Source organism: Rhinatrema bivittatum, chromosome 6 (assembly GCF_901001135.1).
Source record: "Rhinatrema bivittatum chromosome 6, aRhiBiv1.1, whole genome shotgun sequence".
NCBI lineage: Eukaryota > Metazoa > Chordata > Amphibia > Gymnophiona > Rhinatrematidae > Rhinatrema > Rhinatrema bivittatum.
Genome location: NC_042620.1, coordinates 9,875,675 through 10,164,032, shown reverse-complemented (window position 1 = coordinate 10,164,032; position 288,358 = coordinate 9,875,675). Strand labels below are relative to the sequence as shown.

Here is a 288,358-nt window from a genome sequence, read left to right as displayed (position 1 = left end):
TAAAAAAAAAAGTTAAATAAATAAATAAATAATGCTTTAAAATCCACTGATATTCACTTGTTAAAGCTGACAAAATCCTATGGAAGACACATGAGCACTCGCTATGCTCAAGTAACCTCTAAAATTAAGAGCATACTTATGCACAGTGGCTGTGTTTTACAACATACGCAGGCAAATGCACTTGGGATTAAAAATCCCAGCCTATCTTTGCTTGTGCGTTGATACGCGCATGTATGGGCACATGCGCGCTCATTTTAAAATCATCCTCTCTAAATTTAGCTGAAGTCTCTCTTGTACTTTGCTGGACGCTCTCGGGTATTTTCAGTTTCGTCCTTCTCTGTATTTCACCAGCATTTACTCTGGTATTTCCAGCTCCTGTGCTCCTTGGATTTTGCTGGCGTCTCCTCTGGTATTTTCAGCACCTGCACTCTTTGCTGCAGTCTCCTCTGGTATTTTCAGCCCCTGCACACTCTGGGGGTAATTTTCAAAAGGAGTTACATGCGTAAATGTAGCTACTATTGTAGCAATTTTCAAAAGCCATTTACTCAAGTAAAGTGCACTTATGTGAGTAAATCCTATAGACAAGTCAATGGCATATATTGTAGCAATTTTCAAAAACCCACTTACACAAGTAAAGTGAATTTACCCCAGTAAACCTGGTTTTTACTCGAGTAAATGCTTTTTAAAATCAGGCCCTCTGCATTTTGCTGGAGTCTCCTCTGGTATTTTCAGCCCCTGCACACTCTGCATTTTGCTGGAGTTTCCTCTGGTATTTTCAGCCCCTGCACTCTCTGCATTTTGCTAGAGTCTCCTCTGGTATTTTCAGCCCCTGCGCTCTCTGCATTTTGCTGGAGTTTCCTCTGGTATTTTCAGCCCCTGCACTCTCTGCATTTTGCTAGAGTCTCCTCTGGTATTTTCAGCCCCTGCGCTCTCTGCATTTTGCTGGAGTCTCCTCTGGTATTTTCAGCCCCTGCACTCTCTGCATTTTGCTAGAGTCTCCTCTGGTATTTTCAGCCCCTGCGCTCTCTGCATTTTGCTGGAGTCTCCTCTGGTATTTTCAGCCCCTGCGCTCTCTGCATTTTGCTAGAGTCTCCTCTGGTATTTTCAGCCCCTGCGCTCTCTGCATTTTGCTGGAGTCTCCTCTGGTATTTTCAGCCCCTGCGCTCTCTGCATTTTGCTAGAGTCTCCTCTGGTATTTTCAGCCCCTGCGCTCTCTGCATTTTGCTGGAGTCTCCTCTGGTATTTTCAGCCCCTGCGCTCTCTGCATTTTGCTAGAGTCTCCTCTGGTATTTTCAGCCCCTGCGCTCTCTGCATTTTGCTGGAGTCTCCTCTGGTATTTTCAGCCCCTGCGCTCTCTGCATTTTGCTAGAGTCTCCTCTGGTATTTTCAGCCCCTGCGCTCTCTGCATTTTGCTGGAGTTTCCTCTGGTATTTTCAGCCCCTGCGCTCTCTGCATTTTGCTGGAGTTTCCTCTGGTATTTTCAGCCCCTGCACTCTCTGCATTTTGCTAGAGTCTCCTCTGGTATTTTCAGCCCCTGCGCTCTCTGCATTTTGCTAGAGTCTCCTCTGGTATTTTCAGCCCCTGCGCTCTCTGCATTTTGCTAGAGTCTCCTCTGGTATTTTCAGCCCCTGCGCTCTCTGCATTTTGCTGGAGTTTCCTCTGGTATTTTCAGCCCCTGCGCTCTCTGCATTTTGCTGGAGTTTCCTCTGGTATTTTCAGCCCCTGCACACTCTGCATTTTGCTGGAGTTTCCTCTGGTATTTTCAGCCCCTGCACTCTCTGCATTTTGCTAGAGTCTCCTCTGGTATTTTCAGCCCCTGCGCTCTCTGCATTTTGCTGGAGTTTCCTCTGGTATTTTCAGCCCCTGCGCTCTCTGCATTTTGCTGGAGTTTCCTCTGGTATTTTCTTTCTTTTTTTTTTAATTAACTTTTTTTTATTGAGGAATACACAATATACAATTATTAACAAGAACTTTAACATGACCCATTAGTACCGTGACTCTTCTCATGGTTTTATCCTCATTTCAGGGTATCCCCAACCCTTCCTTCCCTCGGTCTCTCGTTTTAATCTTTATCCCATGTTCGTCATTAAAGCTTAACCTTCATCAGCACTTGCATGACTGACATAGATTTGTAACACAATATATTCTATAATACAAGCAAATGCGGTGAAATAAGGTAAGTTACAGTACAGTACAGCACAGTGCTGCATTTTGTGAGAGTCTCAAGCAGAGTAACAGCAGCAAGTCAGTGGAAGTCATAGAAGGGACCAAAATACATAGAATGCATAATCAAAGCTGGGGAGATCATGTCATTAGAGAAAATAACTATTTCCCTTAACGGAGACCAGGATAAATGCATAGACACGGCTCTCTATTGGGCCGATACAGAAAAACCCGCAGGAGAGCCGGCGCGCGCCCAGGCCACTCTCCTGGGCGCACGATCCAGAAAAAAAATATATGCAAATGAGGGCCTGCGGTAAAAGGAGGCACTAGGGACACTAGCGCGTCCCTAGTGCCTCCTTTTTGACAGGAGCGGCGGCTGTCAGCGGGTTTGACAGCCGACGCTCAATTTTACCTGCGTCGGTTCTCGAACCCGCTGACAGCCACGGGCTCGGAAAACGGACGCCGGCAAAATTGAGCGTCCGTCTTCCAACCCATGGGCCACGGGCAGATTTTTAATTTTTTTTTATTTTTATTTTTGGGGCCTCCGACTTAATATCACTATGATATTAAGTCGGAGGGTGTAAAGATAAGCATTTTTTCTGATTTTCTGTGCACTTTCCCAGTGCCAGCTGAAATTAACGCCCGATGGGTAAATATAAGCCAGTGAGCCTGACATCAGTGCCGGGAAAAATAGTGGAAACTATTCTCAAGATAAAAATCACAGAACATATAGAAAGACATGGTTTAATGGAACTCAGTCAACATGGATTTACCCAAGGGAAGTCTTGCCTCACAAATCTGCTTCACTTTTTTGAAGGAGTTAATAAACATGTGGATAAAGGTGAACCGGTAGATGTAGTGTATTTGGATTTTCAGAAGGTGTTTGACAAAGTCCCTCATGAGAGGCTTCTAGGAAAAGTAAAAAGTCATGGGATAGGAGGCGATGTCCTTTCGTGGATTACAAACTGGTTAAAAGACAGGAAACAGAGAGTAGGTTTAAATGGGCAATTTTCTCAGTGGAAGGGAGTGGACAGTGGAGTGCCTCAGGGATCTGTACTTGGACCGGTGCTTTTCAATATATTTATAAATGATCTGGAAAGGAATACGATGAGTGTGTTGTGGTCCTGCCTGCGAGGAGCGCAGGCAGGCTCCTCACCTTACGCAGCCAGTCGGGCCGCTGATGTCTTCTCCTTCGCGGCGGGCCTGCCGCCATCGCTGGGCTCCTCCCCGGCTGCCTCCGGTCCTGCGCGGCAGGGTCGGGCCGCCGGGAGCTGTTCAGTGCGGCTGGAAGCTCCGCTGCCGCTCCGGCTCTCCCCCGACGTGCTGCCACTCTCCCGGGGTCTTCAGCCGGCAGGGAGACCATCCCTGCCGGTGCCTGCAGCTCTCTGCTCTGCTTACAGCCAGCCCTTCTTTTCTTCCTGCCTTCCTGCTTCTGTCTTCGCGGCTGGGAGTCGCTCCTGCAGCCTGCCATCTCTCCAGCTTCAGAGCAGGGCTGCTCCGCTGCCTGCCTTGCTTCCTTGGGCCTTCCACGTGGCCGAGGACGCCACCCAGCGGATCCTGCTTCTCTCTTCTCCAGCTCTCCTAAGGCGCGGGCGCGCGCCTCTCTCCTCCTTTTCAAGGGCCAGCCAGGTGTGGCCCTCTGCTGACCCCTCCCTGGGCGTTGTCCTCTTCAGCCCTACAAAAGGGCTCAGCGTCCATTCCAGCTTTGCCTTCGCAAGGAGTTGTTCACTCCTGGGATCCTGCTGTCCTTCACTCCAGGAGTCGTCCTTGTTCCAGCACTTCTTCAAGGTCCTGTGTTTCCTGTTCTTCGGTGGAGCTCCTCGTCTTGTCCTTTTGTCTACGTTCCACTCCTGATGTTCACCTGCTGTTCCAGATGTCCGTGTTCCAGCCCTAAGGTCTGTCTCCTGTTCCAGTCCAGATGTTGTTTCTCATATCCGTGACCCAGCCCCGATGTTGCTTCTCCTGATCCTGAAGTCCGTGATTCTGTCTCGCTCTCCTGAACCCCTGGTTCCTCGTTCCTGAGTCTTCTGTAAGCTTGGTACCCCTCAGCAAGCCATGTCGTGGTCCGCAACCAGCCCCACGGGCAGGCTGAGTAGGACGCTTCATGATGCAAGCCTTGTACCTTGTTCCTGAGTCTTCTGAAAGTCAAGTACCTCGTTCCTTCCTGCGCTGGTCCCGCTCCCGCGGATGTAGGACAGGGTGGTCCGTGACCAGACCAGTAGTACTGGCTGAGTAGGGCGCCCTGAGGGATCACGCCACTGTCCGTATTCCTGAGTCTACGTCTGTGCATCCAAGTACCTCGTTCCTGAGTTTCGTCTGAATCTCCATGTTCCAGTCTTCATTGCCCTGGACTCCATCCAGCCTGCCGCTTCTTGCCGTATCCTGCGGCAGGTCCGAAAGGGCTTGGAACGGTCGGAGGACTGTTCATAAGACCATCATTGCATTGTTGGTTTTCCGAAGCGTACAGGTTCGGAGGAGGGTCAGTATCTCCAGTCTTCAGCCCAGCCTCGCTCCCGTCCAGCCTATGCTCGGGCATGCCTCGCCTGCCGTGGCACCTCTTCGGAGTTCCTCTGGGGTCGAGCCGTGACCCAAGAACACACATCTCCTGGGAAGTGGGACCGCTCTCCTAGCGCTCCACAACAGATTGAGGTTATCAAATTTGCGGATGATACAAAATTATTCAGAGTAGTTAAATCACAAGCGGATTGTGATACATTACAGGAGGACCTTGCGAGACTGGAAGATTGGGCATCCAAATGGCAGATGAAATTTAATGTGGACAAGTGCAAGGTGATGCATATAGGGAAAAATAACCCTTGCTGTAATTACACAATGTTGGGTTCCATATTAGGAGCTACCACCCAGGAAAAAGATCTAGGCATCATAGTGGATAATACTTTAAAATCGTCGGCTCAGTGTGCTGCAGCAGTCAAAAAAGCAAACAGAATGTTGGGAATTATTAGGAAGGGAATGGTGAATAAAACGGAAAATGATTTAAAAAAAGATATAGTTGTGATGGAGAAGGTACAGAGAAGGGCAACCAAAATGAGGAAAGGCTGAAGAGGTTAGGGCTGTTCAGCTTGGAAAAGAGACGGCTGAGGGGGGATATGATAGAGGTCTTTAAGATCATGAGAGGTCTTGAACGAGTAGATGTGAATCGGTTATTTACACTTTCGAATAATAGAAGGACTAGGGGGCACTCCATGAAGTTAGCAAGTAGCACATTTAAGACTAATCGGAGAAATTTCTTTTTCACTCAACGCACAATAAAGCTCTGGAATTTGTTGCCAGAGGATGTGGTTAGTGCAGTTAATGTAGCTGGGTTCAAAAAAGGTTTGGATAAGCTCTTGGAGGAGAAGTCCATTAACGGCTATTAATCAAGTTTACTTAGGGAATAGCCACTGCTATTAATTGCATCAGTAGCATGGGATCTTCTTAGTGTTTGGGTAATTGCCAGGTTCTTGTGGCCTGGATTGGCCTCTGTTGGAAACAGGATGCTGGGCTTGATGGACCCTTGGTCTGACCCAGCATGGCAAGTTCTTATGTTCTTGTCTCCTCTGGTATTTTCAGCCCTTGAGCTCTCTGCACTTATTAGTGTCTCTGCATTTTCAGTACCTGACAAATGGGCCGATACAGTAAAGTCTGTGGGAGAGCGGGTGTGATGCAGTATTTAAATTAGGTCCGGCGGTAGATCCGGGCAAAAAGAGGCGGTAGGGACACTAGCGCGTCTCTATCGTCTCTTTTTGGACAGGAGTGGCAGCTGTCAGCGGGTTTGACAGCCAACGCTCAATTTTGCCGGCGTCTGTTCTCGAGCCCGCTGACAGCCACGGGCTCGGAAACCGGACGTCAGCAAAATTAAGCGTCCGGTTTTCGGCCCGACAGCCGTGGGCCGAATTCAATTTTTTTTTTTTTTTTTTACTCTTCGGGACCTCCGACTTAATATTAACAATTTTTAATGACTGTTTCTTTGTCTGCTACCTTGAGCCTTCAGCATTGGTGGTATAGAAATGTTAATAACTAAATTCTTGCACATCACAAAACAAGAAAAGTCTGCCTGCAGTCGACTGCCCTGGGTCATAGGTTTCTGATGTGAGCTGGGTGGATGGTCCAGATGCCACGCACATGGGGAATCAATTTTCAAAAGCTTTGTGGGGACCTCCAGGTGTAAAATCGGGAGTCACCGGTGCAGATCAGCCTCATCTGTTGAAGTGAATGTTTGCCCAGCTGAACCTGTGCCTATCCACGTGGAGCAGGCAGAAGTTTCCCCTCCTAAAACAGAGGCTTCCCAGGGGAGTTTCAGAGGAATGGACACCATCTTAATTTTCAAAAAGTCTTTGAGTAACAGCCGTGCCAATAACACATAACGTCCGCCATCCCTTAGAAAGGGGTAAAGCCTCATGCAGACCTTCAGACTTTCAAACACAATTTAAGTGGGCACCTTGCATTTGAATATCTGCTTATTTTTTTTTTGTGTGGGTTTCAAAGTATGCCCATGCAATCCCCCTTCTAGTGATCCTAAAGGAGTGTATCACACTCAGTGGCAGTACTTAGTCCGTGCAAAGTCTCTCCCACTCTTGGCATGGATTCTCGGTCTGGAGAGAGGGCGATGCCGCCACGTCCCAGGACATTGTGCACAAGATCTCCATAGGAGATGTCTGCTCAGTCAGTCCCTTTCCTCTAAGAGACTCATGCCAAATAAACAGACTGCACACACTGCAGCGGGGTGTTCTCTTCCAAAAAATGGAAAATAAAACTTTACTGCCCGACTGGGTAAATGGTAATCAGTTGGCTCCATGCCCCTTTTCTTCGGGGTACATCCATGTTGTTCAGTTTCAAACATAGAAACATAGAAATGACGGCAGAAGAAGACCAAACGGCCCATCCAGTCTGCCCAGCCAGCTTCACACATTTTTTTTCTCATACTTATCTGTTTCTCTGAGTTCTTTGGTTCTATTTCCCTTCCACCCCCACCATTAATGTAGAGAGCAGTGATGGAGCTGCATCCGAGTGAAATATCTAGCTTGATTAGTTAGGGGTAGTAACCGCCGCAATAAGCAAGCTACACCCATGCTTATTTGCTTTACCCAGACTATGTTATACAGCCCTTATTGGTTGTTTTTCTTCTCCCCTGCCATTGAAGCAGGGAGCTATGCTGGATATGCGTGAAGTATCAGTTTTTCTTCTCCCCTGCCGTTGAAGAAGAGAGCTATGCTGGATATGCGTGAAGTATCAGGTTTTTTTCTCCCCTGCCGTTGAAGCAGAGAGCTATGCTGGTTATGCGTGAAGTATCAGTTTTTCTTCTCCCCTGCCGTTGAAGCAGAGAGCTATGCTGGATATGCGTGAAGTATCAGTTTTTCTTCTCCCCTGCCGTTGAAGCAGAGAGCTATGTTGGATATGCGTGAAGTATCAGTTTTTCTTCTCCCCTGCCGTTGAAGCAGAGAGCTATGCTGGATATGCGTGAAGTATCAGTTTTTCTTCTCCCCTGCCGTTGAAGCAGAGAGCTATGCTGGATATGCGTGAAGTATCAGTTTTTCTTCTCCCCTGCCGTTGAAGCAGAGAGCTATGCTGGATATGCGTGAAGTATCAGTTTTTCTTCTCCCCTGCCGTTGAAGCAGAGAGCTATGCTGGATATGGGTTGAACGTGAAGTATCAGGCTTATTTGGTTTGGGGTAGTAACCGCCGTAACAAGCCAGCTACTCCCCTCTTTGTGAGTGTGAATCCTTTTTTCCACATTTCCTCTTGCTGTTGTAGCTTAGAGCGATGTTGGAGTCATAGTAACCATGTGTATGTTTATTTAATAAGGGTATTGACTCCAGGCAGTAGCCCTCATTCTGGCGAGTCACCCACTCTTCATTGGCGGCCTCTTGACTTTATGGATCCACAGTGTTTATCCCACGCCCCTTTGAAGTCCTTCACAGTTCTGGTCTTCACCACTTCCTCCGGAAGGGCATTCCAGGCATCCACCACCCTCTCCGTGAAGAAATACTTCCTGACATTGGTTCTGAATCTTCCTCCCTGGAGCTTCAAATCGTGACCCCTGGTTCTGCTGATTTTTTTCCAACGGAAAAGGTTTGTCGTTGTCTTTGGATCATTAAAACCTTTCAAGTATCTGAAAGTCTGTATCATATCACCTCTGCTCCTCCTTTCCTCCAGGGCGTACATATTTAGATTCTTCAATCTCTCTTCATAAGTCATTTGATGAAGACCCTCCACCTTTTTGGTTGCCCTTCTCTGGACCGCCTCCATCTTGTCTCTGTCTCTTCGGAGATACGGTCTCCAGAACTGAACACAGTACTCCAGGTGAGGTCTCACCAAGGACCTGTACAAGGGGATAATCACTTCCCTTTTCTTACTCGATATTCCTCTCTCTATGCAGCCCAGCATTCTTCTGGCTTTAGCTATCGCCTTGTCACATTGTTTCGCCGACTTCAGATCATCAGACACCATCACCCCAAGGTCTCTCTCCTGCTCCGTGCACTCTCTCTCCTGCTCCATGCACTCTCTTAGGGGCCAATGTAATACACCGAGCATTAAAACTCGGCACTGGAACTCAGTTCCTCTGCGCACACGCTAAACATCGTCTTACTCCTGATACTGTAAGCGAATGGCGCGCCAATGCATCAGGAGGTTTAAAATGGGCACAATCCGGAAAACTGCGCCTACGGAAAATGCTTAGACTGTGGCTTTCAAACGGGCAGCCACGTGCACCTGTCTATCGATGCGTGGCCAGGTGCAGCGCGCCTTTGTATCCTGCGTGCGGGTACGCGCGCCGGACGCGGGTAGGTCGCTCCTGTACCCCACAGCAGGGAAATGGCTTTCGGATGCACATGTGCACGTCCAGGACCGTGAGCAGTGCCACCAGGGTGTCCACCAATTTTACCAGGGGTAGATTTTCAAAAACGGCGCGTTGGCGTACTTTTGTTGGCGCTCCAGGCGCCAACAAAAGTACGTGGGATTAAGAACATAAGAACATAAGAAAATGCCATACTGGGTCAGACCAAGGGTCCATCAAGCCCAGCATCCTGTTTCCAACAGTGGCCAATCCAGGCCATAAGAACCTGGCAAGTACCCAAAAACTAAGTCTATTCCATGTAACCATTGCTAATGGCAGTGGCTATTCTCTAAGTGAACTTAATAGCAGGTAATGGACTTCTCCTCCAAGAACTTATCCAATCCTTTTTTAAACACAGCTATACTAACTGCACGAACCACATCCTCTGGCAACAAATTCCAGAGTTTAATTGTGCGTTGAGTAAAAAAGAACTTTCTCCGATTAGTTTTAAATGTGCCCCATGCTAACTTCATGGAGTGTCCCCTAGTCTTTCTACTATCCGAAAGAGTAAATAACCGATTCACATCTACCCGTTCTAGACCTCTCATGATCTTAAACACCTCTATCATATCCCCCCTCAGTCGTCTCTTCTCCAAGCTGAAAAGTCCTAACCTCTTTAGTCTTTCCTCATAGGGGAGTTGTTCCATTCCCCTTATCATTTTGGTAGCCCTTCTCTGTACCTTCTCCATCGCAATTATATCTTTTTTGAGATGCGGCGACCAGAATTGTACACAGTATTCAAGGTGCGGTCTCACCATGGAGCGATACAGAGGCATTATGACAATTTCTGTTTTATTCATCATTCCTTTTCTAATAATTCCCAACATTCTGTTTGCTTTTTTGACTGCCGCAGCACACTGAACCGACGATTTCAATGTGTTATCCACTATGACACCTAGATCTCTTTCTTGGGTTGTAGCACCTAATATGGAACCCAACATCGTGTAATTATAGCATGGGTTATTTTTCCCTATATGCATCACCTTGCACTTATCCACATTAAATTTCATCTGCCATTTGGATGCCCAATTTTCCAGTCTCACAAGGTCTTCCTGCAATTTATCACAATCTGCTTGTGATTTAACTACTCTGAACAATTTTGTGTCATCTGCAAATTTGATTATCTCACTCGTCGTATTTCTTTCCAGATCATTTATAAATATATTGAACAGTAAGGGTCCCAATACAGATCCCTGAGGCACTCCACTGTCCACTCCCTTCCACTGAGAAAATTGCCCATTTAATCCTACTCTCTGTTTCCTGTCTTTTAGCCAGTTTGCAATCCACGAAAGGACATCGCCACCTATCCCATGACTTTTTACTTTTCCTAGAAGCCTCTCATGAGGAACTTTGTCAGACGCCTTCTGAAAATCCAAGTATACTACATCTACCGGTTCACCTTTATCCACATGTTTATTAACTCCTTCAAAAAAGTGAAGCAGATTTGTGAGGCAAGACTTGCCCTGGGTAAAGCCATGCTGGCTTGGTTCCATTAAACCATGTCTTTCTATATGTTCTGTGATTTTGATGTTTAGAACACTTTCCACTATTTTTCCTGGCACTGAAGTCAGGCTAACCGGTCTGTAGTTTCCCGGATCGCCCCTGGAGCCCTTTTTAAATATTGGGGTTACATTTGCTATCCTCCAGTCTTCAGGTACAATGGATGATTTTAATGATAAGTTACAAATTTTTACTAATAGGTCTGAAATTTCATTTTTTAGTTCCTTCAGAACTCTGGGGTGTATACCATCCGGTCCAGGTGATTTACTACTCTTCAGTTTGTCAATCAGGCCTAGCACATCTTCTAGGTTCACCGTGATTTGATTCAGTCCATCTGAATCATTACCCATGAAAACCTTCTCCATTACGGGTACCTCCCCAACATCCTCTTCAGTAAACACCGAAGCAAAGAAATCATTTAATCTTTCCGCGATGGCCTTATCTTCTCTAAGTGCCCCTTTAACCCCTCGATCATCTAACGGTCCAACTGACTCCCTCACAGGCTTTCTGCTTCGGATATATTTAAAAAAGTTTTTACTGTGAGTTTTTGCCTCTACAGCCAACTTCTTTTCAAATTCTCTCTTAGCCTGTCTTATCAATGTCTTACATTTAACTTGCCAATGTTTATGCTTTATCCTATTTTCTTCTGTTGGATCCTTCTTCCAATTTTTGAATGAAGATCTTTTGGCTAAAATAGCTTCTTTCACCTCCCCTTTTAACCATGCCGGTAATCGTTTTGCCTTCTTTCCACCTTTCTTAATGTGTGGAATACATCTGGACTGTGCTTCTAGAATGGTATTTTTTAACAATGACCACGCCTCTTGGACATTTTTTACTTTTGTAGCTGCTCCTTTCAGTTTTTTTCTAACAATTTTTCTCATTTTATCAAAGTTTCCCTTTTGAAAGTTTAGCACGAGAGCCTTGGATTTGCACACTGTTCCTTTTCCAGTCATTAAATCAAATTTGATCATATTATGATCACTATTGCCAAGCGGCCCCACCACCGTTACCTCTCTCACCAAGTCCTGTGCTCCACTGAGAATTAGATCTAAAATTGCTCCCTCTCTCGTCGGTTCCTGAACCAATTGCTCCATAAAGCTATCATTTATTCCATCCAGGAACGTTATCTCTCTAGCGTGACCCGATGATACATTTACCCAGTCTATATTGGGGTAATTGAAGTCTCCCATTATTACTGCACTACCAATTTGGTTAGCTTCCCTAATTTCTCTTAGCATTTCACTGTCCATCTCACCATCTTGACCAGGTGGACGGTAGTATACCCCTATCACTGTAGTCTTCCCTGATACACAAGGGATTTCTACCCATAAAGATTCAATTTTGTATTTAGTCTCATGCAGGATGTTTATCCTGTTGGACTCTATGCCATCCCGGACATAAAGCGCCACACCTCCTCCCAGGTGCTCCTCTCTGTCATTGCGATATAATTTGTACCCCGGTATAGCACTGTCCCATTGGTTATCCTCTTTCCACCATGTCTCTGAGATGCCAATTAAGTCTATGTCATCATTCACTGCTATACATTCTAATTCTCCCATCTTACTTCTTAGACTTCTGGCATTAGCATACAAACATTTCAAAGTTTTAGTAGATACGCACGTAGCTGCTAAAATCCTGGATCGGCGCGCGCAAAGCTACCGATTTCGTGTAGCCGGCGCGCGCCGAGCCGCGCAGCCTGCCTCCATTCCCTCCGAGGCCGCTCCGAAATCGGAGCGGCCTTGGAGGGAATTCGCTAACGCCCTCCCCTCACCTTCCCCTCCCTTCCTCTATCTAACCCACCCCCCCGGCCCTGTCTAAACCCCCCCCTACCTTTGTTGGGGGATTTACACTTCCCAGAGGGAGAAGTAAATCCCCGTGCGCCAGCGGGCCGCTGGCGCGCCTAGACGCAACCTGGGGGCTGTTCCGGAGGGCGCGGCCACGCCCCCAGACCGCCCCAGGCCGAAACCACGCCCCCGGGCCCGCCCCCGAAATGCTGCTTCCCGCCCCGAAAATGGCGCGCTGCTCGGCCCCGCCCCCCTCGGAAAACCCCGGGACTTACGCGAGTCCCGGGGCTCTGCGCGCGCCGGTGAGCCTATTGAACATAGGCTCACCGGCGCGCAGGGTCCTGTTCGCGTAAATCCGGGCGGATTTATGCGAGCAGGGCTCTTAAAATCCGCCCCCCAGTCTAGAGCTGGGTCCTGCATTTCCCCAGTTACCCCAGACCCCCTCAAGCACTCCATAGATGCCTGGAAATAGTTTTATTCAGATTTGCACCACAATCTTTGCATTGAAATGGATTTGGACCGGCGCCCATCTCTTGGCCTCGCCCCACGTTTCCCCCCCCCCCGATGCGAGATATTCACGCATCGGTACTTGTGTGCAGCTTATGAAAATTGGGCGGACCTGTGCCTGTGCTGGTCGCCTGTCCATCTCCCGGTTTTAAATTTTAGCATTCTGTGCACGGAAACAAACCTCGTTCACATGAACCATGTTCTCTGTGCTTAAAATATGATTTGTGGGCAAAAAAATTGTTTTCTGTGCATAAAAGCCTGACGACAGGCCCCAGCACCGGAACCTCAGGCCTGCACCCTGAGCCCCGGAAATGTCACTCCAGGTGCTAAGGAAACGCCAGGGGAAGCCAGCGCCCCTCTCTGCCCTGGGCGAGGGGGTAAGAGCTGATGCTCTCATAGCATGGGAGTTGCATGAGAGTTGTGCGAACCTGCGTGCACAGTGTTAGACACAAAGCTCCTGGCTGCCTGGATAGGAAAGTTTGCCCCTTACTCCGAGGTCCCCGGGTGCTTTCTGTGGGCTCCCCCTTTCCTCCTGGGGATGGAAAAAAACAAACCCAGGCTGCTCCTGTCACCGGCGGCTCTCTCCAGACCTCTCCCGTCCGTCCTGCGAGCAGGGCCAGCTTTAACGTATGGAGGCACCTCGGAGGCGCCCCTGCCGTCCCGTGCATGAGTAGCAGGCGTGCTCGGGTGGTCCCTGGCCTCCCAGCGCAGGGAGAGCGGAGGTGGCGGCTGCCGTGGGACGCACGCGGGGCGGCCGAGGCCTGAACCGGCGGCGTGGGCCCTGCGGGCGGTGCTCCGGCACACACGGGCATCTGTTGGCCAGAGGCATCGGCCTCCATCGCCTCCGCCTAAATCCGGGCCCTCACGGCTGTGTCTGTGCAGGCCCCACAATCCTTTCTGAGATGAGGCTCGGATCGTTCAGGCATGAGTGGGGGATCTTGGGTGTTCATCTGCCGGAGATGGTGGGAGACATCTTGCACGTGGTCACGCTCTGTGGCTGGCAGCCGGGATGGATCCTTGCCGTGTGGACAGGTATAGCTGGGCAGATTGGACTTTACCATATTACTATGTTACTAGGGCGGTGGAAGCACTGGGTGAGCTAGGCGGCTGCCTTGAGCAGCATAGTGCTGGGGCAGCACAGCCTCTATTCCTTCCTGCCCCCCCCCCCATAGTGTTCAGTGGGCCCGTGGGGGCAGGAAGACTGGTGCAGCCGGCAGGAGGGGTGGGTTTATGGCAGTGGTGCCGCTGCACCGCTGGATTGTGATGGCCCAGGCTGTTGACTGCGGCGGTGGTGGAGAAGCTGGAGGAGCAGACTGTGCGCCTGAGCAGGTGGAAGCTGCGGCAGGGCCCTGCAGGTGTCAGCAGCTGGAGCAGTGGGGGCCACATGTCCCCCTCGCCCCGTCAGGAGCTGGGGTAGGTTGCCAGGAGAAGCAGCAGCATTGCTGAGAAAAGGAGGAAGAAACCTGTCCCTGTCGGGAGTGAAAAAGAAAGCTTCTGCTATTACTGTTTGTGCTTCAATGGGTGGGTGGAAGCGAATGAGTGAGAGACGCTCTGTGTGTGTGTGATTGAAACTGTGTCTGTATTAAGGAGAGGCTGCGTACGTGTGTGTGTGTGAGTCTGTGAGTGTGTGCAAGAAAGAGTCTGTGTGTATGACTGAGTCTGTGTGTGTTTGTGAGAGACAGTCTGTGTGAGAGAGAGGCTACGTGTGTCTGTGTGTGTGTGTGATTGAAACTGTGTCTGTATTAAGGAGAGGCTGCGTACGTGTGTGTGTGTGAGTCCGTGAGTGTGTGCAAGAAAGAGGCTGTGTGTATGACTGAGTCTGTGTGTGTTTGTGAGAGACAGTCTGTGTGAGAGATAGGCTACGTGTGTCTGTGTGTGCGTGATTGAAACTGTGTCTGTATTAAGGAGAGGCTGCGTACGTGTGTGTGTGTGATTGAGTCTGTGAGTTTGTGCAAGAAAGAGGCTGTGTGTATGACTGAGTCTGTGTGTGTTTGTGAGAGTCAGTCTGTGTGAGAGATAGGCTACGTGTGTCTGTGTGTGTGTGATTGAAACTGTGTCTGTATTAAGGAGAGGCTGCGTACGTGTGTGTGTGTGATTGAGTCTGTGAGTGTGTGCAAGATAGAGGCTGTGTGTATGACTGAGTCTGTGTGTGTTTGTGAGAGACAGTCTGTGTGAGAGATAGGCTACGTGTGTCTGTGTGTGTGTGATTGAAACTGTGTCTGTATTAAGGAGAGGCTGCGTACGTGTGTGTGTGTGTGATTGAGTCTGTGAGTGTGTGCAAGATAGAGGCTGTGTGTATGACTGAGTCTGTGTGTGTTTGTGAGAGACTGTGTGAGAGATAGGCTACGTGTGTCTGTGTGTGTGTGATTGAAACTGTGTCTGTATTAAGGAGAGGCTGCGTACGTGTGTGTGTGACTGAGACTGTGAGTGTGCGCAAGAGAGAGGCTGTGTGTATGACTGAGTCTGTGTGTGTTTGTGAGAGACAGCCTGTGTGAGAGATGGGCTATGTGTGTCTGTGTGTGATTGAAATTGTGTCTGTATTAAGGAGAGGCTGCGTATGTGTGTGTGTGAAAGAGTCTGTGTCTGCGAGATAGGCTGTGTGTATTACTGAGTGTGGGTGTGTGATTGAGCATGTGTTTGCATGAGAAAGGCTGTGTGTGTGTGTGTGTGTGTGTGTGTGAGAGAGAGCGATAGAGAGGCTGCTTGTGTAGAACTGAATGTGTGTATCTGTGTGTGTGAGTAAGCATGTGTGTATATCAGAGAGAAGAGAAAGATGCTTTGTGTGCAACAACTCCCAACCCAACCTCACCCCACTCCACACCACTTCTGCTAATCCACGAGAATCTCAGAGCATTTGGAAATCCCAGGAATAGAGCATGGGGAAATTTCTTTATCCATATTAGTTTTCATTCCCGGCTGTTATTTGATGTGTCTGCTGTTTTGAAATATTTTATTGGTATTTAGCAAATTTTTATATGTGTTTTTGATTATTGGCCTGCTGTTTTGAAATATGTATTCTTTTGATTAGCATGATTTTACTATTATTGATTTATATTTTTTGAAGTTTTATGAGAAATGGTTACATTTCTTCTGTTATTCCATTCTGGCACTGCATTATTAGTCTCTTTGCATTTCCAATTCAGATTTTGTCTCCACGTTTCTATTTACACTTTATGGTCTCCTCATTCTGTATTTGGTGAGGATCTATCTGTGTTCTGCATGAGTGAGGGAACTTGAGGTATTCTGCTAGCATCTTTCTAGGGCTATATAGTACCCACCTTGTTCTGTTTTCCTAATAGGAGGTGTGTTGGTGTTTTAGGGCCTGGTGTAATATTTGCAGTGTTGCCTTTTCATAGGTGGGATTATAAGAACATAGGTCAGACCAAGGATCCATCATGCCCAGCATCCTGTCTCCAACAGTGACCAATCCAGGCCACAAGTACCCAAAAACTAAGTAGATCCCATACTACTGATGCCAGTAAAAGCAGTTGCTGTTTCTCAAGTCAACCCACTCAATAGCAGTCAATGGACAACTCCTCCAAGAACTTATCCAAACCTTTTTTAAACCCAGCTGCACTAACTGCACTAACCACATCCTCTGGCAACAAATTCCAGAGCTTATTGTGCATTGAGTGAAGAAGAATTTTCTCCGATTAGTCTTAAATGAGCTACTTGCTAACTTCATGGACTGCCCCCTAGTCCTCCTATTATCTGAAAGAGTAAATAACTGATTTACATTTACCCGTTCAAGACCTCTCATGATCTTAAAGACCTCTATCATATCCCCCCTCAGCTGTCTCTTCTCCAAGCTGAACAATCCCTAACCTCTTTAGTCTTTCCTCATAGGGGAGCTGTTCCATCCCCTTTATCATTTTGGTTGCCCTTCTCTGTACCTTCTCCATCTCAACTATCTTTTTTTTAGATGCGGCGACCAGAATTGTACACAGTATTCAAGGTGCGGTCTCACCATGGAGCGATATAGAGGCATTATGACGAAAGGAGGAGCAGAGGTGATATGATACAGACTTTCAGATACTTGAAAGGTTTTAATGATCCAAAGACAACGACAAACCTTTTCCGTAAGAAAAAAATCAGCAGAACCAGGGGTCACGATTTGAAGCTCCAGGGAGGAAGACTCAGAACCAATGTCAGGAAGTATTTCTTCATGGAGAGGGTGGTGGATGCCTGGAATGCCCTTCCGGAGGAAGTGGTGAAGACCAGAACTGTGAAGGACTTCAAAGGGGCGTGGGATAAACACTGTGGATCCATAAAGTCAAGAGGCCGCCAATGAAGAGTGGGTGACTCGCCAGAATGATGGCTACTGCCTGGACACAATACCCTTATTAAATAAACATACACATGCTTACTGTGACTCCAACATCGCTCTAAGCTTCAACAGCAAGAGGAAATGTGAAAAAAGGATTGCACTCACAAAGAGGGGAGTAGCTGGCTTGTTACGGCGGTTACTACCCCAAACCAAATGTGCCTGATACTTCACTTTCGATGCATATCCAGCATAGCTCTCTGCTTCAACAGCAGGGGAGAAGAATAACTGAAACTTCACACATCCAGCAGAGCTCTCTGCTTCAACGGCAGGGGAGAAGAAAAACTGATACTTCACGCATATCCAGCATAGCTCCCTGCTTCAACGGCAGGGGAGAAGAAAAACTGATACTTCACGCATATCCAGCATAGCTCTCTGCTTCAACGGCAGGGGAGAAGAAAAAAACTGATACTTCACGCATATCCAGCATAGCTCCCTGCTTCAACGGCAGGGGAGAAGAAAAACTGATACTTCACGCATATCCAGCATAGCTCTCTGCTTCAACGGCAGGGGAGAAGAAAAACTGATACTTCACGCATATCCAGCATAGCTCCCTGCTTCAACGGCAGGGGAGAAGAAAAACTGATACTTCACGCATATCCAGCATAGCTCTCTGCTTCAACGGCAGGGGAGAAGAAAACCAACCAATAAGGGCTGTATAACATAGTCTGGGTAAAACAAATAAGCATGGGTGTAGCTTGCTTATTGCGGCAGTTACTTCCCCTACTACCCCTAACTAATCAAGCTAGATATTTCACTTAGATGCAGCTCCATCACTGCTCTCTACATTAATGGTGGGGGTGGAAGGGAAATAGAACCAAGAGCTAAGAGAAACAGATAAGTATGAGAGAAAAAATGTGTGAGGCTTGCTGGGCAGACTGGATGGGCCGTTTGGTCTTCTTCTGCCGTCATTTCTATGTTTCTATATATTCACCATGCCCTTCCTAATAATTCCTAACATTCTGTTTGCTTTTTTGACTGCTGCAGGACACTGAGCCGACGATTTTAAAGTATTATCCACTATGATGCCTAGATCTTTTTCCTAATATGGAACCTAACATCGTGTAACTACAGCAAGGGTTATTTTTCCCTATATGCATCACCTTGCACTTGTCCACATTAAATTTCATCTGCCATTTGGATGCCCAATCTTCCAGTCTTGCAAGGTCCTCCTGCAATGTATCACAGTCTGCTTGTGATTTAACTACTCTGAATAATTTTGTGTCATCTGCAAATTTGATTATCTCACTCGTCGTATTCCTTTCCAGATCATTTATTTATTTAGAAACTTTTATATACCGGTATTAGTGGGGACATCATACCGGTTTACATGTAAAATCTGTTTTCCTAGATAAATAATATGTTTTATTGTGTGTGGGGAGGTCATGATGGGGGAGGGGAGGGTAAGGCTGTCTATTTTGCCCAGGATACCTAATATCCTTGCACTGACCCTGCAAGGGTGACACAGGGAGATTTAGGCACATTTTTTTACTGCCTGCTGGATGAAGCTCTCTAGTGATAAGGCCATTGGGCAGTAGCTGCAAGCCAACCTGACCTCCAGCAGGAGGTCACATGACCAGGCTGGTGCAGCCTAGTTTGTGCAAGGTCACTCATTGCATTCTAGGATTTCCCATCTGACCTATCTTATGGGAATAAAATAGAGCCACTTATTCCCAACTGCCCAGAGAAGGAGAGTCCTGGGATTCTGGCCCACCTTGACCTCTCTCACATCATTCCCCAGCTGCCAGGCAGCCCCGCCCTGTTCTGGCAGCAGCTGCGCACTCCCTATTAGGGACAAATCTCTCGCTCCCCCGCTGCAGTTAACGGGCTTCCCCTGAAGCCTGCCGCTCATGATTTCACAGGTTAATTCCTCCACAAATCATGTTTGCTGCTGGCAGCTTATTTACCTTGCCCCCAGCCGCCTGTACATTCCCAGCCACTACAGATAAGGACTGGTGGGAAAAAACCTGGGAGGGCAGCAAGCAGAACAGAGGAACAGAAAAGGGTAAATACAACACCGTCCCCACACATGCAAATACACATCTCCCCCAGTACAAAGGTGACCCCGCACAGAGGGGTTTAAAGGGTTAAATATCATCCCCCTCAACATGCATACACATACACAGACTCACACACATATACACATCTCCCCCAGTACAAAGGTGCCCCGCACAGAGGGGTTTAAAGGGTTAAATATCATCCCCCTCAACATGCATACACATACACAGACTCACACACATATACACATCTCCCCCAGTACAAAGGTGCCCCGCACAGAGGGGTTTAAAGGGTTAAATATCATCCCCGACAACATGCATACACATACACAGACTCACACACATATACACATCTCCCCCAGTACAAAGGTGCCCCGCACAGAGGGGTTTAAAGGGTTAAATATCATCCCCCTCAACATGCATACACATACACAGACTCACACACATATACACATCTCCCCCAGTACAAAGGTGCCCCGCACAGAGGGGTTTAAAGGGTTAAATATCATCCCCGACAACATGCGTACCCATACACAGACTCACACACATATACACATCTACCCCAGTACAAAGGTGCCCCACACAGAGGGGTTTAAAGGGTTAAATATCATCCCCGACAACATGCGTACACATACACAGACTCACACACATATACACATCTACCCCAGTACAAAGGTGCCCTACACAGAGGGGTTTAAAGGGTTAAATATCATCCCCCTCAACATGCATACACATACACAGACTCACACACATATACACATCTACCCCAGTACAAAGGTGCCCTACACAGAGGGGTTTAAAGGGTTAAATATCATCCCCCTCAACATGCATACACATACACAGACTCACACACATATACACATCTCCCCCAGTACAAAGGTGCCCTACACAGAGGGGTTTAAAGGGTTAAATATCATCCCCCTCAACATGCATACACATACACAGACTCACACACATATACACATCTACCCCAGTACAAAGGTGCCCTACACAGAGGGGTTTAAAGGGTTAAATATCATCCCCCTCAACATGCATACACATACACAGACTCACACACATATACACATCTCCCCCAGTACAAAGGTGCCCTACACAGAGGGGTTTAAAGGGTTAAATATCATCCCCCTCAGCATGCATACACATACACAGACTCACACACATATACACATCTACCCCAGTACAAAGGTGCCCTACACAGAGGGGTTTAAAGGGTTAAATATCATCCCCCTCAACATGCATACACATACACAGACTCACACACATATACACATCTCCCCCAGTACAAAGGTGCCCCGCACAGAGGGGTTTAAAGGGTTAAATATCATCCCCCTCAACATGCATACACATACACAGACTCACACACATATACACATCTCCCCCAGTACAAAGGTGCCCCGCACAGAGGGGTTTAAAGGGTTAAATATCATCCCTCACAACATGCATACACATACACAGACTCACACACATATACACATCTCCCCCAGTACAAAGGTGCCCCGCACAGAGGGGTTTAAAGGGTTAAATATCATCCCCCTCAACATGCATACACATACACAGACTCACACACATATACACATCTCCCCCAGTACAAAGGTGCCCCGCACAGAGGGGTTTAAAGGGTTAAATATCATCTCCGACAACATGCGTACACATACACAGACTCACACACATATACACATCTACCCCAGTACAAAGGTGCCCCACACAGAGGGGTTTAAAGGGTTAAATATCATCCCCGACAACATGCGTACACATACACAGACTCACACACATATACACATCTACCCCAGTACAAAGGTGCCCTACACAGAGGGGTTTAAAGGGTTAAATATCATCCCCCTCAACATGCATACACATACACAGACTCACACACATATACACATCTACCCCAGTACAAAGGTGCCCTACACAGAGGGGTTTAAAGGGTTAAATATCATCCCCCACAACATGCATACACATACACAGACTCACACACATATACACATCTACCCCAGTACAAAGGTGCCCCGCACAGAGGGGTTTAAAGGGTTAAATATCATCCCCGACAACATGCGTACACATACACAGACTCACACACATATACACATCTACCCCAGTACAAAGGTGCCCTACACAGAGGGGTTTAAAGGGTTAAATATCATCCCCCTCAACATGCATTCACATACACAGACTCACACACATATACACATCTACCCCAGTACAAAGGTGCCCCGCACAGAGGGGTTTAAAGGGTTAAATATCACCCCCCTCAACATGCGTACACATACACAGACTCACACACATATACACATCTACCCCAGTACAAAGGTGCCCTACACAGAGGGGTTTAAAGGGTTAAATATCATCCCCCACAACATGCATACACATACACAGACTCACACACATATACACATCTACCCCAGTACAAAGGTGCCCGCACAGAGGGGTTTAAAGGGTTAAATATCATCCCCCACAACATGCATACACATACACAGACTCACACACATATACACATCTACCCCAGTACAAAGGTGCCCTACACAGAGGGGTTTAAAGGGTTAAATATCATCCCCCACAACATGCATACACATACACAGACTCACACACATATACACATCTACCCCAGTACAAAGGCGCCCTACACAGAAAGGTTTAAAGGGTTAAATATCATCCCCCACAACATGCATACACATACACAGACTCACACACATATACACATCTACCCCAGTACAAAGGTGCCCGCACAGAGGGGTTTAAAGGGTTAAATATCATCCCCGACAACATGCATACACATACACAGACTCACACACATATACACATCTACCCCAGTACAAAGGTGCCCGCACAGAGGGGTTTAAAGGGTTAAATATCATCCCCTCAACATGCATACACATACACAGACTCACACACATATACACATCTACCCCAGTACAAATGTGCCCTACACAGAGGGGTTTAAAGGGTTAAATATCATCCCCCACAACATGCATACACATACACAGACTCACACACATATACACATCTACCCCAGTACAAAGGTGCCCGCACAGAGGGGTTTAAAGGGTTAAATATCATCCCCCACAACATGCATACACATACACAAACTCACACACATATACACATCTACCCCAGTACAAAGGTGACCCCGCACAGAGGGGTTTAAAGGGTTAAATATCATCCCCCTCAACATGCATACACAGACTCACACACATATACACATCTCCCCCAGTACAAAGGTGCCCCGCACAGAGGGGTTTAAAGGGTTAAATATCATCCCTCACAACATGCATACACATACACAGACTCACACACATATACACATCTCCCCCAGTACAAAGGTGCTCTACAGAGAGGGGTTTAAAGGGTTAAATATCATCCCCCTCAACATGCATACACATACACAGACTCACACACATATACACATCTACCTCAGTACAAAGGTGCCCCGCACAGAGGGGTTTAAAGGGTTAAATATCATCCCCGACAACATGTATACACATACACAGACTCACACACATATACACATCTACCCCAGTACAAATGTGCCCTACACAGAGGGGTTTAAAGGGTTAAATATCATCCCCCACAACATGCATACACATACACAGACTCACACACATATACACATCTACCCCAGTACAAAGGTGCCCGCACAGAGGGGTTTAAAGAGTTAAATATCATCCCCCACAACATGCATACACATACACAGACTCACACACATATACACATCTACCCCAGTACAAAGATGCCCCGCACAGAGGTGTTTAAAGGGTTAAATATCATCCCCCACAACATGCATACACATACACAGACTCTCACACATATACACATCTACCTCAGTACAAAGGTGCCCTACAGAGAGGGGTTTAAAGGGTTAAATATCATCCCCCTAAGCATGCATACACATACACAGACTCACACACATATACACATCTACCCCAGTACAAAGGTGCCCCGCACAGAGGGGTTTAAAGGGTTAAATATCATCCCCGACAACATGCATACACATACACAGACTCATACACATATACACATCTACCCCAGTACAAAGGTGCCCCGCACAGAGGGGTTTAAAGGGTTAAATATCATCCCCCACAACATGCATACACATACACAGACTCTCACACATATACACATCTACCTCAGTACAAAGGTGCCCTACAGAGAGGGGTTTAAAGGGTTAAATATCATCCCCCTAAGCATGCATACACATACACAGACTCACACACATATACACATCTACCCCAGTACAAAGGTGCCCCGCACAGAGGGGTTTAAAGGGTTAAATATCATCCCCGACAACATGCATACACATACACAGACTCATACACATATACACATCTACCCCAGTACAAAGGTGCCCCGCACAGAGGGGTTTAAAGGGTTAAATATCATCCCCCACAACATGCATACACATACACAGACTCACACACATATACACATCTACCCCAGTACAAAGGTGCCCTGCACAGAGGGGTTTAAAGGGTTAAATATCATCCCCCTCAACATGCATACACATACACAGACTCACACACATATACACATCTACCCCAGTACAAAGGTGCCCCGCACAGAGGGGTTTAAAGGGTTAAATATCATCCCCCACAACATGCATACATATACACAGACTCACACACATATACACATCTACCTCAGTACAAAGGTGCCCTACACAGAGGGGTTTACAGGGTTAAATATCATCCCCCACAACATGCATACACATACACAGACTCACACACATATACACATCTACCCCAGTACAAAGGTGACCCCGCACAGCGGGGTTTAAAGGGTTAAATATCATCCCCCTCAAAATGCATACACATACACAGACTCACACACATATACACATCTACCCCAGTACAAAGGTGCCCCGCACAGAGGGGTTTAAAGGGTTAAATATCACCCCCCTCAACATGCATACACATACACAGACTCACACACATATACACATCTACCCCAGTACAAAGGTGCCCTACACAGAGGGGTTTAAAGGGTTAAATATCATCCCCCTCAACATGCATACACATACACAGACTCACACACATATACACATCTACCCCAGTACAAAGGTGCCCCGCACAGAGGGGTTTAAAGGGTTAAATATCATCCCCCTCAACATGCATTCACATACACAGACTCACACACATATACACATCTACCCCAGTACAAAGGTGCCCCACACAGAGGGGTTTAAAGGGTTAAATATCATCCCCCACAACATGCATACACATACACAGACTCACACACATATACACATCTACCCCAGTACAAAGGTGCCCCGCACAGAGGGGTTTAAAGGGTTAAATATCATCCCCCACAACATGCATACACATACACAGACTCACACACATATACACATCTACCCCAGTACAAAGGTGCCCTGCACAGAGGGGTTTAAAGGGTTAAATATCATCCCCCACAACATGCATACACATACACAGACTCACACACACATATACACATCTCCCCCAGTACAAAGGTGCCCTGCACAGAGGGTTTTAAAGGGTTAAATATCATCCCTCACAACATGCATACACATACACAGACTCTCACACACATATACACATCTCCCCCAGTACAAAGGTGCCCCGCACAGAGGGGTTTAAAGGGTTAAATATCATCCCTCACAACATGCGTACACATACACAGACTCACACACATACACACATCTACCCCAGTACAAAGCTGCCCCACACAGAGGGGTTTAAAGGGTTAAATATCATCCCCCACAACATGCGTACAGATACACAGACTCACACACATATACACATCTACCCCAGTACAAAGGTGACCCCGCACAGCGGGGTTTAAAGGGTTAAATATCATCCCCCTCAAAATGCATACACATACTCAGACTCACACACATATACACATCTACCCCAGTACAAAGGTGCCCCGCACAGAGGGGTTTAAAGGGTTAAATATCACCCCCCTCAACATGCATACACATACACAGACTCACACACATATACACATCTACCCCAGTACAAAGGTGCCCTACACAGAGGGGTTTAAAGGGTTAAATATCATCCCCCTCAACATGCATACACATACACAGACTCACACACATATACACATCTACCCCAGTACAAAGGTGCCCCGCACAGAGGGGTTTAAAGGGTTAAATATCACCCCCCTCAACATGCATACACATACACAGACTCACACACATATACACATCTACCCCAGTACAAAGGTGCCCCGCACAGAGGGGTTTAAAGGGTTAAATATCACCCCCCTCAACATGCATACACATACACAGACTCACACACATATACACATCTACCCCAGTACAAAGGTGCCCTACACAGAGGGGTTTAAAGGGTTAAATATCATCCCCCTCAACATGCATACACATACACAGACTCACACACATATATACATCTACCCCAGTACAAAGGTGCCCCGCACAGAGGGGTTTAAAGGGTTAAATATCATCCCCCTCAACATGCATTCACATACACAGACTCACACACATATACACATCTACCCCAGTACAAAGGTGCCCCGCACAGAGGGGTTTAAAGGGTTAAATATCATCCCCCACAACATGCATACACATACACAGACTCACACACATATACACATCTACCCCAGTACAAAGGTGCCCCGCACAGAGGGGTTTAAAGGGTTAAATATCATCCCCCACAACATGCATACACATACACAGACTCACACACATATACACATCTACCCCAGTACAAAGGTGCCCTACACAGAGGGGTTTAAAGGGTTAAATATCATCCCCCACAACATGCATACACATACACAGACTCACACACACATATACACATCTCCCCCAGTACAAAGGCGCCCCGCACAGAGGGGTTTAAAGGGTTAAATATCATCCCCCACAACATGCATACACATACACAGACTCACACACATATACACATCTACCCCAGTACAAAGGAGCCCTACACAGAGGGGTTTAAAGGGTTAAATATCATCCCCCACAACATGCATACACATACACAGACTCACACACATATACACATCTACCCCAGTACAAAGGTGCCCCGCACAGAGGGGTTTAAAGGGTTAAATATCATCCCTCACAACATGCATACACATACACAGACTCACACACATATACACATCTTCCCCAGTACAAAGATGCCCTGCACAGAGGGGTTTAAAGGGTTAAATATCATCCCTCACAACATGCATACACATACACAGACTCTCACACACATATACACATCTCCCCCAGTACAAAGGTGCCCCGCACAGAGGGGTTTAAAGGGTTAAATATCATCCCTCACAACATGCATGCACATACACAGACTCACACACACATATACACATCTACCCCAGTACAAAGATGCCCCGCACAGAGGTGTTTCAAGGGTTAAATATCATCCCTCACAACATGCATACACATACACAGACTCACACACATATACACATCTCCCCCAGTACAAAGGTGCCCTACACAGAGGGGTTTCAAGGGTTAAATATCATCCCTCACAACATGCATACACATACACAGACTCACACACATATACACATCTCCCCCAGTACAAAGGTGCCCCGCACAGAGGGGTTTAAAGGGTTAAATATCATCCCTCACAACATGCATACACATACACAGACTCACACACACATGTATAGATATCAAGCCCTGTAAAAACCCGTACAAAGGGGAGACAGTGGGCAGCACAGATGGATGAAACCAGTTTGATATGTTACATCCATAGTCCTGCACACAAACATGCACACACATGTACACCGCTTGTATTTATTTAATTTATATTCCACCTTTTAGACACTTCAGAGCAGATTACAGACAGGTACTGCAGGTATTTAGCTTTCCCCAGAGGGATTGATGGCTTAGGGTCATTCACTAAGCTGCGGTATTTTACCCCGAGGTAAATGGCCCTGTGGCACTGTGATTCCTGCAGTGCTTTCTCTCACAGTTAAATGTCACAGGAAAAAATACCCCAGCAGTAAATGTACCAAGAAACACCCAATGGCAGCCCCAGAACTGTGAGAAGGGCTAATGCCAGGTGGTGCCATTTTGAAAAGTGGTGGCGGTCAGGCCTCCAGCATTGGGGGCGCTCTGATCTGCAGTGGAGTAAGAAGGGTCCTGTTCATTGTAATAACTGCCGCTCCATGCAGGACACCATCATGCCTTCTGTTAGGGGCAGTAACTGCCGCTCCATGCAGGTTATCCCATGCCTTCTGTTAGGGGCAGTAACTGCCGCTCCATGCAGGTTACCCCCATGCCTTCTCTTAGGGGCAGTAACTGCCGCTCCGTGCAGGTTACCCCCATGCCTTCTGTTAGGGGCAGTAACTGCCGCTCCATGCAGGTTACCCCATGCCTTCTGTTAGGGGCAGTAACTGCCGCTCCATGCAGGTTATCCCATGCCTTCTGTTAGGGGCAGTAACTGCCGCTCCATGCAGGTTACCCCCATGCCTTCTCTTAGGGGCAGTAACTGCCGCTCCATGCAGGTTATCCCATGCCTTCTGTTAGGGGCAGTAACTGCCGCTCCGTGCAGGTTACCCCCATGCCTTCTGTTAGGGGCAGTAACTGCCGCTCCGTGCAGGTTACCCCCATGCCTTCTGTTAGGGGCAGTAACTGCCGCTCCATGCAGGTTATCCCATGCCTTCTGTTAGGGGCAATAACTGCCGCTCCGTGCAGGTTACCCCCATGCCTTCTGTTAGGGGCAGTAACTGCCGCTCCATGCAGGTTATCCCATGCCTTCTGTTAGGGGCAGTAACTGCCGCTCCATGCAGGTTATCCCATGCCTTCTGTTAGGGGCAGTAACTGCCGCTCCATGCAGGTTACCCCCATGCCTTCTGTTAGGGGCAGTAACTGCCGCTCCATGCAGGTTATCCCATGCCTTCTGTTAGGGGCAGTAACTGCCGCTCCGTGCAGGTTACCCCCATGCCTTCTGTTAGGGGCAGTAACTGCCGCTCCATGCAGGTTACCCCCATGCCTTCTGTTAGGGGCAGTAACTGCCGCTCCATGCAGGTTATCCCATGCCTTCTGTTAGGGGCAATAACTGCCGCTCCGTGCAGGTTACCCCCATGCCTTCTGTTAGGGGCAGTAACTGCCGCTCCATGCAGGTTATCCCATGCCTTCTGTTAGGGGCAATAACTGCCGCTCCATGCAGGTTACCCACATGCCTTCTGTTAGGGGCAGTAACTGCCGCTCCATGCAGGTTATCCCATGCATTCTGTTAGGGGCAATAACTGCCGCTCCGTGCAGGTTACCCCCATGTTTCTGATAAGGGTAGTAACTGCCGCTCCGTGCAGGTTACCCCCATGCCTTCTGTTAGAGGCAGTAACTGCCGCTCCGTGCAGGTTACCCCCATGTTTCTGTTAAGGGTAGTAATTGCCGCTCCGTGCAAATTACCCCCATGTGTCTGTTAAATGCAGTAACTGCCGCTCCGTGCAGGTTACCCCCATGTTTCTGATAAATGCAGTAACTGCTGCTCTGTGCAGGTTACCCCCATGTTTCTGTTAAGGGCAGTAACTGCTGCTCATGCAGGTTACCCCATGTTTCTGTTAAGGGCAGTAACTGCTCTGTGCAGGTTACCCCCATATTTCTGTTAAGGGCAGTAACTGCTGCTCATGCAGGTTACCCCATGTTTCTGTTAAGGGCAGTAACTGCTGCTCTGTGCAGGTTACCCCCATATTTCTGTTAAGGGTAGTAACTGCCGCTCCATGCAGGTTACCCCTATGTTTCTGTTAAGGGCAGTAACTGCCGCTCCGTACAGGTTACCCCATGTTTCTGTTAAGGGCAGTAACTGCTGCTCATGCAGGTTACCCCATGTTTCTGTTAAGGGCAGTAACTGCTGCTCTGTGCAGGTTACCCCCATATTTCTGTTAAGGGTAGTAACTGCCGCTCCATGCAGGTTACCCCTATGTTTCTGTTAAGGGCAGTAACTGCTGCTCATGCAGGTTACCCCATGTTTCTGTTAAGGGTAGTAACTGCGGCTCCATGCAGGTTATTCCCATGTTTCTGTTAAGGGTAGTAACTGCTGCTCTGTGCAGGTTACCCCCATGTTTCATGTTTCTGTTAAGGGTAGTAACTGCCGCTCCATGCGGGTTACCCCCATGTTTCTGTTAAGGGCAGTAAATGCTGCTCCGTGCAGGTTACCCCCATGTTTCTGTTAAGGGCAGTAAATGCCGCTCCGTGCAGGTTACCCCCATGTTTCTGTTAAGGGCAGTAACTGCCGCTCCATGCGAGTTACCCCCATGTTTCTGTTAAGGGTAGTAACTGCCGCTCTGTGCAGGTTATTCCCGTGTTTCTGTTAAGGGCAGTAAATGCTGCTCCGTGCAGGTTACCCCCATGTTTCTGTTAAGGGCAGTAAATGCTGCTCCGTGCAGGTTACCCCCATGTTTCTGTTAAGGGCAGTAACTGCCGCTCCGTGTGGGTTACCCCCATGTTTCTGTTAAGGGTAGTAACTGCCGCTCCATGCAGGTTATTCCCATGTTTCTGTTAAGGGCAGTAAATGCTGCTCCGTGTAGGTTACCCCCATGTTTCTGTTAAGGGCAGTAACTGCCACTCCATGCGGGTTACCCCCATGTTTCTGTTAAGGGTAGTAACTGCCGCTCCATGCAGGTTACCCCTATGTTTCTGTTAAGGGCAGTAACTGCTGCTCATGCAGGTTACCCCATGTTTCTGTTAAGGGTAGTAACTGCGGCTCCATGCAGGTTATTCCCATGTTTCTGTTAAGGGTAGTAACTGCTGCTCTGTGCAGGTTACCCCCATGTTTCATGTTTCTGTTACAGGTAGTAACTGCCGCTCCATGCGGGTTACCCCCATGTTTCTGTTAAGGGCAGTAAATGCTGCTCCGTGCAGGTTACCCCCATGTTTCTGTTAAGGGCAGTAAATGCCGCTCCGTGCAGGTTACCCCCATGTTTCTGTTAAGGGCAGTAACTGCCGCTCCATGCGAGTTACCCCCATGTTTCTGTTAAGGGTAGTAACTGCCGCTCCATGCAGGTTATTCCCATGTTTCTGTTAAGGGCAGTAAATGCTGCTCCGTGTAGGTTACCCCCATGTTTCTGTTAAGGGCAGTAACTGCCGCTCCATGCGGGTTACCCCCATGTTTCTGTTAAAGGTAGTAACTGCCTCTCCGTGCAGGTTAACCCCATGTTTCTGTTAAGGGTAGTAACTGCTACTCCGTGCAGGTTACCCCAATCTTTCTGTTAAGGGTAGTAACTGCCGCTCTGTGCAGGTTACCCCCATGTTTCTGTTAAGGGTAGTAACTGCTGCTCCGTGCAGGTTACCCCAATCTTTCTGTTAAGGGTAGTAACTGCCGCTCCGTGCAGGTTACCCCCATGTTTCTGTTAAGGGTAGTAATTGCCGCTCTGTGCAGGTTACCCCCATGTTTCTGTGAAGGGCAGTAACTGCCGCTCCGTGCGGGTTAGCCTCATGTTTCTGTTAAGGGTAGTAACTGCCGCTCCATGCAGGTTATTCCCATGTTTCTGTTAAGGGCAGTAAATGCTGCTCCGTGCAGGTTACCCCCATGTTTCTGTTAAGGGCAGTAAATGCTGCTCCGTGTAGGTTACCCCCATGTTTCTGTTAAGGGCAGTAACTGCCGCTCCGTGCAGGTCACCCCAATGTTTCTGTTAAGGGTAGTAACTGCCGCTCCATGCAGGTTACCCCCATGTTTCTGTTAAGGGTAGTAACTGCCGCTCCATGCGGGTTACCCCCATGTTTCTGTTAAGGGTAGTAACTGCCTCTCCGTGCGGGTTACCCCCATGTTTCTGTTAAGAGCAGTAACTGCCGCTCCGTGCAGGTTACCCTCATGTTTCTGTTAAGGGCAGTAACTGCCGCTCTGTGCAGGTCACCCCCATGTTTCTGTTAAGGGTAGTAACTGCCGCTCCATGCAGGTCACCCCCATGTTTCTGTTAAGGGTCGTATCTGCCGCTCCATGCGGGTTACCCCCATGTTTCTGTTAAGGGTAGTAACTGCCTCTCCGTGCAGGTTACCCCCATGTTTCTGTTAAGGGTAGTAACTGCCGCTCCGTGCAGGTTACCCCAATCTTTCTGTTAAGGGTAGTAACTGCCGCTCTGTGCAGGTTACCCCCATGTTTCTGTTAAGGGTAGTAACTGCCTCTCCGTGCAGGTTACCCCCATGTTTCTGTTAAGGGTAGTAACTGCCGCTCCGTGCAGGTTACCCCAATCTTTCTGTTAAGGGTAGTAACTGCCGCTCTGTGCAGGTTACCCCCATGTTTCTGTTAAGGGTAGTAACTGCTGCTCCGTGCAGGTTACCCCAATCTTTCTGTTAAGGGTAGTAACTGCCGCTCCGTGCAGGTTACCCCCATGTTTCTGTTAAATGCAGTAACTGTTTAACCCATAACAAAATTACTGCTAGCCACATTTTTATGTGGTGAGCAGCCTTCTTGATGATATAGACAATGCTCCCTGAATGAGCTTTGCTTTTGGACTTGCCTGTAGAAACAGTCCTGCGCTTTATCCCCAATGTCAGTGTATCAGTACCCCGGACCATAACGTCAAGGCCCAGCATCTACTGTCATCTGAATCCAGTCCCTTTCTCCCTCCCCCCACTATCAAAGCAGAGAGCGTTGTTGCAGTTGTGTCAAAAGCATCAAGGGTAATTTGTTAAGGGTAATAATCCCCCATGCCTTCTGGTTAAAGGTACTAACTGCTGCTCTGTGCAGGTCATCTCCATGCACCCTTTTCTTGATTTTCAGCCTCGAGCCTTTAGGGATCCTCAGGGTTTATCTTATGCCTTTTGAATGTATTTACTGTTTTCGACCTCACCACTTCTTCTGGAAGGGCATTCCAGGTATCCATCACCCTCTCCTTCAAAAAATATTTCCTTATGTTGGTTCTGCGTCTTCTCCCTTGCAGTTTCATTTTCTGACCCCTAGTTCTACTGTTATCAGAAAACAAGGCACAGATATGCATCCTCACAGTGTCTCTCTCACACTCTCATACATACATATATAACATTCTCTCTCTGACACATAACCACACACACCGTCTCTCACATAAATAAGAACATAAGAACTTGCCATACTGGGTCAGACTAAGGGTCCATCAAGCCCAGCATCCTGTTTCCAACAGTGGCCAATCCAGGCCATAAGAACCTGGCAATTACCCAAACACTAAGAAGATCCCATGCTACTGATGCAATTAATAGCAGTGGCTATTCCTCATCTTCTCTCACACACACAAACCCTCTATCAAATAATACACACACACACCTTTCTCTCACAGAAACACACACACCCTCTCTCTCACACACACACAGACCAGCTCTCATGCTCTCTCTACACACAAGAAGGGCAACCAAAATGATAAGGGGATGGAACAGCTCCCCTATGAGGAAAGACTAAAGAGGTTAGGACTTTTCAGCTTGGAGAAGAGACGGCTGAGGGGGGATATGATAGAGGTGTTTAAAATCATGAGAGGTCTTGAACGAGTAGATGTGAATCGGGTATTTACTTTTTCAGATAATAGAAAGACTAGGGGGCACTCCATGAAGTTAGCAAGTAGCACATTTAAAACTAATCAGAGAAAGGTCTTTTTCACTCAGTGCACAATTAAGCTCTGGAATTTGTTGCCAGAGAAGGTAGTTAGTGCAGTTAGTGTAGCTGGGTTCAAAAAAGGTTTGGATAAGTTCTTGGAGGAGAAGTCCATTAATGGCTATTAATCAAGTTTACTTAGGGAATTGCCACTGCTATTAATTGCATCAGTAGCATGGGATCTTCTTAGTGTTTGGGTACTTGCCAGGTTCTTGTGGCCTGGATTGGCCACTGTTGGAAACAGGATGCTGGGCTTGATGGACCCTTGGTCTGACCCAATATTGCATTTGTTATGTTATGTTATGTTATCCACACACACTCTCTCTCATGCATGCACACACAAACACACACACCATCTTTCACTTTCTCACACACACCCATTCTCTCTCACACACATGCATAAACACCCTTATTCACACACATATCCACACACCCTTTCTCACATACATACACATACATACCATCTCTCTGTCTCATTCACCACACACCCTCATTCACACACTCACACACACATCCTCTGTCACTGACATCCTCTCTCTCACATACACACACTCACCCCTATCTCTCACCATCTGTCTCTCTCTCTCTCACATACACACACATACTTACACACACACTGTCTTTCTCTCCCTCTCTCTCACACACATACTATACATGTTGTCTGCATCTGTCTCACAACCTGTGTATAATTCTCTTCTCTCTCACACACATTATACATGTTGCCTGCTTCTTTTTCTCCCACACTCTGTCTCTCTACGACTCACGCACACACACACACGTACATATTGCCTGCATCTGTCACATCCTGTGGGTGTGTCTCTCTGTCTCACACACATATAGGTGCACTGCCTGTGTCTTTCACACCGTGTGTGTGTGTTTCTTTCTCTTTGTCTCACACACATACACAGGCTGCCTGTGTCTCTCTCCTCCACACATAGACACAGGTTCAGGAAGCATTACTGGCCTGATGATTTGTACTTGTGTTGGCAACTTAATTCAGAGAGGGCCCAATACGCAGTAATCCGACAAGAAAACAGGTTATCCGGCTACTGTTAGCTCGATGATTTGTCCTGGATACTCATTGGGATAAATGTCCTATTGCATATCTCTTACTAACTTTAGCCAGATAACTGTAAAGCTAATCAGCTCCCTTTTGAATATTGCTAGTTAGGTTTACAGTAATTCGGCCCTGTGTGGCTGGATAGCTTTAGCGTAATTGGCTACATTCAAAAGAATCGGTTGATTAAGAGGATCTGCAGGCCCTGTGGCCCTATCACTGACCCCCACCTTCACCCAATGAGCTCAAAATCCTACAGCTCCCCATATAACAGGTCAGTGCTGGCCTCCCCCCACCTGCTCCCCAGTCCTGAAAAAACTGGAACCAAATTTGCGCTTCCAGTACCCCCTCCCCCTGCTCTCACAATCCCCACCCGGGCCTGGCGATTTCCAGGCTGCAGATCTGCAGTTTTAAGATGAGGGGAGGGAGGTCCTGGAGGAAGATCAGGGCCAGGGGAGGCCCTTGAAACGTTCCTTTTTAAAGATGAGTTGGAGGGGGTCTGGGGAGGTGGTGGTGGTGGTGAGAGGGCAGAGATAGGGCTGCTGGGCACGTAACCTTCTCCTTTTTATTTCACTGCTGATATTCTTTTGCATAGATCCAGCTATGCTGACCCTGTCTGGCCACACGGAGCTGGATGACTTCAGGCCTGCTCTCTCGCACATCTGGAGACGGCTGAATAACTTATTCGGCTAACTCCAAATATTGTACTTAACTGGATAAGTTATTCAGGTAACTCATGCTTGCCCTAGAGCACTCCAGACACTCAGCTACATCTCAGCCAGATAATGACTTCTCCAGCTAACGTTTAGGGATCCTCCAGCTTAAGATCATGACGTCTCCAGCTTAAGCCTTTAGGGATCCTCAGGGTTTATCTTATGCCTTTTGAATTTGTTTACTGTTTTGGAACTCACCACTTCTTCTGGAAGAGCATTCCCGGTATCCATCAAAACTAGTCATTTAGCTGGATAGCCTGCAAATTATCCCGCTAAATAGCATTGAATACTGGCTTCAAATTGGTTAAAATAAAAGGGATAAAAAGTATATAATGGTGGTAACGCTGATATAAAAATATATAATACTGATTAAATTATAGTGCACAGTCTCACTGAGACACACACACGCTCTCTCGCTCACAGTCTCTCTTTTTCACACACTCTCTCTCGCTCACAGTCTCTCTCTCTCTTTCACACACGCGCATGCGTGCACACACACACACACGCTCTCTCGCTCACAGTCTCTCTCTCTTTCACACACGCTCTCGCTCAGTCTCTCTCTCTCTCTTTCACACACGCTCTCTCGCTCACAGTCTCTCTCTCTTTCACACACGCTCTCGCTCAGTCTCTCTCTCTCTCTTTCACACACGCTCTCTCGCTCAGTCTCTCTCTCTTTCGCACACGCGCATGCGTGCACACACACACACACATGCTCTCTCGCTCACAGTCTCTCTCTCTTTCACACACGCTCTCGCTCAGTCTCTCTCTCTCTCTTTCACACACGCGCATGCGTGCACACACACACACACACGCTCTCTCGCTCACAGTCTCTCTCTCTCTTTCACACACGCTCTCGCTCAGTCTCTCTCTCTCTCTTTCACCCACGCTCTCTCGCTCAGTCTCTCTCTCTCTTTCACACACGCGCATGCGTGCACACACACACACACGCTCTCTCGCTCACAGTCTCTCTCTCTCTTTCACACACGCTCTCACTCAGTCTCTCTCTCTCTCTCTTTCACACACGCTCTCTCGCTCACAGTCTCTCTCTCTCTCTTTCACACATGCGCATGCGTGCACACACACACACACACTCTCTCGCTCACAGTCTGTCTCTCTCTCTTTCACACACGCGCATGCGTGCACACACACACACACACACACACACACAGCCTCTTTTTCTAGCTCCCCCTCCTCTTTTTCCCACAACATTTAACTGAATAAATCAAAACCTTTCTCCTGAACCTTGAGCTCTAATTAATGTCATCTCATTAACAAGATAATGCCCATTTATTATCCGGTGTCTGAACACTGATTAACTCCCACCCTGACACAGGGCCACTGGCAGCCTTCCCATTACCTGACTGGGAAAGCAGTCCTGAAAGGGACAGGGCTGAGGGGCTAGGGAAGGGAAGGGGAGAGTTTGAAATGTCTGGGTCTCAACTAACGAGGCTAAAAAGCAAACTGTTCCACGCGCAGGTCCCCAGAGGCAGGCGGAGCTCCGGAGTCTCAATGCGTGGATGAGACAATGGTGCAGGGAAGAGGGATTCAGCTTTGTTAGGAACTGGGGAACCTTTTGGGGAAGGGGGAGTCTCTTCCGAAGGGATGGGCTCCACCTTAACCAGGGTGGAACCAGACTGCTGGCGCTAACCTTTAAAAAAGAGATAGAGCAGCTTTTAAACTAGAACAAAGGGGAAAGCCGACAGTCGCTCAGCAGCGCATGGTTCGGAGAGAGGTATCTTTAAAGGATACTAATGATGCATTAGAATTAGGGCATCCCGACAGTGAGGTTCCAATAATAAGAAAAGTAGTCTAAATGCCTGTAATTAAAAACTCACCTGAGCTAAAAAATTCTAACTTATCCCTATCAATTAAAAAGCAGAATGAAAATACAAACAAAAAACAAACTTTGAAATGTTTGTATGCTAATGCCAGAAGTCTAAGAAGTAAGATGGGAGAATTAGAATGTATAGCAGTAAATGATGACATAGACTTAATTGGCATCTCAGAGACATGGTGGAAAGAGGATAACCAATGGGACAGTGCTATACCGGGGTACAAATTATATCGCAATGACAGAGAGGAGCACTCGGGAGGAGGTGTGGCGCTTTATGTCCAGGATGGCATAGAGTCCAACAGGATAAACATCCTGCATGAGACTAAATACAAAATTGAATCTTTATGGGTAGAAATCCCTTGTGTGTCGGGGAAGACTATAGTGATAGGGGTATACTACCATTCACCTGGTCAGGATGGTGAGACGGACAGTGAAATGCTAAGAGAAATTAGGGAAGCTAACCAAATTGGTAGTGCAGTAATAATGGGAGACTTCAATTACCCCAATATTGACTGGGTAAATGTATCATGTATTATCAAAACCCAACCTCTAGCCTATGTATTATCAAACCAATGTATTATAACCAATGTATTATCAAACCATATGTATTATAACCAATGTATTATCAAAACCCAACCTCTAGCCTATATTAGGCACCGCTCATGTTAATTATGTTATTACCCCCATATATCTTAATTATGTTATTACCCCCATATATCTTAATCCAAGTTAATTCGACCTGTTCATTGTAAGACATTTACTTGTCATTGTTGTTATTGTTTAAAATGTAAACCGAATTGATCAATAATTTTGTTATTGGAAAGTCGGTATAGAAAAATGCTAAATAAATAAATAAATCATCGGGTCACGCTAGAGAGATAAAGTTCCTGGGTGGAATAAATGATAGCTTTATGGAGCAATTGGTTCAGGAACCGACGAGAGAGGGAGCAATTTTAGATCTAATTCTCAGTGGAGCACAGGATTTGGTGAGAGAGGTAACGGTGGTGAGGCCGCTTGGCAATAGTGATCATAATATGATCAAATTTGATTTAATGACTGGAAAAGGAACAGTGTGCAAATCCAAGGCTCTCGTGCTAAACTTTCAAAAGGGAAACTTTGATAAAATGAGAAAAATTGTTAGAAAAAAACTGAAAGGAGCAGCTACAAAAGTAAAAAGTGTGCAAGAGGCATGGACATTGTTAAAAAAAAATACCATCCTAGAAGCACAGTCCAGATGTATTCCACACATTAAGAAAGGTGGAAAGAAGGCAAAACTATCACCGGCATGGTTAAAAGGGGAGGTGAAAGAAGCTATTTTAGCCAAAAGATCTTCATTCAAAAACAGGAAGAAGGATCCAACAGAAAAAAATAGGATAAAGTATAAACGTTGGCAAGTTAAATGTAAGACATAAGAACATAAGAACATGCCATGCTAGGTCAGACCAAGGGTCCATCAAGCCCAGCATCCTGTTTCCAACAGAGGCCAAACCAGGCCACAAGAACCTGGCAATTACCCAAACACCAAGAAGATCCCATGTTACTGATGCAATTAATAGAAGTGGCTATTCCCTAAGAGGCAGATTTTATAAATCTACGCACACGCGTACCTTTGTTCGCGTACCAGGCGCGAACAAGAGTACGCGGGATTTCAATAGATACTCACATAGCCGCGCGTATCCATTAAAATCCGGGGTCGGCGCGCGCAAGGCTGCCCAAAATTGGCAGCCTGCGCGCGCCGAGCCGCGTACCCCTTTGAAAATCTACCCCTTAGTAAACTTGATTAATAGCCGTTAATGGACTTCTCCTCCAAGAACTTATCCAATCCTTTTTTAAACACAGCTATACTAACTGCACTAACCACATCCTCTGGCAACAAATTCCAGAGCTTAATTGTGCGTTGCGTGAAAAAGAACTTTCTCCGATTAGTCTTAAATGTGCCCCATGCTAACTTCATGGAGTGCCTAAGGCTAAGAGAGGCAAGAACTCACAGTAAAAACTTTAAAAAATATATCTGAAGCAGAAAGCCTGTGAGGGAGTCGCCACTGCAGAAAGACTAAATGAATTCTTTGCTTCCGTGTTTACTAATGAGGATGTTGGGGAGATACCAGTTCCGGAGATGGTTTTCAGGGGTGATGAGTCAGACGAACTGAACGAAATCACTGTGAACCTGGAAGATGTAGTAGGCCAGATTGACACACTGGAAGGTGGCCAATGTCACCCCAATATTTAAAAAGGGATCCAGGGGTGATCCGGGAAAGTAAAGACCAGTGAGCCTGACTTCAGTGCTGGAGAAAATTGTGTAAACTGTTATAAAGAATAAAATCACAGAACATATAGAAAGACATGGTTTAATGGAACAAAGTCAGCAGGGCTTTACCCAGGGCAAGTCTTGCCTCACAAATCTGCTTCACTTTTTTGAAGGAGTTAATAAACATGTGGATAAAGGTGAACCGGTAGATATAGTGTACTTGGATTTTCAGAAGGCGTTTAACAAAGTTCCTCATGAGAGGCTTCTAGGAAAAGTAAAAAGTCATGGGATAGGTGGCGATGTCCTTTCGTGGATTACAAACTGGCTAAAAGACAGGAAACAGAGAGTAGGATTAAATGGTCAATTTTCTCAGTGGAGGAGGGTAAACAGTGGAGTGCCTCAGGGATCTGTACTTGGACCGGTGCTTTTCCATATATTTATAAATGATCTGGAAAGGAATTCGATGAGTGAGGTTATCAAATTTGCAGATGATACAAAATTATTCAGAGTAGTTAAATCACAAGCAGACTGTGATACTTTGCAGGAAGACCTTGTGAGACTGGAAGATTGGACATCCAAATGGCAGATGAAATTTAATGTGGATAAGTGCAAGGTGATGCATATAGGGAAAAATAACCCATGCTGTAGTTACACAATGTTAGGTTCCCTATTAGGAGCTACCACCCAGGAAAAAGATCTAGGCATCATAGTGGATAACACATTGAAATCGTCGGCTCAGTGTGCTGTGGCAGTCAAAAAAGCAAATAGAATGTTAGGAATTATTAGGAAGGGAATGGTTAATAAAACGTAAAATGTCATAATGCCTCTGTATCGCTCCATGGTGAGACCGCACCTTGAATATTGTGTACAATTCTGGTCGCCGCATCTCAAAAAGGATATAATTGCGATGGAGAAGGTACAGAGAAGGGCAACCAAAATGATAAAGGGGATGGAATAGCTCCCCTATGAGGAAAGGCTGAAGAGGTTAGGAATTTTTAGCTTGGAGAAGAGACGGCTGAGGGGGGATATGATAGAGGTCTACAAAATCATAAAGGGACTTGAATTGGTAATTGTGAATCGGTTATTTACTCTTTTGGATAATAGAAGGACTAGGGAGCATTCCATGAAGTTAGCAAGTAGCACATTTAAGACTAATTGGAGAAAATTCTTTTTCACTCAACGCACAATAAAGCTCTGGAATTTGTTGCCAGAGGATGTGGTTAGTGCAGTTAGTGTAGCTGGATTTAAAAAATGTTTGGATAAGTTCCTGGAGGAGAAGTCCATAAACTGCTATTAATCAATAAGGAATAGCCACTGCTTGTTGCCAGCGTTAGTAGTATGAGATGTGTTTAATGTTTGGGTAATTGCCAGGTTCTTGTGGCCTGGTTTGGCCTCTGTTGGAAACAGGATGCTGGGCTTGATGGACCCTTGGTCTGACCCAGTATGGCAATTTCTTATGTTCTTATGAAAAGGAAGGGAGAATTATAGTTCTCTCCACCTCCTCCTCTGGAGTGCATCTTACTGCATGCGGCACGCGTGACGCAGCACGCGTGACGCAGCACGCGTGACACAGCACGCGTGACGCAGCACGCTACCGTGGCGTTAAAGGGCAAGAGTGGATTCACCCAGACACAAGATCAAACCCCACAGGGAAGGGCAAGGCGACACCTCCACTGCCTCAATGGCCTTATCAGTGGGAGACTGCCAGGAAGATTCGGGTCAGTCCAGGGACGTAAGGCTTTTCACACTCTGCACCTGACAAGAAAGGACTCGACGACCTGGGCTTCTTTACTCACAGTCGGGCCGATTCAGTAGAGTCCGAGGGGAAAGCGGGCGAACGCCCGCTCTCCCGGCGCGCGCTCAGGCCACTCGCCTGTGCGCGCGATTCAGAATTCAAATGAGGCCCGGCGGTAGAAACGGGCAAAAGGAGGCACTAGGGACACTAGCGCGTCCCTAGCGCCTCCTTTTGGCCTGGAGCGGGGGCTGTCAGCGGGTTTGACAGCCGACGCTCAATTTTGCCAGCGTCTGTTCTCGAGCCCGCTGACAGCCACGGGCTCGGAAACCGGACGCCGGCAAAATTGAGCGTCCGGTTTTCAACCCGACGGCCACCGGCCGACTTCAAATTTTTTTTTTTTAACTTTTTTTACCCTTCGGGACCTCCGACTTAATATCGCCATGATATTAAGTCGGAGGGTGCACAGAAAAGCAGTTTTTACTGCTTTTCTGTGCACTTTCCCGGTGCTTGAAGAAATTAGCGCCGACCTTTGGGCAGGTGCTAATTTCTGAAAGTAAAATGTGCGGCTTGGCTGCACATTTTGTTTTCTGAACCGCCCTGGAATACCTAATAGGGATATCCACATGCATTTGCATGTTGAGGGCGCTATTAGGTTCGGCAGGTTGGACGTGCGTTTTCAGCCCCTTACTGAATAAGGGGTAAGGGAAAACGCGCGTCCAATGGCGGGTTAAGAGTGCGCTCCGTTGGAGCCCACTGTACTGTATCGGCCCGAATGAGCCATTAATGATACTGCCTGCCACCAATCCCCTTTCTCCCTCCTACCATCATGGGAAGTCATTTTGTGATTCACAGATATTCTCTGGTAATTGGCATCGTTTGATCATTCCCTTCTGACGCAAGGAAGCGAGATCCTAGCTCCTGGAAGCTCTCCAGGAAATGTCTTAAGTTGTCCAATTAAACAGGGATCTGCCTCTGGAGCAGTCCCCGGATCGGAACATGGCGCACCGGCAGCCGGCCCAGCGCGCGCAAGTTACGCCTGCCTCGGGAAGGCTTAACTTTTGGAATAAAGGTAGGGGGGGGAATTAGTTAGGGCCGGGGGGTGGGTTAGGTAGGGGAAGGTGGGGGGAGGTGGAAGTAAAGTTCCCTCCGAGGGAGGGAACGGAGGCAGGCTGCGCAGCTCGGTGCGCGCAAGCTGCCAATTTTGCGCAGCCTTGAGCGCGCCGACCCCGGATTTTAAAATATACACACGTATCTTTTAAAAATCTGGCATACTTTTGTTCGCGCCGGGTGCGCGAACAAAAGTATGCGCGAGCGTAATTTTCTAAAATCTGCCCCATGTTGTAAAAACAATAAAGAGCTAAAAGCAATGCACAATGCACAGAGCAAGGAGATGGAAGAGGGATAAATGGAAGGAACTCCCCGTAGAGGGGATGAAGTGCAAAGGGCGAAGGGCAAATGCAGAGCATCCTCGCTGGCCCGAGAATGGAAAATGAAGGAACTGGGGTAACTTTCCTATTGCCCCTGCGCCCCTGGAGCGGCGGCCACTACTTTTCCTAAAAAGCCTGCCGGGCAGACTGGACGGGCTATTTTGGTCTTTACTCTGGGGTCCGCTTTCTAAAAGCTAAGTGGCCAGCCTGGAGGGGCAGTGCGTGCCACAGGACTCCTCCGGGAAGGAGCACCCTGACAGCAGTTATCAGAGCAGTATAAGGGTAATGCCGAGCTGGCCAAAGGAAGGGCCTGAGTGACCTCGTGCCCAGAGAGCCCCGGCTGCTCCGCACTCGCTTGCTGCCTCCCCACCGCACGCAAGAAGTTGTAGCTCTGACCTTCTTAAGGAAAGTAAAAGGGGAAGGTTCAGAACTACGAATCCCTGCATGCAGTGGAGCAAAGCCCGGCCTGGATCAGCCTGCAGCGAGGTGGCTTTGAGTAATCATTGCCTGAGGGAGGAGTGGATTTAATTTAAAAAAAAAAAAAACAAAACCCCCAGAGAGCTGCAGTACAAGGGCTGCCCTTGGAGGCTAATTCTGGCTGATTAGTGAGCGACAAGCGTGGGGGAGGGGTAGGGAGGACCCCTTTGCCCCATTAATCAGGATATTACATGGTGGAGCGTGCACGCTGTCAGCCAATCTGCCCAGCGCCTGCCTCTCCTTAATGGGATGAAGCACTCTTACAGCTCATGTTTATTTAGGAATGGGGCTCCGCTTCGTGCCCTAGCAAGGTCATCCTTCCTGCAACAGCTCCTGCTTTTCCATGGCACAGATACAGAGAGGGAGAGGAGGCATCCAAGGCCAGATTTAGGTAGCGACCATTCATGCACAGCAAAGCAGAGCCTGCTTCCTCCTGCCTACTGGTACCAAAATCTGAAATCTGGCCCTGGATGTACTTTATAGAATATCCGGGCCATGGCCTTCTTTATTTCTGGTCGCAGGAAATCTCAGATTCAAGGCTGCATACAAACCTGGGTGGGTCCATTGAGGCAACACTAAACTTTCAGAAAGGGGCTTTCTCGCATCTGTGGATGGCTTCCCCGTGCAGCCTGAAAGGAGCACGGGACCCAGCAAGCCCCCCGGTGCTTTGCTAGTGCTGATGCGACAGCTAGAAAATGGTGTCACAGGCTCCTCAGACACCCCTGAAAGAAGGAAACCTTTGCAAACACTCTGACAGGCCGCTCTTCCCCGCCCTGCCCGAGTCACTTGCAGGCAGTGGCAGCTTGCAAGCTGGCGGACTGACGCACTCTGGCCGTGTGCAACAATTAATTAACCTGCAAGGCAAACTCTTGCGCTCAGGGGCCAGTTCCTCCAGAAAAGACAGCTCAAGACGTTCAGACATGAAGGTCCTCGAGTACCGTGAAGGTTAGTGGGGTGCATAAACCATCCCGGTACAGTGCACGTGCAGCACGCGCTGACAGCTCTGTGCCCACAATGTACACTGTGCTCCCTTACAGAACAGGAGCTGCAGGCTGCTCCAGTCCTCGTATTGCACGTGCAATACGAGGAATGATCTGCGCATGCTCAGAAAGGAGCGGGGCGCACGGACCTCCTCGCCCTCTCCCACCGCGCATGCTCCGTTTCACCACCTCTTCATTCACTCCTCTCCCTTGCTGGCAAACAAGGTGAAGGCGATCCCGTCTGTCCCCCTCCCCGCCTGTCCCCCCCCCCCATACGTCCTGCCGCAGTCCTTCAGCCAGGGACCACCTTCCCCCGGCCCAGGGCAGCCTTGCTGAAGAATTAGAAATAATTTAATTTGCTTCGCCTGTCAGCCGCCTGATGAGCGGAAAGTGGCTCTGTCAGACCGGGAATTTATCTTCCCCCAGCCCAACATCAGATTTCAGCACTAATTAGAAATCCAGCCCCTTCCCGTGCGTAACCTGCCCAGCGCCATTACGGAAACAAATCCCTCCATTAGTTGCATTGCTGTGCCTGCCTGCGCCCTGCGTCTTGAGTTATTAATGCAGGAGGGGGGGGGGGGGCGCCTTTTGATGAAGATGAATGATTTATAAAGGAAAGGGGAGAGATTGCTTTCACCTTCACCCCTGCTCCCCCAGCGCTTCCCCAAGGACTCACCTCCCGGAAGGTCAGCAGAGAGAGAGGAAGAGACAGGAGGTGACCCGGCCAGAGCGTGCCCAATGGGCTGGCCGGTCGCTGGACGAAAGGGCTCCCTGGGGCAGATCGCCCCCCCCCCCCCACACCCCCTTTCCTCGCAAACTCAGACTCCAAAGGAGAGAGTAGGGGGGGCCTCAGCCCACCCCCCAGCTTCTTGCCCCGGGCCCGGCTTGCCCACCTCCTGCAAGGGCCCTGCCTACAGGTCCCTGCACAGCCGCGCGGTGCCAGGCTGCACATCAATGGAGGATCACAAATAAAAACAAATAAATCACGGTTTGGTCAACCCAAAGGTTCTGGAAGGACTGAATAGACCACATCCCCCCCCCCCCCCCCCCGTCCCAGCCTCCTGTCTGTTCAGCTTGTATTAGAAATATGGATTCTCCTTGCTTCAGTAACTGGGATGCGCCAGGTCAGTGGGACAAGAAGGCAGAGGGGAAATGAGTGAGGATCCACAGATCAGGCAGGGTAGTACTGGGACTGCCGGGAGAACGGGGAGAGGGAGGGTAGTACTGGGACTGCCGGGAGAACGGGGAGAGGGAGGGTAGTACTGGGACTGCCGGGAGAATGGGGAGAGGGAGGGTAGTACTGGGACTGCCGGGAGAATGGGGAGAGGGAGGGTAGTACTGGGACTGCCGGGAGAACGGGGAGAGGGAGGGTAGTACTGGGACTGCCGGGAGAATGGGCAGAGGGAGGGTAGTACTGGGACTGCCGGGAGAACGGGGAGAGGGAGGGTAGTACTGGGACTGCCGGGAGAATGGGGAGAGGGAGGGTAGTACTGGACTTGCCGGGAGAATGGGGAGAGGGAGGGTAAGTACTGGACTGCCGGGAGAAATGGGGAGAGAGGGAGGGTAGTAACTGGGGAACTGGCCGGGAGAAACGGGGAGAGGGAGGGTAGTACTGGGACTGCCCGGGAAGGAACGGGCAAGAGTGGAGGGTAGTACTGGGACTGCCGGGAGAACGGGGAGAGGGAGGGGTAGTACTGGGACTGCCGGGAGAATGCGGAGAGGGAGGGTAGTACTGGGACTGCCGGGAGAATGGACAGAGGGAGGGTAGTACTGGGACTGCCGGGAGAATGGGCAGAGGGAGGGTAGTACTGGGACTGCCGGGGGAATGTGGGAGAGGGAAGGGTAAGTAAATCTGGGACTATGCCGGAGAACGGGGAGAGGGAGGGTAGTACTGGGACTGCCGGGAGAATGCGGAGAGGGAGGGTAGTACTGGGACTGCTGGGAGAATGGACAGAGGGAGGGTAGTACTGGGACTGCCGGGAGAACGGGGAGAGGGAGGGTAGTACTGGGACTGCCGGGAGAACGGGCAGAGGGAGGGTAGTACTGGGAGCCTGCTGGGAGAATGGACAGAGGGAGGGTAGTACTGGGACTGCCGGGAGAACGGGGAGAGGGAGGGTAGTACTGGGACTGCCGGGAGAATGGGCAGAGGGAGGGTGGTACTGGGACTGCCGGGAGAACGGGCAGAGGGAGGGTGGTACTGGGACTGCCGGGAGAACGGGGAGAGGGAGGGTAGTACTGGGAGCCTGCTGGGAGAACGGGCAGAGGGAGGGTAGTACTGGGAACCTGCTGGGAGAATGGACAGAGGGAGGGTAGTACTGGGACTGCTGGGAGAATGGGCAGAGGGAGGGTAGTACTGGGACTGCTGGGAGAATGAACAGAGGGAGGGTAGTACTGGGAGAATGGACAGAGGGAGGGTAGTACTGGGACTGCTGGGAGAATGGGCAGAGGGAGGGTAGTACTGGGAGCCTGCTGGGAGAATGGGCAAAGGGAGGGTAGTACTGGGACTGCCGGGAGAATGGGCAGAGGGAGGGTAGTACTGGGACTGCTGGGAGAATGGGCAGAGGGAGGGTAGTACTGGGAGCCTGCTGGGAGAATGGGCAGAGGGAGGGTAGTACTGGGACTGCTGGGAGAATGGGCAGAGGGAGGGTAGTACTGGGAGCCTGCTGGGAGAATGGGCAGAGGGAGGGTAGTACTGGGAGCCTGCTGGGAGAATGGGCAGAGGGAGGGTAGTACTGGGACTGCTGGGAGAATGGGCAGAGGAAGGGTAGTACTGGGACTGCTGGGAGAATGGGCAGAGGGAGGGTAGTACAGGGACTGCTGGGAGAATGGACAGAGGGAGGGTAGTACTGGGACTGCTGGGAGAATGGGCAGAGGGAGGGTAGTACTGGGAGCCTGCTGGGAGAATGGGCAGAGGGAGGGTAGTACTGGGAGCCTGCTGGGAGAATGGGCAGAGGGAGGGTAGTACTGGGACTGCTGGGAGAATGGGCAGAGGAAGGGTAGTACTGGGACTGCTGGGAGAATGGGCAGAGGGAGGGTAGTACAGGGACTGCTGGGAGAATGGACAGAGGGAGGGGTAGTACTGGGACTGCTGGGAGAATGGGCAGAGGGAGGGTAGTACTGGGACTGCTGGGAGAATGGGCAGAGGGAGGGTAGTACTGGGACTGCTGGGAGAATGGACAGAGGGAGGGTAGTACTGGGAGCCTGCTGGGAGAATGGGCAGAGGGAGGGTAGTACTGGGAGCCTGCTGGGAGAATGGGCAGAGGGAGGGTAGTACTGGGACTGCTGGGAGAATGGGCAGAGGAAGGGTAGTACTGGGACTGCTGGGAGAATGGGCAGAGGGAGGGTAGTACAGGGACTGCTGGGAGAATGGACAGAGGGAGGGTAGTACTGGGACTGCTGGGAGAACGGGCAGAGGGAGGGTAGTACTGGGACTGCTGGGAGAACGGACAGAGGGAGGGTAGTACAGGGACTGCTGGGAGAATGGACAGAGGGAGGGTAGTACTGGGACTGCTGGGAGAATGGACAGAGGGAGGGTAGTACTGGGACTGCTGGGAAAATGAACAGAGGGAGGGTAGTACTGGGAGCCTGCTAGGAGAATGGACAGAGGGAGGGTAGTACTGGGACTGCTGGGAGAATGGGCAGAGGGAGGGTAGTACTGGGACTGCTGGGAGAATGGACAGAGGGAGGGTAGTACTGGGACTGCTGGGAGAATGGACAGAGGGAGGGTAGTACTGGGAATCTGCTGGGAGAATGGACAGAGGGAGGGTAGTACTGGGACTGCTGGGAGAATGGACAGAGGGAGGGTAGTACTGGGACTGCTGGGAGAATAGACAGAGGGAGGGTAGTACTGGGAATCTGCTGGGAGAATGGGCAGAGGGAGGGTAGTACTGGGACTGCTGGGAGAATGGGCAGAGGGAGGGTAGTACTGGGACTGCTGGGAGAATGGACAGAGGGAGGGTAGTACTGGGACTGCTGGGAGAATGGGCAGAGGGAGGGTAGTACTGGGACTGCTGGGAGAATGGACAGAGGGAGGGTAGTACTGGGACTGCTGGGAGAATGGACAGAGGGAGGGTAGTACTGGGACTGCTGGGAGAATGGGCAGAGGGAGGGTAGTACTGGGACTGCTGGGAGAATGGACAGAGGGAGGGTAGTACTGGGACTGCTGGGAGAATGGACAGAGGGAGGGTAGTACTGGGACTGCTGGGAGAATGGGGAGAGGGAGGGTAGTACTGGGACTGCTGGGAGAATGGACAGAGGGAGGGTAGTACTGGGACTGCAGGGAGAATGGACAGAGGGAGGGTAGTACTGGGACTGCTGGGAGAATGGGCAGAGGGAGGGTAGTACTGGGACTGCTGGGAGAATGGACAGAGGGAGGGTAGTACTGGGACTGCTGGGAGAATGGACAGAGGGAGGGTAGTACTGGGACTGCTGGGAGAATGGACAGAGGGAGGGTAGTACTGGGACTGCTGGGAGAATGGGGAGAGGGAGGGTAGTACTGGGACTGCTGGGAGAATAGACAGAGGGAGGGTAGTACTTGGAATCTGCTGGGAGAATGGGCAGAGGGAGGGTAGTACTGGGACTGCTGGGAGAATGGGCAGAGGGAGGGTAGTACTGGGACTGCTGGGAGAATGGACAGAGGGAGGGTAGTACTGGGACTGCCGGGAGAATGGGCAGAGGGAGGGTAGTACTGGGACTGCCGGGAGAATGGGCAGAGGGAGGGTAGTACTGGGACTGCTGGGAGAACGGACAGAGGGAGGGTAGTACTGGGACTGCCGGGGGAATGGGCAGAGGGAGGGTAGTACTGGGACTGCCGGGAGAATGGGCAGAGGGAGGGTAGTACTGGGACTGCCGGGAGAATGGGCAGAGGGAGGGTAGTACTGGGACTGCTGGGAGAACGGACAGAGGGAGGGTAGTACTGGGACTGCTGGGGGAATGGGCAGAGGGAGGGTAGTACTGGGACTGCTGGGAGAATGTAGTACTGGGACTGCTGGGGGAATGGGCAGAGGGAGGGTAGTACTGGGACTGCTGGGAGAATGGACAGAGGGAGGGTAGTACTGGGACTGCCGGGAGAATGGGCAGAGGGAGGGTAGTACTGGGACTGCTGGGAGAATGGACAGAGGGAGGGTAGTACTGGGACTGCCGGGAGAATGGGCAGAGGGAGGGTAGTACTGGGACTGCTGGGAGAATGGACAGAGGGAGGGTAGTACTGGGACTGCTGGGGGAATGGGCAGAGGGAGGGTAGTACTGGGACTGCTGGGAGAATGTAGTACTGGGACTGCTGGGGGAATGGGCAGGAGGTATTAATCTGTCATTACATTCCAAGTTACTCTGACAAGGGAGCACCTGTTATGGAGAGTTATTGAGAATATATATTCACCATGAGGATACGTTCCTAGGGGAGCTGGCTGAGGGCTGTGTATGGATGGACAATGATGGTAATACCTGTGACTGTATTAATGAAAGAGTAAACAGAGCAAACGCAGGAGAGGGAGAGGAGGAGAATGAGGGGTGGAGTGGGCTGCAGTGAACGTGAATCCTTCTGTACATACTCGGAAAGAGATTTGCTGGTCCCGCCTGTCAGCAGTCTGCAAACATTGACTGGGAGGCGTGGGAAGGTCATCTCGCTTTAGTGTGGGAACAGGACCTGAAGGGTGAGCTGGGCCTTGACGGCAGTGGTCTGGCTGAGGAAGGACAAGCGAAGCCTTTGAACAGAGGGCCCGGCCTGAGAGGGTGAACTGCGTCTGGAGACAGAAACTGCATTGAGGGCCAGGAGCTGAGCCCAGGAGCATAGCAATGGGAGGGAGAAGGCAAAATGGCTTTAAACCTGGCCTAGGAGCGTGAACTGCGTTAGGGGGCAAATGCCTTCTTATGACATGAGGCTCAGGACCCAGGAGTGACATTAACAAATATTCATGGGGAGGTTGGCAGCTGCATGAAACGTCCTCCCAGGATAGGAGCTGGGAAACACACACCAATAGCGACAGATTCATGGGAAAGGTGCAGAGGATCCTTACATATTAGGAAGTGAGGATAAGAGCCCAATGCAGGCATCACACTAATACACGTAAAGAGTGAATACAGCACAGACAGCTGAAGAGCAGATCTTCATCAGAGCCCCATGCAGGCGTCACGCTGATACATATAAAGCATGAATACAGCACGGACAGCTGAAGAGCAGATCTTCATCATAGCCCCATGCAGGTATCACACTGATACATATAAAGCATGAATACAGCACGGACAGCTGAAGAGCAGATCTTCATCAGAGCCCCATGCAGGTATCACACTGATACATATAAAGCATGAATACAGCACGGACAGCTGAAGAGCAGATCTTAATCAGAGCCCCATGCAGGCGTCACACTGATACATATAAAGCATGAATACAGCACAGACAGCTGAAGAGCAGATCTTCATCATAGCCCCATGCAGGTATCACACTGATACATATAAAGCATGAATACAGCACGGACAGCTGAAGAGCAGATCTTCATCACAGCCCCATGCAGGCCGTCTCTTCTCCAAGCTGAACAGCCCTAACCTCTTCAGCCTTTCCTCATAGGGAAGCTGTTCCATCCCCTTTATCATTTTGGTTGCCCTTCTCTGTATCTTCTCCATCACAATTATATCTTTTTTGAGATGCGGCGACCAGAATTGTACACAGTATTCAAGGTGCGGTCTCACCATGGAGCGATACAGAGGCATTATGACATTTTCCATTTTATTCACCATTCCCTTTCTAATAATTCCCAACATTGTTTGCTTTTTTGACTGCCGCAGCACACTGAGCCGACGATTTCAATGTGTTATCCACTATGACACCTAGATCTCTTTCTTGGGTTGTAGCACCTAATATGGAACCCAACATTGTGTAACTACAACAAGGGTTATTTTTCCCTATATGCATCACCTTGCACTTATCCACATTAAATTTCATCTGCCATTTGGATGCCCAATCTTCCAGTCTTGCAAGGCCCTCCTGTAATGTATCACAATCTGCTTGTGATTTAACAACTCTGAACAATTTTGTGTCATTTGCAAATGTGATCATGTCACTCTTATCCACTTCCAGATCACTGGCTGCATGTTCCCACAATACACAAATCCAGCCAAAATATCCATGTCCGACTCCTCCTGCTCCCCCAGCATGCCCATAAAATCTGGTGCCGACAGCATAGCAAACGGGAAAGTTATTAGTAGGACCCACAAACGCACCCGCAGTGGAAGGCTGCATTAGCCTCCTGCCTACGGAAAGCAGAGGACATCTGAGAAGTAAAATATCTCAAGACATGGAAGGAAGGAGCCCCTGTAATTAAGGCCCTTGGAGGAAGCCATACAACCAAGAACTAGGCAGGCTGATATTTTCAGGAAACTCTTCCAGTTTCTGGAACCAGTCCCTCCCCCATGCTTCCTGCGAGCTTCCTGGGCCTGACTTGCCCCCAGAGCCTGGCCCGGACAGGTGGAGCCAGAATGGGGAGAGGGAGGGAGGAGCCTGCGCCTGGGATTCCAGGCTCATCCGGTCCTGGATTTACTGTGCTGCGGGCTGGGAGTGTGGCTTCTGCCTCTTCTTTGGATCTGCAAGTTCCTGCTTGCAGCGGGAGGACCGCCTGCGGCTGTGGATTCAGGGACGGAAATACGGGACAGTGTGGGGGGGGCCACCTTAGAGAGGGCGGGGGAATAGAGGAAGCTGAACGCCATGGACATTTGTATCTCTGAGGCCGGTGCCCAGTACCGGGACTCCGGGTGAGGAACCCTGGCAGGAGCAAGTCCGCTCGGTTCCCAATGACACACATCACTTATGTATTATGAAACTGCTATTAAGTCATTGCAGATGGAAATAATAAAAATGGCCCTGCTACTTTAGACAGATGATCCTGAGGGTACTCACATCTCCACCTCCCTGTACCCCCCAAGGTAAGAGCATCCACTCCACCGATTCCTGAGGCTCAGAGACTGCAGCTCATGCTATCCCGAACTTGATGATCCTCTTAATCCCTTACTCAGAGACTGCAGTTTATACTCCCCTGGACTAAAAAACACTGCGACCCACGTTCCCCCAGACTCAGTCACCCTACTGAATAAATTAGGAGTAACCCCCTGTGTGATGGCGTCCTGATAAGAAGAGACAGCAGGGAAGGAGAGAGGCTGTGTGTGATGGCTCCCTGGTGAGAGACGGCTGGGAAGGAGGAGGGTGAGGCTGTGTGTGATGGCTCCCTGGTGAGAGACGGCTGGGAAGGAGGAGGGTGAGGCTGTGTGTGATGGCTCCCTGATGAGAGAGGGCTGGGAAGGAGCAGGGTGAGGCTGTGTGTGATGGCTCCCTGATGAGAGACGGCTGGAAAGGAGCAGGGTGAGGCTGTGTGTGATGGCTCCCTGATGAGAGAGGGCTAGGAAGGAGCAGGGTGAAGCTGTGTGTGATGGCTCCCTGATGAGAGGCGGCTGGAAAGGAGCAGGGTGAGGCTGTGTGTGATGGCTCCCTGATGAGAGAGGGCTGGAAAGGAGCAGGGTGAAGCTGTGTGTGATGGCTCCCTGATGAGAGGCAGCTGGGAAGGAGCAGGGTGAGGCTGTGTGTGTGATGGCTCCCTGATGAGAGAGGGCTGGGAAGGAGCAGGGTGATGGCTCCCTGATGAGAGAGGGCTGGGAAGGAGCAGGGTGAGGCTGTGTTTGATGGCTCCCTGATGAGAGAGGGCTGGGAAGAGCAGGGTGAGGCTGTGTGTGATGGCTCCCCGATGAGAGAGGGCTGGGAAGGAGCAGGGTGAGGCTGTGTGTGATGGCTCCCTGATGAGAGAGGGCTGAGAAGGAGCAGGGTGAGGCTGTGTGTGATGGCTCCCTGATGAGAGAGGGCTGAGAAGGAGCAGGGTGAGGCTGTGTGTGATGGCTCCCTGATGAGAGAGGGCTGGGAAGGAGCAGGGTGAGGCTGTGTGTGATGGCTCCCTGATGAGAGAGGGCTGGGAAGGAGCAGGGTGATGGCTTCCTGATGAGAGAGAGCTGGGAAGGAGCAGGGTGAGGCTGTGCGTGATGGCTCCCTGATGAGAGGCAGCTGGGAAGGAGCAGGGTGAGGCTGTGTGTGTGATGGCTCCCTGATGAGAGAGGGCTGGGAAGGAGCAGGGTGATGGCTCCCTGATGAGAGAGGGCTGGGAAGGAGCAGGGTGAGGCTGTGTTTGATGGCTCCCTGATGAGAGAGGGCTGGGAAGAGCAGGGTGAGGCTGTGTTTGATGGCTGCCTGATGAGAGAGGGCTGGGAAGGAGCAGGGTGAGGCCGTGTGTGATGGCTCCCTGATGAGAGAGGGCTGGGAAGGAGCAGGGTGAGGCCGTGTGTGATGGCTCCTTGATGAGAGAGGGCTGGGAAGGAGCAGGGTGAGGCCGTGTGTGATGGCTCCCTGATGAGAGAGGGCTGGGAAGGAGCAGGGTGATGGCTCCCTGATGAGAGAGGGCTGGGAAGGAGCAGGGTGAGGCTGTGTTTGATGGCTGCCTGATGAGAGAGGGCTAGGAAGGAGCAGGGTGAGGCTGTGTGTGATGGCTCCCCGATGAGAGAGGGCTGGGAAGGAGCAGGGTGAGGCTGTGTGTGATGGCTCCCTGATGAGAGAGGGCTGAGAAGGAGCAGGGTGAGGCTGTGTGTGATGGCTCCCTGATGAGAGAGGGCTGAGAAGGAGCAGGGTGAGGCTGTGTGTGATGGCTCCCTGATGAGAGAGGGCTGGGAAGGAGCAGGGTGAGGCTGTGTGTGATGGCTCCCTGGTGAGAGATGGCTGGAAAGGAGCAGGGTGAGGCTGTGTGTGTGATGGCTCCCTGATGAGAGAGGGCTGGGAAGGAGCAGGGTGATGGCTTCCTGATGAGAGAGAGCTGGGAAGGAGCAGGGTGAGGCTGTGCGTGATGGCTCCCTGATGAGAGGCAGCTGGGAAGGAGCAGGGTGAGGCTGTGTGTGATGGCTCCCTGATGAGAGAGGGCTGGGAAGGAGCAGGGTGAGGCTGTGTGTGATGGCTCCCTGGTGAGAGATGGCTGGAAAGGAGCAGGGTGAGGCTGTGTGTGTGATGGCTCCCTGATGAGAGAGGGCTGGGAAGGAGCAGGGTGATGGCTCCCTGATGAGAGAGGGCTGGGAAGGAGCAGGGTGATGGCTCCCTGATGAGAGAGGGCTGGGAAGGAGCAGGGTGAGGCTGTGTTTGATGGCTCCCTGATGAGAGAGGGCTGGGAAGAGCAGGGTGAGACTGTGTTTGATGGCTGCCTGATGAGAGAGGGCTGGGAAGGAGCAGGGTGAGGCCGTGTGTGATGGCTCCTTGATGAGAGAGGGCTGGGAAGGAGCAGGGTGAGGCCGTGTGTGATGGCTCCCTGATGAGAGAGGGCTGGGAAGGAGCAGGGTGAGGCCATGTGTGATGGCTCCCTGATGAGAGAGGGCTGGGAAGGAGCAGTGTGAGGCCGTGTGTGATGGCTCCCTGATGAGAGAGGGCTGGGAAGGAGCAGGGTGAGGCCGTTTTGATGGCTCCCTGATGAGAGAGGGCTGGAAAGGAGCAGGGTGAGGCCGGGTGTGATGGCTCCCTGATGAGAGAGGGCTGGGAAGGAGCAGGGTGAGGCTGTGTGTGATGGCTCCCTGATGAGAGGCAGCTGGGAAGGAGCAGGGTGAGGCTGTGTGTGATGGCTCCCTGATGAGAGAGGGCTGGGAAGGAGCAGGGTGAGGCTGTGTGTGATGGCTCCCTGATGAGAGAGGGCTGGGAAGGAGCAGGGTGATGGCTCCCTGATGAGAGAGGGCTGGGAAGCAGCAGGGTGAGGCCGTGTCTGATGGCTCCATGACGAGAGAGGGCTGGGAAGGAGCAGGGTGAGGCTGTGTGTGATGGCTCCCTGATGAGAGAGGGCTGGGAAGGAGCAGGGTGAGGCTGTGTGTGATGGCTCCCTGATGAGTGAGGGCTGGGAAGGAGCAGGGTGAGGCTGTGTGTGATGGCTCCCTGATGAGAGAGGGCTGGGAAGGAGCAGGGTGATGGCTCCCTGATGAGTGAGGGCTGGGAAGGAGCAGGGTGAGGCTGTGTGTGATGGCTCCCTGATGAGAGAGGGCTGGGAAGGAGCAGGGTGATGGCTCCCTGATGAGAGAGGGCTGGGAAGCAGCAGGGTGAGGCCGTGTGTGATGGCTCCCTGACGAGAGAGGGCTGGGAAGGAGGAGGGTGAGGCTGTGTGTGATGGCTCCCTGATGAGAGAGGGCTGGGAAGGAGCAGGGTGAGGCTGTGTGTGATGGCTCCCTGACGAGAGAGGGCTGGGAAGGAGCAGGGTGAGGCTGTGTGTGATGGCTCCCTGATGAGAGAGGGCTGGGAGGGGACAGGGCAGTGCCTCTCTGACCCAGGGAGGTTTATCACTGGGTGACTAATGGCTCCTCAGTAAGTGATCAGGAAGGTGGTTTCCTGCAGTGGGAATGTGGCAGCTGCTTTGGTTCTGCCAGGTTGACTCTAATTAAAGATTGCAAGCACATTAAACTAATCACCCAAAGTGGAGTTTTATCCCTCCCTCATTGATCGTTATCGCGTGGCAGGGTTACGGGACCTGCAATCATTGAAATTGGCAATCTCTCAGCACAGTGCCGGACTGGGACCCCTGAGAACAGGAGGGGCTGGGAGCTGCTCTCTAATGATGAACTTGAGTGATGGCGTACGGGGGGCCTTCATCCTAGCAGCCCCAGAGGTGAACGACCGTAATGAGAGAGAGGGCAAGGATGCTGGCTACAATGCCTCAGGCCTGCAGAGGAGTCTGCGCTCAGTGGCCACCAGCACAGGGGGCCAGTAGACTTGGCCTTCTAATGCTGTATTCTAGCCCCAGGTGTGGAAGTGACCTCTTCACCTCTCTCTTGCGCTAGTTCTGGATTGCCTCAAGCTGGACCTTTATGCAGGAGGTCCTGACTCCTAGGACTGAGGCTTCTCACAGAACCAGAGCCTCCCAATATCCACCACAGGAAAACGAGCCTTTACTTGCTTTATATATGTCTGTCAGTCTCTGAAAATCAAAAGATGTGCACTTAACTTTATCAAGAAATAAATTCTTCAAAATGCAATGTCTTAGTTGAAAACAAATAAAATAGTCTTTATCCCAAAAATCCAATTTAGTCTTGCAATGATCAATTGACCATACACTGGTAGTATTAACAGGTAGATCTTTCTAATATCTGAAGAAAATAGGATAAAACATAAGCATTGTCAAGTTAAGTGTAAGACATTGATAAGGCAGGCTAAGAGAGAATTTGAAATGAAGTTGGCCGTAGAGGCAAAAACTCATAATAAAAACGTTTTTAAATATATCCAAAGCAAGAAACCTGTGAGGGAGTCGGTTGGACCATTAGATGACGAGGGGTTAAAGGGGCTGTTTGGGAAGATAAGGCCATTGCAGAAAGACTAAATGAATACTTTGCTTCCATGTTTACTAATGAGGATGTTGGGGAGATACCCATTCTGGAGATGGTTTTCAAGGGGTGATGAGTCAGACGAATTGAACCAAATCACTGTGGACCTGGAAGATGTAGTAGGCCAGATTGACGAACTAAAGAGTAGCAAATCACCTGGACCGGATGGTGTGCACTCCAGGGTTCTGAAGGAACTCAAAAATGAAATTTAAGGGGGGAAGTGACGTCATCTGACCAAGATGGCTGCTTAGATCCTTTCTCCAGCACTCCCCAAAGCATAAAACTAAAAAATAACCGGTTCCAGTAGCACTACCTTTATAATTTCCGTAGTTCTGAGACGCGTTAATTGCAGTGATCATGTCTACCAGGAAAAAAGCGGTAGATCTTCAGCAGTTCTCCTTCGATGCCGGAGGCTCCCGCTATGCGGCCTTGAGCGAAGCCAGCGGGGGTGAATGCTCCGATGGCGCAGAGACTTTGCATCACCAGGATCCGGTGGCTTCAGCTAACGGTGATGAACCAATTTATAAACGGGATTTACAGCTGTGGTTTCAGGATTTGAAACAAGACATAAAGACACTTTCGGATGAATTCCGTGATGCTATCTCTACCCTCCGTACGGATATCAAAGAGGTAGAGGATGGAGAGGCTTCGGCTGGAAGAACACGATACAAGGCTCACAACTTTACATTCGGAGATTGTAAACCTACATCACCTTCAAGAAGAAACGGCGCTGAAACTGGAGGACATTGAGAACTGCACAAGGTGCAATAATTTGCGCATCAGAGGCTTACTGGAAGATCCCGCTTATATTAATACCGCCGACGTGGTTCAGCGCATTTGCTGGGCATTGCTGCTGGCGGGAGCGTTGCAGGCACTCGGGGAAGTTTCAGAGGTAGCTCCTGAAATTGTAGTGGAGAAGGTCCATAGAGCGCTGGGGGCGGCTCCGAGAGATATAGTGCTTTGCCTGCATAGCTTTATGATCAAAGAGGCGATATTGAAGGCGGCCAGGAAAATCGATGGGTTTACATGGGAAGGCCATGCACTCTCTATTTATAATGATCTTGCTCCGGCGACCCTGAAACGGTGCAGGGAATTTCAACCAGTTACCACATTTCTCCGGAAAGAACACGATCGCTACCGTTGGCTATACCCATGTGGTTTGGCCTTCACCATCAAAGGGACTAAGGCGAGGGCGAAAACGCCGGCGGAAGCAGTGGCTATGCTTAGAGAGATGGGCATAGAGCTTGCCTTACCCGTCGCTATGAAGGATCGAGCACATGCCGTGGTGGAACCTGCGAAACGGCAAAGAGCGGGGAAGGGAACCCGCCACCTGAAGAGAACCTCAGACTCGGAGGAACGCAGGCTGACACCGATAGCTGACGGCCGGAAAGACATTGATACAACTTTAAGGGTGGAAGTCCCCTATATGGGTTCACTTCTCGGGTGCACAGTGAACATAAAGATCTGGAACCGGTGGGACGGAATGAGGCTTGAGTGAAAGATGGGGGTGCGGGGTTTGGGTGAAACTTCCTTGCGTAGGGGTCGGCCTCATGTGGGCCGACTTTGAGTATTGGAGGGGTTTAGGGAAGGGGGGCAGGGGCGGGGGGAAGGGAGGAAGTTATGTTCTGCATGTTTGGAACACAGTATACACACAAACAGTTTGGTATAGTCTGGAATGCCGCTAGTGATAGGGGGATCTTACCGTATGGCGCCACTTAGATTTTTTTCCCCTCAACGTGAAGGGCTTAGATTCACCGATGAAACGCCAGCAGTTGTGTAATGAACCTGCCCGGTTTCGCCCTTCTGTGGTCTTTATCCAAGAGACACACTTACGGAAGAAACATGAACATTTATTCCGCCCGCGTCCCTATCACCGAAATTATTATTATGCTGCCAGCACTCCCGACTGTAGATACAGTGGAGTAGGAATACTGTCTGCGAATAATTTGGGTGGGAAAGTTCTTGAAATGGTGAAAGACCCTAAGGGTCGCTATCTCATCTTAGTGGTAGAGATTCAAAACTGTAAAGTTACATGAGTCAGTGGATACTGCCCAAACCAGGATCAGGGACCGTTGCTGACTGAGATCCATCAAAAACTGCATCAGTTGGCTGGGGGATACTTAGTGATAGGAGGAGACCTCAACTTGGCGCATAAGATGGGACTGGATACGTCCTCAGGACAGGGGGGAGCAGCTCAGGGGGATGGACGGTCCTTCACACGGCTGCTGAATGGTTGGCAGCTGCTGGATATATGGCGGCTGCTTTACCCCCACAGCAGAAGTTACTCATTTTATTCAAGGCCTCACAATACATTCTCATGGATTGATTATTTTCTAATTGATAAAGAGCTGAAATAGAAAGTATCACATGGTCGGACCATGCTCCAGTTTGGTGGGAGGTGGATCTGCCCAATGGTGAGCAGAGCATACGTTTTTGGAAACTTAATGATAGTCTAATAAAAAATAAAACGTATGTTTCCAAACTGCAAAAACAGACAGAGGATTACTTAGTACTCAATAAGCTGCCTGCGATGTCACCCGTGACAGTGTGGGAAGGACTGAAAGCCACTATCAGGCCGATACAGTAGAGTGCACTCCGGCAGAGCGCACTGTTAACCTGCGATTCGACGTGCGTTTTCGACGCTCTAGCGTTACCCCTTATTCAGTAAGAGGTAATAGTGCATCAAAAACGCGTGTCCAACCCCCCCCCCCCCGAACCTAATAGCGCCTGCAACATGCAAATGCATGTTGATGGCCCTATTAGGTATTCGCGCGCGATTCACTAAGTAAAATGTGCAGCCAAGCCGCACATTTTAGTTTAAGAAATTAGCGCCTACCCAAAGGTAGGCGCTAATTTCTGCTGGTGCTTTTCTGTGCACCCTCCGACTTAATATCATGGCGACATTAAGGACATGTTTAATGCTCTCAGGGAGGCGCAACGATTGCTACCTAATGGTAACACTGCAGGGATTACGATACTCCCCAAAACCAGGTAAAGACAGACTGTTATGTGGGTTGTATTGTCCGATCTCCTTAATAAATACAGGTCTCAGATTATTAGCTAAGATCCTAGCAAATCGCCTAAGAGTGGTAATTTTGGATCTGCTGAAGGATGATCGAGCTGGCTTTATGCCTGGCAGGTCCACCTCTGACAATGTTCGCAAGCTCCTTCACCTCATGTCGGGATAGAAAGATAGTAAAGCCCCATCTGATGCCAAAAAGGCGACTGATAGAGTTCATTGGCATTTCCTGTTCGCAGTAATGGAGAGGATGGGTTTGGGAGGACATTATCTTGGTTGGGTAAAAGAGTTATATATAGGGATCCACGGGCATGCCTTCAAATAAATGGAGGTTGCACTGATCCATTCCCATTTCATAGGGGGACTAGGCAAAGGTGCCCGCTAGATGCCCGTTTTCCCCCTTGCTATTTGCCCTGAGTGTGGAACCCCTGGCTGAACTGGTCTGCAAAAAATTAAATTTAAGATCTGTTAGTAAAAATTCGTAACCTATCGTTAAAATCATCCATTGTACCTGAAGACTGGAGGGTGGCCAATGTAACCCAAATATTTAAAAAGGGCTCCAGGGGCGATCCGGGTAACTATAGACCAGTGAGCCTGACTTCAGTGCCGGGAAAAATAGTGGAAACTATTCTATAGATCAAAATCGTAGAGCATATAGAAAGACATGGTTTAATGGAAAACAGTGGATAAACATGTGGATAAAGGTGAACCGGTAGATGTAGTGTATTTGGATTTTCAGAAGGCGTTTGACAAAGTCCCTCATGAGAGGCTTCTACGAAAACTAAAAAGTCATGGGATAGGAGGCGATGTCCTTTCGTGGATTACAAACTGATTAAAAGACAGGAAACAGAGAGTAGGATTAAATGGACAATTTTCTCAGTGGAAGGGAGTGGACAGTGGAGTGCCTCAGGGATCTGTATTGGGACCCTTACTTTTCAATATATTTATAAATGATCTGGAAGGAAATACGACGAGTGAGATAATCAGATTTGCAGATGATACAAAATTATTCAGAGTAGTTAAATCACAAGCAGACTGTAATACATTGCAGGAGGTCCTTGCAAGACTGGAAGATTGGGCATCCAAATGGCAGATGAAATTTAATGTGGACAAGTGCAAGGTGTTGCATATAGGGAAAAATAACCCTTGCTGTAGTTACACGATGTTAGGTTCCATATTAGGAAAAGGTTCTAGGCATCATAGTGGATAATACTTTAAAATTGTCGGCTCAGTGTGCTGCGGCAGTCAAAAAAGCAAACAGAATGTTAGGAATTATTAGGAAGGGAATGGTTAATAAAACGGAAAATGTCATAATGCCTCTGTATCTCTCCATGGTGAGACCGCACCTTGAGTACTGTGTACAATTCTGGTCGCCGCATCTCAAAAAAGATATAATTGCGATGGAGAAGGTACAGAGAAGGGCAACCAAAATGATAAAGGGGATAGAACAGCTCCCCTATGAGGAAAGGCTGAAGAAGTTAGGGCTGTTCAGCTTGGAGAAGAGACGGCTGAGGGGGGATATGATAGAGGTCTTTAAGATCATGAGAGGTCTTGAACGAGTAGATGTGACTCGGTTATTTTCACTTTCAAATAATAGAAGGACTAGGGGGCACTCTATGAAGTTAGCAGGTAGCACATTTAAGACTAATCAGAGAAAATTCTTTTTCACTCAACGCACAATAAAGCTCGGGAATTTGTTGCCAGAGGATGTGGTTAGTGCAGTTAGTGTAGCTGGGTTCAAAAAAGGTTTGGATAAGTTCTTGGAGGAGAAGTCCATTAACGACTATTAATCAAGTTTACTTAGGGAATAGCCACTGCTTCTTGGTGTTTGGGTAATTGCCAGGTTCTTGTGGCCTGGTTTGGCTTCTGTTGGAAACAGGATGCTGGGCTTGATGGACCCTTGGTCTGACCCAGCATGGCATGTTCTTATGCTGCCTGCCATGCCAGTCACGTTCTTGCACTCATTCAGAGCCCAGTTGAATCCGCAGGGGTCTCCATATGTTTTTGAGGCGCAAACTTAACTGCAGGTCATCGGTGAGTTTTGTGCATAGCCCTGTCTGTTCAGGTTAACGCTCTCTCTCTCTCTCTCTCTCTCTCTCTTGCAAATCCCACATTAATGAGGAGTAAAGAAAAATCTCTGGCAGTGGCCAGCGATTCACAGGTGGCGTCTTCTGAAGCACAAATCATGTCAGCGAGCAGCAGGGCCTGACGTGGGGACCCAGCACCGTGCTCAGCTGTCGGAGGCCGACACCCGGGTGCAGAACATCACAGCTCGGGCAACAGAACAGACCCCGGGCAAGTCCCTTCACCCTGCATTGCCCCAGTCACAAAGCTAGAGGCCAATGCATTAATCTGGGCACTAACAAAACGCGCAGTTCTTAGGGCACATTTCTAACCCTCAGATCATAGGTTTATTTCCAACTCTTGACTCAGTAAGCTAAGGGCAGGCTAATGCACCGGGAGTTAAAAACCCTGCACAAACTGTAAAAAGGGGCATTCGGCACAGGGGCAATGCACATTTTAACTAGGGAAGGCAGTGGAGGCCCTGACGGATTAGCAGTGATTCATGTGTCCATCTAGAAGCGGGAAGCGGCCGGCGGGCAGACGCACAGATCGGCACTTATACGGCCATGGGCTGCAGGTCGCTGCACGGGGGAGGGGGCACTGCTTAGTGCCCTCACTGGCATGGGATTTCCGTGCCAGGGCGCCCAGCAGTAAGTGCTCCCGCCTGGGAACGCGGCCTCGGCACTCGGTGCGCATTGAAGTGCCCGCAGGAAGGTGCATTCGGCTGATCGAACCTTTCCTTCTGCATCGGCCTGGAGACGGGGAAATTCCTCCGGGGCCTGAACGTAGTCCCCTCGGAAGGAACCCTGAGGACTTCCTGTATCGGCAATCACGATAAGGGGTCTGCAGAAGACCCCCAGACTGCCCACCCTGGGTTCAGTTAATGGGTGAAAGGGGCGAGGGTTGCCTGTGCTGCAGGTGGAGGGAGGGGAGGGGAGCGCCCGGAGGAGGAGTCTGGCAGGGATGATGCTGGGCGCGGAGGGCGGCGGCGTGGGGGGTGTGGGGGCCGCGCCAGCCGAGGAACGAGAGGGCTCCACAGGGGGAGAACATCAGACTCGCTCGGGGCCCATAATGTCGCAGGTGTGATAAAGCTGCGGCCCCGTTATACCCGTGAACTAGGAGGGGACTGTGGTGTTTTCTCATTGTCAGGCTGCACATAAACTAAATATCCCACCCCAAACCATCAGTTCTATAAATTACATAAGATAGTGCTCATCCCTCAAAACAGCAAGGGGCACTCACTGCTGGCTGACAGAGAGCTCAGGCCCGCAGCAGGAGGTATATACAGGGGACTGACAGAGAGCTCAGGCCCGCAGCAGGAGGTATATACAGGGGGCTGACAGAGAGCTCAGGCCCGCAGCAGGAGGTATATACAGGGGGCTGACAGAGAGCTCAGGCCTGCAGCAGGAGGTATATATAGGGGGCTGACAGAGAGCTCAGGCCTGCAGCAGGAGGTATATACAGGGGGCTGACAGAGAGCTCAGGCCCGCAGCAGGAGGTATATACAGGGGGCTGACAGAGAGCTCAGGCCTGCAGCAGGAGGTATATACAGGGGGCTGACAGAGAGCTCAGGCCTGCAGTACTGAGCACTCACAGCTGGCTGACAGGTGACCCCAGACCTGCAGCAGGAGATGCTCACGGCTGGCTGACAGGTGATCCCAGATCTGCAGCAGGTGATGCTCACGGCTGGCTGACAGGTGATCCCAGATCTGCAGCAGGTGATGCTCACGGCTGGCTGACAGGTGACCCCAGACCTGCAGCAGGGGATGCTCACGGCTGGCTGACAGGTGATCCCAGATCTGCAGCAGGTGATGCTCACGGCTGGCTGACAGGTGACCCCAGACCTGCAGCAGGGGATGATCACGGCTGGCTGACAGGTGACCCCAGACCTGCAGCAGGGGATGATCACGGCTGGCTGACAGGTGATCCCAGATCTGCAGCAGGTGATGCTCACGGCTGGCTGACAGGAGACCCCAGACCTGCAGCAGGGGATGCTCATGGCTGGCTGACAGGTGACCCCAGACCTGCAGCAGGGGATGCTCACAGCTGGCTGACAAGTGATCCCAGATCTGCAGCAGGGGATGATCATGGCTGGCTGACAGGTGATCCCAGATCTGCAGCAGGGGATGCTCACGGCTGGCTGACAGGTGACCCCAGACCTACAGCAGGTGATGCTCACGGCTGGTTGACAGGTGGCCCCAGACCTGCAGCAGGGGATGCTCACAGCTGGCTGACAGGTGATCCCAGATCTGCAACAGGGGATGCTCACAGCTGGCTGACAGGTGATCCCAGATCTGCAGCAGGGGATGATCATGGCTGGCTGACAGGTGATCCCAGATCTGCAGCAGGGGATGTTCACGGCTGGCTGACAGGTGATCCCAGATCTGCAGCAGGTGATGCTCACGGCTGGCTGACAGGTGATCCCAGATCTGCAGCAGGGGATGCTCACGGCTGGTTGACAGGTGGCCCCAGACCTGCAGCAGGGGATGCTCACGGCTGGCTGACAGGTGATCCCAGATCTGCAACAGGGGATGCTCACAGCTGGCTGACAGGTGATCCCAGATCTGCAACAGGGGATGCTCACAGCTGGCTGAGAGGTGATCCCAGATCTGCAACAGGGGATGCTCACAGCTGGCTGACAGGTGATCCCAGATCTGCAACAGGGGATGCTCACGGCTGGCTGAGAGGTGATCCCAGATCTGCAACAGGGGATGCTCACAGCTGGCTGACAGGTGATCCCAGATCTGCAGCAGGGGATGCTCACGGCTGGCTGAGAGGTGATCCCAGATCTGCAACAGGGGATGCTCACGGCTGGCTGACAGGTGATCCCAGATCTGCAACAGGGGATGCTCACGGCTGGCTGAGAGGTGATCCCAGATCTGCAACAGGGGATGCTCACGGCTGGCTGACAGGTGATCCCAGATCTGCAACAGGGGATGCTCACGGCTGGCTGAGAGGTGATCCCAGATCTGCAGCAGGGGATGCTCACGGCTGGCTGAGAGGTGATCCCAGATCTGCAACAGGGGATGCTCACGGCTGGCTGACAGGTGATCCCAGATCTGCAACAGGGGATGCTCACGGCTGGCTGAGAGGTGATCCCAGATCTGCAACAGGGGATGCTCACTGCTGGCTGACAGGTGATCCCAGATCTGCAGCAGGGGATGCTCACGGCTGGCTGAGAGGTGATCCCAGATCTGCAACAGGGGATGCTCACAGCTGGCTGACAGGTGATCCCAGATCTGCAACAGGGGATGCTCACGGCTGGCTGAGAGGTGATCCCAGATCTGCAACAGGGGATGCTCACAGCTGGCTGACAGGTGATCCCAGATCTGCAGCAGGGGATGCTCACGGCTGGCTGAGAGGTGATCCCAGATCTGCAACAGGGGATGCTCACAGCTGGCTGACAGGTGATCCCAGATCTGCAACAGGGGATGCTCACGGCTGGCTGAGAGGTGATCCCAGACCTGCAGCAGGGGATGCTCACAGCTGGCTGACAGGTGATCCCAGACCTGCAGCAGGGGATGCTCACAGCTGGCTGACATCTGGGGCTAGGACATGAAAGTTGTATTTCACATGTACAGCTTGTAATAACGCAGTACAAGATAGAGTGAATCTCTCCCTGACGCGAGTGTCCTCTGTCCTTCACCTCTTTGTAGCGACAGCTATTTCAGTTCTAGCTAGAAAATGTTTCTACTGCTTCGATGGCTCTCCAGTTAATTCTCTCCGTCAGCTTCTGTCCTCTCTGTCCTCAGGGCCGGTGTTAACTTTTTTCCTGCCGTGTGAACAAATATTGTGCTTCCCACCCTCATCCCCCACCACACTATTTCATGTGTGCATTTGTGTGTGCATGGGTTTGTACATGTATACATGAGTGTCTGCATGTTTGTATGTGTGTGCATGGGTTTGTACATGTATACACGAGTGTCTGCATGTTTGTGCATGGGTTTGTACATGTATACATGAGTTTCAGCATGTTTGTATGTGTGTGCATGGGTTTGTACATGTATACACGAGTGTCAGCATGTTTGTATGTGTGTGCATGGGTTTGTACATGTATACACGAGTGTCAGCATGTTTGTATGTGTGTGCATGGGTTTGTACATGTATACACAAGTGTCTGCATGTTTGTGCATGGGTTTGTACATGTATACATGAGTGTCAGCATGTTTGTATGTGTGTGCATGGGTTTGTACATGTATACACAAGTGTCAGCATGTTTGTATGTGTGTGCATGGGTTTGTACATGTATACACGAGTGTCTGCATGTTTGTGTGTGCATGGGTTTGTACATGTATACACGAGAGTCTGCATGTTTGTATGAGTGTGCATGGGTTTGAACATGTATACACGATTGTCTGCATGTTTGTATGTGTGTGCATGGGTTTGTACATGTATATACGATTGTCTGCATTTTTGTATGAGTGTGCATGGGTTTGTACATGTATACAAAATTGTCTGTACGTATGTGTGTGCATGGGTTTGCAAATGTATACACGAGGGTCTGCATGTTTGTATGTGCGAGCATGGGTTTGTACATGTATACACGAGTCTGCTTGTTTGTGTGAGTGTGCATGGGTTTGTACATGTATACACAAGTGTCTGTATGTTTGTATGTGTGTGCATGAGTGTGCATGTTTGTACATGTGTGCACGGGTTTGTACATTTATTTATTTATTAGATTTACATATCACTATTCTGTTTGACAATCATAATGGTTTACAAATATAAACAATTAAAACCATCACCATGTGTGTGTGCATGTTTGTAAGTGTGTGGGGTTGTACGTTTTTGCGCGTTTGTACTTATGTGCACGGGTTTGTACGTGTGTATCGGTTCAGAGAGCGGCTGCAGTGGCCATGTGAAGAACCATCACGGTGGCCGGGCTTGGGCAGTCCTTCTTGTGTGATGTGTGGACACAGGGCCCCAAGGCTGCGTCTAGCCCGCCTTGTGTGATATCTGGCACAGGTCTCCAGGGCCACTCCCAGCCCCTGTGCATCTGATCTCTTTCCCTCCGTGGGCCTGCTCCCTGTTTGTCAGCTCCTGGGGTCAGGAAGCTTTAACCAGGTGCTTTATCGCGCAGGCCACTTCCTGCCAAGGAAGCTGAGGAAACTTTCTGCCTGAAGTCTCTGCTGTCAGGAGCTCCCCTCCCCTTCTGAGTGGGGTCAGCCCTCCCCGGGTCCCCGCAGAGCAATAGCAGTAATTAGGCTAATGAAAAGTGTAAATGAGATCAACAGCTGTGATCACTTGTCCGCCCCTTACTCCCTCCCTGCACTCATCAGGGCAGCTCCCTGCATAACAGGCAGGACCCAAGGGGCCCGTAGTGGTGAGATGCATTGAATGGCGGGGGCGGGGGGGGGGGGGGGGGTGGACGCCCGCACACTTTCAGGGACATCTGTCAGTGTTTAAAGAACAAAGCCGGAGGGAATTTGTATTGCATGCACTGATACATGAGCTTTAATGCAGTGCCTTTGTCAGCCCCCTCCTCACATAATAGAGCTGCGATGTCGGCTGTCACCCAGGGGGTCGGTCTGCTGGCATGCAGAGACAGCAGGCGAGGTCCCAGCAGCAGCCAGGAGCCCTGCATTACCATAATAATGGGGAAATATGACGGGCATGTCGGGCATAGGAGCGGTGAAGAAAAGAGGGGAAACAACTGATTGATGAGAATACGGAGACTGTACCCCAGGATTTAGCAATAAGGAGGGAGTCAGAGGCTCCTAACTCCCTGTGATCTCACCTCTTGAGGTTAATGGATGTGTAAATTATATCAGCAGCACCGTGTTTGGTTCTACTCCGCCGGCCACTCTCAGGAGCGATGTCACAGGCACAGTATCCGATTCCACACTTCCGGCCACTCTCAGGAGCGATGTCACAGTCACAGTATTCTATTCCACACTTCCGGCCACTCTCAGGAGCAATCTCACAGGCACAGTATCCGATACCACACTTCCGGCCACTCTCAGGAGCAATGTCACAGTCACAGTATCCGATTCCACACTTCCGGCCACTCTCAGGAGCAATGTCACAGGCACAGTATCCGATTCCACACTTCTGGCCACTCTCAGGAGCGATGTCACAGTCACAGTATTCTATTCCACACTTCCGGCCACTCTCAGGAGCAATGTCACAGGCACAGTATCCGATACCACACTTCCGGCCACTCTCAGGAGCAATGTCACAGGCACAGTATCCGATACCACACTTCCGGCCACTCTCAGGAGCGATGTCACAGTCACAGTATCTGATTCCACACTTCTGGCCACTCTCAGGAGTGATGTCACTGTATCCGATTCCACACTTCCGGCCACTCTCAGGAGCGATGTCACAGGCACAGTATCCGATTCCACACTTCCGGCCACTCTCAGGAGCGATGTCACAGTCACAGTATCCGATTCCACACTTCCGGCCACTCTCAGGAGCGATGTCATAGGCACAGTATCTGATTCCACACTTCCGGCCACTCTCAGGAGCGATGTCATAGGCACAGTATCTGATTCCACACTTCCGGCCACTCTCAGGAGCGATGTCACAGGCACAGTATCCGATACCACACTTCCGGCCACTTTCAGGAGCGATGTCACAGGCACAGTATCCGATTCCACACTTCCGGCCACTCTCAGGAGCGATGTCACAGTCACAGTATCCGATTCCACACTTCCGGCCACTCTCAGGAGCGATGTCACAGTCACAGTATCCGATTCCACACTTCTGGCCACTCTCAGGAGCGATGTCACAGGCACAGTATCTGATACCACACTTCCGGCCACTCTCAGGAGCGATGTCACAGGCACAGTATCCGATTCCACACTTCTGGCCACTCTCAGGAGACCACACTTCCAGCCACTCTCAGGAGTGATGTCACAGGCACAGTATCTGATTCCACACTTCCGGCCACTCTCAGGAGCGATGTCACAGTCACAGTATCCGATTCCACACTTCCGGCCATTCTCAGGAGCAATGTCACAGTATTCGCTTCCACACTTTCGGCCACTCTCAGGAGCAATGGTACAGGCACAGTATCCAATTCCACACTTCCAGCCACTCTCAGGAGCAATGTCACAGGCACAGTATCCGATTCCACACTTCTGGCCACTCTCAGGAGCGATGTCACAGTCACATTATCTGATTCCACACTTCCGGCCACTCTTAGAAGCGATGTCACAGGCACAGTATCAGATTCCACACTTCCGGCCGCTCTCAGCAGCAATGTCACAGTATCAGATTCCACACTTCCGGCCACTCTCAGGAGCGATGTCACAGAATCAGATTCCACACTTCCGGCCACTCTCAGGAGCGATGTCACAGGCACAGTATCCGATTCCTCACTTCCGGCCACTCTCAGGAGAGATGTCACAGGCACAGTATCCAATTCCACACTTCTGGCCACTCTCAGGAGTGATGTCACAGGCACAGTATCTGATTCCACACTTCCGGCCATTCTCAGGAGCGATGTCACTGTATCCGATTCCACACTTCCGGCCACTCTCAGGAGCGATGTCACAGTCACAGTATCCGATTCCACACTTCCGCCACACTCAGGAGCGATGTCACAGTCACAGTATCCGATTACACACTTCTGGCCACTCTCAGGAGCGATGTCACAGACACAGTATCCGATACCACACTTCCGGCCACTCTCAGGAGCGGTCACAGGCACAGTATCCGATTCCACACTTCCGGCAACTCTCAGGAGACCACACTTCCAGCCACTTTCAGGAGCGATGTCACAGGCACAGTATCCGATTCCACACTTCCGGCCACTCTCAGGAGCGATGTCTCAGGCACAGTTACCGATTCCACACTTCCGGCCACTCTCTGGAGCGATGTCACAGGCAGAGTATCCGATTCCACACTTCCGGCCACTCTCAGGAGCGATGTCACAGGCACAGAATCAGATTCCACACTTCCGGCCACTCTCTGGAGTGATGTCACAGTATCAGATTTCACACTTCCGGCCACTCTCAGGAGCAATGTCACAGAATCAGATTCTACACTTCTGGCCACTCTCAGGAGCGATGTCACAGGCACAGTATCCAATTCCTCACTTCTGGTCACTCTCAGGAGCGATGTCACAGGCACAGTATCCGATTCCACACTTCCGGCCACTCTCAGGAGTGATGTCACAGTCACAGTATCCGATTCCACACTTCCGGCCACTCTCAGGAGCGATGTCATAGGCACAGTATCTGATTCCACACTTCCGGCCACTCTCAGGAGCGATGTCATAGGCACAGTATCTGATTCCACACTTCCGGCCACTCTCAGGAGCGATGTCACAGGCACAGTATCCGATACCACACTTCCGGCCACTTTCAGGAGCGATGTCACAAGCACAGTATCCGATTCCACACTTCCGGCCACTCTCAGGAGCGATGTCACAGTCACAGTATCCGATTCCACACTTCCAGCCACTCTTAGGAGCGATGTCACAGTCACAGTATCCGATTCCACACTTCTGGCCACTCTCAGGAGCGATGTCACAGGCACAGTATCTGATACCACACTTCCGGCCACTCTCAGGAGCGATGTCACAGGCACAGTATCCGATTCCACACTTCCGGCCACTCTCAGGAGCGATGTCACAGTCACAGTATCCGATTCCACACTTCCGGCCACTCTCAGGAGCGATGTCATAGGCACAGTATCTGATTCCACACTTCCGGCCACTCTCAGGAGCGATGTCACAGGCACAGTATCCGATACCACACTTCCGGCCACTTTCAGGAGCGATGTCACCGTCACAGTATCCGATTCCACACTTCCGGCCACTCTCAGGAGACCACACTTCCAGCCACTCTCAGGAGTGATGTCACAGGCACAGTATCTGATTCCACACTTCCGGCCACTCTCAGGAGCGATGTCACAGTCACAGTATCCGATTCCACACTTCCGGCCATTCTCAGGAGCGATGTCACAGTATTCGATTCCACACTTCCGGCCACTCTCAGGAGCAATGTCACAGGCACAGTATCCAATTCCACACTTCCAGCCACTCTCAGGAGCAATGTCACAGGCACAGTATCCGATTCCACACTTCCGGCCACTCTCAGGAGCGATGTCACAGTCACATTATCTGATTCCACACTTCCGGCCACTCTTAGAAGCGATGTCACAGGCACAGTATCAGATTCCACACTTCCGGCCGCTCTCAGGTTCAATGTCACAGTATCAGATTCCACACTTCCGGCCACTCTCAGGAGTGATGTCACAGGCATAGCATCAGATTCCACACTTCCGGCCACTCTCAGGAGCGATGTCACAGGCACAGTATCTGATTCCTCACTTCCTGCCACTCTCAGGAGAGATGTCACAGGCACAGTATCCAATTCCATACTTCTGGCCACTCTCAGGAGTGATGTCACAGGCACAGTATCTGATTCCACACTTCCGGCCATTCTCAGGAGCGATGTCACTGTATCCGATTCCACACTTCCGGCCACTCTCAGGAGCGATGTCACAGTCACAGTATCCGATTCCACACTTCCGCCACTCTCAGGAGCGATGTCACAGTCACAGTATCCGATTACACACTTCCGGCCACTCTCAGGAGCGTTCACAGGCACAGTATCCGATTCCACACTTCCGGCCACTCTCAGGAGACCACACTTCCAGCCACTTTCAGGAGTGATGTCACAGGCACAGTATCCGATTCCACACTTCCGGCCACTCTCAGGAGCGATGTCACAGGCACAGTTACCGATTCCACACTTCCGGCCACTCTCAGGAGCAATGTCACAGGCACAGTATCCGATACCACACTTCCGGCCACTCTCAGGAGCGATGTCAGAGTATCTGTTCCACACTTCCAGCCACTCTCAGGAGTGATGTCACAGTCACAGTATCCGATTCCACACTTCCGGCCACTCTCAGGAGCGATGTCACAGTATCCGATTCCACACTTCCGGCCACTCTCAGGAGCGATGTCAGAGTCACAGTATCTGATTCCACATTTCCGGGAACTCTCAGGAGCGACCTCACAGTATCCGTTTCCACACTTCCGGCCACTCTCAGGAGCGATGTCACAGGCACAGTATCCGATTCCACACTTCTGGCCACTCTCAGGAGTGATATCACAGGCACAGTATCCAATTCCACACTTCTGGCCACTCTCAGGAGTGATGTCACAGGCACAGTATCCGATTCCACACTTCCAGCCACTCTCTGGAGCGATGTCACAGGCAGAGTATCCGATTCCACACTTCCGGCCACTCTTAGGAGCGATGTCACAGGAACAGAATCAGATTCCACACTTCCGGCCACTCTCTGGAGTGATGTCACAGGCACAGTATCCGATTCCACACTTCTGGCCACTCTCAGGAGTGATATCACAGGCACAGTATCCAATTCCACACTTCTGGCCACTCTCAGGAGTGATGTCACAGGCACAGTATCCGATTCCACACTTCCAGCCACTCTCTGGAGCGATGTCACAGGCAGAGTATCCGATTCCACACTTCCGGCCACTCTTAGGAGCGATGTCACAGGAACAGAATCAGATTTCACACTTCCGGCCACTCTCAGGAGCAATGTCACAGAATCAGATTCTACACTTCTGGCCACTCTCAGGAGCGATGTCACAGGCACAGTATCCAATTCCTCACTTCCGGCCACTCTCAGGAGCGATGTCACAGGCACTGTATCCGATTGCACACTTCCGGCCACTCTCAGGAGCGATGTCACAAGCACAGTATCTGATTCCACACTTCTGGCCACTCTCAGGAGCGATGTCACTGCATCCAATTCCACACTTCCGGCCACTCTCAGGAGCGATGTCACAGGCACAGTATCTGATTCCACACTTCCGGCCACTCTCAGGAGCGATGTCACAGGCACAGTATCCGATTCCACACGTCCAGCCAATCTCAGGAGCGATCTCACAATATCAGATTCCACACTTCCAGCCACTGTCAGGAGGGTTGTCAAAGAATCAGATTCCACACTTCCGGCCACTCTCAGGACCGATCTCACAGGCACTGTATCAGATTCCACACTTCCAGCCACTCTCAGGAGGGATGTCACAGAATCAGATTCCACACTTTCGGCCACTCTCAGGAGTGATCTCACAGGCACTGTATCAGTTTCCACACGTCTGGCCACTCTCAGGAGCGATCTCACAGGCACTGTATCAGATTCCACACTTCTGGCTACTCTCAGGAGTAATGTCACAGTCACAGTATCAGATTCCAAATTTCCGGCCACTCTCAGGAGCGATGTCACAGGCACAGTATCAAATTCCACACTTCCAGCCACTCTCAAGAGCGATGTCACAGTATCAGATTCCACACTTCCGGCCACTCTCAGGAGCGATGTCACAGTATCAGATTCCACACTTCCGGCCACTCTCAGGAGCGATGTCACAGTCACAGTATCCGATTCCACACTTCCGGCCACTCTCAGGAGCGATGTCACAGGCACAATATCCAATTCGACACTTCTGGCCACTGTCAGGAGCGATGTCACAGGCACAGTATCTCATTCCGCACTTCCAGCCACTCTCAGGAGCGATGTCACTGTATCCGATTCCACACTTCCGGCCACTCTCAGGAGCGATGTCACAGGCACAGTATCCTATTCCAAACCTCCGGCCACTCTCAGGAGCAATCTCACAGTACCAGATTCCACACTTCCAGCCACTCTCAGTAGTGATGTCACAGAATCAGATTCCACACTTCCGGCCACTCTCAGGAGCGATGTCACAGGCTCAGTATCCGATTCCACACTTCTGGCCACTCTTAGGAGCGATGTCACAGTCACAGAATCAGATTCCACACTTCTGGCCACTCTCAGGAGCGATCTCACAGGCACTGTATCCGATTCCACACTTCCGGTCACTCTCAGGAGCGATGTCACAGGCTCAGTATCCGATTCCACACTTCCAGCCACTCTTAGGAGCGATGTCACAGGCACAGTATCAGATTCCACACTTCTGGCCACTCTCAGGAGCGATCTCACAGGCACTGTATCCGTTTCCACACTTCCGGTCACTCTCAGGAGCGATGTCACAGGCTCAGTATCCGATTCCACACTTCCAGCCACTCTTAGGAGCGATGTCACAGGCACAGTATCAGATTCCACACTTCTGGCCACTCTCAGGAGACCACACTTCCAGCCACTCTCAGGAGCGATGTCACAGGCACAGTATCAGATTCTACGCTTCTGGCTACTCTCTGGAGCGATGTCACAGGCACAGTATCAGATTCCACACTTCCGGCTACTCTCAGGAGCGATGTCACAGTATCAGATTCCACACTTCCGGCTACTCTCAGAAGCGATGTCACAGTATCAGATTCCACACTTCCGGCCACTCTCAGGAGCGATGTCACAGTATCAGATTCCACACTTCCGGCCACTCTCAGGAGACCACACTTCCAGCCACTCTCAGGAGCAGATTCCACGTCACTGGCAGCTCTCAGGAGCAGTCACAGGCAGTATCAGATTCCACACTTCTGGCCGCTCTCAGGAGGTATGTCACAGCCAAACTAGCAGATTCCACATCACTGGCCATTCTCAGGAGTGGTCACTACCATGGTATCATATTCCACACTGTCAGGTACACTCAGGTGAGATGTCACAGGCACTGTGTGACCCGCTCAACAGGAGAGAGGTCACAGGCATAATTTCAGGTTTCACACTGATGAGTGCTCTCAAAATAATTTCATAGAGAAACCATCTATGCTGTTTCACTATTGTATGGAGAAGCCACCCTGTAACGTTTGAACCAGTGTGCAGAGAAAGCACCTTGCACTGTTTCATCATTGTGCAGAAAAGCCGCCCTGCACCATTTCACCAGTGTGCGGAGAAAGCACCCCGTGCTGTTTCATCATTGTGCAGAAAAGCCGCCCCACACCATTTCACCAGTGTGCGGAGAAAGCTCCCCGCGCTGGTTCACCATTGTGCAGAAAAGCCGCCCCGCACCATTTCACCAGTGTGCGGAGAAAGCCCCCTGCCCTGTTTCATCATTGTGCAGAAAAGCGTCCCCGTGCCATTTCACCAGTGTGCGGAGAAAGCACCCCGCGCTGTTTCATCATTGTGCAGAAAAGCCGCCCCGCACCATTTCACCAGTGTGCGGAGAAAGCACCGTGCACTGTTTCATCATTGTGCAGAAAAGCCGCCCCACACCATTTCACCAGTGTGGGGAGAAAGCACCCCGCGCTGTTTCATCATTGTGAGGAAAAGCCGCCCTGCACCATTTCACCAGTGTGCGGAGAAAGCACCGTGCACTGTTTCATCATTGTGCAGAAAAGCCGCGGGGTGCGGAGAAAGCACCCCGCGCTGTTTCACCATTGTGCAGAAAAGCCGCCCTGCACCATTTCACCAGTGTGCGGAGGAAGCCCCCTGCCCTGTTTCATCATTGTGCAGAAAAGCCGCCCTGCACCATTTCACCAGTGTGCGGAGGAAGCCCCCTGCCCTGTTTCATCATTGTGCAGAAAAGCCGCCCCGCACCATTTCACCAGTGTGTGGAGAAAGCACCGTGCACTGTTTCACTAGTCTGCAATGAAGCCACCTTGGCAGTTTTCCCTGTGTGCGGAGAAACCATTTGGTGCTATTTCATCACTGTGTAGAGAAGCCACCTTGTGCTGTTTCACCAATGTGTGAAGAAAATACCCAGTACTGTTTCATCAGTTTGCAGAAAAGCTGTCCCGTGATGTTTCCCAATTGTGCAGAGAAGTTATCCAGCACAATTTTACCTGTTTGTCAAAAAACCACCCTGCACTATTGCCTAAGTGTGCAAATAAGCCGCCCTGCAGCATTTCACCAGTGTGGGGAGAAGTCTTCCTGCAGTCTGCTTAGCTCTTTCTTAAATCTGGCCCAAACTTGTGGACAAGTGCAAGGTGTTGCATATAGGGAAAAATAACCCTAGCTGTAGTTACACGATGTTAGGTTCCATATTAGGAACTACCACCCAAGAAAGAGATCTAGGCGTCATAGTAGATAATACATTGAAATCGTCAGCTCAGTGTGCTGCAGCAGTCAAAAAAGCAAATAAAATGTTAGGAATTATTAGGAAGGGAATGGTTAATAAAACGGAAAATGTCATAATGCCTCTATATCGCTCCATGGTGAGACCACACCTTGAATACTGTGTACAATTCTGGTCGCCGTATCTCAAAAAAGATATAGTTGCAATGGAGAAGGTACAGAGAAGGGCAACCAAAATGATAAAGGGGATGGAACAGCTCCCCTATGAGGAAAGGCTGAAGAGGTTAGGGCTGTTCAGCTTGGAGAAGAGACGGCTGAGGGGGGATATCATAGAGGTCTTTAAGATCATGAGAGGTCTTGAACGAGTAGATGTGACTCGGTTATTTACACTTTCGAATAATAGAAGGACTAGGGGGCATTCCATGAAGTTAGCAAGTAGCACATTTAAGACTAATCGGAGAAAATTCTTTTTCACTCAACGCACAATAAATCTCTGGAATTTGTTGCCAGAGGATGTGGTTAGTGCAGTTAGTGTAGCTGGGTTCAAAAAAGGTTTGGATAAGTTCTTGGAAGAGAAGTCCATTAACTGCTATTAATCAAGTTTACTTAGGGAATAGTCACTGCTATTAATTGCATCAGTAGCATGGGATCTTCTAGGTGTTTGGGTAATTGCCAGGTTCTTGTGGCCTGGTTTGGCCTCTGTTGGAAACAGGATGCTGGGCTTGATGGACCCTTGGTTTGACCCAGCATGGCAATTTCTTATGTTCTTATGTTCTTATGTTCCACTAACGTTTCTTACATGGAGAGAAGATCCTAGGTCGTGGTGGTGTTCCCCCTTCTGCTCTTCGGGGCATTCATTGCAGGGTAAACTCTGCATCAGGAGCCAGCAGTGAAAACAGTTCCTCCCCTGCCCCGAATGTGGCGACCCTTTCCTGCACAGCCTGGCCCACGGGCCCTTTCACATTGCAGTAGCCGTGGCCAGGTCGTGGCCCCCACCCCTCAGCTCGCTAGGGGTCGCTTTTCAGCTTTTTCTTGTTCGCAGAAACAAAAATCTGCATCTTTACACATGGTAGGGCTCTCGTGTGAGGGCGCTCGCCCCAGTGCAGCTCCCTGTGCCTTCTCTGTTTGAGAAAAGCTGCTCCAAAAGGGGCCCCTGAGGCAGGCAGGTGAGGAGAGGCAGGGGTGAGATGGGTGGAGCAGAGAGGAAGAGGCAGTGCAGAGAGGTGAAGGGGACAGCAGGAGAGGAGGAACCGGGGGAAAAGGCCGCAGATGGGCAGAGGCGGGGCCAGGCCTCCTCCCCGCCCCCTCCCTGGGCAGGCTATTCACATGCTAAGCAGGGCCACCTAATGCAAGCCGCCAACCTCTCTCCCCAGCCTGCAGTAATGAATTAACTGCTCACACGTCCTTAACCGGCTTACAGCAGGGAATTAGGCATTAGTGTCCTCACTAATGAGATTAAACTGGCAGAGAGCAGACCTCAGTGCTCGGCAGGGAGACGCCGCAGCCGCCTCCCGCTGCCCGGCACGACTGGGAAAAAGCGTAAACTCGCTTTCATTTCACAATATTAATGCACAAAACACTTAATAAAAAAGAATTTAAATAATGAAGCCTTAACGAAAAAGGGTGCTCTTTCAAGGAGACCTGCCTCCTGCTCCACCTCTGATTGTGTGTGGTCTTAAAAGAAACGGGTATTTCATGTACTAATATGCGGTGATAAAGGAGACCTGCCACCTGCTGCAGCTGTAATTATATGCGGTAATAAGGGAGACCTGCCACCTGCTGCAGCTGTACTAATATGCGGTGATAAAGGAGACCTGCCACCTGCTGCAGCTGTAATTATATGCGGTAATAAGGGAGACCTGCCACCTGCTGCAGCTGTACTAATATGTGGTGATAAGGGAGACCTGCCACCTTCTGCAGCTGTAATTATATGTGGTGATAAAGGAGACCTGCCACCTGCTGCAGCTGTAATTATATGCGGTGATAAAGGAGACCTGCCACCTGCTGCAGCTGTACTAATATGTGGTGATAAGGAAGACCTGCCACCTTCTGCAGCTGTAATTATATGCGGTAATAAGGGAGACCTGCCACCTTCTGCAGCTATATTTATATGCGGTCATAAAGGAGACCTGCCACCTGCTGCAGCTGTACTAATATGCGGTGATAAAGGAGACCTGCCACCTTCTGCAGCTGTAATTATATGCGGTGATAAAGGAGACCTGCCACCTGCTGCAGCTGTAATTATATGCGGTGATAAGGGAGACCTGCCACCTGCTGCAGCTGTAATTATACGCGGTGATAAAGGAGACCTGCCACCTGCTGCAGCTGTAATTATATGTGATGATAAGGGAGACCTGCCACCTGCTTCAGCTGTAGTTATATATAGTGATAAGGGAGACCTGCCACCTTCTGCAGCTGTAATTATATGTGATGATAAAGGAGACCTGCTACCTGCTGCAGCTGTAATTATATGTGGTGATAACGGAGACCTGTCACTAGCTGCAGCTGTAATTATATGTGGTGATAAAGGAGACCTGCCACCTGCTGCAGCTGTAATTATATGTGGTGATAAAGGAGACCTGTCACTAGCTGCAGCTGAAGTTATATGTGGTGATAAAGGAGACCTGCCACCTGCTGCAACTGTACTAATATGCGGTGATAAAGGAGACCTGCCACCTTCTGCAGCTGTATTTATATGCGGTGATAAAGGAGACCTGCCACCTTCTGCAACTGTAATTATATGTGGTGATAAAGGAGACCTGCCACCTGCTGCAACTGTAATTATATGCGATGATAAAGGAGACCTGCCACCTGCTGCAGCTGTAATTATATGTGGTGATAAAGGAGACCTGCCACCTGCTGCAGCTGTAATTATATGCGGTGATAAAGGAGATCTGCTACCTGCTGCAGCTGTAGTTATATGTGGTGATAAGGGAGATCTGCCACCTGCTGCAGCTGTATTTATATGCGGTGATAAAGGAGACCTGCCACCTGCTGCAGCTGTAATTATATGCGGTGATAAAGGAGATCTGCTACCTGCTGCAGCTGTAGTTATATGTGGTGATAAGGGAGATCTGCCACCTGCTGCAGCTGTATTTATATGTGGTGATAAAGGAGACCTGCCACCTGCCAGAGTTGTAGTTAAATGTGGTCATAAGAGAGACCTGGCACCTGCTCCAGCTGTAGTTATATGTGGTGATAAGGGAGACCTGCCACCGTTGTAGTTATATATAGTGATAAGGGAGACCTGCCACCTGCTGCAGCTGTAATTATATGTGGTGATAAAGGAGACCTGCCACCTGCTGCAGCTGTAATTATATGCGGTGATAAAGGAGATCTGCTACCTGCTGCAGCTGTAGTTATATGTGGTGATAAGGGAGATCTGCCACCTGCTGCAGCTGTATTTATATGTGGTGATAAAGGAGACCTGCCACCTGCCAGAGTTGTAGTTAAATGTGGTCATAAGAGAGACCTGGCACCTGCTCCAGCTGTAGTTATATGTGGTGATAAGGGAGACCTGCCACCGTTGTAGTTATATATAGTGATAAGGGAGACCTGCCACCTGCTGCAGCTGTAGTTATATGTGGTGATAAGGGAGACCTGCCACCGTTGTAGTTATATATAGTGATAAGGGAGACCTGCCACCTGCTGCAGCTGTAGTTATATATAGTGATAAGGGAGACCTGCTACCTTCTGCAGCTGTAATTATATGTGGTGATAAGGGAGACCTGCCACCTGCTGCAGCTGTAGTTATATATAGTGATAAGGGAGACCTGCTACCTTCTGCAGCTGTAATTATATGTGATGATAAGGGAGACCTGCTACCTTCTGCAGCTGTAATTATATGTGGTGATAAGGGAGACCTGCTACCTGCTGCAGCTGTAGTTATATGTGGTGATAAAGGAGACCTGCCACCTGCTGCAGCTGTAGTTATATGTGGTGATAAAGGAGACCTGCTACCTTCTGCAGCTGTAATTATATGTGATGATAAGGGAGACCTGCCACCTTCTGCAGCTGTAATTATATGTGATGATAAGGGAGACCTGCCACCTTCTGCAGCTGTAATTATATGTGGTGACAACGGAGACCTGCCACCTGCTGCAGCTGTAGTTATATGTGGTGATAAGGGAGACCTGGCACCTGCTGCAGCTGTAGTTATATGTGATGATAAGGGAGACCTGCCACCTTCTGCAGCTGTAATTATATGTGATGATAAGGGAGACCTGCCACCTTCTGCAGCTGTAATTATATGTGGTGACAACGGAGACCTGCCACCTGCTGCAGCTGTAGTTATATGTGGTGATAAGAGAGACCTGCTACCTTCTGCAGCTGTAATTATATGTGGTGATAAGGGAGACCTGCCACCGTTGTAGTTATATATAGTGATAAGGGAGACCTGCACCTGCTGCAGCTGTAGTTATATATAGTGATAAGGGAGACCTGCTACCTTCTGCAGCTGTAATTATATGTGATGATCAGGGAGACCTGCTACCTTCTGCAGCTGTAATTATATGTGGTGATAAGGGAGACCTGCTACCTTCTGCAGCTGTAGTTATATGTGATGATAAGGGAGACCTGGTACCTTATGCAGCTGTAATTATATGTGGTGATAAGGGAGACCTGGTACCTTATGCAGCTGTAATTGTATGTGGTGATAAGGGAGACCTGCTACCTTCTGCAGCTGTAATTATATGTGATGATAAGGGAGACCTGGTACCTTATGCAGCTGTAATTATATGTGATGATAAGGGAGACCTGGTACCTTATGCAGCTGTAATTATATGTGGTGATAAGGGAGACCTGGTACCTTATGCAGCTGTAATTGTATGTGGTGATAAGGGAGACCTGCTACCTTCTGCAGATGTAATTATATGTGGTGATAAGGGAGACCTGCCGCTTGCTGCAGCTGTAGCTATATGTGGTGATAAGGGAGACCTGCTACCTTATGCAGCTGTATTTATATGTGGTGATAAAGGAGACCTGCTATCTTCTGCAGCTGTAATTATATATAGTGATAAGGGAGACCTGCTACCTTCTGCAGCTGTAATTATATGTGATGATAAGGGAGACCTGCTACCTTATGCAGCTGTAATTATATGTGATGATAAGGGAGACCTGCTACCTGCTGCAGCTGTAATTATTTGTGATGTTAAGGGAGACCTGCCACCTTCTGCAGCTGTAATTATATGTGATGATAAGGGAGACCTGGTACCTTATGCAGCTGTAGTTATATGTGGTGATAAGGGATCCACTTTGAATGGAAACTTCAGCATTGTCAAACTCATTTGTCTGCTGTAGGAGTGCTTATTGCATTCCAGCTCTTTGTTTGAGGTGGAATACCCCCAACCCAGCCCACCTGCCACCTCCCTCAGCTATTCTGGGCCACGGATGTGAATTCTTTCCTTCTTTCCCATGCTGGGGTTTGAGGGATTTTGGAGAAGCGCTGAGGTGCACAGCTGGCCCTGGAGGTGTGAGAATGCAGCCCTTTCCAGGGTCTGAAACTTCCAAGAGGCAGAAATCATCAAGCTGGGTGTAACTGCTGCTGATGGAAGAAAGCTTTCAGGCTGGGGGATGCATGGGTGATCTGTCTCCTCCCAAAATTGCTTCTGCATATCACTGGTGAACTACGGAAGTATTTTTGTAGATCAGCACTGTGGTTCCAGATGGCACAATGGGAATTGGTCAGGAGACTATGTTACTATTGTGTATCTTATCAGTTACTCACTAATTTGGTATAAAGTCATTGAGGTTTTTTAAGCTACAATTTAATTAACCTCCAGCAAAATCCCAGGCTTGTCTTTTGTATGAATGGTAAACTCAGGGAATTCTCTTCCCTCTGTAAGATGGCTCCAGACTCACCATGCAGAGCTCGTCCAGCTTTGGGCTGCATCCGAAAAATATAAGTTGCGATGCATGCAGGGCAATCACAGGCCAGGGCTGGAGGTCAGTGTCAGCTGCAAGAGTTTCCCTCGGCCATGCATAGCTGGGGACAATGAGGGGGACACATATACCCTCTCTCTTCCTTAAATCCTCCTGTGCCGCTTCTTGCTTGTAAGACAGCGCCCTCTGCTGTTAACAGAGCCTCGTCAAATTCAGAATAAGAGATCACAGATCAGATATAGAAAGATGCAGACAAAAAGTGAACTGGAAACCCCAAGAAGCCCAACTCTGTATACAATGAAATCCGGAGCAATAGAAACAGCAAAGCATTTCCTCCTGTGCTAAATACAAAGAGATCAGAGCTGCACAGGCCCCAGAGCTGACAGAGGAAATCCAAGGAGAAATAGAAACAGCAATGCATTTCCTCCTGTGCTGTGCAGAATACAGAGAGATCAGAGCTGCACATTCCCAGAGCTGAGAGAGGAAATCCAAGGAGAAATAGAAACAGCAATGCATTTCCTCCTGTGCTGTGCAGAATACAGAGAGATCAGAGCTGCACATTCCCAGAGCTGAGAGAGGAAATCCAAAGAGATATAGAAACAGCAATGCATTTCCTCCTGTGCTGTGCAGAATACAGAGAGATCAGAGCTGCACATTCCCAGAGCTGAGAGAGGAAATCCAAGGAGAAATAGAAACAGCAATGCATTTCCTCCTGTGCTGTGCAGAATACAGAGAGATCAGAGCTGCATATTCCCAGAGCTGAGAGAGGAAATCCAAGGAGAAATAGAAACAGCAATGCATTTCCTCCTGTGCTGTGCAGAATACAGAGAGATCAGAGCTGCACATTCCCAGAGCTGAGAGAGGAAATCCAAGGAGAAATAGAAACAGCAATGCATTTCCTCCTGTGCTGTGCAGAATACAGAGAGATCAGAGCTGCACATTCCCAGAGCTGAGAGAGGAAATCCAAGGAGAAATAGAAACAGCAATGCATTTCCTCCTGTGCTGTGCAGAATACAGAGAGATCAGAGCTGCACATCTCTCTCAGCTCTGGGAATGTGCAGCTCTGATCTCTCTGTATTCTGCACAGCACAGGAGGAAAAGCTTTGCTGTTTCTATTTCTCCTTGGATTTCCTCTCTCAACTTTGGGACCTAGGCAGCTCTGATCTCTCTGTATTCTGCACAGCACAGGAGGAAATGCATTGCTGTTTCTATTTCTCCTCGGATTTCCTCTCTCAGCTCTGGGAATGTGCAGCTCTGATCTCTCTGTATTCTGCACAGCACAGGAGGAAATGCATTGCTGTTTCTATTTCTCCTTGGATTTCCTCTCTCAGCTCTGGGGCCTGTGCAGCTCTGATCTCTCTGTATTCTGCACAGCACAGGAGGAAATGCATTGCTGTTTCTATTTCTCCTTGGATTTCCTCTCTCAGCTCTGGGAATGTGCAGCTCTGATCTCTCTGTATTCTGCACAGCACAGGAGGAAATGCATTGCTGTTTCTATTTCTCCTTGGATTTTTTCTCTCTAGCTCTGGGAATGTGCACCTCTGATCTCTCTGTATTCTGCACAGCACAGGAGGAAATGCATTGCTGTTTCTGTTTCTCTTTGGGTTTCCTCTCTCAGCTCTGGGAATGTGCAGCTCTGATCTCTCTGTATTCTGCACAGCACAGCAGGAAATGCATTGCTGTTTCTAGTTCTCCTTGGATTTCCTCTCTCAGCTCTGGGAATGTGCAGCTCTGATCTCTCTGTATTCTACATAGCACAGGAGGAAATACATTGCTGTTTCTATTTCTCCTTGGATTTCCTCTCTCAGCTCAGGGAATGTGCAGCTCTGATCTCTCTGTATTCTGCACAGCACAGCAGGAAATGCATTGCTGTTTCTATTTCTCCTTGGATTTCCTCTCTCAGCTCTGGGAATGTGCAGCTCTGATCTCTGTATTCTGCACAGCACAGCAGGAAATGCATTGCTGTTTCTATTTCTCCTTGGATTTCCTCTGTCAGCTTTGGGGCCTGTGCAGCTCTGATCTCTCTGTATTCTGCACAGCACAGCAGGAAATGCATTGCTGTTTCTATTTCTCCTTGGATTTCCTCTCTCAGCCCAGGGAATGTGCAGCTCTGATCTCTCTGTATTCTGCACAGCGCAGGAGGCAAAGCTTTGCTGTTTCTATTTCTCCTTGGATTTCCTCTGTCAGCTTTGGGGCCTGTGCAGCTCTGATCTCTCTGTATTCTGCGCAGCACAGGAGGAAATGCATTGCTGTTTCTATTTCTCCTTGGATTTCCTCTCTCAGGTCTGGGAATGTGCAGCTCTGATCTCTCTGTATTCTGCACAGCACAGGAGGAAATGCATTGCTGTTTCTATTTCTCCTTGGATTTCCTCTCTCAGCTCTGGGGCCTGTGCAGCTCTGATCTCTCTGTATTCTGCACAGCGAGAACAGTACAGTCTGTGGTGTCCGGCGGGGGCAGGTGGGGAGGTGACACCCTAGGGACTGCAGAGGGAAGGGAAGAAGAGTGGGACGACGGGGGCAGGTGGGGAGGGGACACCTTACCCACTGCAGAGGCGAGGGAAGGCGAGGGCAGGTGTGTGTGTGGGGGGGGGGGATGGGGGGGACGACAGCCTAACCACCTTTTCCTTTTGTTTTCCTCTCCTCGGCTCCATTGGGATATGAAAACTGCCAGTAGGGGTAGTTTGAAAATGTCTTACCCTAAAACTGAAATTTGAAAGGAAAGGTCAGGGCCTCAGCATCCTGCACATGAAGAGGCTGAGCAGAAATAACAGTCGCATCATTTCATTCTTTGGAGCAAGTGGTGGAGAGGGGAGAGTGGGGAGGGAGTGAGGGATTAAGTGGGAGAGTGGAAATTTGCAGAGTGAAGGGGAGAGGAGGGACTCAGATTGGAATGAGGGAGCGCGGGGCCCCAGGTGCTTGGTGGGAGAGAAGCCTGAGGAAGGGAGAGCAGGAAGGAGGGGAATGGAGGGAGGGGGAGAGGAAGGATTGGATAATGAGGGTGGAGTGAGACGGATGAGTTGGTGGTGGGGGAGGCGTGTCGCGTCTGCTACCCTTGCACCGTCTCTGGGAGGTCCCTGAGGGCCCGGACGACCTTGCACATCCATTTCACAAGAGACAGGGATGGACAGGACAGACGGCTCCTGCAGATTTTACGATGCTGCAGATGGGGTAACTTGTTTGGAACAGAAACAAAGCTCAGTCAGGAAGCGAAGGCGTCTTTCTCTGCTGCTCTGCTGCATGAGGAGAGAGGCAGAGGTTGGGGAGATGCTGGCCGGCCAGGACGGGTCTGTGCTTGGAAGAGGAATTTAATTATTTACTTACTTAGCAGATTTCTACACTGCGTAATCAGTAACAACATTAAAAACAGTTTACAAGTAACACACAAAGGCATAGAAACAAATTACAAATAATCATTAAACAAACAAAAGTCACAACGCAAGACACTAGCAGTAAAAATACAAATACACAATTCCTGTCCATAGCGAGGAGTCACTCAGCAGACCAGGGAGGAGCCAGGCCTGCACTTGTTATGACATTTTAAGGAATTGAATTCTGGTCTAAGGCAGATCATTCCAAACCCAAGGAGCTGCTATTGAAACGGTCCCGGTCACTTGAGCATATCTTCATCAAAAGCAGTTTGAGGTTAACGTAGCTTAAGCTCTCAGGTGCCGTCTGCGAGAGGCCCAGGTCTGCCCCCTGCTGGAAGCCTTGGGGGATTCTGGAAGGAAATCTTGAATAAGTGCGCTGGGGCCCGACTGTTCCTCAAAGCTGGATCCGGTGGCGCTCTTAAGGCTGCTTGCTGGTGAATTGCAGTAAACCAGAAAGCAAGAAATCCCTCCGTCAGAAGAGGAGAGTGTGAGAGAGAAGCTTCTGCTACTGCGCCAAGGCGAGAGGGGAAATCCCGTAAGATGTGGGACACCTGGCTCTTACTCTATCACCCGAGTTCGCTCCCCCTGGTTTTACAGGGATGTTTTGGTTTGGCTCAGTAGCCCTGGTGCACATCTGAGGACTCTGGGGTGCCGTGTGCTCGATCCTCTCCTGCCCCCTGTTCTGTAGGTGGATGGTTCTCCCCAGCTGCCTGGCACTTACCGCTATCCTTGTACGCAGATGACCTTGAGAAGGGCGTACAAGCCTGATATAGAAGTTCTGGGAAGGGATTTGGAGTCGGAGGGAGCCGAATCTGTCCCTGGCGGTGGGGGTAGCCGTTGAGGCTTGCTGGTCCTTCCACTTCAGCAGGGCCGCTCTTGTTAAGATTTACTCCTGGGGGAATTCTGCACAATGCTGCATATTTTATATTGCTCAGAATAACACAATTTACATGACAGTCTTTAAGTAATACCACGAAGAAATAATGTGTGGCAAAGAATTTACTGGTCGATATAATGTAGAATGGACTTTTAGTGAGTGCACGCAATCACAGATGTGTCACAAGGAGTTGCACTGGATGTACATTTATACAGCAATGGCACACACCAAGGACCCCGGCACGGCCGTGTTTCGCGTCACGGGCTGCGTCAGGGGGACTGTGAATCAAGGGCAGTTCAGTACGAGGAAACGTAGATGGATCGTATGCAGCCGAGGAAAATCTGTTGGGCTTGCAGCCCAGTGACTCTGAGAACATTCAAAGACGATGCAGGGAACTATCCTGGGAATTGCTCACTCAGCCTTAGCCGCGGAACTAAATAAGTCGGAGTTGTAGGCTTAGAGGCATCAACTGGGTACTTTGTCACACGAGGAAGTATATTTTAAAGTTTGAAAGCTTAAACGGTGAAGCTCATTGTAGCCTTCTTTTTGTACAGAGTTTTTTTGAGGGTCTGAACAGCGATCTGGCAACTCCTTGTGACACATCTGTGATTGCGTACACTCACTAAAAGTCCATTCTACATTATAGTGACCAGTAAATTGTTTGCCACACATCATTTCTTCGTTGTACATTCAGTTTATGTGTGTGCTGTTTACACTGCCTGTTTTGAGTCTTTAAGTAATTACATTTTAAATTAATACAGGAAAAAGTTGTTACTTAGAGATGCAGAATTTTAAATACTTTGAGCAGAATTTCACTAGAAATTCACTGTAAGAGGGTCCCTTCCACTCGCTCTCCCTACTCCCCTGGCCACTTTGCCCTCTCAGGCCCCAACTCCTCCACCTGCCAGTGTCTCTCCCCTCCCCCTCTAGGCTCAACCCCTTCCACTCTATCGCCAGTCCCAGAGTTTGACCCCGTTCTCAGTACTGCTCCTCACACAGGCTCCTTCTGTCCCTCCCTCTCTCTAATACACATACACACACCCTCATACAGGCTCCCTCCCTCTCGCACACACACATCCCCTCATACAGGGTCACTCTCTCTTGCATACACACGCACACAAGCTCCCTTTCTCTCTCACACATACATCCTCACACAGGCTACCTATGTCTCTCTCTCATGCACCCCCTCACACAGGCTCTGTCTCACACATACACAGTCCCTTCCCACAGGCTAGCACCCTCACATACACACAATCCCTTTCTCATACACACCAGCTCCCAATCTCTCACACACATACACACTCCTTCACAATCTCCTCATACAGACTCCCTCTGGCACTCACACTCAAGCATTCCCCCTCCCCCCCCCCTTCGCTCTCTCACACCTTCCTGCTCACACCCCCTCCCCTCCCCCCACCTTCTCCCCACCCTTCTTACCCCTCCCCTCCCCAACCCCTCCTCCCCTTTCTCACACCCCTCTCCCTCTACTCTCTCACACACACATTCACTCTCACCGGGGCCTTCATCTTCGCCGTGAGCAGAGCACACTCCATTTGCGGCACATGGGGGCCTTCATCTTCACCGCGAACGGTGCGCTGAGGCCTTCATCTTTGCGCGCTCCGTCTCCGTTTGCGGCATGCCGGTGTCTCCTCTCCCATTTTCTGTGCAAAATTTGGCAATTCTGCGCAGAAAATGGCAATTTTGCCGCAATCCCCCAGGACTATAAGATGGATGCTGTTGTAATAGAGGATTGCTCTGAGGTGCTGGAGCCTTGTCTCTCATCGAGAGCCCTGAGGGGAATAGTGGGCAGGGCTATCTACAAGAACATTTTCCTGCCTGGACAACCCTCGTGCGGAAGGGCTCAGGCTAGGCCGATGCATGGATCCAGAGGGATGATTCATGTGTGTTTGCGGAGCTGAGCAAGCTGCCATGTTCTTGTTTGCTGCTCTCGATATTTAGGATCTGGTGTATATGTAACCGCCTGACAGGGCACAGGAAATGATGGCATGGGGTGTCCTAAGTGTGGAAGCTCATCCCTGCCAAGTTCTTCAAACTGCTCATGCAGATGCGATTCCAGTCTCTGGCCAGGGAGGATACCCCTCAGCCCCCCTCCCTGAACTCTGAGCCCAAGCTGCCCCCCAGTGCTGTGGCAGACACTCGTTTGAAAAGTCCAGGCACTTAACTTTTAGTTTTCTGGATGAACCAGCCTGCAGCTTCTACAAGGATGGGAGGCAGGTTGCAGGGCAGATAAGTGAATGCATCAGAATCACATCCAATACCAGTTAACTTGGGAACATAAGGGAGCATTGTTCCTCCTCAGTCCCTTTTGCATGGAGCAGCCGGAATGGAGGGTGTTCCCTCTCACTGAGCACAGGACGTCGCCTTCACCCGACCCTTTTTAACATTCACATGCAGTGGGGACAAAACGCAAGGCTTCCTCACGCTCCTGTGCTCGTTCACCTCCCTTACGATTCCTTGCTCCCGGTGCAGGTCCCCCGACCACGCCATCCTCGGGAGAAGGAAGAACCCCACGCCAGGGCTCCCCTTCCCCCAATAAGGGCAGGAACCAAAGGGGCAAAGCCTCCCCCTTCTTACTCCCGCTAAACCGTGATCATCCAATCAGAGCAGCGTTAAGGGAAGACGCGCAGAACATCCGGGAAGCAGAGCGCTCCCGCCTCCAAAGTGCCATCTAGTGGTCCTTCAGTGCTACTACACGACAGATCGAAAAACCATTTATCAAAGGGGGTGAAGGTGATAACTCCCCAGCCCGAACCTCTTGTGCGGCTACCGAACTCAGAAAGCGCGCATGCTATTTGGGGATCTTCCTGCATATACACGGCTTTCTGATCAGATACCTGTAGTTTGGATCCTGTGACTAATCCGTTATTATTTTTACTGCTGGCACTTCAGAAGAGTAAATAAAAGTTTGTGGGTTGGCATCTGAGCTCTTGGAATCCATCACCCAGCTTTCATTTAGTTTTTTTTCTCTTTTTAGGGATGAACGTGGAAAGCTAAGACGCGGCTCTATCCTGCAGCCGTTCCCCGCACTCCTGGCTGCACGCTGGAGCAGGCGGCAGTCCAGGGCGCTCTGCTGTGGCATCGCTGGATGATACCAACGTCTCCCTCAGCCCAGATGCTCGCTGTCCACCACCGCTGGCTGAAGTGGTGCTTTAACCGGAGCCCAGTATCACCAGCGAGCCTGAGAGTCTGGTGCCCGCTGGCATCACTGAGACAGGAGGGTGAAGATCTGGGGGGGATCCTGGGTGGTGAATGGGGGCTGCCCCCGCGGGTGCAAGGTTTCCTCCGGAGCAACGATGCCGACCCCGCTCCAGCTTTCTCTGGGAAGCTCGCTCCGTGTTACACGGGCAGCTAGGCCGGCGACCTTAGCTGACGTGGCGGCGACCCTGGCCAGGGAGGAGGACATTTTGTCTGCCTCCATCTCACAGCTTTGCTCCGTTACTACCCAGGCCTCCTCTGCGCTTCAGGAGCATGGACCCAGACTCAGGTACTGCTCGGTTCCGTTCTTCCGTGACTTCCAGCCGGCTTCGGTGGAAGAGAGTTCCTTCCTTAAAGGCAGACTAGAAACCTGGTGCATACAAGCGCTGAAGAAGTGAGAGCCAGGTTCCTGCTGGAGAGTTTGAGAACGGCGCCTCGCCCAATGCCACCGGTGACCAGGTTTTAAGAGGGAGTCTCGCATGAGTCCCCTGGCGCAATTGATGCAACCTTGGAGGGCAGAGCTCTAAGGTCTGTGCTGACATCTGCGTGGGCCGGGCTTAGAGAAGGTCCACAAATCCGTAACTATGGACAGAGCCAAAGGGCAGGGACAGGCTACAGATGAAACAAGGCTGAAGGCAGGCTTGGACGAAGGCAGGCTGAGGACTGCGACTGAGGCTGACGAAGGCGAAGACAGACGGAGGCTGACGACGAAGGTGAAGACAGATGGAGGCTGACGACGAAGGCGAAGACAGACTGAGGCTGACGACGAAGGTGAAGACAGATGGAGGCTGACGACGAAGGCGAAGACAGACTGAGGCTGACGACGAAGGTGAAGACAGACGGAGGCTGACGACGAAGGTGAAGACAGATGGAGGCTGACGACGAAGGCGAAGACAGACTGAGGCTGACGAAGGCAAAGACAGACGGAGGCTGACGACGAAGGCGAAGACAGACGGAGGCTGACGACGAAGGCGAAGACAGACGGAGGCTGACGACGAAGGCGAGCACAAGACGGAGGCTGACGACGAAGGCGAAGACAGACGGAGGCTGACAACGAAGGCGAAGACAGTCAACCTATGCTGAGGCAACGAAGGGCCGTCAGGAGAGCCCCTTTAAAGGGCAAAGGGCCATGACGTCACCCAAGGGCACCGCAAGCTTTTCCCGCCACGGGCCCTTTAAGGAAGTTGACTTTGGGTGCGTGTGTCTAGAGGAAGGTCTGAGGATGGTGATCCTGGGGGCGTCCTGCCGTGTGTGCAGTTCGGTGACATCCCGCCAGCCTGAGGGTAAGTGCGGCGGCTCACGGAGCCGTCCCACGAGCAGCAGAACGTAACAGGAAGACAGCAGGACAAGAAGGAGGGAATGAGTGCTTGGTCTCCATGGACAGCCTCGATGTACGGCTCTGCTGGAATCATCTCAAGAAAAGGTCACTGACTGTGATGTTTGCGTTAGAGATGGAAGGGCATCTTGCCCTGAACTTGTATTTTAAAGCAGGTCCTCTGCATTTAGGCCAGAAGGTTAAGCTTTTTCCTGATTTATCTCAGGTTTCAGCCCTTGGCCACACTTTTTTTCTTGAAGGTTCCTTGTAATTGCTTGATTGATTGAATTTCAAGGGAATAAGTTCCTCCTGTATGAAGTTGTCCATTTAGAAAAGTTTATTTCTGACAAATCGCCAAAATGATCTGAGATTGTTGCACGTCTGCTATTGATATAACATTGGCCAATCATTAACTTGTGCAGGACTGCTTTGTTTGATTTATTTTTCTTTATACATTATCAGGATTTATTCTAGGTTATATTATTTATACAGTAAAACATCTTGGGATCCTGCCAGGTACTTGTGACCTGGATTGTCCACTGCTGGAAGCAGGACGCTGGGCTTGATGGACCCTCGGTCTGAGCCAGTAAGGTAAGTCTTATCTTCTTATGAGAACCTGGATCAGAGAAAGATGGATTTCTTTCTTTTTTCTCTTTTCTAAATTGTTTATAGTTTGTAATATTTTTTATTTTTCCTTTCAAATGCATCATAATGCTAATGTTACATTTCTATAGAAATAAAAACAAAAACAGGATGGGGAGACTTTAAATAAGTAGAGTAACATGGGGGTAACCTGCACGGAGTGGAAGTTACTACCCTTAACAGAAACATGGGGGTAACCTGCACGGAGCGGCAGTTACTGCCCTTAACAGAAACATGGGGGTAACCTGTACGGAGCGGAAGTTACTGCCCTTAACAGAAACATGGGGGTAACCTGCACGGAGCGGCAGTTACTGCCCTTAACAGAAACATGGGGGTAACCTGCACGGAGCGGCAGTTACTGCCCTTAACAGAAACATGGGGGTAACTTGCACGGAGCGGAAGTTACTACCCTTAACAGAAACATGGGGGTAACCTGTACGGAGTGGAAGTTACTGCCCTTAACAGAAACATGGGGGTAAACTGCATGGAGCGGCAGTTACTACCCTTCACAGACACATGGGGGTAACCTGCATGGAGCGGCAGTTACTACCCTTCACAGAAACATGGGGGTAACCTGCATGGAGCGGCAGTTACTGCCCTTAACAGAAACACATGAGGGTAACCTGCACGGAGCAGCAGTTACTACCCTTAACAGAAACATGGGGGTAACCTGCACGGAGCGGCAGTTATTACCCTTAACAGAAACATGGGGGTAACCTGCATGGAGCGGCAGTTACTGCCCTTAACAGAGACATGGGGTAACCTGCATGGAGCGGCAGTAACTGCCCTTAACAGAAACATGGGTGCAACCTGCAGGGAGTGGCAGTCACTGCCCTTAACAGAAACATGGGGGTAACCTGCACGGAGCAGCAGTTACTGCATTTAACAGAAACATGGGAGTAACCTGCAGAGAGCGGCAGTTACTGCCCTTAACAGAAACATGGGGGTAACCTGCACGGAGCGGCAGTTACTACCCTTAACAGAAACATGGGTGCAACCTGCAGAGAGTGGCAGTTACTACCCTTAACAGAAACATGGGTGCAACCTGCAGAGAGTGGCAGTTACTACCCTTAACAGAAACATGGGGGTAACCTGCACGGAGCAGCAGTTACTGCCCTTAACAGAAACATGGGGGTAACCTGCACGGAGCGGCAGTTATTACCCTTAAAAGAAACATGGGGGTAACCTGCATGGAGCGGCAGTTACTGCCCTTAACAGAGACATGGGGTAACCTGCATGGAGCGGCAGTTACTGCCCTTAACAGAAACATGGGTGCAACCTGCAGGGAGTGGCAGTTACTGCCCTTAACAGAAACATGGGGGTAACCTGCACGGAGCAGCAGTTACTGCATTTAACAGAAACATGGGAGTAACCTGCAGAGAGCGGCAGTTACTGCCCTTAACAGAAACATGGGGGTAACCTGCACGGAGCGGCAGTTACTACCCTTAACAGAAACATGGGTGCAACCTGCACAGAGTGGCAGTTACTACCCTTAACAGAAACATGGGTGCAACCTGCAGAGAGTGGCAGTTACTACCCTTAACAGAAACATGGGTGCAACCTGCAGAGAGCGGCAGTTACTGCCCTTAACAGAAACATGGGAGTAACCTGCAGAGAGCGGCAGTTACTACCCTTAACAGAAACATGTGTGCAATCTGCAGAGAGTGGCAGTTACTACCCTTAACAGAAACATGGGTGCAACCTGCAGGGAGTGGCAGTTACTACCCTTAACAGAAACATGGGGGTAACCTGCAGAGAGCGGCAGTTACTACCCTTAACAGAAACATGGGTGCAATCTGCAGAGCGTGGCAGTTACTGCCCTTAACAGAAACATGGGGTAACCTGCACGGAGCGGCAGTTATTACCCTTAACAGAAACATGGGGGTAACGTGCACGGAGCGGCAGTTACTACCCTTAACAGAAACATGGGGGTAACCTGCATGGAGGGCAGTTACTGCCCTTAACAGAAACACATGAGGGTAACCTGCACAGAGCGGCAGTTAATACCCTTAACAGAAAGATGGAGAAACCTGCACAGAGCAGCTGTTACTGTCCTTAACAGAAACATGGGGGTAACCTGCACGGAGCAGCAGTTACTGCATTTAACAGAAACATGGGGGTAACCTGCATGGAGTGGCAGTTACTGCCCTTAACAGAAACATGGGGGTAACCTGCATGGAGCGGCAGTTACTGCCCTTAACAGAGACATGGGGTAACCTGCATGGAGCGGCAGTTACTGCCCTTAACAGAAACATGGGTGCAACCTGCAGGGAGTGGCAGTTACTGCCCTTAACAGAAACATGGGGGTAACCTGCACGGAGCAGCAGTTACTGCATTTAACAGAAACATGGGAGTAACCTGCAGAGAGCGGCAGTTACTGCCCTTAACAGAAACATGGGGGTAACCTGCACGGAGCGGCAGTTACTGCCCTTAACAGAAACATGGGGGTAACCTGCACGGAGCGGCAGTTACTGCCCTTAACAGAAACATGGGGGTAACCTGCACGGAGCGGCAGTTACTACCCTTAACAGAAACATGGGGGTAACCTGCACGGAGCGGCAGTTACTGCCCTTAACAGAAACATGGGTGCAACCTGCAGGGAGCGGCAGTTACTACCCTTAACAGAAACATGGGGGTAACCTGCACGGAGCGGCAGTTACTACCCTTAACAGAAACATGGGGGTAACCTGCACGGAGCGGCAGTTACTGCCCTTAACAGAAACACATGAGGGTAACCTGCACAGAGCGGCAGTTAATACCCTTAACAGAAAGATGGAGAAACCTGCACAGAGCAGCTGTTACTGTCCTTAACAGAAACATGGGGGTAACCTGCACGGAGCAGCAGTTACTGCATTTAACAGAAACATGGGGGTAACCTGCACGGAGCGGCAGTTACTGCCCTTAACAGAAACATGGGGGTAACCTGCACGGAGCGGCAGTTACTACCCTTAACAGAAACATGGGGGTAACCTGCACGGAGCGGCAGTTACTGCCCTTAACAGAAACATGGGGGTAACCTGCACGGAGCGGCAGTTAATACCCTTAACAGAAAGATGGAGAAACCTGCACAGAGCAGCTGTTACTGTCCTTAACAGAAACATGGGGGTAACCTGCATGGAGTGGCAGTTACTGCCCTTAACAGAAACATGGGGGTAACCTGCATGGAGCGGCAGTTACTGCCCTTAACAGAGACATGGGGTAACCTGCATGGAGCAGCAGTTACTGGCCTTAACAGAAACATGGGGGTAACCTGCACGGAGCAGCAGTTACTGCATTTAACAGAAACATGGGAGTAACCTGCAGAGAGCGGCAGTTACTGCCCTTAACAGAAACATGGGGGTAACCTGCATGGAGCGGCAGTTACTGCATTTAACAGAAACATGGGGGTAACCTGCACGGAGCGGCAGTTACTACCCTTAACAGAAACATGGGGGTAACCTGCAGAGAGCGGCAGTTACTGCCCTTAACAGAAACATGGGAGTAACCTGCAGAGAGCGGCAGTTACTACCCTTAACAGAAACATGTGTGCAATCTGCAGAGAGTGGCAGTTACTACCCTTAACAGAAACATGGGTGCAACCTGCAGGGAGTGGCAGTTACTACCCTTAACAGAAACATGGGGGTAACCTGCACGGAGCGGCAGTTACTGCCCTTAACAGAAACATGGGGGTAACCTGCACGGAGCGGCAGTTACTGCCCTTAACAGAAACATGGGGGTAACCTGCACGGAGCGGCAGTTACTGCCCTTAACAGAAACATGGGGGTAACCTGTACGGAGCGGAAGTTACTGCCCTTAACAGAAACATGGGGGTAACCTGCACGGAGCGGCAGTTACTGCCCTTAACAGAAACATGGGGGTAACCTGCACGGAGCGGCAGTTACTGCCCTTAACAGAAACATGGGGGTAACCTGCACGGAGCAGCAGTTACTGCCCTTAACAGAAACATGGGGGTAACCTGCATGGAGCGGCAGTTACTGCCCTTAACAGAAACACATGAGGGTAACCTGCACAGAGCGGCAGTTAATACCCTTAACAGAAAGATGGAGAAACCTGCACAGAGCAGCTGTTACTGTCCTTAACAGAAACATGGGGGTAACCTGCACGGAGCAGCAGTTACTGCATTTAACAGAAACATGGGGGTAACCTGCATGGAGCGGCAGTTGCTGCCCTTAACAGAAACATGGGGGTAACCTGCATGGAGCGGCAGTTACTGCCCTTAACAGAGACATGGGGTAACCTGCATGGAGCAGCAGTTACTGCCCTTAACAGAAACATGGGGGTAACCTGCAAGGAGCGGCAGTTACTGCCCTTAACAGAAACATGGGGGTAACCTGCACGGAGTGGCAGTTACTGCCCTTAACAGAAACATGGGGGTAACCTGCATGGAGCGGTAGTTTCTACCCTTAACAGAAAATGGGGTTAACCTGCACGGAGTGGCAGTTACTGCCCTTAACAGAAACATGGGGGTAACCTGCACGGAGCGGCAGTTACTGCCCTTAACAGAAACATGGGGGTAACCTGCACGGAGCGGCAGTTACTGCCCTTAACAGAAACATGGGGGTAACCTGCACGGAGCGGCAGTTACTGCCCTTAACAGAAACATGGGGGTAACCTGCACGGAGCAGCAGTTACTGCCCTTAACAGAAACATGGGGGTAACCTGCATGGAGCGGCAGTTACTGCCCTTAACAGAAACACATGAGGGTAACCTGCACAGAGCGGCAGTTAATACCCTTAACAGAAAGATGGAGAAACCTGCACAGAGCAGCTGTTACTGTCCTTAACAGAAACATGGGGGTAACCTGCACGGAGCAGCAGTTACTGCATTTAACAGAAACATGGGGGTAACCTGCATGGAGCGGCAGTTGCTGCCCTTAACAGAAACATGGGGGTAACCTGCATGGAGCGGCAGTTACTGCCCTTAACAGAGACATGGGGTAACCTGCATGGAGCAGCAGTTACTGCCCTTAACAGAAACATGGGGGTAACCTGCAAGGAGCGGCAGTTACTGCCCTTAACAGAAACATGGGGGTAACCTGCACGGAGTGGCAGTTACTGCCCTTAACAGAAACATGGGGGTAACCTGCATGGAGCGGTAGTTTCTACCCTTAACAGAAAATGGGGTTAACCTGCACGGAGTGGCAGTTACTGCCCTTAACAGAAACATGGGGGTAACCTGCACGGAGCGGCAGTTACTGCCCTTAACAGAAACATGGGGGTAACCTGCACGGAGCGGCAGTTACTACCCTTAACAGAAACATGGGGGTAACTTGCACGGAGCGGCAGTTACTACCATTAACAGAAACATGGGGGTAACCTGCACGGAGCGGCAGTTACTGCCATTAACAGACACATGGGGTTAACCTGCATGGAGCGGCAGTTACTACCCTTAACAGAAACATGGGGTTAACCTGCATGGGCGGCAGTTTCTATCCTTAACAGAAACATTTATTTATTTTATTTAAAAACATTTCTATACTCTTGTTTAGTAATGCACCATCACAATGGTTTACAATTAGGCACGTTTATTAGTTTGGTTTGTAAATTTATCTAGGAGGTGCCAATCAATTTTTCGGTTACATGTTTCAATAATATATTTTATATGGAAAGTGGATTGGAATTTCCATTTATATGATTCATTGGATAATCATATACGTTTTATACTGTCTTTCTCTTAAATGAATACTTAATTATGATAAAAATAGTAAAGGAAGCAGTTATGCTTTTAGCTGACTTTCAGCTGTGAGTAGGTGTTCTAACTCATCGAACTCATTGTGAAAAGCTTTTTTGAAGAGCCGAGTTTTCAAACTTTTGTTGAAGAGTTTTAAATCTTTCATCAATCTTATTTCGAGTGGCATTGTGTTCCATAATATTGGACCTGCTAAGGATAGTGCTCTCTCTCTAACTTGGGTCAGTTTTGCTGTTTTTACCGAGGGTATGGTTAGTAGTATTGGTTAGTAGTATTGGCTGATCTGAGATTTCTCTGAGGGACAAGTAATCGTAGGGCGGTGTTTAGCCAGTCAGCATTTTGGTCATAGATTAGTTTATGAATTGTGCATAGCGTTTTATATTGCACTCTTTGTTCTATTGGCAGCCAGAGTAATTCGGCAAGTGTTTGAGTGATGTGATCTCTTCTGCTTTTACCAGTAAGTATTCTGGCAGCCGAGTTCTGTAGTATTTGCAGTGGTCTGAGTGTTGCATATGGTAATCCTAGGAAAAGTGTGTTATAATAGTCCATGCTAGCCAAACTTAGTGCTTGCAGAACTGTTTGAAAGTGTGCTTGAGTTAATAAGGGTTTAAGTCTCCTAAGGCCCATTAATTTGGCGTAGCCTTCTCTAACTTTCAGTGATATGTGTTACCTAAGGCTGAGTTCTGTGTCTATTATTACTCCTAGGTTTCGAGCTCTCTCATTTAATTCCACTGTCTTGTCATTTTTAAGTTTGATGGGATTCTGAATTATTTCAATGTTTTTTCGCTCAAGGTGTATAAATTCTGTTTTTTCAATATTAATTACTAGTTCCATTTGGTTTAGTAGTTGTCTTACTATATCTAGGTACAGCATTGCAAGTTTAATGTCTTTTCAATTGTTTCTTCTACCGGTAGGATTAGCTGAATGTCGTCGGCATATATGTAATGTGTGATACCTAGTCCTGCCAGCAGGTGGCAGAGGGGGAGCATGTAAATGTTAAATAGAGTCGCCGGAAGTGCTGAACCCTGGGGGACCCCTGTCTTTAGTTCGATTTTGTCTGATATTGTGTTTATCTGTACCTGAAAAGATCTATTGTAAAGGTAGGATGTGAACCATTCAATTGTTTTGGTTTGTAATCCTATTTCTTCTAACCTTTTCAGTAGTATGCTATGGTTTACTGTGTCAAATGCTGCTGACAGATCTAGTAATATCATGATGTAGTGTTTTCCGCTGTCGAATCCGCGTAGTACGTTATCTGTTAGAGATTAGTAGTGTTTCGGTGCTATAGTGTTTTCTGAAGTCATGTTGCGAGGGGTAGAGTATGTTATTGTTGTCTAGATGTTCTGCTAGTTGCTTTTGTACCACTTTTTCTATTAATTTAGCAAGCATACGTAAGTTTGAAACAGGTCTATAGTTACTTAGGAGATTTGGGTCACTGTTTTTCTTTTTCAGTATTGGTTTTATTATTGCGCCTTTAAGTGAGTCTGGCATTACTCCTTCGCTAAGTGATAGGTTAATTATTTTGGCTATTGTGTCAGAAGTTATATCAGCTAGTTTTCTTATACCCAAGGTGGGAATGGTGTCAATTTTATGTGGGGCGGGATTCAGATTTTTTATCATGGATTCCTTATGAGGGTAACCTGCATGGAGCGGCAGTTACTACCCTTGACAGAAGACATGGGGGTAACCTACAAGGAGTGGCATTTACTACCCTTAACAGAAACATGGGGGTAGCCTCCAGAAAGCGGCAGTTACTATGCTTATCAGAAACACGGGGGTAACCTGCAGAGAGCGGCAGTTACTACCCTTAACAGAAACATGGGGGTAACCTGCACGGAGTGGCAGTTACTGCATTTAACAGAAACATGGGAGTAACCTGCAGAGAGCGGCAGTTACTACCCTTAAGAAACATGGGTGCAACCTGCAGATAGTGGCAGTTACTACCCTTAACAGAAACATGGGTGCAGCCTGCAGATAGTGGCAGTTACTGCCCTTAACAGAAGGCATGGGGGTAACCTGCAGAGAGCGGCAGTTACTACCCTTAACAGAAACATGGGAGTAACCTGCAGAGAGCGGCAGTTACTGCCCTTAACAGAAACATGGGGGTAACCTGCACAGAGTGGCAGTTACTGCCCTTAACAGAAACATGGGTGCAACCTGCAGAGAGTGGCAGTTACTACCCTTAACAGAAACATGGGTGCAACCTGCAGAGAGTGGCAGTTACTACCCTTAACAGAAACATGGGGGTAACCTGCACGGAGCAGCAGTTACTGCATTTAACAGAAACATGGGAGTAACCTGCAGAGAGCGGCAGTTAGTTACTACCCTTAAGAAACATGGGTGCAACCTGCAGAGAGTGGCAGTTACTACCCTTAACAGAAACATGGGAGTAACCTACAGAGAGCGGCAGTTACTGCCCTTAACAGAAACATGGGGGTAACCTGCACGGAGCAGCAGTTATTACCCTTAACAAAAACATGGGGGTACCCTGCACGGAGCAGCAGTTACTGCCCTTAACAGAAACATGGGGGTAACCTGCACAGAGCAGCAGTTACTGCCCTTAACAGAAACATGGGGGTAACCTGCACAGAGCAGCAGTTACTACCCTTTACAGAAACATGGGTGCATCCTGCAGAGAGTGGCAGTTACTACCCTTAACAGAAACATGGGGGTAACCTGCACGGAGCAGCAGTTATTACCCTTAACAAAAACATGGGGGTACCCTGCACGGAGCAGCAGTTACTGTCCTTATCAGAAACATGGGGGTAACCTGCATGGAGCAGCAGTTACTACCCTTCACAGAAAAATGGGGGTAACCTGCACGGAGCAACAGTTACTGCCCTTATCAGAAGGCATGGGGGTAACCTGCATGGAGCAGGTGTTACTGCCCTTGACAGAAACACTTGATCAGCATAGAGTAAGTGCAATCCCTGTGAGATTTGATTAACTCAGGGTCCGTCACACAAGGAAGAGCAGCAAAATTACTTCTGATGTTGTATGGTTGAGTGAGTAAGTGAATGGGAGCCTGACTGAGGTGTGGGTGTGTGTGTGTGAATGGGAGCCTGACTGGTGTGTGTGTGAATGGGAGCGTGATTGAGGTGTGCATGTGTGTGTGAATGGGAGCCTGACTGAGGTGTGGGTATGTGTGTGAATGGGAGCCTGACTGGTGTGTGTGTGTGTGTGTGTGTGTGTATGTGTGAATGGGAGCCTGAATGGTGTGTGTGTGTGTGTGTGTGTGTGTGAATGGGAGCCTGACTGAGGTGTGGGTATGTTTATTTATTTATTAGATTTTATATACCGCGGTTCCTGTATGAGATACAGATTGCCTCGGTTTACAGTAAACATTAACTTCGCTCGTAGGCCGTACATAGAACAATAGAAAACAAGAACAGTAGGAATCGTAGCTCGCATGTGTGTGTGAATGGGAGTCTGACTGAGGTGTGTGTGTGTGTGTGTGAATGGGAGCCTGACTGAAGTGTGTGTGTGTGTGTGTGTGTGTGAATGGGAGCCTGACTGAAGTGTGTGTGTGTGTGTGTGTGAATGGGAGCCTGACTGAGGTATGGGTATGTGTGTGTGAATGGGAACCTGACTGAGGTGTGGATGTGTGTGAATGGGAGCCTGACTGGTGTGTGTTTGTGTGAAGGGGAGCCTGACTGGTGTGTGTGTGTGTGTGTGTGTGTGTGAATGGGAGCCTGACTGAGGTGTGGGTATGTTTATTTATTTATTAGATTTTATATACCGCGGTTCCTGTATGAGATACAGATTGCCTCGGTTTACAGTAAACATTAACTTCGCTCGTAGGCCGTACATAGAACAATAGAAAACAAGAACAGTAGGAATCTTAGCTCGCATGTGTGTGTGAATGGGAGTCTGACTGAAGTGTGTGTGTGTGTGTGTGAATGGGAGCCTGACTGAAGTGTGTGTGTGTGTGTGTGTGTGTGAATGGGAGCCTGACTGAGGTATGGGTATGTGTGTGTGAATGGGAACCTGACTGAGGTGTGGATGTGTGTGAATGGGAGCCTGACTGGTGTGTGTTTGTGTGAAGGGGAGCCTGACTGGTGTGTGTGTGTGTGTGTGTGAATGGGATCCTGACTGAGGTGTGGGTATGTGTGTGTAAATGGGAGTCTGACTGAGGTGTGTGTGTGTGTGAATGGGAGCCTGAATGAGGGGTGTGTGTGTGTGAATGGGAGCCTGACTGAGGTATGGGTATGTGTGTGTGAATAGGAACCTGACTGAGGTGTGTGTGTGTGTGAATGGGAGCCTGACTGGTGTGTGTATGTGTGTGTGTGTGTGAATGGGAGCCTGACTGAGGTATGGGTATGTGTGTGTGAATGGGAACCTGACTGAGGTGTGGATGTGTGTGAATGGGAGCCTGACTGGTGTGTGTTTGTGTGAAGGGGAGCCTGACTGGTGTGTGTGTGTGTGTGAGTGTGTGTGTGAATGGGATCCTGACTGAGGTGTGGATGTGTGTGAATGGGAGCCTGACTGGTGTGTGTTTGTGTGAAGGGGAGCCTGACTGGTGTGTGTGTGTGTGTGAATGGGAGCCTGACTGGTGTGTGCGTGTGTGCACTTATCCGATCTCGCTTGGCTAGCACTTATTCTATGCTGATCACGTGTTTTGGATACCGCAGGCCGGCACACAAGGAGCAGGAGAACGTACGCACTCTCTTTTTCTTCCTCCGTCGGCGGGATGGGGTCCACCAGTGGCCTCGCAGAACCACTTTCTCTAAATCTGGGCCGCCGGTGGGATGGGGTGCGCCGCGGCCCCGCCGGTCTTCCTGCGCAGGGGGAGGAAAGCTGGGCGTGGCCACACACGCGCGCAGCTTAGAGGGAACAATGATCCAAAGTGTGTGTCCCGCACAGACCCTGCTTCTGAAGCAATGCTGAATCCAGGAGCGGGCAGAGAGAATATTCAGCACCCGCACCGCTGCAGCCATGCGGCCAGCACCTCCTCCTGAGCTCCGAAGCTGTTGTGCGAGGGACCCGGAATCGTCTCCCTCACACGATGATCGCGGGTTCCAGACGGATTGCGTATTCTTGGCTCTGGTGACAACCAGGAGCTGCCACAATTCTGCTTTCCACTTTCTACATCCGATGCACTGTAAACCTTTTCTCCCCCAGATTGTATCAGGATGGGATTTAGAAAACCGGGAGCGGATTCACCCGCTTAATTAATTTCTCAGCTTTATTGTTCCATCTTTCCAAGGATAAGCTGCCCTGCCATTGTGGTATTGCAGCTGCTGTAACGTGTGGTGGGACTGGAACCCGGCTCTGCTCTACGTTCGCCCCCCTGAAGGCCGAAGGCTCAGGTCTGCAAGGTGGAAGAGCAGCCAGCAATAAATGAGGAGGGAGAACGAGCCCAGATATTCAGACTGTGGCGCTGTCACTTTAACGGCAGCTGAACCCCAAACGCAGTACATGGCTTTCTCACACGCGTGCAGGTGCAGCCACCTCTCGGGGGACAAACAGAGCCACATCGGACATCATCTTTAAATAATTATAGACTTTTATTCTTTAAAAGAAAGAAATGCTCCTTCTTCCATGATTACTGCTTCAAACGCCATATTAAGATCATTTTCATACAATTTTTAAAATAAACCTTTACAGATCTATCTTACAGAGTAGAAAAATAAATAAATACAATTTTACCAATTCGAAGCGGCTTCTTCAATCACAACCAGCAAAGAATAGCATTAGTAATGATAATTGGCTTATCAGAAGCGATATGGCCCCTGCAGGCGGCGCTCGTGCATGGGGTGATTGTGCACCCAGTCCCAGTCCGGCCAAGCAGCGTCGTCGCTCCACAGCGCACACCCCAGGCAGCGAGGCCCTGCCCCCTTCACCATGGCAGAGCCAGTCCAGCCAGGAGCCCTCATTGCTTAATGAGAAAAGGACTTCGAGCCCCAGAACACCGTGAGGGTCAGATGCAGGGGTCTCCCAGGGCTCACGGGTCAGGGAGCCCAGGCTTGATCCCCTCGGTGCAGGCCCGACATGCACCAGGAGTGATTAGAAGGAGAACAGCCTTACAAAGAGGGTCTCAGGAAAAACCTGATTTACACTTGTTTGATTTAATTCTGGAAGTGACATTAGGCCATCTGGGGGGGGATAAAAGGTTTCTCCCTAGCAGCCTGCAGCAAGGGCTCTCTCCCTTCTTGTACGCCCACGCCATGCCAAGGGGAGTGGGCTAACTCCTGCAGGTGCTGTGTGCCACCCTCACCAGCAGGGACTTATCAGTGTGAGATCCCATCGCTGCCACCACAATAATCTCCTTCATCCAGCACCACATCATCTTCTCTCTTCTTTGCACCCCCATATTATTATATCCAGCCTTCCCCTCACCCCCGGATTCCTTCTCTTTCCTCAGCCATCTTTCCTCTCCCTCAGATTCCTTCTTCCATGTTGCTTCTTCCTCCTCAGATTCCTTGCCCCTCTCTCTTTCCTCAGCCATCTTCCATCTCCTTCTGATTTCCTCTTTCCATCAGATTCCTTCTCCTGCCTCGTCCTCTTTCTCCCTTAGACTCCCTCACCTTCTGCCCTTCAGATTCCCTCTCCTTCCTCATCTTCCCTCTCCTTATCCTCCCTCTCGCCATGTCTTTTCCTCTCCTCAGATTCCATCTCTCCTCTCATCCTCTTACATTTCCTCTCCCTCCTTGTCCATCTTTCTCCTACTCTTTAACCTCCCTTCCTTTCCTTTTCTACTGCCCGTCTCTTCCCAGGTATTTTCTCCCCCCACATTTTTACACTTCTGCCCTATCCATGTTCTCTCTGTACTGCAGTGTCAGCTCTAGATCCCTTATCCACTGTGGATAGTGGGTCTGCCTTTTGTCTATACCCTCAGGTGCCATGATGTCTCTTCTCTATACCCTGTGCCTGCTCTAGATCAAGGGACTGCTTTGTACCTATTCGCTTAGCAGCCACAGTGTCTTAGCTTTAGACCCTGTACCCACTCTTGATCATGGACCTGCCTTCTATCCCAACAGCATTTGCAATGTCCCAGTTCTAGAGCATGAAGATGCTAAGGATCATGGATCTGTCTTCTCTCAGCAATCGCAGTGTCTCAGTTTTAGATCTTGTACCTGTGCTGGATCATGGAACTGCCTTTTATCTATTTACTCAGCTGCCTCAGTCTCTCAGTTCTGTATCTGCTCTGGATTTTGGATGTGCCTTATAGTTATCCCCTCAGCAGCTGCAGTATCTCAGTTCTAGACCCTGTACTCATTCTGGATCATGGACCTGCCTTCTGTCTATTTCCTCAGCATCTATAATGTCTTAATTCTAGATCCTGTACCCACTCTGGATCATGGATCTGCCTTCTATATATTTTCTCAGCAGCTGCAATGTATCAGCTCTAGATTCTGTACCTGCTCTGGATCATAGACCTGTTATCTATCCCCTCAGCAGCCACAGTGTCTCAGTTCTAGACCTTGTACACATGCTGAGTCATGGACCTGCCTTCTATCTATTCTCTCAATAGCCACAGTGTCTCAGCTCTAGATGTGTACCTGTTCTGGATTCTGGACCTGCCTTCTATCTATTCCCTCAGCACCTGCAGTGTCTCAGCTCTAGACACTGTACCTGCTCTGGATCATGGACCTGCCTTCTATCTATTTCATCAGCAGCTGTGATGTCTCAGCTCTAGACCCTGTACTCACTCTGGATCATGGACCTGCCTTCTATCTATTTCCTCAGCAGCTGCAGTGTCTCAGCTCTAGACCCTGTACCTGCTCTGTATCATGGACCTGCCCTCTATTTCCTCAGCAGCTGCAGTGCCTCAGCTCTAGACCCTGTACCCGCTCTGGATCATGGATCTGCCTTCTATCTATTCCCTCAGCAGCTGCAGTGTCTCAGCTATAGACCCTGTACTCATTCTTGATCATGGACCTGCCTTCTATCTATTCCCTCAGCACCTGCAGTGTCTCAGCACTAGACCCTCTACATGCTCTGGATCATGGACCTGCCTTCTATCTATTCCCTCAGCAGCTGCAGTGTCTCAGCTCTAGACACTGTACCTACTCTGGATCATGGACCTGCCTTCTATATATTTCATCAGCAGCTGTGATGTCTCAGCTCTAGACCCTGTACTCACTCTGGATCATGGACCTGCTTTCTATCCCCTCAGCAGCCACAGTGTCTCAGTTCTAGACCTTGTACCCATGCTGGGTCATGGACCTGCCTTCTAGCTATCCTCTCAACAGCTGCAGTGTCTTAGCTCTAGATGTTGTACCTGCTCTGGATCATGGACCTACTTCTATCTATTCTCTCAGCAGCCATAGTTTCAGCTCTAGACCCTGTACTCACTCTGGATCATGGACCTGCCTTCTATCTATTTCCTTAGCAGCTGCAGTGTCTCAGCTCTAGACCCTGTACCTGCTCTGGATCATGGATCTGCCTTCTGTCTATTCCCTCAGCATCTGCAGTGTCTCAGCACTAGACCCTTTACATGCTCTGGATCATGGACCTGCCTTCTATCTATTCCCTCAGCATCTGCAGTGTCTCAGCACTAGACCCTTTACATGCTCTGGATCATGGACCTGCCTTCTATCTATTCCCTCAGCAGCTGCAGTGCCTCAGCTCTAGACCCTTTACATGCTCTGGATCATGGACCTGCCTTCTATCTATTCCCTCAGCAGCTGCAGTGCCTCAGCTCTAGACCCTGTACCTGCTCTGTATCATGGGCCTGCCCTCTATCTATTTCCTCAGCAGCTGCAGTGCCTCAGCTCTAGACCCTGTACCTGCTCTGGATCATAGACCTGTTATCTATCCCCTCAGCAGCCACAGTGTCTCAGTTCTAGACCTTTTCACATGCTGAGTCATAGACCTGTCTTCTATCTATTCTCTCAATAGCCACAGTGTCTCAGCTCTAGATGTGTACCTGTTCTGGATCATGGACCTGCCTTCTATCTATTCCCTCAGCATCTTCAGTGTCTCAGCACTAGACACTGTACCTACTCTGGATCATGGACCTGCCTTCTATCTATTCCCTCAGCAGCTGTGATGTCTCAGCTCTAGACCCTGTACTCACTCTGGATCATGGACCTGCCTTCTATCCCCTCAGCAGCCACATTGTCTCAGTTCTAGACCTTGTACCCATGCTGGGTCATGGACCTGCCTTCTGTCTATCCTCTCAACAGCTGCAGTGTCTTAGCTCTAGATGTTGTACCTGCTCTGGATCATGGACCTGCTTCTATTCTCTCAGCAGCCATAGTTTCAGTTCTAGACCTTGTACCTGCTTAGGATCATAGACCTGCCTTCTATATATTTCCTCAGCTGCCACAGTGTCTCAGCTCTAGACCCTGTACCTGCTCTGGATCATGGACCTGCTTTCTATTTCCTCAGCAGCTGCAGTGTCTGAGCTCTAGATGCTATACCTGCTCTGATTAATGTACCTGCCTTCCATCTATTTCCTCAGCAGCTGCAGTGCCTCAGCTCTAGACCCTATAGCTACTTGGGAAAGTGTGCTTCTTTCTGCCTATTCCAGATGCTCTGTGGGTTTTTAGCAGCTGAGTTCTAGAAGCAGCATTAGAGAGCAGAGGTGAGCATGAGAAGAAAAGGTGTAGTAGCTGGGCTAAGATGATCCCTTCAAAAGCTAAAAAATGGTTAACGTTGTCACTCTGTGGTCTGTTAACTAGGTTGGATGCTCTCTCATGCCATCCAATACTGTTCAGCTGTCTCCCCATGGCCAGTGCTTTTACCCCTCTGACGGAGCCTGCAGAGCACAGAACAGCTTTCTAGAATTCCTACTGCAACATAGATTAATGAAGAATGTATAATTATGCGAGCCACAACCTAGCTGTCTAAATGAATCAGCCCTGCCTGATAGGAGACATCACTTGCAGCCCTCCTTGGGCTCTGCATGACAAGTGAGGAGATCTGCAGCCAATCACCTGCGAGTTCCTTCAGGTTTGGGACAATTTTAACTGGAAAATGCCAGCCCGCTCTGGCCAATAAACCGAGAGCTGCAAAAGACCCTGGTTCTTGTGGAAAATCAAGTATTCCAGCTCAGCTAACTAAACAGAAATGTCTTAGGTGATGTTGGACCTCAAGTTATCCTGCAGGCTCTGTGTGACAGGCGAGGACTCTCGGGCTCAGGGCTGCCTCTCCTCGATCTGTAACTTCCTGTGGCTGTGGCCATGCTTAGCGGGAGGGCTGGACACCTCTCATAGCCGCGGTGTTAGTGACATCACAATCGCTCGCACTGCATGAACCAATCAAATGCCAGTCCATGGAGGGCCTTGGTGACCCCGGGGGATCCTTCGCTGGTCAGGTGCACGGAGGGACAGCCTGCCCCTGCTGCGTCTCCACAGACCATGCTTAGCAGTAATTTAAACATGAAAACTTAACAACGACCTCGCACACAGACAGCACCATCCCGCCCCCCCCCTCCCCGTACCAAACATTGCCCCCTCCTGCCCCCCAGTCAGATCAGCAGTAGTGAAGGCAGGCTGGCAGTGTCTGAGTCTCCTCCCCTTCCCGTATGTCCTGATTACAAAGGAAGAAGAGCATCCGAGGGGGCAGGGGGCAGATGCTCTCCAGGTTCTCACCCTGCTCCCCCTCCCACTATTCTGCTCATAGTGCTGGGCCCCAGTTAACTGAGAGGAGGGGGAGATGGAGAAGAGGAAGGAGCGCAGGAGGAATCCAAGGCCAGGAGAAGACGAGGATGCTGGGAGGGGAGGAGGAGAGGAAGATGGAGAACTGTGGAGGGAAAGAGAGGAGATGGTAATGAGGAGGAACCTGAGGGAAGGGAAGATGAATATAAAAGCAGGGGAGGAATAAAGAGACATGGGAAGGAGGAGGAGGCAGTGGGGGGGATGATGATGATGATGCTCTAACCATCTCCACCCCACTTTCTAAAATCCCACACCTGCTCACATTTGTCAAGGATTGGATTTCGTGGAATTTCTTTCTCTGTGGATAACTGGGCATCCTGTTCTGGCATAAGCGAGCCAGACCACCCTCCCCTCTCCCCTCTCCCCCCTCCCCCCTACTCCCTCTCCCAGGGGAGGGGTTTTACGGATGAGAATTTAGTGTTCTCTGGATCCCTCGGGGTTTCCCAAGCCCCAGCACTGCCAGCCGAAGCAGGGTCGAGCCCCCAGCGTCTCCGCCCCGGGGCTGCATTGGGCTTTAAACGGGCAACGGCTGCTGCAGCTACTGCAGTCTCTTCTGTCTCTCCTTGCCAGGCCGTGCCAGGACTTCCTGGCCCCCCCCCCCCCCAGGTGCAGGGTGCGGTGGGGGCCCATCCTCAGGCCTGTCCCACCTGCCGGACGTTCCTCTTCCTCCTCTCTCCCGGCTCAGCTGTGGCACTGGGGCATCCCCAGAGGGTGGAGCCTGTCCCGGGGCAGCAGTCGCCCCACCAGCTGGTACAGCAGATCCGGATACCAGTGCACCCCGTCCCGCTGGGCCCCGCCCGGCCACTCGCCCAGGCTGTGGTAGAGCCGCAGCGGCCAGAACGCCAGCTGTGCCAGCGCTTGCTCCTGGACCACGGCGAAGCAGGAGGCCACCACGCCGTCCACCACCACCGTCCCGTGGCGAGTGAGGGGCGCGTACGCCCCGGTGTCCACCAGCGTGCTGACCGCCGTGACCCGGGCGGGCTGCAGGCCAGGCACCCCGGCCACCAGGACGTACTGTCCGGGCTGGACGCTGCTGGCGAACGCGGCCTGGAAGTCCGCGAGGGGCCTGGTGAAGTTCTCGGCCAGGAAGAGCAGGTGCGCCGCGGTGAGCTTCAGCCGGCGGGGCGGGTCCCGGGTCTCGATCAGGTGAAAGTGTCTCCGCCCGGCAGAGTCCCTGTCCAGGAAGGCGAGGAAGTCGCTGAACGTGGGTCTGCCGTGGCTGTCCATGGCCAGGACGCGGTCTCCGGCCTGCAGCGCGGACACAGCTCGCTGGCCCCCGCTCTCCAGCGTCACCAGGGCCCCTCCAGGGAAGCAGCCTCCTGTTTTAGCAGCTGCAGAGTGCTCTGGGAAAGAGAGAAAAGACAGAGAGGTTACTCCTTGCCCAAGATCCCAGGGACCCAGGCAGGGCCGGTGCAAGGGTATTAGGCACCCTAGGCAAACCTTACAGTCTGGCGCCCCCTCCCCATACACAATTTTAAATTATGCATTTATAACATATTTTACGTGAAAAATGACATTCTGAGGTAAAATTAATATACAAGTTGTTGTGATGCCAACAAGAAAACTTTGCATCTTGGAATTCATACGGCATCATACCTATTATGATATATTTCGGCATGGTCCTCCCGTATCAACACAATACTATCTGCCAACACTCAAAGAATAACAACCCTACCTAAGAAAAAGAATACCACAAATATTACACCAGAATCTAAAATATCAATACACCTCCTATCAGGAAAACAGAACAGGCTAAGCTACTACAGATCCCTACAGAGAAACCACATGCTAAAAGAATGCTTCATCTCAGTCTTTGCATGCAGAACACAAACCCTCACCAAATACAGAATAAAGCTATATAAAGTATAAATAGAAATGTGCAGACAAAAACTGAACTGTAAAACGCATCACGCCAGACTCTATACAGTGTAACAATGGAAAAACAAAAATTTCACCATTCCTCATGAAACAAATCAATAAAATAAAGATATATAAATCATTAATCATAATTATAAAATCATACTAATAAAATAATTTCAAAACAGCTGATGAATAGAATATCCAATAATTAAAGACTCATGCAAACTTTGAAAGCTTTACCAAACACCAATAAAATATTTCAAACAGCAGACACATCACATACTACCCAATAATTAAAATGGTAGTCAATCAAGAAAAATGAACTTAAAAAGCCACCTTTTCTTACCCTCTCCAGCAGTTCTCCTACTCCTTTCCCTTGCAGGCCATACCAGAAGCAGCAGTAGCTGCTGAAGCTGTCCTCACAGACCTCTTCCTTAGGGACCACAACCAGTCTCTTCTCTCTCTCACACACACACCAGTCACACCCTCAGGACCAATTTCTGTCTCTCACACACCAATCATCTCCCCAACCAGTCCCTCTCTCTCTCACACACACACACACACACACACACACACACACCAGTCATCTCCCTGATCAGCCTTTCTACACATACACACGTCACCTCTCTGGTCAGTGTCTCTCAATCACACATGCTCTCGCTCTCTCTTACTTACACACAGGCTTTCAATCACACACATGCTCTATTTCACTTATACACAAGCTCTCAAACACACACATGTTCTATCTCACTTACAAACAGGATCAATCACACACATGCCCTCTCTCACAGCCACAAGCCAGCCAAAAACATGCTCCATCTCTCTCGCACATACACATTGATGCACAGAAGCACCCTTCCTGACTCACATATACACCACACACACATACAGAAGCATCCTCCCTGACTCACATATACACCACACACATACAGAAGCACCCTCCCTGTCTCACATACATATTACACTCTCACACAAGCACCTTGCTTTCAGACTTGCAGCATTTTTCATTTTTACTAAAAGTGAAAGAGATGCTCCTAACCGTTAAATAAGAAAACCACATTCCTATCAAAACCACATTCCTATCAAAACTAATCTGAAAACCTGGCTTTTTAAACAAGCATTTTATAAAGATAAAGAAAAGGAGAAAAATAGTTGAGCGATAAGGATGCACCAAGCTGGAAGTTTTTAGTAACCTACATAAGCACATTAATGTTAAAATCAAACTGCCTAATTTGTTCCTAACAAGCAGGTTTAATTTACACACTTAGTTTATTATTTTACATTGTTACCGTACTATGATGGCACACGAGTAATTTGTAATCTATACCACCCATATTTCTCTTTATCGTGCCCGTCTGTAAACCGTTGTGATGGTATTTAACTTAACGACGGTATAGAAAAGTTTTTAAATAAATAAATACAAAATAAATAAATGACACTCTTCCTTCAGGTTCTCTCCTCCCAAGGGACAGCCACCCACACCGTACAGCTTCTCTTGTTTTACGCTTCCAGGCAATAAAGCAAGCGTCTTTCTTCAAACTATCAGTCGAATGATTATTCATGTGGGAGATATGGAACCGAAAGACATCCTTAGTCAGCTTCCCTTTTAACTGGGAAGATTCAAGTCTTAGTCATTTTAAAATATACATTTTCTAAAGGCTTAAAAAAAATAGCAAAACCGTTTCAGATTCTATTCTAGTCTTCATGCTTAAATTATGCTTAAAAAAAAAACCAAACCCCACCTGGCATCAGTATCTTAAATTTGTGATTTTGCTGAGATGAACATTTTAAATATTTTAATTTGTTTTGCTTTCGTATTTGTCTCTACCTACTTTAAGTTACATTTTATTTTCCAGAAGAGGGATGCTTAAAATTCAGTAATTTTATCTTTCATCCAACTTTTCAAATGTTGAGGTATATTTATTATCATATTTCATTTTTTTAAACTGGCAGACTCCTTTCTCACGTACACTCACAGAAAGAAGATTGGCGCCGAGATTTAGGGGGCGCCGCGGCAGGCAGCCAGCTCCCGACTCGCCCTGCCTCCCTGCTAGTGCCCCCCTCCCGACACCCGCCCTAGTGATCCAGCGATCTGCCGCTCCCGGGGCCTCGGCTGCCACTAAGCAAAATGGCGCCGGTGCCCTTCAGCCCCTACCATGTGACAGGGGCTACCGGTGCCATTGGTTGACCCCTGTCACATGGTAGGGGCTGAAGGCCACCGGCGCCATTTTGCTTAGTGGCAGCCGAGGCCCCGGGAGCGGCAGATTGCTCCCGGGACCTCCGCTGGACCACTAGGGGGGAGGCAGGGTGAGTCGGGAGCTGGCTGCCTGCCGCGGCGCCCCCTAAGTCTCAGCGCCCTAGGCACGGGCCTAGCTCGCCTAGTGGTTCCACCGGCCCTGGACCCAGGGGTGGTGCATGGCTAATGCCTGTGTGTGTGTGTGTGGGTGTGAGACCTGTGTGAGTGTTATGTATGTGCAAGATATTTGTTTGTGTTCCTTGTGAGTAGTACCTATGTGTGTGTGTGTGTGTGTGTGTGTGTGTGTGTTTGTGTGTGTGTACAAGACCTTTGTGCTTTACTTATGTGTGGTACCCTTGTGTGTATGGCTGTATGTGTTAACTGTGTGTATGGCACATGTTTGTGCTCCTTGTATGAGGTACCTACGTGTGCCTGTGTGTGTGTTATCGGTGTGTACGAGACCTGCACGTGTTACTTATGTGTAGTATCTGTGAGTGCTTGCATTTGTAAAGTAAATGTGAGAATAAACAGAAGCACAGGCGGTGACTCTAATTCTTTGCACAGGTACAGCACAGTGTGGGGTTTGTGTTACAAAGTCAGGCTCTAATTGGTATTAACCACCGTCACCTCACTTAGAAACATGAGGGCAGGAAAAGACCGCATGGCCCATCCAGTCTGCCCATCCATCCAATTAATTTAGCTTTATAATTCCCATCACTTCCTTAGAATAGAAACATAGAAACATGACGGCAGGAAAAGACCACATGGCCCATCCAGTCTGCCCATCCATCCAATTAATTTAGCTTTATAATTCCCATCACTTCCTTAGAATAGAAACATAGAAACATGACGGCAGGAAAAGACCACATGGCCCATCCAGTCTGCCCATCCATCCAATTAATTTAGCTTTATAATTCCCATCACGTCCTTAGAATAGAAACATAGAAACATGACGGCAGGAAAAGACCGCATGGCCCATCCAGTCTGCCCATCCATCCAATTAATTTAGCTTTATAATTCCCATCACTTCCTTAGAATAGAAACATAGAAACACGATGGCAGGAAAAGACCGCATGGCCCATCCAGTCTGCCCATCCGTCCAATTAATTTAGCTTTATAATTCCCATCACTTCCTTAGAATAGAAACATAGAAACATGAGGGCAGGAAAAGACCACATGGCCCATCCAGTCTGCCCATCCATCCAATTAATTTAGCTTTATAATTCCCATCACTTCCTTAGAATAGAAACATAGAAACATGAGGGCAGGAAAAGACCACATGGCCCATCTAGTCTGCCCATCCATCCAATTAATTTAGCTTTATAATTCCCATCACTTCCTTAGAATAGAAACATAGAAACATGATGGCAGGAAAAGACCGTATGGCCCATCCACTCTGCCCATCCATCCAATTAATTTAGCTTTAAAAACATAGAAACATAGAAATGACGGCAGAAGAAGACCAAACGGCCCATCCAGTCTGCCCATGAAGGCAGGAAAAGACCACATGACCCATCCAGTCTGCCCATCCATCCAATTAATTTAGCTTTATAATTCCCGTCACTTCCTTAGAATAGAAACATAGAAACATGACGGCAGGAAAAGACCACATGACCCATCCAGTCTGCCCATCCATCCAATTAATTTAGCTTTATAATTCCCGTCACTTCCTTAGAATAGAAACATAGAAACATGACGGCAGGAAAAGACCGCATGGCCCATCCAGTCTGCCCATCCATCCAATTAATTTAGCTTTATAATTCCCATCACTTCCTTAGAATAGAAACATGAAGGCAGGAAAAGACCGCATGGCCCATCCAGTCTGCCCATCCATCCAATTAATTTAGCTTTATAATTCCCATCACTTCCTTAGAATAGAAACATAGAAACATGACGGCAGGAAAAGACCGCATGGCCCATCCAGTCTGCCCATCCATCCAATTAATTTAGCTTTATAATTCCCATCACTTCCTTAGAATAGAAACATAGAAACATGACGGCAGGAAAAGACTACATGGCCCATCCAGTCTGCCCATCCATCCAATTAATTTAGCTTTATAATTCCCATCACTTCCTTAGAATAAAAACATAGAAACATGACGGCAGAAAAAGACCGCATGGCCCATCCAGTCTGCCCATCCATCCAATTAATTTAGCTTTATAATTCCCATCACTTCCTTAGAATAGAAACATGACGGCAGGAAAAGACCGCATGGCCCATCCAGTCTGCCCATCCATCCAATTAATTTAGCTTTATAATTCCCATCACTTCCTTATAATAGAAACATAGAAACATGACGGCAGGAAAAGACCACATGGCCCATCCAGTCTGCCCATCCATCCAATTAATTTAGCTTTATAATTCCCATCACTTCCTTAGAATAGAAACATAGAAACATGATGGCAGGAAAAGACCGTATGGCCCATCCACTCTGCCCATCCATCCAATTAATTTAGCTTTAAAAACATAGAAACATAGAAATGACGGCAGAAGAAGACCAAACGGCCCATCCAGTCTGCCCATGAAGGCAGGAAAAGACCACATGGCCCATCCAGTCTGCCCATCCATCCAATTAATTTAGCTTTATAATTCCATCACTCCCTTAGAATAGAAACATAGAAACATGACGGCAGGAAAAGACCACATGGCCCATCCAGTCTGCCCATCCGTCCAATTAATTTAGCTTTATAATTCCCATCACTCCCTTAGAATAGAAACATAGAAACATGACGGCAGGAAAAGACCACATGGCCCATCCAGTCTGCCCATCCGTCCAATTAATTTAGCTTTATAATTCCCATCACTTCCTTAGAATAGAAACATAGAAACACGACGGCAGGAAAAGACCACATGGCCTATCCAGTCTGCCCATCCGTCCAATTAATTTAGCTTTATAATTCCCATCACTTCCTTAGAATAGAAACATAGAAACATGAGGGCAGGAAAAGACCACATGGCCCATCCAGTCTGCCCATCCGTCCAATTAATTTAGCTTTATAATTCCCATCACTCCCTTAGAATAGAAACATAGAAACATGACGGCAGGAAAAGACCGCAAGGCCCATCCAGTCTGCCCATCCATCCAATTAATTTAGCTTTATAATTCCCGTCACTTCCTTAGAATAGAAACATAGAAACATGACGGCAGGAAAAGACCGCATGGCCCATCCAGTCTGCCCATCCATCCAATTAATTTAGCTTTAGAAACATAGAAACATAGAAATGACGGCAGAAGAAGACCACATGGCCCATCCAGTCTGCCCATCCATCCAATTAATTTAGCTTTATAATTCCCATCACTTCCTTAGAATAGAAACATGACGGCAGGAAAAGACCACATGGCCCATCCAGTCTGCCCATCCATCCAATTAATTAGCTTTATAATTCCCATCACTTCCTTAGAATAGAAACATAGAAACACGATGGCAGGAAAAGACCGCAAGGCCCATCCAGTCTGCCCATCCGTCCAATTAATTAGCTTTATAATTCCCATCACTTCCTTAGAAACATAGAAACATAGAAACATAGAAATGACGGCAGAAGAAGACCAACCGGTCCATCCAGTCTGCCCAGCAAGCTTCACACATTTGTTCTCATACTTAACTGTTTCTCTTGGCTCTTAGTAACCTTATGTTCTAATTCCCTTTTCACCCCCACCATTAATGTAGAGAGCAGTGCTGGAGCTGCTTCCAAGTGAAATATTAAGTTTGATTAGTTGGGTAAGCGGCAGCATAGCTCTCTGCCATGAAGCAGAGGGCAATGCTGGAAATGTGTGAAGTATCAGTTTTTCTTTTCCCCTGTCATTGAAGCAAGGAGTCATGCCGGACATGCACCGAAAGTGAAGAATGCCTTGAAAGTCACATTAACTATCATCAAATATTGAAAAGCCTAATAATTGGTAATACCTATAAGCCCATGAACCCATCCCTGTTTTTTTTTCTTTTTTTTCTTTCTTTTTTTAATTGGGAGATGGATGCCCTTCATCCTTCTACTCTGTGAAGGTGGACACCTACCACCGGCCACTGGCATCCCGCTCCGTTAATGCCTCTGTGGCTACTGCCGCTCCATGCAGTGTTTTACTACCTGCTCTTTATATGCGTCCTCTAGAACTGATGGATCCATCCCTGGGTTTTTTTATTATTTATTTAATTGGGAGATGACAGCCCTCCATCCTTCCGCTCCGTGAAGGTGGACACCTACCACTGGCCACTGGCATCCCGCTCCGTGAATGCCTCTGTGGCTACTGCCGCTCTGTGCAGTATTTTACTACCTGCTCTTTATATGGACACCTACCACTGGCCACTGGCATCCCGCTCCGTGAATGCCTCTGTGGCTACTGCCGCTCCGTGCAGTATTTTACTACCTGCTCTTTATATGTGTCCTCTAGACCTGATGGATCCCATCCCTGTTTTGTTTTTTGTTTTTGTTTTTTATTTAATTGGGAGATGACAGCCCTACATCCTTCCGCTCCATGAAGGTGGACACCTACCACTGGCCACTGGCATCCCGCTCCGTGAATGCCTCTGTGGCTACTGCCGCTCCGTGCAGTATTTTACTACCTGCTCTTTATATGCGTCCTCTGGACCTGATGGATCCACAATATTTATCCCATGCCCCTTTGAAGTGCTTCACAGTTTTGGACTTCACCACTTCCTCCGGAAGGGCATTCCAGGCATCCACCACTCTCTCCGTGAAGAAATTCTTCCTGACATTGGTTCTTAGTCTTCCTCCTTGGAGCCTCAGCTCGTGACCTCTGGTTCTGCTGATTTTTTTCTGTTGGAAAAGGTTTGTCATTGTCTTTGGATCGTTAAAGTTTTTCAAGTATCTGAAAGTTTGAATCATATCACCCCTGCTCCTCCTTTCCTCCAGGGTGTACATATTTAGATTCTTCAATCTCTCCTCGTATGTCAACCGATGAAGACCCTCCACCTTCCTGGTCGCCCTTCTCTGTACCGCCTCCAACTTGTCCTTGTCTCTTTGTAGATACGGTCTCCAGAACTGAACACAGTACTCCAGGTGAGGCCTCACCAAGGACCTGTACAAGGGGATTATCACTTCCCTTTTCTTACTCGATATTCCTCTCTCTATGCATCCCAGCATTCTTCTGGCTTTTGCAATCGCCTTGTCGCATTGTTTCGCCGACTTCATATCATTAGACACTATCACCCCAAGGTCTCTCTCCTGCTCCGTGCACATCAGCCTTTCCCCCCCCATCGAATACAGTTCATTCGGATTTCCACTCCCCAAATGCATGACTTTGCACTTCTTGGCATTGAATTTCAGCTGCCATATCTTCGACCACTCTTCCAGCTTCCTTAAATCCTTAGAATAGAAACATAGAAACATGACGGCAGGAAAAGACCACATGGCCCATCCAGTCTGCCCATCCGTCCAATTAATTAGCTTTATAATTCCCATCACTTCCTTAGAATAGAAACATAGAAACACGATGGCAGGAAAAGACCGCAAGGCCCATCCAGTCTGCCCATCCGTCCAATTAATTTAGCTTTATAATTCCCATCATTTCCTTAGAATAGAAACATGACGGCGGGAAAAGACCGCAAGGCCCATCCAGTCTGCCCAGCCATCCAATTAATTTAGCTTTATAATTCCCATCACTCCCTTAGAAAAGAAACATAGAAACATGACGGCAGGAAAAGACCGCAAGGCCCATCCAGTCTGCCCAGCCATCCAATTAATTTAGCTTTATAATTCCCATCACGTCCTTATAATAGAAACATAGAAACATGACGGCAGTAAAAGACCGCAAGGCCCATCCATCCAATTAATTTAGCTTTATAAGTCCCATCACTTCCTTAGAATAGAAACATAGAAACATGAGGGCAGGAAAAGACCACATGGCCCATCCAGTCTGCCCATCCATCCAATTAATTTAGCCGTTCCACACATCCACCACCCTTTCTGTAAAGAAATATTTGTAAGATTACCCCTGAGTCTACCCCTTTCGCCTCCTCCCATCACCCTTGTTCTAGAGCTTCCTTTCTGTTGAAAGAGGCTCCCCTGTGTGTATGGAGATATGTCCCCCATGTCGCCTTTCCTCTACAGAGACCCACCTCGTCTGCCCATTCCCAATGGAATATCTCAGAGCCTCTACCAAAACATCCTCACACTGAAAGATCCTTTCCACCTCTCCCAGACTGTGATCTCCAGCACCTCCCCTGGGGGGCCACGCCTGGCATCCCAGGGCCTTTTTGTGTGAAGAACTGATTTCTGATGTTACTTCTGAGTCTGCCTCCTTTGAGCCTCATATCAGGATCTCTTGTTCTACAACTTGCCTCCTGTACATTATTATTACATTATCCCTCCTCCTTGTCCTCTCTTTTAGGGTAGCCACAGTTGGACACAATACTCCAGGAAATCTACAATAGCCCGGTGATGGCTTCCTGTATTCTTCTGGTTGCACCCCTCCCTAAGTCCGATTCTGACCACTGGCCTACCGCACTGCTTCCATTTTATTTATTTATTTATTTATTTAAAGATTCTTGTATACCGTCGTTCATAATATACATCACAATCACTCTGAGGCCTCCCTCAGTTTCTCACCCTCTCATGTGTATTGCTCCTAGGATTCCTGCACCGCAAATGGAATACGTTGCACAATGTTTTCATTAAATCTCAGTTGCTAAACCCTTGACCGCGCCTTGAGATGACTTTAACCCATCTCGACGTGTCCTCTGTAGATAGCAACCCTTGTGCAATATCACTTATATACAAATAGAGGTCTATATTCAAATAGCAGTAGAGTGGGTAAGATATCTGGCTAACTTAGCCGCTTTTCTTTCAGTCATGTGATGGAGCACCAGCAGATCACAGCAGACTGAAGAAACTGCCACTCCCCTTGATAAATTGCTAGATACCCCCGCTGTTACTGGCTGCAGCAAATAATCCATCCCATTGACATGGGAGTGACCAAGAAGCAGAACCAAAGCCGTCAGGGAGACAAGCTCTGGCAGAGAAAGCCACCTTGTCAGAGGACGGCGGGTCTGAAGATAAGTTCACAGGAGAGACAGGGGTCCCGGCTGCTAAGACTGACGCAGATAAGGAAGTCATGGAATCAGAGACAGTGGTTAGCAAAGTCGCGCATCTTCTATCTTCCGTAGGTGAAACCGCTGCAAGACTGGACCATTTACAAGAAAGGGTAGAAGAGAGAGAGAGAGAGATTTCTCTCACCGGAATGGCTGGCGAGGTCTAACGAGCTTTTAGCAGAGAAAGAAGACATTCTGGAGACCCATGGTCATGCGAATCGTGGGCTTTCCTGACAGTGCAGAAGGCACCAGCCCAGGTTTATAGGTTTTTCACAGGACAAGCAGGATGTTAGTCCTCACAAATGGGTGACATCACAGGATGGAGCCCCGTATGGAAAACTTTTCTGTCAAAGTTTCTACAAAGCTTTGACTGACACTGGCACACTGAGTGCACTGAGCATGCTCAGCCTGCAATTATCCCTGTGAGCCACAGGTGTCTCCCTCAGTCTTCTTTTTTCTGCTCTGCAGCTTGCATAGCGGTTGGAGCTCTGTGAGAAATTTAACATATTCTCCTTACGGAAACACTTAACTTTTTACTTCACAAACACTTTTCCCTGCACGGGTCTCCCTCCGCGTACATTTATTTCGTCGCTCGGTTATTATGCCTTATTTTTTCGCTCGGTTCCTGTCACCTTTCTGGCCTGTTAACCGACTGAGGCCTTCCCTCTCCCTATTTTTCAGTTAGCTTCACATAGCCTGCGAGTATCCCTCTATGACACTCTGCTTGGTTATTAGTGCTAGTGGGACAGGGACTTTCATGGTTTCCGTTGCTGCTAGGGCCCCTATAGATTCAGGTCCTTCGTTTCCCCGGTACCCTTGCGCAGTCGATGTCCCATCGCTACCATCTGTACCCCCTTTAGACCGCCCTGGATTTTTAGATGCCATCGGTACCCTTCCCCCCGCGGTACCCTGATGCTATCCTCCCTGCATCGTTTTTTATCAATGCTGCCATGGTTTTTTCTTCCATGGCACTGATTTTTTCTTGGGCTCCTTCGGTGCCATCACTGCCCAGGTGGATGCCATCGACGCACACCCTTGTCTCGTCACTGCCATCCATACTCGGGTCGATGCCACCATTGCCTAGGACACTTCCATCGATGCCAGGGTCATTCTCATCGATGCCATACCTTAATATATGGATGCCATCAGTGCCCAGGACCTTTCCATCGATGTCCAGGTTCTTTCCGTCGATGGGCATCGATGCCAGGTCTATTCCATCGATGGACATCGATGCCAGATGGTTTCCATCGATGGCCATTGATGCCAAGTGGGTTCCATCGATAGACATCGATGCCCAGGTGTTTTCCATCGATGGTCATCGATGCCAGGTCGATTCCATCGATGGCCATCGATGCCAGGTCAATTCCATCGATGGCCATCGATGCTAAGGTCGATTCCATCGATGGGCATCCATGCCAGGTCGATTCCATTGATGGGCATGCATGCCAGGTCGATTCCATGCATGCCAGATGCCAATCCCAATTCCAGGGGTGGCATCAGTGCCAAAGTGGATTTCATCGATGCCAATGTCAGTTCCATCGATGGGATCCATGCCAATGTCGATTCCATCGGTGCCCATGTCACTGCCATCGACACTCATGCCCGTGGCATGGATGCCATGCTCGCTATTGCTGCCCGAATCAATCCTATCGATACCGTTTGCATCCATGGCCATACTGAAGATGCCTGTGGCCATGCTACCGATGCCATCGGTGCCCGCCTCCATACATCAATGCCCTTGACACCCACCTCGACTCCATCGGTGTCTTTGACATTCCTATCGATGCGGTCATTGACTCCATCGAAGCCAGTATCTTTTTTCTGATAACAACGATGTTTTTTTCAACCATTCGATACCACATCGTTCCCATAGATACCTACGCCGATGCCGTCAGTGCTCCGTCACTGTCTTTATTACCCTGGCCGAGTCATCGACGTTTTTCATGACACCCTCGTGGCTGCTTCGGCTGCCATCAATACCGACATAGCACCACCACGTACTGTCCTCACCTGATCACAGTGCTCCATGCTTTGGGTTCTTTTTAAAGCCCCGTATTAGCTTATGCACTACATAGTGCCAGGAACCCAGCAGCATGCTGGCGGTCCGTCATCAATCACCATCCAGGACAGTGAGGGCTTCCATCTCGGCGCTGGGGAAAGACCGGGCCGAGCACAGTGGCATGCATCGTCGCCGACACAGTGATCGTCTGCCGCCGATGCCATCCAGCACATTGGTGCTATCCTTCTCGATGCTGGACAATGCTCGGGCCGAGCAACATCACCACTGCCATCAGCACTGTTCCACACAGTTTTGGCAGTCCTTGGTGCTCCAGAAACACGGATCGAGGTCCGAAGGATTCTGCAATGGCGTCATGAGGCATCGAGCCACTGCGACGAGGGTCAGGATCATGAGCTCGTCAATCGGCTCCCCTGTTCCCAGCGTGCCCCAGCGTCATCGGTGTGGGATTGTGACTCTCCGGTAACCCCGGTGTAAGTGCCATCCATGCCCAGCCTGTCTCCTCTATACCTGCGCCACCATACCAGGCATTAGAGTTGAGAGGGACGTTATGTCCATGGGCTACCCCTCAAGGACTCCGGATATCGACGGAGCCAGCAATCTTCACCGGCTCGTCCTGCGGCGATCCACGTCGGATGGTAAGTACTCACTTCTGCGGCATTCCCTTTGAGATGTGTTCTCTAATTCGGGCCACATGGCTCGAAACGTTCTGGGTCATGTACCTTCCAACAACCGTATTAATGTCACAAATCACTATGCCAGCTATGTCAGCCACAATACCAGGAGAACCCCTCTATCATTTCTTTGGGATTGCATCAGGGCTTCCTCCCTTTTTCAGCAACGAGGCTCTGTACTAATTACTGCTCTGACTTCTGGTTCCTGCCTCAAAACCAAAATTCCAGGTGCATTCGCTGATCTGCTAAACACGAGATTCAGCAAATATCGCCTCAAGTACAAGTCCACCTTGAAGCCTGACGACAGGTCTCAGTGTCTCCTTGTACAGCACACAGAAATACGGGTCAGACCTTACCGCTCACACTCCCGTGGGAGCTTACATGATATCCAAATTACATCAGCCCCTCCAATGGGACACCTCCCGGTCTCCCATCTGGATGGATATCAGAGCGGCCACCCCAACTTGTACCAAAGTTCCCGGTACACTCCCCCAGACGCTACAAAGCGCAGAGGGGGGAAGGGAGGGGGGTTGGGGAGTTTTAATTACACTATTCTTTCTTTCAACAGAAAGTAGTTACTCTCCGCACATCCTGGACCTCAGAAAGACCAACTTTCTTCAGAAGGCACAGGTAAAATGGTATCTCTCGTTACCATGCTTCCATACTGCAGTAAGTACATTACCTCTAATCTTTCTATGTGCTTATGGTGAGTCAACAATATTACAACCCCAACCTTTGCCGCTTGCACCAGCTTCGGCAACTGGAGTATTTCATCCAATCACTATTGGTGAATGCTGTTTCTCTGCGGAGTGCAACATCATTCACGTTTTTCCTTGCATGGACAACTGCATAACCACAGTCAATCCACGCAAGGAGCTCTAACTTCTTCATGACTCACTATTCATTTCCTACCTGGGATTACTGTCACTGCCATAAATCCCTTACACAACACTTCTGGACACCACAGTCATCATGACCTTCCTGTCCAGCATACGCGCAAACATTCTAATAAATTATTACATGTCCCTGCGTGCTTTTTTCCCATATTCTCAGCCCCTCAATTCTTCATTGTTGGGCCATGGGGTTTTTTCACTATGCACTTTCATTAAAGAAAATTGCTTTGAGTGGGATTCAGTGAAATTCCATTATCAGTGGGTCTAAGCTGTTCAACCGCTTTCGTCCCTCATCCATATTCCAGATCTAGAACCAAAGCCTAGTCTGATCCTGCTCATGCTCGCATTTACTCAGGGTTATAAAGTTTGGCCTAAAATCTTTTCAACCCAATATGCGTCTATTCCACTCCAGGCACAGTTTCACAAGAACTTTCTGGAGCTTGTAGCCATGAGTTATACCCTTATGCCTTCCAATACTGCCTCTGCAACAAACCTTTGTGCATACAGACAGACAGCATAGGGACAATGTGCTTTCTAACACACAAGCTCGCACAACCTCTTAGCTGCTCTGCAAGGAAGCTGCGCAGCTCTACCCTTGGCCCTTGCTCACTTCATGCATCTTCGGGCCACTTATCTAAGAGACTTACTGAACACACTAGCAGACCTTCTCCATATAGGTTTCCATCCTCTCGAATGGTCTCGAACTACATGTGTACCGAGGAAAATCTTCTAGCGCTGAGGTCAACCGAACTTGCCCTCTGCGTCTGAATCGAACCATACGGTGCACAGATTCTACTCCCTACACGTTTCCAATGCGTTCCCATAGACGCCTTTCTTCCATCAAGGGCCTCTTAAATATATCTCTTCTGCTGCCTCTCATAGCCAGCACTCTTCTAATGTTGAACTGGGACGGGGTTCACTGTTCATCAAACCCCCGCCTGACCGAGACCAGTATGCTTCCCATACTTCTCAATCTATCACACCAGTAACCAATTCACCTTCTCACAGGTCAGTCACAAATCGTAGACTCACTGATGTTCTCAGGTACTGGTAGTGTCACAAAACCTTCCACACATAAATCCTACCATTCAAAATGGCACGATTTACCACATGACGCATACAAAAGGGTATTACCTTTTTCTTTTTCCACACCACTCTTTTCTCTTGTCCCTCGGATTCTGCTCCCTAGACATCCTCCATGTGCATACACCTCTGTTCCAATTGGTGTATCGTTTGGGAGTGGGGATACCCGATTAACGGTAAACCCCTTCTGAGTCATCTTACCATGGATTATCCACTGATCAAGCCGCCTCTATTTTCACTAGTCACGGAATGGAACTTATATCTTATCCTTAAGTCTCATACCTTCTCCGTTCGAGCCTTTCCATTCCTGTCTTTTCACAGTTTGACTTGGGAAATTCTTTCCCTCATAAATGTCATTTCTGCCAGCAGTGTCAGTGAGTTACACACTTTGTTACATACTCATCCGACCCTGCGTTCCTCCGTCATCGAGTGGTTTTTACACATTCAACTTCATATCCTTCTTAAGGTAGACGTTGCATCTCACCTTACGCAGGATATACTCTGCCCATTTTTCCCAACACCTCTCTCTCACCAGAGCGAGAGGGTTTTTTTTTCCACTTCTTGGACAATAATAGTGCGCTTGCATTTTATCTAGATCGCACTGCACTCCATAGGAATTCCACCTAACGCTTTCCTTCTGTGGCAAGAGTCAAGCTGCGAGTTCCAGTAGGCAAACAGACCTATTCCTCCTAATTGACGGTCTGTATCTCTTTCTACCAACAAGCAGACTTTTCACTAATACACTGTGTGTAACCACACTCTGTTGCGTCTGTCCCAGCCTTAATAACTTCCCCTTGGCCACTGCTGCTTGTCCATTTTTATCAGGCTGCAACCTGGAGCGCTCTCCATACCTTCGCAGCCCATTATTGCTTAGATACGACTAGCCGGCATGCTCCATGTTTGGCCAGTCTGTCTACTCTTTTCTTTCGATTTAACTACCCAACATCCTTCCACCAACCCGTTACGGTTTTCAGGATGCCCTCCGTTCCAAATTCCACCCCCGTCATTGCGCCTTTTGTGCGTCTTGGGTGCATTTGGTGCACTCTCGGGCATCCTCAGCTCGGTACTCACCCATATGTGAGGACTACCATCCTGCTTGTCCTGTGAGAAAGCAAATGTTGCTTACCTGTAACAGGTGTTCTCACAGGACAGCAGGATGTTAGTCCTCACGAAACCCACCCGCCACCCCACGGAGTTGGGTCTGTATACGTTTTTACGTTTATTTTAGTTTCGCTTGCGCTTTTAGCTATAAGACGAGACTGAGGGAGACACCTGTGGCTCACAGGGATAATTGCAGGCTGAGCATGCTCAGTGCACTCAGTGTGCCAGTGTCAGTCAAAGCTTTGTAGAAACTTTGACAGAAAAGTGTTCCGTGATTGGGCTCCATCCTGTGATGTCACCCATATGTGAGGACTAACATCCTGCTGACCTGTGAGAACATCTGTTACAGGTAAGCAACATTTGCTTTCCTGCTGGAGGCGTTGGATATTCAAAGACCCAATGGAAGGTGGACAGAGTGCACAGGACTTAGTTTCTCTTACTTAGCTCCATATTTATGGAATTGACTTCTTTTATCCTTGTGCCAAGGAAAAAGAGTTTGTAAAATTTAGAAAAGACATTTTATCTCTAAAGTTTTTGAACTGTAATAGTTATTTTAATAGAAGACTATTTTTTCTTAATATTCTCTTTGCCCATAGTTATTCTATTATTCTGACTTTTATTAATATATTTCACTTTTTTACCTAATTTTATACTTTTAATTTGATTTGTGCTGTTCACTTTAAGTTATGTGAACATTTTACTTTTATATTTTGATTGTTTGCAGTTTGTTAATGTTAATTTCATTTTATGTTAACTTATTTTTATTGTTTGATGTTCATTATGATTTAAGCTATACATCACTTTGATCTGTTAAAAAGAAAGGTGATTTATCAAATCAAATAAAGTAAAGTATGTGAGAAAGGCTAGGCTTCCCAAGATTACAACAGAGCAAAATAAAAACCTAAAGGACCTGTATCAATTCTAGAGTTAGAAATCAGTGAAAAGTCTCCTTAATGGTAGGAGCCCAGGACCGGTTGGGTTTCAACACCAATTTTATAAAAAGTGTTTTTCATGAGATGACACCCCCACTGCCTAATGCTCTGCAATACCTAAGGCAACACCCCAAATGCCTTCAAGGGCTGTTGTTAATACTAAGGATAGGGATGGATTACACCTATGGTCATACCATCTGATTTCTCTCTTGAATGTAGTCATCAATATTCTTGCTAAAATTAGTGGGGAGCGGTCAGTACAATCAGGGAGCTGTGAGGGGAGCGGTCAGTACATTCAGGGATTTATGAGGGGGTGGTCAGTACAATCAGGGAGCTGTGAGTGGAGTGGTCAGTACATTCAGGGAGTTATGAGGAAAGTTGTCAGTACAATCAGGGAGCTATGAGGGGAACAGTCAGTACAATCAGGGATTTATGAGGAGAGCTGTCAGTACAATCAGGGAGCTATGAGGGGAGTGGTCAGTACAATCAGGGATTTATGAGGGGAGCGGTCAGTACAATCAGGGAGCTATGAGGGGAACAGTCAGTACAATCATGGATTTATGAGGAGAGCTGTCAGTACAATCAGGGAGCTATGAGGGGAGTGGTCAGTACAATCAGGGATTTATGAGGAGAGCGGTCAGTACAATCAGGGAGCTATGAGGGGAGTGGTCAGTACAATCAGGGAGCTATGAGGGGAGCGGTCAGTACAATCAGGGATTTATGAGGAGAGCTGTCAGTACAATCAGGGAGCTATGAGGGGAGTGGTCAGTACAATCAGGGATTTATGAGGGGAGTGGTCAGTACAATCAGGGAGCTATGAGGGGAGCGGTCAGTACAATCATGGATTTATGAGGAGAGCTGTCAGTACAATCAGGGAGCTATGAGGGGAGCGGTCAGTACAATCAGGGATTTATGAGGAGAGTGGTCAGTACAATCAGGGAGCTATGAGGGGAGTGGTCAGTACAATCAGGGATTTATGAGGGGAGTGGTCAGTACAATCAGGGAGCTATGAGGGGAGTGGTCAGTACAAACAGGGATTTATAAGGAGAGCTGTCAGTACAATCAGGGAGCTATGAGGGGAGCGGTCAGTACATTCAGGAATTTATGAGGGGAGCGGTCAGTACAATAAGGGAGCTATGAGGAGAGTGGTCAGTACATTCAGGGATTTATGAGGGGAGTGGTCAGTACATTTAGGGAGATGTGAGGGGAGTCGTCAGTGCATTCAGGGAGTTATGAGGGAAGCGGTCAGTACAATCAGGGAGCTATGAGGGGAATGGTCAGTACATTCAGGGAGCTACGAGGGGAGTGGTCAGTACATTCAGGGAAGTATGAGGGGCGTGGTCAGTACATTCAGGGAGCTGTGAGGGGAGTGGTCAGTGCATTCAGGGAGTTGTGAGGGGAGTGGTCAGTACAATCAGGGAGCTACAAGGGGAATGGTCACTACATTCAGGGAGCTATGAGGGGAGCGGTCAGTACAATTGGAGCTGTGAGGGGAGTGGTCAGTACATTCAGGGTGGTATGAGGGGAGTGGTCAGTACAATCAGGGAGCTGTGAGGGGAGTGGTCGGTACAATCAGGGAGCTGTGAGGGGAGTGGTCAGTACAATCAGAGCTTCAAGGGGAGCAGTCAGTACATTCAGGGAGCTATGAGGGGAGTGGTCAGTACAATCAGGGAGCTGTGAGGGGAGTGGTCAGTACAATCAGAGCTGTGAGGGGAGTGGTCAGTACAATCAGGGAGCTGTGAGGGGAGTGCTCAGTACAATCGGAGCTCTAAGGGGAGCGGTCAGTACAATCAGGAAGCTGTGAGGGGAGTGGTCAGTACAATTGGAGCTGTGAGGGGAGTGGTCAGTACATTCAGGGTTGGTATGAGGGGAGTGGTCAGTACAATCAGGGAGCTGTGAGGGGAGTGGTCAGTACAATCAGAGCTTCAAGGGGAGCAGTCAGTACATTCAGGGAGCTATGAGGGGAGTGGTCAGTACAATCAGGGAGCTGTGAGGTGAGTGGTCAGTACAATCGGAGCTGTGAGGGGAGTGGTCAGTACAATCAGGGAGCTGTGAGGGGAGTGCTCAGTACAATCGGAGCTCTAAGGGGAGCGGTCAGTACAATCAGGAAGCTGTGAGGGGAGTGGTCAGTACAATCAGGGAGCTGTGAGGGGAGTGCTCAGTACAATCGGAGCTCTAAGGGGAGCGGTCAGTACAATCAGGAAGCTGTGAGGGGAGTGGTCAGTACATTCAGGGAGGTATGAGGGGAGTAGTCAGTACATTCAGGGAGCTGTAAGGGGAGTGGTCAGTATATTCAGGGAGGTATGAGGGGAGTGGTCAGTACATTCAGGGAGCTGTGAGGGAGCAGTCAGTACATTCAGGGAGGTATGAGGGGAGCGGTCAGTACATTCAGGGAGCTGTGAGGGGAGCGGTCAGTACAATCAGGGAGGTATGAGGGGAGTGGTCAGTACATTCAGGGAGCTGTGAGGGGAGCGGTCAGTACAATCAGGGAGCTGTGAGGGGAGCGGTCAGTACATTCAGGGAGGTATGAGGGGAGTGGTCAGTACATTCAGGGAGCTGTGAGGGGAGCGGTCAGTACAATCAGGGAGGTATGAGGGGAGCGTTCAGTACAATCAGGGAGCTGTGAGGGGAGTGGTCAGTACATTCAGGGAGTTGTAAGGGAAGCGGTCAGTACAATCGGAGCTACGAGGGGAACGATCAGTACATTCAGGGAGCTGTGAGGTGAGCGGTCAGTACAATCAAGGAGCTGTGAGGGGAGCGGTCATTGCAATCAGGGAGCTATGAGGGGAGTGGTCAGTACATTCAGGGAGGTATGAGGGGAGTGGTCAGTACAATCAGGAAGCTGTCAGGGGAGCGGTCAGTACTCTAGTTATTGTTTAATCTCTCTACTAATCTCAGTACCTTGGTCTGCCTGACCCTTTTTCATTCCGCTAATATTCCCACCTTGTTTTTTGGACCCCAACATGTTAATTGTATCTTTATAATTTCTATTTCTTTTCCTTTTTTATCTCAGTTGATTTGTAAACTGATGTGATATGCATATGGATGTCTGTATAGAAAAGTTATAAATAAATAAATATAATCAGGGAGGTATGAGGGGAGTGGTCAGTACATTCAGAGAGCTACTAGGGGAGCGGTCAGTACATTCAGAGAGCTGTGAGGGACATGGTCAGTACAATCAGGGAGTGGTCAGTACATTCAAGGAACTGTGAGGGGAGCGGTCAGTACAATCAGGGAGCTGTGAAGGGAGCGGTCAGTACAATCAGGGAGCTGTGAGGGGAGTGGTCAGTACATTCAGAGAGCTACTAGGGGAGCAGTCAGTACATTCAGAGAGCTGTGAGGGGAACGGTCAGTACAATCAGGGAGCTGTGAGGGGAGCGGTCAGTACATTCAGGGAGGTATGAGGGGAGTGATCAGTACAATCGGAGCTTTGATGGCAGCGGTCAGTACCTGTAGGGAAGTATGAGGGGAGCGGTCAGTACAATCGGAGCTCTGAGGAGAGCGGTCAGTACAATCAGGGAACTATGAGGGGAGCGGTCAGTACAATCAGGGAGCTGTGAGGGGAGTGGTCAATACAATCGGAGCTCTGAGGGGAGTGGTCAGTACAATCAGGGAGCTGTGAGGGGAGTGGTCAGTACTTTCAGGGAGGTATGAGGGGAGCGGTCAGTACATTCAGAGAGCTGTGAGGGGAGCGGTCAGTACATGCAGGGAAGTATGAGGGAAGTGGTCAGTACAATCGGAGCTCTGAGGGGAGCGGTCAGTACAATCAGGGAGATGTGAGGGCAGTGGTCAGTACAATCAGGGAGCTGTGAGGGGAGCGGTCAGTACAATTGGAGCTTGAGGGGAACAGTCAGTACATTCAGGGAGGTATGAGGGGAGTGGTCAGTACATTCAGAGAGCTGTGAGGGACATGGTCAGTACATTCAGGGAGGTATGAGGGGAGCGGTCAGTACATTAAGGGAATTATGAGGGGAGCGGTCAGTACATTCAGGGAGGTATGAGGGGAGCGGTCAGTACATGCAGGGAAGTATGAGGGGAGTGGTCAGCATGTTCTTGAGCTCTCTCAGTATCCTTTAGTTCACATCCTGGGTTCCCAGGTCTCATCCAGTAAATCAGAAACTCCTGACATTTCAGAATACAAGAAATGCTCTCGGCCGCAGCTGACCAGCAAGGAAATGTTAGCTCCGATGTCGTGAGGGGCAGGAGCCTGGCATAGGACGGCCTTACAGAGCATGAGAACCTGCAGGCAGCTCGCAAATGTGTTTGTACAATGCCACTCAGCTTCTGGCACAGGAAAACATGGAAAATATTTAGCATTTGTTTATTTTCAAGATTTTTTCGCCTTTGTCTGTCTCAGAATTTAGTGAAACGTTTTTCTGAATTTTCCACTCAGGAGGGAAGGGTAATGAAGTGTTCCTGATGTAGAGATGGGGCCTTGGTCCTGTAATTCTGATTTAAAATGGTTTAATTTCTGCTACGCCTGGGTGTCAGAGAATGGGCCTCTCCTCCCCTCCCCTCCCTCCTGCTCCTTCTCTCACTGGACCCTTCCTCTCCATCTCCTCCAACCTAGACACCTCCTCTCTCTCAGGCTCCTTCTCTCACCTGGACACCTCCCCTCCCTCCAGCTCCTTCTCTCACTGGATCCCTCCCTTCCCTCCATCTCCTCCAACCTAGACACCTCCCCTCCCTCCAGCTCCTTCTCTCCCTAGACACCACCCCTCCCTCCAGCTCCTTCTCTCTCTGGACTCCTCCCCTCCCTCCACCTCTCCCTGGACACCACCCCTCCCTCCAGCTCATTCTCTCTCTGGACCGCTCCTCTCCCTCCAGCTCCATCTATCCCTGGACACCTCCCCTCCCTTCTCTCCCTGGACCCCTCCTCTCCCTCCAGTTCCTTCTCTCCCTGGAACTATCCTCTCCCTCCATCTCCTTCTCCCTCTGGACCCCTTCTCTCCCTCCATCTCCTTCTCCCCCTGGACCCCTCCTCTCCCTCCATCTCCTTCTCCCCCTGGACCCCTCCTCTCCCTCCATCTCCTTCTCTCCCTAGACACCTCCTCTCCCTCCATCTCCTTCTCTCCCTGGCCCCCTCCTCTCCCTCCAGCTCCTTCTCCCCCTGGCCCCCTCCTCTCCCTCCATCTCCTTCTCTCCCTAGACACCTCCTCTCCCTCCATCTCCTTCTCTCCCTGGACTCCTCCTCTCCCTCCAGCTCCTTCTCCCCCTGGCCCCCTCCTCTCCCTCCATCTCCTTCTCTCCCTGGACTCCTCCTCTCCCTCCAGCTCCTTCTCTCCGTGGCTCCCTCCTTACCCTCCAGCTCCTCTTCTCCCTGGACCCCTCCTCTCCCTCAGTCTCCTTCTCTCCCTGGACGCCTTCCCTCCCTCCAGCTTCTTCTCTCCCTGGACGTGTCCTCTCCCTTCAGAAACCTTCTCTCCCTGGACGCCTCCTCTCCCTCCATCTCCTTCTCTCCCTGGACGCCCAGCTCGGTGCTTCCAGCCTGAGACGCTGCACTGACTCAGAGGCCCCGGGGACAAGCAGGCAGCTTTCTGTCAGTATCAGCCACATCTCCTCCTCAGACGCTAAGGACACCTCTGGTTTGTTTTCACAGGTTCTCAACTTCCTCCCTCGCCAGCAGAGCCACAGAGGCCTCCATTCTGCTGTGGACACCACCGAGTGTTTGCTAATGGTGGTACTGGTGGAGGTGGGAGGTGGTTTGTGGGGCGAGAGCTTCCTTGGAATATTCCAGGCTCTGAGATTAGGGACCTGTCTCAGGAGATTCACAAGGCTCCTCTCTATTCCTTGAAGATACTGTGGTACGGTCTGTGTGTACCCTGGGAGTCTGTGCTTAGCAAGCCAACACAGAGAAATACAGAGACTGCTTATATCAAACACCCCGACCCACATTTTATATGTTATTGCTGCATTATTTACATGCCGTGCCCCAGGTTCTGTGTTTATTGTTTCACGTAAACCATCTTGGGTTAATATTAGTTCAAAGAAGGCAGGATAAAAGTATAACTTCACCTTCCCTGCACAGGACGTGCTCATCTGCAGACACTGACATCGCAAACACATGTATGGGTGCGTGCACACACACTCACACTCACACACACACCCTGTACTAGATTATGAGAACCGGTGGAAGCTCATCTGCCATGCCAGGAGACAGAGATGGGTAGACTGACATAAACAAAGTTATGTAAATTTCATTCTCGAAACAAGTTATGTGCTTGCTAAGTTAGTACACTTAGATATGTGGAATTAATTTATAGGTGAGAACTTGTTATCAGACTAATAATACATCTGTAACCAGCTTTGATAAATAGAAGTCACCTACAATCTATTATCTAATAGTACATGCCTCACGAGCTTTGATAAACAGATGTCACCTACAATCTATTATCTAATAGTACATGCATTATGAGCTTTGATAAACAGATGTCACCTACAATCTATTATCTAATAGTACATGCCTCACGAGCTTTGATAAACAGATGTCACCTACAATCTATTATCTAATAGTACATGCCTCACGAGCTTTGATAAACAGATGTCACCTACAATCTATTATCTAATAGTACATGCATTATGAGCTTTGATAAACAGATGTCACCTACAATCTATTATCTAATAGTTCATGCCTCACGAGCTTTGATAAACAGATGTCACCTACAATCTATTATCTAATAGTACATGCCTCACGAGCTTTGATAAACAGATGTCACCTACAATCTATTATCTAATAGTTCATGCCTCACGAGCTTTGATAAACAGATGTCACCTACAATCTATTATCTAATAGTACATGCGTTACGAGCTTTGATAAACAGATGTCACCTACAATCTATTATCTAATAGTACACGCGTTACGAGCTTTGATAAACAGATGTCACCTACAATCTATTATCTAATAGTTCATGCCTCACGAGCTTTGATAAACAGATGTCACCTACAATCTATTATCTAATAGTACATGCGTTACGAGCTTTGATAAACAGATGTCACCTACAATCTATTATCTAATAGTACATGCCTCACGAGCTTTGATAAACAGATGTCACCTACAATCTATTATCTAATAGTACATGCATTATGAGCTTTGATAAACAGATGTCACCTACAATCTATTATCTAATAGTACATGCGTTACGAGCTTTGATAAACAGATGTCACCTACAATCTATTATCTAATAGTACATGAGTTACAAGCTTTGATAAACAGAGGTCACCTACAATCTATTATCTAATAGTACACGCGTTACGAGCTTTGATAAATAGATGTCACCTACAATCTATTATCTAATAGTACATGCTTCACGAGCTTTGATAAACAGATGTCACCTACAATCTATTATCTAATAGTACATGCCTCACGAGCTTTGATAAACAGATGTCACCTACAATCTATTATCTAATAGTACATGCCTCACGAGCTTTGATAAACAGATGTCACCTACAATCTATTATCTAATAGTACATGAGTTACAAGCTTTGATAAACAGATGTCACCTACAATCTATTATCTAATAGTACGTGCCTCACGAGCTTTGATAAAAAGATGTCAACTACAATCTATTATCTAATAGTACAAGCCTCACGAGCTTTGATAAAAAGATGTCACCTACAATCTACTATCTAATAGTACAAGCCTCACGAGCTTTGATAAACAGATGTCACCTACAATCTATTATCTAATAGTACATGCGTTACGAGCTTTGATAAACAGATGTCACCTACAATCTATTATCTAATAGTACATGCGTTACAAGCTTTGATAAACAGATGTCACCTAATATCTATTATCTAATAGTACATGCCTCACGAGCTTTGATAAATAGAAGTCACCTACAATCTATTATCTAATAGTACATGCGTTACGAGCTTTGATAAATAGAAGTCACCTACAATCTATTATCTAATAGTACATTTATTTGCGTTTTTTCTATACCGGCATTCATGGTTAGAAACCACATCATGCCGGTTTGCATGTAACAAGGGGTGAGCACAGAAAACGGAACATAAACAAGTGCAAGGAGATCAAAAGTTACATTAAAACAAGGGTCTTAAACTTGGAGGAGAGATAAGAATAAGAGAGCCGAACTGTAAGGATTACATTATTTACATTATATAGATTATACTGTGAAGTCTCTTGTATAATTTACTCTCTCTTATAAAATTGCTATCATTTAGTTCGGATCACCTACAATCTATTATCTAATAGTACATGCCTCACGAGCTTTGATAAACAGATGTCACCTACAATCTATCATCTAATAGTACAGGCGTCACGAGCTTTGATAAACAGATGTCACCTACAATCCATTATCTAATAGTACATGCCTCACGAGCTTTGATAAACAAATGTCACCTACAATCTATCATCTAATAGTACAGGCGTCACGAGCTTTGATAAATAGAAGTCACCTACATTCTATTATCTAATAGTTCATGCCTCACGAGCTTTGATAAACAGATGTCACCTACAATCTACTATCTAATAGTACATGCCTCACGAGCTTTGATAAAAAAGATGTCAACTACAATCTATTATTTAATAGTACAAGCCTCACGAGCTTTGATAAAAAGATGTCACCTACAATCTATTATCTAATAGTTCATGCCTCAAGTGCTTTGATAAACAGATGTCACCTACAATTTATTATCTAATAGTACATGCCTCACTAGCTTTGATAAATAGATGTCACCTACAATCTATTATCTAATAGTACATGTGTTACGAGCTTTGATAAACAGATGTCACCTACAATCTATTATCTAACAGTACATGCCTCACGAGCTTTGATAAACAAATGTCACCTACAATCTATTATCTAATAGTACATGCGTTACAAGCTTTGATAAACAGATGTCACCTAATATCTATTATCTAATAGTACATGCGTCAAGAGCTTTGATAAATAGATGTCACCTACAATCTATTATCTAATAGTACATGCGTTACAAGCTTTGATAAACAGATGTCACCTAATATCTATTATCTAATAGTACATGCGTTACAAGCTTTGATAAACAGATGTCACCTACAATCTATTATCTAATAGTACATGCGTTACAAGCTTTGATAAACAGATGTCACCTAATATCTATTATCTAATAGTACATGCGTCAAGAGCTTTGATAAATAGATGTCACCTACAATCTATTATCTAATAGTACATGCGTTACAAGCTTTGATAAACAGATGTCACCTAATATCTATTATCTAATAGTACATGCGTTACAAGCTTTGATAAACAGATGTCACCTAATATCTATTATCTAATAGTACATGCCTCACGAGCTTTGATAAATAGATGTCACCTACAATCTATTATCTAATAGTACATGCGTCAAGAGCTTTGATAAATAGATGTCACCTACAATCTATTATCTAATAGTACATGCGTTACAAGCTTTGATAAACAGATGTCACCTAATATCTATTATCTAATAGTACATGCGTTTCAAGCTTTGATAAACAGATGTCACCTAATATCTATTATCTAATAGTACATGCGTCAAGAGCTTTGATAAGTAGATGTCACCTAATATCTATTATTTAATAGTACATACCTCACGAGCTTTGATAAATAGATGTAACCTACAATCTATTATCTAATAGTACATGCGTTACAAACTTTGGTAAACAGATGTCACCTACAATCTATTATCTAATAGTACATGCGTCATGAGCTTTGATAAACAGATGTCACCTACAATCTATTATCTAATAGTTCATGCCTCACGAGCTTTGATAAATAGATGTCACCTACAATCTATTATCTAATAGTACATGCGTTACGAGCTTTGATAAACAGATGTCACCTACAATCTATTATCTAATAGTACATGTGTTACGAGCTTTGATAAACAGGTGTCACCTACGATCTATTATCCACAACAAGTTGTCGGTAGAGAAATACAAATGAACAAAATAATTATAAGCCAGACAATGTGTTCTTTACTTAGATACATGACCACAGAAAAAGAGCAAATGGCCCATATTGTCTGTTCATCCACTACAATCCCCATCACTTTCTCAGAGATCCCCTGTGCTTGTCCCACGCTTTTTTGAATTCAGATGCTGTCCTTGATGCCATCTTCTCCATTGAGAGGTTCTTCCATGCATCTACCACCTTCTCTATAATTTCCTAAGATTACTTCTGAGTCTATCCCCTTTTGACCCCTCGTTCTAGAGCTTCCTTTCCATTGAAAGAGGCTACACCTCCTGTGCATGGAAACCTTGGAGATATTTAAATGTCGATATCAAATCTCCACTCTCACCTTTCCTTCAGGGTGTACATGTTTAGATTTTTAAGTCTATCCCCATATGCTTTGGAACGAAGTCAACTGATCATTTTAGTAGCCACTAAGCTACTATAATTGGATGTATTTTATATTTTTTGCAGCTCAGTTTTTTTCTGATGATACATCAGTTCAAAGGGCCTTTCACCAATCACCCAGGTAAGGAAACATATACTCTCCCAGATTGTGTACACACACCCCAAACACTATTTAAAACCTGCTGTAGATAGGTTAGATGATAAAGGGGCTCTTCGAAGAAGTATCCAGCCCCCCATGAAAGAATATAGAAACATAGAAACATAGAAATGACGGCAGAAGAAGACCAAACGGCCCATCCAGTCTGCCCAGCAAGCTTCACATTTTTTTCTCATACTTATCTGTTTCTCTTAGCTCTTTGGTTCTATTTCCCTTCCACCCCCACCATTAATGTAGAGAGCAGTGATGGAGCTGCAACCAAGTGAAATATCAAGCTTGATTAGTTATGGGTAGTAGGGGAAGTAACCGCCGCAATAAGCAAGCTACACCCATGCTTATTTGTTTTACCCAGACTGTGTTGTTCAGCCCTTATTGGTTGTTTTTCTTCTCCCCTGCTGTTGAAGCAGGGGAGAAGAAAAACTAAAGAGTTTCCATGAGTGGGTCTATTTCTATCTGACTGCAGGCCTCCCATGATGGAGATGTGGGGTGCAGGCCTCCCGTGATAAGGGTCTCTCTCTTTGAGGATGCAGGCCTCCTGTGAAGGTATCTCTATGTGTTGTGTTTGGCAATCTGCGGGCTGCTCCTGCGAACCGCTGCTCTTACCTCCCTAGTCGGGCCATCTCCACTGCCTCTAGTTGCGGCAAAACATCGCCAGCACTCTGCGCAGTGGGGCATTACTGGCTCACCACAAGACGGGACACTGCCATTCCTCCGTTGACATATGCACACGTCTAACGCCACTGGATTTAGAGGGCCCACGATGGGAAAAGCCTCATGGCGCCTCCTGATGACCTCACACGGTCATCCCCATAAAGAGCCCTCTCTATCTCTCCCTCACTGCCTGAGCAGCCGGCCAGCGACTCCATAGTCATGCATGTTGCATCCCAGCCTTCCAGTCTTCACCCAGCTTGTCTTCACTCTTCATTTCTTGGCCTCAGCCCGATCTGTCCCTCTCCCTCTTTTTCAGATGGATACCCGGTTTGAGCCCTGCCTGGGCTTCAGATACGCCTGCTTGCCACCTGCCCACGACCCTAGCTGGCTTTGAACCTTCCCTTCTCTCATCCGCAGAGACCCCCACCTAAGTCCTGCCGGCCCCAGCACCCAAAGGTTCGACCTGAGGGAACGTGGGCTGGTGTGGGTGAAGGTCCTGACTGGTTTCTGCCTCGCCTGGATCTGCCCGCCAACAGTGAGACGTTGCAGGGATCCTTCCCACAGGTACAGCCAATCTCGCTTCGGTCCAAGGGTCCACAGACACAACGCTTTGTGAGTGCAGACCCCCTGAGATGAGGGTGCAGATCTGCTGAGACTGGGGTGTACCTCTATGAGGGTGCAAGCTTACTTGAGATCCAGAAAGTACAGCTAGTCTCCGAACTAAACACTGTCCCAGAAAGCACAGGAGTCAGTGAGGCAGAACTCCCTCTCCCTACAAACCAAACGTCGGTAAAAATAATTAATACAAATAAAAACATCATGAAGCAAATATTTAACCAGGCAGCAGGGCCTCCTCCAGGTCTAGGACCAGTGCCAGAACAAACCGTCCCCAAGGTCCAGCAGCCTTGGGCCAGGCTCAGCTGAAAGGATGCAGCCCCAGGCGGCCGTGACTCAGCCCTGCCCTGTGGTCAGTGGAAAGGTTACAGCCTTCCGCGGCCCTGGGCCAGCCCTGCCCTGCGGTCAGTTGAGAGATTAAAACCCTCTGCGGCCCCGGGCCAGCCCTGCCCTGCGGTCAGTTGAGAGATTAAAACCCTCTGCGGCCCTGAGCCAGCCCTGCCTGTGGTCAGTTGAGAGATAAAGCCCCCCCTGGAGGCAGGGGCCAGCCTTGTCCTGCTGCCATATGAGAAGTTACGGCCCCCTGCGACCCTGGGCCGGTCCTCCCTGTGGTCAGTTGAGCAGTACTGGGCCTGCCCTGATCTATGGTCAAGTTGAGAGATTAAAACCCCCCTGCAGCCTTGCCCTGTGGTCAGTGGAAAGGTTGAAGCTCCCTGTGGCCCTGTTCCAGCCCTGACCTGTGGTCAGTTGAAAGGTTGAAGCCCTCGGTGGCCCTGGTCCAGCTCCATCCGGGAGAATGGGTTCTCTGTTTCCCCGAACTCTCCTACAAACAGTGGGACTGGCTTGCTCTAATCCTGATGGTTTTATTTCACAGTTTACCCTGGTTAAGGGGCTGGCAGGGCTGGGCTGGAAGCTGACAGGCCGATGTTTATTCAGGGAGGAGGTGAGCGTAATCCACCACAAGGACCACATCTCTCCTTGGCCTGATTGACCGCTGACACATTCAGGTTCTGCAGACCATCAGCAGGACAGCCTGCACGTGATGCCAAAGCCATCGGTTTGAGATTTTGCCAAAACAGAATAAGTGAATAACAGTAAAATAAAATTAGAGACTACAGAGGGGACAGTAACAAGGACAGGTCCCAGGTTCTGGTGCTGGTCCGGATCGTCCCTGGTCAGATCACGTTTCTGGCCTGGGGGCAGGACACCATAGACTGTGCTGCTCTCCCTGCTGTCTCTCCTCTTTCCCCAGGATTATAAGGAGATTTTCCTGCTCCTTCATTAGTGGGAAGTCTCTGATTTTCTCTCTCAGCTCTGGGGCCTGTGCAGCTCTGATCTCTCTGTATTCTGCACAGCACAGCAGGAAATGCATTGCTGTTTCTATTTCTCCTTGGATTTCCTCTCTCAGCTCTGGGGCTTGTGCAGCTCTGATCTCTCTGTATTCTGCACAGCACAGGAGGAAATGCATTGCTGTTTCTATTTCTCCTTGGATTTCCTCTCTCAGCTCTGGGAATGTGCAGCTCTGATCTCTCTGTATTCTGCACAGCACAGGAGGAAATGAGTTGCTGTTTCTATTTCTCCTTGGATTTCCTCTCTCAGCTCTGGGAATGTGCAGCTCTGATCTCTCTGTATTCTGCACAGCACGTGAGGAAATGCATTGCTGTTTCTATTTCTCCTTGGATTTCCTCTCTCAGCTCTGGGAATGTGCAGCTCTGCTCTCTCTGTATTCTGCACAGCACAGGAGGAAATGCATTGCTGTTTCTATTTCTCCTTGGATTTTCTCTCTCAGCTCTGGGGCCTCTGCAGCTCTGATCTCTCTGTATTCTGCATAGCGCGGGAGGAAATGCATTGCTGTTTCTATTTCTCCTTGGATTTCCTCTCTCAGCTCTGGGGCTTGTGCAGCTCTGATCTCTCTGTATTCTGCACAGCACGGGAGGAAATGCATTACTGTTTCTATTTCTCCTTGGATTTCCTCTCTCAGCTCTTGGAATGTGCAGCACAGGAGGAAAATGCATTGCTGTTTCTATTGCTTTGGGGTTGCATTGCATACAGTCGGGCCTCTTGGGGTTTCCGTTCAGTTTTTTCCTGCATCTTTCTTTTTCTATTTGTGATCTCTGATCCTGTATTTGGTGAGGGTCTGTCCATGTTCTGCGTGTGACTGAGGTGTTATATTTTGTTAGCGTGTATTTTCTGTGTGGATGGCAGTCCAGCTTCTTCTGTTGTTCCCATAGTAGGTGTATTGGTGTTCTAGGACATGCTGCACTATTTGTAGTGCTGTGTTTCCATAGGTAGGATTTTTGCCATTTGAGTCCTGGCAGATCCTGCTGTTTCGGTACTGCAGGTTTGATACAAAGGTGCTGCGAGTGTACTTTGCAGGATTTTGTGATGCTGTTACTGAGATACCATCAGAATCTGAATATTCTCTTTTCTATGGTGAGTAATTGGGAGCTCTGCAGAACTGGAGGTGCAAGGTTTCTGTTATGCTCTATATACTTTGGGGTTAGTAGGATGGTTCATGGCGTTGGTGGGAGGGGTTTCATTTTGTTCTGATTTTACCGTGTGCTAATTTACAATAGTGTGCATTAAACCAAACCCTCCTCAGTAAGCTTTCTCCCTCCAGCTTACCCCATAATGATAATCTCCAAGGAGGCGCAGAATCGATCCCCAGTATTTACAATGCTGCCAGCTGACCTGAGGCTGGCGTCGTTTGGAAGTTCGGATCCTGCTTTCTTTATCACGGTGGTGAGGCAGAGTTACTGGACTTTGCTTCTGCCCCTCGTGAAGATTATCAGAGCAGGTAAGCTGGGGGTGCCTAGAGGGGATCCAGGGAAGCTGAAGGTGGGGGTGAGAGAAAGCCTGGGGGGAGGGGCGGGGAAGTTTAATAATCGGGAAGTGCAGGCTATAAATAAAATGGCGGCTGCAGAGGGGACCCATAGTGAAACGAAAAGAAAACGAAATTTCCTTCTGTTCCATTTCAGACATGACACAGAATGAGAGCGCATCCCTGGCGGTAAACGACAGACCCCAGAACTCACACCTAGATAAGAGGATTGCTTGCAGGATGCTATCAAATTATTTTAATAGTACTTTTATTAGACAAATGAAACTGGCCCAGGGATTTTTTTTTAAATTGTTTCTACAGCCCTTAGACCTTTGTCTTCATGGTGAACCTAAAACCCCCAGTGATGGTCACGGCATCTTGCATAGCTGAGTTTAAAAACGTTTGGACAGGTTCCTGGAAGAAAAGTCCTGAAATAAATTATTACCCGGGAGGACTTGGGGAAAGCCGCAGCCTAGCCCTGGTACAGTGGATTTACTCTTTGGGATGTGCGGCTTCTTGCTAAAGACCTGGACTGGCCACTTTTGGAGACAGAAAACGCTGGCTCTGTTGAGCCCTGCTGGAGCCAGCCTGCCACTTCCTATGCTCAGTTAGGGTCATGCCAAGGTAGGCACTGCCTAGAACAGGGGTCAGGAACCTATGGCTCGGGAGCCAGATATGGCTCTTTTGATGGCTGCATCTGGCTCACAGACAAATCTTTAATAAAAAAGTAAAAATCTAACAAAATCCCCCACCCTCCTGACGCCCCCCAAGACCTCCAAAATTAATTTACATAGTGAGGGCAAAGGGCCGTCGGCGCCATTTTGACTACTGGCAGCCGACAGCCCAAGTCCAGGAGAGCGCTCCCGGACCCCCGCTGGACCACCAGGACTTTTGGCAGGTCTTAGAGGGTGTCAGGAGGGTGGGGGGTTGTAGTAAATTAATTTTGGAGGTCTTGGGGGGCGCCAGAGGGTGGGGGGTTTTGTTAGATTTTTACTTTTTTATTAAAGATTTGTCTGCGAGCCCTGGACCCCCGCTGGATCACCAGGGACTTTTGGCAGGTCTTGGGGGGGGGGGGGGGTTAGGAGGATGGGGGGTTGTAGTAAATTAATTTGGCAGGTCTTGAGGGCATCAGGAGAGTACGGGGTTGTAGTTAGTATGGCTCTCACGGAATTACATTTTAAAATATGTGGCGTTCATGGCTCTCTCAGCCAAAAAGGTTCCCGAACCCTGGCCTAGAAAATGCTTTACTTCTTCGCAGTGTAGCAGTAATTTCAACTTGCCTTGGGGATTTGTTATTTTTTTTTAATGAAAAATCATTTTTTCTTTTTCCCAGACTGAGCTGTAGGGTGACAGGGCGGGCGCAGGTTCAGCTTCCCTTACAGAGCGCCTGTGGTAGGGGATACAAGAAGCAGATCCGCTGCACATAAGGAGGCACTTCAACTCCCAGTTGTTTAATTTCAGGCTTGGAAAAGGGGCTCACCCCCAATGTGGGGAGATCATTGAGGCAGAAGTCAAAGAGGGAGGGGCTGAGGTTAGATCCCTGTCTCACTCCTCATTGCCCACTGAAGCTGCCCGTCTGGTGCAGGTGCTTTACCTTACAGCTCATGGACCAGCATGTCCAGTCCCCATCGTTTACTGGAATATAAAACAATCAGAGAAAAACACTTCCATATAATTAAATCTTCACACTCCATCTCTCTCTGGCTATCACATTATCCCTCTCCTCTCTTACACACTCTCACTCCATCTCTCTCTGGCTATCACAGTCTCCCTCTCCTCTCTTACGCACTCACAATCCATCTCTCTCTGGCTATCACAGTCTTCCTGTCTCCCTCTCCTCTCTTACATACTCACAATCCGTCTCTCTCTGGCTATCACAGTCTCCCTCTCCTCTCTTACGCACTCACACTCCATCTCTCTCTGGCTATCACAGTCTCCCTCTCTCCTCTCTTACACACTCACCCTCCATCTCTCTCTGGCTATCACAGTCTCCCTCTCCTCTCTTACGCACTCACAATCCGTCTCTCTCTGGCTTTCACAGTCTCCCTCTCTCACACACTCACACTCCCTCTCCTCTCTTACACACTCACATTCCATCTCTCTCTGGCTATCACAGTCTCCCTCTCTCCTCTCTTACGCACTCACACTCCATCTCTCTCTGGCTATCACAGTCTCCCTCTCCTCTCTTACACACTCACACTCCATCTCTCTCTGGCTATCACAGTCTCCCTCTCCTCTCTTACACACTCACACTCCATCTCTCTCTGGCTATCACAGTCTCCCTCACTCTTCTCTTACACACTCACACTCCATCCCTCTCTGGCAATCACAGTCTCAGTCTCCTCTCTTACACACTCACACTTCATCTCCTCTCTTACACACTCACAGTCCATCTCTCTCTGGATATCACAGTCTCCCTCTCCTCTCTTACGCACTCACAATCCGTGTCTTTCTGGCTTTCACAGTCTCCCTCTCTCCTCTCTTACACACTCACACTCCCTCTCCTCTCTTACACACTCACATTCCATCTCTCTCTGGCTATCACAGTCTCCCTCTCTCCTCTCTTATGCACTCACACTCCATCTCTCTCTGGCTATCACAGTCTCCCTCTCCTCTCTTACACACTCACACTCCATCTCTCTCTGGCTATCACAGTCTCCCTCTCCTCTCTTACACACTCACACTCCATCCCTCTCTGGCAATCACAGTCTCAGTCTCCTCTCTTACAGACTCACACTCCATCTCTCTCTGGCTATCACAGTCTCCCTCTCATCTCTTACCCACTCACAATCCGTCTGTCTCTGGCTATCACAGTCTCTCTCTCCTCTCTTATGCACTCACAATCCATCTCTCTCTGGCTATCACAGTCTCCCTCTCTCCTCTCTTACACACTCACACTCTTTCTCTCTCTGGCTATCACAGTCTCCCTCTCTCCTCTCTTACGCACTCACACTCCATCTCTCTCTGGCTATCACAGTCTCCCCCTCTCTTCTCTTACACACTCACACTCCATACCTCTCTGGCAATCACAGTCTCCCTCTCCTCTCTTACACACTCACACTCCATCTCTCTCTGGCTATCACAGTCTCCCTCTCCTCTCTTACACACTCCCATTCCATCTCTCTCTGGCTATCACAGTCTCCCTCTCCTCTCTTTCACACTCACACTCTTTCTCTCTCTGGCTGTCACAGTCTCCCTCTCTCTTCTCTTACGCACTCACACGCCATCTCTCTCTGGCTATCACAGTCTCCCTCTCCTCTCTTACGCACTCACACTCCATCTCCCTCTGGCTATCACAGTCTCCCCCTCTCTTCTCTTACACACTCACACTCCATACCTCTCTGGCAATCACAGTCTCCCTCTCCTCTCTTACACACTCACACTCCATCTCTCTCTGGCTATCACAGTCTCCCTCTCCTCTCTTTCACACTCACACTCTTTCTCTCTCTGGCTGTCACAGTCTCCCTCTCTCCTCTCTTATGCACTCACAATCCATCTCTCTCTGGCTATCACAGTCTCCCTCTCCTCTCTTACACACTCACACTCCATCTCTCTCTGGCTATCACAGTCTCCATCTCCCCTCTTACACACTCACACTCCATCTCTCTCTGGCTATCACAGTCTCCCTCTCTCCTCTCTTATTCACTCACAATCTGTCTCTCTCTGGCTACCACAGTCTCACTCTCCTCTCTTACACACTCACAATCCATCTCTCTCTGGCTATCACAGTCTCCCTTTCTCTTCTCTTACACACTCACACTCTCTCTCTCTCTCTAGCTATCACAGTCTCCCTCTCTCATCTCTTACGCACCCACACTCCATCTCTCTCTGGCTATCACAGTCTCCCTCGCACTTCTCTTTCGCACTCACACTCCATCTCTCTCTGGCTATCGGTCTCCCCCCTCCTCTCTTACACACTCTCTCAATCCATCTCTCTCTCTATCACAGTCTCCCTCTCTCTTCTCTTACACACTCACAATCCATCTCTCTCTGGCCTTCACAGTCTCCCTCGCCTCTCTTACACACTCACAATCCGTCTCTCTCTGGCTACCACAGTCTCACTCTCCTCTCTTACACACTCACAATCCGTCTCTCTCTGGCTATCACAATCTCCCTTTCTCTTCTCTTACACACTCACACTCTGTCTCTCTCTGGCTATCACAGTCTCCCTCTCTCAACTCTTACGCACCCACACTCCATCTCTCTCTGGCTATCACAGTCTCCCTCTCACTTCTCCTTCGCACTCACACTCCATCTCTCTCTGGCTATCAGTCTCTCTCTCCTCTCTTACACACTCGCTCAATCCATCTCTCTCTCTGGCTATCACAGTCTCCCTCTCCTCTCTGGCACAAGCACACTCCATCTCTCTCTGGCTATCACAGTCTCCCTCTCTCTTCTCTTACACACTCACAATCCATCTCTCTCTGGCCTTCACAGTCTCCCTCGCCTCTCTTACACACACACAATCCATCTCTCTCTGGCTATCACAGTCTCCCTCTCCTCTCTTATGCACTCACAATCCGTCTCTCTCTGGCTACCAAAGTCTCACTCTCCTCTCTTACACACTCACAATCCGTCTCTCACTGGCTATCACAATCTCCCTTTCTCTTCTCTTACACACTCACACTCTGTCTCTCTCTGGCTATCACAGTCTCCCTCTCTCATCACTTACGCACCCACACTCCATCTCTCTCTGGCTATCACAGTCTACCTCTCACTTCTCTTTCGCACTCACACTCCATCTTTCTCTGGCTATCACAGTCTCCCTCTCTCCTCTCTTATTCACTCACAATCTGTCTCTCTCTGGCTACCACAGTCTCACGCTCCTCTCTTACACACTCACAATCCGTCTCTCTCTGGCTATCACAGTCTCCCTTTCTCTTCTCTTACACACTCACACTCTCTCTCTCTCTGGCTATCACAGTCTCCCTCTCTCATCTCTTACGCACCCACACTCCATCTCTCTCTGGCTATCACAGTCTCCCTCGCACTTCTCTTTCGCACTCACACTCCATCTCTCTCTGGCTATCGGTCTCCCCCCTCCTCTCTTACACACTCTCTCAATCCATCTCTCTCTCTATCACAGTCTCCCTCTCTCTTCTCTTACACACTCACAATCCATCTTTCTGGCCTTCACAGTCTCCCTCGCCTCTCTTACACACTCACAATCCGTCTCTCTCTGGCTACCACAGTCTCACTCTCCTCTCTTACACACTCACAATCCGTCTCTCTCTGGCTATCACAATCTCCCTTTCTCTTCTCTTACACACTCACACTCTGTCTCTCTCTGGCTATCACAGTGTCCCTCTCTCATCTCTTACGCACCCACACTCCATCTCTCTCTGGCTATCACAGTCTCCCTCTCACTTCTCCTTCGCACTCACACTCCATCTCTCTCTGGCTATCAGTCTCTCTCTCCTCTCTTACACACTCGCTCAATCCATCTCTCTCTCTGGCTATCACAGTCTCCCTCTCCTCTCTGGCACAAGCACACTCCATCTCTCTCTGGCTATCACAGTCTCCCTCTCTCTTCTCTTACACACTCACAATCAATCTCTCTCTGGCCTTCACAGTCTCCCTCGCCTCTCTTACACACACACAATCCATCTCTCTCTGGCTATCACAGTCTCCCTCTCCTCTCTTATGCACTCACAATCCGTCTCTCTCTGGCTACCAAAGTCTCACTCTCCTCTCTTACACACTCACAATCCGTCTCTCACTGGCTATCACAATCTCCCTTTCTCTTCTCTTACACACTCACACTCTGTCTCTCTCTGGCTATCACAGTCTCCCTCTCTCATCACTTACGCACCCACACTCCATCTCTCTCTGGCTATCACAGTCTACCTCTCACTTCTCTTTCGCACTCACACTCCATCTCTCTCTGGCTACCACAGTCTCCCTCTCCTCTCTTACACACTCTCTCAGTCCATCTCTCTCTCTGACTATCACAGTCTCCCTCTCTCTTCTCTTACACACTCACAATCCGTCTCTCTCTGGCCTTCAGTCTCCCTCGCCTCTCTTACACACTAACAATTCGTCTCTCTCTGGCTATCACAGTCTCCCTCTCCTCTCTTATGCACTCACAATCCGTCTCTCTCTGGCTACCACAGTCTCACTTTCCTCTCTTACACACTCACAATCCATCTCTCTCTGGCTATCACAGTCTCCCTTTCTCTTCTCTTACACACTCACACTCTGTCTCTCTCTGGCTATCACAGTCTCCCTCTCACTTCTCCTTCGCACTCACACTCCATCTCTCTCTGGCTATCAGCCTCCCTCTCCTCTCTTACACACTCGCTCAATCCATCTCTCTCTCTGGCTATCACAGTCTCCCTCTCCTCTCTTACACACGCACACTCCATCTCTCTCTGGCTATCACAGTTTCCCTCTCTCTTCTCTTACACACTCACACTCCATCTCTCTCTGGCTATCAAAGTCTCCCTCTCTCGTCTCTTACACACTCACACTCCATCTCTCTCTGGCTATCACAGTCTCCCTCTCTCTTCTCTTACGCACTCACACTCCATCTCTCTCTGGCTATCAGTCTCCCTTTCCTCTCTTACACACTCTCTCAATCCATCTCTCTCTCTGGCTATCACAGTCTCCCTCGCCTCTCTTACGCACTCACACTCCATCTCTCTCTGGCTATCACAGTCTTCCTCTCTTACACACTCACACTCCATCTCTCTCTGGCCATCACAGTCTGCCTCTCCTCTCACACACTCACACATCATCTCTCTCTGGCTATCACAGTCTCCCTCTCCTCTCTTATGCACTCACGCCATCTCTCTCTGGCTATCACAGTCTCCCTCTCGTCTCTTACACACTCACACTGTCTCTCTCTGGCTATCAGTCTCCCTCTCTTCTCTTACACACTCTGTCTCTCTCTGGTTATCACAGTCTCCCTCTCTCTTCTCTTACACACTCATACTCTGTCTCTCTCTGGCTATCACAGTCTCCCTCTCTCTTCTCTTACGCACTCACACTCCATCTCTCTCTGGCTATCACAGTCTCCCTCGCCTCTCTTACGCACTCACACGCCATCTCTCTCTGGCTATCACAGTCTCCCTCTCCTCTCTTACGCACTCACACGCCATCTCTCTCTGGCTATCACAGTCTCCCTCTCTCTTCTCTTACGCAGTCACACTCCATCTCTCTCTGGCTATCACAGTCTCCCTCTCCTCTCTTTCACACTCACATTCTGTCTCTCTCTGGCTATCTCAGTGTCCTGTCTGCCTCTCTTCTCTTACATACTCTTAGGAATGCCTCCCCACGAGCTGTGTCAGATAAATACTACAAATTTTGCTTAAGAGGGGAGTGATCTTATAAGAAGAGATATACACTGGGTGGGTCTGTGATTAGATGTTTTACTAACTCCAGGTCAGGCACATGGACATATAAATCTTCAGACCTTTGTGCACATCCATGGGAACATATGGAAAGGTATTAGACACTGTCCTCAATATCCAGGAACGACGAGCACACGCCTGCAGGCACACACAATCACTTCTTTACACAGACCTGAGCGCATAGCAGTCAGATATTGAAATGGCAGGATCTCTGGTGTGGACAGTTCCCTCCTCCCTCCTGTACTGATCATTACAGTGCTATGTACATGCACAGGGCCAAAGAAAACTCACACAGTGTGCAGTGATGTGCAAGCTCCTCAGATTAAAATACAGAGTACAAAAAGTATTTAAGAATTGTCTTTATTTTAAAAAAATTCTATAGTAAATAAAATTTAAGTAATAAAATATACACAGTTTAGGCAAATAGCATCACTTCTGTAAATAAACGCTCTTTGTACAGTAGTCTTTGGCAAGCTCGTTACTGGAACTTAATTCAGTGCATTAAGCTGCTTTCTCCTAGGCCCCCGGCCCGATCTTCCCGGCTGCCGTACTCTCTTCCTCTGGCGCTGTCTCTTGCGTCCCCTTCTCCTTGTCTTCTTCCATGTAACATCACCTGAGGACTCAAGATCTTCCGCCGAAAGGGGTCTGAGAACAGAAGACAGACACGTCCGTGGGCTGTCGGTAACACAGTGCAAAAGCCGGGCCCTGCGGGAAGACTCAGGCCAGTCCTGGAGTTTGCACTTCCCACCCCCATGGCATCCTGGGATCTGTAGTCCTGCCTCTTCCATGTGACATCAGCATCCCAGGTACCAGGCAAGAACAAACAAAGCAGAACTGGCCTGCGCAAGGCCCCGTCACCAGCAGCCTGGATTCATCCCATTTCATCCATGGACTTCTTGCAGTTCTGCCAGGAAAAGCAGAAGAAGAAGAAGTCCAGATGCAATGAGCTAAAAGCAGGGCGAGATTAGTCTGTTGCTCATGACAATGGAGATGGGTGGAACCCTACCTGGATCACCACTAGCCACCAGTATAGAAGGGAGAATAGAGATGGCAGCTCCGGGCCGACAGGGGCAGGCTGAGCTGGTCCAGAGTTGGAATTACAGGTCCATGATGGGGGTAAACTCAGGCCCGGGTCAGCACATCCCTGATGGCCTGGAGCTGGCTGGGCACCGCACTGATTTATTTACATGGACGTCTGGTAAAGGGTTCCCCTCGGCAGCGAGCAAGCAGGAAGGTTACCCGCCTACCTTTGCGAAACCACGGCCTGGGAAGGACCCTGGCATCGCCTCTTCATTAACCCCCGCCCCTTCATAGCCCTGGACAAGAAAGGGTGGCAGGGGAGAGGAGGGAATATTCACGCCTGGGGTTCTGTCCAGCGTTATCTGGAGGAAGCCTTTGGATATCGACCTCTCGCTGACTAAAGGAGCCTCAGGAACTTCCGGGCTCCCGACCACTAATCTGTATCTCTGGTAGGGCCCTGAGTCTGAAAGGCCCCTCGTGATTCTCCCCTCAGTGCGGACACTGACAGCAAGGAGTATTTCACATTCTAGACACTGCTCTTGCATGATTTAATGCTTCAGTCTGATTTCAGGGCTGGAAGTGAGACTGTTTAATTGTTGGGGACATGACTCGTTCCCCGCCCACTCTGCCCCTCACCTGCCCACCCCACTGTCTGTTTTTCTTACAAAAGCTTCTGGAAGGCAGGGAGTCCTCTGCTCATTTATGCTGAGTACTGAGAGATTCGCTGCATCTCACCTGCTCTGCCACCATCGTTTCCTCTTTTCATTTCCATGAATCCAACATACCTCCCCCTCCCCCACCCCTCCATCACGCAGTCACTTTGTGTCCTTACCCTCTTCTGCCCTCCTCACCTCTGCCCTGTCCACCACTCCTCTCTCTCTCTCTCTCTCTTCTCCTCCTGGTGAACTCTTCTCACCTCTCTTCCCTAGAGGGAACGCTCGTCCTGAACATCATTGCTACAACTGCCCCTTCCTTTTCTGTATTCTCATCTTCCTCCTCCTCACCTTCACCTCCAATCGTACCCCTAATTCTCCTTCCTCTCCCGCTGGCCTGCCTGCGTTCACAGCCTCTTTAGCTCTCCTAGCCTCTGTCTCCTTGGCTTTCTTCCAAGGATTCGGCCTCAGTTGCTGCTTTGTGTGAACGGAGGCGATGTCTTCTCCCACACACCTTGCTCAGCAGGCTGTGGTGATGGTGTCTGCCCCTCCTACACATTTCAAGCCTTCGTACCTCCTCATTCCCACTCCTTTTCTTCTTTCGAGGCCCACTCTACTCCACTCTTCACCCCTCTCTCTCTCCAGCTAGAAGTCCTCCTCCTCTTTCCTGAGCAGGTTTGGTCCTGGCTTTCACGCTTCATTCAGCTATCTTCCCCTTCCCTCCTTCTTGTAAACTTTAACTTCCATACAGACAGCCCTGGTGACTTGCAAGCCCCTGAATTCCTTACCTTAACCTCCTCTTATGCTGTACTGCCCCGCTCATCAGCACGGCCACTGTCTTGACCTTCTCTTAACTGCTCTCCTTAGCTTTCTCCTGCTTTGTTTTTGTCCTTTCTGACCATCAACCACTGCCCTTCTCCATCTCAACCAATCACCACAGCTTGTGTAGACGTCTCCAGGCCATTGAGTCTGCTACCCTCTCGTCTCTTCTCTCCTCCACAACCTTATCGGAGTCTGCTGAACAGGCAGTTTCTTCATACACAGGCTCCTCTGCTTTGGCTAGCCATGCCCTACTGTTCCCTGGTATTAATCCCCACCCCTGGCTCGCATGCTGACTTCATGTACTTCAAATTCATCCTCACTTCCCTTCAGTCTGGAATTACAGTCGCCAAGAAACTCTACTACGGCATCCGACCCCCGCACATAACTCGCTCCTCCAACCTCCGTCTCCTTCTATCCTCCCCCAGTCTCTTCACATTCTGCCCAGAGTTTGGAGGACTTCTTCTACAATAAGTCACCAGACCACCACCACCCCCTCCACTTCCCTTCCCTCCTCTTCCTTTAACCCCGACCCCTTTTCCAAAATCTCGGAAGAAGCAGCTGCCCATCTTCTTGCCTTCTCCAAACTCGCTGCTTGTTCTTCTGATCTCATTCCCACCAAATCCCTAAATTCTATTTCCCCCGTGGTCGCCCCCTCCATCTATCATATCTGCCGCCTATCGCTTCTTACTGCAGCCATGCCCCCAGCCTTTAAGCATGCTTTAAAAACCGCCTCGGGAGCCTACGCGCCCTGCATCGTCCAATCTGCCTCCTCCCCTTCGCATCCACACTCCTTGAACGCTGCCCCGACTTCTTAACATCTCAAGCTATTCATGGTCTTCTCCAGTCTTCTACATGCCACCGAGACCGCCCTTGCCAAAGTTTCCAATGCCCTCGTCATAGCCAAGCCCAAAGGCTACTACCCGGTCCTTATGCTTCCTGCCCTATCTGCAGCCTCAGCCACCGACAGATGGATTTTATGCACAGGAACGAGGGGCACTGCAGGGGGAGATCAGGGTGGGCACAGTTCACATGGCAATCTGATTTTCCAATCCCTACATATATCTACTTTCCCCAGTGGACTTTGAGGAATTGCGTGGGTGGTTTCGTTTTGAAAGTCAGCTGCAAGGACCTCAGGTACAAAACTGCCTACAGGCCTTCAGCTTATCCCTCAGTCCCCTCTAGGCATGGCTTACAGTGCAGTCCATGCCCAATTTTCGTGAGCCTCCTTTGACCTGCCTCTGCCTTATCAGCTGCTCTCTAGAAGTGAGCGCGGTACCCCAGGAGGGATCACACCAGGTAATATGGCTTCCCTCTCCTTACCAGTGACCCCTCTCTTCATGCACCAGGTCTGATATTTGCTTTCCCAGCTGCTTTGTCACACTAAGCGGCTTCCTTGGGCTCATCAGAAATGAAGATCCCTGGGTCTCTTTCCTGTTTGGTGTTTGTTAGTTATTCCCTGCCAAAATGGCATCCTGAATGCATGATTTTGCTTTTTTTTTTTTTAATTAAAATATATCAACAGAGTAATATAGTAGGTGACAGCAGAAAAGATCAATTGCCTTATCCAGTCTGCTCATTATGCCTGTCCACATTGCCGAGGATATATCCCAGCTGTCAGATATAGAGGCATGGCCACCTGTAGGATGTCACTATCTTATCCAGTCTGCTCATTATGCCTGTCCACATTGCCGAGGATATATCCCAGCTGTCAGATATAGAAGCATGGCCACCTGTAGGATGTCACTACCTTATCCAGTCTGCTCATTATACCTGTCCACATTGCCGAGGATATATCCCAGCTGTCAGATATAGAAGCATGGCCACCTGTAGGATGTCACTACCTTATCCAGTCTGCTCATTATGCCTGTCCACATAGCCGAGGATATATCCCAGCTGTCAGATATAGAAGCATGGCCACCTGTAGGATGTCACTACCTTATCCAGTCTGCTCATTATGCCTGTCCACATTGCCGAGGATATATCCCAGCTGTCAGATATAGAGGCATGGCCACCTGTAGGATGTCACTACCTTATCCACTCTGCTCATTATGCCTGTCCACATTGCCGAGGATATATCCCAGCTGTCAGATATAGAGGCATGGCCACCTGTAGGATGTCACTACCTTATCCACTCTGCTCATTATGCCTGTCCACATTGCCGAGGATATATCCCAGCTGTCAGATATAGAGGCATGGCCACCTGTAGGATGTCACTACCTTATCCAGTCTGCTCATTATGCCTGTCCACATTGCCGAGGATATATCCCAGCTGTCAGATATAGAGGCATGGCCACCTGTAGGATGTCACTACCTTATCCAGTCTGCTCATTATGCCTGTCCACATAGCCGAGGATATATCCCAGTTGTCAGATATAGAAGCATGGCCACCTGTAGGATGTCACTACCTTATCCAGTCTGATTTTGCTTTCTTCCTCCTTGGTTCTCTACCCTCCCATGGGTAGATGAGCATACAGGATCCCTCACTTAATCCAACACACAGCTCCTCCCATCCCTAAATCTTAACAACTGTCAAAACTAGAGAGGCAATTGCCCAAACATCTCTGCTTCTGGGACCCCATGACTTTGCGGTGCTGACCCAGTGGTTTCTGTGGTGTCATAGCCTGCTCGTATCTTCCCACCCCCATGGCATCCTGGGATCTGTAGTCCTGCCTCTTCCATGTGACATCAGCATCCCAGGTACCAGGCAAGAACAAACAAAGCAGTCCACGGCCTGCAGTCTCGAGGTTGTGCTTCTTCCATCTTCATCAGCCCTCCCCTGACCTCTGCTCTAGAGGGAGTACGGGGTGGCTTGTAACCCTCCTCCTGGCACAGTCATAGAACAGAAGAGTAGAAAAGCACCGTCCGGTGCAGACCTCAGCCTTGCCCTCAGCTCCTCCCTGCTAGGGATGCTCTGTGCTTATTCCATAACCATAGCTCCATCTTATCTACCCCCTCAGGCAGGCCCTGCTCTGTTGCAGACCCCTTTCCTTATCCCTTCTCTGATGTCACTTGGAAAAGCACTGAAGACGACTGCATCTTGCACCGGTCACCTCCCTGCTCACGCTCTCGTTACCAGACTGCACCCCAGTGACCACCCCATCTGAACCCTGTTATTCCCGCAGCTTCTCAGCCGTCTTATCATTTTTCTTTTGTCTCCCTAAATCGCTAGCTTGCTCACCCGCCTGCTCTGTGGAGCAGGGTTAAAAATCGGTCACAAATACCGCACGCCCACGGATCTACTGCTCTGGTCATGTCATGAAAGAGATCGATCACGCGTGCTGCGCTCTAGAAATGTGAAGTAGCAGTCGGAGATCTCACTGGCGAGATCGTCTGCTTGCGCAAGCAGCCTGGAACCCTGCTCTTCATGGGCTTCAAGGGATATGAGAACGGGGCAGTACCCAGAAGCCCATGGATCTCAGGTTTTTGCAAGCTTGAAGGATTTCTTTGATGCAGTGGCTTAGGGGGTTTCGTGAGCTGGGGGGGGGGGGGAGAGAGTAGCTCGGTGAGGGGGAGGGGGGGGGGGTGTTGCTGGAAGCTGCTGGGATGGTTCAGTACTGTGAGAGTATTTACCGTGTCTGACTCTGGCACCGGCTCTCCCCATCCTCTGCCTGCAGCCGATGCGATCCCCGTGACCTGCAGTCCCGCAGGGCTCCCGGCCTCCCTTCCGCTTCGCCTCTGGGGAGCCCCCTCCATGCTGTGCGCAGAGAGAAACCGGGGTGCACGCCGGGAACGCGGAGCTCTGGGAGAAAAAAAAGCAGAATTTAGTGATATCTACAGCGTCCTGCGGCAAAAAATGAGTTCAGTAAGAAGATACTCACCGGGTCGGGGAGCGGGCACCGAGCTGCCATCCTGAGCAGGGCCACAGGCGCCAGGACCACTAGGGCAGGCGGAGCCAGTGTTGTACCAGGCGGCCGGCGGGGGCCCCCCCCTGACCCTCTCCTAGCTGGGAACCCGGGAGCCACCGCTGAGCTTCCAGCGACCCAGATCCCAGAGGGAGGTTTTCTGACAATCCTGCTTTTTGGAACTTCAATCCAATGCGCTGTGGGATCTCTAGTCCTGCTCCTTCGCCTGCAGTCAGCACCGCAGGTACCAGAATGTACCGGGAGGGGGGTGCGAGAAACCCAGGATCTGCCTAAGGAATGGGGAGGGGGGGGGGGGGGGGTCATCGGGCTCAATCCGTAGCACGGGGGGGGGGGGGGCCTTTGATTCTTATCTGGCGCCCCAGCCTCAACCTCTGCTGCAAAACTGGGAGATCAGTGAAGCCATCAGCTGTAGGGTAAAAATAAAGCACTTCAGATGGGAGCCAGGAGTGAGGCAGGAAGGAAGCCCGAGCGCCACCCTCTTCGGTGTCTACATGAGTGCCCTCCCCACAGGGCTGGAGAGCTCCTCCCGCTCCAGAGCTGTAAATGCAGGGGACCTGCTCGCTGTATCCCCTGACCCCAGGAGGTCTGCTAGAGACCTGCACCCTACAGCTGAATCCGGGAAAAAAGACCCCCCAAAAACAAACAAAATGGAAGATTGTCTAGAAAAAACAAAACAAAACATCTCCAACAAAAATTCCAAACGGCGTTTGAGTCACGTGACCGCTGGCGCCAAACATCAAGGTTTCAGCCCCGGCCTGGATTTTTGGGTCCGGTTAGTAAGAGCGCGCACGATTCTGTCCAAGGCAATGTCAAACCTTAGCTACATAACCAAGAAGCTGAGCGTACGGCAGACACGAAGTGGTCTACAAAGGAGGTCCAGGCCCCCAGTAACAGGGTTATTAAGAAGGGTCGTGTGACCAGGGCTTTCCTCTTCATCGTCTGTCGTACTGTGATCCTGGAAACGGCGAGGGGTCATTCTTGTAACCTCTTACAAAGGTGTTCAGATATTACGAGGCAGAACTCTCCAGCTCTAATAAAGTAACATCTGCTGGGCTTCAGCTACTATTAAAACCCCTTTCCTTTCAAAGCTTGGAAGAATCCTGTCCCAGGACCTTTCCCTTATCTTACCTGTATTGTTGATAAAAGCCTTAATCCTGCATCACTTCCCCCTGTATTAAAGTCTGCTAAGGTCAAGCCAGTGTTACAAAAAATCCTGATATTGATTTCTAACCTGTCTGCCTTTTCTAAAATTATCAAAAGAGCATCTCAGTTGACTGAGCACCTCAAACACACCCTAAACCGTCAGGGTTCAAGGAAGGATCTTCCTGGTTTTTACATAACCAAGGTGGAGATGCTTCAGTGCTGTTTCTTGATACGTCCTCAGTGTTCAACATTGCCAACCTCCATCCTTTGCTCAAACTTCTATCCAGGATCCTGTATTGAACTGGTTTTACTCTTTTTTAAGACAGAACTTACTTTGTTAACTGGGATTCAAAATCTTCATCTATTCGTTGACTCGACTGTGGTGTCCCCAGAGGGGTTATTCTATCTCTTACTCTTTTTAATGTTTGTATTGCTCCTTTAGCCCCTCTAATTCAAAGTCTTGGCTTTAGTTCTTACATTTATGCAGTTTTAATGCTTTTCTGTCCGATGTCTCTACCTGGCTCCCCTTGTACAGGATTAGTCCCTACAAATCAGAGGCCATGGGAACCCTGAAGGCTAGTCCTCTCCAATAATTGATGGCTCTGTCATTGAGCTGAAAGAAGTCCTTACTGCTTTGGGTGTCAAGTCTGATTCCCTTTTAGGTTTTACGCTTCATACTGCGTACTTAGTCGAGCATTTGTTTTATTATTTACGCTTTATACTCCGTCTCCGTCCATTTTTAAACTCATCTGATTTGAAATCCCGGACTCGTGCACTCATCCTCGGTTGACTTGATTACCATTGACCGTCTTCAATTAAAGCTTATTTTTGGTAAACGTAAGTCTGACCTTTCTTACGCGAGCTTCACTGGCTCCCCAATTCCTCCCGTATTCCATTCAGAATTCTGTCTCGCCTTCAAAGCATTTCATCAGACGCCATCCTGACTTAGTCGTACCGTGCCAGCCATCACGATCCCTTCGTTACTTTCATGCTGAGCTCTTAAAATTACCCTCACCAAGTGGCATCGTCTTGGAATGACTACATGAAGTGAGCTTTTCCTTTCTTGCCCCCTCTCTAAGGAAGATTCCTACCTCTCTCCGTACGTCTTGAGAAAGATCACGTGAAGTGTACGAAGCAACTCAAAAGCTGCCCGTTTGCTAAGGTTTTTTTTCCTCCGTTCCACCTACCTTAGATGCATTATGTTTGCATGAGATCCTTGTATTTATCCTTCTATTCGCTTTATCCCTGTTCCCTTTTTGGCCTGTTTGTCTTTTACTGTTTTTTTAAACTTCTTTTTATGTTACGTTATTTATGAATAATCCTGTATTATTCTTTTATTGCACATCACATTGCTTTTTTGTAAGAAATGTGACTTCTAAAATTAACAAGCTAACTAAGTAATCATTGTACATTCATTCACCATTATTAACTTGTTGTCTTTGTACAATGGGCAGTGTTTGATCTCCCTAAAGCACAGTGCAAATTATCTGCAATAAAGAGAGTCATTTTCCAAAGATTTTACTGGGGTAAGAGCAGGTGTTGGTGACTGCTCCCAGGGAAAGCGGCTGGATGTCCTTCCATTTTTAGCTGTGCCACCAAGGTGTGGGGCTGCAGCGGGAAAGGTCAATCTGAAATCCCTGCGAGGGCCTGGGTGCAAAAGAGCGGAGCTGACAGGCCCACGGGAGTGCGGCTAATATGGGCATCACTAACAACATTCAGAAAAATCTGAACAAAGTGGGAAGCTCATCAGCTGATGCACGCGTTAGAGAAAGAGGGCGGAAAGGTCACAGGCTCACAATGGCTTTCATCTGAGGCCTTTTCCTCCAGGAGGGGCTGCGTCAAAGCTGGAGCCTGACTATCTCAGGTCCAGCGCCCGGCTCTCTCTCAGCTCCAGAGCCCAGTACTGGATCCCAGAGATCTTTCTGGTGTGTAAGGTAAGAATGCGGCTGCGTGCTGCCGCACTTCTGGCTGACCACATACTCTCTCTAACCCTCTTACCTTGCACGCCACTAGCACCTAGGGCAAGTTGAGAAGTGCCAGGGTGATTTCTGACACACTCGAGCATGGCAGGAAGCACAAGAGCCTCCCTAGCAGGGTAACAAGCACAGAAACAAAGATTCAAAACTTTCAAAATCGGGCCATGTGTCTCCTGGCAGCCCATTCCTTAGTATCTGCTGCCACCTGCTGCGAATGCCTAGGAACTGCAGAAAGCTGAGTGCATCTTCTAGTAACAGGGCAAAAGCACTTGGAGCTTGGACAGGGTATAAGCCTGCGGAGTCCAGGAAGAAAGGCAGGAGAACTGCCTATAATCCTGAGGAGGAACATAGGACTTAATTTTCAAACCGCTACTGAGCGGCCAAAATAACTGGGGAATTTTAGCCAGCCAGCCAAATTACCAGCTGAAACTTTCAGCAAGTCAAGCTCATCAAAATGTAACCAGCGAGATTTAGCAGACAGACAGACAGACAGCTCTGAAAATCACCATTAAGCCTCTCAATTAAAAATCAAACAGCTGCTGCACTAGGCACGCTACCCCTCCCCCTCCTTCCTGGCACCCAATATTTTGAAAATAATTACCCCCTTCCTCCCATCATCTCCAAACCCTGGCCCCAGGACTGATCCCATTTCTGACTGCCTCCCCTGCCTTCCCAGGACAAAATACAACAGTGGAGTCTCTATGGACAGAAAGTACAGCTGAAGTCTACCATATGAGGAGACAAACAGTGAAAGGCCAACAGAAATTAAAAACGCTGACAAATTAGGCAACACAGTAATAATGGCAGCTTTCAATTACCCCAACAGTGACTGGGTAAATGTCTCGTCAGAACAAGCTAGGGAGGTAACGTTTCCAGATGCTGTAAATGACTGCTTCATGGAGCAGCTGGCCCTGGAACCAATGACACAGGATCTGGTGCGAAAGGTAATGATCATAAGGTCATCAAATTTAACAATCACTGAAGTGAGGTCATTAAGAAAAACTTCTGTGGTAGCATTTAGTTTTATCAAGGAGACTATGAGAAAATGAGGAAATTAGAAAAAAAACTAAAAGGAGTAGCTACAAAGCTTATAAGTTTTCATGAGGATTGGACGCTGTTTAAAAACACCATTTTTGAAGCCCAGACAAATTGTATTCCATGCATTAGTTAAATGGTGAGTTGAGAGAGGAACTAGCAAGTTAGATGTAAAGCATTGATAAGGCAGGCTAAAAGATAATTTGCAAAGACTGCCAGAGAGGCAAAAACTCCAAATAAAAACTTTTTAAAGTATAGTCAAAGCAAGAAGCCTGTGACAGGATGACCGAGATGTGAAAGGAGCACTCAGGGTATACAAAGTCATAACAGAAAATTAATTCTTTGCTTGGGCCTTTACTGAGGAGGGTATCAGGGAGATACCTTTGCCAGACACATTCTTTTGAGGCTGATGATTCAGAGGAACTGAAGCAAATCATGGTGAACTGGGAAGATGGAATAGAACAAATTAATAAAACCAAAGAGAATCAAATCACTGGGACCAGATGGTATATACCCCAGAGTTCTGAAAGAACAAAACTAAAATTGTAGACTTATTACTAGTCATTTCTAACTTTCATTCAAATCAGCTGCAGTATCTGAGGGCTGGAGGATGACCATAGTAACTCGCATTCTTAGAAAGGGCTCCAAGAGTGATCTGGGAAACTGCAGACCAGTGAGCTCATTGTCAGTACTGGGCAAAATAGTAGAAGCTATTCTGAAGGACAACATTACTGGCCATCTGCATAAACCTAGATTAATGAGGCAGAGCTAACATGGATTTAGCAAAGGGAGGTCTTATCTTGCAAGTCTTTTTTAGATTTTTTTTTTAAATAAACTTGTGGAGAAAGGTGAGTTGGTTTTCAAAAGGTGATTGACAAAGTCCCTCTTGAAAGGCTTATCAGGGAATTAAATAGTCACGGGATAGGAGGCAATGTTTTACAGGTGAATTTTTAAAGGAGTTATGAGTGTAAATATACATACTATCGTAGCAATTTTCAAAAGCCATTTATGTGTGCAAAGTGCACTTATATGAGTAATTCCTATGGACAATTCAATGGAACATAGTCTAGCAATTTTCAAAAGTCCACTTACATGTGTAAAACCCATTTTAAGTGTGTAAATGCTTTTGAAAATTAGGCCCTATTTTTGGATTGGTAACTGGTTAAAAGACAGGAAACAGAGAGTAGGATTAAATGGTCAATTTTCTCAGTGGGAAAAGGGTAAACAGTGGAGTGCCTCAGGGATCTGTATTGGGACCCTTACTTTTCAATATATATATAAATGATCTGGAAAGGAATACGACGAGTGAGATTATCAAATTTGCGGATGATACAAAATTATTCAGAGTAGTTAAATCACAAGCAGACTGTGATACATTACAGGACGACCTTGCAAGACTGGAAGATTGGGCATCCAAATGGCAGATGAAATTTAATGTGGACAAGTGCAAGGTGTTGCATATAGGGAAAAATAACTCTTGCTGTAGTTACACGATGTTAGGTTCCATATTAGGAGCTACCACCCAGGAAAAAGATCTAGGGTTCATAGTGGATAATACTTTAAAATTGTCGGCTCAGTGTGCTGCAGCAGTCAAAAAAGCAAATAGAATGTTAGGAATTATTAGAAAGGGAATGGTTAATAGAACGGAAAATGTCATAATGCCTCTGTATCGCTCCATGGTAAGACCGCACCTTGAATACTGTGTACAATTCTGGTCAACGCATCTCAAAAAAGATATAGTTGCGAATGAGAAGATACAGAGAAGGGCGACCAAAATGATAAAGGGGATAGAACAGCTCCTCTATGAGGAAAGGCTGAAGAGGTTAGGGCTGTTCAGTTTGGAGAAGAGACGGCTGAGGGGGGATATGATAGAGGTGTTTAAAATCACAAGAGGTCTAGAATGGGTAAATGTGAATCGGTTATTTACTCCTTCGGATAACAGAAAGACTAGAGGGCACTCCATGAAGTTAGCAAGTAGCACATTTAAAACAAATCTGAGAAAATTCTTTTTCACTCAACGTACAATTAAACTCTGAAATGTGTTGCCAGAGGACGTGGTTAGTGCAGTTAGTGTAGCTGGGTTCAAAAAAGGTTTGGATAAATTCTTGGAGGAGAAGTCCATTAACTGATATTCATCAAGCTGAATTAGGGAATAGCCACTGCTATTACTCGTATGGGCTCTACTTAGTTTTTGGGAACTTGCCAGGTATTTGTAGCCTGGATTGGCCACTGTTGAAAACAGGATTCTGGGCTTGATGGACCCTCAATCTGACCCTGAATGGCAGCTTATGTTTTTATGGAAAATAGAAGATATCACAATGCCTCTGTATGAACACATGGTGTGATTGCACTTTGAGTATTGTCTGTAGTTGTGGTTGCCCCATTTCAAATAAGATATAGCGGACTTAGAAAAGGTATAGAGGAGGGCAACAAAAATGAAAAAGGGGATGATGTAGCACATTTAAAACAAATCTGAGAAAGTATTTTTTTCACTCAGTACAAAATTAAACTCTGGAATTTGTTTCCAGAGGATGTGGTGAAAGCTGTTAGTGTAGCTGGGTTTAAAAAGAGTTTGGACAAATTCCTTGAGGAAAAGTTGATAAACCATTATTAGCCAGGTAGACTTGGAAGCCACTGCTTTTCCCTGATTATGCAGCAGGAAGGATTGGATTGATTCTTTGGGATCTTGCCAGGTACCTGTGATCTGGTTTGGCCACTGTTGGAAACAGGATACTGGGCTTGATGGACTCTTGGTCTGACCCAGTTTGGCACTTATGTTGCTTCTTGTTCTTTTCTTTTCTGATCTCTTGCACCTTCTGAATGCTGTATAAGAGATGGTTTAAGTATGGGAAACCCTTTGCTCTTCTGTGCTCTTATATATATTTCGTGTTCGCCTAAGCAAGTGCCTCAGTTTTGTTGTGGCAATGCCAGCCTGGGCAGACGGGTACAGAATAGAACTGGTGAGGCCCTGAGAAGATGTCCTACATCCTGGCACGTTCTCCGGGAGGGAGCTGTGTCCCCTCCTCCTGAGAAGGTCGTTCTGATCGCCTGGCTGTGTCTTAGCGTTCTCGGGAAGCTCTTCCCAAGCTGGGAGACCTCCAGCATCCACCGTCTCAGCGGGCTTTCCTGTGACTGTCAGTACCAGGGAGGCTCGGTGTCTGTTCTAAGGTAAGACTGAGAGTTGATGCTAGGAATAATTGCCTGCACACTACGTGTCTGGCCCAAAAGGCAATGATGGATCATTTCTTTGTGCACTGCCCATTCAGCAGTACAATATGGAAGCAGAACATCATAAGACATGCCATACTGGGTCAGCTCAAGGGTACATCAAGCCCGGCATCCTGTTTCCAGACGTGGCCAATCCAAGACACAAGTACCTGGCGGGATCCCAAATGGTTGATGGATTCCATTCTGCTAATCCTAGGGATAAGAAGGGCATTTCTCCAAGTCCACCTTAATAATGTTTTATGGACTTTTCCTGCTGGAACTTGTGCAAACCTTTTTTTAAGCTCAGCTATACTAATACCTTATACCACATCCTCTGGCAATGAATTCCAGAGCTTAATTAGCTTTTCAGTAAAAAAATATTTTCTTGTATTTGTTTTAAATGTATCACCTAGTCACTTCATTGTGTGTCAACTCTTCTTTGAAAGAATAAACAACCAATTCGTATTTACTCATTCTAGTCCTCTCATGATTTTGTAGACCTCCCTCAGCCGCCACTTCTCCAGCCTGAACTGCCCTAACCTCTTAAGACTTTTATGAAGCAGCTGAGTATATGAGCACACACCAAACTATGCCGGAAAAATGAGCGGTACTGAACTAGAGCCCAACAGATCCCCCAGGCAGGCACCCTGAGGCTCATCACTGCTTCCATCACTAACCATACTCCGGTACTGAGGAAAATCTACAGTCCGGTTTGTGAGGTCTTCTCCTCCATCATAAACATAAGAACATAAGAACACAAGAACATAACATAAGAAATTGCCATGCTGGGTCAGAACAAGGGTCCATCAAGCCCAGCATCCTGTTTTCAACAGTGGCCAATCCAGGCCATAAGAACCTGGCAATTACCCAAACACCAAGAAGATCCCATGCTACTGATGCAATTAATAGCAGTGGCTATTCCCTAAGTAAACTTGATTAATAGCAGGTAATGGACTTCTCCTCCAAGAACTTATCCAAACCTTTTTTGAACCCAGCTACACTAACTGCACTAACTACCTTCTCTGGCAACAAATTCCAGAGCTTTATTGTGCGTTGAGTGAAAAAGAATTTTCTCCGATTAGTCTTAAATGTGCTACTTGCTAACTTCATGGAGTGCCCCCTAGTCCTTTTATTATTTGAAAGTATAAATAACTGATTCACATCTACTCGTTCAAGACCTCTCATGATCTTAAATACCTCTATCATATCCCCCCTCAGCCATCTCTTCTCCAAGCTGAACAGCCCTAACCTCTTCAGCCTTTCCTCATAGGGGAGCTGTTCCATCCCATTTATCATTTTGGTTGCCCTTCTCTGTACCTTCTCCATTGCAACTATATCTTTTCTGGGATGCGGCGACCAGAATTGTACACAGTATTCAAGGTATGGTCTCACCATGGAGCGATATAGAGGCATTATGACATTTTCCGTTTTATTAACCATTCCCTTCCTATCCTAATAATTCCTAACATTCTATTTGCTTTTTTGACTGCCGCAGCACATTGAGCCGTCGATTTCAATGTGTTATCCACAATGATGCCTAGATCTCTTTCTTGGGTTGTAGCACTTAATATGGAACCTAACATCGTGTAACTACAGCAAGGGTTATTTTTCCCTATATGCAACACCTTGCACTTGTCCACATTAAATTTCATCTGCCTTTTGGATGCCCAATCTTCCAGTCTTGCAAGGTCCTCCTGTAATGTATCACAGTCTGCTTCTGATTTAACTACTCTGAATAATTTTGTATCATCCGCAAATTTGATTATCTCACTTGTCGTATTCCTTTCCAGATCATTTATATATATATATTGAAAAGCATCGGTCCAAGTACAGATCCCTGAGGCACTCCACTGTTTATCCTTTTCCACTGAGAAAATTGACCATTTAATCCTACTCTCTGTTTCCTGTCTTTTAGCCAGTTTGTAATCCACGAAAGGACATCGCCTCCTATCCCATGATTTTTTAGTTTTCGTAGAAGCCTCTCATGAGGGACTTTGTCAAACGCCTTCTGAAAATCCAAATACACTACATCTACCTGTTCACCTTTATCCACATGTTTATTAAACCCTTCAAAAAAAATGAAGCAGATTTATTAGGCAAGACTTCCCTTGGGTAAATCCATGTTGACTATGTTCCATTAAATCATGTCTTTCTATATGCTCTACGACTTTGATCTTGAGAATAGTTTCCACTATTTTTCCCAGCACTGAAGTTAGGCTCACTGGTCTATAGTTACCCGGATCGCCCCTGGAGCCTTTTTTAAATATTGGGGTTACATTGGCCACCCTCCAGTCTTCAGGTACAATGGATGATTTTAATGATAGGTTACAAATTTTAACTAATAGATCAGAAATTTAATTTTTGAGTTCCTTCAGAACCCTAGGATGTATACTGTCCGGTCCAGGTGATTTGCTACTCTTTAGTTTGTCAATCTGGCCTACTACATCTTCCAGGTTCACAGTGATTTAATTCAGTTTGTCTGACTCATCACCCCTGAAAACCATCTCCGGAACTGGTATCTCCCCAACATCCTCATTAGTAAACACAGAAGCAAAGAATTCATTTAGTCTTTCTGCAATGGCCTTATCTTCCCTAAGAGCCCCTTTAATCCCTCAGTCATCTAATGGTCCAACCGACTCCCTCACAGGTTTCTTGCTTTGGATATATTTTAAAAAGTTTTTATTATGAGTTTTTGCCTCTATGGCCAACTTCATTTCAAATTCTCTCTTCGCCTGTCTTATCAATGTTTTACATTTAACTTGACAATGCTTATGTTTTATGATATAGTGGTCTGACCACTATATCATAAGAATATCCAACACTCTACAAAGACCCCCTCCTACCCCAATCAGCTCCACCACTATACAATACCAAAAAACTTGCAATAGAGATGAGCTTACTACTGCTCTTTCCAACACCCATAATAGCCTCGACCTAACGCCGACACTGCCTTAACATCATGGAATGAAATCACCCTCTCAATTGCTGATAATATATGCCCTCTCATTACTAAACAACTCTCTTCCCAAAAAAATACCAAAAAACCTTGGTACACTCCTACACTAAAAGAATTAAAACAAGCCCTTAGAAAAGCTGAAAAAAAACTGGCGTAAAGAGCCCACACCTACCCTACTTGCTCGTTACAAATCTTCTCTGCAAAGCTATAGTGATAAGATAAAAAAATGCCAAAAAGAACTACTATGCTGGCAAGATCCACCAGTTTCAATTCAATCCGAGAGTTCTATTTGAATATGTCACTTCACTTACCAACCTCACTCCAAATATTATCCCAGAAGAAGAAGCCAAAATTAAATGCGAACAACTGGCCTCTTTCTTTCATGACAAAATTAACAAAATTATGACACGTTTTCCCTGCAGCCCTCACACGCCTCAAATCAATGACCATTGTCACACAATAAACTCTACCCCAAATCTCACAGTGTTTGAACACACCACAACAACTGAAATTGAATCCCTACTCAAAAAAGCTAGACCTTCCTCCCACCAAGCTGATACTATCCCCACAAAACTCCTCCTCACGGTCCCTGATCTAATAGCAAGTCCTATCTCTAACATTATTTATTTATTTATTTATTTATTTAAAAAATCTTCTATACCGATGTTAGTCGAAACATCACCTCGGTTTACATGGAACAAAAGCAACGGAAATTACAAGTAACAGGGGAAGGGTAAGGGGTACAAAAAACCATAAGGAGAGCAGATAAGCATAGGAACAAACAATAATAATGTCATAAGAACAAGGTCATAGTCAAATTCAGGTCATGATCCATCACAATTCAATATTCATCAAGGGTGTTGGGGAAAGGCTTGTTTGAATAGCCAGTTTTGAGCTGGGCTCTGAAATTATCAATGCATCCATTGATTCTGGACATGTGCCCAACTCTCTGAAACATGCTATCCTTAAACCTACTCTAAAAAAACCCAAGCTTGACCCATTAGACCTTGCCAATTACCGCCCAATCTCTAATCTCCCATTTATTGCTAAAATCCTAGAAAAAAACATTAACCGCCAACTTAGTGACTATTTAGATGAACACCAGATCCTCTCACCTTCACAATATGGATTTCGCAAATTACATAGCACTGAAACCCTTCTCCTATCACTGTCTGATTACCTTATCAAAAGCCTAGATAAAGGTCAACTGCAACGTCTAGTGATCTTGGATATTTCTGCGGCTTTTGATACCGTTAGCCACCAAATACTCCTCCAATGCCTCCACGAGATCGGAATAACTGGTACTGCCCATAATTGGTTTAAATCCTACCAAAACTATAAAGTCAAAATTGGCAACCATCTATCTAAGGAAATCCCCCTGATGCAAGGAGTCCCTCAAGGCTCCTCACTTTCATCTACTCTTTTTAACATTTATCTTTTACCGCTCTGCCATCTCCTTGCGAACCTTAAGCTTCCACACTTTTTGTACGCTGATGATGTACAAATCCTCATTCCGATATCTGAATCAGTAGCTAAAGCCCTTGAAATTTGGGATACCACTCTCGCTTCAATCAACAACCTCTTAACATCCTTACAACTTGCCCTTAACTCTACAAAAACGGAACTTATGATTATATCTGCTCCTACACCCCTACAACACCCATAACATCTCCTCACATACAATTCTCCCACCAAGTCCGAGACCTAGGAGTCATTCTTGAAGACCAAATGACCCTCAATAAATTTATTAATGCAATTCTTAAAGAGTGTTTTTTCAAAATACATACACTCAAAAAATTGAAACCCTTGCTTCACTCTTCTGACTTCCATACAGTTTACAAGCTATGATATTTTCCAAAACTGACTATTGTAATTCACTTCTCTTAGGCCTACCCAAAAATGCCATCCGCCCCCTACAAATACTGCAAAATACTGCAGCCCGTATCCTTACTAACACAAACTCAAAGGAACACATTACCCCAGTTTTAAAAGGGCTACACTGGCTCCCTATTCAATCTCGCATACAATACAAGACTCTATCACTCATCCATAAAGCCCTCCACAATCCCGAATTGAAATGGTTTAACAACTCACTACAATTTCAAATATCTAATAAACCCACCAGAAATCCATACCTCGCCACCTTACAGACCCCCTCGCCCAAACTATATAACCATGCATCCACCAAAGCACGAGTGCTTTCCTTTGCTGGCCCCTTCTTATGGAACACTATGCCCACGGAACTACGCCTTGAGTTGTCTCCCAAGATATTCAAGCAAAAATTCAAGACATGTTTATTCACTCATGATTATACATGATACATATATGTGTATCTACTCCCTATATATGCCCTTCCTCTATCCACCCAATACATCTCCGTTAGGCACCAATTCTGTTTTGCTCCTTATAACTACTTAATACTTTCTATACCCTCTATTTAACTGCTCCTACTTGTGCTTGCTATCACTCCCCCTATTTGCCATCTCTAACTTATAAATCCATTCCTTCATTTATCCATCCCGAACTATTTTCCTTCTGTTCTTAGGCTCCCTATATTATTCATTAAGCTATGTTTAGCTCAGCACAGTTATAAAGTTGTGTTTAATTGATATGTTTTGCTTCAATTATATTTTACTTGTTTCATGTTTAAGAATTCATATATTAACCTTATATTATATGTATAACGCTCTGGCATATGTTCACCGACGCGATATCTCTGATGAGTGGCGGTATATAAAAAACTTTAAATAAATAAATAAATAAATAAATCCTATTTTCTTCAGATGGATCCTTCTTCCAATTTTTGAAGGATGATTTTTTGGCTAAAATAGCCTCATTCACATCACCATTTAACCATGATGGTAATCTTTTTGCCTTCCTTCCACCTTTCTTAATGTATGGAATACATATGGACTGCGCCTCTAGGATTGTATTTTTAAACAATGTCCAAGCCTGTTGAACACTTTTAACCTTTGCAGCTGCACCTTTCAGTTTTTTTCTAACTATTTTCCTCATTTTATCAAAGTTTCCCATTTGAAAGTTTAGTGTTAGAGCTGCAGATTTACTTATTGTCCCCCTTCCAGTTATTAGTTTAAATTTGATCTTGTTATGATCACTGTTGCCAATTGGCCCCTCCACCATTACCTCTCTCACCAAATCCTGCATTCCACTAAGAATTAAATCTAAAATAACTCCCTCTCTTGAACCAATTGCTCCATGAAGCAATCATTTATTACATCCAGGAACTTTATGTCTCTAGCAAGTCCTGATGTTACATTTACCCAGTCAATACTGGGGTAATTGAAATCTCCCATTATTATTGCACTGCCAAATTGGTCTGCTTCCCTGATTTCTCTTAGCATTTCATCATCTGTCTGACCATTTTGTCCAGGTGGACGGTAGTATACTCCTATCACTATACTCTTACCCAACACACATGGGATTTCTACCCATATAGATTCTACTGAGCATTTAGTCTCTTGTATGATCTTTATCCTGTTGGACTCTATACCCTCCCGGACATAAAGTGCCACACCCCCACCAAGTTGATCCTCCCTATCATTGTAATATAATTTGTACCCTGATATAGCACTGTCCCATTGGTTATCCTCCTTCCACCAAGTCTCTGTGATGCCAGTTATGTCAATCTCATCATTTGCTGCTATACACTCTAACTCTCCCATCTTACTTCTTAGACTTCTGGCATTGGCATACAGACATTTCAAAGTGTGGTGTTGTTTGCATTAACAACCTGCTTTTCAGTTGCTTGGGATAATTCGGAAATCATTAGCTTCGGTGATTTTTTACATACAGGCACATGGACTATGTTTGCTTTTGATGGAACCTCTCTGTTGGGATCCCCTAACTCTCCTGTTTCATTAGTATCCTTCAAGGATACATTTCTCCGAACCATGCACTGCTGAGTGACTGTTGGCTTTCCCCCTTGTTCTAGTTTAAAAGCTGCTCTATCTCCTTTTTGAAAGTTAGTGCCAGCAGCTTGGTTCCACTCTGGTTAAGGTGGAGCCCGTCCTTTCGGAAAAGTCTCCCCCTTTCCCAAATGTTTCCCCAGTTCCTTACAAAACTGAAACCCTCTTCCCTACACCATCGTCTCATCCACGCATTGAGACTCCGGAGCTCTGCCTGCCTCAGGGGACCTGCACGTGGAACAGGAAGCATTTCAGAGAATGCTACCCTGGAGGGTAACAGAGAAATTCTTAAAGGGAATATCACACCTCACAAGCCTGGGGTACTTTCTGTGATAACCTCAGAGCAACACCCTGACAGTGTAAGAATGAGATGTGCAGGTAATGATGACCCCCAGGGAATATAACACCACACAAGCCAGGGGTACTTTCTGGGGTAACCTCACAGCAGCACCCTGACAGTGTAAGAATGAGATGTGCAGCTAATGATGACCCCCAGCAAATATCACATCCCACAAGCCTAGGGTACTTTCTGGGGTAACCTCACAGCAAGAACCTGACAGTGTATGAATGAGATGTGCAGGTAATGATGACCCCCAGGGAATATCACACCTCACAAGCCTGGGGTACTTTCTGGGGTAACCTCACAGCAGCACCCTGACAGTGTAAGAATGAGATGTGCAGGTAATGATGACCCCCAGGGAATATAACACCACACAAGACAGGGGTACTTTCTGGGGTAACCTCACAGCAGCACCCTGACAGTGTAAGAATGGGATGTGCAGGTAATGATGACCCCCAGGGAATATCACACCACACTAGCCAGGTATACTTTCTGGGGTAACCTCACAGCAGCACCCTGACAGTGTAAGAATGAGATGTGCAGGTAATGATGACCCCCAGGGAATATCACACCTCACAAGCCTGGGGTACTTTCTGGGGTAACCTCACAGCAGCACCCTGACAGTGTAAGAATGGGATGTGCAGGTAATGATGACCCCAGGGAATATCACACCCTACAAGCCTGGGATACTTTCTGGGGTAACCTCACAGCAGCACCCTGACAGTGTAAGAATGAGATGTGCAGGTAATGATGACCCCCAGGGAATATCACACCTCACAAGCCTGGGGTACTTTCTGGGGTAACCTCCAGCAGCACCCTGACAGTGTAATAATGAGATGTGCAGATAATGATGACCCCCAGCGAATATCACACCTCACAAGCCTGGGGTACTTTCTGGGGTAATCTCACAGCAGCACCTGACAGTGTAAGAATGAGATGTGCAGGTAATGACATCCCCCAGGGAATATCACACCTCATAAGCCTGGGGTACTTTCTGGGGTAACCTCACAGCAGCACCCTGACAGTGTAAGAATGAGATGTGCAGGTAATGATGACCCCAGGGAATATCACATCCCACAAGCCTGGGGTACTTTCTGGGGTAACCTCACAGCAGCACCCTAACAGTGTAAGAATGAGATGTGCAGGTAATGATGACACCCAGGGAATATCACACCTCACAAGCCTGGGGTACTCTCTGGGGTAACCTCACAGCAGCACCCTGACAGTGTAAGAATGAGATATGCAGGTAATGATGACCCCAGGGAATATCACATCCCACAAGGCTGGGGTACTTTCTGGGGTAACCTCACAGCAGCCCCCTGACAGTGTAAGAATGAGATGTGCAGGTAATGATGACCCCCAGGGAATATCACATCTCACAAGCCTGGGGTACTCTCTGGGGTAACCTCACAGCAGCACCCTGACAGTGTAAGAATGAGATATGCAAATAATGATGACCCCAGGGAATATCACATCCCACAAGGCTGGGGTACTTTCTGGGTACCCTCACAGCAGCCCCCTCACAGTGTAATAATGAGATGTGCAGGTAATGATGACCCCCAGGGAATATCACACCTCACAAGCCTGGGGTACTTTCTGGGGTAACCTCACAGCAGCCCCCTGACAGTGTAAGAATGAGATGTGCAGGTAATGATGACCCCCCAAGAAATATCACATCTGACAAGCCTGGGATACTTTCTGGGGTAACTTCACAGCAGCACCCTGACAGTGTAAGAATGGGATGTGCAGGTAATGATGACCCCCAGGGAATATCACACCTCACAAGCCTGGGGTACTTTCTGGGGTAACCTCACAGCAGCCCCCTGACAGTGTAAGAATGAGATGTGCAGGAAATGATGACCCCCAGGGAATATCACACCTCACAAGCCTGGGGTACTTTCTGGGGTAACCACACAGCAGCACCCTGACAGTGTAAGAATGAGATGTGCAGGTAATGATGACCCCCAAGAAATATCACATCTGACAAGCCTGGGATACTTTCTGGGGTAACTTCACAGCAGCACCCTGACAGTGTAAGAATGAGATGTGCAGGTAATGATGACCCCCAGGGAATATCACACCTCACAAGCCTGGGGTACTTTCTGAGGTAACCTCACAGCAGCACCCGACAGTGTAAGAATGAGATGTGCAGGTAATGATGACCCCCAGGGAATATCACACCTCACAAGCCTGGGGTACTTTCTGAGGTAACCTCACAGCAGCACCCGACAGTGTAAGAATGAGATGTGCAGGTAATGATGACCCCAGGGAATATCACACCTCACAAGCCTGGGGTACTTTCTGAGGTAACCTCACAGCAGCACCCTGACAGTGTAAGAATGAGATGTGCAGGTAATGATGACCCCCATGGAATATCACACCTCACAAGCCTGGGGTACTTTCTGGGGTAACCTCACAGCAGCACCCTGACAGTGTAAGAATGAGATGTGCAGGTAATGATGACCCCAGGGAATATCACACCCCACAAGCCTGGGGTACTTTCTGGGGTAACCTCACAGCAGCACCCTGACAGTGTAAGAATGGGATGTGCAGGTAATGATGACCCCAGGGAATATCACACCTCACAAGCCTGGGGTACTTTCTGGGGTAACCTCACAGCAGCACCCTGACAGTGTAAGAATGGGATGTGCAGGTAATGATGACCCCAGGGGATATCACACCTCACAAGCCTGGGGTACTTTCTGGGTAACCTCACAGCAGCCCCCTGACAGTGTAAGAATGAGATCTGCAGGTAATGATGACCCCAGGGAATATCACTCCTCACAAGCCTGGGGTATAACCTCACAGCAGCCCCCTGACAGTGTAAGAATGAGATGTGCAGGTAATGATGACCACCAGGGAATATCACTCCTCACAAGCCTGGGGTACTTTCTGGGGTAACCTCACAGCAGCACCCTGACAGTGTAAGAATGAGATGTGCAGGTAATGATGACCCCCAGGGAATATCACACCTCACAAGCCTGGGGTACTTTCTGGGGTAACCTCACAGCAGCACCCTGACAGTGTAAGAATGAGATGTGCAGGTAATGATGACCCCCAGGGAATATCACACCTCACAAGCCTGGGGTACTTTCTGAGGTAACCTCACAGCAGCACCCTGACAGTGTAAGAATGGGATGTGCAGGTAATGATGACCCCAGGGAATATCACACCTCACAAGCCTGAGGTACTTTCTGGGGTAACCTCACAGCAGCCCCCTGACAGTGTAAGAATGGGATGTGCAGGTAATGATGACCCCAGGGAATATCACACCTCACAAGCCTGGGGTACTTTCTGGGGTAACCTCACAGCAGCCCCCTGACAGTGTAAGAATGAGATGTGCAGGTAATGATGACCCCCAGGGAATATCACTCCTCACAAGCCTGGGGTATAACCTCACAGCAGCCCCCTGACAGTGTAAGAGTGAGATGTGCAGGTAATGATGACCCCAGGGAATATCACACCTCACAAGCCTGGGGTACTTTCTGGGGTAACCTCACAGCAGCACCCTGACAGTGTAAGAATGAGATGTGCAGGTAATGATGACCCCCAGGGAATATCACACTCCACAAGCCTGGGGTACTTTCTGGGGTAACCTCACAGCAGCACCCTGACAGTGTAAGAATGGGATGTGCAGGTAATGATGACCCCCAGGGAATATCAAATCCCACAAGCCTGGGATACTTTCTGGGGTAACCTCACAGCAGCACCCTGACAGTGTAAGAATGGGATGTGCAGGTAATGATGACCCCAGGGAATATCACACCTCACAAGCCTGGGGTACTTTCTGGGGTAACCTCACAGCAGCCCCCTGACAGTGTAAGAATGGGATGTGCAGGTAATGATGACCCCAGGGAATATCACACCTTACAAGCCTGGGGTACTTTCTGGGGTAACCTCACAGCAGCCCCCTGACAGTGTAAGAATGAGATGTGCAGGTAATGATGACCCCAGGGAATATCACACCTCACAAGCCTGGGGTACTTTCTGGGGTAACCTCACAGCAGCCCCCTGACAGTGTAAGAATGGGATGTGCAGGTAATGATGACCCCAGGGAATATCACACCTCACAAGCCTGGGGTACTTTCTGGGGTAACCTCACAGCAGCCCCCTGACAGTGTAAGAATGGGATGTGCAGGTAATGATGACCCCAGGGAATATCACACCTCACAAGCCTGGGGTACTTTCTGGGGTAACCTCACAGCAGCCCCCTGACAGTGTAAGAATGGGATGTGCAGGTAATGATGACCCCAGGGAATATCACACCTTACAAGCCTGGGGTACTTTCTGGGGTAACCTCACAGCAGCCCCCTGACAGTGTAAGAATGAGATGTGCAGGTAATGATGACCCCAGGGAATATCACACCTCACAAGCCTGGGGTACTTTCTGGGGTAACCTCACAGCAGCCCCCTGACAGTGTAAGAATGGGATGTGCAGGTAATGATCACCCCAGGGAATATCACACCTTACAAGCCTGGGGTACTTTCTGGGGTAACCTCACAGCAGCCCCCTGACAGTGTAAGAGTGGATGTGCAGGAAATGATGACCCCCAGGGAATATCAAATCCCACAAGCCTGGGATACTTTCTGGGGTAACCTCACAGCAGCACCCTGACAGTGTAAGAATGGGATGTGCAGGTAATGATGACCCCAGGGAATATCACACCTCACAAGCCTGGGGTACTTTCTGGGGTAACCTCACAGCAGCCCCCTGACAGTGTAAGAATGGGATGTGCAGGTAATGATGACCCCAGGGAATATCACACCTTACAAGCCTGGGGTACTTTCTGGGGTAACCTCACAGCAGCCCCCTGACAGTGTAAGAGTGAGATGTGCCGGTAATGATGACCCCCATGGAATATCACACCTCACAAGCCTGGGGTACTTTCTGGGGTAACCTCACAGCAGCACCCTGACAGTGTAAGAATGAGATGTGCAGGTAATGATGACCCCCAGGGAATATCACACCCCACAAGCCTGGGGTACTTTCTGGGGTAACCTCACAGCAGCACCCTGACAGTGTAAGAATGAGATGTGCAGGTAATGATGACCCCCAGGGAATATCACACCTCACAAGCCTGGGGTACTTTCTGGGGTAACCTCACAGCAGCCCCCTGACAGTGTAAGAGTGAGATGTGCCGGTAATGATGACCCCCATGGAATATCACACCTCACAAGCCTGGGGTACTTTCTGGGGTAACCTCACAGCAGCACCCTGACAGTGTAAGAATGAGATGTGCAGGTAATGATGACCCCAGGGAATATCACACCTCACAAGCCTGGGGTACTTTCTGGGGTAACCTCACAGCAGCACCCTGACAGTGTAAGAATGAGATGTGCAGGTAATGATGACCCCCAGGGAATATCACACCTCACAAGCCTGGGGTACTTTCTGGGGTAACCTCACAGCAGCACCCTGACAGTGTAAGAATGAGATGTGCAGGTAATGATGACCCCCAGGGAATATCACACCTCACAAGCCTGGGGTACTTTCTGAGGTAACCTCACAGCAGCACCCTGACAGTGTAAGAATGGGATGTGCAGGTAATGATGACCCCAGGGAATATCACACCTCACAAGCCTGGGGTACTTTCTGGGGTAACCTCACAGCAGCCCCCTGACAGTGTAAGAATGGGATGTGCAGGTAATGATGACCCCAGGGAATATCACACCTCACAAGCCTGGGGTACTTTCTGGGGTAACCTCACAGCAGCCCCCTGACAGTGTAAGAATGGGATGTGCAGGTAATGATGACCCCAGGGAATATCACACCTCACAAGCCTGGGGTACTTTCTGGGGTAACCTCACAGCAGCCCCCTGACAGTGTAAGAATGGGATGTGCAGGTAATGATGACCCCAGGGAATATCACACCTTACAAGCCTGGGGTACTTTCTGGGGTAACCTCACAGCAGCCCCCTGACAGTGTAAGAATGAGATGTGCAGGTAATGATGACCCCAGGGAATATCACACCTCACAAGCCTGGGGTACTTTCTGGGGTAACCTCACAGCAGCCCCCTGACAGTGTAAGAATGGGATGTGCAGGTAATGATCACCCCAGGGAATATCACACCTCACAAGCCTGGGGTACTTTCTGGGGTAACCTCACAGCAGCCCCCTGACAGTGTAAGAATGGGATGTGCAGGTAATGATGACCCCAGGGAATATCACACCTTACAAGCCTGGGGTACTTTCTGGGGTAACCTCACAGCAGCCCCCTGACAGTGTAAGAATGAGATGTGCAGGTAATGATGACCCCAGGGAATATCACACCTCACAAGCCTGGGGTACTTTCTGGGGTAACCTCACAGCAGCCCCCTGACAGTGTAAGAATGGGATGTGCAGGTAATGATCACCCCAGGGAATATCACACCTTACAAGCCTGGGGTACTTTCTGGGGTAACCTCACAGCAGCCCCCTGACAGTGTAAGAATGGGATGTGCAGGTAATGATGACCCCAGGGAATATCAAATCCCACAAGCCTGGGATACTTTCTGGGGTAACCTCACAGCAGCACCCTGACAGTGTAAGAATGGGATGTGCAGGTAATGATGACCCCAGGGAATATCACACCTCACAAGCCTGGGGTACTTTCTGGGGTAACCTCACAGCAGCCCCCTGACAGTGTAAGAATGGGATGTGCAGGTAATGATGACCCCAGGGAATATCACACCTTACAAGCCTGGGGTACTTTCTGGGGTAACCTCACAGCAGCCCCCTGACAGTGTAAGAGTGAGATGTGCCGGTAATGATGACCCCCATGGAATATCACACCTCACAAGCCTGGGGTACTTTCTGGGGTAACCTCACAGCAGCACCCTGACAGTGTAAGAATGAGATGTGCAGGTAATGATGACCCCCAGGGAATATCACACCCCACAAGCCTGGGGTACTTTCTGGGGTAACCTCACAGCAGCACCCTGACAGTGTAAGAATGAGATGTGCAGGTAATGATGACCCCCAGGGAATATCACACCTCACAAGCCTGGGGTACTTTCTGGGGTAACCTCACAGCAGCCCCCTGACAGTGTAAGAGTGAGATGTGCCGGTAATGATGACCCCCAGGGAATATCACACCTCACAAGCCTGGGGTACTTTCTGGGGTAACCTCACAGCAGCACCCTGACAGTGTAAGAATGAGATGTGCAGGTAATGATGACCCCAGGGAATATCACACCTCACAAGCCTGGGGTACTTTCTGGGGTAACCTCACAGCAGCACCCTGACAGTGTAAGAATGAGATGTGCAGGTAATGATGACCCCCAGGGAATATCACACCCCACAAGGCTGGGGTACTTTCTGGGGTAACCTCACAGCAGCACCCTGACAGTGTAAGAATGAGATGTGCAGGTAATGATGACCCCCAGGGAATATCACACCTCACAAGCCTGGGGTACTTTCTGAGGTAACCTCACAGCAGCACCCTGACAGTGTAAGAATGGGATGTGCAGGTAATGATGACCCCAGGGAATATCACACCTCACAAGCCTGGGGTACTTTCTGGGGTAACCTCACAGCAGCCCCCTGACAGTGTAAGAATGAGATGTGCAGGTAATGATGACCCCAGGGAATATCACACCTCACAAGCCTGGGGTACTTTCTGGGGTAACCTCACAGCAGCCCCCTGACAGTGTAAGAATGGGATGTGCAGGTAATGATGACCCCAGGGAATATCACACCTCACAAGCCTGGGGTACTTTCTGGGGTAACCTCACAGCAGCCCCCTGACAGTGTAAGAATGGGATGTGCAGGTAATGATGACCCCAGGGAATATCACACCTTACAAGCCTGGGGTACTTTCTGGGGTAACCTCACAGCAGCCCCCTGACAGTGTAAGAATGAGATGTGCAGGTAATGATGACCCCAGGGAATATCACACCTCACAAGCCTGGGGTACTTTCTGGGGTAACCTCACAGCAGCCCCCTGACAGTGTAAGAATGGGATGTGCAGGTAATGATCACCCCAGGGAATATCACACCTTACAAGCCTGGGGTACTTTCTGGGGTAACCTCACAGCAGCCCCCTGACAGTGTAAGAATGGGATGTGCAGGAAATGATGACCCCCAGGGAATATCAAATCCCACAAGCCTGGGATACTTTCTGGGGTAACCTCACAGCAGCACCCTGACAGTGTAAGAATGGGATGTGCAGGTAATGATGACCCCAGGGAATATCACACCCCACAAGCCTGGGGTACTTTCTGGGGTAACCTCACAGCAGCCCCCTGACAGTGTAAGAATGGGATGTGCAGGTAATGATGACCCCAGGGAATATCACACCTTACAAGCCTGGGGTACTTTCTGGGGTAACCTCACAGCAGCCCCCTGACAGTGTAAGAGTGAGATGTGCCGGTAATGATGACCCCCATGGAATATCACACCTCACAAGCCTGGGGTACTTTCTGGGGTAACCTCACAGCAGCACCCTGACAGTGTAAGAATGAGATGTGCAGGTAATGATGACCCCCAGGGAATATCACACTCCACAAGCCTGGGGTACTTTCTGGGGTAACCTCACAGCAGCACCCTGACAGTGTAAGAATGAGATGTGCAGGTAATGATGACCCCCAGGGAATATCACACCTCACAAGCCTGGGGTACTTTCTGGGGTAACCTCACAGCAGCCCCCTGACAGTGTAAGAGTGAGATGTGCCGGTAATGATGACCCCCATGGAATATCACACCTCACAAGCCTGGGGTACTTTCTGGGGTAACCTCACAGCAGCACCCTGACAGTGTAAGAATGAGATGTGCAGGTAATGATGACCCCAGGGAATATCACTCCTCACAAGCCTGGGGTACTTTCTGGGGTAACCTCACAGCAGCACCCTGACAGTGTAAGAATGAGATGTGCAGGTAATGATGACCCCCAGGGAATATCACACCTCACAAGCCTGGGGTACTTTCTGGGGTAACCTCACAGCAGCACCCTGACAGTGTAAGAATGAGATGTGCAGGTAATGATGACCCCCAGGGAATATCACACCTCACAAGCCTGGGGTACTTTCTGAGGTAACCTCACAGCAGCACCCTGACAGTGTAAGAATGGGATGTGCAGGTAATGATGACCCCAGGGAATATCACACCTCACAAGCCTGGGGTACTTTCTGGGGTAACCTCACAGCAGCCCCCTGACAGTGTAAGAATGGGATGTGCAGGTAATGATGACCCCAGGGAATATCACACCTCACAAGCCTGGGGTACTTTCTGGGGTAACCTCACAGCAGCCCCCTGACAGTGTAAGAATGAGATGTGCAGGTAATGATGACCCCCAGGGAATATCACTCCTCACAAGCCTGGGGTATAACCTCACAGCAGCCCCCTGACAGTGTAAGAGTGAGATGTGCAGGTAATGATGACCCCAGGGAATATCACACCTCACAAGCCTGGGGTACTTTCTGGGGTAACCTCACAGCAGCACCCTGACAGTGTAAGAATGAGATCTGCAGGTAATGATGACCCCCAGGGAATATCACACTCCACAAGCCTGGGGTACTTTCTGGGGTAACCTCACAGCAGCATCCTGACAGTGTAAGAATGGGATGTGCAGGTAATGATGACCCCCAGGGAATATCAAATCCCACAAGCCTGGGATACTTTCTGGGGTAACCTCACAGCAGCACCCTGACAGTGTAAGAATGGGATGTGCAGGTAATGATGACCCCAGGGAATATCACACCTCACAAGCCTGGGGTACTTTCTGGGGTAACCTCACAGCAGCCCCCTGACAGTGTAAGAATGGGATGTGCAGGTAATGATGACCCCAGGGAATATCACACCTTACAAGCCTGGGGTACTTTCTGGGGTAACCTCACAGCAGCCCCCTGACAGTGTAAGAATGAGATGTGCAGGTAATGATGATCCCAGGGAATATCACACCTCACAAGCCTGGGGTACTTTCTGGGGTAACCTCACAGCAGCCCCCTGACAGTGTAAGAATGGGATGTGCAGGTAATGATGACCCCAGGGAATATCACACCTCACAAGCCTGGGGTACTTTCTGGGGTAACCTCACAGCAGCCCCCTGACAGTGTAAGAATGGGATGTGCAGGTAATGATGACCCCAGGGAATATCACACCTCACAAGCCTGGGGTACTTTCTGGGGTAACCTCACAGCAGCCCCCTGACAGTGTAAGAATGGGATGTGCAGGTAATGATCACCCCAGGGAATATCACACCTTACAAGCCTGGGGTACTTTCTGGGGTAACCTCACAGCAGCACCCTGACAGTGTAAGAATGAGATGTGCAGGTAATGATGACCCCCAGGGAATATCACACTCCACAAGCCTGGGGTACTTTCTGGGGTAACCTCACAGCAGCACCCTGACAGTGTAAGAATGAGATGTGCAGGTAATGATGACCCCCAGGGAATATCACACCTCACAAGCCTGGGGTACTTTCTGGGGTAACCTCACAGCAGCCCCCTGACAGTGTAAGAATGGGATGTGCAGGTAATGATGACCCCAGGGAATATCACACCTTACAAGCCTGGGGTACTTTCTGGGGTAACCTCACAGCAGCACCCTGACAGTGTAAGAATGGGATGTGCAGGTAATGATGACCCCAGGGAATATCACACCTCACAAGCCTGGGGTACTTTCTGGGGTAACCTCACAGCAGCCCCCTGACAGTGTAAGAATGGGATGTGCAGGTAATGATGACCCCAGGGAATATCACACCTTACAAGCCTGGGGTACTTTCTGGGGTAACCTCACAGCAGCACCCTGACAGTGTAAGAATGGGATGTGCAGGTAATGATGACCCCAGGGAATATCACACCTCACAAGCCTGGGGTACTTTCTGGGGTAACCTCACAGCAGCCCCCTGACAGTGTAAGAATGGGATGTGCAGGTAATGATGACCCCAGGGAATATCACACCTTACAAGCCTGGGGTACTTTCTGGGGTAACCTCACAGCAGCACCCTGACAGTGTAAGAATGAGATGTGCAGGTAATGATGACCCCCAGGGAATATCACACTCCACAAGCCTGGGGTACTTTCTGGGGTAACCTCACAGCAGCCCCCTGACAGTGTAAGAATGGGATGTGCAGGTAATGATGACCCCAGGGAATATCACACCTCACAAGCCTAGGGTACTTTCTGGGGTAACCTCACAGCAGCACCCTGACAGTGTAAGAATGAGATGTGCAGGTAATGATGACCCCCAGGGAATATCACACTCCACAAGCCTGGGGTACTTTCTGGGGTAACCTCACAGCAGCACCCTGACAGTGTAAGAATGAGATGTGCAGGTAATGATGACCCCCAGGGAATATCACACCTCACAAGCCTGGGGTACTTTCTGGGGTAACCTCACAGCAGCCCCCTGACAGTGTAAGAGTGAGATGTGCCGGTAATGATGACCCCCATGGAATATCACACCTCACAAGCCTGGGGTACTTTCTGGGGTAACCTCACAGCAGCACCCTGACAGTGTAAGAATGAGATGTGCAGGTAATGATGACCCCAGGGAATATCACTCCTCACAAGCCTGGGGTACTTTCTGGAGTAACTCACAGCAGCCCCCTGACAGTGTAAGAATGGGATGTGCAGGTAATGATGACCCCAGGGAATATCACACCTCACAAGCCTGGGGTACTTTCTGGGGTAACCTCACAGCAGCACCCTGACAGTGTAAGAATGGGATGTGCAGGTAATGATGACCCCAGGGAATATCACACCTCACAAGCCTGGGGTACTTTCTGGGGTAACCTCACAGCAGCCCCCTGACAGTGTAAGAATGGGATGTGCAGGTAATGATGACCCCAGGGAATATCACACCTCACAAGCCTGGGGTACTTTCTGGGGTAACCTCACAGCAGCCCCCTGACAGTGTAAGAATGGGATGTGCAGGTAATGATGACCCCAGGGAATATCACACCTTACAAGCCTGGGGTACTTTCTGGGGTAACCTCACAGCAGCCCCCTGACAGTGTAAGAGTGAGATGTGCAGGTAATGATGACCCCAGGGAATATCACACCTCACAAGCCTGGGGTACTTTCTGGGGTAACCTCACAGCAGCCCCCCTGACAGTGTAAGAATGGGATGTGCAGGTAATGATCACCCCAGGGAATATCACACCTTACAAGCCTGGGGTACTTTCTGGGGTAACCTCACAGCAGCCCCCTGACAGTGTAAGAATGGGATGTGCAGGAAATGATGACCCCCAGGGAATATCAAATCCCACAAGCCTGGGATACTTTCTGGGGTAACCTCACAGCAGCACCCTGACAGTGTAAGAATGGGATGTGCAGGTAATGATGACCCCAGGGAATATCACACCTCACAAGCCTGGGGTACTTTCTGGGGTAACCTCACAGCAGCCCCCTGACAGTGTAAGAATGGGATGTGCAGGTAATGATGACCCCAGGGAATATCACACCCCACAAGCCTGGGGTACTTTCTGGGGTAACCTCACAGCAGCCCCCTGACAGTGTAAGAGTGAGATGTGCCGGTAATGATGACCCCGGGGAATATCACACCTCACAAGCCTGGGGTACTTTCTGGGGTAACCTCACAGCAGCACCCTGACAGTGTAAGAATGAGATGTGCAGGTAATGATGACCCCCAGGGAATATCACACTCCACAAGCCTGGGGTACTTTCTGGGGTAACCTCACAGCAGCCCCCTGACAGTGTAAGAATGAGATGTGCAGGTAATGATGACCCCCAGGGAATATCACACCTCACAAGCCTGGGGTACTTTCTGGGGTAACCTCACAGCAGCCCCCTGACAGTGTAAGAGTGAGATGTGCCGGGTAGTGATGACCCCCATGGAATATCACACCTCACAAGCCTGGGGTACTTTCTGGGGTAACCTCACAGCAGCACCCTGACAGTGTAAGAATGAGATGTGCAGGTAATGATGACCCCAGGGAATATCACTCCTCACAAGCCTGGGGTACTTTTCTGGGGTAACCTCACAGCAGCACCCTGACAGTGTAAGAATGAGATGTGCAGGTAATGATGACCCCCAGGGAATATCACACCTCACAAGCCTGGGGTACTTTCTGGGGTAACCTCACAGCAGCACCCTGACAGTGTAAGAATGAGATGTGCAGGTAATGATGACCCCCAGGGAATATCACACCTCACAAGCCTGGGGTACTTTCTGAGGTAACCTCACAGCAGCACCCTGACAGTGTAAGAATGGGATGTGCAGGTAATGATGACCCCAGGGAATATCACACCTCACAAGCCTGGGGTACTTTCTGGGGTAACCTCACAGCAGCCCCCTGACAGTGTAAGAATGGGATGTGCAGGTAATGATGACCCCAGGGAATATCACACCTCACAAGCCTGGGGGTACTTTCTGGGGTAACCTCACAGCAGCCCCCTGACAGTGTAAGAATGGGATGTGCAGGTAATGATGACCCCAGGGAATATCACACCTCACAAGCCTGGGGTACTTTCTGGGGTAACCTCACAGCAGCCCCCTGACAGTGTAAGAATGGGATGTGCAGGTAATGATGACCCCAGGGAATATCACACCTTACAAGCCTGGGGTACTTTCTGGGGTAACCTCACAGCAGCCCCCTGACAGTGTAAGAATGAGATGTGCAGGTAATGATGACCCCAGGGAATATCACACCTCACAAGCCTGGGGTACTTTCTGGGGTAACCTCACAGCAGCCCCCTGACAGTGTAAGAATGGGATGTGCAGGTAATGATCACCCCAGGGAATATCACACCTTACAAGCCTGGGGTACTTTCTGGGGTAACCTCACAGCAGCCCCCTGACAGTGTAAGAATGGGATGTGCAGGAAATGATGACCCCCAGGGAATATCAAATCCCACAAGCCTGGGATACTTTCTGGGGTAACCTCACAGCAGCACCCTGACAGTGTAAGAATGGGATGTGCAGGTAATGATGACCCCAGGGAATATCACACCTCACAAGCCTGGGGTACTTTCTGGGGTAACCTCACAGCAGCCCCCTGACAGTGTAAGAATGGGATGTGCAGGTAATGATGACCCCAGGGAATATCACACCTTACAAGCCTGGGGTACTTTCTGGGGTAACCTCACAGCAGCCCCCTGACAGTGTAAGAGTGAGATGTGCCGGTAATGATGACCCCCATGGAATATCACACCTCACAAGCCTGGGGTACTTTCTGGGGTAACCTCACAGCAGCACCCTGACAGTGTAAGAATGAGATGTGCAGGTAATGATGACCCCCAGGGAATATCACACTCCACAAGCCTGGGGTACTTTCTGGGGTAACCTCACAGCAGCACCCTGACAGTGTAAGAATGAGATGTGCAGGTAATGATGACCCCCAGGGAATATCACACCTCACAAGCCTGGGGTACTTTCTGGGGTAACCTCACAGCAGCCCCCTGACAGTGTAAGAGTGAGATGTGCCGGTAATGATGACCCCCATGGAATATCACACCTCACAAGCCTGGGGTACTTTCTGGGGTAACCTCACAGCAGCACCCTGACAGTGTAAGAATGAGATGTGCAGGTAATGATGACCCCAGGGAATATCACACCTCACAAGCCTGGGGTACTTTCTGGGGTAACCTCACAGCAGCACCCTGACAGTGTAAGAATGAGATGTGCAGGTAATGATGACCCCCAGGGAATATCACACCTCACAAGCCTGGGGTACTTTCTGGGGTAACCTCACAGCAGCACCCTGACAGTGTAAGAATGAGATGTGCAGGTAATGATGACCCCCAGGGAATATCACACCCCACAAGCCTGGGGTACTTTCTGAGGTAACCTCACAGCAGCACCCTGACAGTGTAAGAATGGGATGTGCAGGTAATGATGACCCCAGGGAATATCACACCTCACAAGCCTGGGGTACTTTCTGGGGTAACCTCACAGCAGCCCCCTGACAGTGTAAGAATGGGATGTGCAGGGTAATGATGACCCCAGGGAATATCACACCTCACAAGCCTGGGGTACTTTCTGGGGTAACCTCACAGCAGCCCCCTGACAGTGTAAGAATGAGATGTGCAGGTAATGATGACCCCCAGGGAATATCACTCCTCACAAGCCTGGGGTATAACCTCACAGCAGCCCCCTGACAGTGTAAGAGTGAGATGTGCAGGTAATGATGACCCCAGGGAATATCACACCTCACAAGCCTGGGGTACTTTCTGGGGTAACCTCACAGCAGCACCCTGACAGTGTAAGAATGAGATCTGCAGGTAATGATGACCCCCAGGGAATATCACACTCCACAAGCCTGGGGTACTTTCTGGGGTAACCTCACAGCAGCATCCTGACAGTGTAAGAATGGGATGTGCAGGTAATGATGACCCCCAGGGAATATCAAATCCCACAAGCCTGGGATACTTTCTGGGGTAACCTCACAGCAGCACCCTGACAGTGTAAGAATGGGATGTGCAGGTAATGATGACCCCAGGGAATATCACACCTCACAAGCCTGGGGTACTTTCTGGGGTAACCTCACAGCAGCCCCCTGACAGTGTAAGAATGGGATGTGCAGGTAATGATGACCCCAGGGAATATCACACCTTACAAGCCTGGGGTACTTTCTGGGGTAACCTCACAGCAGCCCCCTGACAGTGTAAGAATGAGATGTGCAGGTAATGATGATCCCAGGGAATATCACACCTCACAAGCCTGGGGTACTTTCTGGGGTAACCTCACAGCAGCCCCCTGACAGTGTAAGAATGGGATGTGCAGGTAATGATGACCCCAGGGAATATCACACCTCACAAGCCTGGGGTACTTTCTGGGGTAACCTCACAGCAGCCCCCTGACAGTGTAAGAATGGGATGTGCAGGTAATGATGACCCCAGGGAATATCACACCTCACAAGCCTGGGGTACTTTCTGGGGTAACCTCACAGCAGCCCCCCTGACAGTGTAAGAATGGGATGTGCAGGTAATGATGACCCCAGGGAATATCACACCTCACAAGCCTGGGGTACTTTCTGGGGTAACCTCACAGCAGCACCCTGACAGTGTAAGAATGAGATGTGCAGGTAATGATGACCCCCAGGGAATATCACACCCCACAAGCCTGGGGTACTTTCTGGGGTAACCTCACAGCAGCACCCTGACAGTGTAAGAATGAGATGTGCAGGTAATGATGACCCCCAGGGAATATCACACCTCACAAGCCTGGGGTACTTTCTGGGGTAACCTCACAGCAGCCCCCTGACAGTGTAAGAATGGGATGTGCAGGTAATGATGACCCCAGGGAATATCACACCTCACAAGCCTGGGGTACTTTCTGGGGTAACCTCACAGCAGCACCCTGACAGTGTAAGAATGGGATGTGCAGGTAATGATGACCCCAGGGAATATCACACCTCACAAGCCTGGGGTACTTTCTGGGGTAACCTCACAGCAGCCCCCTGACAGTGTAAGAATGGGATGTGCAGGTAATGATGACCCCAGGGAATATCACACCTTACAAGCCTGGGGTACTTTCTGGGGTAACCTCACAGCAGCACCCTGACAGTGTAAGAATGGATGTGCAGGTAATGATGACCCCAGGGAATATCACACCTCACAAGCCTGGGGTACTTTCTGGGGTAACCTCACAGCAGCCCCCTGACAGTGTAAGAATGGGATGTGCAGGTAATGATGACCCCAGGGAATATCACACCTCACAAGCCTGGGGTACTTTCTGGGGTAACCTCACAGCAGCACCCTGACAGTGTAAGAATGAGATGTGCAGGTAATGATGACCCCCAGGGAATATCACACTCCACAAGCCTGGGGTACTTTCTGGGGTAACCTCACAGCAGCCCCCTGACAGTGTAAGAATGGGATGTGCAGGTAATGATGACCCCAGGGAATATCACATCTCACAAGCCTAGGGTACTTTCTGGGGTAACCTCACAGCAGCACCCTGACAGTGTAAGAATGAGATGTGCAGGTAATGATGACCCCAGGGAATATCACACTCCACAAGCCTGGGGTACTTTCTGGGGTAACCTCACAGCAGCACCCTGACAGTGTAAGAATGAGATGTGCAGGTAATGATGACCCCCAGGGAATATCACACCTCACAAGCCTGGGGTACTTTCTGGGGTAACCTCACAGCAGCCCCCTGACAGTGTAAGAGTGAGATGTGCCGGTAATGATGACCCCCATGGAATATCACACCTCACAAGCCTGGGGTACTTTCTGGGGTAACCTCACAGCAGCACCCTGACAGTGTAAGAATGAGATGTGCAGGTAATGATGACCCCAGGGAATATCACTCCTCACAAGCCTGGGGTACTTTCTGGAGTAACTCACAGCAGCCCCCTGACAGTGTAAGAATGAGATGTGCAGGTAATGATGACCCCCAGGGAATATCACTCCTCACAAGCCTGGGGTACTTTCTGGGGTAACCTCACAGCAGCACCCTGACAGTGTAAGAATGAGATGTGCAGGTAATGATGACCCCCAGGGAATATCACACCTCACAATCCTGGGGTACTTTCTGGGGTAACCTCACAGCAGCCCCCTGACAGTGTAAGAATGGGATGTGCAGGTAATGATGACCCCCAGGGAATATCACTCCTCACAAGCCTGGGGTACTTTCTGGGGTAACCTCACAGCAGCACCCTGACAGTGTAAGAATGAGATGTGCAGGTAATGATGACCCCCAGGGAATATCACACCTCACAAGCCTGGGGTACTTTCTGAGGTAACCTCACAGCAGCACCCTGACAGTGTAAGAATGAGATGTGCAGGTAATGATGACCCCAGGGAATATCACACCTCACAAGCCTGGGGTACTTTCTGGGGTAACCTCACAGCAGCACCCTGACAGTGTAAGAATGAGATGTGCAGGTAATGATGACCCCCAGGGAATATCACATCTCACAAGCCTGGGGTACTCTCTGGGGTAACCTCACAGCAGCCCCCTGACAGTGTAAGAATGAGATGTGCAGCTAATGATGACCCCAGGGAATATCACATCTCACAAGCCTGGGGTACTTTCTGGGGTAACCTCACAGCAGTACCCTGACAGTGTAAGAATGAGATGTGCAGGTAATAATGACCCCCAGGGAATATCACAACTCACAAGCCTGGGATACTATCTGAGGTAACCTCACAGCAGCCCCCTGACAGTGTAAGAATGAGATGTGCAGGTAATGATGACCCCCAGGGAATATCACACCTCACAAGCCTGGGGTACTTTCTGGGGTAACCTCACAGCAGCCCCCTGACAGTGTAAGAATGAGATCTGCAGGTAATGATGACCCCAGGGAATATCACATCCCACAAGCTTGGGGTACTTTCTAGGGATGTGAAATCGTTGGCATTTGTTTCATTCTACATTATACAAGCACAGATAAGCATGTACTGCGAAACGAATGAAACGAATGCACATCCCTAGTACTTTCTGGGGTAACCTCACAGCAGCACCTGACAGTGTAAGAATGAGATGTGCAGGTAATGATGACCCCAGGGAATATCACACCTCACAAGCCTGGGATACTTTCTGGGGTAACCTCACAGCAGCACCCTGACAGTGTAAGAATGGGATGTGCAGGTAATGATGACCCCAGGGAATATCACAACTCACAAGCCTGGGGTACTTTCTGGGGTAACCTCACAGCAGCACCCTGACAGTGTAAGAATGAGATGTGCAGGTAATGATGACCCCCAGGGAATATCACTCCTCACAAGCCTGCGGTACTTTCTGGGGTAACCTCACAGCAGCCCCCTGACAGTGTAAGAATGGGATGTGCAGGTAATGATGACCCCAGGGAATATCACAACTCACAAGCCTGGGGTACTTTCTGGGGTAACCTCACAGCAGCACCTGACAGTGTAAGAATGAGATGTGTAGGTAATGATGACCCCAGGGAATATCACACCTCACAAGCCTGGGGTACTTTCTGGGGTAACCTCACAGCAGCCCCCTGACAGTGTAAGAATGGGATGTGCAGGTAATGATGACCCCCAGGGAATATCACACCTCACAAGCCTGGGGTACTTTCTGGGTAACCTCACAGCAGCACCCTGACAGTGTAAGAATGAGATGTGCAGGTAATGATGACCCCCAGGGAATATCACACCTCACAAGCCTGGGGTACTTTCTGGGGTAACCTCACAGCAGCACCCTGATAGTGTAAGAGTGAGATGTGCAGGTAATGATGACTCCTATGTTTCTTTTTCTTGTTGTATACCCTGGGAATAATGTGATTTGCTGTTAATGATTTGAGATTGAATTGCTTGGAAATAATGGGGAGGGCAGCGTATCCCTTGGAAATGTCACTGGAATGCACATCTGTATGGAAACCCCCTGCGTAATCTGCGCCTGCACTGGAGGAGGTGCTGGAAAAAACCTGTGCAGTTCTAAAATGCGATCCCAGCGTGGACACGCCCTATCCTATCTCATCCCCGCCGCAGTGCACTCCAAACAAGGAGTCCTGGCCTCACAGTGGAGGGGTAGCTATGATTTCCTCCTTAGGTTGGAAACGATGCAGATCATTAAACCTGGACATGCCAGGATCTTTCTCTGGTGAGTTTGGGCACGTTCGATGTCCCTCTTAACACCCAAGTGCCCCACTTTTGGCCTTTCTCTCTCCTGCCTCGGCTGGAGTACTTCAGGAGCCCTTCCTGCCCTGTCCTGCCCCTGCCAGATGGGGCTTCCTGTAGCGCACTCTTGCTGAATCACCAAGAAGGCTCAGCACAGCCTGCTCTTCCCCTAACCTCAGCAGCACTCACAAAGTGCACAGTCTCCTGCTCCGCACAGCCTGCTCTGCCTCTAACCTCAGCAGCACTCGCAAAGTGCACAGTCTCCTGCTCCGCACAGCCTGCTCTTCCCCTAACCTCAGCAGCACTCACAAAGTGCACAGTCTCCTGCTCCGCACAGCCTGCTCTGCCCCTAACCTCAGCAGCATTCACAAAGTGCACAGTCTCCTGCTCTGCACAGCCTGCTCTGCTCCTAACCTCAGCAGCACTCACAAAGTGCACAGTCTCCTGCTCCGCACAGCCTGCTCTGCCCCTAACCTCAGCAGCATTCACAAAGTGCTCAGTCTCCTGCTCCGCACAGCCTGCTCTGCCCCTAACCTCAGTAGCATTCACAAAGTGCACAGTCTCCTGCTCTGCACAGCCTGCTCTGCCCCTAACCTCAGCAGCATTCACAAAGTGCACAGTCTCCTGCTCTGCACAGCCTGCTCTGCCTCTAACCTCAGCAGCACTCACAAAGTGCACAGTCTCCTGCTCTGCACAGCCTGCTCTGCCTCTAACCTCAGCAGCATTCACAAAGTGCACAGTCTCCTGCTCCGCACAGCCTGCTCTGCCTCTAACCTCAGCAGCATTCACAAAGTGCACAGTCTCCTGCTCTGCACAGCCTGCTCTGCCTCTAACCTCAGCAGCACTCACAAAGTGCACAGTCTCCTGCTCTGCACAGCCTGCTCTGCCTCTAACCTCAGCAGCACTCACAAAGTGCACAGTCTCCTGCTCTGCACAGCCTGCTCTGCCTCTAACCTCAGCAGCATTCACAAAGTGCACAGTCTCCTGCTCCGCACAGCCTGCTCTGCCTCTAACCTCAGCAGCATTCACAAAGTGCACAGTCTCCTGCTCTGCACAGCCTGCTCTGCCTCTAACCTCAGCAGCACTCACAAAGTGCACAGTCTCCTGCTCTGCACAGCCTGCTCTGCCTCTAACCTCAGCAGCATTCACAAAGTGCACAGTCTCCTGCTCTGCACAGCCTGCTCTGCCTCTAACCTCAGCAGCACTCACAAAGTGCACAGTCTCCTGCTCTGCACAGCCTGCTGTGCCTCTAACCTCAGCAGCACTCACAAAGTGCACAGTCTCCTGCTCTGCACAGCCTGCTGTGCCTCTAACCTCAGCAGCACTCACAAAGTGCACAGTCTCCTGCTCCGCACAGCCTGCTCTGCCTCTAACCTCAGCAGCATTCACAAAGTGCACAGTCTCCTGCTCCGCACAGCCTGCTCTGCCTCTAACCTCAGCAGCACTCACAAAGTGCACAGTCTCCTGCTCTGCACAGCCTGCTCTGCCTCTAACCTCAGCAGCACTCACAAAGTGCACAGTCTCCTGCTCTGCACAGCCTGCTCTGCCTCTAACCTCAGCAGCATTCACAAAGTGCACAGTCTCCTGCTCCGCACAGCCTGCTCTGCCTCTAACCTCAGCAGCATTCACAAAGTGCACAGTCTCCTGCTCTGCACAGCCTGCTCTGCCTCTAACCTCAGCAGCACTCACAAAGTGCACAGTCTCCTGCTCTGCACAGCCTGCTCTGCCTCTAACCTCAGCAGCATTCACAAAGTGCACAGTCTCCTGCTCTGCACAGCCTGCTCTGCCTCTAACCTCAGCAGCACTCACAAAGTGCACAGTCTCCTGCTCTGCACAGCCTGCTGTGCCTCTAACCTCAGCAGCACTCACAAAGTGCACACTCTCCTGCTCTGCACAGCCTGCTCTGCCTCTAACCTCAGCAGCATTCACAAAGTGCACAGTCTCCTGCTCCGCACAGCCTGCTCTGCCTCTAACCTCAGCAGCATTCACAAAGTGCACAGTCTCCTGCTCTGCACAGCCTGCTGTGCCTCTAACCTCAGCAGCACTCACAAAGTGCACAGTCTCCTGCTCTGCACAGCCTGCTCTGCCTCTAACCTCAGCAGCATTCACAAAGTGCACAGTCTCCTGCTCTGCACAGCCTGCTCTGCCTCTAACCTCAGCAGCATTCACAAAGTGCACAGTCTCCTGCTCCGCACAGCCTGCTCTGCCTCTAACCTCAGCAGCACTCACAAAGTGCACAGTCTCCTGCTCTGCACAGCCTGCTGTGCCTCTAACCTCAGCAGCACTCACAAAGTGCACAGTCTCCTGCTCCGCACAGCCTGCTCTGCCTCTAACCTCAGCAGCATTCACAAAGTGCACAGTCTCCTGCTCTGCACAGCCTGCTGTGCCTCTAACCTCAGCAGCACTCACAAAGTGCACAGTCTCCTGCTCCGCACAGCCTGCTCTGCTTCTAACCTCAGCAGCACTCACAAAGTGCACAGTCTCCTGCTCCGCACAGCCTGCTCTGCCTCTAACCTCAGCAGCATTCACAAAGTGCACAGTCTCCTGCTCTGCACAGCCTGCTGTGCCTCTAACCTCAGCAGCACTCACAAAGTGCACAGTCTCCTGCTCTGCACAGCCTGCTGTGCCTCTAACCTCAGCAGCACTCACAAAGTGCACAGTCTCCTGCTCCGCACAGCCTGCTCTGCTTCTAACCTCAGCAGCACTCACAAAGTGCACAGTCTCCTGCTTCACCAGCTTCCCTTTGCTCCCAAACAGTAAGCAATGGTCATCTTACACCATAAGAGTCACCTTCTACAGCACAGTAGCGGTCCCTCTGAGCAGCTGCTTTTAGTTCTTACCTGACTTTACGGAGCAGTGGATGTGGGCTTTTGACTCGTAGTACACCCAGTCGAAGCCGGCCTCCACGGCCAGTCGGGCAAGCAGGCCATACTTGTTGCGGTCGCGGTCCGAGGTGGTGATGTCAACGGCCCGTCCCTCGTAGTGCAGCGATTCCTCTGAATGGTGCCCATCCTCATCCCAGCCCTCCGTGACCCGCAGCTTCACCCCTGGCCACTGGTTCATGACAGAAATGGCCAGGGAGTTGAGCCGGTCCTTGCAGCGCTGCGGAAAAAGAGACGGAGAAAAAAAAAAGATTCAGAGCTGGGCAGAATGATACCTTGCCAGTCCTACCTCAGTCATGCCCCCGCCCCCCCAATGCTGACAAATGGCCATGACTCCCCTCCCCTCCCCCCTCCTGCTCCAGCCACATCACTGCCAAAACCCACTGAGAGGAATCAGTGCTGGCCACAGAGCCAGAATCCTGCTCGTCGTCCACCTGCCTGGTCCATCCTACGCAGAAGGTCCACTGGTGGCACCAAGGTCCGGCTTTAGAACTGAGGCTCAGCGACTTCATTCCTTGACAGCACATCTCAACGTGCTCCCGTCACACACATGGCCCCCACCTCAGCAGCCGGACACAGAGTCCTGCCAGGGGCTGGCAGGCTTTGCAGTGTTTGTGTGATTATTTGTCCAGTGAATGACTGGCCAGTGACAGGAGCCAAAAGGACAAAAGCTAAAATATGAAGAGGTACAGCACGAGCAGCAGCAGTGCAAACACACACACACGCACACACACAGCAGTGCAAACACACACACACACACCCACATCCACATCCACACACACCCACTGCCCCAGCACAGAACAGGTACAGCATAAGCAGCAACAGTGTAAAACACACACATACTCATACCCACACCCACACACACTGCCCCAGTACAGAACATCTATAGCACGAGCAAAAGCAGTGCAAAACACACGCACTCACATACATACACACACCAACCCACATACACACCCAATGCCTCAGCACAGAACAGGAACAGCATGAGCAGGTGCAGTGCAAAACACACACACTCACAGACATACATACAGACACACTCACTGCCCCAGCACAGAACAGGTACAGCATGAGCAGGTGCAGTGCAAAACACAAACACACACACATACATACAGACACACTCACTGCCCCAGCACAGAACAGGTACAGCACGAGCAGGTGCAGTGCAAAACACAAACACACACACACATACCCACTGCCTCAGCACAGAACAGGTACAGCACAAACACAAATACACACACCCACAGCCCCAGCACAGAACAGATACAGCACAAGCAAGTGCAATGCAAAACACACACACACATACACACACAAACCCATTGCAACAGCACAAAACAGGTACAGCTTAAGCAGGTGCAGTGCAAAACACCCACCCACACACACCCACTGCCCCAGCACAGAACAGGTACAGCTGGTGCAGTGCAAAACGCACACACACACATATACACACAGACCCACACACTGCCCCAGCACAGAACAAGTACAGCACGAGCAGCCGCATGGCAAAACACACACACACACAACCACATCCATAGAACAGAGCAGGTACAACATGAGCAACTGCAGTGCAAAACACACACACACACACACACCCATTGCAACAGCACAGAGCAGGTACAGCACGAGCAGCAGCAGCAGTGTAAAACACGCATGCACACACACACATACACCCATTGCAACAGTACAAAACAGGTACAGCTTAAGCATGTGCAGTGTAAAACACACACCCACTGCCCCAGCACAGAACAGGTACAGCAGGTGCAGGTGCAGTGCAAAACGCACACACACACACATATATATACACAGACCCACACACTGCCCCAGCACAGAACAAGTACAGCACGAGCAGGTGCAATGCAAAATACATGCACACACACCCGTAGAACAGAGCAGGTACAACACGAGTAACTGCAGTGCAAAACACACACCCATTGCAACAGCACAGAACAGGTACAGCACAAGCACAAATACACACACACACTGCCCCAGCACAGCACAGGCAGCAGCAGTGCAAGCTTCACAAACACACACACACACAGAACATAAGAACATAAGAACATAAGAAAATGCCATACTGGGTCAGACCAAGGGTCCATCAAGCCCAGCATCCTGTTTCCAACAGTGGCCAATCCAGGCCATAAGAACCTGGCAAGTACCCAAAAACTAAGTCTATTCCATGTAACCATTGCTAATGGCAGTGGCTATTCTCTAAGTGAACTTAATAGCAGGTAATGGACTTCTCCTCCAAGAACTTATCCAATCCTTTTTTAAACACAGCTATACTAACTGCACGAACCACATTCTCTGGCAACAAATTCCAGAGTTTAATTGTGCGTTGAGTAAAAAAGAACTTTCTCCGATTAGTTTTAAATGTGCCCCATGCTAACTTCATGGAGTGTCCCCTAGTCCTTCTACTATCCGAAAGAGTAAATAACCGATTCACATCTACCCGTTCTAGACCTTTCATGATTTTAAACACCTCTATCATATCCCCCCTCAGTCGTCTCTTCTCCAAGCTGAAAAGTCCTAACCTCTTTAGTCTTTCCTCATAGGGGAGTTGTTCCATTCCCCTTATCATATTGGTCGCCCTTCTCTGTACCTTCTCCATCGCAATTATATCTTTTTTGAGATGCGGCGACCAGAATTGTACACAGTATTCAAGGTGCGGTCTCACCATGGAGCGATACAGAGGCATTATGACATTTTCCGTTTTATTCATCATTCCTTTTCTAATAATTCCCAACATTCTGTTTGCTTTTTTGACTGCCGCAGCACACTGAACCGACGATTTCAATGTGTTATCCACTATGACACCTAGATCTCTTTCTTGGGTTGTAGCACCTAATATGGAACCCAACATCGTGTAATTATAGCATGGGTTATTTTTCCCTATATGCATCACCTTGCACTTATCCACATTAAATTTCATCTGCCATTTGGATGCCCAATTTTCCAGTCTCACAAGGTCTTCCTGCAATTTATCACAATCTGCTTGTGATTTAACTACTCTGCACAATTTTGTGTCATCTGCAAATTTGATTATCTCACTCGTCGTATTTCTTTCCAGATCATTTATAAATATATTGAACAGTAAGGGTCCCAACACAGATCCCTGAGGCACTCCACTGTCCACTCCCTTCCACTGAGAAAATTGCCCATTTAATCCTACTCTCTGTTTCCTGTCTTTTAACCAGTTTGCAATCCACGAAAGGACATCGCCACCTATCCCATGACTTTTTACTTTTCCTAGAAGCCTCTCATGAGGAACTACTTCAGGTCTAGAATTGGTTAAATTTTTGGATAAGGCTGACTGAATTCTGCAAGTTTTATAGTCATAGCAATGGCTTACAGGGTACAGAGTAAGCACAGGCAGTGCAATACAAGTCACACACACACACACACATACTCATTCCTCCAGCACAGAACAGGTACAGCACAAGTAGTGCAATGCAAGTCACACACACACACACACACACACTCTGCCCCAGCACAGAACAGGTACAGCACAAGTAGTGCAATGCAAGTCACACACACACACAAACACACACAGCCCCAGCACAGAACAGGTACAGCACAAGCAGTGCAATGCAAGTCACACACACACACACAAACACACACAGCCCCAGCACAGAACAGGTATAGCACAAGTAGTGCAATGCAAGTCACACACACACAAACACACACACACACACACTCTGCCCCAGCACAGAACAGGTACAACGCAAGCAGTGCAATGCAAGTCACACACACACACACAAAACACACAGCCCCAGCACAGAACAGGTACAGCACAAGCAGTGCAATGCAAGTCACACACACACACACAGCCCCAGCACAGAACAGGTATAGCACAAGTAGTGCAATGCAAGTCACACACACACAAACACACACACACACACACTCTGCCCCAGCACAGAACAGGTACAACGCAAGCAGTGCAATGCAAGTCACACACACACACACAAACACACACACACAGTCCCAGCACAGAACAGGTACAGCACAAGCAGTGCAATGCAAGTCACACACACACACACACACAAACACACACAGCCCCAGCACAGAACAGGTATAGCACAAGTAGTGCAATGCAAGTCACACACACACAAACACACACACACACACACACTCTGCCCCAGCACAGAACAGGTACAACGCAAGCAGTGCAATGCAAGTCACACAAACACACACAGCCCCAGCATGTGACAGGTACAGCACAGTGCAATGCAAGTCACACATATACATGCACTGCCCCAGCACAGAACAGATACAGCATGGGTGACAGCAGTGTGACACACACTCACACACACACACACAAGCTGCCCTAGCACAGACATAGCACAGACAGCGCTCTGCAGGATCCCACCGCTCAGACAGAGCTCTTCCCTATCCCTGCAGGAACCCACAGCACAGACAGCGCTCTGCAGGAACCCACAGCACAGACAGAGCTCTGCCCTATCCCTGCAGGAACCCACAGCACAGACAGCGCTCTGCAGGACCCCACAGCACAGACAGAGCTCTGCCTTATTCCTGCAGGAACCCACAGCACAGACAGAGCTCTGCAGGAACCCAGAGCACAGACAGAGCTCTGCAGGAACCCAGAGCACAGACAGAGCTCTGCAGGAACCCACAGCACAGACAGAGCTCTGCCTTATTCCTGCAGGAACCCCCAGCACAGACAGAGCTCTGCAGGAACCCACAGCACAGACAGAGCTCTGCAGGAACCCAGAGCACAGACAGAGCTCTGCCTTATTCCTGCAGGAACCCCCAGCACAGACAGAGCTCTGCAGGAACCCACAGCACAGACAGAGCTCTGCAGGAACCCACAGCACAGACAGAGCTCTGCCTTATTCCTGCAGGAACCCACAGCACAGACAGAGCTCCGTCCTATCCCTGCAGGACCCCACAGCATAGACAAAGCTCTGCCGTATTCCTGCAGGACCCCACAGCATAGACAGAGCTCTGCCGTATTCCTGCAGGAACCCACAGCACAGACAGAGCCCTGTCCTATCCCTGCAAGAGCCCACAGCACAGACAGAACTCTGCCTTATCCCTGCAGAAACCCACAGGAGACAGCTCTGCAGGAACCCAGAGCACAGACAGAGCTCTGCCCTATCCCTGCAGGAACCCAGAGCACAGACAGAGCTCTGCCCTATCCCTGCAGGAACCCTCAGCACAGACAGAGCTCTGCAGGACCCCACAGCACAGACAGCGCTCTGCCCTATCCCTGCAGGAACCCACAGCACAGACAGCGCTCTGCCCTATCCCTGCAGGAACCCTCAGCACAGACAGAGCTCTGCAGGAACCCACAGCACAGACAGCGCTCTGCCCTATCCCTGCAGGAACCCTCAGCACAGACAGAGCTCTGCAGGACCCCACAGCACAGACAGCGCTCTGCCCTATCCCTGCAGGAACCCTCAGCACAGACAGAGCTCTGCAGGACCCCACAGCACAGACAGCGCTCTGCCCCATCCCTGCAGGAACCCACAGCACAGACAGCGCTCTGCCCCATCCCTGCAGGAACCCACAGCACAGACAGCGCTCTGCCCTATCCCTGCAGGAACCCTCAGCACAGACAGAGCTCTGCAGGACCCCACAGCACAGACAGAGCTCTGCCCTATCCCTGCAGGAACCCTCAGCACAGACAGAGCTCTGCAGGACCCCACAGCACAGACAGCGCTCTGCCCCATCCCTGCAGGACGTCTGCCCTGGCATAGGCACCACTGGATCTCAGAACCTCTAGCAGCTGTGAGCAATGGGCCTGCTTTACTCAGATTAGCAACCTTAGATTCACTCCCTGCTGACCCCACTAAGCCCTTGAGGAAAACAGAAATACACGCAAGCACTCATAATAATAATAATTTATATTCCATCTTTTGTGACATTCAAAGCAAATTAGAGTCAGGTACCGCACGTATTTCCCTGTTCTACGGGGCTTACACTGTAAGGGCTCAGGCACTAAAGGTTTTCTCTCCTGTTTGGAGCTGAAGCAACAGAAGTGAAGGGACTTGCCCAAGGTCACAAGGAGTGGCAGCAGAATTTGAGCCCTGACTTCCTGCCGCTAAGCTACTCCTCATCTCCAGCACCATCACAGATTGCAGCAACGTGATGAGAAGGAGGAATCTTTCCTGGGTGTCTCTTTCTCTCTCTTTCCTGGGTGCCTCTCTCTCTCTCACACCTGGTCTCTCTCTCTCACACCTGGTCTCTCTCTCTTTCCTGGGTGTCTCTTTCTCTCTCACACCTGGTCTCTCTCTCTTTCCTGGGTGTCTCTTTCTCTCTCTTTCCTGGATGTCTCTTTCTCTCTCACACCTGGTCTCTCTCTCTTTCCTGGGGGTCTCTTTCTCTCTCTTTCCTGGGTGTCTCTTTCTCTCTCACACATGGTCTCTCTCTCTTTCCTGGGTGTCTCTTTCTCTCTCTTTCCTGGGTGTCTCTTTCTCTCTCACACCTGGTCTCTCTCTCCTGTGTGACACACCTTCCCCCTCTGCTTCCTTGCTTTGTTGTGTGCTGCTCTGTGTTGGTACTTTATGAGATTACACACAGCTAATGAGGAGATAACATCTTCACAGGAATCTGATAACTGCAGTTTATAGCTGCGCATTTTTATTAGGGGTGGGGAGAGGGGAATGACTGACTTTTGACACCATGAACACTTCTGGCTGTGGAGAGAGAGAGACTGGAGTAGAGGGAGAGACCACATGAGGTATCCAGAACTGGCAGGAAATTGAGATCACCTCCAACTCACCCTCCTTTACCAGTGAGGTTCACCCTCTCATGGTCTGCACAAAACAAACTCTGAGAACGGCACTAGTCTTAAGAACATAAGAACATTGCCATACTGGGTCAGACCAAGGGCCCATCAAGCCCAGCATCCTGTCTCCAACAGTGGCCAATCCAGACCATAAGAACCTGGCAAGTACCCAAAAATCAAATAGATCCCATGCTACTAATGCCAGCAACAAGCAGTGGCTAATCCCTGTTGATTCGTAGCAGTTTATGGACATCTCCTCTAGAAACTTGTCCACAATTTTTTTAAACCCAGCGATACTAACTTCCTTAACCACATCCTCTGGCAATGAATTCCAGAATTTAATTGTGTGCTGAGTGAAAAAGAATATATGAACATAAGATATCTGTAAGAAATCCTCTAGTACACTCCTATCCCTAAGTGTCTGGTGTACTATTCTGTCAGTCTCTAACCCTACATCTCTGACACTCTCGTACAGCACTCTCTAATCCATGGATGTCTAACACGCTCCCGTGGTGCTGTCAGTCCCTGTGGTCTCTCATAGTATCTCGTGCAACACTCTCTAACCCTACACCTCTGACACTCTCCTACAGACCTCTATGATCCTTGGGTCTCCAACACTCTCCTATGGTACTTTCTAAGCCCAGGGTCTCTCACACTCTCCTGCAGTGTCCTCTAACCTCTGGGTCTCTCACCCTTCCTGGAAAGACTCAGTCAGGTGGTGCATGAGATAACCAAGTAGGGATCGCACAGCAGGTCAGACAAGTGATGGATGAATATCTTCCAAAGATGTTACAAAGAGGGAATGCCTTATTCTCCACACCCTCACCACTCTGTGCTCAGAGGCCAAGGTGGGGGTAAAGCAGCCCTTGGTGTTATATCAGGGAGACCTTCGTGGTTTTGTCTGTCATGCAGGAGTCTCCTCAGCTGTGACATCACAAGTGTGACCTCATCATCCAGACGAGGGCAGATAACGAGCAGCTGGCACTCCCAGTCTGCCCAGTTGAGGTAGGGTTGCCAACAGGTTTCAGATTTTCAGGGCATGTTAATCCGGTCCTGGGTTTTACTCCGTTGCTTGTTGGGCCTTGTAGTTCTGTTTTCTCTATAAAGTTCCCTTGGAAAAGCAAGAATGCAAGTCCCACATGCAACAGGGTAAAACCGGGACCGGATTAGCCTGTCCTGGAAATCTGGAGCCAGTTGGTGACCCTGTGTTGAGGCCATGTGAAAATGCTATGTTGCAGGCACAGAGCAGCTCAAGGCATCGCAAGGCTGGTTTTTAAAGGGTTAAGGCTCCTGAATTGTCCCTTTTGAAAATCTGCTAGGGCTGAGTGCCTGACCTTAGGATCCTAGTTTTCTCAGGCCTCTAAATTTAGGAGCCTAAAACGTAGGTGAGCTACAGGGCAGAGAAACCAAGTCAGGAGCTTAGCACTGATTTTCAGCACCGGGCCCTTAAATGCAGGCAAATGGTAGGAAACTCCAGGGGGTGACTCAGAACCAACATCAAGTCTTTGCACGGAGAGAGTGGTGGATGCCTGGAATGCTCCCCTGCAGAGGTGGTGAAGACCAGAACAGTAAATGAATTCAAAAGGGCATGGGACAAACACTGCAGATCCCTAAAGGTTTAAAGAATGGGATGGCATAACATTTCTGCAAGGAGGAAACCTGCACGGAGAGGCAGTTACTACCCTTAACAGAAACATGGGGGTAACCTGCACGGAGCGGCAGTTACTGCCCTTAACAGAAACATGGGGGTAACCTGCACGGAGCGGCAGTTACTGCCCTTAACAGAAACATGGGGTAACCTGCACGGAGCGGCAGTCACTACCCTTAACAGAAACATGGGGGTAACCTGCATGGAGCGGCAGTTACTACCCTTAACAGAAACATGGGGGTAACCTGCACGGAGCGGCAGTTACTGCCCTTAACAGAAACATGGGGGTAACCTGCACGGAGCGGCAGTTACTACCCTTAACAGAAACATGGGGGTAACCTGCACGGAGCGGCAGTTACTACTCTTAACAGAAACATGGAGGTAACCTGCTAACCTGCACAGAGCGGCAGTTACTACCCTTAACAGAAACATGGGGGTAACCTGCAAGGAGCGGCAGTTACTACCCTTAACAGAAACATGGGGGTAACCTGCATGGAGCGGCAGTTACTACTCTTAACAGAAACATGGAGGTAACCTGCATGGAGTGGCAGTTACTACTCTTAACAGAAACATGGAGATAACCTGCACGGAGCGGCAGTTACTGCCCTTAACAGAAACATGGGGGTAACCTGCACAGAGCGGCAGTTACTACCCTTAACAGAAACATGGGGGTAACCTGCACAGAGCGGCAGTTACTACCCTTAACAGAAACATGGAGGTAACCTGCATGGAGTGGCAGTTACTACTCTTAACAGAAACATGGAGATAACCTGCACGGAGCGGCAGTTACTGCCCTTAACAGAAACATGGGGGTAACCTGCACAGAGCGGCAATTACTGCCCTTAACAGAAACATGGGGGTAACCTGCACAGAGCGGCAGTTACTACCCTTAACAGAAACATGGAGGTAACCTGCATGGAGTGGCAGTTACTACTCTTAACAGAAACATGGAGATAACCTGCACGGAGCGGCAGTTACTGCCCTTAACAGAAACATGGGGGTAACCTGCTTGGAGCGGCAGTTACTACTCTTAACAGAAACATGGAGGTAACCTGCATGGAGTGGCAGTTACTACTCTTAACAGAAACATGGAGATAACCTGCACGGAGCGGCAGTTACTGCCCTTAACAGAAACATGGGGGTAACCTGCATGGAGCGGCAGTTACTACCCTTAACAGAAACATGGGGGTAACCTGCACAGAGCGGCAGTTACTACCCTTAACAGAAACATGGGGGTAACCTGCATGGAGCGGCAGTTACTACTCTTAACAGAAACATGGAGGTAACCTGCATGGAGTGGCAGTTACTACTCTTAACAGAAACATGGAGATAACCTGCACGGAGCGGCAGTTACTGCCCTTAACAGAAACATGGGGGTAACCTGCACGGAGCGGCAGTTACTACCCTTAACAGAAACATGGGGGTAACCTGCACGGAGCGGCAGTTACTACCCTTAACAGAAACATGGGGGTAACCTGCACGGAGCGGCAGTTACTACCCTTAACAGAAACATGGGGGTAACCTGCACGGAGCGGCAGTTACTACCCTTAACAGAAACATGGGTGAGCCTTCACAAAGCAGTAATTAATATTCTTAACAGAAACAAGGGAGTATCCTGCACAATGTGGCAATTAATATCCTTAACAGAAACATGAGGGTAACCTGCATAAAGCGTCAATTAATATCCTTAACAGAAACATGAGGGTAACCTGCAGTTACTACCATAAGCAAATTGTTGGAGAGACTGGATAGAGCATCTGGTCTGTGTCTGCTGTGGTTACTATGTTAAACATAGGGGACTAGATGCAGATGAATTTTCAACTTAAAATTGAGAAGCCATTAATATCCAAAGGGATTTTCAGGGTAACCTTTGCAGTTCACCCGACAAACCTAATGCTTTAAATTCCCTCCTCACCGGCAGTGGCAGAGCTGGGGGTGAGGCTTTAATTTGCCTGGGCAGCACTGATGTATAGGCTTGGATGTTTGTAATTATCTATGGTAGGTTAAGGTGAGCTACATTCAGGCAGGGGAGGTCATTTATTTATTTATTTATAACTTTTAATATACCGAGGTTCAATTAACAAGATTAATTATCACTTCGGTTTACATTACAACTAGCGACATTAACAGAGACTGAGTCTTGTTTTACAATGAACAGGGTAGAAATAACTTGGATAACCTGGGTATCAAAACAATGAACAGGGAAATAATCTGGAATAACAAATTCTGGGATACATAATGTTGGGTGAAGCAAAACAGAGAATTGGGTCTGTATAACATGGGTGAAGAACAGGGAAAATTGAGTAGGGGAGGACTATGAAGTCCTAAAGTTGGTTAGTGTACTCATGATGCGGATAAGAAGATGGCTGAGGTGAATAATTATGGAAAGGCTTGTTCGAACAGCAAAGTCTTAAGTCTCTTCTTAAAGGAGATTGGACATTGTTCCAGCTTCTATCATTCTCTATCTCTAGAAGGCTTACAGTGTTTGGGGGCCGATGCTATAAAAAATAGTAAGTAAGTTAGATCAGAACATATTAGTGTTAAAGAAGTTATTTTGTAAAGCAAGCTCTATGTACTTAGTTAATCTGTTACCCTGTATCAGGTCATTACGAGGCTTGCCTTAGACATCCTGTTCTATGTAATCCGATGTGATCTCAAATCGAATGTCGGCATAGGAAAATAAATAAATTAATTAAAATGCGGAAAGCGGGCGCTGAAAAGTCAGCGCCCGCTTTCTTAACGCGTGCATGGCGCCCGCAAGGGGGTCGCGCTTGCAGGGAGGTGCAGGGGTCACTTGCGCGACCTTAGCGCCTCCCTGCTTTCGCAATCCCGCAGTTACTGGCGGTCTGCCGCTTATGAAAACCGACGCCGAGCACGTCGGCGTCAGTCTTCGATGCGGCAGTTTTTTCTGCTTTCCTGTACTTCTCTTCAATGCTCCAGGCAGGCGTTAATATCTGAGCGACAAATGTGCGCCTGAGACGCGTTGGAGTGAATGAGTAATAGCCTCATTCGCGTGCATTTGGATGTGATCAGCGCTAACTCATTCACTCCGCGTCGGATGCGCGTTACCCTCATTCCAATAAAAAACTTTTAAACACAAAAAAAAAAATAGGCGCTAATCCCCCGGCTGCTGAGCGCACTGTATTGCATCGGCCCCTAAGCTGGAATCAGAGACAATGAAGAATGAAGTAACTTTCCCAAAGTCACAAGAGGTATCAGCAGGATTTGAGTCCCAGCATCCCGAGTCTTGCTTTAACCACTAAGCTATTCCTCCACTGAACTGCACATCTCTCTCCACCCACACAGGCAGTGCTGGCCAGATAAGCAGGTTAAAAGTGCACCTCAGTTACCTGCACAACGTCCAGCTGCTGACTTTACACGAATGGGGAGGAATATCCAGAGAGAGTTCCCTAGACAGCGCTATCAGTGACAGCCAGCACAAAAGGGACCTCTTAGGCTCCTAAGTTTGCCTGAAATTAGAAACCTAACTGATCACCTAATTGTAGGGACTCTAATTTTTTTTTAATATTGACTTCTGTAGTCTCAACACATTGCTGTTACAGTTCTTTTCCCATTCGTTCAAAATGGTATTGTGTCATGATCTGGGATGACAGCCTAATAACAGCAACACGTAGGACACATTAAAACATCCAAACCCATCCACTCTCTACCTCCTTTCACACCCTCCTGCAGTCTGCAGAGTTCACCTCACTCCCCCACAGCTAAGGATCCTCTGTGCTTATCCCAGGCTTTACCTCTCACTCCCCCACAGCTAAGGATCCTCTGTGCTTATCCCAGGCTTTACCTCTCACTCCCCCACAGCTAAGGATCCTCTGTGCTTATCCCAGGCTTTACCCCTCCCTCCCCCACAGCTAAGGATCCTCTGTGCTTATCCCAGGCTTTACCCCTCACTCCCTCACAGCTAAGGATCCTCTGTGCTTATCCCAGGCTTTACCCCTCACTCCCCCACAGCTAAGGATCCTCTGTGCTTATCCCAGGCTTTACCCCTCCCTCCCCCACAGCTAAGGATCCTCTGTGCTTATCCCAGGCTTTACCCCTCACTCCCTCACAGCTAAGGATCCTCTGTGCTTATCCCAGGCTTTACCCCTCACTCCCCCACAGCTAAGGATCCTCTGTGCTTATCCCAGGCTTTACCTCTCACTCCCCCACAGCTAAGGATCCTCTGTGCTTATCCCAGGCTTTACCCCTCACTCCCTCACAGCTAAGGATCCTCTGTGCTTATCCCAGGCTTTACCCCTCACTCCCCCACAGCTAAGGATCCTCTGTGCTTATCCCAGGCTTTACCCCTCACTCCCCCACAGCTAAGGATCCTCTGTGCTTATCCCAGGCTTTACCCCTCCCTCCCCCACAGCTAAGGATCCTCTGTGCTTATCCCAGGCTTTACCCCTCACTCCCTCACAGCTAAGGATCCTCTGTGCTTATCCCAGGCTTTACCCCTCCCTCCCCCACAGCTAAGGATCCTCTGTGCTTATCCCAGGCTTTACCCCTCACTCCCTCACAGCTAAGGATCCTCTGTGCTTATCCCAGGCTTTATCCCTCACTCCCCCACAGCTAAGGATCCTTTGTGCTTATCCCAGGCTTTACCACTCACTCCCTCACAGCTAAGGATCCTCTGTGCTTATCCCAGGCTTTACCCCTCACTCGCTCACAGCTAAGGATCCTCTGTACTTATCCCAGGCTTTACCTCTCACTCCCCCACAGCTAAGGATCCTCTGTGCTTATCCCAGGCTTTACCTCTCACTCCCTCACAGCTAAGGATCCTCTGTGCTTATCCCAGGCTTTACCTCTCACTCCCCCACAGCTAAGGATCCTCTGTGCTTATCCCAGGCTTTACCTCTCACTCCCCCACAGCTAAGGATCCTCTGTGCTTATCCCAGGCTTTACCCCTCACTCCCTCACAGCTAAGGATCCTCTGTGCTTATCCCAGGCTTTACCCCTCACTCCCCCACAGCTAAGGATCCTCTGTGCTTATCCCAGGCTTTACCCCTCACTCCCCCACAGCTAAGGATCCTCTGTGCTTATCCCAGGCTTTACCTCTCACTCCCCCACAGCTAAGGATCCTCTGTGCTTATCCCAGGCTTTACCCCTCACTCCCCCACAGCTAAGGATCCTCTGTGCTTATCCCAGGCTTTACCCCTCACTCCCTCACAGCTAAGGATCCTCTGTGCTTATCCCAGGCTTTACCCCTCACTCCCCCCACAGCTAAGGATCCTCTGTGCTTATCCCAGGCTTTACCTCTCACTCCCCCACAGCTAAGGATCCTCTGTGCTTATCCCAGGCTTTACCTCTCACTCCCCCACAGCTAAGGATCCTCTGTGCTTATCCCAGGCTTTACCCCTCACTCCCTCACAGCTAAGGATCCTCTGTGCTTATCCCAGGCTTTACCCCTCACTCCCCCACAGTTAAGGATCCTCTGTGCTTATCCCAGGCTTTACCCCTCACTCCCCCACAGCTAAGGATCCTCTGTGCTTATCCCAGGCTTTACCCCTCACTCCCTCACAGCTAAGGATCCTCTGTGCTTATCCCAAGCTTTACCCCTCACTCCCCCACAGCTAAGGATCCTCTGTGCTTATCCCAGGCTTTACCCCTCACTCCCTCACAGCTAAGGATCCTCTGTGCTTATCCCAAGCTTTACCCCTCACTCCCCCACAGCTAAGGATCCTCTGTGCTTATCCCAGGCTTTACCCCTCACTCCCCCACAGCTAAGGATCCTCTGTGCTTATCCCAAGCTTTACCCCTCACAGCTAAGGATCTATTTTGCCTCTTCCTGGCTTTCTTGAATTGTGTTACAGTTTATACCTCCATAATCTTCTCTGGGAGGCCGTTCCCTGTATCCTTCACCTTTTCCATGAAGAAATGTTTTCTATTGTTACTCTGGAGACTGTTCCCATGGAGCCTCACATCATGGCCTCTTCTTCCAGAACTTTCTTTCCATTGGAAACTCTTTCATTTTGTGCTTTATTTAGACCTTTGAGGTATATGAACGTCTTTATGAAATGCTCCCTCTCTCTCCTTTCCTCCAGGGGGTACATAGTTAGGTCCTTAAGTTTCACCTCATAGCAGTTTTGGAGCAGATTCTCCACCATTTTTGAAAGCCTTCTCTAGACGGTCTTTACTCTGTATGCATTTGAGATTTGGCCTCAAGAGCACGGAGGAGCCTGTGTTCCCCCTAGGGACTGAGCAGAGAGGTTGAGTTGATCCCAGTGCCACCGTCTGACTCATTGTGCATGAGCTAATGCCTGGCTCCAGCACTCACACCAACCCAACCTCAGAGAGATCGATTATTTACAAGGAACAAATAGTGGCAGAATGCGCTGGTATCTGGCACTAATGGCGCAATCAAAGCATTGAATTCCTCACACAGAAGAGATAAAGCAGAAACTGCAGCAAGGTAAGATGGCAGATGCATGTGCTCCAGCAGGGAGATTGCTGCTTGGTTCTGCTGAGCTCCGCGTGGATTGACCAGGTCTTGCAGCTGGAGCTGAGCAGATGCTAGACCTGGGGAGTGGGCTAGAGATGGAGAAAGACCTCCAGGGGCACCTGCACTCTGCCCATTCCTCCTGTCTCTCCTCTGATAGCCATGTTATCCCTCGCTTCTCTGCAGCCAAGAGCCCTCTCTGCCTGTCCCTCATATTCTTGCCCTGCCTGCCTAGAACTGCTCCGCACAATTAGTTGCCCTCTAGAAAGGTGCACGCCAGCTCCAGGAGGCAGAGTGCCAGAGTGCCATCATGGCCTATGCAGGATGCTGGAATAGCAAGCTAAGAAGCCACAGGCCACACACTGAGCACAGCAGCCTGTGGGGGTGGGCAACAGAAAGTCTGGAAACGCATAATAAGTAGGAATATCCTGCCCCCCACCCTCTGCCTCATAGCAGATACATCTAACCATCCCTCCCATGCCCCCCAGCAGATCCTTCTAACCTTTCCTCGCAGCAAACAAAGATACCTACTCATACTGGTTCGAGTTTTCACTGTTACTATATGTTACTATGTTTCGATTCTTCAAAGTTACTTTGTTACTATGTATCAATAAGAAGACACCATAGTCTCAAGTTATAATGGTTATATGTTATAATGTATCAATAATAAGACACCATAGTCTCGAGTTATAATGGTTATATGTTATAATGTATCAATAATAAGACACCATAGTCTCAAGATATAATGGTTATATGTTATCATGTATCAATAATAAGACACCATAGTCTCAAGTTATAATGGTTATATGTTATAATGTATCAATAATAAGACACCATAGTCTCAAGTTATAATGGTTATATGTTATAATGTATCAATAATAAGACACCATAGTCTCAAGATATAATGGTTATATGTTATCATGTATCAATAATAAGACACCATAGTCTCAAGTTATAATGGTTATATGTTATAATGTATCAATAATAAGACACCATAGTCTCAAGATATAATGGTTATATGTTATCATGTATCAATAATAAGACACCATAGTCTCAAGTTATAATGGTTATATGTTATAATGTATCAATAATAAGACACCATAGTCTCAAGTTATAATGGTTATATGTTATCATGTATCAATAATAAGACACCATAGTCTCGAGTTATAATGGATATGTTATAATGTATCAATAATAAGACACCATAGTCTCGAGTTATAATGGTTATATGTTATAATGTACCAATAATAAGACACCATGGTCTCGAGTTATAATGGTTATATGTTATAATGTATCAATAATAAGACACCATAGTCTCAAGTTATAATGGTTATATGTTATAATGTATTAATTATAAGGCACCTTAGTTTTAAGTTACTATGTCCTCAATGTTATAATGTATCAATAATAAGACACCATGGTCTCGAGTTATAATGGTTATATGTTATAATGTATCAATAATAAGACACCATAGTCTCAAGTTATAATGGTTATATGTTGTAATGTATCAATAATAAGACACCATAGTCTCAAGATATAATGGTTATATGTTATCATGTATCAATAATAAGACACCATAGTCTCGAGTTATAATGGTTATATGTTATAATGTATCAATAATAAGACACCATGGTCTCGAGTTATAATGGATATATGTTATAATGTATCAATAATAAGACACCATGGTCTCGAGTTATAATGGATATATGTTATAATGTATCAATAATAAGACACCATAGTCTCGAGTTATAATGGTTATATGTTATAATGTATCAATAATAAGACACCATGGTCTCAAGATATAATGGTTATATGTTATAATGTATTAATAATAAGACACCATAGTCTCAAGTTATAATGGTTATATGTTGTTATGTATCAATAATAAGACACCATAGTCTCAAGATATAATGGTTATATGTTATCATGTATTAATTATAAGGCACCTTAGTTTTAAGTTACTATGTCCTCAATGTTATAATGTATCAATAATAAGACACCATAGTCTCAAGATATAATGGTTATATGTTATAATGTATGAATAATAAGACACCATAGTCTCAAGTTATAATGGTTATATGTTGTAATGTATCAATAATAAGACACCATAGTCTCAAGATATAATGGTTATATGTTATCATGTATCAATAATAAGACACCATAGTCTCGAGTTATAATGGTTATATGTTATAATGTATCAATAATAAGACACCATGGTCTCGAGTTATAATGGATATATGTTATAATGTATCAATAATAAGACACCATAGTCTCAAGTTATAATGGTTATATGTTGTTATGTATCAATAATAAGACACCATAGTCTCAAGATATAATGGTTATATGTTATCATGTATTAATTATAAGGCACCTTAGTTTTAAGTTACTATGTCCTCAATGTTATAATGTATCAATAATAAGACACCATAGTCTCAAGTTATAATGGTTATATGTTATAATGTATCAATAATAAGACACCATGGTCTCAAGTTATAATGGTTATATGTTATAATGTATCAATAAGAAGACACCATGGTCTCGAGTTATAATGGTTATATGTTGTAATGTATCATTAATAAGACACCATAGTCTCAAGATATAATGGTTATATGTTATCATGTATCAATAATAAGACACCATGGTCTCGAGTTATAATGGTTATATGTTATAATGTATCAATAATAAGACACCATGGTCTTGAGTTATAATGGTTATATGTTATATTGTATCAATAATAAGACACCATGGTCTCGAGTTATAATGGTTATATGTTATAATGTATCAATAATAAGACACCATAGTCTCAAGTTATAATGGTTATATGTTATCATGTATCAATAATAAGACACCATAGTCTCAAGATATAATGGTTATATGTTATAATGTATCAATAATAAGACACCATAGTCTCAAGTTATAATGGTTATATGTTGTAATGTATCAATAATAAGACACCATAGTCTCAAGTTATAATGGTTATATGTTATCATGTATCAATAATAAGACACCATGGTCTCGAGTTATAATGGATATATGTTATAATGTATTAATTATAAGGCACCTTAGTTTTAAGTTACTATGTCCTCAATGTTATAATGTATCAATAATAAGACACCATGGTCTCGAGTTATAATGGATATGTTATAATGTATCAATAATAAGACACCATGGTCTCGAGTTATAATGGTTATATGTTATAATGTATCAATAATAAGACACCATAGTCTCAAGATATAATGGTTATATGTTATCATGTATCAATAATAAGACACCATGGTCTCGAGTTATAATGGTTATATGTTATAATGTATCAATAATAAGACACCATAGTCTCAAGATATAATGGTTATATGTTATCATGTATCAATAATAAGACACCATGGTCTCGAGTTATAATGGATATATGTTATAATGTATTAATTATAAGGCACCTTAGTTTTAAGTTACTATGTCCTCAATGTTATAATGTATCAATAATAAGACACCATGGTCTCGAGTTATAATGGTTATATGTTATAATGTATCAATAATAAGACACCATAGTCTCAAGATATAATGGTTATATGTTATCATGTATCAATAATAAGACACCATGGTCTCGAGTTATAATGGATATATGTTATAATGTATTAATTATAAGGCACCTTAGTTTTAAGTTACTATGTCCTCAATGTTATAATGTATCAATAATAAGACACCATGGTCTCGAGTTATAATGGTTATATGTTATAATGTATCAATAATAAGACACCATAGTCTCAAGATATAATGGTTATATGTTATCATGTATCAATAATAAGACACCATGGTCTCGAGTTATAATGGATATATGTTATCATGTATCAATAATAAGACACCATAGTCTCAAGATATAATGGTTATATGTTATCATGTATCAATAATAAGACACCATGGTCTCGAGTTATAATGGATATATGTTATAATGTATTAATTATAAGGCACCTTAGTTTTAAGTTATTATTTCCTCAATGTTATAATGTATCAATAATAAGACACCTTAGTGTTACTATTCCATTAGTTATAATGTAAACCGATGTGACATACTCCAATTAATGTCGGTATAGAAGGGGTCTGCTGGCTTCTGAATTTATGTAACCCAGATTGCCTTGCTTGCAGACAGAAGGACATAGAACAGAGACGTTTCTGAGATTTCACAGGCTGCCACCACTGAATTTGGCTCTGATTTCAGTTCATACCTTGTCCTAATTCCTATCATCAAACTCCCAAACCAAATCTCACCGCAGGTATGGACAGGAAGTGAATTCTCTTCTTCAGTGAGCGCAAGGAAATGCACCGAAGTCCCATCAGAGCGGAGCAAAGATTTGAAGCTCGGCAGGCGTGTAACAGAGCTGAGTGGTCTGGCTGAAAGGCTGCGTGCGGTCCCTTTTCTGTCCTCTGACACAAAGAGGCAATCCAGCCCTTCTCTTACCTCTGGGACTTTGGTCACCCACCCATCCCCGGGATCTACTGTTCTTTAACAGGTAACGCGCATACTAATCATAAGATTAAACCAAACTCGCTCCCCCAAGCATACAGAACAGCTGCAGCTTCTGACGTGATCGCAGGCCTCTCCTTATTCCCCACGTCGCCAATACGTTTTCTCTTCCTGATGCTAATCCTCCCTAATCTCATTCCCTGCTGCAAAGCACAACTGCTGTCAAGTCCACCCTCCCCATCCCGATTCTCCATCATCTGCACGGGCCAACTTCAAACTATTCCTCCCCTCGTCCTGCCGTCTCATCGCTGTCACTATCGGCTCCCCTCCACCTGTCTTCTCCGTATTCTCCTACTCCCTTTACTTTCAGCCGGGAATATCGCTCCCAGACCTGCCCTTCAAGGCAATTTTCAGTCCATCGCAAGTCCTCCAATCTTATCACTGATCCCCTTCTCCCTCCCTCCATCTCCTGGAGGCTTGGCTTTATTCATGACCTTTTTACCTCTCGTTCATCTCCTTACCCTGACTGTGGAGGAAACAGCTCATCCTCCAGACTCACTCCTTGTTCCTCTGACTCTGTCCTCGCCCGATTCCTTAGCTCCATCTCCAGCTCGGTCATCCCTTCCATCTGTCACATCCTCAGTCTATTGCTGTTCACTGCTTTCAAATGTGCTGTAATCCTACCACTCCTTAAAAATCCCTCACTGGGTCCTACCTGTCCTGCCAACTATTGTCCCATCTCCCCTCTCCCTTTAGCCTCCAAACTTCCTGAATGTGCTATTCACTACCGTTGTCTTTACTTTTTACATCTCAACCCATTCTGGATCCACTCCAGTCTGGTTTTCACTCTCTACATTCAAGTGAAACAGCCCTTGCCAAAGTCTCCAATGACCTGTTTATGACTCTGCCCTGATCCTCCTTGACCTGTCTGCTGCTTCAGACTCTGTTGATCACCACCTTCTCCTTTATACTCTGTCCTCATTTGGATTTCGGGACTCTGTCCTGTCTTGCTTACCTCTCCCATCGCACTTTTAGCATTTCCTCTGCTGTCTCCTCCTCTACTGCCATCCCACTATCACCTGGCCTCAGGCTCTGTCCTGGGCCCTCTTCTCTTCCCACTATATACTAATTCCCTTGGTGCTCTGATTTCCTCTCATGGCTTTCAACACCATTTTTATGTTGAGGTCTCCCAGATCTTCCTTTCTACATCAGAAATTTCATCAGAAATCCAGTCCCGGATCTCGGCCTGCTTGTCTGACATTGCTGCCTGGATGTCCCGCTACCACCTTAAATTCAACATGGCCAAGACGGAGCTCCTTCTCTTCCCCCAAGCCCACCTCCCCTCTTCCTCCTTTCTCTGTTTCTGTGGATAACACGGTCATCGTCCCAGGCCTCCCAGCCTGTAACCTAAGAGTCATCTTCAACTCCTCTCTCTCCTTCTCCACCTATATACAAAACACTGCTAAATAAGCCATTTCTTTCTCTATAACATCACCAAAATCCATCCCTTCCTTTCTGATCACATTACCAGAACTTTTATCCACTCTCTCATCTCCTCCTCTTACACTATTACATCCTGCTCCTCACAGGTCTCCCAATGATCCATCTCTCTCCCTGCAATCTGTCCTAAATTCAGCTGCATGACTTGTCTTTCACCAAATTCACTGCACCCATATCAGAGCCCTTTCCACTCTCTCATCTCCTCCTGCTTACACTATTACACCCTGCTCCTCACAGGTCTCCCAGTGTTAAGAACATAAGAACATAAGAAAATGCCATACTGGGTCAGACCAAGGGTCCATCAAGCCCAGCATCCTGTTTCCAACAGTGGCCAATCCAGGCCATAAGAACCTGGCAATACCCAAAAACTAAGTCTATTCCGTGTAACCATTGCTAATGGCAGTGGCTATTCTCTAAGGGGTGGATTTTAAAAGGAGCGCGAATAGGCCTACTTTTGTTTGCGCTCCAGGCGCAAACAAAAGTATGCTGGATTTTAGCAGATACGCGCGGAGCCGCACGTATCTGCTAAAGACCTGGATCGGCGCGCGCAAGGCTATGGATTTTGTATAGCCGGCGCGCGCCGAGCCGCGCAGCCTACCCCTGTTCCCTCCAAAGCCGCTCCGAAATCGGAGCGGCCTCGGAGGGAATCCTCTAACGCCCTCCCCTCACCTTCCCCTCCCTTCCTCTACCTAACCCACCCGCCCGGCCCTGTCTACACCCCCCCCCTTACCTTTGTTGGGGGATTTACGCCTCCCAGAGGGAGGCGTAAATCCCCGCGCGCCAGCGGGCCTCCTGCGCGCCGGGACGCGACCTGGGGGCGGGTACGGAGGGCGCGGCCACGCCCCCGGACCGCCCCGGGCCGTAGCCACGCCCCCGTACCCGCCCCCAAAACGCTGCCGACACGCCCCGAAAACGCTGCGACGACCGGGACCGCCCCGACACGCTCCCGACACGCCCCCCTCGGAGAACCCCGGGACTTACGCGAGTCCCGGGGCTCTGCGCTTGCCGGTAGGCCTATGTAAAATAGGCTTCCCGGCGCGCAGGGCCCTGCTCGCCTAAATCCGCCCGGTTTTGGGCGGATTTAGGCGAGCAGGGCTCTGAAAATCCGCCCCTAAGTGAACTTAATAGCAGGTAATGGACTTCTCCTCCAAGAACTTATCCAATCCTTTTTTAAACACAGCTATACTAACTGCACGAACCACATTCTCTGGCAACAAATTCCAGAGTTTAATTGTGCGCTGAGTAAAAAAGAACTTTCTCCGATTAGTTTTAAATGTGCCCCATGCTAACTTCATGGAGTGCCCCCTAGTCTTTCTACTATCCGAAAGAGTAAATAACCGATTCACATCTACCCGTTCTAGACCTCTCATGATTTTAAACATCTCTATCATATACCCCCTCAGTCGTCTCTTCTCCAAGCTGAAAAGTCCTAACCTCTTTAGTCTTTCCTCATAGGGGAGCCGTTCCATTCCCCTTATCATTTTGGTTGTCCTTCTCCGTACCTTCTCCATCGCAATTATACCTTTTTTGAGATGCGGCGACCAGAATTGTACACAGTATTCAAGGTGTGGTCTCACCATGGAGCGATACAGAGGCATTATGACATTTTCCGTTTTATTCACTATTCCTTTTCTAATAATTCCCAACATTCTGTTTGCTTTTTTGACTGCCGCAGCACACTGTACCGACGATTTCAATGTGTTATCCACTATGATACCTAGATCTCTTTCTTGGGCTGAGCACCTAATATGGAACCCAACATTGTGTAATTATAGCATAGGTTATTTTTCCCTATATGCATCACCTTGCACTTATCCACATTAAATTTCATCTGCCATTTGGATGCCCAATTTTCCAGTCTCACAAGGGCTTCCTGCAATTTATCACAATCTGTTTGTGATTTAGCTACTCTGAACAATTTTGTGTCATCTGCAAATTTGATTATCTCACTCGTCGTATTTCTTTCCAGATCATTTATAAATATATTGAAAAGTAAGGGTCCCAATACAGATCCCTGAGGCACTCCACTGTCCACTCCCTTCCACTGAGAAAATTGTCCATTTAATCCTACTGTTTCCTGTCTTTTAGCCAGTTTGTGATCCACGAAAGGACATCGCCACCTATCCCATGACTTTTTACTTTTCCTAGAAGCCTCTCATGAGGAACTTTGTCAAACGCCTTCTGAAAATCCAAGTATACTATATCTACCGGTTCTCCTTTATCCACATGTTTATTAACTCCTTCAAAAAAGTGAAGCAGATTTGTGAGACAAGACTTGCCCTGGGTAAAGCCATGCTGACTTTGTTCCATTAAACCATGTCTTTCTATATGTTCTGTGATTTTGATGTTTAGAACACTTTCCACTATTTTTCCTGGCACTGAAGTCAGGCTAACTGGTCTGTAGTTTCCTGGATCGCCCCTGGAGCCCTTTTTAAATATTGAGGATACTTTTGCTATCCTCCAGTCTTCAGGTACAATGGATGATTTTAATGATAAGTTACAAATTTTTACTAATAGGTCTGAAATTTCATTTTTTAGTTCCTTCAGAACTCTGGGGTGTATACCATCCGGTCCAGGTGATTTACTACTCTTCAGTTTGTCAATCAGGCCTACCACATCTTCTAGGTTCACAGTGATTTGATTCAGTCCATCTGAATCATTACCCATGAAAACCTTCTCTATTACGGGTGCCTCCCCAACATCCTCTTCAGTAAACACTGAAGCAAAGAAATCATTTAATCTTTCCGCGATGGCCTTATCTTCTCTAAGTGCCCCTTTAACCCCTCGATCATCTAACGGTCCAACTGACTCCCTCACAGGCTTTCTGCTTCGGATATATTTAAAAAAGTTTTTACTGTGAATTTTTGCCTCTACAGCCAACTTCTTTTCAAATTCTCTCTTAGCCTGTCTTATCAATGTCTTACATTTAACTTGCCAATGTTTATGCTTTATCCTATTTTCTTCAGTTTGATCCTTCTTCCAATTTTTGAATGAAGATCTTTTGGCTAAAATAGCTTCTTTCACCTCCCCTTTTAACCATGCCGGTAATCATTTTGCCTTCTTTCCACCTTTCTTAATGTGTGGAATACATCTGGACTGTGCTTCTAGAATGGTATTTTTTTAACACTGACTACGCCTCTTGGACATTTTTTACTTTTGTAGCTGCTCCTTTCAGTTTTTTTCTAACAATTGTTCTCATTTTATCAAAGTTTCGCTTTTGAAAGCTTAACACGAGAGCCTTGGATTTGCACACTGTTCCTCTTCCAGTCATTAAATCAAATTTGATCATATTATGATCACTATTGCCAAGCGGCCCCACCACCGTTACCTCTCTCACCAAGTCCTGTGCTCCACTGAGAATTAGATCTAAAATTGCTCCCTCTCTCATCGGTTCCTGAACCAATTGCTCCATAAAGCTATCATTTATTCCATCCAGGAACATTATCTCTCTAGCGTGACCCGATGATACATTTACCCAGTCAATATTGGGGTAATTGAAGTCTCCCATTATTACTGCACTACCAATTTGGTTAGCTTCCCTAATTTCTCTTAGCATTTCACTGTCCATCTCACCATCTTGACCAGGTGGACGGTAGTATACCCCTATCACTATAGTCTTCCCCGACACACAAGGGATTTCTACCCATAAAGATTCAATTTTGTATTTAGTCTCATGCAGGATGTCTATCCTGTTGGATCCTGGTGGATCTTGATATTCCTTGTTGGTTCTCATTCCAGCAATTGCAAACTGAGCTCACAAGTTTATGCCTTTTTACAAGCTCATCATTACGGAGCAAGTATATGTGCAGGGGAGTTGTCCTGTGTCGTGCCCATGGATGCTGAAATTTGGTTTTTGGATATTACGCCTAAATTTAACAAAGTTTCGATTTGGGACATGCACCCAAAATTGGTGCTACCTTCACCCCATACGACAGGCTTGGTGGCACAATGGGGGTACAGATTTGGGGGAGCAGATTCAGGAAGAGTCCATGAAGCAAATTAAGTTGCTACACCAGGTGTATATGTCGAGGGTCTTGGGAGTTAAAATGCATCTTTGGGAATCTGACTAATGTCTTAAATGTAAGGTCTCTTCTGGGGATTTGTGTCAAATGTTCACAGGTTAATCACTTTGCTCCAAAACGTTCAGAGCTTGAAACGGAAATTTTAGGCGATGTTTTGGGGGTGGAATTCCCTGGTGTGGGCTGCTAATTTATCTGAATATCACGGACAGGAACGTACGTTTGCCGTGGGAGAACGGTTCCTGGCGCTGGCATTGCTACTTGTTAAGAAGGCTGTGCTGGAAAGCCAGTGAGGAGCTATTGGTTAGTCGATAGCTTGAGCTGATGCGGCACACAGCGCAAATTGAGAAAATACGCAAGAAAGAACGATGGTCTCCGAGGCTCTCAAAGGTTACTTTCTTTGATGGGATAAAGTATTAAGGAGAGTGTAGAGGGAAGAACATGCTCTTTTAATCGGCAGATAACTATGGGTTACATTTTAGTAACCCATAGTTATCTGTAACCCAGTTTTAGTTGATTTATTTATTTAACACTTTTCTATACCGACCTTCATGAAAAAATTCACATCAGATCGGTTTACATATAACAGGGGGATAACATTGATCAACCATTTAACAAGAAGCGGAAGTTACATATAACAAGGAGGTAGAACTTGGTGTGGCTAGGGTAGCCTGAGGTAAAGGGCAGAGTATCTGAATAAATTAAACAAATGCATAAATTATAACGTTTAAGCTAGGCGAGGCACCTAGTCAGGAAGGTGGAGTCTTGTCTTGATCCAAGTTAATATTCCTTGTTCAGTGTAATCGCATTCTTACATGCCTGTTAATGTTAAAATGTAAACCGAATTGATTTGTAACTCTGTTACATGAATTTCGGTATATAAAAATGCTAAATAAATAAATAAATAAATAAATAGTGTCATTCATTTCCCAGATGGCTGTGTGATTGGGTGAGCGAGGTTCGTTAGTGGTGTGCTTGAGAGAGGGGGTGAAGGAAAAAAGACTGTGTAAAACCTCATTTCAGCCTAAATATTTTAGTTCAGGGGAGTTGTAAACGTATCTTAAATGATTCTTGCTAGCTTATGCCTATAATTCATATCTGGAGATTATTTTTTATTTGAGCCAACAGAACAAAGCGCATTATTTTCTCTCCCTTCCACGCCTCATCCTGCCATCTCCCGTCCCTTTTCCATCTCCCCTGGAGTGTGGAAGAAGAGTCCGGATGGAGATTTCTGGCACATCAGGAAAGCCCCAGCTGCGTACGGCGCAGCGTCTGTGCCTGGCCCCCATCTTCCCCGGCGGGGGAGGCAGAGGAGGCAGCTGGGGGGTGGGGAAGGGTCTGCTACAAGCTGGGGGAGTGGGGTGCTGTGCGGCCTAAGTGCTGTCAGACGCTGGCTGGGTTTGTGTCTCTGTTAAAAGCCTCCCATGGCACTGCAGGCCCAGGCAGACGGGGCAGCTGTTCCAGTGCTGCGGGGACTTCCTGAACAGCTCTTTGCAGGGCTTCCTTTCTGACCTCTAAGTAAGGTGAATTGGCTCTCTAGAGAGGGGATTTATAATGGAGGTCTGTGCTCTCAGTAAAGGAGGTCACCTTTAGAACTGGCATTGCAGAGAGAAAAATCCAGTCTTAGTAATCACAAGGTGGAAGATTTTACAACAAAAAGCTCTACGGATCCCAGGCAAAATAAAGAAATGATTGGCTAATTTCAAGCCTCCAGTAAAACTACAATTAAAATTATTTGCTAGCACCATTGCATCAAGCCTCTTATATGGGGGTGAGGCCTGGGGTCAAAGCCCCTAGTGCACGTCCAGTTTTGCAAGCAGACACTCTGTGTCCACAGAAACTCCCCTGATAAATGGGTGCAGGGCAGGATTCGGACGCTGCCCGTTACTACTCACCATGCAAAAAAAAAGAGCCTTCAGATTCTGCTTTTACCTCAATAACTGTGACACAACCTCCCTCCACTACCAGAAGTAACAAAACCCTGGAAAATGCACACTCAGCCCCTCTGCAGCAATCCTGCCACGCCAAAACAGCAGCAACTGCCAGGACTCGAAGGGCAAAAAATCCTACCTATGAAAACACAGCACCACGCCCTAGAACACCAACACACCTGCTCTGAGAATAACAGAACAGGTCAGACTGCTACACATCCCTACATAGAAAGTGCATGCTCTCGGAGTCATTTTCAAAAGGAGTTATGCATGTAAATGAAACTACTATTATAGCAATTTTCAAAAGACATTTACTCAAGTAAAATGCACTTATTTATTTATTTATTTATTTATTATTTTTTGTTATACCGAGTTTCATGATAGGGATCACATCAACCCGGTTTACAAATAACAATGTGTGCAAAGTATAGCGTAACTTAATAAATATTTCCAATACAAATTTGAACTTTAAATACAGAGAATCAATTAAAAGGTGTGAGAAAGTTACAATATAACAGGGAAAATTAACTTGGAACTGGATTTACATGAGTAAATCCTATGGGCAATTCAATGGCACATATTGTAGAAATTTTCAAAAGCACACTTACTTGAGTAAATGATTTTAAAAACAGGCCCTAAGAGAATACCACATCTCTGTCACACACAGAATATGAACAGACACTCACCAAATACAGGATCAGGGATCAAAGACTAAAAACAAAAAGATGCAGAAAAAACAGAACTGTAATCCCCATGAAGCCCAACTCTGTATGCAATGCAACCCCGGAGCAACAGAAACAGCAATGCATTTCCACCTGTGCTGTGCAGAATACAGAGAGATCAGAGCTGCAAATTCCCAGAGCTGAGAGAGGAAATCCAAGGAGAAATAGAAACAGCAATGCATTTCCTCCTGTGCTGTGCAGAATACAGAGAGATCAGAGCTGCATAGGCCCCAGAGCTGAGAGTGGAAATCCAAGGAGAAATAGAAACAGCAATGCATTTCCTCCTGTGCTGTGCAGAATACAGAGAGATCAGAGCTGCACATTCCCAGAGCTGAGAGAGGAAATCCAAGGAGAAACAGAAACAGCAATGCATTTCCTCCTGTGCTATGCAGAATACAGAGAGATCAGAGCTGCACATTCCCAGAGCTGAGAGATAAAATCCAAGGAGCAACAGAAACAGCAATGCATTTCCTCCTGTGCTGTGCAGAATACAGAGAGATCAGAGCTGCACATTCCCAGAGCTGAGAGTGGAAATCCAAGGAGAAATAGAAACAGCAATGCATTTCCTCCTGTGCTGTGCAGAATACAGAGAGATCAGAGCTGCATAGGCCCCAGAGCTGAGAGTGGAAATCCAAGGAGAAATAGAAACAGCAATGCATTTCCTCCTGTGCTGTACAGAATACAGAGAGATCAGAGCTGCATAGGCCCCAGAGCTGAGAGAGGAAATACAAGGAGAAATAGAAACAGCAATGCATTTCCTCCTGTGCTGTGCAGAATACAGAGAGATCAGAGCTGCAAATTCCCAGAGCTGAGAGAGGAAATCCAAGGAGAAACAGAAACAGCAATGCATTTCCTCCTGTGCTGTGCAGAATACAGAGATCAGAGCTGCATAGACCCCAGAGCTGAGAGAGGAAATACAAGGAGAAATAGAAACAGCAATGCATTTCCTCCTGTGCTGTGCAGAATACAGAGAGATCAGAGCTGCACATTCCCAGAGCTGAGAGAGGAAATCCAAGGAGAAACAGAAACAGCAATGCATTTCCTCCTGTGCTATGCAGAATACAGAGAGATCAGAGCTGCACATTCCCAGAGCTGAGAGATAAAATCCAAGGAGCAACAGAAACAGCAATGCATTTCCTCCTGTGCTGTGCAGAATACAGAGAGATCAGAGCTGCACATTCCCAGAGCTGAGAGTGGAAATCCAAGGAGAAATAGAAACAGCAATGCATTTCCTCCTGTGCTGTGCAGAATACAGAGAGATCAGAGCTGCATAGGCCCCAGAGCTGAGAGTGGAAATCCAAGGAGAAATAGAAACAGCAATGCATTTCCTCCTGTGCTGTACAGAATACAGAGAGATCAGAGCTGCATAGGCCCCAGAGCTGAGAGAGGAAATACAAGGAGAAATAGAAACAGCAATGCATTTCCTCCTGTGCTGTGCAGAATACAGAGAGATCAGAGCTGCACATTCCCAGAGCTGAGAGAGGAAATCCAAGGAGAAATAGAAACAGCAATGCATTTCCTCCTGTGCTGTGCAGAATACAGAGAGATCAGAGCTGCATAGGCCCCAGAGCTGAGAGTGGAAATCCAAGGAGAAATAGAAACAGCAATGCATTTCCTCCTGTGCTGTACAGAATACAGAGAGATCAGAGCTGCATAGGCCCCAGAGCTGAGAGAGGAAATACAAGGAGAAATAGAAACAGCAATGCATTTCCTCCTGTGCTGTGCAGAGATCAGAGCTGCACATTCCCAGAGCTGAGAGAGGAAATCCAAGGAGAAATAGAAACAGCAATGCATTTCCTCCTGTGCTGTGCAGAATACAGAGAGATCAGAGCTGCACATTCCCAGAGCTGAGAGAGGAAATCCAAGGAGAAACAGAAACAGCAATGCATTTCCTCCTGTGCTGTGCAGAATACAGAGAGATCAGAGCTGCACATTCCCAGAGCTGAGAGATAAAATCCAAGGAGCAACAGAAAAAGCAATGCATTTCCTCCTGTGCCGTGCAGAATACAGAGAGATCAGAGCTGCACATTCCCAGAGCTGAGAGAGAAAATCCAAGGAGAAATAGAAACAGCAATGCATTTCCTCCTGTGCCGTGCAGAATACAGAGAGATCAGAGCTGCACATTCCCAGAGCTGAGAGAGGAAATCCAAGGAGAAATAGAAATAGCAATGCATTTCCTGCTGTGCTGTGCAGAATACAGAGAGATCAGAGCTGCACATTCCCAGAGCTGAGAGAGAAAATCCAAGGAGAAATAGAAACAGCAATGCATTTCCTCCTGTGCCGTGCAGAATACAGAGAGATCAGAGCTGCACATTCCCAGAGCTGAGAGAGGAAATCCAAGGAGAAATAGAAATAGCAATGCATTTCCTGCTGTGCTGTGCAGAATACAGAGAGATCAGAGCTGCACATTCCCAGAGCTGAGAGAGGAAATCCAAGGAGAAATAGAAATAGCAATGCATTTCCTGCTGTGCTGTGCAGAATACAGAGAGATCAGAGCTGCACATTCCCAGAGCTGAGAGAGGAAATCCAAGGAGAAATAGAAACAGCAATGCATTTCCTCCTGTGCTGTGCAGAATACAGAGAGATCAGAGCTGCACATTCCCAGAGCTGAGAGAGGAAATCCAAGGAGAAATAGAAACAGCAATGCATTTCCTCCCGTGCTGTGCAGAATACAGAGAGATCAGAGCTGCACAGGCCCCCAAAGCTGAGAGAGGAAATCCAAGGAGAAATAGAAACAGCAATGCATTTCCTCCCGTGCTGTGCAGAATACAGAGAGATCAGAGCTGCACATTCCCAGAGCTGAGAGAGGAAATCCAGGGAGAAATAGAAACAGCAATGCATTTCCTCCTGTGCTGTGCAGAATACAGAGAGATCAGAGCTGCACATTCCCAGAGCTGAGAGAGGAAATCCAGGGAGAAATAGAAACAGCAATGCATTTCCTCCTGTGCTATGCAGAATACAGAGAGATCAGAGCCAGAAACGTGATCTGACCAGGGAGATCTGGACCAGCACCACAAGCCTTTAGTACTTTTCTTCTGTGCCTGCTACTTCTTGCATTTACTTCTTCATGTATTACCTTGGAAGTGCATGGAAAGACTGTCAGGCTGAGAAAGAATCTTGAATGACAGAGATGGTCGTAGACCAACTGAAAGAGCCAGTGAAACAGCAGCAAACAAGGAAAACCAACTGGCGATAGCATTAATACAGCGGGAAATAGAAGGAGTTAGTTCAGCAAGCCCAGGCTGATCCAGATCTGACTCAGGAACGCTTAAACAGGCCGATGCAATTTCGGTGCACGTTAATGGGCGCTGATCCACCTCTCCTGGTGCCGCGGTAAAAAGAAGCTCTAGGGGGCGGCGCTAGGGGCAATTGCGCCGCCCCCTAGCTTCCTCGGCAGCGGGCGCCCGGGAGAGGTGGCGGTCAGGTTAGGGAAAGGGACGGTCAGTTTTATGTGCGTCTGTTTTCCTGTCCTGTGCACGGATCATTAATGGAGCGTCCCTTAACCTGACCGCCCACACACTTTTTTTTTTTTAATTCTCCTGTTTCGGTTCCTCTGACTTAATATCACAACGATATTAAGTCAAAGGAGCTGAGAAAAGAAACAGAAAAGCAGTATTTTCTGCTTTTCTTTAATTTTTTGGGGTCAAAATGAGCACCTCAGGCAGACTTCTTTTTTTATAATTGGGGGAGGGGATAGGTAATAGCCTCATGGACATGAATTTACATGTGATGAGCGCTATCACCTACGCGCCTGATCGGACGCATTAACCCCCATTTTGCATGTCCAGAACGTGCGTCCAGTCGTTTGTCGAGCCGTGCGCCGCGGTCAGTGCACAGTATTGCATCAGCCTGAAGGAGAGGTGAACCCAAAACTAAAGATAAGAGATTCAGAATGGCAGCACGGGGCAGTGGGTCACAGCCAGGATAGAAACAAGAGATAAATGCAGGCAATGCAACCCAGAGGTGGCGTGAGAGGCACTGAAGAGTGCAACACTATCACCTCCCTGCGACCAGAGCCCTGAGAGGACTGCAGAGAATACTAAAGACATCGGGATCACCTGGGGCATCCCAGCCCCATGCACGAAAAGTGGGTGTTGTGAAGGAGAAAAGCACAAGAACGGCACTCCTGGGAGAGAGAGAGAGATCCTCTAATATCAAATGGCGCAATCAGAGACCCCAAAAATGTGTGAGAGACACAGATATAGCCCCAGTTTTACTGGGCCCAAATGGTCTGATTAAAAAGACTTTCCAAGCACACCTTGATACGTATGAGCTCCAAAATTGATAAAAAGTGAGATAGAGGCAGGGAATGTGTGATGGAGGCACAGAGAGACTGAGACAGAGAGGCAGTAAGGGAGAGAAAGGGAACGTGTGTGAGAGAGTCACAGAGAGACTGAGGCAGAGAGGCAGTGAGGGACAGGAAGGGAACGTGTGTGAGAGAGTCACAGAGAGACCGAGACAGAGAGGCAGTGAGGGAGAGGAAGGGAACGTGTGTGAGAGAGTCACAGAGAGACCGAGACAGAGAGGCAGTGAAGGAGAGGAAGAGAACGTGTGTGAGAGAGTCACAGACAGACTGAGACAGAGAGGCAGTGAGGGAGAGGAAGGGGACGTGTGTGAGAGAGTCACAGACAGACTGAGACAGAGAGGCAGTGAGGGAGAGGAAGAGAACGTGTGTGAGAGAGTCACAGACAGACTGAGACAGAGAGGCAGTGAGGGAGAGGAAGGGGACGTGTGTGAGAGAGTCACAGAGAGACTGAGGCAGAGAGGCAGTGAGGGACAGGAAGGGAACGTGTGTGAGAGAGTCACAGAGAGACCGAGACAGAGAGGCAGTGAGGGAGAGGAAGGGAACGTGTGTGAGAGAGTCACAGAGAGACCGAGACAGAGAGGCAGTGAGGGAGAGGAAGAGAACGTGTGTGAGAGAGTCACAGACAGACTGAGACAGAGAGGCAGTAAGGGAGAGGAAGGGGACGTGTGTGAGAGAGAGTGAGACAGAGGCAGTGAGCGACAGGAAGGGAACGTGTGTGAGAGAGAGTGTGACAGAGAGACAGTGAGGGAGAGGAAGGGAACGTGTGTGTGAGAGTCAGAGAGAGACTGAAACAGAGAGGCAGAGAAAGACAGCCTAATCTAAGACCCTGAGAGCGAGTAGCCTGGGAGAAATGCACTGGGTGTGATTGGGTTTCTTGAAGCAAGTTGTGTACAGAGAGACCAAAAGAATGAGGGCAAAGTTGTGTCTTCCCTCCCTCCCAATCTTATCTGCAGCAGCCGCTGACCTGAGTGCAGGGCAAACACAGCTCCTTCCCCGGTGACATTCTTGGAGAGATAAGGTGGGGAAAGCGATGCCTGCTATGTGCTTGGGAAGGAGCGTCTACTCAGACCCTTGCACTTAAACATGCTTTCACCAAAAGACAAGCTGGGAAACCCAGAGGTGGCTTCTCAGAAGGGCAACGGAGCCCCCGCACTCCCAGGAAATACAGCAGGGTGCAGAGTAAAGCCCTAATCAGCAGCCCCGCACCTGCTCTTTATTCTGCTGCAAACAGGGAATCTGAGGGCAGATGTAAAACTAAGGCTCATCCATTCCCCCTTCCTCTTGCAATACCAGAAATCCAATCCTTCCCCTCGCAACCCTGAAGCCAAGAATCATCTGTGTGTATCTAATATTTACCCCTCACTCCCTCACAGCTAAGGATCCTCTGTGCTTATCCCAGGCTTTACCTCTCACTCCCCCAAAGCTAAGGATCCTCTGTGCTTATCCCAGGCTTTACCCCTCACTCCCCCACAGCTAAGGATCCTCTGTGCTTATCCCAGGCTTTACCCCTCACTCCCTCACAGCTAAGGATCCTCTGTGCTTATCCCAGGCTTTACCTCTCACTCCCTCACAGCTAAGGATCCTCTGTGCTTATCCCAGGCTTTACCCCTCACTCCCCCACAGCTAAGGATCCTCTGTGCTTATCCCAGGCTTTACCTCTCACTCCCCCACAGCTAAGGATCCTCTGTGCTTATCCCAGGCTTTACCCCTCACTCCCCCACAGCTAAGGATCCTCTGTGCTTATCCCAGGCTTTACCTCTCACTCCCCCACAGCTAAGGATCCTCTGTGCTTATCCCAGGCTTTACCTCTCACTCCCCCACAGCTAAGGATCCTCTGTGCTTATCCCAGGCTTTACCCCTCACTCCCTCACAGCTAAGGATCCTCTGTGCTTATCCCAGGCTTTACCTCTCACTCCCTCACAGCTAAGGATCCTCTGTGCTTATCCCAGGCTTTACCTCTCACTCCCTCACAGCTAAGGATCCTCTGTGCTTATCCCAGGCTTTACCTCTCACTCCCTCACAGCTAAGGATCCTCTGTGCTTATCCCAGGCTTTACCCCTCACTCCCTCACAGCTAAGGATCCTCTGTGCTTATCCCAGGCTTTACCCCTCACTCCCCCACAGCTAAGGATCCTCTGTGCTTATCCCAGGCTTTACCTCTCACTCCCCCACAGCTAAGGATCCTCTGTGCTTATCCCAGGCTTTACCTCTCACTCCCTCACAGCTAAGGATCCTCTGTGCTTATCCCAGGCTTTACCTCTCACTCCCTCACAGCTAAGGATCCTCTGTGCTTATCCCAGGCTTTACCTCTCACTCCCCCACAGCTAAGGATCCTCTGTGCTTATCCCAGGCTTTACCTCTCACTCCCTCACAGCTAAGGATCCTCTGTGCTTATCCCAGGCTTTACCTCTCACTCCCTCACAGCTAAGGATCCTCTGTGCTTATCCCAGGCTTTACCCCTCACTCCCCCACAGCTAAGGATCCTCTGTGCTTATCCCAGGCTTTACCTCTCACTCCCCCACAGCTAAGGATCCTCTGTGCTTATCCCAGGCTTTACTCCTCACTCCCTCACAGCTAAGGATCCTCTGTGCTTATCCCAGGCTTTACCTCTCACTCCCTCACAGCTAAGGATCCTCTGTGCTTATCCCAGGCTTTACCTCTCACTCCCTCACAGCTAAGGATCCTCTGTGCTTATCCCAGGCTTTACCTCTCACTCCCCCACAGCTAAGGATCCTCTGTGCTTATCCCAGGCTTTACCCCTCACTCCCCCCACAGCTAAGGATCCTCTGTGCTTATCCCAGGCTTTACCCCTCACTCCCCCCACAGCTAAGGATCCTCTGTGCTTATCCCAGGCTTTACCCCTCACTCCCCCACAGCTAAGGATCCTCTGTGCTTATTCCAGGCTTTACCTCTCACTCCCCCACAGCTAAGGATCCTCTGTGCTTATCCCAGGCTTTACCCCTCACTCCCCCCACAGCTAAGGATCCTCTGTACTTATCCCAGGCTTTACCCCTCACTCCCCCACAGCTAAGGATCCTCTGTGCTTATCCCAGGCTTTACCCCTCACTCCCCCACAGCTAAGGATCCTCTGTGCTTATCCCAGGCTTTACCCCTCACTCCCCCACAGCTAAGGATCCTCTGGGCTTATCCCAGGCTTTACCCCTCACTCCCCCACAGCTAAGGATCCTCTGTGCTTATCCCAGGCTTTACCCCTCACTCCCCCACAGCTAAGGATCCTCTGTGCTTATCCCAGGCTTTACCCCTCACTCCCCCACAGCTAAGGATCCTCTGTGCTTATCCCAGGCTTTACCTCTCACTCCCCTACAGCTAAGGATCCTCTGTGCTTATCCCAGGCTTTACCCCTCACTCCCCCACAGCTAAGGATCCTCTGTGCTTATCCCAGGCTTTACCCCTCACTCCCCCACAGCTAAGGATCCTCTGTGCTTATCCCAGGCTTTACCCCTCACTCCCCCACAGCTAAGGATCCTCTGTGCTTATCCCAGGCTTTACCTCTCACTCCCCTACAGCTAAGGATCCTCTGTGCTTATCCCAGGCTTTACCCCTCACTCCCCCACAGCTAAGGATCCTCTGTGCTTATCCCAGGCTTTACCTCTCACTCCCCTACAGCTAAGGATCCTCTGTGCTTATCCCAGGCTTTACCCCTCACTCCCCCACAGCTAAGGATCCTCTGTGCTTATCCCAGGCTTTACCCCTCACTCCCCCACAGCTAAGGATCCTCTGTGCTTATCCCAGGCTTTACCCCTCACTCCCTCACAGCTAAGGATCCTCTGTGCTTATCCCAGGCTTTACCCCTCACTCCCCCACAGCTAAGGATCCTCTGTGCTTATCCCAGGCTTTACCCCTCACTCCCCCACAGCTAAGGATCCTCTGTGCTTATCCCAGGCTTTACCCCTCACTCCCCCACAGCTAAGGATCCTCTGTGCTTATCCCAGGCTTTACCCCTCACTCTCTCACAGCTAAGGATCCTCTGTGCTTATCCCAGGCTTTACCCCTCACTCCCCCACAGCTAAGGATCCTCTGTGCTTATCCCAGGCTTACCCCTCACTCCCTCACAGCTAAGGATCCTCTGTGCTTATCCCAGGCTTTACCCCTCTGTTGGTGCCTTCTTGGGATATTCCATGAATCAGTGGTCCTTTGGGATTAATTCAAGGATTCCTTCTTATAGTCCCAGTCTTTACAGTGAAGGCAAAATATCAGGTTTCAGGCAATTTATTTATTTGTAATATGAAAAACATTTGAGTGTTGCAAACCTTTGCATTTGAAATAAAACAGAGGGTCCTGAACTGCTAAATACTTATCTTAGAGAGGGGGAGGGGGGAGGATTTAGCCAGCCTATGGATGAAGGAAATGATTTACCATGACACCCAGGGGGGGGGGGGGGGAGAGGGGCACTACTACCACCCATTATTATATAGTACTACAGGACATGTAAGAAACAGTCCCTGCTCAGGAGAGCTTACAATCTTATTGAGAAAACTACAAAAAAGACATTGAAAATTTATTATGCAAATGGTTAAAAATTAATGAAATTATAAGCAGGACAACGAGGCGACAATCGAGGGTTAATTTTCAAATGCTGCCTCATAATTGTGGGACTTTAGGTGGGATTTAAACAGTGAGAGGGGAAGCATGACACCAACTCAGAAAGACTATTGTACGCATAGGGCACAGCCAAGAGGGAAGCACAGAGGGGAAGGAAACTGATAGGAGAGGCTTGTGTGATGCATGAGGAGGGATGTAGGGAGAGAGAAGAGAGGAGAGGGAGTGAGGGACTGAAGGTAAGTAAGAGGAGCTTGAACTGAATGCAAGAGGACTGGAGCCAATGCAGTGACTTCAGAAGAGGGGTTATCTGAGGGTAGTGACTTTGGTGAAAGATAAGTCATGCAGCTGAATTTAGGACAGATTGCAGGGAGAGAGATGGATCACTGGGAGACCTGTGAGGAGCAGGGTGTAATAGTGTAAGAGGGGGGAGATGAGAGAGAGGAAAGGGTTCTGGTATGGGTGCAGTGACTTTGGGGAAAGATAAGTCGTGCAGCTGAATTTAGGACAGATTGCAGGGAGAGAGATGGATCACTGGGAGACCTGTGAGGAGCAGGATGTAATAGTGTAAGCAGGAGGAGATGAGAGAGAGGAAAGGGTCCTGGTATGGGTGCAGTGACTTTGGTGAAAGATAAGTCATGCAGCTGAATTTAGGACAGATTGCAGGGAGAGAGATGGATCACTGGGAGACCTGTGAGGAGCAGGATGTAATAGTGTAAGAGGAGGAGATGAGAGAGAGGAAAGGGTTCTGGTATGGGTGCAGTGACTTTGGTGAAAGATAAGTCATGCAGCTGAATTTAGGACAGATTGCAGGGAGAGAGATGGATCACTGGGAGACCTGTGAGGAGCAGGATGTAATAGTGTAAGAGGGGGAGATGAGAGAGAGGAAAGGGTTCTGGTATGGGTGCAGTGACTTTGGTGAAAGATAAGTCGTGCAGCTGAATTTAGGACAGATTGCAGGGAGAGAGATGGATCACTGGGAGACCTGTGAGGAGCAGGGTGTAATAGTGTAAGAGGAGGAGATGAGAGAGAGGAAAGGGTTCTGGTATGGGTGCAGTGACTTTGGTGAAAGATAAGTCGTGCAGCTGAATTTAGGACAGATTGCAGGGAGAGAGATGGATCACTGGGAGACCTGTGAGGAGCAGGATGTAATAGTGTAAGAGGAGGAGATGAGAGAGAGGAAAGGGTTCTGGTATGGGTGCAGTGACTTTGGTGAAAGATAAGTCGTGCAGCTGAATTTAGGACAGATTGCAGGGAGAGAGATGGATCACTGGGAGACCTGTGAGGAGCAGGATGTAATAGTGTAAGCAGGAGGAGATGAGAGAGAGGAAAGGGTTCTGGTATGGGTGCAGTGACTTTGGTGAAAGATAAGTCATGCAGCTGAATTTAGGACAGATTGCAGGGAGAGAGATGGATCACTGGGAGACCTGTGAGGAGCAGGATGTAATAGTGTAAGCAGGAGGAGATGAGAGAGAGGAAAGGGTTCTGGTATGGGTGCAGTGACTTTGGTGAAAGATAAGTCATGCAGCTGAATTTAGGACAGATTGCAGGGAGAGAGATGGATCACTGGGAGACCTGTGAGGAGCAGGATGTAATAGTGTAAGAGGAGGAGATGAGAGAGAGGAAAGGGTTCTGGTATGGGTGCAGTGACTTTGGTGAAAGATAAGTCATGCAGCTGAATTTAGGACAGATTGTAGGGAGAGAGATGGATCACTGGGAGACCTGTGAGGAGCAGGATGTAATAGTGTAAGAGGAGGAGATGAGAGAGAGGAAAGGGTTCTGGTATGGGTGTAGTGACTTTGGTGAAAGATAAGTCGTGCAGCTGAATTTAGGACAGATTGTAGGGAGAGAGATGGATCGCTGGGAGACCTGTGAGGAGCAGGATGTAATAGTGTAAGCAGGAGGAGATGAGAGAGAGGAAAGGGTCCTGGTATGGGTGCAGTGACTTTGGTGAAAGATAAGTCATGCAGCTGAATTTAGGACAGATTGCAGGGAGAGAGATGGATCACTGGGAGACCTGTGAGGAGCAGGATGTAATAGTGTAAGCAGGAGGAGATGAGAGAGAGGAAAGGGTCCTGGTATGGGTGCAGTGACTTTGGTGAAAGATAAGTCATGCAGCTGAATTTAGGACAGATTGCAGGGAGAGAGATGGATCACTGGGAGACCTGTGAGGAGCAGGGTGTAATAGTGTAAGAGGAGGAGATGAGAGAGAGGAAAGGGTTCTGGTATGGGTGCAGTGACTTTGGTGAAAGATAAGTCGTGCAGCTGAATTTAGGACAGATTGCAGGGAGAGAGATGGATCACTGGGAGATCTGTGAGGAGCAGGATGTAATTGTGTAAGAGGGGGAGATGAGAGAGAGGAAAGGGTTCTGGTATGGGTGCAGTGACTTTGGTGAAAGATAAGTCATGCAGCTGAATTTAGGACAGATTGCAGGGAGAGAGATGGATCACTGGGAGACCTGTGAGGAGCAGGGTGTAATAGTGTAAGCAGGAGGAGATGAGAGAGGAAAGGGTTCTGGTATGGGTGCAGTGACTTTGGTGAAAGATAAGTCGTGCAGCTGAATTTAGGACAGATTGCAGGGAGAGAGATGGATCACTGGGAGACCTGTGAGGAGCAGGATGTAATAGTGTAAGAGGAAGAGATGAGAGAGAGGAAAGGGTTCTGGTATGGGTGCAGTGACTTTGGTGAAAGATAAGTCGTGCAGCTGAATTTAGGACAGATTGCAGGGAGAGAGATGAATCACTGGGAGACCTGTGAGGAGCAGGATGTAATAGTGTAAGGAGGAGGAGATGAGAGAGAGGAAAGGGTTCTGGTATGGGTGCAGTGACTTTGGTGAAAGATAAGTCATGCAGCTGAATTTAGGACAGATTGTAGGGAGAGAGATGGATCACTGGGAGACCTGTGAGGAGCAGGGTGTAATAGTGTAAGCAGGAGGAGATGAGAGAGAGGAAAGGGTTCTGGTATGAGTGCAGTGACTTTGGTGAAAGATAAGTCATGCAGCTGAATTTAGGACACATTGCAGGGAGAGAGATGGATCACTGGGAGACCTGTGAGGAGCAGGGTGTAATAGTGTAAGCAGGAGGAGATGAGAGAGAGGAAAGGGTTCTGGTATGAGTGCAGTGACTTTGGTGAAAGATAAGTCATGCAGCTGAATTTAGGACACATTGCAGGGAGAGAGATGGATCACTGGGAGACCTGTGAGGAGCAGGGTGTAATAGTGTAAGAGGAGGAGATGAGAGAGAGGAAAGGGTTCTGGTATGGGTGCAGTGACTTTGGTGAAAGATAAGTCATGCAGCTGAATTTAGGACAGATTGCAGGGAGAGAGATGGATCACTGGGAGACCTGTGAGGAGCAGGATGTAATAGTGTAAGCAGGAGGAGATGAGAGAGAGGAAAGGGTTCTGGTATGGGTGCAGTGACTTTGGTGAAAGATAAGTCATACAGCTGAATTTAGGACAGATTGCAGGGAGAGAGATGGGTCACTGGGAGACCTGTGAGGAGCAGGATGTAATAGTGTAAGAGGAGGAGATGAGAGAGAGGAAAGGGTTCTGGTATGGGTGCAGTGACTTTGGTGAAAGATAAGTCATGCAGCTGAATTTAGGACAGATTGCAGGGAGAGAGATGGATCACTGGGAGACCTGTGAGGAGCAGGGTGTAATAGTGTAAGAGGGAGGAGATGAGAGAGTGGAAAAGGTTCTGGTATGGGTGCAGTGACTTTGGTGAAAGATAAGTTATGCAGCTGAATTTAGGACAGATTGCAGGGAGAGAGATGGATCACTGGGAGACCTGTGAGGAGCAGGATGTAATAGTGTAAGAGGAGGAGATGAGAGAGAGGAAAGGGTTCTGGTATGGGTGTAGTGACTTTGGTGAAAGATAAGTCATGCAGCTGAATTTAGGACAGATTGCAGGGAGAGAGATGGATCACTGGGAGACCTGTGAGGAGCAGGATGTAATAGTGTAAGCAGGAGGAGATGAGAGAGAGGAAAGGGTTCTGGTATGGGTGCAGTGACTTTGGTGAAAGATAAGCCATGCAGCTGAATTTAGGACAGATTGCAGGGAGAGAGATGGATCACTGGGAGACCTGTGAGGAGCAGGGTGTAAAAGTGTAAGAGCGAGGAGATGAGAGAGAGGAAAGGGCTCTGGTATGGGTGCAGTGACTTTGGTGAAAGATAAGTCATGCAGCTGAATTTAGGACAGATTGCAGGGAGAGAGATGGATCACTGGGAGACCTGTGAGGAGCAGGATGTAATAGTGTAAGAGGGGGAGATGAGAGAGAGGAAAGGGTTCTGGTATGGGTGCAGTGACTTTGGTGAAAGATAAGTCGTGCAGCTGAATTTAGGACAGATTGCAGGGAGAGAGATGGATCACTGGGAGACCTGTGAGGAGCAGGATGTAATAGTGTAAGCAGGAGGAGATGAGAGAGAGGAAAGGGTTCTGGTATGGGTGCAGTGACTTTGGTGAAAGATAAGCCATGCAGCTGAATTTAGGACAGATTGCAGGGAGAGAGATGGATCACTGGGAGACCTGTGAGGAGCAGGGTGTAAAAGTGTAAGAGCGAGGAGATGAGAGAGAGGAAAGGGCTCTGGTATGGGTGCAGTGACTTTGGTGAAAGATAAGTCATGCAGCTGAATTTAGGACAGATTGCAGGGAGAGATGGATCACTGGGAGACCTGTGAGGAGCAGGATGTAATAGTGTAAGAGGAGGAGATGAGAGAGAGGAAAGGGTTCTGGTAATGTGATCAGAAAAGAAGGGATAGATTTTGGTAATGTTATAGTAAAATAAAGGGCATGCTTTAGCAGTGTTTTGTATATATGTGGAGAAGGAGTGAGAGGAGATGAAGATGACTCTTAGGTTACAGGCTGGGGGGCCTGGGATGATGACCGTGTTATCCACAGAAACAGAGAAAGGAGGAAGAGGGGAGGTGGGCTTGGGGGAAGAGAAGGAGCTCCGTCTTGGCTACACTGAGCTTAAGGTGGCGTTGGGACATCCAGGCAGCAATGGCAGACAAGCAGGGTGAGATCCAGGACTGGATTTGTGGTGAAATTTCTGGTGTAGAAAGGAAGATCTGGAAGGCATCTCAGTACTAAACTCTAGAGATGTGAATCGTGTCCTCGATCGTCTTAACGATCGATTTCGGCTGGGAGGGGGAGGGAATCGTATTGTTGCCGTTTGGGTGTGTAAACTATCGTGAAAATCGTTAAAATCGTGAGCCGGCACACTAAAACCCCCTAAAACCCACCCCCGACCCTTTAAATTAAATCCCCCACCCTCCCGACCCCCCCCCCCAATGCTTTAAATTACCTGGGGATCCAGCGGTGGTCCAGAACGGCGGCGGTCCGGAACGGCCCCCTCAATTGAATCCTGTTCTCTTCAGCCGGCGCCATTTTGCAAAATGGCCGCCGCAAAATGGCGGCGGCCATAGACCAAAACGATTCGACGCAGGAGGTCGTTCCGGACCCCCGCTGGACTTTTGGCAAGTCTTGTGGGGGTCAGGAGGCCCCCCCAAGCTGGCCAAAAGTTCCTGGGAGTCCAGCGGGGTTCCGGGAGCGATTTCTTGCCGCGAATCGTTTTCTGTACGGAAAATGGCGCCGGCAGGAGATCAACTGCAGGAGGTCATTCAGCGGCGGTCCGGAACCCCCGCTGAACGACCTCCTGCAGTCGATCTCCTGCCGGCGCCATTTTCCGTACGGAAAACGATTCGCGGCAAGAAATCGCTCCCGGAACCCCGCTGGACTCCCAGGAACTTTTGGCCAGCTTGGGGGGGCCTCCTGACCCCCCCAAGACTTGCCAAAAGTCCAGCGGGGGTCCGGAACGACCTCCTGCGTCGAATCATTTTGGTCTATGGCCTCCGCCATTTTGCGGCGGCCATTTTGCAAAATGGCGCCGGCTGAAGACAACAGGATTCAATTGAGGGGGCCGTTCCGGACCGCCGCCGTTCTGGACCACCGCTGGATCCCCAGGTAATTTAAAGCATTGGGGGGGGGGGTTCGGGAGGGTGGGGGATTTAATTTAAAGGGTCGGGGGTGGGTTTTAGGGGGTTTTAGTGTGCCGGTTTTCCTGCCCTCCCCCTTCCCCCGATTTACGATTTTTTAACGATAAATCGGGGGAATTGGTATTGTATCGTGGCCCTAACGATTTTTGACGATTTAAAATATATCGGACGATATTTTAAATCGTCAAAAAACGATTCACATCCCTAGTAAACTCAACACAATTTACTGCACCTCTGGCACACGTTCAGTTCTCATCCCGTAACTTCATTTCCCTGAAACCTCTGACATGACAGTGGAGCTTGTGTCTGATTATCAAGGGCAGGGATCCAATTGTAGGCAAAAAGGAAGGGGAAGAGTGGAGCAGACCAGAGGGAGGCCACGGAATGTGAAATCTCCACTTCCCAATCACACACGCACGCACGCGAGATCAGTCTTGCTCTTCCTCATTCCAGTGATCCTCCATGCCCCCCCAGTACTCAGTGGTGGGTAAATGAAAGCACTGCTGGGGGATCACTGGAGTAAGGAGGAGGCCTTCTCTACTGCCTCCTCCTCTTCTCTTCCTTCACCCCTTCTCCCATAATTCCACCTTTCTCCTCCCAGTGGGCTTGCCACCCAATCCATGGTGGTCCTCAAGCCCCTTTCACCCACCCCCTACCTGGAAATCACCCTCTCCATCAACTCTCCCCCGCTCTCTCCTTGGTCACTAAGGCAGAGCCCTCCTCTTCCTCTGCTTTGGGGAGAAAAACATAAGAACCTGCCATACTGGGTCAGACCGAGGGTCCATCAAGCCCAGCATCCTGTTTCCAACAGTGGCCAATCCAGGCCACAAGAACCTGGCAATTACCCAAACACCAAGAAGATCCCATGCTACTGATGCAATTAATAGCAGTGAATATTCCCTAAGTCAACTTGATTAATACCAGGTAATGGACATAAGAACAGCTACACCAACTGCTTTAACCACATCCTCTAGCATTGAATCATAGACATTAATGCATTGAGTAAATGCTAACTTCATGGAGTGCCCCCTAGTCCTTCTATTATCTGAAAGAGTAAATAACCAGTTCACATGTACCTTTTAGACTCCTCTCATGATTTTATATACTTCTATCATATCCCCCCTTCAGCCATCTTTAGAACAGGTTTTACAGCCCTAAATTCTTTCGCCTTTCTTCATAGGGGAGCTGTTCCATGCCCTTTATCATTTTAGTTGCCCTTCTCCATAACAGTAATATCTTTATTTTGAGATACAGCGACCAGAAATGCTCATGGTATTCAAGATGTGGCCTCAGCATTGAGCGATATATTATGTCGTTTTCTGTTTTATTCACCATTCCCTTCCCAATAATTCCTAACACCGGGGCCGATGCAATACAGTGAACTCAGCCAAGCGCAGTGTTTAACCTGCAGTGGTACGCGGGTTGTGTAGGCACGTCCACAGCCCCTTGCGCTATAAAGAGGATTAGCGTTTCCACAACGTGCATCCAACGTGCCGGAAAACTAACACCGCTCATCACATGCAAACGCACGTGAATGAGGCTACTGGTTACTTACTCCACATGCAGGAAAAATGTGTGCCTCTAATATGCACATTTTTGCGCTCAGAAATTAATGCCTACCGGGAGCAGGCGTTGATTTCTGAGCAGCCCAAAAGGTTGTACAGAACAGCAGAAGACACTGCTGTTCTGTACATCCTCCAACTTAATACCGCGGCGATATTAAGTTGGGGGAACGAAAAATTAAAAACATTTTTTTTTAAGCGTGCCGGCGGTTGGGTTCGGGAAACGGGCGCTCAGTTATCCAGCATCCGATTTCCAAACACGAGGCTGTGCGCCAATTAGGAAAACGGACGCCAATAAATTCCGCGTCCATTTTCTTAACCAGCGGACAGCCAAGCACTCCTAGGCGCCAGCTGTGATTGACCCCAGTACCTCCTTGACAGTGCGATCCCTAATTAACATTGTGCATGGCGCCCCCAAGAGAGGTGGCAGGGGAACACTCAGCACCTGCTTTCTCTGCATTATTTTTGCACCGGTCCCATTCTCTTCTATTAACCATTCCCTTCCTAATAATTCCTAATATTCTGTTTGCTTTTTTGACTGCTGCAGCACACTGAGCTGACGATTTTAAAGTATTATCCACTATGATGCCTAGATCTTTTTCCTGGGTGGTAGCTCCCAACATGGAACCTAACATCGTGTAACTACAGCATGGGTTATTTTTCCCTATATGCATCACCTTGCACTTGTCCACATTAAATTTCATCTGCCATATGGATGCCCAATCTTCCAGTCTTGCAAGGTCTTCCTGTAATGTATCACAGTCTGCTTGTGATGTAACTACTCTGCATAATTTTGTATCATCCGCAAATTTGATAACCTCACTCGTCGTATTCCTTTCCAGATCATTTATAAATATATTGAAAAGCATCGGTCCAAGTACAGATCCCTCAGGCACTCCACTGTTTACCCTTTTCCACTGAGAATATTGACCATTTAATCCTACTCTGTTTCCTGTCCTTTAACCAGTTTGTAATCCACGAAAGGACATCACCTCCTATCCCATGACTTTTTAGTTTTCGTAGAAGCCTCTCATGAGGGACTTTGTCAAACGCCTTCTGAAAATCCAAATATACTACATCTACCGGTTCACCTTTATCCACATGTTTATTAACCCCTTCAAAAAAATGAAGCAGATTTGTTAGGCAAGACTTCCCTTGGGTAAATCCATGTGACTGTTTTCCATTAAACCATGTCTTTCTATATGCTCTTCGATTTTGATCTTGAGAATAGTTTCCACTATTTTTCCTGGCACTGAAGTTAGGTTCACTGGTCTATAGTTACCCGGATCACCCCTGGAGCCTTTTTTAAATATCCGGGTTAAATTGGCCATCATGCAATCTTCAGGTATAATTGATAATTTTAGTGATAGATTACAAATTAATGTAATTGATCAGAAATTTCATTTTTATTTATTTATTTTTATATACCGATGTTCTTGCATTGGATACAAATCAAACCGGTTTACAGTGAAACAATAAAACTTGCCTGAGAGCATTCCATAGAACAAGAAACATCTAAAAAAAACTTTAAGTAACATGGTATTAAAATTAACATCTTATACTTGTTGCCTTGCATAAAACAGAGTTTTATGAGTTCCTTCAGGACCCTAGGATGCATACCATCCGGTCCAGGTGATTTGCTACTCTTCAGTTTGTCAATCTGGTCTACTACATCTTCCAGCTTCACAGTGATTTGGGTTCAGTTCATTTGAATCATCACCCCTAAAAACCGTCTCCGGAACTGGAATCTCCCCAACATCCTCAGATTGACTTGCAACGCCTGCTGCTCTCCTCTGCCTCCTCGGATGGAGGGACGGGCAGGGCAACATTGCTGGAATTCAAAAGCACAGCCTACACTTTGCTTCCTCAGTGCTGGGGCGGGGAGTGGGGGTGGGGGGGAGGACTACATGCTCTTCTCCCTGACCTTCTCTTCTTCCCCTCCCCCCACACCCTTCAATCTCCTTCCCTCATTCACATTTTTCCCACACCTCTCTGATTACCTTACTCACCCCTGTACTCCCCTAATTCTCTCACTCACACCCCTCAGCACCTTTGATCCTCTCGCACATTCTTTCTTTCCCTCCAGAGCCTTCACTCACTCTCCCCCTCCCACCAACACCAAATTTTTTCACTCAAGTTCATGCCCCTTCCTTTCCCCCATTGTGGTCGCCGGGGCTGAGAAAGACGGTGCAATAAGCAATCAGCAGCAGGACCAGGAAGCAGCAGAGGCAGTAAGGCTGACAGGCGTTCACACTAAGCCTCCTTGACCTTGGCCATTCCCCCTCACTGCCTTCTTAATTGTACCAAGGAACTGTGCAAAAAATCAAGGCCATCTGATACTTCTTTCTCAGGGTAAGCAGCTTCTACAGCTCTGGGGGGAGGAGAAGCACAAACGATCCATCCCTGCCAGCAGCTCTAATACATATGTGGGGGAGTCATAACTGATTTACAGCACCGGCTCTGCTCCGCTTCTGTAAGGGATCCGGGACTGATTTACAGCACCGGCTCTGCTCCACTTCTGTAAGGGATCCGGGACTGATTTACACAACCGGCTCTGCTCCGCTTCTGTAAGGGATCCGGGACTGATTTACAGCACCGGCTCTGCTCCGCTTCTGTAAGGGATCCGGGACTGATTTACAGCACCGGCTCTGCTCCGCTTCTGTAAGGGATCCGGGACTGATTTACAGCACCGGCTCTGCTCCGCTTCTGTAAGGGATCCGGGACTGATTTACACAACCGGCTCTGCTCCGCTTCTGTAAGGGATCCGGGACTGATTTACACAACCGGCTCTGCTCCGCTTCTGTAAGGGATCCGGGACTGATTTACACAACCGGCTCTGCTCCGCTTCTGTAAGGGATCCGGGACTGATTTACACAACCGGCTCTGCTCCGCTTCTGTAAGGGATCCGGGACTGATTTACAGCACCGGCTCTGCTCCGCTTCTGTAAGGGATCCGGGACTGATTTACACAACCGGCTCTGCTCCGCTTCTGTAAGGGATCCGGGACTGATTTACAGCACCGGCTCTGCTCCGCTTCTGTAAGGGATCCGGGACTGATTTACGCCACCGGCTCTGCTCCGCTTCTGTAAGGGATCCGGGACTGATTTACAGCACCGGCTCTGCTCCACTTCTGTAAGGGATCCGGGACTGATTTACACAACCGGCTCTGCTCCGCTTCTGTAAGGGATCCGGGACTGATTTACAGCACCGGCTCTGCTCCGCTTCTGTAAGGGATCCGGGACTGATTTACGCCACCGGCTCTGCTCCGCTTCTGTAAGGGATCCGGGACTGATTTACAGCACCGGCTCTGCTCCGCTTCTGTAAGGGATCCGGGACTGATTTACACAACCGGCTCTGCTCCGCTTCTGTAAGGGATCCGGGACTGATTTACGCAACCGGCTCTGCTCCGCTTCTGTAAGGGATCCGGGACTGATTTTCACAACCGGCTCTGCTCCGCTTCTGTAAGGGATCCGGGACTGATTTACACAACCGGCTCTGCTCCGCTTCTGTAAGGGATCCGGGACTGATTTACACAACCGGCTCTGCTCCGCTTCTGTAAGGGATCCGGGACTGATTTACAGCACCGGCTCTGCTCCGCTTCTGTAAGGGATCCGGGACTGATTTACAGCACCGGCTCTGCTCCGCTTCTGTAAGGGATCCGGGACTGATTTATGCCACCGGCTCTGCTCCGCTTCTGTAAGGGATCCGGGACTGATTTACACAACCGGCTCTGCTCCGCTTCTGTAAGGGATCCGGGACTGATTTACGCCACCGGCTCTGCTCCGCTTCTGTAAGGGATCCGGGACTGATTTACACAACCGGCTCTGCTCCGCTTCTGTAAGGGATCCGGGACTGATTTACGCCACCGGCTCTGCTCCGCTTCTGTAAGGGATCCGGGACTGATTTACGCCACCGGCACTGCTCCGCTTCTGTAAGGGATCCGGGACTGATTTACACAACCGGCTCTGCTCCGCTTCTGTAAGGGATCCGGGACTGATTTACAGCACCGGCTCTGCTCCGCTTCTGTAAGGGATCCGGGACTGATTTACACAACCGGCTCTGCTCCGCTTCTGTAAGGGATCCGGGACTGATTTACACAACCGGCTCTGCTCCGCTTCTGTAAGGGATCCGGGACTGATTTACACAACCGGCTCTGCTCCGCTTCTGTAAGGGATCCGGGACTGATTTACACCACCGGCTCTGCTCCGCTTCTGTAAGGGATCCGGGACTGATTTACACAACCGGCTCTGCTCCGCTTCTGTAAGGGATCCGGGACTGATTTACACAACCGGCTCTGCCCCGCTTCTGTAAGGGATCCGGGACTGATTTACAGCACCGGCTCTGCTCCGCTTCTGTAAGGGATCCGGGACTGATTTACGCCACCGGCTCTGCTCCGCTTCTGTAAGGGATCCGGGACTGATTTACACAACCGGCTCTGCTCCGCTTCTGTAAGGGATCCGGGACTGATTTACACAACCGGCTCTGCTCCGCTTCTGTAAGGGATCCGGGACTGATTTACACAACCGGCTCTGCTCCGCTTCTGTAAGGGATCCGGGACTGATTTACAGCACCGGCTCTGCTCCGCTTCTGTAAGGGATCCGGGACTGATTTACAGCACCGGCTCTGCTCCGCTTCTGTAAGGGATCCGGGACTGATTTACGCCACCGGCTCTGCTCCGCTTCTGTAAGGGATCCGGGACTGATTTACACAACCGGCTCTGCTCCGCTTCTGTAAGGGATCCGGGACTGATTTACACAACCGGCTCTGCTCCGCTTCTGTAAGGGATCCCGGACTGATTTACGCCACCGGCTCTGCTCCGCTTCTGTAAGGGATCCCGGACTGATTTACGCCACCGGCTCTGCTCCGCTTCTGTAAGGGATCCGGGACTGATTTACAGCACCGGCTCTGCTCCGCTTCTGTAAGGGATCCGGGACTGATTTACACAACCTGCTCTGCTCCGCTTCTGTAAGGGATCCGGGACTGATTTACACAACCGGCTCTGCTCCGCTTCTGTAAGGGATCCGGGACTGATTTACAAAACTGGCTCTGCTCCGCTTCTGTAAGGGATCCAGGGCTGATTTACGCCACCGGCTCTGCTCCGCTTCTGTAAGGGATCCAGGACTGATTTACACAACCGGCTCTGCTCCACATCTGTAAGGGATCCAGGACTGATTTACGCCACCAGCTCTGCTCCGCTTCTGTAAGGGATCCAGGACTGATTTACAGCACCGGCTCTGCTCCGCTTCTGTAAGGGATCCGGGACTGATTTACGCCACCGGCTCTGCTCCGCTTCTGTAAGGGATCTGGGACTGATTTACACAACCGGCTCTGCTCCGCTTCTGTAAGGGATCCGGGACTGATTTACACAACCGGCTCTGCTCCGCTTCTGTAAGGGATCCGGGACTGATTTACGCCACCGGCTCTGCTCCGTTTCTGTGGGGGATCTGGAACTGATTTACAGGGGAGGGGCTGAATTGTGAGGCCTCTGGGGTCAGGGAAATACCTGCAGTACCTGAATGTAATCCACTTTGAAGCGCTGAAATAAGTGCAAAAAGCGGAATATAAAAATCTAAATAAATAAATAAAAGATTAGGGAGGAGAGGGGCTGCTCCTAGATTCACACCCTCCCACCCTTTTCCCTTGCAGGCTGCCTAGAGGGCAGAGGCTGGACTAGAACTGCCCTGCTGGAGGTTTGGGTGGAGGGAAATGCCCCCTTTTATTGCTTTGTTGAGTGAATATCCTAACAGGGGGAGGCCTGGGGAGCTGGTGCATGCCGGCTGCAGGATGCAGTCAGTCAGCCTGGGACACCATTTCCAGCAATCCTAAACCAGTCCTGCAGTCCCAGTGCACTGACCCAGCACGTCTGCATCCTATCTGGCCTGGAACCCGAGACAGCGAGGGCTGCCCCCGAGGCACCTCCAGCCCTGGCAGAAGGGAGGCTCGGGAATCCATGCGCAGACCTGCCCCATGCTTTCAGTTATTAAAGAGAAAATCAAACTAACCCGGATGTGCAGCCCTGAAATGCCCACTCCCTGGCACACCATCTGCGCCACACCTCACTCTCTCCCTTCCTTGCCCTTACCTCTCCTTCTCACCCCCCTCTCCGCACCTCACTTCTTGGCCTACACAAGTTTAGAGTTTGGATTGGGGTTTGCTTGAGGAGAAGGTGGACCTGACCATCAAGAGCTCCTGTACCAGCTTTCCATCCCACAGCCACTCAGCAGTCACACAAACAGACTGAAAGACGACGACATACACACAACCATCTACAGAAAACTGAATTATTATTTACTTAGAACCAAGGTAAGAATTCTCCAGAGAAGATCCAGGGCTGCTCTAGAAGGCTCAGATTTAGGTCTGGAAAGCACAGGAGAATAAAACAGCATCACAACCGGTGCGTAATTCAGAAACACATACACACACATTCTGACACAAAACATATATACTACAACATGAAGAATCAGAGACACAGTCACATGAAACACACACACACACACAGACTACAACATGAAGAATCAGAGACACAGTCACATGAAACACACACACACACACACAGACTACAACATGAAGAATCAGAGACACAGTCACACCACACACACACACACACACACAGACACTACAACATGAAGAATCAGAGACACAGTCACACAAAACACACACAGACACTACAACATGAAGAATCAGAGACAGTCGCACGAAACACACGCACACACAGACACTACAACATGAAGAATCAGAGACACAGTCGCACGAAACACACGCACACACAGACACTACAACATGAAGAATCAGAGACACAGTCACACGAAACACACACACACTACAACATGAAGAATCAGAGACACAGTCACACGAAACACACACACACAGACACTACAACATGAAGAATCAGAGACACAGTCACACGAAACACACACACACACACACACTACAACATGAAGAATCAGAGACACAGTCACACGAAACACACACACAGACACTACAACATGAAGAATCAGAGACACAGTCACATGAAACACACACACACACACTACAACATGAAGAATCAGAGACACAGTCACATGAAACACACACACACACAGACTACAACATGAAGAATCAGAGACACAGTCACACCACACACACACACACACAGACACTACAACATGGAGAATCAGAGACACAGTCACACGAAACACACAGACACACACTACAACATGAAGAATCAGAGACACAGTCACACGAAACACACACACTACAGCACGCAGAGTCAGAGACACAATCACATTAAACACACACATTACAACATGGAGATTTAGAGACCCAGTCACATGAAACTCTACAAACTTTCTCCTTTTTGTTCCTCAGACTTAATATCGCCAAAATATTAAGTCAGGGGAACTACATAAAAGCAGTATTTTCTGCTTTTCCGTACACTTTTTGGGCTGCTCCTGGCAGGCGTTAATTTGTGAGGGTAAAAATGTACGGGTCGGGCGCACTTTATTATTTTTTTGCATTGGGGGAGAATAGCTAATAGCCTCATCAACATTCATTTACATGTGATGAGTGCTCTTAGCTTCGCGGGGGTGGACGCGCCAATCCCTTTATAGCATAAGGGTCTGTGGACACGCGTCCAACCTTGGGTTAAACAGTGCGCTCGGCTGTATTGCATCGACCTGTATCTGTTGAACCTGGAAGCCCTTTAACACCAGTAACTGCCCTTTCCAGGTTGGATTATTGCTACTATTTCTATAATCTGGGTTAGAAATCAAAGGATGACCATAGAAAGGAGTCTGAAGTCTGCAGAGTTTCAGCAGCCTCCGGCACATGCCTTCCCTTGCGAGTCCACGCTCACACTCGAGGCTGGAGTCACAGGGCAGTGCCACTATTCAAATCCCTGAGAGCAAAAATACAGAATAAGCAGCCAAATGTCCAATCTGGATTTCTTTATTGTATAGAGACAAAATAGTGCAAATGAGCCCGACTCTAGCCGAGTTTCGCCCTCTTTCAATAGGGCTGCATCAGGGGTATTACATGCACCAACCAATTCTATATCTTCGTCATCCTCTTAAATATTTAAAATATGAATGATACCTGACGTGGCACTGCAGAACCTGCTCTGTTAACCATAGACTTTGTCTCACTCTCGTCCAGACAGCAAACTACCGACCTATAGTGAGGCCAAACTACCCACTGCCTTGTGCTTACACCTCTTCCCTGTGAGCTGCAGCCTCTGCCCCGTGGAGGAGCCCGTTCCCTGGCACCTGCAAACCACCACAGAAGCACTAGCAAATTAGAAAGAAAACATCAATGAGGGAAACGTGCCAAAGCGGCAAAAACTAATAGGGAAAACTTTTTCCCAAATGCATAAAAAGCAAGAAGTCTGCAAGGGAGTCAGGTGGACTCTGAAATGGCCCAGGGGAAAGGAGGGGTACTCAGGGATGAGATGGCCACAGCAGAAAAGCGAAGTGAATTCTTTGCGTCAGGCATTACTGACGAGGCTGTGGCGGAGATACCCACACCGGAACTATTCTTTTGTAGCTGATAATTCAGAGGAAGTGAAACAAATGGGGCTATTTTGTAGATTAGGGAGTATTTTCTATTGATAATTGATTTCTATTGATTTTTGTATTTTTATTACATTTTCATCTGTGATGTAAACTACTTTGGGTTCATATTTGTGAAGTAACGCAGTATAGAAGTTAACAGAGTGAGCAGTAAGTACAGAACAACATAAATTATATTGTTAGTAGAATTAGAATTTGTATTTGCTGCTGTGTCGACCTAGAAAATGTATGAATATGTTCTAGATTACATATTTGCTGATGTGTTGACCTAGAATATGTATGGATATGAACCAGAATATGCATTTGCTATAATGTTGACCTAGAATAGGAATGTTGACAAAGAATGTGAATGTCGACCAAGAATTTTAATGCAGATTTTGTAAACCGTTGTGATCTTTTGGAAGGCGGTATATAAAACTCCTAAATAAATAAAAATAAATAAAAAATAGAAGCATAAAATGTAATGTAATGAAGATCACTGTGAATCTGGAAGAGGTGCTAGAACAAATTGGCAAACTAACTAAATAGTAGCAAATCACCAGGACCGGATGGTATTCACCCCAGAGTTCTGAAATAACTAATTTATAAAACTGCAGATCTGTTCCTGTTAATCTGTAAACTATCACTGCAAAAGCCAGTATGGATTTAGCATAAGGAGGCCTTTCTAATCTATAAGAATTCTTTAAAAGTGTAAATAAGTATGTGGATCGATATAGTATATTTGGATTTTCAGAAGGCATTTAAGAAATAAAGAAGTCAGGGGATAGGAAACAATGTGGTATTGTGGGCCCAGTATAATAAGGTGCATTCAGCAGAGTTCTACTCATTGCCTTAAGTATAAACATAGGACCTTATTGAATACAGATTTCCTCCCGTTCTGCTTAGTACATGAGGCCCTTAGATCGTGAGCCCTCTGGGGACAGGGAAATACCTGAATGTAATACGCTTTCAAGTGCCTGAGAGGCAGAATATAAATAAATAAAATACGGCAGTTGTGCACACACTTTGGGCCAGATCTTAAGAGATACGCGCGGGCGTAGATTTGTTCGCGCAACCCGGTGCAAACAAATCTACGCCCGATTTTATGACATGCGCACATGTTATAAAATCCGGGCTCGGCGCGGGCAAGGGGGTGCACACATGTGCAACTTGCACGCGCCGAGCCCAAGGGGAGCCCCGATGGCTTTCCCCGTTCCCTCCAAGGCCGCTCCGAAATCGGAGCGGCCTTGGAGGGAACTTTTTTTTTTCCGGCCACCCCCACCTTCCCCTCCCATCCCCTAACTAACCCCCCATCCCTAACTCCCCCCCTACCTTTGCTCCAAAAGTTACACCTGCCCAAGGCAGGCGTAACTTGCACGCGCCGGCCAGCTGCCGGCGCGCCATGACCTGGCACAGGGCGCTGTGCCAGAGCACTCGACCCCGCCCCTGGACCGCCCCGAACCCGGACAGCCCCGGGACATACGTGCACTGCCGAGCCTATGCAAAATAGGCTCGGCGCGCGCAGGGGTAGTTTTCGGGGCTTACACGCATATTTTACGCACGTAACCCTTTGAAAATCTACCCCTTTGTGTGCAAAATTTACTCCCAAAGCTGTAAAGAGTTTTGAGCACAAAAAATATGTAGTGCTCTCGCATATCCACCCAATACAGAGAGGTGCACAGGCTTCACCCACAGGACAGTGATCCTCTGCTGCGGGAGCCCTGCTCTCTGCATTCCTCTCTTTCATTATATGCTAAGCAGTGATTTGCCCCCATTTTCAGGTTAGCGTGCTTTTTAAACTCCTAATGCATTAGCATATCCTTAGTTTACTGCATCGGGAGTTAAATCTTTCCTTAATGCATGACTAAAGAAAATGTGCTCTGCAGTTCAACACACAGATTCACCCACGTTTCATTACACTGGGCCCATGGCTTGCTATCTGGACCGGGATGAGAGGTAAAGAGTGCCCCAGAGATCAGTACTGGGACCTGTGCTGTTAACCATCCGGAAAAGAGAACAACATGTGACGGGATCACATTTGCAGACGGCAAACAATTTGTCAAAATAGTTAAAACATGAGCAAATTGTGAGAAACCTCAGGACCTTGTGAGACTGGAAGACCGGGCACTGAATATCAGGTGCAATTTAATGTGGAGAAGTGCAAAATGGTGCACGAGGGAAAATAATCCCAACACAGGTACCCGATGCTGTGTTCTGTGTTAGGAGTCCTTGTGTCCAGTACCTTGCAATCCCCAGCTCGGTGTGCAGCGGTGGTCGGAAAGGCAAATAGAATGTTAGGAATTATTTGGAAAGGAACCGAGAATATCCTAACGTCTCTGTATCGCTCCATGGTGTGACTGCAGCTTGAGTATTGGGTGCAGTTCTGATCGCCACATCTCAAGAAAGATAGAGCAGAATTAGAAAAGGTACAGAGAAGGGCGACCAAAATGATAAAGGGGATGGAACAGCTCCCCTATGAGGAAAGACTAAAGAGGTTAGGGTTGTTCAGCTTGGAGAAGAGACGGCTGAGGGGGGATATGATAGAGGTCTATAAAATCATGAGTGGGGGACTGACACAAGGGGTCACTCCATGACACTAATGGGCAGCAGATTTATAACAAATCTGAGAAAGTAATTTTACAGTCAATGCAGAATTAAGTGGTGGAATTTGTTACTGGAGGATGTGGTATAGCTGGGTTTAAAAAAGGTTTGAATAACTTTCCGATGGACGTGTCCTCTAACAATTATAATTTTCAAACAGATTACTGCAACCCCCTTCTTACTAGGCCTACCCGCAGGTCTAGCAAAACCACTACAGTCACTACAAAATGCCCTCCCCCTCGCTGATAGCACTGCACTGGCTTCCTGTACAAGCCGGAATAAAGCATTGAACTCTAAATGTTTGAATATCATCAGCGACATTACCCCATGTTTAACAGGGGTGGCTCTTCAATCCTACACCCCGCAGAGAGCCCTAAGATCACGAAAGAAAGGACTCCTAAAAGGTGCCCACCATACAGAGCAGGCACCTCACCGAATGTTTCCCCACAGCGGGCCCTAAACTATGGAAGTCACTACGCCAGGTAACAGAAGGAAAGAGCGAGCTTCAAATGAGAACTAGAAACAGGGCTCTTCATGAATGCAAACGAACTAACGTAAAAACTCCAGGATGCCAATAACACGGCTGCCGGAAACATCGGACTACGCTGACAAACTGAGCAATAGGGACTGAGTGACGTGTACCGAGTGTAACCTGCAGGATAATGCGATGGAAATCTTAGCTTCTAACTCCACTTCAAAGCACCCCAATGAACGTGGATGTAGCGACCCGGAATATGCAATTACTGTCGAGACGAAACAGATTTGATATAAAATCTAAGTAGGAAATACACCTGCTGTTCCATGGACCTAGACTGTGAGCACTGAGACAGAATGGGAATCTCGATCCAGCCACCGGAGGCCGACATTATAAACCGTTCTGATCTGGTTTTGGAACGACCGGTATATAAAATGCTTAAATACAATAAATAAAGCCGAGATTTTGTTTGCTTACACGCCTTTCCGAGGTATGCTACAATTATTAACCAGACAGACACGCAGAATGCTGCCTCTGACGCCAGGGCTGGGGATGGACCTCCCCCACTAGCGTCTGCTGGGTCCTTCCTGGCCGCTGTCACAGGCAGGATGCTGGGCTCCCGTGGCCATCAGTCTGACCCACCAGGGCAGCTCTTGTGGTCTTAACCTGCGTTTTAAAGCTGCAGCCTGTGCCTTGTGGCTGTGCCTGCTGAGCTGCGGCCCCCGTTCCTGTGGGTGAGCCTTGCAAGCTTGTAGGCTGGGCCTTTGTCCTGTAGCTGAGCCTATGCCTTCTGAGCTGAAGCCCGTGCCCTGCATGCCATGCCCCGGCAATTGAGGCGGTTTCCTGTGAGCAGCAGGTTGTGCCTGGGCCCAGCGAGCTGAACCCAGCCCTGCAGCCTGTGTCCTGTGAGCTCCAGGCAGCCCATTTACAAATGCTCGGTGACCCGAGACTGCATATTTCAGTGCTGGGAGCTTGTGAAGCTGCCGACAAGTCAGTGCATAACTGTTGCACGTTCTACTATTACCAGCTACACCTTGCATAGAGAAGGCCCAGCCAGAGGAGCTTCTGCTTGTGTGGGCTTGTGGAGAAGAGGGGTCTGCACTGAGATCTTAGTGTCCCCTTTGCACTCTCCTGCTTCATCCCTCTGGGGGCTACCCTAGGCTTCCACACTCTCTAATGCAGCTATCAGCCGGTCAGCAGGGGGCACTGCAGAGCCATGCAGTCTGCCCCCATCCCCAAATAAAGATGTGAGCTGAGCAGCACCTCCCCTCCCCCACAGAGATGTGACGGGCACCTCTCCCACTAAACCAACCCTGCCTTATTCCCTGCAGCTTCGCCTGTGCCAGGTAGGAACTGAAGAATTGGAAGGCCAAAGCTGTTCCAAGATTCCCGCTTCAAAGACTCCAGCACTTGTGCGTTGGTGCTGCTTTGCTGTCATACTGATGCTCCCTTTCCTTACTATGAGCGGTGTGCTGGAGCCACTGCTGCTGGTGGGAGAGAGCGGCTTTGCTGTCATACTGATGCTCCCTTTCCTTACTATGAGCGGTGTGCTGGAGCCACTGCTGCTGGTGGGAGAGAGCTGCTTTGCTGTCATACTGATGCTCCCTTTCCTTACTATGAGCGGTGTGCTGGAGCCACTGCTGCTGGTGGGAGAGAGCGGCTTTGCTGTCATACTGATGCTCCCTTTCCTTACTATGAGCGGTGTGCTGGAGCCACTGCTGCTGGTGGGAGAGAGCTGCTTTGCTGTCATACTGATGCTCCCTTTCCTTACTATGAGCGGTGTGCTGGAGCCACTGCTGCTGGTGGGAGAGAGCGGCTTTGCTGTCATACTGATGCTCCCTTTCCTTACTATGAGCGGTGTGCTGGAGCCACTGCTGCTGGTGGGAGAGAGCTGCTTTGCTGTCATACTGATGCTCCCTTTCCTTACTATGAGCGGTGTGCTGGAGCCACTGCTGCTGGTGGGAGAGAGCGGCTTTGCTGTCATACTGATGCTCCCTTTCCTTACCATGAGCGGTGTGCTGGAGCCACTGCTGCTGGTGGGAGAGAGCGGCTTTGCTGTCATACTGATGCTCCCTTTCCTTACCATGAGCGGTGTGCTGGAGCCACTGCTGCTGGTGGGAGAGAGCTGCTTTGCTGTCATACTGATGCTCCCTTTCCTTACCATGAGCGGTGTGCTGGAGCCACTGCTGCTGGTGGGAGAGAGCGGCTTTGCTGTCATACTGATGCTCCCTTTCCTTACTATGAGCGGTGTGCTGGAGCCACTGCTGCTGGTGGGAGAGAGCGGCTTTGCTGTCATACTGATGCTCCCTTTCCTTACTATGAGCGGTGTGCTGGAGCCACTGCTGCTGGTGGGAGAGAGCTGCTTTGCTGTCATACTGATGCTCCCTTTCCTTACTATGAGCGGTGTGCTGGAGCCACTGCTGCTGTGGGAGAGAGCGGCTTTGCTGTCATACTGATGCTCCCTTTCCTTACTATGAGCGGTGTGCTGGAGCCACTGCTGCTGGTGGGAGAGAGCGGCTTTGCTGTCATACTGATGCTCCCTTTCCTTACTATGAGCGGTGTGCTGGAGCCACTGCTGCTGGTGGGAGAGAGCGGCTTTGCTGTCATACTGATGCTCCCTTTCCTTACTATGAGCGGTGTGCTGGAGCCACTGCTGCTGGTGGGAGAGAGCGGCTTTGCTGTCATACTGATGCTCCCTTTCCTTACTATGAGCGGTGTGCTGGAGCCACTGCTGCTGGTGGGAGAGAGCTGCTTTGCTGTCATACTGATGCTCCCTTTCCTTACTATGAGCGGTGTGCTGGAGCCACTGCTGCTGGTGGGAGAGAGCTGCTTTGCTGTCATACTGATGCTCCCTTTCCTTACTATGAGCGGTGTGCTGGAGCCACTGCTGCTGGTGGGAGAGAGCTGCTTTGCTGTCATACTGATGCTCCCTTTCCTTACCATGAGCGGTGTGCTGGAGCCACTGCTGCTGGTGGGAGAGAGCTGCTTTGCTGTCATACTGATGCTCCCTTTCCTTACCATGAGCGGTGTGCTGGAGCCACTGCTGCTGGTGGGAGAGAGCGGCTTTGCTGTCATACTGATGCTCCCTTTCCTTACCATGAGCGGTGTGCTGGAGCCACTGCTGCTGGTGGGAGAGAGCGGCTTTGCTGTCATACTGATGCTCCCTTTCCTTACCATGAGCGGTGTGCTGGAGCCACTGCTGCTGATGGGAGAGAGCTGCTTTGCTGTCATACTGATGCTCCCTTTCCTTACCATGAGCGGTGTGCTGGAGCCACTGCTGCTGGTGGGAGAGAGCGGCTTTGCTGTCATACTGATGCTCCCTTTCCTTACCATGAGCGGTGTGCTGGAGCCACTGCTGCTGGTGGGAGAGAGCGGCTTTGCTGTCATACTGATGCTCCCTTTCCTTACCATGAGCGGTGTGCTGGAGCCACTGCTGCTGGTGGGAGAGAGCGGCTTTGCTGTCATACTGATGCTCCCTTTCCTTACCATGAGCGGTGTGCTGGAGCCACTGCTGCTGGTGGGAGAGAGCTGCTTTGCTGTCATACTGATGCTCCCTTTCCTTACCATGAGCGGTGTGCTGGAGCCACTGCTGCTGGTGGGAGAGAGCTGCTTTGCTGTCATACTGATGCTCCCTTTCTTTACTACGTATGTGTATAACCTATCTTACATTTCCACACTCCCTGCTTTGAAAGACCCCTTCCCTCTGCCCACTCTTCAGCCATCTGTGCTGTATTCCTGCTTTATGTACATCAGTGTGACTCCTCCATGAGGCTCTGATGAAGATCCACTCTTCAGCCGTCTGTGCTGTATTCATGTTTTAAGTGTATCAGTGTGATGCCTGGACGGGGCTCTGATGAAGATCTGCTCTTCAGCTATCCATGCTGTATTCATGCTTTATGTGTATCAGTGTGACGCCTGCATGGGGCTCTGATGAAGATCTTTAGCTGTCTGTGCTGTATTCATGCTTTACGTGTATCAGTGTGATGCCTGCACGGGGCTCTGATGAAGATCTGCTCTTCACCTTTCTGTGCTGTATTCCTGCTTTATGTGATGCCTGCATGGAGCTCTGATGAAGATCCACTCTTCAGCCATCTGTGCTGTATTCATGCTTTATATGTATCAGTGTGAAGCCTGCATGGGGCTTTGATGAAGATCCACTCTTCAGCCATCTGTGCTGTATTCATGCTTTATATGTATCAGTGTGACTCCTCCATGAGGCTCTGATGAAGATCTTTAGCTGTCTGTGCTGTATTTATGCTTTAAGTGTATCAGTGTGATGCCTGCACGGGGCTCTGATGAAGATCTGCTCTTCACCTGTCTGTGCTGTATTCATGCTTTATGTGATGCCTGCATGGAGCTCTGATGAAGATCCACTCTTCAGCCATCTGTGACACCTGGATTGAGCTCTGATGAAGATCCACCCTTTAGCTGTCTGTGCTGTATTCATGCTTTACGTGTATCAGTGTGATGCCTGCATGGGTCTCTGATGAAAATCTGCTTTTCAGCTGTCCATGCTGTATTCATAATTTGTATGTTTCAGTATGATGTCTGCACGGGGTTCTGAAAAATATATATTCAACTGTCCATGCTGTATAAATGCTTTTCCTTTTCCAGTATCCTGCATTCACAGAGCTCTGATGAAAATCTTTTCTTTAGCTGTCTGTGTTGTATTTATTATTTTTATTTTATTTTTAGATGTTACATCAAGAAATTCAAGGAGGAAAAATATGTACGGAGTACCAGCAAGCATTCTCTCCCACCAGCAGCAGGGGCTCCAGCACACCGATCCTTCCTATTTACAGCAGGGGCTCCAGCATATCGCTCCTTCCTATTTACAGCAGTGGCTCCAGCACACCGCTCCCTCCTATTTACAGCAGTGGCTCCAGCACACAGCTCCTTCCTATTTACAGCAGTGGCTCCTGGACACCGCTCCTTCCTACTCGCAGCAGTGGCTCCAGCACACCGCTCCCTCCCACCAGCAGCAGTGGCTCCAGCACAGCGCTCCCTCCCACCAGCAGCAGTGGCTCCAGCAAAGCGCTCCCTCCCACCAGCAGCAGTGGCTCCAGCACAGCGCTCCTTCCTATTTGCAGCAGTGGCTCCAGCACAGCGCTCCTTCCTATTTACAGCAGTGGCTCCAGCACACCGCTCCCTCCTATTTACAGCAGGGGCTCCAGCACACCGCTCCCTCCTATTTACAACAGTGGCTCCAGCACACCGCTCCTTCCTATTTGCAGCACTAGCTCCAGCACACTGCTCCCTCCTATTTGCATTTTGCAGCACTGGCTCCAGCACACCGCTCCCTCCTATTTACAACAATTGCTCCAGCACACCGCTCCTTCCTATTTGCAGCAGTGGCTCCAGCACAGTACTCCTTCTGATTTATAGTAGTGGCTCCAGCACACCGCTCTCTCCCACGAGCAGCAGTGGTTCCAGCACACTGCTCCTTCCCACTCACAGCAGTGGCTCCAGCAGAACACTGTCTCCCACCAGCAGCAATGGCCCCAGCACATCGCTCTCTCCCACCAGCAGCAGTGGCCCCAGCACATCGCTCTCTCCCACCAGCAGCAGTGGCTCCAGCACATCGCTCTCTCCCACCAGCAGCAGTGGCTCCAGCACAACACTCTCTCCCACCAGCAGCAGTGGCTCCAGCACACCGCTCTCTCCCTCCTGCAGCAGTGGCTCCAGCACAGCGCTCCCTCCTATTTACAACAGTGGCTCCAGCACACCGCTCCCTCCCACCAGCAGCAGTGGCTCCAGCACAGCGCTCCTTCCTATTTACAGCAGTGGCTCCAGCACACCGCTCCCTCCTACCAGCAGCAGTGGCTCCTGGACACCGCTCCTTCCTACTCGCAGCAGTGGCTCCAGCACACCGCTCCCTCCCACCAGCAGCAGTGGCTCCAGCACAGCGCTCCTTCCTATTTACAGCAGTGGCTCCAGCACACCGCTCCCTCCTATTTACAGCAGTGGCTCCAGCACACCGCTCCCTCCTATTTACAGCAGTGGCTCCAGCACACCGCTCCCTCCTATTTACAACACTGGCTCCAGCACACAGCTCCTTCCTATTTGCAGCACTAGCTCCAGCACACTGCTCCTTCCTATTTGCATTTTGCAGCACTGGCTCCAGCACACCGCTCCCTCCTATATACAACAATTGCTCCAGCACACCGCTCCTTCCTATTTGCAGCAGTGGCTCCAGCACAGTACTCCTTCTGATTTATAGCAGTGGCTCCAGCACACCGCTCCTTCCGATTTACAGCAGTGGCTCCTGGACACTGCTCCTTCCTACTCGCAGCAGTGGCTCCAGCACACCGCTCTCTCCCACCAGCAGCAGTGGCTCCAGCACACCGCTCTCTCCCTCCAGCAGCAGTGGCTCCAGCACACCGCTCTCTCCCACCAGCAGCAGTGGCTCCAGCACACCGCTCTCTCCCACCAGCAGCAGTGGCTCCAGCACACCGCTCTCTCCATCCAGCAGCAGTGGCTCCAGCACACCGCTCTCTCCCTCCAGCAGCAGTGGCTCCAGCACACCGCTCTCTCCCACCAGCAGCAGTGGCTCCAGCACAGTGCTCTCTCCCACCAGCAGCAGTGGCTCCAGCACACCGCTCTCTCCCACCAGCAGCAGTAGCTCCAGCACACTGTTCTCTCCTACCAGCAGAAGAGGCTCCAGCACTCCCTTCTTTGGTGGTCTTGGCTCCAGCACACTGCTCCTTCCTACTCGCAGCGGTGGCTCCAGCACAGCGCTCCCTCGTACCAGCAGCAGTGGCTCCAGCACATGGCTCCTTCCTATTTACAGCAGTGGCTCCAGCACAGCGCTCCTTCCTACTCACAGCAGTGGCTCCAGCACAGCGCTCCTTCCTACTCACAGCAGTGGCTCCAGCACACCGCTCTCTCCCACCAGCAGCAGTGGCTCCAGCTCACCACTCCCTCCTACCAGCAGCAGTGGATCCAGCACACCGCTCTCTCCCACCAGCAGCAGTGGATCCAGCACACTGTTCTCTTCTACCAGCAGAAGAGGTTCCAGCACTCCCTTCTTTGGTGGTCTTGGCTCTGGTACATCATCCCTCTGGAGCTTGTGCTGGCAGGATTTTGCCACCCTCCAACATTCTGCCTAGTTTGCCTAATGGAAGCACCAGCCCTGCTTGCAGTACAATGTTGCCCCTTGGGGAGTCTGCCTCTAGCACAGAAAGACACCGGCATTCTGTGGGTGCTCGATAGGCCTCTAGTATTTGTTTTATTTTGAGCAAGCTGTGAAACCTTTAATTGATCCAAAAGTAATTTAGCTGAGCTTCCCATATCAAAGAGGACAAGGGAAGAAGGGGGCCAGTGTGCTCTGGAAAGCTGAGCTACATCATCTTTCTGTTGGTACAGAACCACGAGGATGATTTGGATCATATACTAGAAGTCTTTCAGTACATGAGATAAAGGCATTCCACAGCAGCCGGGCAAAGATATGTCTAGGAAGGCTTTCCAGCAGTGCCTGGGAAGCAGTCTCAGGAAATGTCTCTTGCCTCCTGTTTCACCTCAGAGAGTATTCAAACGGCACTCTGGGAAACTGATGGAGAGCGTTCTCTATACCAGGATGATGGGATGGGGAGAATGACCTTATGAACATTTCTGGCAGGGCTGGCTCATCTATTAGGCGAACTTCGGCGGACGCCTAGGGCACCGAGCCATAGGGGGCGCCGAAGAGTAGCCATGTGGTGCCGTAAGCGGGGCCTATCCCGCTCACGGCAACGAGAAATAGAGACTGTGTGCTTCTCAGAGCTGCTCGCGGCAGCAAGAAATAGAGACTGTGTGCTTCTCAGAGCTGCTCGCGGCAACAATAGAGACTGTGTGCTTCTCAGGGCTGCTCGCGGCAACGAGAAAGAGAGACTGTGTGCTTCTCAGGGCTGCTCGCGGCAACGAGAAATAGAGACTGTGTGCTTCTCAGGGCTGCTCGCGGCAACGAGAAATAGAGACTGTGTGCTTCTCAGGGCTGCTCGCGGCAACAATAGAGACTGTGTGCACGAGAAATAGAGACTGTGTGCTTCTCAGGGCTGCTCGCAGCAACGAGAAATAGAGACTGTGTGCTTCTCAGAGCTGCTCGCGGCAACAATAGAGACTGTGTGCTTCTCAGGGCTGCTCTTGGCAACGAGAAAGAGAGACTGTGTGCTTCTCAGGGCTGCTCGCGGCAACGAGAAATAGAGACTGTGTGCTTCTCAGGGCTGCTCGCGGCAACGAGAAATAGAGACTGTGTGCTTCTCAGGGCTGCTCGCGGCAACGAGAAATAGAGACTGTGTGCTTCTCAGAGCTGCTCGCGGCAACGAGAAATAGAGACTGTGTGCTTCTCAGAGCTGCTCGCGGCAACGAGAAATAGAGACTGTGTGCTTCTCAGGGCTGCTCTTGGCAACGAGAAAGAGAGACTGTGTGCTTCTCAGGGCTGCTCGCGGCAACGAGAAATAGAGACTGTGTGCTTCTCAGGGCTGCTCACGGCAACGAGAAATAGAGACTGTGTGCTTCTCAGGGCTGCTCGCGGCAACGAGAAATAGAGACTGTGTGCTTCTCAGGGCTGCTCGCGGCAACGAGAAATAGAGACTGTGTGCTTCTCAGAGCTGCTCGCGGCAACAATAGAGACTGTGTGCTTCTCAGGGCTGCTTGCGGCAACGAGAAATAGAGACTGTGTGCTTCTCAGGGCTGCTCACGGCAACGAGAAATAGAGACTGTGTGCTTCTCAGGGCTGCTCGCGGCAACGAGAAATAGAGACTGTGTGCTTCTCAGAGCTGCTCGCGGCAACAATAGAGACTGTGTGCTTCTCAGGGCTGCTCGCGGCAACGAGAAATAGAGACTGTGTGCTTCTCAGGGCTGCTCACGGCAACGAGAAATAGAGATTGTGTGCTTCTCAGGGCTGCTCTCGGCCCTGAGAAGCACACAGTCGGCGCCAAAATAGATAGGGGGGCGTGCGACCGGGGGAGGGGGCGCAACCGGGGAAGGGCAGTGCAAGGGTCGCCTAGGGCACCCAATACCCTTGCACTGACCCTGATTTCTGGGTACAGTAAAAAACCAAATGGGAGGAGTAGTCTACTGGTTAGAGCAGTGGGCTAGAAACTGGGAGACCAGTTACTCCTTGTGACGTTGGCCAAGTCAATCTACCCTCTGTTCCCTCGCCCCCTTTCCCTGGGGACAGGGAAATACCTGCATAGAAGCTGCTTTGTGACCAGTAACAGCTCTCCCAGTTTCCCTAAGGAGCTCCTTCTCCGTGAAGATTAGGAAAAGGGATTTATGCGAGACTGTTTGGGAGTAGAAGCATGCAGTAGCAGTCTTCCATGACCTATTGAAACACTCCAAGAAGGGGTCTCAGGTGAATCTATTCCTTGCACTCTAGATGTCTCATAAATAATGAACACAGCAAGCTTATGAAGTCATAAAAAGACTGATACATAATACTAACTCCCCTACTTATCACTGATACATAATAGTACCTCCGCTACTTATCACTGATACATAATAGTACCTCCCCTACTTGCCATTGATACATAATACTACCTCCACTACTTATCACTGATACATAATGCTATCTCCCCTACTTATCACTGATACATAATGCTAACTCCGCTACTTATCACTGATACATAATAGTACCTCCGCTACTTATCACTGATACATAATGCTACCGCCCCTACTTATCACTGATACATAATAGTACCTCCGCTACTTATCACTGATAAGTAATGCTACCTCCGCTACTTATCACTGATAAGTAATGCTACCTCCGCTACTTATCACATACATAATAGTACCTCCGCTACTTATCACTGATACATAATACTACCTCAGCTACTTATCACTGATACATAATGCTATCTCCCCTACTTATCACTGATACATAATGCTAACTCCGCTACTTATCACTGATACATAATAGTACCTCCGCTACTTATCACTGATACATAATAGTACCTCCCCTACTTATCACTGATACATAATAGTACCTCAGCTACTTATCACTGATACATAATACTACCTCAGCTACTTATCACTTCCACACTGCTACTGCACATGGGCAGTGTTGTCCCTGCTCCATAAGACTAAAGTTACCTCTAACTGCAGGGTACTTCCCCTGCCCCATTCACATCTGGAAACAGTGTCCCCCAGTTCCAAGCCTTCTAGGGGTATAGAGTAGCCGCTCTCTATAGCTCCCCAGGGCTCACAGGAGCAGCTGTCTTCCTTCCCCCAATGTGACCAGTACCAGCTCCCTTCCTCTCTCTCCAGGGTGCAATGCTGGCTCTCTTCCTCTCCCTGGGGCTCAGTGCCAGCTCCTTCCCTCTCTCTCTCTCTCTCCAGGGTGCAATGCTGGCTCTCTCCCTCTCCCTGGGGCTCAGTACCAGCTCCCTCCCTCTTTCCAGGGTGCAATGCTGGCTCTCACCCTCTCCCTGGGGCTCAATGCCAGCTCCTTCCCTCTCTCTATCTCTCTCCAGGGTGCTATGCTGGCTCTCTCCCTCTCCCTGGGGCTCAGTGCCAGCTCTTTCCCTCTTTCTCTCATGCTCCCCAAGGTGCACACTGTCAGATCTCTCACTCTAGGCACATCTGGCTCTCTCCCTTTGCTTGGGGTACAATGCTGTCTTTCTTCCTGTACCTAAGGTGCACAGTATGGGCTCTCTCCCCCCCCCCCCCCCCAAAGAGGGCTGGTTCTTCCATTAGGTGAATTAGGCAGTTGCCTAGGAAGCCAACATTTTGGAGGCAGCAAAACCCACAGAAATATCTAAGTGCCACCTACCTACTTTTAAGTTGCACAAGAGATAAGGGAATGGAGGAAGTGAGAAAGCTGGATGGGTGGGGAAGTTGAGGGAAGAGGGTGCTGGGCAGGCGAGGGTGGAGTGGAGGAAGGGAAAGATGATTTTGGGCAGGTAGGATTTATAGAAAGAGAGGAGGCTGGGCATTGCTAAACAGGGACAATAAGAGTGGGGTGATGCCAGTGCACTAAGCAGAGAATGAAGGAGAGAAAGAGAAGGGATGTGAGCATTGTGGACAGAGGGCAATGGGAAGGGCAGGACTTGGCAGACAGTGAGTGGGGCAAGAGAGGGAAATGCTGCTCCAGAGCTGCGGCTGAAAGGCAGCTTTATAAGAGTGGTGGAGGTGGGGTGCAAGACTGAAGGGTCACATAGGGCACCTAATACATTTGCACAAGGTGCAAAGACGATTGCTGATTGGCTGTGGATTTTCAGGCCAAGCTAATCCAGTTCTGGTTTTACCCCACTGCCTACTTGGACTAGTAGTCTTACTTTTCTTAGAGAAATCCTTAGGAGCACCAGAACTACAAGTCCCTGCACGTTAGCACTGGAAATATGGAACCAGTTAGCAGCCCTATGCATAGTACCAGCTCTCTCCCTCTCCCCCCAGGGCACACACACTATAGCTCCCCCCCCCCCCCCCCCAGCTGGGGTGAACTGTACTGGCTCTCTCCCTTTGGCTGGGGTGCACACTAACAGCTCTCTCCCTGCCCCCAAGATGCACAGTACCAACTGTCTCTCTCTGCAGCAGGGATGCACATTACCAGCTCTCTCCCTTGGCCTGGGGTGCACAGCTAACCGGCTCTCTCCCTGTCCCCAAGATGCACAGTACCAACTGTCTCTCTCTGCAGCAGGGATGCACATTACCAGCTCTCTCCCTGTCCCTGGGGTGCACACTAACAGCTCTCTCCCTGTCCCCAAGATGCACAGTACCAACTGTCTCTCTCTGCAGCAGGGATGCACATTACCAGCTCTCTCCCTTTGGCTGGGGTGCACACTAACAGCTCTCTCCCTGTCCCCAAGATGCACAGTACCAACTGTCTCTCTCTGCAGCAGGGATGCACATTACCAGCTCTCTCCCTTGTCCCTGGGGTGCACACTAACAGCTCTCTCCCTGTCCCCAAGATGCACAGTACCAACTGTCTCTCTCTGCAGCAGGGATGCACATTACCAGCTCTCTCCCTTGTCCCTGGGGTGCACACTAACAGCTCTCTCCCTGTCCCCAAGATGCACAGTACCAACTGTCTCTCTCTGCAGCAGGGATGCACATTACCAGCTCTCTCCCTGTCCCTGGGGTGCACACTAACAGCTCTCTCCCTGTCCCCAAGATGCACAGTACCAACTGTCTCTCTCTGCAGCAGGGATGCACATTACCAGCTCTCTCCCTGTCCCTGGGGTGCATGGCAGCAGGGATGCACATTACCAGCTCTCTCCCTGTCCCTGGGGTGCACACTAACAGCTCTCTCCCTGTCCCCAAGATGCACAGTACCAACTGTCTCTCTCTGCAGCAGGGATGCACATTACCAGCTCTCTCCCTGTCCCTGGGGTGCACACTAACAGCTCTCTCCCTGTCCCCAAGATGCACAGTACCAACTGTCTCTCTCTGCAGCAGGGATGCACATTACCAGCTCTCTCCCTGTCCCTGGGGTGCATGCTACCGGCTCTCTCCCTGTCCCCAAGATGCACAGTACCAACTGTCTCTCTCTGCAGCAGGGATGCACATTACCAGCTCTCTCCCTGTCCCTGGGGTGCACACTAACAGCTCTCTCCCTGCCCCCAAGATGCACAGTACCAACTGTCTCTCTCTGCAGCAGGGATGCACATTACCAGCTCTCTCCCTGTCCCTGGGGTGCACACTAACAGCTCTCTCCCTGTCCCCAAGATGCACAGTACCAACTGTCTCTCTCTGCAGCAGGGATGCACATTACCAGCTCTCTCCCTGTCCCTGGGGTGCATGCTACCGGCTCTCTCCCTCTTCCCGGGGTACACACTAGTGCTTTCTCCTTCTCCCCAGGTGCACACCACTGGCTCTCTCCCTCATTCACACCCTCTCCCCAGGGCACACACTGCCGGCTCTCTCCCTCATTCACACCCTCTCCCCAGGGCACACACTGCCGGCTCTCTCTCTTTGGCTGGGGTGCATGGTATGGGTCTCTCCTCGAAGTGCATAGTGCTAATTCAGATTCATTCATTTCTGAATGTAAAAATATGTGGGTCGGGTGCACATTATTTATTTTAGATCTGGGGAGAATACTTAATAGCCTCATCAACATGCATTTGAATGTGATGAGTGCTATTAGTTTCGGCGGGGGTGGTTGGACAGTATTTTGGATGTGCTAACCCCCTTATAGCATAAGGGTTAAATAGTGTGCTCATCAGCCCCTTTATTGGCAGGGCAGTTTTACATGTGATGCCAAAGTAATACACAGAAGGGGTAAAAAAAACCAAATGATGTCACATACTCTCACTCACTCACAATGCCAACACGCTCTCCCCCCTCCTTCAGGATCACAGTGCCATCTCTCCCTTCCCCCCACCCACAGGCTCACAGTCCCATCTCTCGCTCCTGTTTATTTTTATAGTCCCAAGGCAGATTACAAACCAGTTAATTCAATTAAACAGGATCTCATTTACAGTGGACACAGAATTCATAATCCTAATGGCTCCCTTCCCTCTGTCTCTCTCCTCCCCCCCCCCTCTCAGTACCAGCTCTGGGTGTTTCTCTCCTCCACCTCATTCTACAGGTTCCATTCATACTCCTAGTACCTGTGCTCTCTATCCCTCCTCTCCCTCCCCTGTAGCCAGCCAAGTGCCGGTTCTCTCCTACTCTTCCAGCCAGGCTCTCAGTTTTACTTCCCTGCAGGCTCATAGTGCAGTGCCACCCTCCTCCACTCCACCCACTCTCACTGGGCAGTGCAGGGCAGGCTAAATGTTCCCTCTCTCCCAAAGTTCACAATGCAGTGTGGGCTCTCACTCTCTAGCCTTCCCCCTCCAGGATCACAGTACTTTATTAGCTCTTTGGCAGGTTCAGTGCATTGCCGGCTCTCACTCTCCAGTTCCCCCCCACCAGGATCACAATGCATCACCAGCTCTCACTCCACCTCTCCAGTCTCCCTCCCATAGATCAGAGCACTGCCGGGTCTCACTTTCATGACAGTGCTGGCCCTCTCTCCAGTGCCCCCCAAGGATCACAATGCAAGCGGACTCTCTCCCCAGGTTCAGTGCACTGCCAGCTCTCACTTTCCAGTCCCCTGAATTACAAGGCATTGCCGGCTCTCGTTCTTCTCTCTCCCCCCTCCAGGATCACAGTGCATTGCCGGCTCTCGGCAGCTTCAGTTACAGAGTACCAGCTCTCACCCTCCAGGCTCCGCCTTCCCGCTCCCCAACAGGATCAAAGTGCATTGCCGGCTCTCACTGTCCAGTCTCTCCCCCCGGATCACAGGACATTGCCGGCTCTCACTGTCCTCTCTCCCCCAGGACCCCAGCGCCTGGCCGGCTCTCACTGTCCTGTCTCTCCCCCCGGATCACAGGACATTGCCGGCTCTCACTGTCCAGTCTCTCCCCCCGGATCACAGGACATTGCCGGCTCTCACTGTCCTCTCTCCCCCAGGACCCCAGCGCCTGGCCGGCTCTCACTGTCCAGTCCCTCTCCTCACCAGGATCCCAGCGCCTGGCCGGCTCTCACTGTCCTGTCTCTCCCCCCGGATCACAGGACATTGCCGGCTCTCACTGTCCAGTCCCTCTCCTCACCAGGACCCCAGCGCCTGGCCGGCTCTGACTCTCCTGTCCCTCTCCTCACCAGGATCACAGCGCCTGGCCGGCTCTCTCCCCAGTCCCTCTCCTCACCAGGACCCCAGCGCCTGGCCGGCTCTCACTGTCCTCTCCCCCCGGATCACAGGACATTGCCGGCTCTGACTCTCCTGTCTCTCTCCCCCCGGATCACAGGACATTGCCGGCTCTCACTCTCCTGTCCCTCTCCTCACCAGGACCCCAGCGCCTGGCCGGCTCTCACTCTCCTGTCCCTCTCCTCACCAGGATCCCAGCGCCTGGCCGGCTCTCTCCCCAGTCCCTCTCCTCACCAGGATCCCAGCGCATTGCCGGCTCTCACTGTCCTGTCTCTCCCCCCGGATCACAGGACATTGCCGGCTCTCACTGTCCTGTCTCTCCCCCCGGATCACAGGACATTGCCGGCTCTCACTGTCCAGGCTCTCTCCTCACCAGGACCCCAGCGCCTGGCCGGCTCCGACTCTCCTGTCCCTCTCCTCACCAGGATCCCAGCGCCTGGCCGGCTCTCTCCCCAGTCCCTCTCCTCACCAGGATCCCAGCGCCTGGCCGGCTCTCTCCCCAGTCCCTCTCCTCACCAGGATCCCAGCGCCTGGCCGGCTCTCACTGTCCAGTCCCTCTCCTCACCAGGATCCCAGCGCCTGGCCGGCTCTCAGTCTCCTGTCCCTCTCCTCACCAGGATCCCAGCGCCTGGCCGGCTCTCACTGTCCAGGCTCTCTCCTCACCAGGATCCCAGCGCCTGGCCGGCTCTCTCCCCAGTCCCTCTCCTCACCAGGATCCCAGCGCCTGGCCGGCTCTGACTCTCCTGTCTCCCCCGAGGACCCCAGCGCCTGGCCGGCTCTCACTGTCCTGTCTCTCCCCCCGGATCACAGGACATTGCCGGCTCTGACTCTCCTGTCTCTCTCCCCCCGGATCACAGGACATTGCCGGCTCTCACTCTCCTGTCCCTCTCCTCACCAGGACCCCAGCGCCTGGCCGGCTCTCACTCTCCTGTCCCTCTCCTCACCAGGATCCCAGCGCCTGGCCGGCTCTCTCCCCAGGCGCAGCTGCACGGCGCCGGCTCTCCCCGCCCCCTGCTGCCGCTGCTCCCTCACCTGGGTCATGAGCCGGTCCGCCCCCGTGTTCTCCTCATCCTTGAAGATGATGTCGGGGTTGTAGTTGGGGGTCAGCTCCTTGAAGCGCTCCGAGCTGCGGGCGATCTTGCCCTCGTACCTGCCGCTGGCCCCCAGGGTCTTCTCGGGCACGTTGGGGCTGAACTGCTTGTAGGCGAGCGGGATGAGGAGCGGCGGTCGGCGGCGCCTGCCCACCACCCTGCCCGGGCCGCAGGAGCGCACGGCCGGCGCCGGCAGCAGGAGGAGCAGCGGGAGGAGCAGCAGCAGCGGGCGGCACAGCTGCATGGGGCAGGCGGCTTAGGGAGCCCGGCGGCGGCGGCGGCGGCGCTCTGCCCCGGGGCTCCCCATGCAGCAGCGGCGGCGCTCTGGAGAGAGGGTCCCCGTCCCGGAGAGCGCGTCCTGCTGTCCTCCTCGCCACCTGCCTCGGGCTGGCCCTTTATACCTGGCACTGCCTCTGTCACTCGGCCCCTCCCTCCCCGCTGTCCCCTGGCCCCGGCGCGGCCGCCAGCGAGCGACCGCACCCTGCCGGCGCCCGGCTTCCTCTCCCCACCCTCACCTTGCTACCCTCCTTTCCTTCTCTCTTCCCTCCCCTCCCCAGCCTCACCCTACTTCTTTTTCTTTCACCCCACCTTCTCTCTCCTCTTCCTCCTCTCACCCTTTCCTCTTCCTCCCTTCCCTCCCCACGTTTCCTTTCTCCCTCCCCACCCTCACCGTTTTCTCTCTTCCTCCCTTCCCTCCCCTGCCTCACCCTGCTTCTTTTTCTATTACCCAACCTTTTCTCCTCTTCCTCCTCTCACCCTTCCCTTTCCTCCCCACCCTACTTCTTCTTCTATCACCCAACCTTCTCTCCTCTTCCTCCCTTCCCACCCTCAACCTGCTTCTTTTTCTATCACCCAACCTTTTCTCTTCCTCCTCGCACCCTTCCCTTCCCTCCCTCACCGTTTCCTTTCTTCCACGTTACCCTTCCCTCCCCACCCTCTTCTCTCTTCCTCCCTTCCCTCCCCATCCGCACCCTTTCCTCTTCCGCCCTTCCCTCCCCCCTCTCAGCGTTTCCTCTCTTCCTCCCTTCCCTCCCAACCCTCATGGTTTCCTCTCTTCCTCCCTTCCCTTCCCACTCTCACCGTTTCCTCTCTTCCTCCCTTCCCTCACAACCCTCACCGTTTCCTCTCTTCCTCCCCAGCCTCACCCTGCTTTTTTCAATCACTCTACCTTCTCTTTCCTCTTCCTCCTCTCACCCTCCCCGTTTCCTCTTCCTCCCTTCCCTCCCCACCCTCACCCTGTTTCCTCTCTTCCTCCCTTCCCTCCCAACCCTCACCGTTTCCTCTCTTCCTCCCTTCCCAGCCTCACCCTGCTTTTTTCACCCTACCTTCTCTTTCTTTTCCTCCTCTCACCCTTTCCTCTCTTCCCTCCCCACCCTGCTTCTTCTTCTATCACCCAACCTTCTCTCCTCTTCCTCCCTTCCCTCCCTCACCGTTTTCTCTTTCTCCCTTCCCTTCCATCCCCACCCTCACCATTTCCTTTCTTCCTCCCTTCCCTCCCTCCCTCCCATCCACACCCTTTCCTCTTCCTCCCTTCCCTCCCCACTCTCACCATTTCCTCTTCCTCCCTTCCCAGCCTCACCCTTTTTTCACCCTACCTTCTCTTTCCTTTCCTCCTCACCCTTTCCTCTCTTCCTCCCTTCCCTCACTGTTTCCTCTCTTCCCTCCCCAGCCTCACCCTGCTTTTTTCAATCACCCTACCTTCTCTTTCCTCTTCCTCCTCTCACCCTTTCCTCTCTTCCCTCCCCACCCTGCTTCTTCTTCTATCACCCAACCTTCTCTCCTCTTCCTCCCTTCCCTCCCTCACCGTTTTTTCTCCCTTCCCTTCCATCCCCACCGTTTCCTTTCCTCCCTTCCCTCCCTGCTTCTTTTTCTATCACCCAACCATCTCTCCTCTTCCTCTTCTCACCTTCCTCCTCTTCCTCCCTTCCCTACCGTATTCTCTCTTCATCCCTTCCCTTCCATCCCCACTCTCACCATTTCCTTTCTTCCTCCCTTCCCTCCCCACCCGCACCCTTTCCTCTTTCTCCCTTCCCTTCCCTCTCACCCTGTTTCCTCTCTTCCTGCCTTCCCCAGCCTCACCCTTTTTTCACCCCTACCTTCTTTCCTTTCCTCCTCTCACCCTTTCCTCTCTTCCTCCCTTCCCTCCCCAGCCTCACCCTGCTTTTTTCAATCACCCTCCCTTCTCTTTCCTCTTCCTCCTCTCACCCTCACCATTTCCTCTTCCTCCCTTCCCTCACCCTGCTTCTTTTTCTATCACCCCACCTTCTCTTTCCTCTTCCTCTTCTCACCCTCATCCTGCTTCCTCTTTTCCTTCTCCTTCCACCCCTACATTTTCATGCCCCTCCCTCCTCACCCTCCTCTCTCCTCCCTAGCCTCACTTGCTTCCTCTTTCCCGCCTCACCCTACTTCCTTTTCCCTCCCTTCCCTCCCCAGCCTCCCCTTTCTCCATCCTCCTCTGCCTCTACTTTCTTCTCTCCCTTTTCTTTCTTCTGCCTCCTCTCATTCCCAATCGTACCCTCCCTCACACCCCATTTTTCCCTCCCCCTTCTATCCCTGCCTTCCTGATTGTCTGCCTTTTACCTTTGGACCCTGGCAGGGACCGAACCCGCCTGAAAGTGGGTTGGCAGCTACACTGCTCTCCTCCCCCTCCCTGGGCTACCCAGACGGTGAGCAGCATCTCCTCCCCAGGAGGAGACAGTGGCATCAGGAACTGCCCTCCCAAGGTCTGCTAGATGAGCTGCCCCCCCCCCCCCCCCCCCCCGATCTCATGCCCCAGAAAGCAGCTTGGAGGGGGCCTAAAAGCGAGCCCTTCTCCTGCTTACAAACTAAGCAGGTCACTTTACAAACATGGTGGGGACTCTGGCCTTTAGGAGAGAGAAGGTGGGCGCTCACCAAACAGAGCAGGGAGGCACCTGGTTGAAATTTAACCACAATATGCATGGTCCCTATTGTTTTGAATGAGGCCCAATATTTCCACAACGGGATTATAGGATCTGATTATAAATTGGACAACAATGCTCTACTGGGATGGGCTTCCCTTAAACGCTGCCAGCTTAGAAAAACATGCAACACCCTGATTTCACGCAGAAGGTTAGTGACCTGCACTGGGCTTCCCCTGGCTCCTACGTGCACACTGGGGGGTGACCCTACCTCCAGCAGCCCTGCCAGGTGAGTCAAAGCTCTCCCCCAGTGCAGGGGCAGAAGGAGAGAGGAAGCTGAAGAGCTGGGACAGGAAGGGGCTCGCCGATTGTTCTTGCCTGATAACCAGGGACAACAGCCTGGCTGCTGCTCCCTGCCTCTAGCTGCCTGCCAGCTGTGCCCAGGCTGAAGACCCAGCACAGATTAATGATTGAGCCGCATGCATTCACCGCTTCCTACCAGAGGGAGCAGCTCACCCACTGTCTGTATTTTGTAAGGTACTGGTTAATGAATTATGGTTCTACCATTTCAAACTATAACAGCAAACCTGGGCCCTCAGTGTTAAGGCAAAGAGGTAAGGAGGCTTCTTGAGCAGCCGCATACGTCAGTGTCACTTTATCTGCTTCTTGGCTATAGGACTTCCTCCACTCTCCTTACCTTCAGCTCTTAATTCTTTTTTACTTGTATATTCTACTTCTTAGCTTTGTACAATTAAACAAATAGGTGTACGCAATTTAGAATGGCCCCACCCCACTGAAAAAAAAAACCTTTATTTACAAACATTTGATATTTCACCCATCCCCAAAGGTGGTCTCAAGGTGGATTACAATAAATGTAAATAGAGAGGCCTGTCCACCCTTCAGCTGTCTGTGCTGTTCTCATGCTTTATGCCTATCAGTAATGATCGTACAGGGCTTTGATAATGATCTGCTCTTTAGATGTCAATGCTATATTCATGCTTTACATTATATTAGTGTGACATCTGCATGGGGCTCAGATGAAGATATTCTTCAACGGTCCGTGCTGTATTCATGCATTAACTGTATCAATGAGATGGCTAAAGGAGACTCTAATGAAAATCTGCTCTTCAGCTCTTCGTGCTGTATTCATGCCTGCAAGGGACTCCGATGATCTGCTTTTCAGCTCTCTGTGCTGTTTTCATGCTTTACGTATAACAGCGTGATGCCTGCAAGGTGTTGTGATCAAGATCTGCTTTTCAGCTCTCCGTGCTGTTTTCATGTTTTACATATATCAGTGTGATACCTGTACAGGGTTGTGATCAAAATCTGCTTTTTAGCTCTCCATGCTGTATTCATGCTTTATGTGTATCAGTGTGACACCTGCATAGGGCTCTGATGAAGATCTGCTCTTCACCTATCCATGCTGTATTCATGCTTTATGTGTATCAGTGTGACACCTGCATAGGGCTCTGATGAAGATCTGCTCTTCACCTATCCATGCTGTATTCATGCTTTATGTGTATCAGTGTGACACCTGCATAGGGCTCTGATGAAGATCTGCTCTTCAGCTATCCAGGCTGTATTCATACTTTTCGTGTATTAGTGTGTCGCCTGCATGGGGCTCTGATGAAAATCTGCTCTTCAGCTCTCCGTGCTGTATTCATGCTTTATGTGTATCAGTGTGATGCCTGCATGGGGCTCTGATGAAGATCTGCTCTTCAGCGGTCCGTGTTGTATTCATGCTTTACGTTTATCAATGTGATGTCTGCACATGGCGCTCAGATTTCTTTAGGATTAAATAGATGTCTGCTTTTCCCAGGAAGAGATGGAAAGGGACATTTTGCTTACTGCGGTGCTAGTTTAGTCCTGTTCTTCTGAACGGTGGCAGCTCTCTCTAGGCCCAGCTTTCTTCTTTACTTCGACCATGGTTCCAGACTTTGACCATCTTTCTTTTTCTGCTCCTGCTTAGTCAGAACCAGCACTGAGCTCTAGTGCTATAAGCTTTCATTTGCAACAACGCGGGGAGTTTTTTCTGTTTCATACACCCTTCCCACCCAAGTTCTACCAGGTTTCTGCTGGAACCCAAGTCTAGTCTCCTCACCATCCCCCACCCCTGCTGAGGAACCAGAGAAGTTAGCTTATGACCCAAACCCAAATTCTCCACATGGAGGCACTGGCTTGGTCACTGCGCTGATTCTCCATCGCTCTCTGTCATGCTCTAGTTTGCAAGCAGATCCTCTGAGGAGACCAGCACATCACCATCTCCTGCACGCTTTCACTGCAGCTCCTGTCCGGCCAGGTTACTCTTCAGCATTCCTCCAGGACCCATTTCTTTGTAAAATAAGAACATAAGGTGGTCCATTCAGCCCAGCATCCTGTCTCTAACAGTGGCCAGTCGGGGTCCTCGACAGATGATCAATTTCTTGTATCTCAGTCCCAGGGATAAGTGCCAGCTTCCCAGGTCGATCTGGCTATTAAGTGGTTAGTCAGGCTCTTGTCCAATCCTCTTTTGAACCCCTCTATGTTATTCGCTTTGACCACATCCTCCGGCACCAGATTCCATGGCTTGATTGTGCGCCGAGTGAAAAAAAGAAATACTTCCTATGATTTGTTTTAAATCTGCCGATTGCTGCTTTCATGGAGCGTCCCCTAGTTATTTGAAAAGGTAAATAACCATTTCCTATTAACTCGTTCCACCCCACTCATGATTTTATAAATCTCAATCATCTTCCCTCTCGGGCGTCTCTTCTCCAAGCTCAAAGCCCTCATCTGTTCAACCTTTCCCCATGAGGCAGCTTTTCCATCCTCTTTATCATTGTGTCACCCTTCTCTGTACCTTGTCTATGTCCGCCATGGCTTTCTTGAGATGGGACGAGCAGAACTGCCCACAATACTCAAGGTGCAGTCACACCTTGGAGCGTGCCAAAGCTTGGTGATACTCGCAGTTTTGTTCTCTATTCCTTTCCAAATATTCCCAGTTTTCTATTTGCCTTTTCGACCGCCACTGCACATTGAGCCAAAGATTTCAAGGTACTGTCCACATGGACTCCTGTTCCTGGGTGGTGACTCCTAACACAGAACCCAGTACTGGGTGGTTGGGATTATTTTTGCCTACGTGCTTTGCTTTGCACTTGTCCACATTAAATTTCATCTGCCGTTCAGTGCCCAGTCTTCTAATCTCATGAGGTCCTTCTGCACTCTCTCACAATCCACTGCTGTTTTAATGGCTCAAAACAGTTGTGTGTCATTTACAAAGTTGGTCACCTCCCTCACTGCTCCTTTCTCCAGATGATTTATGAATATGCTAAATAGCACAGGTCCCAGGAGGGATCCCTGTGGCACTCCATCTGAAAAGCTGACCATTTAGTCCTACCCTCTGCTTCCTGTCTTTCATCCAGTTACCAAATCCACAAAGCAACCTGCTGCCTCTGATCCCACGACTGTGAGAGTTTGCAGCTCCTCCTGCGAGATTGGTCCCACAACAGTGGAAGATGGCATCACTGAAACACTGCTGCCGGCTCCCACGGGGGGGGGGGGGGGGGGGGGGGTGCACGTGTTGCTACATCGGATTGAGTAGGGGTTTGGGTTACCCCCGCCCAATTTGATGTCTAAATTTGAGTACGCAGCCCGGAGCCTTTTCTCTACTTCAGCTGCCGGCAGGGTGCATTCTGCCAGGCAGCCCCATTTTGTATGCTGGTGCCCCTCGAAGCCGCCGCCGCCTTGTGCAAATGCATGGCTTGCACGGTGGGTTGTGCTGGCCCTGCTCTGTCAATCTGACTTCTTCTGTCCTCCAGGTTCACAGTACTCGCTCAGGCATCAGCATTAAAAAATAGTTCCAGTGTGGGCAGGAGCCCGACCTTCTCCTTAGTACAGACAGACGCAAAGAATTCATTTCGGTTTTCTGCTATTTCCTTCTCCTCCCTGCCCACCCCTTTTATCCCTCGGTCATCTAACAGCCTAGCTAACTCCTTCACAGGCATTTTGTTCAAATATTCTTGGAAAAGTTTTTATTACTTAGTTTTACCTCTGTGACAAGTTTCTTTTCATGCTCTCTTAGCCTGCTTAAGTACTTTTTTTTACATTTAGCTCACCATTGGTTAGGCTCTTCCCTATTGTCTTCATTTGGGTCTCCTTTGGGCTTTAATTGCCTCTATTTCCTCATTTTATCAGTCTCCCTGCAGTCTCTACTGCAGTGATCTCTTTATTATAACAATTTACAAATTTACATAGTCAACATTTCTGATATATCAGAAATCGATCTGGATTGGCAGTCAATGATGACGCTTCCATCTTCACGCCCCCCAAAACTATTCCCAGGCTCCAGGACTATTTGCTTTTTCTCCATGCAGAGGGACGTGTTATTTTCTAACATACAGAGTCCATGCTATTGCCTGAATATGGGGAGCCCAGGCTCCATCACCGACAGAGCCTGGAAAATGACCCCCGCTGCCATTAGCTGCCAGGAACCCGTCACGGACACCACCAGTGTGCAAGAAAAGCTCTTTCAAGCCTGCTAGAGCAGGAAGGAGGTGAGAGGTATCGGCAGTAAAGACGTGAAAGGACCTCACCGCTGTCTGTCGCCTTGCTGCTGGCAGCTGTCCAACACCGACCCGGAGACCCCATGCTACCCACTGCTCGCTGAGAGCCCCTGAGTAAATAATTCCTTCATACCTATACCTTGCATTATCCAGGCATGACCCTAAAATACTCCTTTGTCTCCTACGCTGAGACAATAACTTAATACTGCGTTAGGATAGGTGCTCCCTTCCTATCTCTTGGGGGGAGATGAAAAGCGAGCCTGCCTTCCACAATCCGACCGAAGGCACATGCATCCAATTGTGCAGCGCAGGGATGGAAGAACTGCCACTAGGACAGACCGCCTTTATCCCCTTACCCTGCTTTATTACTTTCTTTTTCTAAAAATACTTTTAAGGGAATCAAAGAGCCCTTTAAGCAGAAGCCACTTTTAGTAAGCGACTTGGTAGAAATGTCAGAATTCAGGAGTGTGGGAGCAGAGGTTTACTGCCGAGCTGGTTTATTAACATACCAGCAGGACTAATATGTGTGGGAATTATATTTACAGTCTGAAAGGAGTCCTAGAAGGGACGATGTTCTTGTTAGTTTAAATTTTAATGTGTTATTTTAAGACAATCTGCAACACAGGAACTTCTCTAACATCAGGGATTAATGATCCATCTCATGCTGTCAGACTCCTCACTAACTTCAGGGATTAATAATCTATCTCAGGGTCTCAGACACCTCACTAACTTCAGGGATTAATGATCCTCTGTATCGCTCCATGGTGAGACCACACCTTGAATACTGTGTACAATTCTGGTAGCCGCATCTCAAAAAAGATATAATTGTAATGGAGAAGGTACAGAGAAGGGCAACCAAAATGATAAAGGGAATGGAACAGCTCCCCTATGAGGAAAGACTAAAGAGGTTAGGACTTTTCATCTTGGAGAAGAGACGGCTGAGGTGGGATATGATAGAAGTCTTTAAGATCATGAGAGGTCTTGAACAAGTAGATGTGACTCGGTTATTTACACTTTCGAATAATAGAAGGACTAGGGGGCACTCCATGAAGTTAGCAAGTAACACATCTAAAGCTAATCGGAGAAAGTTCTTTTTTACTCAAAAGCAAATTATTCCTTACCTGCTAATTTTCGTTCCTGTAGTACCATGGATCAGTCCAGACAGTGGGTTATATCCCCCGACCAGCAGATGGAGTCAGAACAGAGTTTGAGAGCGTCAGCAGATAGAGCAGTGCACCCTCTGCTGGAGCTCAGTATTACACATAGCAAAGCCCAAAAGCAAAACACAACATTTTGGATCCAGACCCGTCCCCAAAAAGGAACAGAGAAAGATATAAGTAAACAAACGGTCAACGGGACCACCAACAGTCAACTTGTGAGGAGCTGTGAACAGTAACAATAATCAGAGACAAACAGAATGAAAGATACCTGGAAGAATCCGAGCAGGACCTAATGAAACCCCTAGTGGTGGGCGTCTGGACTGATCCATGGTACTACAGGAACGAAAATTAGCAGGTAAGGAATAATTTTCTTTTCCCTGTACGTACCTGGATCAGTCCAGACAGTGGGATGTACCCAAGCTTCCCTAAACCGGGTGGAGTCCTGCGAGACCTGCTTGGAGAACTTTATCGTCAAAAGAACCTGTGCACTGAGGCGCCAGGTGTAGTCTGTAATGTCTGGAAAAAGTGTGCAACGACTTCCACATCGCTGCACGGCAGATTTCCTGGGAGGAAACGGAGCGAGATTCCGCCCAGGACGCCGCTTGGGATCGCGTGGAATGAGCCGACACGCTGCGAGGCGGCACCCGCCCCGCCGCAATGTAAGCCGATGAGATGGCGTCCTTTATCCAGTGCGCAATAGTCGTCTTGGATGCCTGAGAACCTCTCCTCGGTCCTGACCAGAGGACAAACAAATGATCGGATACCCGGAAGTCATTGGTAACCTCCAGGTAACGGAGCAGCACACGCTTGACGTCCAGGAGCTGGAGAGACCGGGGTTCCTCTGGAGCGAACGCTGGAAGCTCCACCGTTTGATTGACGTGGAAGGCCGAGACCACCTTTGGTAGGAAGGATGGCACCGTACGAAGGGAAACCCCAGAGTCGGAGAAACGCAGATAAGGGTCCCGGCAGGACAAGGCTTGGAGCTCTGAGATCCAGCGAGCAGAAGAGATGGCTACCAGGAAAACAGTCTTGAGGGTCAGGTCCTTGAGGGAGGACCCCCTCAGGGGTTCAAAAGGAGGGCCCGACAGCGTTCGCAGCATCAAGTTGAGGCTCCAAGAAGGGAAAGGATCCCTGACCGGTGGCCGTAGGTGTTTGGCACCCTTCAGAAAACGTGCAATATCTGGCTGAAGGGGTAGAGAGCAGTCCTTCTGTTCCAAGACATTCAAGGCCGCCACCTGAACCCGGAGCGAATTATAGGTGAGACCCTTATCCAGACCATCATGTAGGAAATGAAGGATCAGCGGGACAGTCGCCTCCATGGTTTGGACCCCGCGGTCGGAGCACCAGGCTTCGAAGACCTTCCAAACTCGAACGTAAGCGACGGAGGTTGAAGGCTTGCGGGAACGAAGCATCGTTGAGATCACTGACTCCGGGTAGCCTCTGTGGCGAAGACGGCGCCGTTCAAAAGCCAGGCCGCAAGACAGAAGAGTTCTGCCTGCTCGAAAAATACCGGCCCCTGACGCAGAAGATGAGGAAGATGGGACAGGCGAAGTGGGCCGTCCACCGTCATCTGAAGTAGATCTGCGAACCATGGCCGACGGGGCCATTCCGGGGCGACGAGAATTACAGTCCCTCGATGATGTTCCAACCTGCGGAGAACCTTGCCGACCAGAGGCCAAGGAGGAAACACATAGAGCAGTTGATCCGACGGCCACGGAAGGGCGAGGGCATCTACCCCCTCCGCGCCGCGCTCTCTTCTGCGGCTGAAGAAGCGTGGAGCCTTGGCGTTGAGAAAGGTCGCCATTAGATCGAGGCACGGAGTCCCCCAACGACGGATGATGAGATGCATTGCCTCGTTGGAGAGAGCCCACTCGCCGGGGTCTAGCTGTTGACGACTCAGGAAGTCCGCCTGAATGTTGTCCACCCCGGCGATGTGAGAGGCCGCTATCCGGACGAGATTGCTCTCCGCCCACTCCCTCAGGGGAGTTGACTCGAGGGAGACATGCTTGCTTCTTGTCCCCCCTCGACGATTGATGTAGGCCACGGTGGTGGCGTTGTCCGAGAGGATCCTCACCTCTCTGTGTTGCACCAGGGGAAGAAAACGTTGGAGAGCGAAACGCACGGCTCTCGTTTCCAGGCGATTGATCGGCCACTTTGCCTCCTCTGGCGTCCAAGTCCCCTGCGTGGCGCTTCTTTCGCAGACGGCGCCCCATCCCACGAGGCTGGCATCGGTGGTCACCACCACCCAATTGGGAACCTCGAGCGAGACTCCCCGAGCCAGAGATGCGAGGGGACAAGCCACCAATCCAGGCTTTTCCTGGCTAATGGTGGAAGCGGCAGGATCACCTGATACTCCTGGGAGACTGGTTTCCAACGGGATAGCAGGGACGCCTGCAGTGGACGCAGGTGTGCAAACGCCCAGGGTACCATGTCGATGGTGGAGGCCATTACTCCCAGGAGCTGCAGATAATTCCAGGCAGTTGGTTCTTCCAAAGCCGAAAACCGAGACACGTGCTCCCTCAGGGCTTACGCCTTGTCCTGGCGCAGGAACACCATACCCCGCCGGGTATCGAAGCTCGCTCCTAAGAAATCCAGGTGTTGCGAGGGCACAAGGGAACTCTTTGGAAGGTTCACCACCCAGCCCAGAGAGCGTAGGAATTGTACTACTCTGGCCACTGAGGTCTGACCATGTGAGAAGGACTTTGCTCGAATCAGCCAGTCGTCTAGGTACGGATGTACTAGGATACCCTCCTTGCGGAGGGCCGCCGCCACCACTACCATGATCTTTGTGAAGGTCCGAGGTGCGGTCGCCAAACCGAAGGGAAGCGCCTTGAACTGAAAGTGTTGACCAAGAATCTTGAAGCGAAGATACCGCCGGTGAGCCGGCAGGATGGGAATGTGCAAGTATGCTTCTGAGAGATCCAGTGAAGCGAGGAATTCTTCCTTGGGCACTGCGGCAATCACTGATCGAAGAGTCTCCGTGCGGAACCGGCTGACCCTGAGGGCCTTGTTTACCTCCTTCAAGTCCAGGATGGGCCGAAAGGAACCGTCCTTTTTGGGAACGATGAAATAAATGGAATAGTGGCCCAAGCCCACCTCGAAGGGGACGGGAACGAAGGCCCCTATTTCCTGCAGTCGGTCTAGTGTTTGTTGAACCGCTATCCTCTTGAGATCCGAACCGCAGGGGGAGAAGATGAACCGGTCCCTCGGGGGGCAGACAAACTCCAAGGCGTAACCGTCTCTTATGGTGTCCAGCACCCACTGATCCGTGGAGATAACTGCCCACTCCTCGTAGAAGTCCATGAGGCGGCCTCCGATCCGGGGAGGTGAGAAGTGGGCTCCTTTGGCATCATTGGGAGGACTTTGTGGGTGGATTTCCCTGCCCTGTACCCTCTCTCGCGGGCCTCCGCCCACGAAAGGAACGAGACCAAGGCTGGGATCTTGTCGGCTGTGTCCGGGAACCGGACTGCCGGTAAGACCTATAACGTCGCTGTGCCCTGGCCCTGGTTCTACCGGAAGAAAATGACCTGAAGGAACGCTGTCTATCCTCCGGCAGCCGATGCACCGAATTTTCCCCCAGTGACTTGATGATCTGATCCAGGTCCTCTCCAAATAAAAACTTCCCCCGAAAGGGGAGGGAGCCAAGGCTCGACTTGGAGGAAGCATCCGCCGCCCAGTTGCGAAGCCACATGAGCCGTCGGGCTGCTACAACCGAAACCATGGACCGCGCCATTACACGAAAGAGATCATACAAGGCATCCGCCCCGTATGCTATGGCAGATTCCAGACAGTCCGCCTGGGCGGCCTCTTCGGGGGGCAACTCCTGAGAGGTGAGAAGCTGCTGACCCAGAGTAAGCTGGCCCTTTGCGCGAGCGAACTGCACATCACGGCCCGCATACCTAGGGCGGAGACTTCGAAGACCCTCTTGAGGAAGGTTTCTAGTTTACGGTCCTGCGTATCCCGCAGGGCCGTTCCACCCGTGACCGGGATGGTCGTCCTCTTGGTCACTGCCGACACCGCTGAATCCACCTTGGGTACCTTGATAAGAACCAAAAAATCCTCAGGGAGCGGGTATAGCTTTTCCATGGCGCGTGTGACTTTCAAGGATGCCTCGGGAGTGTCCCACTCCCTGGTGAGAAGCTGTAGGAAGGACTCATGGATAGGGAAAGCCCTTGCCCTAGGACGGAGGGCAGCAAGTTCTGGATCCCCTTTGCGAGAAGAGGTGGCGACGGCAGGAGCCACAGGGATCGGCGGATCTGGAGGTGGGTCGAGGTCCAGCTCCTGAATAATATGGTGGATGAGTTCATCCAGCTCTTCTTTTTGAAAAATCCGTGGGGCTCGAGGGTCGTCCCCCTCCATATGTCCATCCGGATGCGTCTCCAGGGGTTCCGGGGAGTCGTCTCTCACCGGTGAAGCCGCCCCCGTGGTACGTCGGGGTGGCACGGAAGAGGGACCCGGCAGGGATCCAGGCGTAACGGGCGAGGCGGTGAGACCAACAGCAAGTTTAGGAATCTTGGGGGGAGGGGCTCCCAGGGGATTCGGCGCCTGCGCTCCCATACCCTGCAAATAAGCCATGTGCATTGCCAGAATAAAATCAGGTGAGAAAAACGGGGAGCTGCTTGGAATCCCTGGGGGAGGGGACCGTCCTGGGAGCCCCGGTCGGGCAAACCCCCCGCCGGGGGCAAAGCCTGTTGAGAGCCAGTGCAACCAATCCTGTCTGCATCTGGGAGTGAGTCCGTCTCACGCTGTCCCCCTAAAATGGCCGCCGTTCCCACCAAAGGCGGCGTCGTGGCCGGCCCGCGCCGCCCGGGCTGAGGAGGAGGCAGGTCCAAAATCGCACCGGAGGACTGCAGTGTGCCTTCCCCGTTGGGGAAGCACCACTCACAAAGCCCCTCCCTCAGAAATTGGTTCCCCGGTTCGCCGCAGGCCTCACTCCTCGAGGACCGCGGCATGTCAGCACCGGGAAAAAAGCCTCGGGGGGGGGGGAGGGGCCAAAAACGAGCTAGTGCCGCGGGGGGGGCCTGGAATGGCCCTAACAACCCGCCGAAGGGGTCCAGGAACTGCGGGGGAAAACCCCCGTTTCAGTTGAGCACACACCCGCGGGCGGAGCTTGCGAACCGCGGGACCCACAAACGACGCGTGGAGCGGCCGGAACCACCGGCATCCACGGGGCACCACCAAAAAGAAGCAAACCTGTGGAGAAAGAAACTCAAAAAACTTCCACTTACCCCAACGGAAGAGGAAAGGAGTACAGAATAGAGAAGGCAGAGCCACAGACACACGCCTCCTCAAAAATTGAAAAGACTTTTTTTTTTTTTTTTTTTAATTTTAAGGATCCAAAATGAAGAGAAACATAAGACAGGGAAATACTGTGGAGAAAAATAAAGAAATAACCAAAAATGAAGAAACCCTGTCAATCTGGGGGAGCTAGTGGATCCCCCCACTCACATCTGCTGGAGTCAGAATACTGAGCTCCAGCAGAGGGTGCACTGCTCTATATGCTGACGCTCTCAAACTCTGTTCTGACTCCATCTGCTGGTCGGGGGATATAGCCACTGTCTGGACTGATCCAGGTACGTACAGGGAACGCACAATTAAACTCTGGAATTTATTGCCAGAGGATGTGGTTAGTGCAGTTAGTGTAGCTGTGTTTAAAAAAGGATTGGATAAGTTCTTGGAGGAGAAGTCCATTACCTGCTATTAATTAAGCTGACTTAGAAAATAGCCACTGCTATTACTAGCAATGGTTACATGGAATAGACTTAGTTTTTGGGTACTTGCCAGGTTCTTATTGCCTGGATTGGCCACTGTTGAAAACAGGATGCTGGGCTTGATGGACCATTGGTCTGATCCAGTATGGCATGTTCTTATCCATCTCAGGCTATCAGACTCCAGGGATTAATGATCCATCTCAGGGTACCAGACACCTCCCCAACCTCAGGGATTTATAATTAATCTCAGGGTGCCAGACACCTCCCCAACCTCAGGGATTTATAATTAATCACAGGGTGCCAGACACCTCCCCAACCTCAGGGCTTTATAATTAATCACAGGGTGCCAGACACCTCCCCAACCTCATGGCTTTATAATTAATCACAGGGTGCCAGACACCTCCCCAACATCAGGGATGTATAATTAATCACAGGGTGCCAGACACCTCCCCAACCTCAGGAATTTATAATTAATCTCAGGGTGCCAGACACCTCCCCAACCTCAGGGATTTATAATTAATCTCAGGGTGCCAGACACCTCCCCAACCTCATGGCTTTATAATTAATCACAGGGTGCCAGACACCTCCCCAACCTCAGGGATGTATAATTAATCACAGGGTGCCAGACACCTCCCCAACCTCAGGGATTTATAATTAATCTCAGGGTGCCAGACACCTCCCCAACCTCAGGGATTTATAATTAATCACAGGGTGCCAGCCACCTCCCCAACCTCAGGGATGTATAATTAATCACAGGGTGCCAGACACCTCCCCAACCTCAGGGATTTATAATTAATCTCAGGTTGCCAGACACCTCCCCAACCTCAGGGATTTATAATTAATCTCAGGGTGCCAGACACCTCCCCAACCTTAGGGATTTATAATTAATCTCAGGGTGACAGACACCTTTCTAACCTCAGGGATTAATAATCCATCCCAGGGTGTCAGACACCTTTCTAACCTCAGGGATTAATGATGCATCTCAGGGTGTCCAACACCTCCCTAACCTCCTGCGAAACCCTACTTAACGCGCTCAATGCACTAGGTTTCCAACATAAGAACATAAGAAAATGCCATACTGGGTCAGACCAAGGGTCCATCAAGCCCAGCATCCTGTTTTCAACAGTGGCCAATCCAGGCCAGAAGAACCTGGCAAGTACCCAAAAACTAAGTCTATTCCATGTAACCATTGCTAATGGCAGTGGCTATTCTCTAAGTGAACTTAATAGCAGGTAATGGACTTCTCCTCCAAGAACTTATCCAATCCTTTTTTAAACACAACTATACTAACTGCACGAACCACATTCTCTGGCAACAAATTCCAGAGTTTAATTGTGCGTTGAGTAAAAAAGAACTTTCTCCGATTAGTTTTAAATGTGCCCCATGCTAACTTCATGGAGTGCCCCCTAGTCTTTCTACTATCCGAAAGAGTAAATAACCGATTCACATCTACCCGTTCTAGACCTCTCATGATTTTAAAGACCTCTATCATATCCCCCCATATCAACTCATTAACACCCCCACACACAAAGCTGGACACTCCCTCAACCTAATATTCACCAACTCCCACATCCATGCATCCCAACTCCCATCCTGCACACACCCGTGCCATGGTCTAACCACTACCTCATAAAAACATACTTACACAAACTCTCCCACCACAACTCCACTGACTCACAACAAAAGCATACAATTTAGGAAACCTTGCAAGAAGGAGGACCTCACAGCTGCCCTCACTAACTCCCTACACAAATTAGACCTTACAAACCCTGACCTAGCCCTGGCCTCCTGGACCAACATTACTACAAGCATTGCTAACACACTCTGCCCTCTCACTTCCAAAGAAACCAGCCACGCACAACATGCAAAAAATCCTTGGTACACCCCACTCCTAAAAAACCTTAAGCTTGACCTTCGACTTCTTGAAAGAAAATGGCGCAGGAACCCCACGCCTGCCCACCTTGCCCTATACAGATCCGCCCTGCAAACCTACAGAATAACAATCCTCAAGACTAAACGCGACCACTATGCAGCAAAAATACATGACTACCAATTTAATCCCAAGGCCCTATTTGCCTTAGTCATGGAACTCACCAAAACCAAACCCCCCAATAACCTGGACATCGATCCCAAAAGCAATTCTTCCATGACAAAATAAAGAGCATCCTGCTGCGCTTCACCACCCCATTCCCCCTAACCTTCACTATACAGTGAAGCAATAACCCCAACGATGGACACACTAGACACGACCTTTGCTCTAGAAATTGAAACCATACTAAAAAAGCTCAACCATCCTCACACCCCCATGACACCTTACCCACCTAGACATCCCAGACATTATCGCCAAGCCCTTAGTGTAATCAACTGCTCACTCACCTCTGGCATAGCCTCAGACTCCCTAAAACTTGCAGTAGTCAAATCCATCCTAAAAAAACCTAACCTTGACACCTCAGACCTTGCCAACTACCGACCGATATCCAACCTCCCCCTCCTTGCTAAAGTCATAGAAAAAGTGGTCAACGCCCAACTCACAACTTACCTCGAAAACCACAACATACTTGCACCCAGTCAATTCGGATTCCGTAAATTCCTGAGCACCGAAACCCTACAGCTTTCCCTTACTGACACCTTACTAAAAGGAATGGACCATGGCCACTCTTACATCCTAGTCCTACTTGACATCTCTGCTGCCTTTGATACCGTCAACCACGACACCCTAATAAGACACCCTCTCTGAAATCGGTATCACTGGCTTAGCCCTCCTCTGGTTTACCTCCTACCTTAAGGATAGGCGCTACGTGGCCAAAATTGAAAACTCCGAATCCACACCCACCCAACTCACCCAAGGGGTCCCTCAAGGATCCGCACTCTCATCCACACTGTTTAACATCTACCTCCTCCCCCTCTGCCAACTACTTACCGACCTAGAGCTCCCACACTTCCGCTACGCGGATGATGTCCAAATTCTCATTCCTATACAAGAATCACTAGACAAAGCCATCAAAACATGGGAGAACTGCCTCAACGCAATAAACCACCTCCTTACCAGCCTACACCTTGCTCTGAATACTGCTAAAACAGAACTCATCCTCATTTCGCAGCATAACACCACCAAGTACTTAACAGACAGGAAGCAGCATGCACACACAATTTCCCTCCAACCACAAGCGCGTAGCCTTGGAGTAACCATTGATAGCGAACTCAATTTCAAAAAATTCATCAACGCCACGATAAAAGATGTTTTCTTCAAACTCCACACCCTTAAGAAACTTAAATCCCTCCTTCACCTCAATGACTTTCGCACCGTCCTACAAGCTACCATCCTTACAAAAATTGACTACTGCAATGCAGTCCTCCTAGGACTCCCTGCTTCTTACATTAAACCTCTATAAATACTTCAAAATGCTGCAGCCAGGATACTAACTAACATGCATAGAACTGACCAATAACGCCAATCCTTAAGGATCTGCATTGGCTGCCAGTTTCCGCCCGCATCCTCTACAAGAACTTACTCATTACACACAAATCCATTCACAACAACAACATTAACTGGACTAGCAACACATTCACCTTTATGCCTCTGAACGCCCCACTAGAGCAATCCACAAAGGCACCCTCCGCATCCCACCTCCAAGGCCTATCGTCTAACTTCCACTAAAATGCGTGCCTTCTCTATAGCAGGTCCCACACTTTGGAACTCCATACCATCAGACCTTCGACTGGAAACAAGCACGCAAAAATAAAAAAAAAAAGGTTAAAACTTGGCTTTTTAGAAAAGCCTTCCCAGAATAACCCCACTTATTCATCCCCTCACCTCTCCCTCCCCCCCCCCCCCCACTTTGCATCAATCTTATCTGCCAACCTAATGGTAAATACTAACTCCAATGTCTTTAGCCCATATTTATGATTTGCAATTTTTATACTCCAAAAAGTTTCAGGTCGATACTGTAACGTGCGGTTGAAGATTTCCCGTCTAAAACAAATAAGCATGGGTGTAGCTTGCTTATTGCGGCGGTTACTACCCCTACTACCCCTAACTTATCAAGCTAGGTATTTCACTTGGATGCAGCTCCATCACTGCTTTCTACTTTAATGGTGGGGGTGGAAGGGAAATAGAACCAAGAGCTAAGAGAAACAGATAAGTATGAGAGTAAAAAGTGTGTGAAGCTTGCTGGGCAGACTGGATGGGCCGTTTGGTCTTCTTCTGCCGTCATTTCTATGTTTCTATGTCTGTAACGTGCTGGGAGCGCACAATTCAGACGCGTAAGGCGATCCAGCGATACAGTCTCCAGTTTCACGCGTCCTTAGCGCTTCTTAGAACAGACGCATAACCCTTTCCGCACGCAGCATGTATATGATATGTAAATGAACGAATTAGCTGTATAATGAAGGAATTAGCTATTCCCCTCCGATACTGTGACGCGCGCTCAGATTATCTCCTTTGTAACCCGCTATTTTGCCGCGTCCTTAACCTGTTAGTTTACCGCCTACCCTCTACTTGGTGTTAGTGTGGTGTTAGTGTGGTATTCGAAAATTAAAACGGGAATAAAGTGTAAAAAATGGGGGTGATTTCGGCGCTCAAGGCCCTGTCCGGTCTCCGGTGCAGCCCCAGTCCTGTCCCCTCCTCCCGAAGCAAAAAAAAAAAAAAAAACCGAAAAAGTAGCAAGGCTCGGGCCTGCTACGGTAGTCCCTTCTCCTCTCCTCCCGATTTCGGCGCTCAAGGCGGCCGGGTGGGCGTGCATTCATCCAGGCAGAGGGAGCCGGCGGCGAAAGCGGCCTCCGGCTCCCTCTGCCTGGATGAATACACGGCCCCCGCCGGCAGTGAATGAATGCCCATGCGATTTCGGCGCTCAAGGCGTGACGTCACGTCATGTGACTGCCTTGAGCGCCGAAATCGCACGGGCATTCATTCACTGCCGGCGGGGGCCGTGCATTCATCCATGCAGAGGGAGCCGGCGGCGAAAGTGGCCTCCGGCTCCCTCTGCCTGGATGAATGCACGCCCACCCGGCCGCCTTGAGCGGCCGGGTGGGCGTGTATTCATTTTTTGCTTCGGGAGGAGGGGACAGGACTGGGGCTGCACCGGAGACTGGACGGGGCCAGGGCAGGTGAGCGGGGGCTGGGGGAAAGTTTGCCGAGCATCGGGGAACATAACTGTCCACTTCCTGGTACCTGTCATTTCAAATGTCATTTGAAATGACAGATACCAGCGCGGCCGTGAAGCGTTAGGCCCGCGAACCCAGGATACTGTATAGGCGCTCTATACAGTAAAATGGGTTGCGCGGGTCTAACGTTGCCTAAGGCTTCGCAGCCGCGGCATGCATTTGCATGCAATTTGAAGAGAGTATCGAGCGGTAGGTGAAGAGAACTGTGCATGCGGGGAACGAGGGTGCGCCTGACACTGCCGCACTGTTTCTACCGCGGCCTTAGAGTATCAATCTGTTTGTTAGCTACTCGGTAACTAACTAATTGTAAATTAATTGGTTGACAACTTGTTAACTTACTAATTGTAAATATTAACTGCAATGTTTTTGAGATTTTTCCTGATTTAAGATATGCAATGTTTAACTCTAACAAAGTTTGTTAACTATCCTCTATATACCTCTCCAAGTTCAGCTTTCACCCTGTTTAATGCATTTCCCTTCTGTTACACGTTGCATGTAAACCGATATGATGTTTCGACGAATACCGGTATAAAAAAAACCTTTAAATAAAAATAATAAAAAAATAAGATCCATCTCAGGATGTCAGACACCTTTCTAACCTCAGGGAATAATAATCAATCTCAGGGTGTCAGACACCTTTCTAACCTCAAGGAATATTAATCAATCTCAGGATGTCAGACACCTCCCTAACAGCAATGACTGATGATCAATCTCAGGGTGTCAGACACCATCCTAACCTCAGGGATTAATGATCCATCTCAGGGTATCAGACCCTTCTCCAACATCAGTGAACCATCTCAAGGTGTCCAACACCTTTCTAACGTCAGAGATTAGAATCTATTTTAGGGTGTAAGACTTCCCTAATTATTGATCCATCACTTGGTGTCAGGACCTCTCTAGCCTTAGGGATTAATAGTCCTTCACAGGGTGTCAGACACCTTCCAATAATCAGAAACTGATGAACTATCACAGGGTATCAGGCCCCTCTCCAACTTCAGGAATTAGTAATCAATCTCAAGGTCTCAGATAACTCCCTAACTTCAGGGTTTAATTATCAATCTCAGGGTCTCAGATACTTTCCCAACCTCAGGGATTAATAATCCATCTCAGGGTATTAGACAACTCCCTAACCTCAGAGGTTAATGATGCATCTCAGGGTCTCAGACAACTTCTGAACCTCGGGATTAATGATCCTTCTCAGGGTGTGATACACTTTCCTAACCTCAGGGATTAATGATCTATCTCAGGGTGTCAGAAACCTTCCTAACCTCATGGATTAATAATCCATCTCAGGGTATGAAACACCTCCCTAATCTCAGGGATTGAGCCATTTCAGGATGTCGAACAACTCCCTAATTTAAGTGATTAATGATCCATTTCAGGTTGCTATATACCTTTCTAACCTCAGGATTAATGTTGCAGTTCAGGGTATCAGACACTTCCCTTACCTCAGGGATTAATGATCCATCTCAAGGTGTCAGATACCTTCCTAACCCTAAGGATGAATGATCCATCTCAGACATCTTCCTAACCAATCTTCCTAACAATACATTCAACGAATGTATTGTTGAACCCTGTACATAACCTTATCCTTTTGTTATTGTTGCTCATACCCCTCTCCCAATTTATGTTACACCCAGTTGAATCCCTCAACTAAATTATCTAGTTTTTGCTTTGTTACTGTGTTTAACTGTTCTTTGTTCCTTGTAAAGGCAATGCCTACATATACCATGGTTTTAAATTACCTGTAAACCGACAAGATGTGCAAACAGTTGTCGGTATATAAATACGTTTAAATAAATAACCTCAGGGATTAATGATGCATCTCAGTGTGTCAGACACCTTCCTAACCTCAGGAAATAATAATATAATTCAAGGAGTCAGACACTTCCTTAATTTAGGTATTAATAATCCATCAAAGGGTGTAAGACACCTTTCTAACCTCAGGGATTAATAGTCCATCTCAGGGTCTCGAACAGCTCCCTAACCTCAGAGATTAATGATCCCTCTTAGAGTCTCAGCAGCTTCTTAACCTCAAGGATTAATGATCCATCTCAGGATGTCAGACACCTGTCTTATATAACCGAGTAAAGATCCATCTCAGGGTGTCAGATACCTTCCTCACCTCAGGAAATAATAATATAATTCAAGGAGTGAGACACTTCCTTAATTTAGGTATTACTAATCCATCAAAGGGTGCCAGACACCTTTCTAACCTCAGGGATTAATAGTCCATCTCAGGGTCTCAAACAGCTCCCTAACCTCAGAGAATAATGATCCATCTAAGAGTCTCAGACAGCTTCTTAACCTGAAGGATTAATGAGCCATCTCAGGGTGTCAGACACCTCCCCAACCTCAGGGATTAATATTCCATCTCAGGGTCTCAAACAGCTCCCTAACCTCAGAGAATAATGATCCATCTAAGAGTCTCAGACAGCTTCTTAACCTGAAGGATTAATGAGCCATCTCAGGGTGTCAGACACCTCCCCAACCTCAGGGATTAATAATCCATCTCAGGGTGTCAGACACCTCCCCAACCTCAGGGATTAATATTCCATCTCAGGGTCTCAAACAGCTCCCTAACCTCAGAGAATAATGATCCATCTAAGAGTCTCAGACAGCTTCTTAACCTGAAGGATTAATGAGCCATCTCAGGGTGTCAGACACCTCCCCAACCTCAGGGATTAATAATCCATCTCAGGGTGTCAGACAGCTCCCCAACCTCAGGGATTAATATTCCATCTCAGGGTCTCAAACAGCTCCCTAACCTCAGAGAATAATGATCCATCTAAGAGTCTCAGACAGCTTCTTAACCTGAAGGATTAATGAGCCATCTCAGGGTGTCAGACACCTCCCCAACCTCAGGGATTAATATTCCATCTCAGGGTCTCAAACAGCTCCCTAACCTCAGAGAATAATGATCCATCTAAGAGTCTCAGACAGCTTCTTAACCTGAAGGATTAATGAACCATCTCAGGGTGTCAGACACCTCCCTAACCTCAGGGATTTATAATCCATCATATGGTGTCAGACACCTCCCCAACCTCAGGGATTAATAATCCATCTCAGGGTGTCAGGCACCTCCAAAAACTCAGAGGTTAGTAATCCATCTCAGGGTGTCAGACACCTCCCCAACCTCAGGGATTAATAATCCATCTCAGGGTGTCAGACACCTCCCCAACCTCAGGGATTAATAATCATTCTCAGGGTGTCAGACACTTCTCCATCATCAGGGATTAATATCCATATCAGGGTCTCAAACAGCTCCCTAACCTCAGAGAATAATGATCCATCTAAGAGTCTCAGACAGCTTCTTAACCTGAAGGATTAATGAGCCATCTCAGGGTGTCAGACACCTCCCCAACCTCAGGGATTAATAATCCATCTCAGGGTGTCAGGAATTTCCCTAGCCTCAGGGATTAATGGTTCTTCTCAGATTGTCAGACACTTTACCTAACTTCAGAGATTACTGATCCTTTTCAGGATTTTAGGCACCTCCCTAACCTCAGGAATTAATAATCCATCCCAGGATCTCAGACACTTCTCCAACATCAGGGATTAATATCCATCTCAGGGTGTCCAACACCTTTTTAACATCAGAGATCAGAATCTATCTCAGGGTGTAAAACACCTCCCTAACTTTAGAGATTAATGATCTATTACAGGGTGTCAGGCACCTCTCTAGCCTCAGAGATGAATAGTCCTTTTTGAGGGTGTCAGATACCTTCTGATCCTCAGAGATAAATGATCTATCACAGGGTGTCAGGTCCCTCCCCAACCTCAGTAATTAATAATTAATCTCAGATCACAGATACTTCCCCAACCTCAGTGATTAATAATCCATCTCAGGGTGCCAGACAACTCCGTAACCTCAGAGGTTAAGGATGCATTTTAGAGTCTGACACCTCCCTAATTTCAGGGATTAATGATCCATCTCAAAGTCCCAGATACTTCCCAAACCTCAGGGATTAATAATCAATCTCAGGGTGTTAGAACCTTCAGAACCTCAGGGATTAATAATCCATTTCAGCATGTCAGACACCTCCCTAATTTCAGGGATTAATGATCAATCTCAAAGTCCCAGATACTTCCCCAAACCTCAGGGATTAATAATCAATCTCAGGGTGTTAGAACCTTCAGAACCTCAGGGATTAATAATCCATTTCAGCATGTCAGACACCTTCCTAATCTCAGGGATTAACGATTCATTTTAGGGTGTCAGACGCCTTCTTATCCTTAGGGATTATGAATTCTTCACTGCTTAGAAAGATGGAGGATCTTGATTTTCATAATAAATATTTAGTATCTGCAACCTTAATGTCAGTTTGAATGACATAATCAAAACTGTCCTGAGTCAGCCAATCAGTCTGTGCTACTTCAGTAAAGTCAGCTATTAGGAATAGAGCTAAAGAAAGGTAAACATAAACTATAAAGCAGAGTTGCTTATCTATAACAGGTATTCTCCAAGGCAGCATGATGTTAGTCGTCACACATGGTAACATCATGCAAAGTTTGGGGATACTGGCCCTGTCCCCTCTCAAATGGAAGATAGAGCAGTCTCTCCCTTTGACAGCTGCCCAGGAAAACAGTCACTACACAGATCTGTGCCTGCCCTTCCCTCCTAAAGAACTTGTGGAGTCTGAAGATGCAAAACTCTGCCTGCTGTTGTATTCCTTGGTCTATCCCCATTCACTGGAACACCTGCACTAAATGCAGATAAAAGCATGCTTCTTTTTAACTTGACAAGAAATTGGGTTACACAGGAGTTAATGCTGAGCTTTCCAATCTTTTCCAGCTCAAGACACAAAATGTTGATGTAGCGCACGCCAACTGGCAGGAAGTGTGAACACAGGGGGGACTCGTGTGGTCAAAAGAAGAGCCAGGGAAGCACCGAAAGCCCCACCAGTCTCTCACCCAAAGTTTTAAACAAAGTGGGAGAGGAGGCGGAGCCACTCATCGGCCCTGCCCAGTGCACAAATACAGGTGAAGGCAGAAGCAGCAGACTCCGTTATTTTACTTAGCCACAGAAAAAATGCCCTAAGGTGCCACATATTCAGGCCAAAGAGGGGCTTGCTCCTGCTTGGCTTCAGGGCCATGAGCCGGCACAGGACTCTGCTGCCTATGGGTGGCAAAATCTCAACGCAGGACCTGAGGCTGCCGGAGCGGCTCCCAGCGGTGAGAGTGAGCCACACCCAGTGAGCAGCGCACGCCTGGGGACAGGCAGGAGAGAACTCAGGGGAGGGGGACGTGATCTGCAGCAAGCAGGGCCCGGCTCCCCAGGCCTCGCATCCCGCGCTCCGGCTGGTCTCGTAGCCAGGACGGAGAGGCCTGCATCGGCACAGATGGGCTCAGAAAGGAGCTCTGAGCTGGGGCGACTTTTCTGGGGCCCTGGTCGCATGGCAGACTGGTTAATGCAACTCGGGGCAGATGCAGTTTATAATCTGGGAGAAGAGATTAAAAAAGATGAATGCAGTCTTAAAAAAGCAGAGCCTGTAAAGTACGGCTACTGTCCTGAAATGTGGCCAGCGCCCACGAGTAAGTGAATAGCTCCAACTCTGAAAGGCAGGCTCAGGTCTGTCACAGGCACAAGAAGACGACAATTTAAGGTAGCCCTTACAGCCTTAAGAGAGAAGCACGGTAAACTGACCAAAACCTAAGCTTGCTTGAGAGTGTGGTAAGAGCAGGGCTGAGTGTAGGGCTTGGCTGTTGGTTTAGGCATGGGGAACAGGAGAGGGCCAAAGGGGGAGATGAGAAACCCAATTTGCATTCAATGGTCATTATGCCTCCGTCAAGCTCCCAACAAGAGGCAGCGAGGACAACCAACAGGAAGCTTCGGCCTTCTCAGATGATATGCGGGCAGGTGGCAAGTCAGCCAGGCTGACGTGTCTATACTCCAGGAAGGCGGCAGGATCTTCTGCAGGTGGCTGACAACTGCGACATCTCCTTGGCACGGAGAGTGACAGTAAGATCAAAGAGGTCGTAGAAGCAGAGGCAGAGTAGTGCAGACAGGGGCAACTGGGCAGGCAAAATGGTCCTTATCTGCTGACAGCCCCCTTGTAGATATCCTGAACCCTGCTTCTTTATATTGAGGAATGGCCCATGAGATCACTCTTACCAATGTGAGAGCATCTCCTAGCACATTACTAATGTATACTGTACTCTAAGGGACTTTCGGAGGTGGGCTCTTCTGCATGAGTGCAGGAAGAGCAGTTTGTTTAGTGCACGTTGTGTGCCAGACACGTTCTATTTCAGCTGCGTTACCTCACTGCTCTGCAGTACAAATAAATCAATTTGGAATTAGCAGCAAAAATAAGGGTTTTTCCAGCCGTGATTGTCAGCTCTGCTGTTCCAGCAGAAAGGGACATAATGTGGTCTTCTGCATGGCAAACCTGTCCTCTCCAACACCGAGATAAGAAAAGCCCATCAGCATGCATGCATGCAGAGCATAGCCCTGCCCCATGCACAGGCTAACAACAGGAAGGGGGCAGGGAGAGAGAGAAAGTCAGCTGGGAAAGGTATCGGGAAGGGAGCAGCGGGAAGGTGGCAGGGAGAGAGAGAAAGTCAGCTGGGGAAAGGTATCGAGAAGGGAGCAGCGGGAAGGTGGCAGGGAGAGAGAGAAAGTCAGCTAGGAAAGGTATCGGGAAGGGAGCAGCGGGAAGGTGGCAGGGAGAGAGAGAAAGTCAGCTGGGGAAAGGTATCGGGAAGGGAGCAGCGGGAAGGTGGCAGGGAGAGAGAGAAAGTCAGCTGGGGAAAGGTATCGGGAAGGGAGCAGCGGGAAGGTGGCAGGGAGAGAGAGAAAGTCAGCTGGGAAAGGTATCGGGAAGGGAGCAGCGGGAAGGGGGCAGGGAGAGAGAGAAAGTCAGCTGGGAAAGGTATCGGGAAGGGAGCAGCGGGAAGGTGGCAGGGAGAGAGAGAAAGTCAGCTGGGGAAAGGTATCGGGAAGGGAGCAGCGGGAAGGGGGCAGGGAGAGAGAGAAAGTCAGCTGGGAAAGGTATCGGGAAGGGAGCAGCGGGAAGGTGGCAGGGAGAGAGAGAAAGTCAGCTGGGGAAAGGTATCGGGAAGGGAGCAGCGGGAAGGGGGCACGGAGAGAGAGAAAGTCAGCTGGGGAAAGGTATCGGGAAGGGAGCAGCGGGAAGGTGGCAGGGAGAGAGAGAAAGTCAGCTGGGGAAAGGTATCGGGAAGGGAGCAGCAGGAAGGGGGCAGGGAGAAAGGGCTGAGTGGGTGTGAGGAAGGGATTGCTAGGGGAAGCCAGTAAGAAGGAATAAGGAAGGTGGTGGAGGGAGAGGGAGTGGCGGGAAGTTTCTGGAAGGGACTGATAGGGGAGGAGTAGTGAAGAAGGGAATGGGAAGAAAGCAGTGAGAAGGGGTAGGAGAGGAGCCATGAGGTGTGAGGAAGGGGGGCAAGGCACATATTTCATCCCCCTAGAGAGCTGTGTAACCTTCTGGTGGAAGGAAATACCCATTGCTCTTCCTACCCTACGGGTAACAATAAGTGAGCGCCCAGCCACTTCTCCTGGGTGTGCCATTCAATATTTAATCGAGGGGTCGAGCCCTCTAGCGCCTCCTTGGCAGCGGATGCCCAGGCGAGGAGGCTGTCAGCAGGGTAGGAAAATGAACGCTCTGTTTTACGAGAGGCTGTTTTCCTAATCCGTGCACAGGCCCGGGTTAGGAAAATGAACGCTCTGTTTTACGAGAGGCTGTTTTCCTAATCCGTGCACAGGCCCGGGTTAGGAAAATGAACGCTCTGTTTTACGAGAGGCTGTTTTCCTAATCCGTGCACAGGCCCGGGTTAGGAAAATGAACGCTCTGTTTTACGAGAGGCTGTTTTCCTAATCTGTGCACAGGCAGGGGTTAGGAAAATGAACGCTCTGTTTTACGAGAGGCTGTTTTCCTAATCCGTGCACAGGCCCGGGTTAGGAAAATGAACGCTCTGTTTTACGAGAGGCTGTTTTCCTAATCCGTGCACAGGCCCGGGTTAGGAAAATGGATACTCGTTAATTTAGCGTCCGGTTCCCTAACCTGACCGCTGGTATTTTTTTTTTTTTATTACCTTTTGGTTCTTCCAACTTAATATTGCCAGGATATTAAGTTGAAGGATGTACAGAGAAGCTGTATTTTCTGCTTTTCTGTACAACGTTTTTGGGCTGCTCAGAAATCAAAGCCTACTCCGGGCAGGTGTTAATTTCTGAGTGTAAAAACGTGCGGGTTGGGTGAACATTTTTTTTTTTTTGGAATCTGGAGAGAATAACCAATAGCTTCGTCAACATGCCTTGCACGTGATGAGCGCTATTAGCTTTGCAGTGGGTAGGACGCACTAATCCCCTTATAGCATAAGGGACTGTGGACGAGCGTCCGGCCACGGGTTAAACAGTGCGCTCGGCTGAGCGCACTGTTTTGTATTGGCCCCAATGTTTGGATCTCCCCACCAAGCCTCGCTTTTCTGTGTTCTTTAATTACTCTGTGACAGGAAAATGGGAGCCTGGAACATGGATGCAGAGTTCGCAGGCTTAACAATTTGCCCAAGTGCTTACATCTGGCTGCAGAGGAATCCGGGGTCTCTGGGGGTGCAGTGAAATAAAGAGACTGAGCATCACCTTGCACATTGAACATGGAAACGAATCAGCCAAACCT

At 49.1% G+C, this 288,358-nt stretch overlaps 2 protein-coding genes and 1 long non-coding RNA gene across 3 annotated transcripts in view; all 3 read right to left on the bottom strand.

Annotated features, from left to right (window-relative positions):
- Positions 1–100,911: 100,911 nt before the first annotated feature.
- LOC115093379 lies at positions 100,912–105,793 on the bottom strand. The gene is made up of 2 exons (XR_003857302.1): positions 104,242–105,793; positions 100,912–102,453 (listed from the first exon to the last, which is right to left on the bottom strand). It is a non-coding gene; the product is annotated as an uncharacterized LOC115093379 (long non-coding RNA).
- A 34-nt stretch (positions 105,794–105,827) lies between these two features.
- IHH (Indian hedgehog signaling molecule) lies at positions 105,828–260,743 on the bottom strand. The gene is made up of 3 exons (XM_029605025.1): positions 260,219–260,743; positions 189,057–189,318; positions 105,828–107,373 (listed from the first exon to the last, which is right to left on the bottom strand). The coding sequence occupies exons 1-3, from the start codon at positions 260,519–260,521 to the stop codon at positions 106,712–106,714; spliced, it is 1,227 nt and encodes a 408-aa protein (XP_029460885.1). The 5' UTR covers positions 260,522–260,743; the 3' UTR covers positions 105,828–106,711.
- A 27,610-nt stretch (positions 260,744–288,353) lies between these two features.
- Positions 288,354–288,358, bottom strand: part of NHEJ1 (non-homologous end joining factor 1) — a 421,432-nt gene continuing 421,427 nt past the window's right edge. Inside the window, exon 8 of the mRNA XM_029605026.1 lies at positions 288,354–288,358. This exon is cut by the window's right edge and continues 837 nt beyond it. The gene's annotated coding sequence lies outside the window, so the exon portion shown is untranslated.

Excerpts from the sequence above, each read along its gene's own strand:
- IHH (XM_029605025.1), bottom strand. The coding sequence starts at position 260,521 with ATGCAGCTGTGCCGCCCGCTGCTGCTGCTCCTCCCGCTGCTCCTCCTG. Across the intron at positions 189,319-260,218 it reads CGGACCGGCTCATGACCCAG|CGCTGCAAGGACCGGCTCAA; the intron begins GTGAGGGAGCAG and ends CTTTTTCCGCAG. Across the intron at positions 107,374-189,056 it reads CCACTGCTCCGTAAAGTCAG|AGCACTCTGCAGCTGCTAAA; the intron begins GTAAGAACTAAA and ends TCTCTTTCCCAG.